This window comes from Falco punctatus (assembly GCF_963210335.1).
Source record: "Falco punctatus genome assembly, chromosome: 5".
NCBI lineage: Eukaryota > Metazoa > Chordata > Aves > Falconiformes > Falconidae > Falco > Falco punctatus.
The window spans coordinates 17665229-17893208 of record NC_137584.1 but is presented as its reverse complement, the minus strand read 5'-3'; the positions used below and the strand labels follow the sequence as shown (position 1 = coordinate 17893208).

The 227980-nt window shown below is 39.0% G+C and overlaps 1 protein-coding gene across 1 annotated transcript; it reads left to right on the top strand.

Moving 5' to 3' along the window:
- Positions 1 to 425: 425 nt before the first annotated feature.
- PRIM2 (DNA primase subunit 2) lies at positions 426 to 126045 on the top strand. The gene is made up of 14 exons (XM_080389902.1): positions 426 to 520; positions 752 to 925; positions 1579 to 1682; positions 1991 to 2070; positions 6894 to 7014; positions 25690 to 25785; positions 26636 to 26773; positions 72180 to 72247; positions 79564 to 79636; positions 80726 to 80911; positions 103995 to 104121; positions 104989 to 105071; positions 119226 to 119294; positions 125429 to 126045. Exons 2-14 carry the CDS (start codon positions 769 to 771, stop codon positions 125654 to 125656), a joined length of 1530 nt encoding a protein of 509 aa, XP_080246028.1. The 5' UTR covers positions 426 to 520; positions 752 to 768; the 3' UTR covers positions 125657 to 126045.
- Positions 126046 to 227980: the final 101935 nt, after the last annotated feature.

The following is a 227980-nucleotide window of genomic DNA, read 5'->3' as shown; positions in this document are numbered from 1 at the left end:
TGCTGCCACCCACAGGCTTTGCTTCGGGCCCCAGGGAACCGCTTTCCTGTGGTAACGTTCAGTATTTCAAACAAGGAAAATGCCAGCAGGCAGGCAGATGGTGGAAGCCACTGCCATCCAGCCACCCACCAGCCTCCCGGAAATCCAAAAAACCGAGCAAGAGCATCTGTTTCATTTAGTGGCAACTATTTGTAAGGATCTTCAGCCCCGAAAACCACAAACTGACAGAAAGTTGGTTATAAAAAGCCATCCCGCGCTGTCTAAAAACCCATGGGACAAAAAGACCCGCTATAATCTGTTTAGGTACCTGGGTAGACCAGGCCCCCCGGCCTGCCAGGCCACCGCCCGGACCCGGCCGCCGCAGGGGCCGCCGTGCCGCCTGTGCGCACTGTTCGCTGCCTCGCGGGCGCCAGCCAATCGCCACGGGGGGGGGGCGTGGCTGTGGGGCGTGGCGTGGCGGAAGTGGGCGGGGCAGGCCGTGCGCGGGAAGCTGGGGAGCTCGGCCGCGGCGCGGCAGCAGGTGGGAGTTTCTGTGTTGCGGTGGCGGGCGAGGGGAGCTGCCGTGGGAAGGAGGGGTTGGTGACCGCGGGAGGGGGCCAGCGGCAGCCCCGGGGCGGATCGGTGGCGGGCGGGCCCTGTCTGACTCGGCGGCAGCCGCCGTCTTCCCTCCCTTCCCCCCCCCCCCCCCCCCCCTCCCGCCATTGCTCGCGGTGCCGCCTCCCCGGCGGCTGAGCGCGCGTGTCGTACCCAGGCCCGGCGGCGGCGGCGATGGAGTTCTCCAGCGGCCGAACGCGGCTGAAGCAGGCGCGGCTGGCCGGGGACCGGCGGGAGCTGTACCCCCACAGCCTGCAGTTCTACCTGGAGCCGCCCACTGAAAACATCTCTCTGGTGGAGTTCGAGAGCCTGGCCATCGACCGCCTGAAGCGTGAGTAGCGGCTCCACACACCCCCTCCCCTTCCGCCCCCGAAACTTTTGATTCCTTCTGTCATGGCTGTATGTATTTTTGGCGGGCTTAGATGGTCTCTTTGCCTGCTGCTGATGGGAACTGGGTGCCTGCTCGTGCTGAAATGAACCATCTTTAAAGGCAAACGTGTCGCTTCAGGTATTTTTGAGAGCTCTGAGTGATTTCTTAACGAGTGTTCGGTATGTAGCAGCCGGGACTGTATAGTTTTGGTTTATACTGGTAGTTTTCACGAGCACGTTTCATTTTCTAGGTGTTGTGACATATCTGATGTGTCTCAGTACAGCGATTGTGGCTGGGAGTAAGGGTTCCCCTGAGCTCCTGAAAACTACTGAATCCAGGGTTTCCTTCATTACAGTGGAAACCGATGTTCGAGACATCCGTCAACGTTAGCTGTTTCCCTTTCCCTGTGGACTCCATGGGTCCCAGAGTTGAGCAAGCTGCTCGGGACCTGTGGGCCAACTTAATCTTCCATATTTCTTACCCTTTCGCTCCCCATACTGCTAAAAGCGATTTCTGTGGCCTTACCGCAGTTCGTGGATTTCCCGAGACATGATATGGTTAGATTTTTTTTCAATATGTTGTCTCTAATGTGGACTTTTTCTTTTTTTCCCAAGTGCTCAAGGTAGTTGAAAACCTTGGTGTGAGCTATACTAGAAGTAGTGATTTTTACAAAAGCAAGCTGGAGGCTGAGCTCCGGAAACTTAAGTTTCCCTACAAAGTAAGTAAAAATAAAAAAAGTGAACTCTCTTGCACTTTATCTTGTTTACACCATTCAGTAATTCTGAATAAAAGTAGAGGTGATGAAGTACTATTCCTAAAACTTAAATCCTGCCATTTTGACAGAGAAAATGAGTTTTTCTTTGAATGTATATATTTATTTCTTTAGGATAACCCCCTTCTTCAATAGTCTTACATTTATTGTCTTAAAGATGAGTATTAATACACTGTTGAACACCAATGATAAATTAATTGTGGATTTTTAATCTGGGAGAGATTATTTCTCTGAAATAATAATATGTTCTGTAGGCTTTGGCTGAGGATGACTATGAGGCAAGAAGAAAAGACCATATCTCCCATTTCATACTGCGCCTTGCGTACTGTCAGTCGTAAGTATTTTTTGGATTGTGCTGTACTCTTAATTTGAAATGTATACAGATATATAGCTTTATTATAGACATAGATATTTTAGAGTTGCCTGGGTGCTAAATAAAAAAGTAGGCTCAAACAGCGTTGGTTTTTTTTTGGTAGGAACCTGATTTCACCTGTGATGAAAAGAGATACTTGGGATCAAAATTAATATATAGATTTTGTAGTAATCTTACACCGTTAACAACATGGTAGGTGCCTGCTACAGACCATAAGATCAGAATAGGAAGTAGCAGAGGCCTCAGAAGCCTCCAAATGGAGGAAACTTCACCATGACAGGCCCTGGGTGTCTTTAAACACCCTGACATCTTCCAGGTTGTTCATATTACATCATGCTGCCCTTTCAAAAGACATCTGGGCTGTGGTGAAGATGGTTTGTGGACGTACGTGATTGATGAGCCAGCTAGATCTGGGATGCGTGTACAGTGAGGAACAGGTTGTGGATGTGATCAATAGCAGCCTTCACTGCAGTGACTCTGATAGTACAATTTAAAATCCTGAAAGAAGGGAGCAAGTTGAGTAACATTATTACAGCTGAAATTCTTTCTGACCTTTTCTGGTCTATGTATATTATTTGCGATTATGAATTAACAAGCATAATGCTGGTTTCTTTCTAGTGCTTACGTTAATTGTGTATGTTTTTATAAATTCCCTTAGTCATACTTCTGCTTATTTTTACAAGAAAATACCTTGCTTTATCTATATTGTAAGTTTCTACAACCACCCCTCCCTGCCCCCGCCAGAAGGTAGTATCCTTCAGTAGCCTGGGACTGAAATGGCCCTGAAAATCTAGAAGTTTCTTATTATACAGTTAGTGGCATTTTGAATAGTCAGTTTGGCTTTCATTATCCTCTCTTGTAAAACTTTAAGCATTTAGTTATTATTTAGATGGAACCGTTGCTTTTCTCTGGGAGGCAAGGCACTTTGAGGGTGTTGGTAGTGACACATTTGAAGACAAAAGTTCTGCCATTCTGGAAGGTAGAATTGTCTGTTTGCAAGAATCTGATCTGGAATTCAAGAGGCATCTATTTTTGATTGGTCTGTGTCTTCAGGAAAAATGAAGACAGACTGGGTCAGATTCACAGAAGGCAATACAAGACATCTTGCAAAAGCCTGAAGGTTAGGTATTTGGTTCAGGAGTGGAATCTGCTGAGCTTTGTCTACTGTACTGAGAAAGGAGAAAGGTGGAAGAAGGCATATGTGAATGACAGGGGCTAGCATGCTGAGTGAAAGGCTGCCTCAGGCAAACATTTGCCTTTGTGACTGATGTGGTATCTTTCCCCCACTGCCCTGCATCTCTGTAATGACTCTGGAATCTCCTGGAATTAATGATAGCTGTAGATAATCAGACTGCTTTCTTTCTGTATGCAAGCTGTCTTTCTAAAAGAAGATCCTTGTCTTTTGTATGAGAATTTACTTGACTGCAGTGCTTGCTTAGGATATAAATGGGAGACGTGGTTCAAACCCTGTGTTTTAGGGAAGTATCTTAAGAATTAGGGTATAGGTATGGCAGAGGTGGGCAGCTTGTTGAAGGTGAACCACTGCGCAGAAATGAATACAAGGTATTTGGGGCCACAGAATCAGCAGGAAAGAGCCTTTCTTTGTAGTCTAGGGGAAAGACCCCCTCTTATGGAGGAGAGACCTTGGATAGAGCTCCAGGGCACTCTTTAAACTACTTGCAAATGTGTTTTTATGTTTCTGTTCATATACAGATGGCTTGATTCAGTGTTTCAATAAAGCAGCTTGATAGTGTCCACTTAAACTAGCTTTGTTTGTTTCTTTGAAGAGATGGGCCTAGTACTTACTGGTAAAATAGAAAATAGCCTCTTAAGCACGGTGAGGTGACCGTGTACTGAGCATTCTTCATTCTCTCTTGAAAAGCAGCTATTTCAGGAATGAGACATTTCTATGCTTTAAAACTGGCACGTTTCCCGAAAGATAAAATTGGGAGGCAAGTAGAATATACTGTTCTCTTAAGTTTTTATCATATTAGGTCAGAAAATAAACTTGGCACAAATAATTAGGTTAATTGATGAAAGCTATTAAGGTAGGATTGTTTGAAAAAGTGTACTTAAATGGACATAACTGTAAACTAGGTTGAATTCAGTTCCGTGTGGCAGTTGTGTTTACCGTCTTGTTCTCCTGTGACACCATGGTTTTAAGTTTCCAGTTGACCAACAGTGCCACCCAGGGGTACAAGTTCACATCAACTTGTTTTTCTAGTCTGCATCAGTTCTCACTTATAAATTGGATTGTTTTGGTTTGGGTTTTTTCATGGTTTCACAGAAGCATAATCTTCACTTAAGATGGAGGAAATAAATCTTGCCTCTGGCAGCAAAACTCGTTTGTTCAGGAAACTTTCAAACATACTTCTGTGCCTTTTTTTTTTTTCCCCTTTCTGTCTGTGAAACTTAGCATGGCCTTTTCTCTAATTACTGTTGTTTTTTTTCCTGTATGATAATTTAGACTCATGTGGTGAAATTGCTGCCTCTTACATTTACATGACTAGCATTTACTTTTGTGTGCTTTCTGTAACATTAAGTTGTTGGAAACTGAACTCTCATATTTAATCATGGAATGTGAGCTACTAGTCTTAGGTTCCAGATTTAGGAGCATTTTCATGTCTTCTACAGTACTTCTGTGTTGATGCTTCGTAACAAATACACCACTCTTCCCTCCCACTCCTTGGGGGGTGAAGAGGACTTTTCCCCTGACCCTGGGTGTTGTTCCCTGTCATGAAAGAGCCTGTTCTTTCATATTCTTTTTCTAGTCAGGAATCTACTGATGTGATTTAAACTGTTGAGCATTCTGCATACAAAAAAATTAAGTGGCAGAAGACGAGGAGACATTCCTAACATCTATACTTCAACTACCTGCAAGTGTCTCATCTTCAGCAGCAGCAGCTTGGTTAGTTATCTAACGACAGTGACATTGCTTTTCAGTTAAGCTTGTGGTTTTGATAGTAAGTGTTATTACTAATATGTTCTGGAATGAGAGCGTACAATTTTTAAAAATGTAAAAAATGACTATAAGACGTGATTTAAAAATTGATGTATTAAGAAATATGTAAAGATATAAAAAAAAGTGTACATAGTAAGAAATGATGTAAAATTTTCCAAAAACTTAAGGAAAAAAAAGAACATAAATAATGCCCTAATGATGATATTCCTAGGAAGGTCAGTTTTAAAGTATATGCTGGACATATACAGTAACATAAGCCAACTCATCAGTTCGTTTGTCAACTGTAGGAAGAATCTGAGTGGGTTGTGTGTATTGTCTTAGAGGTAACAGTTGTATTATCTTGTTTTGGTAACTTAAGTGCCTAGATGGGATTGTAGCCTTTGATATGCTCTTCTGAAGGACAGGAAGAAGACTGGCTGGGCTTCAAAGTAACTATATATGCTTGATTTTTTTTTTTCCCTCTTTTTCTTTTTTCCCCTTAGGAGACCAAAAGCAATGTAAAGCTGATAAATTAGGAAAAGAGTAGCATTGTCATATCCTAGGATTTTGTTACAGTCTGAGATAATCACAGAAGAACTGCAGGAGATCAGTCATAAAGGCATTAACTTCCATTTTAAGTTGCACAGACTAATAATATATTCCAAGCACTGAAACTGTCCACAGGGTTGTACTTTACAGGTTACCGTAACAGAGCCTTTCCATCTGGAATTATAATTTAAATAATAATTACTTTTCTCCAAGCCATATTTCAAGCAGAGGTTTTTTCCACAATAACACAAACAACTCTGTAGCAATTCACTGGTCCCCTGTGGGAAAAGATGCTTATATATTGTAAGGAGATCATGTAAGACTGCAGTATTTCAGTGCTCTGTGAATTGTCATGGCAGTAGCTTACAGCGTGGCTCTCAGAGGACGATTTAAAAGGATACTCTGTAACAGCGAGATACATTATCATCTATGTTCTCTGCTTGTACATACAGGGTGGCGTTTGTTACTAGTATTGTGGTACGTGCTTGCTGTAGTTTTAAGTAATGTGCTGATGCCTGGGAATCTGAGTGCTGGGATGTAAAGAGGAACATGATTACATAGAGACTGGTGTCAGTGGTGTTTTTCTTTTAGGTTGTCTGCTGACTCCTGTCCCTGTGCTCTTGTTTATGCTCGCCTGCAGTTGCTAATCCCCTTTTGCTCTTTTGACAAGTGTTAGAAGTTACTTGTGTTCCTCAGCCGAGTTTATTGTCATGTATTTTCCTTTGGCCTGCTTCCAGGTGATTTGTTGCCTTTCATAGAGCACTGTTGTTAGAGTATCTGAGATATGTGTGTGTTCCGTCAGCTGGAGATACATTATGATGCCTACTTCTTTTAATTCTCACTTTTGGGGTAATAGCCTTATTGGATTGTGATATTAATTTTATGATGAAGAAATACTGTGCTGTGTGAACGGAAAAAAACCCTGTCCTTTAAATACTAAAGGAGAATGCTATCTGTAGTCGGTGTTCTTACCTAGAACAAGTAAGAAATGGTGAGTACCATTTAAAAGAGACTAGCAGCTTTGATACCTACAGAACAATTTTTAGTGCTGAGATTGACTACCTCTGTTCTTCCAAAACATGTACAGTCATGCTTCTTTGTGTATTGTCTTTTCTGATTGAGCATTCCTTCGTGAAGGTTTCCTGCCTTCTCTTCCAAGCTCCTCAGTTTGGGGGTCCCATGCAAAAGTCGGCATTAATTTAATGCTGTATTTACTAGGTTTGACATCTAGTTTATAAAGAAAGAAAGAATGCAAAATCACCAAACCTATTATGGTTTTTTTGGTTGTTTGCAGAGAGGATCTCAGGCGTTGGTTTCTTCAACAAGAAATGGATCTCTTGAGATACCGCTTCAATGAACTAACTGACAGTTTAAGACAGAAATTCCTGGAACATGTTCACTTATCATTTGAAGCTGTAAGTATGTTACTTTCTGTATTTGTGTTATGTTGCATGTGCCTCTTATCTTTTAAAATTCTCATTAAGATAGTTTTAGTACTTCTGTTTAAAAAATAAAAAGTGCAGTTATGGTTTTAAAAAACAACCACACAGAACTTGTGAATTTGGAGAATAGTGTGCATGCCACAGAAATGTGGATTAAATTATGTAATTTTGTGCTGCAACAAGAGAAGCTCAGTCTGCTTCAGTCAACCAACAACTAAAAAAATGTGTAATGACGAAAGTAAGTTAACAATGTTTACAAAAGCTGATAGGAGGTATTTTTGAATCAAGATTCTGGATGGGCTAGCTCTAGTCTATGTTCTTCAGATATGACATTTGTATGTCTCATCTGTCCATCAGGGGGGAAAAAAAATATATAAAAAAAATTTGCTTTCTTTTATCACATAATTCATCACTTACATGTAATTCTCTTAAAGGTTTCAGTGATAAGAAAGCAATGTCTGTGTGTTTTTCTGACCTGATGTATGTGTGCAATCCATTCTCATCAGATTACTAATTTCACTCGGGAAATAGTTTTGGTCAATATACGTTTTTATGAATAAACTTTGCTCTGGAACCTTTGCAGTCTTCTAACTACTTTTAAGATGGTGGCTTCTTGCTATAGTAACCAAACCACAGTGACCTGGTGACTTTGTACACAGTACCATTTAATGAATACTGACGCTTGGAAAACGATGTGAAAATTAAAAAGACATGCATTCAAGGAATACTTGAGATAGCTGTTGAGAATGTAATTAAAATTTCATAATCAAAGTATGAAAATCCTGTATGGATTGCTCAAGAACATATCTTATTGTGTAATTGTCACTGTGGGTTAAAAATAATAAGCTGCTACTTTGCAAGTATATTTTTGATGCACAGTTGTATGTTTTTGCATGCTAAAAATAATTTTGATTCTGCTTGTTTATGCATGTTATGTGACTTACTGGAGCTATAGGTGTGTAACCAAGACCGATTAGCTTTAAAAAAAAAAAAGCTGGTATTAGATACAATAGTTAAAAAATTGCTACTGTGTTTATACATTTATATGTAATTTTAGAAGAAATTATGTACAATTAAATAACAGTTTTATTGTTACGTAGACTTCATACATTCACATACATGTAAATTAGACTTTTTAATAGCCCATTTGATTTTGGCCCATTAGGTACCTGCTATGGAGAATGCAGAATGCAAGTTGTGTCCAAAATTCTGTAAATGCTCTTATTCCACAGTTTTTGCATTCTTGTTAGAACTTAGATTCAAAGCTTTTTTCCCTTTTGACTTAAACTCTTTCTAGTTCTTTATGAAACTTATGAAAACCTTTAAAAATACCAAATTTGTGTAGACAACTGTTTTGAAGTGCTTTAGGGGTGTTGCAAAAGAGTTCCAGCTGTTGCATACCGCTTCATTTTTCTGAGTGGATTAAAGGAAAATTTCTATTGTGGTTTCTATGTTAATGATTTCAATAGTTTTGCATTGCAGTGATGAACTAGTTTGTTAGAAAGCTCCAGCCTTGTCTGTAGCTCTCAGAGTAAACTTAAATTCATAAAAATTAATGTACAGTTATCACTCTATTAGTAGACTTTCTCATAAAATACGGCTTAATTAGAAATAACTTAAATGTTCTAAAATATGTGGCTGACATGCATTCTCTGTTGCTGGATTGAAATACCTGGCACCAATGCATGCTGCTGCTGAAAGATGATCTATGTAGTGTTGAGAATGAATTTGTCTAGCTAAACAGTAACACATGGGCCTTCCTAGGTCTATAGAGAGACTATCGGAAATGTCATTCTTTGGTTCAGTAGACCTTGCAACGAACAGTGTGTTTGTGCAGCTGTATTTCCGTTGCTTATTCCCCAGTCTCACATTGTCCTGTCACAGTTTCAGTATTCAGGCTTGTGAGAATAAATTAATGTTTGTAGGAAATAGCTAGGAGTATGGCTTGGTTCTGTGCTATTGAATGTGCCTTCAATATATCAAAATGATTAAGAAGGTTTTACTTCTTTACGTCTATTGAGGCAACAAAGCATAATTTCATTGAAAATGACTTCCCTGTTTCTACTTTTTTCCTCCCTTTTGATTCCAGTGGGAATTCAGGCAAAACGAATCCCTACTTGCACTATCATCCATGAAACATTTGAATACTAAGGAATTCCATACGTATCTGAAACAGGTCTAAACTTCATGGTGTTATGTAGGAGCCACTAAAAAGTAAGGCCATTGTAAATGTAGTATTATTTTTGTGAATGTATTTGTAAGAGGTTTTAGAGAGGAAATGATCTATCCTCTTCATACTTCTGTGTTGGAAGTTACAATGTTTTCAGGCCTTATTGTGCATAAAACAAGATGGAAATCAAACTTTGTGCTCCACGTGTTAGAAAAGGGTATGGTCTTCAGGAAAAAGAATTAAGTTCTGATACTACAATTCAGTTTCTATATTGGTAACTGGATGCACATTCTACTATGGGATTTTAATTGCTTAGGATATCCTAAGAAAGTTACTTGTATTTCTTTAAAGAGAAATGCTTTGCATTTTCTAGATAATCATTCTGCATTTCAGAATTGTAACCTGAGATAGGCCTGAGCTGCTGGGCTATCAAGACTTTGGTGTAGCTATGTCTCTAGTTAACAATTCTAAGAACCACTGTAAGAAGCAATTCTCAGTGTTTAATAAAAGAACTGGTCAACTTTTTGTGGGGAGGAGGAATAAGTGAATTGTCTTGTATGGTTTTGTCACAGTTGTCTTAATTTACAGCACTGACGAAGTGAACCTAACATTGAGTATTCAATCACTGTCACTTACCTCCTTTTCATATTTGCTTACATGCATGAGAAAGTGAGACGTTTTCATATAATATTTTGCAGACTAATTCCTGAGATTTTGTGAATTACAGATTGAAAATGATTCTTTTATAGAATCAAGAACTCTTCGGTCCTATCAGGGATAATACTTAAGCAGCCATTAAAGTTCTTTGACGACTTTAGTGCCGAAGATCTTATTTAGCAACTTTTTTGGAAGAATGAAGTTGTTAACAACTAGAAGAAAAAAAAAATCAGACTTTTTGAATTTTTTTTTGTGTGACAGTTGGCTGTGGAGAGTTTGAAATGATAGTAGTTCTGATCTCTTGATTAAAGATAATTTTAATAAAAGAGCAAGAGCTTTCTGAAACTAAAAATAGAAATGAAATTTAATGAAAATGAATGTTTTAATTTTTATAATAGTATTTCTCATGTCTTGGGACTGACATTTATATTGCTGATGGAGCAAAATGCACAGGAAAGGGTTTATTACAATTAAGTAAGTACTTCCTCTGGGGAGTTTTACCTGTTTATAAAGATGCCCTTTATGTGCAAAAGGAGGGATATAAACTGTCAAAGTATTAGATTAAAGATAATGACTTCAGTATAATGAATTTGTATTTGAACATGCATTGGATTATGGTAATTCAAAATCTGTACGATGTGAAAATAAGCTTCTCTACATTTAGTATAAATTACAGAAGTTTGTAGCTTATGTAAGTTCTTCCTTGAAATATTTTATAAAGCTGTCACTGGATTAAGTTAGTGCATCTTTAGTATTTCTGAGAGAAGCCTCTGGAACCTGGACTTTCTGAAAAAAATGGGAAGTTTGCTTTCAGTTTGTATTTGAGACATTTTTTTGAACCACTGAGAGGTAGATTGCATTTTAGTCACTTGTAGGAAGTAGCTTTGGCCAATTTGTTTTCTGGCAAACGAAGATGCCTGGACTGGTGCTGTGCAGCCTAATGAAACATTGCTGTGGTGCGCAAAATTTTACAGTCCTCTGAAATGTTAGTGTTTATATTATCCTACCAATTTATGCCAGCATGGGCAAGATACAGTGTGTCATGTTGAATAAAATACCAAGAAAGAAGAGTGTAGAAGGAAAACAAGAATCAGACTGGAGGAGCAGCAATGATGGACAATCTTGCCTTATTTATTTATTATTACTTTTTTCTGTGATGGTGAGGTGTTAATTGTACCGTAATGTGAAACAACAGCCTCATGAATGTACGAATTTCCCTTGTTGCAATTTCTGTACATTTTTAATTATTTACACTTTTATTTTGAACTCTGATGTAGATGTCTGTAGAATGTTACTGAGATTGGGACTCTGCTGGAGTCTTTGGCAGCTGTTATTCTTCTAGTTCGTTGTAAGTGGTGGTGGTGTGGTAGGGAGTTGCCTAAATTACAGTGGTGTTTTCCTTTTGTTTAAGCATGCATATGTTAGGTTGGATTGTCACATCATGGGTGGCAAGGGCTCATGTTGTGCTCAAGAACAGAGACTGATGGGGATTATTTGAAATTTTATTATTGTTACTTCTCAGAGTGAAAAAACTCAATGGGCTCAACTTCTGAGGGGATGTATTCAGCATCTCTGACAATAACTTGCTTCAGCTTTTGCTTTTTGGCCAGAATTTGGGACAGCAGTGAAGCTATTTTCTTTTTTCCTTTCGGTTAAAGCATTCTGTGTAGTGTAATGAGTGTCTGGCTCTGAATTTGAACATCAAACCTCAGCCTTTTTTTTTTTTTTAGGGGGTGGAGGTGTTTTAAAGAAGTTTTTGCCTGCAAATAGTATAAAAAATAATATAGACTGTTGTACTTTATAGTATCTGAGACTAGTTGTTTTAATTAGTTAATTTTGATCATTTGATTTCTAGTGTAATTTTCTAAACAGGTTAGAAGCTGTTGGTATTGAATTAGAAAATAAATTATTTAAGATTTGTGCTGTTCAGACACTTCTAAACTGTTTTAGGTATCTTTCTAAAAATTAAAACATTGTTTTGCAGGTGATTTCTATCTTAACAGTCATTTATACACCTTACATGAATAGCTTCCCCCTCAAAATTGTAGTATTGAGAACTTAAACAATTCAGAATTTAGCATCTTTTCTCAGAGATAAGTTGTGGTTGAACCATGGTGTCAAAGGTAATGTTAACAGTATAGCCTCCTTTCCAGTAAACAGAAACACTGAAGAAATTTAACTTTCAAACTTTACATTTGACAGTAGCTAAAACTTTTAGGGGCAAACAGAAGTGATTTATTTAAATATTTTAAATCCTGCTGTCATGCATAAAGCATCTAATTGTTCAGCTTAGAGCACTGGACTTAAAGGAACATTTGCTAAACTTTCTAATCAGTGCTTCTCCAGTTCTCTTGTTCAGTGAAACTTGTTTTTATCCTTATTGCACGCTGGACCTAGGTCTGTAATTTTGTGTGTCTTGACTTTTTATGAAATACTTCATAGATAGCTTGCTGTCAGATGTCCACCAAATTTTGGGAACTGTTTAAGGGACAGCCATTTGATTTTAGTGTTACGTGGTTTGTCAGCCTTTGAATATGTTCAGATGTGAGAGTTTCCTATTTCTGATGTTTCCTTGTCCTGAAAGAAGTGCTACATTGCCTTTCTTGACGCGTTGATGTGGGACATTCAGTATGAGAAGAAGATTCTGCTGTATAATTGTTTCTTTCTTTTTTTTTTCTTTTTTTTTTTTAAAAAAAAAAAGAACAAGAAATACTTGGTAATCTGTTCCCTGTTTCTATCACAGTAACAGGAGAATCATGGAATGGTTCTGAAGGTATTTCAGAATGTTTTCAATGTATTCTGTACTTAAAAAAAATATTTAAGGGACAGTGCTGTCATAATCCAGATAAATAGTGAAACTTTTTATGTATGGCATGTAATTTTGAGCTCCCAAGGCACGTTAAATAGTCTATGTGCAAAGTCAGTCATGTAGGGGGCACAGGAAATCCTTAAGCAGCACTCAAGAAGTAAATGCTGACATTTAAGGTTACAGAGCCTATGAGAGAGAATATGCAAACACAGGTGTGCAGTTGAGATTTACATTAATTCAGGAAATTAAAGCATTAAAATCTTACTATAAATGAGTAATTACAGCAATGCTGCCTTGACAGTCTCTGGCAGTGAAAGCTACTAATACAGATTTTTCAGATATTTAAAGGGAAATATAATGAATATTTAAAATATTATAGTAATAGAAAATATTTAAATCTCAAAGTAAGTTCTTCAGTACTGAAGGAATTATATAAAGTAAATGGTTTTACAGGTAAGTGATACTCGGGGGTTTAACTAGAAAGTTGTTTTTCTTTCTTGCCACAAGCTGTGGGTTATCTGCTCTTTCCCTTTGTTTAAGTTAGGAGTGCCTGATTTTGTGTCTGCCAGTTTGGAGTTGGGTGACATTATGCCCAAGCCCCATTTTGTGACATAACTTTATCAGTGAAATTGGTTGTCTGTGTGGTTTTTCACATGTCCTGCTACATACGTACCTTGCCATTCATCCCCCTGTTCCTACACCAGCCTTTTCACTTGTCCTTTTTGCTTTTTTTCTTGTTGCTGGTTGTGCGTGCTGGTCTCAGAAGCCTTTGAGAAATGACCATACTTACACTTTTTTGTTGTAATAGTGCTTTTAGACATTCATAGTGTGAGATAAGTCCTAGTTCATTGATTTGATATTCTGATAGCCTATTTGACATAATCAGAATATTTATGGTAACTGCCACAAGTTGTTACTGAAAAGCTTTCAGCGTGTCTGTAAGTTTCAGGAAAACTGCAAGATATCTGGGTCATTGGCATTCCTAGAAATTCCTGAATTAAGGTGTCAAGCTTGCTATATCGTTCAGTGTTTGGTCTTACAGGACCTAACACTGGGAAGCAGTTACCATGATGATGATGATGATAATCTGAAGCCATAAAAGTGGAGTAGATTTATTCTTTCCTTCACTCTGCTGCTTACCCTTTTCTTGCCCTTCAAGGCTGTGCCTATGTATGTTACATTCCATAGTAACTCCTATATCTTAGGCTGGATTTTTGCATGCTCCTGAAACGTAAATAGTCAACTCTACTATATTTTGCTTCTTTCAGCAGTTGTTTTAAGATATTTATGAAAAGTGATGATAGTATTCTCTTTAGAGTTTTATTTATACTTTTTTTTTTCCTTCTAATATATGCCAACTTGGGCTTTATAGCATTAAAGGAGAAACTGGGTCAAAAGTTACTTAGTCACTGGTATCTTCGCTTTTGCTTAATAGCGGAGTGCCCTGGATTGGCAACTAACATGCCAGTTACTGTAAATTAGTATTTGGATTAATGTTTCCTTAAAAGGAAACTCCACTAGCAGAAGTCTAAATTATCTTTCTTTTCGTTCCTTGTGAATTTAACTTATGTTAATTTCTGTAATTTTTCACACTTCTTTCTTTCAATGAATTTGACTGTATTTCCTCAGCTGTTGCTCAATCCTTCTGTTTCCTAAAATGACAATCAACAGAACTTTACTCTTCAGTGCCTTTTCATTGAACTTTTCGTATAGGAACTGTCACTCCTCTAATTTATCTTCAGACAGCTGCCACATATTCTGGGACCTTTTAACATAAAATTTTGGGAATAGCTCTGACATACTAATTTTGTTGTTCTGTCCTGTTTCTCAAATCACTCTAGTCCTCCTCTTCTTATCACAAAGTAACCCTCTAACTTCCCCATCTCAGCATCTTGCATTTCTACTTTCTGTTTACCCATCTCGGCAGAAGCAATGCCTAATTTTACTCTTTAAATACTGGGAGATTCTTCCACACTGCTTCAGTGAAACTAATAATGTAATTAAGCTGTTCATAACCCTTGTTTTAACAGGGTTTAAATTTTGAAGAAAATTTAACTATTCATTGTCTGTTTTCAAGGAATGAGCTCTCCTGCCAATATTATATTCAGTACTTCATCACTAAATTAACTGCATGTAGCATTTTCAATGCTTGCTTCTTGCTGCTTCTTTGTCCTAAGTTCAGCTTCAGGTCTTTCTGGTTTTTCTCAGCTACAGCTTTTACTTCCTCTACTAAAACTACTTTCTAGTCTACTCAGTCATGATTCTCTTCTCTCGTTGTGTAAGGCTGTGGATATTTGAATTATTTTCTTTTAACTTCCTCTTTCTGTGTTGTGGTTCTGTGGTGAGTGCGATAGGATTCAGTTCTTCAAATTTTCTTCTTTTTCATGGATGTGGTGTCACTATTACTCTGGTCTCAACCCTTACCTGATAGCTAAAGATACTTTTTTGCTACTAGCTCTTTGTTTTCCGTTAGTTTTGTCTTTCCCATTTTCTCTTTTGGATGCTCTCCTAGCTTATGTTTGGTGTAGCAAGGCTGTAGTTTTCCTTAGAACACCATTTACTACTTGGCATTGTCACAAATACCTGCTTTGAAGACCTCATTCTGAGTTTTAGCATTTTGTCTGCTTTGCCTTGCATAATTTTAACTGCCCAAGACCTCCCACTTGTTCTTAGGCATCAGATGAAAGATTGTGCTTTCAGCATCTGCAGCTGAAGGTCTCCGAGTAGGTGATACATCTTGTGTTGATTTGGAAGATCCAGTGAACTTCTGGTTCCTTTGCACTTGGTTCTTGTGAAAACTTGCCACAAAACTCACTCATCTTAACCAGCCAGACTTTGTCTCTCTCTGGACACTGTTTAAGTGTCTCTGTTCTTCCCACATGGACCAAAATGTTCTGTGATTGTTTTCAAAATGCTGTGTTTCTTTGCTTTTTGCCTTTGCCTCTTTTAAGAGCGCTTTGAAGATGACAGTTGTTTCATTTGCTGTGTGCATGAACACTTCACAGCTTTGCTTGCCAACTCCCAGTACCTGTATATTCGTGTCTCTCTGTGGTGGTCATCGTTCTGCTGCTTTACTTTCCTTGCAACCTTTTTTTCCTAAAAATCCTAACTCTACCTTCCAGTAACATAAGTCCATTTCTTCTTGTTCTGTCCACTAATTGAGAAAGGTAGGGTTTTTGTTTGTTTGGGGTTTTTTCGTCTTCTTTCTGTTTGCCTTCTACACATAAGATGACTAGTTAGGCTTTCTTGTTTCTTCTTCTAGCCTTTCTTTGTGTGTGGTGGTTTGTAATTTTTGCATGTCCTTTGCCATTTTTAGTGGGGCGATATCTTTTTCCAAATGTGGTGTCAGCTGGTCAGAATACTCCTGACCATTACCAATTCTAAGATGACATGGAAATCAAATAAATATATTCTTCACACTTCACCCCCATGCCAATAGCATGATACAGTGACTCCCAAGCTGGGGATGGGGAGGTTGCACAACTGCTTTTGTCAGCACTCCTGGTTAGTCAGGTTTTCCTCTGTTTGTACGGGACTGGCTTGGATGTAAAACCATGAAGCGTCTCTGCTGAAATACAGCCTTCAGTTTTAGACCAGATTCTTTTGTCTGATTCCTTTCTTTAGAGCCCTTGCAGTGTCTCCAGTTTCCTGGCATTTAAAGATGTAATCTGCCCCTATTTTAATATGCACGTTAGGAACAAAAATACTGAATTTTAGCTTAAAATTACATAATTGTGGAACTGAATATGTCCTTTTATTTCTGAGTTAAATTCTTCCATGCGTGGCTTTTCTGATTGGTTTTGCACCCAGGTAATAGGAGTTTCAGTGGAACTGTTTGGTCATTTGCTCAGAGTGTCTTATGAGAGTGACTTCAAGGACTTTTGACACAATATGACACCTTCTTTTTTTCCCCTCTATCCCTGAGATCTGTTTCACTGTCATAAAGGCAGTGAGATTGGCTTAACACAAATTTTTTTTGACAGATCCATGTGGGCTGTTGCTTGTCTCCTGTGGTTTTTCCTAAGTGCTATCAGGTGCTTTGATTTGTTGCTGTACCTTTCTAGGAATTTAACTTCATGTGATGGAATGGGGAGTGGAGTAGAATGTAAAGGTTTACCCTAAATTTATGTTTCAGTTACGTTCTGGTTATCATCTTGACTGTTCTGATTTCCTGGACCCGGCCTTCATCTTATCTTCAGATAGTTTGTTCCTTGAAATAGACATATTTCTTCTTTGTTGCTTTCACAACAAATGAAAATTAATAGTTATTATCATGTCTTTATCTGTGGTATAAGGATGATGTATAATTGAATTTAGATTCCTTGCAATGCTTCTGTTCTGTGTTATTTTTCTGCAGAGTGCAGAAGAAATAAACTTCAAAGTCTAGTGTATTTCTTTCTATGTTGCTGTTTCCTCTCCACAGAGCATAAAAATCTTGTGTAAATTATCCTAGAACTTCTTCACCTCTGAAAAGCCTCTTGAAATTTAAAAATAATGATTTTTTTTGTAACTTCTAAGTTACATGCTTTGGTTTTGGGTAACTGTCAGTTGTCTCAAAATTTAACCATCTTAATTTTTTTTTAATGCTGTTATAAAGCACATTATTTTGATAAAATGCTTTGGATCATAGTATATGGGGAAAGAATAACAGATGGGAATGAATAGTCAGTTGGGGGAGCTAAAGCTCTATAGTGCATCTGCCAGCATTTGAGAGGAAATAGTAAGAACTGCAAAAATAAAAGGAATGAGCAAAATGCATTAGAGTTAATTTTTTTCCACAGTAGCTCTTTGATGTTGAGGTTGAAGTGCTTTTTTAGCAGTTTTAAGCAGTAGAAATTAAACTTCTTTAATTCCCATTTTTATGATCACAGCACTCCTATGAGAGACTTTCTGATATCATTATTACGCTTTCTTCAGAAGCATTTATCTCAGTAGTGGGACAGTTGTATAAATATTTGTAGTTTAGCATCTTGAAAAAATGTTTTATGGCAGCCTTTACTGGGTGTGGAAGATCCTAAAGTCAGATTTGGATTAGTGAGAATGGGACTAGTTTGTGTCCTTAGTAAGGACAGATAAAGGCAAAAGAAAATGCTCAGTGTTGTGTCTGGCCACTAAAAGGCTGTGACTTCGTAATTATGCATTTTGGTATGAGGTGTATAAAGCAAATTCTTCTGTTTGGGTTTATGGTTTTGCATTTCAGAGGCATCACATAATATTTTTTCCTTTTCCAAACAGGATAGGGAAAAACCTTTAAAATTGGAAGCTGTCTAGAGCCTAATTTTACTGTGTGGAAACTTATGCCAAGCTCAAACAGTAACTGTGTCCAAGTAGGTTGCAGTTTGCATTTGTTAAGGAAATGATGCTGAATTTTATCTTTGTTTTCTGCTACTTGAATCTTACATTTGCTTGAAAACCAATGATGCTTGTCTTAGAGGTGACAGCAAAGGTCAGAAGTGACGTGTGTCTAGGTGGCAAATAGTGCCTTATTGCCAAAGTTAGCTATAAATATGTATTCTGTCACTTGGCTCCATGCTTAAAATAACAATAGAAACAAAATTATGGAAAGGCTTAGAGTAGGTCTTCTTTAATTTTTTTAAAATGCTAGAATTTGTTAAATGAGACAATGAAACATGTATACCATTGGCACTTTAAGAAAACATGGATCCTAAAGTGTTTAATTTCAAAGGAAGTAATAAACTCAGTCTAATCATTTACATTTCAGAAGATAAATTTAAGTGACACCAAGTGGTGGCTTTGTCACAGAATTCACTGCTCCTTTTTATAAAATTGTCTTTTGTTCCTGATAAAGAAAAAAACCTCCACTGATGTTTAGGTTTATGGCTACCTCTTGCAGTTAAGTGTAGTTACATATTAGGGGAAGAAAATCCTAGGGAGACCTCTTTCTTCAGAAGTATTAGCAGGGAATCCAGTTCAACCAGTATGTAGTACTCTTTAGGCCATCGTACTGCAGTCCCAAGGATTTGGTAGGTCAGCTGGTGGGTCTGTTTGCATATTAATGGATTTCACAAAGCAGTCTTACTACCAAGCTACAACCCAAAATAATGGGCTTGATTGCAAAACAACCTGAGTATTGTAGTGGGCTAGCATTGTAGGGGATGGATAGATGATGTGAATCTTGATTAAAACATTTAGGCTTTAAATTAATTGCAGGATTCTCTTACAGACTTTTTTAAATAAAGCTTGATTCACAGGAGAATATAAACATAAATCTGAGAGGGAGAAGTGTTGCCTGGAAGGAGGGAAGAACATGCACTTGCCATTTCTTTGTGCACTGACAGGGTGGGTGAGGAGGGGTCTTTATTTACCCTTCCCTAATGGGTCCTTGAACAGTAAGCATGACTTTGTTACTAGTCATGGAGAAAACTAGCATTTTGCTGCAGTAATTCTAGTTGCGTGTATTTATTTGCACATACGGTATTGGACATGTTCTATAAAATTGTGGAATTAAGTACTAGATATGATTGAAGAATATATAGCTACTGGGGATGTCCCTTTTCACCTTCTTAAACATAATGAACAACAGTTTGTAAATGATGCAAAATGCTAATTAAAAGATTTAATTTGGTAATCATCTTGGTTTGATTAGAAACAGATGCTGGTTACCTGCAGAAGTCTAAATGGAGCCTTAGAAGATAGCGCTTTTTTTGTTAAAATTGGCTACTGAAGCTAAGTAAAACTAAACCACAAACTGTACAGTTACTTATGCCCCCTTTAATGCATCGGAGCACTACGATTCTTACTAAATAGCTTTGTGTGGCTCATTATTTGAGTTAAATAGGACTGTTAGAGTCCACTGTAAGGTTGAATCCTTCTGTACTGGGTGCAATACATGCTCTTTCTTGTTGGAAGTCCATTCTCTTCCTGCTTTGAAAAAGTTAGGGGCTTTAAAAAAAAAACCTGCAAAAAAGGCTGCAATAAAAATGAGATGATGAATGAAAATATCCTTCCTCCTAGTCTAGCTGAAAACCACCAGGCAACATTTGGAATACAGTCTAGTCTGAGGCGGATGTTCTGCAGTAACCCTGAATTTCTAAAGTAATGTGAAACAGCAGCTATACCAGCAATGCAGTGGAGAGTAGGTATCTTCTACACCACGTTCCTCAGCTTATGATAGAAAAGGTGGGAAGGGTAACCACACTGCTTGTGTGATAATGTGTTCTAGCACTCAGTAGTTAATCAGGTCACACTTGACTGCCACTTACCTAATGGTTTGGAAATGGTGAAAGAGAAGCAAGTCCTAACCTGACACCTGTAGATCCTCAGTTCTTAGCAATTGATAGTTTTGGATTCCTGGAAGAAACTTTTAGTATAGACAAAGAGAACGGTGTCATCAAGTTTGCCCTCTTTTTCTGTAAGTATTTTAGACATTCTTTTGGGGCAGAAGTGAAGAGAAAATTGGGAAATCAATAATTTATTTTTTCAAATGTTATTCAAGAAGAAAAAATTCTTTGGATAATCAAAGTGTTAAGTTCTTTTGTAGTGGATGAGGTTAAGGATGTTTCCAAAATGAATTTATTCTTCACACAGCAGTGAATGCAGCAACTTTGGAAATGTTTGTATTGTTCCTTGGTACAGCAGCATAAAAGATGAAATAATTGTTTTTGCAGGATGTAATTACATTGCAAGTAGAATTTACTAGCAGCTGTTTTGGACGTAAGCTTCATAAAATGGTCTGCCAACACTGAAATGCTCTTCCCTGCTAATCCTGTGATTGAGTCTAGAGAAACATTTGTTAACAAGTTTCTGTAAAATTGAGTCTGAAGTTAGCATCCTGATTTGTAAATGCAAGAAAACTTCTTGCTGTATTTCTCATAAGGATCTTCTGTCAGCTCTTCAGTCATGTGTGACTCTACTCCAGAAACATCACCACATACATATTAATCTTAAATGGTTTTGTTCAGTTTTCCTTTTCATGAATGTAGGGAAATTTTTGTCAGGAATGTAGGAAACTGGACCTGTGTCACTGAGTTTCTCTGTGGTTAGGGTAACCATGAGTTAGCTGCATAGTTGAGGAAGATCTATAAAATGTCCTTTCTGTGCCCACTCCTGACTTTTTTTAAAAAAAAAACAAAACAAAAACCCAACCCCAACCCAATAGTGTTTCAGTTGATGGATAAGAATATATAATAATTCCAGGTGCAGCCTTTTATATTTTTAGGGATGCCAGCAACCTGAACTTGAGCTAAAAGAGTAAGTTGTAGTACTGTGGAAATACAGTTTTTTTTCTTAATTAATCTGTGCCTGGCCAAAATAGAATTGTTACCTGTTAAGAAATGTCATCAGATTTCTTAACAACAGATTTGTGGGCCTCTGGAATGTTTTATTTATGGCCTTTCATGCTTTTAATTGGTAGGACAGCTGGGAGTGATGTCCTTCCCTAATTAAGCTAGTATTTGCTTAACTGCCTGAATACACTTTAAATTTATATTCTTAAATTTAATGGTATCTAGGTTAATACATTTATGTTCTAGTTCTAGCTTAGTTTGTACTGTGATGTGTGGCAATGCAGAAGATTGACCAGGAAATTATCATTTTGTCCATTTCATACTTAAAATGGCAATAGAGTGTTGAGAGATTGATGCTCTCTTTTTGAGGAGGGTGTTGTGCAATTTGAGTACCAGCTGCTCAGCTGTTTTAGAAGTTCGCTTTCTAAGGACATTAGTGATGTGTGTACATAAATACCTGAAGCTGAATCTTGGAAAAGGAAAGGACTTGTCCATGGAGTTCTTGTTCCTTACTGGGAGACTTAGGAATGGCAAAATTAAGTAGTTGTGCATAATATGTGTGTGCATCTTTATCTCTTCATTAAAGCAGAGCAGGGATATCAAACTTACTTTGAGGTTGTTGGACTGCCTTACTGCCAGTATTTGTTTAACCAAGCATTACATATTAAATTATTCATATTTTAATCTAAATTTATGTCTTTGTGTTTCTAGGACAATTCTGTGATTAAAAATCAATGAATAAACTGCACATAGAAAACAGGAAAACTAGAAATAATACAACTTGTCCCAAATTCTTGCTCCCTTCCTTTCCTCTTATGCCTTCCCTTTTGATGTCTTGATTTTTGTAATTCTTCTAAGTCTCAAAACCTTATGATGGCGCATTGCATTGTTTCAAGCTATGGTAGGTGACCCGCTGTCACTGAAAAGGGAAGATCCTTTTCCTGGTGGTATTGTTCTTTGCTTGAGTGAAGCGCAGACTGACTTGGTGATAAGCAGGTTCAGTTTACTAAACTGGCAACAAAGGTATTATTCAGGTATTAATGAGGCAAAACCAGTGTGTTGTTTTGTGTGGGATGAGTTGAATCGGTTCAGTGAGGTTGGTCAGATGGGCACCAGATGAAACCCTGAGAAGAATTCTGTGGGGTTTTTTTTCTTTGTTTTGTTTTTAAAACTTTTGAAAATCACAGTATTTTATGTGGCAAACATCATTGAGTGCTGTCAAAAGTTAAGTCTGTTTCTTTCTGATCTTGATTAGAATCCTAAAAGCTGTATTTAATTGTGTCTAATTTTTTAATGATTACCGGAATGTGTTCTTGCAGGTGCCATTTAGAGATGAAATTACTAAATGTACAAATCGTTCTTTGTACATTTATACTGAATGTACAAAGTGTTCTTATTTCAATATAAGAAGAAAATAAAAAGCTTTTCCCAGCTTCCTTGAACCAAGAAAAATTGGGATACATGTTTTATGATGCTTTGTATACAGAGGTAGTGGCATGACCTAACTGAAGGTCTGAGTCAGGGTTTAGACTATAAGGAGTGTATTTTCATTGCACTGCACCTTCAGTCAATTTTACACAATTTTATGTGAAAATGGTGAAATCTTTATGCCAATGCAAGGTTATTTTTAACATTCCAGTCTTTAGGAAAAGAAGTTTTATTTTTAAATGTGTTCTGGAGCCATCTCACAGATTTAGTTAGGAACTAGGGATATCCCTGTTTCTTCTTCCTCTGTCTCCATTAGCTGAAAACATCAAGGCAATGTGAATTTAGTGAAAAGGCAAGGAGCAAAGTGTTTGTAGGGCTGCTGGAGGTTTGCCTTAATCAATAAGGTGCTTGAGGCTGTAAGAAGTAAATTATTGAACAGCTTTATAAGTATTAGGCATTTATATGGTAAATACTCTTTTGCAATAATATTTGTTTGTTTAAAATATACAATTTCTGATGAAACTGTGTTTTCAGTAACACTGTCCACAGTCTTATCCAAATCTTTACTTGTGGCCTATTAATTTGTTTTTCTGGAGGTTTCATCAGGATCTTGTTTTCCCCAACAATGTTAAATTTTTTTGGTAGTGAGATGCAAGAAAATGTAAAATCACTGTGATTTTACATATGTACAAGATCAATGTGGTCAAGTTACTAATGAAGTAGGATTTAGACATCTTGCGAAGTTTGGAGTCACTATAACTATTGTATATTAAATTAAAATTAATATACAATATTAAATTAGTTGTAATTAAATGTAATACTGAATAAAATGGTTTTGTTGATGAACATGAGCTAATTGTTTTTCAAAAAACAAATAGCCAAGGAATCCTTGCCTTTCCATCTTTTCATTCTCCCCCCAGTATTGCAAAGCCTGTCTGTAAAACAGTCACTGGACTGTTTTAATGGCTTTCTGTAAAAAAACCCAAATAGCTATCCTCGGCTCAGTTTGATGTTTTTTTAGTGAGATACTCTATAAGTAGTAATACAATTGTAACCACTAATAGCTATACAATATGTTGGGCTGTTTTTATTTGAAGACGGTTTCACTGAGGGTTCGGAATGACTTGGTAGACTGGGCTCTCCTAAGCAATTTCTATTGACAAAGCATAAAACTGTTACATTTGAAGAGTGGAAGCCACTACTCTGGAATTAAAATTAAAACTTTGGTCTATACAAGGTAAAAGGCAAGCCTGCAGGCTGATACAGTGACATAGATTCCTACTTATTTAAAGAAGAAATGCATCATCTGGGAGGGAGTAGCACGGTTCTGGTAGCTCTGCATGAAATTCGTATATAGTTCCAGTGTGTCACATTTGAAAAGCAGGAATCTTTCAAAGACTTAACAGGATTGTTAGTGGGAGTATTTTATAGGAAGTGTTTTCTTGTATCTTTTACACAAACACATTTAGTTGTTTTGATACAGCTACTTTGTTAAAGAAAAATGGTTTCCTTACCTTTTTTTTTTTTGTTTTTCCCTGTTTGTGTTTCCCTGCTGTTTTTCCCTGAGCATTAGATTTTCACATGCAGAAATACAATGATTCTGTGTATTTCCTCTGTCTTCAAAGTTACAGTCTTCTGACTTGCTGGCGGCTTTATTATTATTGTTTTAAAGCTGATTTTCCAGAGAGAGTACTACAGAGGACATCAAGATGTGGACAGGGTAACCATAAGCCTTCTAGAAATCACTGCTTTGGCCATTTCATATGCATCTATCAAATCACTTTCATAGAGGGGATTTGCTGAGCTACTTTTCCAAATTTGAAATTAAATGGTCCTTCATATGACTCCCAAGAAAAGTATTTTCCTTCATTTTCTCATTTTTTTCCAACTGAGAAGGAGGAAAAAAGTTTTGTGTAAATGCGCACTTAACTGCATAGAAGCGTTGGTCAATGAATTTAGATGTACAGTGAAGAGACTGAACTGCTTACACATATCCTTTTTCATGGAGAGGAAAGCCACTGAGTGTTGTCTTTATATCTTGCATTTGGACTCTGGATGTCTATTGCATGCAATAGCCTTCGCGTGGTTGCTGACTAGTCCCTAAAAGCTATCTTGACTGCAGCCTTGCATTACCTCTCCATAGGTTATTGTCCAGTTTATGTAGAGCAGTGTCACACAATGTGTTATATTTCAGTGACATCTGTGTCCATCTATGTTTTGGGAAGATGTTCTGTGTGTTCCTTGATGCTTAATCCCTTTCAGTCAGGGACTACGTCCATTATACTTTATCAGGAACATGGTGTGCAAATATTTAAGACTTGTATGTAATGAAGTTACTAGGTATCATTGCTGGATTACCGTCATGTATGATCTATTTTATCACAGTGCATTATTTATAATTTTATTAATTTATTACTTTTTTCAAGTTCTAAACCCTGAGCTTAATCATGATTTAAAGCAGAACAATTCAATTTCAAATACTGTTAACTGTTTTCGGTTGAATGAAACCCCCAAATGATTTATTTACTAAAATCATAACAATATGCTAATTTTAAGTGTGGCTTTTTGACTGTATTTGGTGTGTTATTAAATAGCCAAAAAGCATAATAACTATCTATTTATGTAACAGAAGTATTTAAGCTTTTATATTAGGAAGTGTAACATTGTCCATGATTTTTCAGGCTAGAAATTTTGGTTTAAATACTTTAAGCTGTTGAATTAGAGCATTGCTGCTTAACTTACGTGTTTCAAGAATTAGGAAAGCACTAACATTTAGTGAACAGAAAGTATAACACTGTTCTCCTCAAAAAGAAAAAAGGGGAGAGAGAGGTAAACCTGTGACTATAAGATGATATGTCATTTTTTTAGAAAGTCTGCATTTAAAAATGAGCTGAAACTGATGTTAAAAATCTGATGATGTTAAGTCCTTACTAATTGCTATTGGGTCATCATGCTTTGTTTTAATGCATACAGTAAATCTAGATATGAGCAGGTATTGTCACATTTTATTTTGAAGGGGTTGACTTAGTGTCAACACATGATAGCAAATTTTATAGTTCTTGTGTTAATGTTTGAAAGTAGTGCAGATTTTAAAATACACTAATGCTTCAGAAGGAAGGCTGTTTAACACTATTGACCCACTAGTGTTTTGCTGGTTTCTGCTTAATAAGTGATCAGTTGCTGAATATGTAATTTTTTCCCTTGTGAACTAAAGTGATGATATATTTACAGATGAGTGATGATATATTTACAGATGAAGTAATCTTTTAGCTCATGTTAATTAAAAAGCCCACCACCTAAAGTATTTCCACAGTTTTAAAACAAGCTCTTAATTTTAGATTAGTGAAGACCTGAAAAGTGAATTGGCAAATGAGCTGTGTGCATCAACCCCTGGCCTCACTGCAAATAAAATCAAAGAACAAATGTTCTATAAGGTAAGTAGAAATTGCCAGGTTCCACAGGTTTGCATTTATTCTCTTTCAGTTAAACTTGGAGTTGTTAAATTTGCATAATACTATTGCTAATAGTTAATCTAAGTATCTAAATTAGCTGAGACTAATGTGAGGTTCTCTTCATATCAGTTTAAGGGTAGGGGGAGGGACTGGGAGAATGAAAGGACCTTTAAACTACTGTTGATGTCCTCTGTCCTGTCATCCCTTGTTTTTCCACAAAAATGGTCTTAAGTTTTAATGTTTCTCAGACAAATGACTTAAGTTACCTGGCTGACAGTTTGTTCAGGATTGGAGGCGTTCTCGAACATCTGTTGTTGAAACTAGGTTTGACCTGATTGCATTAGTCTGAAATTCTTTTTGCAAGAGAACAAAGGAAGAGGAAAAGAGGTATGTAACATAGCCCACTGATTCTTCTTTGGAGCTAAGTTGGTTGGGTTCGAGCTCTGTTTCCAATACCTTATGTACGTAGCTTACATGAATCAAATATTTCAAGATGTGTGAAACAGAAGGTCAACACAAATCCACTTTCAAATATCAGTAAGTGATGCAAAGCTACATACTTGGGCTAATAATCATAGATGCAAAATTTAAAGTAGCTTATTTTCCCTTTTAGTGTGACTTTTTGTAAGTAAACAATATTTTTTCCATCAAAATACTTATCAGATATGTCAAAGTTAGCATTTAACTTCGAAGTCTTTGTTTTGCCTGGATAGAGTATTAAAAGACAGAGAATGACTTAAAGCTTTACTGGTCCATCTTGAATCTTAGGGTTGTAAACATTGTTACTGCATTATTTTGCTATTTCACAATATGGGGTTTTTTTCTTTCTTAGGTTGGACTTGCAGATGCTGTAGATCTATTTAGAGCCAGAAGAGTGTTCATTAAAGACGGTTTTGCATATGTGCCACTAAAGGACTCTGATTCAATTGTTTTGAGTAACTATAGAACAAAGTTATCTAAAGCACTGGCGGTAAGTCTGATAAAGTCTGATTTTTAACAACTTCTGTTGCATTGTTTAGTGACACTTTCGGATAGCAGCCTTTTGGATTTTTAGATTTATCTGTTTTCATCTGGAGAATACCAGAAACCTTATCAAAAGTGCTGTAGCTCTAAAAAAAAAAGGTCATTATGAGCTGAAAATTCATTAATTTTAAATGGAATTTAGCATGTGATGTGCCTTGTGAAGAAATTTATGCTAGAGGATTTAAAAATGTTTCCCACATAGAGAGTAACATAATTTTTCATTGAAAATGGTAGGCTCATAGACACAACTGTTTTTTTTTTTTCCTTTTCACATCAATCTTTTCTTCCACAACGTTTTGTAACAGTTTTTTGTTGAAACAAGTGAAATAGTAATTTCTGGCTTTTTTCTTCTTTCATTTGTTAGTAAGAACTGAAATGACGATAGGTCAAAACACGTCAGGCAAAAATAAAATTCTTCATTGTACGAAAGTCTGAGGTATCAAATCTAGTTAGGACACATATGGTAAATACTGCATGTGAATGTTCTATTAGTAATTTGGTGATCAGTTTAGGAATTGCTACTTTTGCAATGTTAGGCCCCTCACAGGGTTTAAAAGTTGGTCATCGTGTATAATGTACAGAATTTTAGTCCTAGAAATACAGCATTGAATAACATGAAGGCAGTTTAGATTGCTTTTTAAAAATGTTTTTAAAGCTTTATATTACTATGTCACATTAAGATCAAGGTTGACCATGAGTGTTGTAAACAGTGTAAAGTAAAAATGCAGTCCTTTAAGAAGCTGCCAGTATGCTAATTTTCTAACTTGTTCATTTTGAATATGCCTGGGTTCTGTGGAATTATTTAATGTGCAGTGAAAATTGTGATACTCTTATGTGAACATTTCTGTTGAAACTGTTTAATACAACTGCAACTAGAGACATGCTTATTTTGGTTGATGCATAATGTTCTTGCTGAAAGCTGATAACACTTGTATGGGATTTAAAAATGATGAATGTATTCTATAGAAATATGCCTAAGTATGTAGGCTTTCTGCATCTATTTAAAATACTTTTGAGAAGCTTCATGGGCTTCTGGAATTTGCCTGTTGTGTGCGTAGCTGAGGAGAAGTCTGAAAAATAGTGGGAACTGTAGTAAGTAGACTACCCAGCTTTTCAGTTTGAGGAAAACTCCAACATTTTCTTACAAACACGTGCTATCTTATATATAATTCATTTAACCCAAATTACTTTGTTAAAGCCAATAGCCGCTTTGTAGTAAAGTACTTATTTATGTTATCCTCTGTAATCATAGTTTAGAAATTTTAACGCTCCTGTGAACTTAGAAAACTATCTTCTATAGAACTGCTATGTCTTAAATTAATACAGTATTTCAGGTTTGCATTGGTTTTAAGTTTTAATACAAACATTTTTTTTTCTTAAAATTCACCATGTTTTTGGAGTAAGGAATAAAAGAAGTTTAGTGATTTCTGTCCTAATCGAAAGCTCGTGATTGAAGTTGTGGGGTTTTGATTACTGAATTTGAGAAACCACCCTTAATAAGCTGTTTCAGTTAATTTTAGCCATCACAGCTCACTGCTGAGAGATGCTGGGAATATTACTAAATTGAGCCTTCTGGAAATGAAGGCAAAAAATCCAGCATGTCTTACAGAGGTCAGTCTAACATTATTCTGTTACACCAAACAGAAGCATAACTGCAGCATGACACTTGGTAGCTGGGTAATTAGTGTAGTGTTTTCACTGGAACAAAATATAATAACCAATTAAGTTTCAGAAATTGTAAGAATACACTTTTAAAGAAAGGATTGTACATAAGGAATCTTTTTAAGATCTAGAGATGGTAACGGTTGCTGTTTCACAACATGCAAATTAGGAGGATAACCTTTAATGATTTTCCTCAGCCTTATTTGGAGTGCAGAGGCACATGTCAATAGAAGTTACGACACAGTAGCACACTTCCAGTATTGTTTGTGAAAAGTAGTTGTTGAAATACTGTTTGATTTAGGCCTAAGTTCTGCAAGTACAGCTGTTTTAGTAGTGCTTGGTAATGCTTTTATAGCACATGGATGTTTCTATGTGTCTGCTGCAAAGGAGAAATAAATAGAGATAAATGTGCTGAATTTTAGGCACAATCATAGTATAGAGGTCTTTATGAGTTTGGAAAGTTGTGCATCAGGGCCAGACTTAATTAAGAAGTAATAGAGTCTTTAACAGCATCACTGATTTGTTATTTAATTTATCTCTTAATGAATGTATTTGATAACATTACCACTTTGGTAAGCATTACTTATGTGTGCTTTTGGGAGTATGTTTTAGTGTTTTGCAGCATCTGGCTGTTTACACTTTGTTCTCAGCACTTTCTAACAGGCAATCCTTCTTTTATTAGAATTTGAGAATTAAAGATCTTAATGGTGTGATAACCCAAATTAGGCTGTTTCTAAAGGAGAGGTTTGTATCTTCTTAGGGTCATAAAATTAGGCTGAATACCTTCATCTCCTGTGGGGTAGCTTGACTTTGGCCAATACTTTTGGCTTTGACAGTGTTATAAGCTTCTAAGGCACAAAATACCTTGAATATAGGGAGATAGTGGAAAGATGGTCTTTCAGGCATGTAGCTTTGTGGAATCCTTCTTAGAGCTCTTGCAAGTGATTCAGTTCTTCAATGTTAAAGCAACGTAGTTTTCCAGTGTGGGTGATTTGTGTGGTGTTATTATTTGTGCTGTGATGCATGTTTTGCCTCTCAGGTTATTTGGTGCTATTCCAAGCAGTTGCACACACAGGTTTTTGGAAGGGGTTATCTCTACGCAGGAATGATTTTATGATCAAGGTCTGCCCAGTCTTTTCCAAGGTGTGCTGAAACTGTTACACTTCATGGGAGTGTGCTTTTGCTAAAGCTACTCTTCCTCAAAAGCATTGAATGATTTGGGTGGTTGCATAGCCTTGTTATGTTGCTTTGCTTCGTTGTAGACTTGGGTCACCACTGTCCTGTTACATTACAGGGAGATTCAAGTCAGGGTTACAAAGGAGGAGTACAAGAAGAGTGAACTGATATGTTGATACTGAGCTTTAAGAGAAGAGTAAATAATTCATAGCACCGACTTTTAAAAACAGTTTTATGTTGACACTGGCACAAATTCAGTTTAGTCAGAGTTATGCTTTAATCACTTAATGGGTAAGCCCACAAAGCGGTCGTGTGTTTTGTTTCATCATTTCAAAATAAATTTGACATCTTGACTATGTGTGTATTTCTTGAGGCTTGATAATAGAGCGAGTTAAATACTGTTCAAGCTTTCTTGACAGTTACAAATACAACTGAAGAAGTTAATTTTATGCGCAAAATCAATACTGCAAGGACATTCTTTCTGTATTCTGACCCATTAGTTAATAAATAATTTCCTTTGTCCCATTAATGATGATTAAACTGTAGAAAACCTAAACATTTTCTGTAGTTCATGTAAGCTGTAGTATTAGCTCCACTATTGTTTCATAACAAAACAAACTTTTATTAATTCAAATTGCACTGTATTTTATTCATTTAAACATTTCTGTAGTAATCCAATTTAAATATTTCTGTAGTAATCCAATGCTGCATTTTAGTGATTTCAGTTATAGGCATGTAATGGACTTAGGCAGTATTGGATCTTTTTTTTTTTTTTTTGTGAGGATAGTTGTTTTAATTTTTGATTTCTTGAGATTGGAAGCTTTGGTTTAGTGTTGTGGTTCAGAGCTGCAGACCCGTACCAGAGCTGTGTTGTACTTGGTACTGCGCAGAGGAGGATTGCTCCAGTGAGATCTGAAGCAGGACAGAAGAGTCTGCTGGGTCATCAGCTGGGACTGGCCTTTATCAGCAGCGACCTGAAATAATTGGGAAAATCACTTAATGTTGCATTAGCAGTTGCCTGCCTTGTTTGAATATGAGTTTTCATCAGACAGCAGTTTGCCTCCACAATTCCCACTCGGTGTGGTTAACTGTGACAGGCATAGGGGTGGACAGCATCTCCCACCTGCTGAAAGTGTTGCAGTGTTCGGTGTGAGCTTCCCTGTGATGTCTGATCCCCAGAAATGATGTAATTTCTGAAGATGCATTTAGGTTTTTGAACTACTTTTCTCATAGTACTGTTCAGTACTTAGTGTCTGATACAAATAATCTTCCTGCGTGGTTGATCAGAAAATCCTTTATATAGAGATTATGGTTTCAGGTTGATCACATAATAATCATTCTCATCTTAATGAATGTTACAGTTCAGAAGATGATTTGTTCTAAAGTTTTAGTGCTTGTTGAACGTTACATTTTAAAGCTGGAAACAAATGCTTGAGAATGTAAAACAAATGTAGGGAGAAGAGTCTGCCGGAGTCAAGAGACTACTCAATATGAGTTATGCATCTTGCTCAATTTTATTAGCTTCCAACATTTCTTATATAGCCTGATACACTATCATGCTTTCAAAGCTTAATCATGATTGGAACAAGCATTCGATTCATGCAGCTGTTTGCGTCAGCAGTGTCTCGGACTTGTGATTTGTTACTTCTTCTGTCTACCTCCTGTTCTTGGTTTTGCAGCAGGATTCAAGAATAGATCAAAGTTACTTTCTTGTTAACTTCAGCACAATAATTTCAGCACAGTTCTAATTCCAGTACGCTTCTAATTCCGGGCCTGGATAGTGCACTCCAGGCCTGGATTGTGCAGACCCTCAGGGGTTCCGTGGCCACGCTTCTGCAGCCATTCTTCTACAAACAAACTCTTCAAATTCACAACAAAAACGCTCATGCTATGCAGGAATATTTACACAAAGACTTGTAATTATTGGTGATAGCACAACTGAACTTTCCCTTCATAGTCTAATGTTGATTTGTCATACTTCTATTTAAATCCAGCCCTTTTTCCTCCATGTTAAGCCTAGCAATTTAAGTTGTAACTTGGCTGGTCTTTGAATTATAACTTGGCTGCAAGAAGTTGCTTTTGTGAAAATACTTTGTTAGAACATCACATAGGTTTTAACTGTCTGCAAATTAAAATGTTAGCTGAAAGTAATGCAAACTGGCGCCATAAGAAATCAAGATTCCGATGTTAATATCTACAATGTTGATAGCACGTGCTTCTTCTTAATTTAATACCTACACTTTTTTTACTTTGCAGTATGACCTTGTGTAATCTGCTAAAATGTCTACAAATCAAATTGTTGGGTTTTGGGGACTTAGTACAAAAGGAAGACCTCACTGGTGTGTTCTAATTTTTATGTATTTTTTTGTTTATTCCTTTTCCTATTTGGGATGTAATCTTCAAAACTGTTAGAAATGTGGATCAAGTAAGTTGCTTCTAGCTTTACTAATGTTTGTAATAATTTGTCTTTAAATATTAGTCAAATATGCTATTTAGGTTGATTTATGCTATATGTTCAAAGAACCTGCTAATTTGAGGGAAGTATATATAACACCACCTGCATAACATTTTCTTCCTAAAACGTCTATGTCTTCAAGCAGTGAAGCATAAGGCTTTATGTAGTGGCATTAATGTTGAGAAAATATGATTGATGATGGTCTTATCACTTGAAATTCATTTCAGGTGTTGTGTTCCCAGTGTTAACTTAAAGTAATTCACTGTAACATAAATGGATGATTTTTATAATATGCACATACAAGGTTAGTAAGGTAATAACTTTGGCAGTGCAGGGTAAAATGTGATTACAGACTTTGTCCTCTGAATCTCTCAGGTGAAAGTTTGCAGTGAGTGTTGCAAAGAAGCAGCTGCTCTTCATTTCCGAGTAGCATTATTAAGGCACAGGTCTGCTGAACGAAATGGTGGTATTTTGAGTGGGAGAAGCTAAATCGGGGAAGTGACTTCGTGTGTATGTCAGAGAGGACTCAAGCCTGTATGCAGAATGGTTACCTGCAAGATAGGGAAACTCATTGGACTTTTCTTTGTGGGCCACTTTTTTGGCCATGGCCCCTTAATTGTTCTATTGTTGGCTGTTTCCTGAAATCCATCGTTCGGTGTTTTATCTTCTCTGTGAATTGAAGTATGTGTGTTTCTTTTAGAGGCTACATAGATAGCTAGCAAAAAGTAATTGTAAATAATATTACGAGGCTAAATGAAATTTGACTGTATTCAGTAGTTTGTCTGTTTCTTCTATCTGCTTCTTGCTTCTGCTACTAATAAGTTTTTGTTAAATACTAAATTTGCAGCATAAACAATTGCTGTGGTCTCTGCATGGTCCTGTTTGATTTGTATGGAAATACTTCTAACTTCAAATCAGCGTAGGTGTTTCATGATGGTAAAACTAACAGAGCAAGAGTACAGGATTTGAAGCATGTGGAAGACTTGCTTAACTGTTGTGATATTCCCCAAATGTCAGAAAAAATATTGGAATAGAATATATTATCAGAAAATACAATTTTGTTTCTCTGTTGTGTGATAGATTCGATAACCTGGAAATGTGTCAATTAAAATAGCACCTGTTTAAATGTCACCTGACAACGATTTATTAACATGATGGTAACAGTAATTTGAGAATGATGCACTATAGTCGGTAAGAAAGAACTGGAGTAGTGTATGCAGTAGGTAAGTAAACAGAAATCTATTTCAGGATGACACTGTTAGAAATCTGAGTTTTCTGATTATTTTCTGATGTCCTTCTGTGACCCATAGGCAGTTGCTATGTAATAGCTGTAGTTGTATCTGTCTGGAGTTGGTTTACACTGGAATTAATGACGAATCGTTTCCTCAGCTGTGTTTTGACTTTTTCTTGGAGAAAACTAGTTAAGTTTCTCGAAGTTAACTGATGAGTGATCTAGCTGATCTTTACTGTGGACCAGGACCCTAGTGACATAGGGAGTCATCCAAACTGCCAGTGAAGATATAACTATCATGTTTCTCAGCCTTCCAGTGTTTCACTGTCAAATGAGACTGCTTTGTGTTGTGCAGTTGTTTTCTAGGGAAACTTGATTCATGTATCTAATTAATGCTAGCTGAATCCCTTCTGTGATAGTGGGGACTTGGATTTCTAACCCACCTGTAGATTAATAGAGGTTCATTATTGAGATCCAAGTTTCAACCACTTACTAATTTTATGTGTGGTTCAAGAGAGCACGATGTACCTACCGATGCTATGTACAGTAAATCAGAAATTTCACTTGAATTAATATATTGAGTCTTGCCTACAACGTTGGAGGATTCTGTAAAGGAGCATAACTCTTAGATGTGCTTTGTCTAAACCAATTCTTTCAAGTGATGTAGTTGCTTTTAGAACACGACAGTTATTCACTGGGCTTAACAAATGGATTCTTCAATTCAGGACTGTTGAGAAGCAATGTTGCTGCCTCACTGACACTTGAACCAACATGGTCAAATCCTGATGGTTACATTTTGGTAACATTTCTAAATAGCATGCAACTTTCCTCCAAACTTTCAAATTGTTTATGACTTAAACTTTGCAAAAAACAATGCTAAATTTGCAGTTCCTGTAGAATTTAAATAATATGCTTTTTCATGCTTGCATCTTTGTGTAATCAATCACTCTAGTAACTAGTTTTGTCACTTCTGTTAGACAAATTAAAATTTCTTCTATTTGAAAGCTCCGTTGAGTACATGCTCTTACCCAGTTCTTAAAATTGGACTTTTTCTTGTTCTAGTTCATCCTTTCTGCTAAATCTGAAGCCTTGTATGTTGAAAGAAATGGAGGATTTTGGGGTTCCCCCCTCCCCCCAATTTCTTCATTACAATTTAGAGTGCCTGCCTTGTATTTGCTTTTCAAAGTGATTCTTTTCTTGCTTTGCTCCCATGTTAAAAGCTGTTTTGAAGCTGAAAGGGAGAGGAACTTTGTGAAAACTTTGCAATGTAATCCTAAAAAATTCTGTATTACAGAAAAATCACAAACAATGCGGGAGTAAATGCACCTGCATTCACCATGGTGGTCTTTCATTATCCCCTTTGTCTGTAACCGTTGTCTCTCATGATCCTTGGTTAGATGTTAAATTCTGGCTAGCATATTGTATGCTTTTATAAACCTACTCTACAGATATCCAAGAAGTTGCACCTTGTTTTTTAAATAATAAATCTTTTATAGCATACCAAATACAGTGCTCATAGGACTTGCTGTTGTGAGTAGTCACCATGAATGAAATGAGTAGGTCTTGTGGCTGTTGAAAGCAGCGAGTACAGCAGTTAGTGTCAGATTAAACATTCAAGAAAGAGTTGGGGTCATGCAGGTTATTCTGAGACTTAAATTAAGCTGTAGTATCTTAAATTATGATTACAGTCTGAATTAACAATTTGGATTAACAGCAAAAAAGGCTGCAACAAATACAGAATGCAGAAGGATAGGAAGAGGATATGTCGTAAAATGTTTAATGCAAGTTTATGGAGCAGGCAAAAATAGGTTGAATCACTAAAAATTATGATTACTTTTCCAATTACATGATTTTTTTTTCCCCGTATATTTTTCTATGTAATAGAGGGAATGGCTATTCTCCCGAGTAAAATTTTACAATATCCTGAGCCAGTGAATGTACATATTCATGTGTACATATGTGATGTTAACACGTTTTTGCCATTCCTGCTAATGATAAACGTTGGCTGATGATTGGGAAGGACTAAATCTTAAATCCTTCCGTCAATTAGAAGGAAAAATGTGAAATGACTGTCAGTAGCTCAAAGTCAGACCTGGAATAAATTGAACAACTTATAGTTGTATGAGACGACACTGTGTTAATTAATGTATAGAATCTTCCTATAGGTTGGAGTACTTCTTTAAGCAGCAAGTGTAAGAATAAAGTATGCACAAGTCTCGTCAAGAAATGCTTTTGTCAAGACATCTTTAAAAGAAATTCTGCTGTAAGACTAATGTGTAATCAGTAAAATTAGTGTCTTTTTCACAACTCAAGTGTTTTGAACTCTTCTAAGAAAACTGGTAGCAATATGCTTGTTGAACTTACTGAATATTTATTTTTAAACTTCTAAATATAGATGAAGTGAGTATTTTTAGAAGCTCTAATCACTGTCACTGCTGCTTCAGCTGATTTCTGGGTGGTCTTACTGCATGATGGTCATTTTACTGTAATTTTCCAAAGGGAATTTAATCTGTAATGATATTTCTTCTGCAATTAATTCCTAATCTGCATATTTATGCTAGCGAGGTACTAGCCATTTTTTGTAGTTCTTGTAAATAAAGATAGTCAGAATTATTTTTCCTGTTAATAGGCAAGAAGGGTATGTTTCAGAGGTAGTATAGTTCGGCAGAATTTTTGCAATAAAAAACACCTGCTACTGTTTTATGGGCAGACTGTACAGGCTGTCACTGAAATAGTGGAGTCCTGTCTTCCTGAAATCTTAGAAACATGATTTAATTAGTCTGCAAAGGCAGAGTTAGGGTAGTTAAACTTGGCTCTAGTAATACTGAGTCTGTTGGTATACCCTGCCTGGCCCGCTCCCTTTCCAGCTGTGACTTCACTTTTGCGCCTCTGGCTTGTGAAGAAGCAGGTCCTTATCTGAACAATTGCTTGTCTCCAGGAGAACCTCAGGTGCCTTTACATTGCCTGTGCTCTGCTGCCAGGCTCTGACTGGATCATCACTTGCTGGCCACCAGGAGGAAAGAAACTTAACCTGCCTGAGGAGGGTACTACTTTATCCCTGAAGATCTTGACTGCAGGGATACATTTTAAAGTTGGGTAATCATTGTCTTATGCTCAACTGATTTCACACACACACAGAAGGGCACAAAGACGGGCACAGACACAGACCCACACCCACACACACCCACCCCCCTCCCCAAGCTGTTTTATTGTTAATACATTTTAAAGCTGGGTAATCAATGTCTTATGCTCAACTGATTTCACACATCCGCCCCCCTCCCCAAGCTCTTTTATTGTTAAGTTTCTCTTGGGTACCTGACATGGATTGTGAAAGGCTTTTGTTGGTTGATTTGGGGTTTCTTTTGCTTATATCTCCTGCTGCAATATCTTGGGTTATTTTACAGTTTACTCCTAATTTTTTGTTAAATTCCTGAGTTTGTAACCTATAGGGAAATATTGACCTACTGATAAAACCTACCTCTTGCTAGCGAGCATACTTTCTAATTAATTTTCCATTCCTTATTGAGGAGTATAGCCTTGCATTTCCATGAGAGGTGTGCTATATTGTATTTGCATATTCAGTTATCTCATGTGATCTGTTCAGCCTGAAGAAAGGTATGAATCAGAAGTTGGGTGTGCAGACATTACTGAGTTAGCTTTCTTTGAGAGGCCTCGTGCTGCTGTGTTCTACCTTTACAGGTCTACCTTAATCTGCCAGTGTTTCAAGCCTGCATGGATTTATAAGCACTGGAGTCCTGAAAGGTGACAGTGAAATTTCTTTGTCTGAAGTGGCTTTCTTTTCTCTTGGGATATCTAAGGAGGAGGTGGTCTAGTAAGGATAATTTCTCCATTAGTAGGTATCTCTCTATGGCCTTGCCTGAGCTGTTTTTTTGTTACTCCTTCAATCTTCTATTACTGTGAAATAGAAAACCAGCGAGGTTTTCCATAGATTCTATGTGAGTTATGTATATTTGGTAGTCTGTCAAGTTAAAGTATGTATGTAAATGTTTTTGTATAATTTCATCTGTCTGAGGGAGGAGGCAAAAAAGTACTGTAATATAGATGTCTTGTAGTAAAAACGGATTTTTGAAAGGTGATGATGGATTTATTCAGCATCCAGGGTCACAGGAAGGTCTCCAGCTCTAAGTGAAGTTTTGTAAAAGCTTGTATATGCTCTGTAGATTTTGAAAGGACACTGATTAGCTGTTCGGTGTCTGACTTGTAGAAAGGCTGAAAATAAGTTGAAGTATCAGGGAAAAACAGACCAATGAAGATAGAAAGTTTCAATTTATATGTAGCTTGTGAAAGATCTTTTTAGCTATAAATTTTTTCTGTGTTTATGTAAACAAATTCCTTTTTATGTAAATACTACTATTTTTCTGTTTGTACGGGTCAATGTTTAATTTAAATAATCTGTAGTCTTGAACAAATACCGGAAAGCAAAGGGGTTTTTTATTATCATCTGTCACAAGTTAAGCAAAATGACATGATTTATTAATGACTACACCCTTTGTTTATATTTGCATATATGAAAGAAATAGATTAAATTTGGATGTAGTGCTTAGAGTTTTGTAAGTAATAGAAAACCCCATGATATTTCCCTGTTATTTTCCTAGTTATGCTGCCAAGATGAGTTGAAGGTTGTTCTGTTACCAGCTTTGGTAATCCCAAAGGATTTGTGTTTCTTTTTCCTCCATGCTTTTGATGCATAGACAATAAAAAAAAAAAAAAAAAAACAACCAAAAACGTGGAAATCACACACACACACCCACCCCCCAGCACACCCCCAAATTGAATTGTGAATCAGAAGAATCCTCTTTGGAGTACATGAAAATGTTGAATTACTTCTTTAAAAAGTGGGAATAGTCCTGCCAATTGTTAACGTGAATGGATAAAACTGTTGGATTGGTTCTTATTCCAAATGAAAAGCTCTTAACTAATTTTTGGAAGAGTTGAGTTTCCCAGGCACTATTGTAGAATGCTACCTGTGTAATACCCTCTAGTGATGGCAAGCAAATACCTTTTTCTGAATAAAAGTTGGTATTTCATATTGCGTGAATAAATAAGTAAAAGAAATGTAACAGAGAATGTAGGGTAAAGAATAAGAGCTATGAATTAGCTTAAAATATATTTAAGTTTAAAATCAGTCTCTTATCTGTCACATACAATAACATTTTGCCTTGTTAGATATTGTAATAAGTGGAATTTCAAAGGAAAATTACACTATTTCTTTTGAAACACTCTTCTAAACTTTACTGAAACTGTTTCTCTAGGTCGTTGTTACCGAACAAATTAAAATCTTGGGCGTTATCCGTTTCTAAATTCGGTATGTTTTCTCGTGCTCCTGTATAAGAAACAAGGGCCATTGGAGAGAAGACATCTTGGTGCTGGTAGTTCTCTTTCCACCTTACAGTACTACTACACTCATTGTACAACTAGGCAATTTTAGAGTACTCGGTTATAAATAGTAAGTCCAGACTTTTGATCTGAAGCTATTCTGGGAGGAAAAAAAGAGGGGAGTGTTGTGGATCATCTGATGATGTGCATTTGCCTAAATGTAGGCTGGTGAGTCACCCCTGATTTTCATGATCAATACACTTCCTAGTGGAAAACTATTAGGCGCTTCTGTCCATCTATGTGTGTTTCTTATGGTGTAGGATAACGCTGGTAGAGCCTGCAATGAAAGCAGAGAGATGATTGAAGTAATAATTAGAGGGGCAATAATAAAAAATTCTTCCAAGCTGCATGGTTTTGAAACCAGCACTGTGTTTAAATCAGTGACTTTGGGGAATTTGTTCAGAATATGGTTCAGACAGAGGCAACAGGTAATTCTTGTGAAGTCCACAGCTTAGTACCTGGCTCTTAAAAAAAGTTGGATTGTTTTGTGAGAGGCTCTGGAGATACCTGAATTTAACTGATGCGAAGTAGAATATGTCAGATGATGCATGAACATAAACTTGTGCTCTACTGCTGAGGGATTAAAAAGTATCTGCAGGGTAGTGGAGAACAAAAGCTCCTGGCCTGCCCTGCACAGGGTGATCTGCCATCATTGCTAGCAAGTCTGTGCGGAAGCGGTATAGGGGTCATTGTGAGCACTTTCAGGTGGAAGCCTTTCCTCTTCCTCAGGCATGAATATTATTATGAGTACTAGAAGGATATGAGATATTTGCAAAAAAGAAATCCATTTTCTTTTCTTACTTTTTTCATAATCTTTTGCCTTTGTGACAGTGTCTAGAAGCCACAGAGAAACCTTCCAGGAATAGAAAAGGAGCTTTTGCTTGTGTGTGTGTTTTTAAAGATAATGGTTCACCATAGAAATTTACTACTTTGTATAGCAGGTGGTGACATGCTCTCGTCTAGTAAAGTGATTGCTCCAAGCTCAGGATTAGTCCTTCAGTGTTTTTCTTATGCTTTCTTGTGAACATTGGGTAGTAAAATTGAAATCTTAAGTCATAGTGACCAAGAACTTCGCTGGCCACTGATGTGTGTTCCTTCAGCCACTTAAACGGCATAGCAAAAGCAACCACAATGGGATTGTGTATCACAGTAGGCTCAACATGAGCCAGCGGAGCACCCTGGCAGCAGAGAAGGTCAACGGTGACTTGAGCTGGTGTCCCCCTTTACCTGACATTCATTAGACCACATCTAGAATACTATGTCCAGGGTTTGAGGGCTCACAGTACAAGAAAGATGTTGATAAACTGAGGCAGGTTTAGTAGAATTCTACCTTCTATGTTTTCTGCCTGTCTTTACTGACAAAGTTGAGCCTACTGTTTGCCAGATCTTCAGGTCTGTACCAGAAGAGCTATTCTTCAGTGAGCTGGCCACCAGCCTTTACCAGTGCAGGGATTTATTTTGTCATGGGTACAGGACTTTTCAGTCGTGCTTTGTGAATTTCATGAGGTTATTGTTAGCTGAATCCTCCACCCACTTCAGATTCAGGGAATGACAGCATTGCTCTTCAGTGTATTGACTAGTTTCTTCAGACTGTTGTTTATGAACCTGATGAAGAGGCATATTGTTTTCTCTGGGTAATTGGTAAAGATATTACAACATAGCTCTTGGGATAGGCGCTTGAGGAACTCCACCTATAACTGGCCTCCAGGTAGTGTACAAAGCATTTACCACTATCCTTTGAGCCCTGTGACCGTTTTTCATCAGGAGTTGCTGGTTTGTTTAGATCTTGATAAGAAAGGCAATCAGACTCAGTGAAGTGTTGTTTAAAATGCCATTTATTGGAGGCAGTGTGATAGAGGATAGTACTGATCATCTTACTCCCTTTGGGTTCTGGGAATCCAAGAGTTTTGGTGGGAAACATCAAATGAGCCACCAACCAGGGCACATCTCGCTGTGTAGGTCCTGTCTGTGGAAGGTTGCCCCATTTTGGTCTTTTGAGCTCCTAAAAGGATTCATCATTTCTACATGTTCACATGAAGATTTCTTGCCATGCTTTTAAATAAAGGCAAGGATGTGCAGATGGTGCTGCTGCTGCTGGGAGTTGCCTACAGGCTCCTTCATTAGTTAGCCACCTAAGTTTGTCCTGCGGCCAAGGGATATTTGTGGCACAACACAGGCTGGAAAGCCAAGTTACACATGCAGTATAGTACAGCCCAGGCTTGCACCTGCTCCACTTTACTGTTAAGGGAATCCCTAACTCCTTGCTGTATAGTAATCTTCCAGTTAGGATCACTAAAACGATCCAATGGGTTTTCATTGATCTAGTGGTCAACTTACCTGGACTATAAAGTTGCAGCTTAGAGTGATACTGTAGAATGCTTTGTGGAAAGCCTTGTTAAAGCCAAGGCAGATGACATCCACTGCTCTTTAGCCGCAGATGTACTCATTTTGTCTGAGAAGGCAGCAGAGTTGGTTAAAATTAAATTAATAACAATAAAAATTATTTACCCTTCGTAAATCCATGCTGGCTATTCCTGATGACCTTCTCCATTGTGTTACCCAGAAATGCATTCCAAGGCAACTTGCAGTTGTGACTTTCCCAGAGTCTGAAATGAGGCTGACTGGCCTGTTCCCTAGTTATCCGTGTTGCTCTATCAGGAGATGGGTGCAAGACCTGCCTTCAAGGCATTGGGAACCTCTCCTGATTGCAGTAGCCTTTCAGCAGTGATAAAGAGGAGGCTCATAACATCAGCTCTCAGCATCCTCGGGTATCATCCCGTTAGGTTTCATGGACTTGCATGAGAGATGTCATGGTAGATCCCTTACTCAATCCTTTTAGACTACTTGGTAGTTCTTCGTTTCCTTGAATAATCTTTACAGGATATGAATGTCCAGAAACATTGTCAGTAAAGATGAGCAGAAAATGTACAGGATAGAGTGGTTCTCTAACTTGCATTTGTCTTTAATTAGTATCAGTACTCTTTGAAGCTAAAATACTTAAGATCAAATTTATTTCTGTTTATTTCTGGAAATTTGAAAAGGCAATATGTAGTATTCTTTTTTTTTTTTTTTTGTTTACTGTGCCCTGTCACTGAGCAAACATAATTAAGCTATGCACTTTTAGTATTATTTGGAAATGGTATAGCCGTTATACTTCATTGCTTGCATAATTGGACTCAAGGTAAAGTTCTCTGTATTTACAGAATTCAAGATACAAAGTATGGAAGTGGCAAAATGCTTCTGGGTAATTATGTCAATATTTAAGTTAGTGTTTAAAATTTTGTTATGTTTTCTGTCTTTGAAGTCTTTATTCAGCTCTTTATAGTGAGCTCTGTGAAAGCGTAGTTTTCTGTGTTGGGCTGGAATTCGAGGAACCTTTTGCTTTCAGAAAAGCAAATTCAGACAAAATACTACAAATTAAAGGCTATGTATGAGCCTTCTCCCCAGGTTGCTGCAGCTCAATCTTATATCATGCAGTATAATTGGACATTTTGCCTACCGAGTGTGGAGTTTGGAGCAACTTCATATTTCATAAGCTCTTTGTAAGCTATGGGTGGTGGTTTTAGTTCTGGTCAGCACACAGTTAACGGGGGTGAGGTTTGGGAGGAAGTGCTGGCTTGCTGTTGCATCTAGTCTCGCTGACAATCAAATTGTCAATGCATTTTTCTTCCAGTTCTTAACTGACATGTGATGCTTAGAATGTTACGTGTCCAGGGTACTTAATTGGTGTGAGGCTATAGATGCACCTTCTGGCCTTGGCCGTCAGAGGGCACTGCAAGAGTGCTGAACGAGTTAGCGCAGGAAAGTGTGCCTGAAATGCAGCCTGTCTGTGTAGCAGTGGTATTACTTTAAGGAGGAGACGAAGACATGGTATTAAATTCTCAATTTTAAAGAAAAATGTGTTGTAGTTTGTCTAACGTGGAATTTACGTAAATGAGGTTGATTTTATTCTCTTGGTATACACCAAATGCAAATAAGCATTTTGCTAAATGTCATTAATTTTTAGTTCTGTGATTAATTTCACTGTATCTGTCAGTATGAACTGATAACAAAAAGTTAAGAAATGGTCACCATTTAAAAATTCTGATGATATTTTAACAGTAGCCTCATGAATCTGCTTGCATATGTCATTCAGAATTACTAGGCTTTTATGTATTTGTGAGTTGTAGCTGATTCTGTTTGTTTAATCTGGTGTAGCAGATATCACCTGGTACATTCGAAGTTTTCAGTGTCTGCAGTAGCATTATGTTTTGTTCATGACGTTATGACTATATAGGTTAATCTTTGAGTCATTAGATTTCATTCCATAAGATTTAGCATCAACTAAACTGAGTATCTGACCATAAATGAGCAATTGCATTTTTTCTCCCAATTATTGTCAAGAACGCTTAGTATTTATTTCATGGACAATTCCTGTTCTTGTTTTCTCTTTTTAGTGTCCTAGTTAATTTTGTTCCTAATGTTTTGGTATTCTTATTAAATGGACACTTCTTGTTCCTTCTTTTAAGAAGTAGATTATTAAATAAAACCACTTTGTATCATATTTAGGTGATCAGTGATTTTTTTCCTCTCAAAATATTTTTTTAGTAACTAATGCTGATCTTGGAAGATGATGCTATTTGGACTTATCCATAAAACAGAAGACTGTTATTAATCATTTAGCTTTTTATCCATTTCAAAACTCTGCTTCTATTTTCATGTCTTTTCAGCTTGGGCATTTTCCTTCAGCATCCTTTCAGGTTCCCTCAAGTCTTCTATAGCGTGAAATACTGCAGATGTATCATCATCAGTAGACATCTGGCTGTAAAAGTCATCCTGTGTTCAGAGCTTTGTTCTTGGCCTTGATGTGGTTATATTCATCACACCTAACCTTAATCTAAGTAGCATTCTAGACATTCTTTGAATAGTTTAACATCTGCTTGTGTGTTTTAATTTTCCTGGAAATGTAGCTTATTGGATCTCTGCATTTTACCAGTTGGATATTTAGAGGGATGTCCTGCATTTGATACTGTATGAAGAGCACAGACTATTACTGCTGCACTGGAGTCACGGTGGTACTGTTTCCGGTCCCAGATTTTTATTCTTGTCAGCACAGTTACAAAACTGCATGTCAGGTTTCTTATAGAAAAGACATATTTCAGGTTTTAACTAATACTGCAGTTATGTCTAAAACTTTTCAAGGAGAAGATGTAACATTCACACCCCTAGTTCTGAGCTGTTCATATTTTTTATTTTTTTACTGACCTGACCTCCCCAGACCCCTGTCTTTGACACATCAAGGGGAAAGGATGAAAGGATCTCACATGCAGAGTTTGCAAAACGCCTTAAATTTTAACTATATTATACTGGGTTATGCAGGCAACTAGGAATTTTTATTGGAGCTTGCGATAGCCTCAAGCTCTATGTTTTCATTGAAGGGAGAATGTACAAATCTCACTCCTTATCTGGATCTCTCAAGACTGGATAGTCTCTGGACATGCTTAACTTTGTCACACCGATTTTGATTTTGGTATTTTGATGGAGCAGGAATCCTCATTACAAAGTGCAAATCCATCAGGTCTTTCAGAACAAGCTGCTGGGAGGTGTTCGTGCATCCTTCTCACCCCATCAGCTACATGTTTTCTTACGGATGAGTCTGGACGGGGGTCTTGTTTCATCTTTTCATGTAGAACAGGGCGAACTTATCAAGAACAACTGGTCTTACTATTAAAGACTGAGACAAAGACGGCATTAAGTGCCTCAGCCAGTTTTCTTCCCTGCTGGCTCATTTTTTGGTGCATGGGGATGGCCTGCTCCTGCAAAAGCCTTTAAGACTTCCTTCTTGAGGAATGTTTAGCCTTCCTGGACCCCTTGGCCTTTCGGGACTGTCTCCTAAGGGGCTCTGTCTCCCAGGCTCTTAAACAGGCCAAAGTCAGCCCTTCAGAAGTAAAAGGTACCAGTTCTGCTGACCCCTCTCCTTACTTCTCTGAGAATTGAAAACTCTTACCATTTTGTCATCACTATGCCCAAAATGGCCTCCAACCACCACACCACCTACAGGCCCTTCCCTGGTCACAAACAGCAGGTCCAGCGGGGCTCTCTCCTGGCTGGCTCCCTCACCAGCTGTGTCAGGAAGCTCTTGCGCACACTCCGGGAACTTCCCAGACTGTCTCCTCTCTGCTGTATTGTATTTCCAGCACAGGCCTGGTAAGTTCAAGCCCCCCGTGAGAAGAAGGGCTAGCAATTGCGAGGCTTCTTCCAGCTGCTTATAGAATATTTCATCTGCCTCTTCATCCTGGTTGGGTGGTCTGTAACAGACTCCCATCAGGATAGCTGCCCCGCTGGCCTTCCTCTTGGTCCTTACGCATAAACACTCAACCCTACCACCACCATAATTAAGCTCTAGACAATCAAAACACTCCCCAACATCCAGGGCTACCCCACCACCTCTCCCGCCTTGTCTACCCCTCCTGAGGAGTTCAGAGCCATCCACTGCAGCACTGCAGTCGTGCCAGTCATCCCACCACGCTTCCATGACGGCAACTGTGTCACAGTTTTCCTGCTGCACAGCGGCTTCCAGCTCCTCCTGTTTGCTGCCCATGCCGTGTGCACTGGTGTAGGTGCACTTCACTTGGGCTATTGGTCCCGCCACCTTTCGCGAGGGGGGGAGAAGCCCTAATTCCTACGTGACCATTCTCAGGCGCTTCCATGGATTCTAACACATCAATAACCCTGGTGTCTTTGCTGCTGCATGGATCTGCATCTCCTACCTCCACTGAGACAGCAGACACTTGCTGGCACACCATCCCTCAAATGTTGATGTGCTGCCCCCAGACTTACTGTCTCTAGCAAGCCTGGTTTTCTCCCTTTCTCCCTTCAAATCTAGTTTAAAGGTTTTTCAGAGAGCACTGTTAACTCCCGTGCAAAGATATTTCAGTATTCATGATGGATGTACATTCTTGTATGCAACAGTATGTTTCAGTGCTCAACATGATTGCATACTGATATGATCACCATTCCTTGCTCTGACACGTGGACGCACGTGCAAGAATATGACATAAGTATGTCTACATAGTACTCAAGAGCAACATTAGAAGTTTTACTTGAATTCACTTAATTTTAATTTGTTTTGCTTTTCTGTGAACATTCTGTTCTTCAGTCACTTCGGTTGCTTCCATGTTTTCTTAGCAGCAGGCACAGGAGACAATCTGAGGTGCCAGATTACTTGTTGCAGCGGCTTTCCTCATCCTCAGTTTTCTGTTTGCTGCAGTCAGAGTTTGGTGTCCTGCATGCTTAACTAAGCTGTCTACTGTTCTAAATACTTTATCGCCTTATTTAGATCTATTACTGAAACTAGGTATTTTGTTTTTCATTGGGCTAATAGTAAGATTTGGGATCATCTTACCCAAGGCAATTTACAAATAAAGTGTTAATATTACAATCTTATTTCCCACAGACTTGTCTTCTATTTGAATTCTGCTCGTTTTCAGATCTGTCTTACATTGTGTTGTGTGTTCCCTGCCTGGCAACAAATCCAATTGTGCAGGAAGCTTAACAAACCAAAACATAACTCTATTACAGAGGTCTACAATAGAAAAAAAATTATAAATAAACCGCACTGCTTACTCTTCGTAGAGCCACAGCTTTTTTTAAAAAAAGTTATGCTTAGGTGGTAACTGTGCAGCGTACTGCAGAGATCACAGAATTAGCTACGTGTGGCTCTCTTCCCTATGGCTCCGTATCTGTGTTATGCCATGCTGTGACTGATAACTCTGAGAAGTGGATGAAAGTAATAACAGATGCAGTTTTATGCTAACATAATGATTTTATCCTTAGGATTTGTGGTGGCTTCTCTAGTGAAGGCTCTACATGTCTAGCACACGTGGCAGCAAATATGTTCTGAACGTGATTCTGCATATTATGACTTTATTGCATGTGAACTTGAATATAGCACAAACGTAGTTCAGATTTGCTTCTAATTTAGCCCAGGTCTACCTGATTTAAATGGCAATATAAATTCAGGTTGTCTCACGCAACAGCAATGGGCCGAAACCCTGTTACTGCTGACGTTCTAACTGGTAAACCAATGAAGAAGTAGAGGCTTGAGTAACAAAATACATCAGTTCAAAATGTGTTTATCTGCCTCTGCAGTTGTCTGCTCTTGTGGTAAGATAAAGCAATAAAATAGCCTTGAAAAGTATTTGACACATTTTCTGACATGATTTGTCTGTAAGCAGCACTTCTTATATAGCTCACTTTTGCAGTTTGCAATGGTCTTTTCTCAAAATAATAGAAGTAATAAGAAAAGTAGTACTTCCTCAGTAGTAGAGATCTAACTATCCATCAGATAGGATGTGATAGTGATACCTTAGTAATAAAAGTTGTCTTTTCCTGTGTTTTTCAGTTAGCTACTTGCATTTATAAGCCTTGTTTGTGAATTTTGAGTCAGAATAGCAGTGTGCTGTATATACTTGTGTACTGCATTGATTGAAAATATGGTTTAATCAGCTCTGTTATGATCTAGTTATGCAATGTTAGCTTAGAAGTCCCCACAGGGTACATCTGTTTAGAAACAGGCATTTGTTCCTAAAAAATATATCTGAAGATACTTTGAGCAGTTGAAGGGATTTTTTTCATGCCTCTAGTTGTCCATAGACCCATGAAACTGCAAGTCTTTCTTGAAGAAGGGCAGAGTCATGTATGCTTATTTTATTATTTGTTATTAGAAAGATAAGTTTTGTTTATCTGCAAGATGAAGTGAAACATCTTTGGCATACAAAATGATTCTAAACCAACTCTAGTACAACATTGTATGAGTTAAAGCAAAGGTATTCTAAATTTTGCAAGCTAGTCCTAACAAAATATTTTTCTTTCTCACAGAAATGTTAATTACTGGTTTTTTATGTACCTTACAGTGCATTTACATGTTTGTAATCATTAACTGAAAGAGTACTATAAATTATATATATTTTAAATGTGTATGTTCAGGATTTTTTTTATTATCTAAGACTTGAATCAAAAGAATACGTTAATTTAGGAAAATGAAACAGACCTGCCTGTGTAGTCACTGAATTTACTATTAATTTAATTAAATTTGAGGATATGTATCACTGCTGTAGTCAGACAGTCGTTGTGGAGGAGGCAGATTCATTTAGCCTTTGAATAGTGAAGTTCAGAACGTGTTATTCCTAAACCAAGATTTACCTCACTAATGAATAAGGTGGATGGTGAAAACGGTTTAAATTCCTATTTGCTTATTATACCTTTTCCCTTTACTGTAAGTCCTGAGTACCTTTCTCAAAAAGGTGAAGAGTTACCAGGTGTTCTCTATGTTAACTAAGTCATTTATGATTCTCTGGAACACATAAGAAAGATTGAAACATAAACAGAATATCTCAAATAAGGTAAAACTCGTGAGGTTTTGATAGCACATAATAGGCTGTCATGTAAAGCTCTTTGTTGTTGGGGACTTTTTTTTTTGTTTTGGGTGGGGGTTTTTTTGATTTGTTTAGGCTTTTGGGGGGGGAGCTGCTTAAGTGTACTTGGTTAGCCATTAGGACTACATAAAAAAAAAAAAGTTGTATTTTTATTGAAAACAGATGTGAGAATTAGCAGATTCTTGTTTATGAGTATGTGGTAACATGCAAAAATATAAACATGCTATTTTAAGCATCTCTGTTATATTTTACTTCTAGAAGACCATGAGATGTCTTACTTGATCACTTTATTAAGTCTTCAAAATGTTAGATTGAGTTAAACAATGATGTTTTATGAATAGTATCTTGGGTTTTTAAAGGTTTTTTTGTCTCTAGACTTGACTGATTAGCTTGTATAACTTATGTTTTATCACCTGTTTCTACCCAGAAACCCCAGTGAAAATTTGTGACTTCCCTTACATGCTTTGTTGCTTCTGATCTCTCTATTTGGTGCAAAGTTGGCATATCTCATATATACCAATTGTATTACCACAGTGACCATTGTTCTTGAAAGATCTTGATCCAGCAGGAGGTTAGTTCACTTTGTTGAAAAGTTATTTAGAGATTGCCAGCTCAAGATCAAGGCAAATGCTCCTATAGTATCACTTTGTGTTAAAAATAAAGGTGGACTGGTTTTGAACCCTGGACTTGTGGGAACTGAACCTTCATATTCACAACTTAAATCGGGAAGATGATCTGGTCTGTGTTTCTGCCAGTGGTTCAGGAAAGGAGATGCATTTTTATCACCTGCAGGATGCATACTTTGTCATTGCTTGCTCGACTATCATCTCTGTGTTTGGTGAAGGCTGTTATCCTTGTCTTTATCCAAGTTTCAAACTGTCTCAGACAAACTAAGTTACTAGTAACTCGTGTTTGTTCAGGAATTCAGTCCATGTGTACATTACCTTCTTCATCTGGAGTACTTTACAGATGTGATGTTCAGTGAAGAACAACTGAAATAGCAGTGGATGGCAGGGATAGAGCTGGAGTGCCTCTTTCTGAAAAGAAAAGGTACTGGGCCTTACATGGAAGAATACCTCTTGCTAGATGACACAGAAGAGCTGCCCATCTTCAGTACTGCTTCTCTAGTAGTAAGGTTTGTGTACTTTGTGTTTATATATAGATGATTTCATTGAAGAATATAGTAAAAGATAAATTAATCGGTAAAATAAACCCCCTCTCCCCAAACCCAAATAAAAACCTAAAAAACCTGCATGACAGCATGACATTAATACACCTTTTTGAGCACATAGTTAAAGACGTTGAAATTTGTTAAATAAAACAAAACACTGCACATTGATTTTTCCCTTGCTGTCTTCATTTTCCATCCACCCTGCACCACTTGGTAGAGATGGGCAATGAAGTTGGGAACACAGGAGTGAGACTGAGCCTGGGAAGAAGAGAGGAGTTGCGGGAAGGTGGTGTTTGGGTTTTTGTCTGTTTCTTACCATCCAGACCTATTTTAATTGTCAACACATTACATTACTTCTCCCCAGATTGAGTCTGGTTTGCCTGTAATGGTAATTGATAAGTGACCCATGAGCTTTTCAGTCTACTTTCTTCCACTCTCCTGTTAAGGAAGGGGAGTATGTGAATGGCTGGGTGGGAGTTTGGCCCTTAGCCAAGGTCCACCCACCAAACTGTTTCATGACCTGCTCACATGTTCTGTGAAGAGTCACATCAAACAAGTCATCTTCTCTTGTCAGGTTGTGACTGGTGCCATGGACTCTGGACAGGGCACTCCAGCTGGTTAAGGGGTTCGGATCTTGGGCAGTGGCCTGGCTTCTGTGCATGGTGCTTCCCCTTTTGGCTCAGCCTTTTGCAGTGTTGGATGTTCATGGATGTGTCATCTCCTCCTACCTGGGGCTATTATTTTTCACTTATTTATTGTTTTCTAATTTAGACACTTCACATAAGCTATCAGTGGCCTCTTGACCTTTTTGACCTTCTCCATATCTAAAGCCCACTTGCTGTTTTTATGTGAGGTGCTGTCATTGTTTGTCTTTCTGGCCCAAATGTGTTGTAAGAATGTAAAGCTGTTACAAGTTCATCCATGCTTCTTTGTTTTTGCCCTGTGCATACCTAAAACATTACAGCAAGGCAAAGGTAGTCTTTTGGGTAAGGTTACCCCCATAACAATTATCTGTGCTTTCCAAGTTTTCCCAGTGTAATCAAAGTCTTGTTTCTGAGTGAGACTTCCAGGCATGCTTGGACAATATACAGTTGTTTTCATCTGTCACTTATTAAAGGCATTAGGTGCAGAAAGTTTGAAATAATAAATAAGTTAGAGTTTTGTTGCATGTGCGCTTCTATTTTGACTTATTGAGTTGACCTTAAAGAGCAGAGATAATCTTTTAGACAAATAATTTTGCATTAAACCTTGCTTTCTAAAACAATGTTGTATATGGACTATGGGGTCACTGTGATTGCTCTGACATTTTATCGGAGCCGTGTTCTGTTTTCTCCTAATCTCTTCCATTGTCTCTTGTACATATTTGAAAACAATTCTATTTTCCCAACATCAGTAACCTTATTGTCCTTGTCCCAGGTAATTTCTCTCCTGCTTGAATATTCTGTACAGGTTTAGTCTTGGTGAGGATCACAAGTTAGTGTGAAAAGAACGTGGTTTTCTTATGCAAAATAGATATTGGTGTTTCACACGATTTTCAGTAACTGTTGGAGAAAATGTTGTAAAAAGCAAAATAAAGAATTTTGCAGATTCGGAGTCAGGGTTTTATGGTCATAGGGATGATGGAATATTTTGAGAGCTACAGGAGGTACACTTAGTAGGACTTGTCCTCAGTGAGTTTCAGGAAATAAAGTATTTTATTAAAAAAGTGTCACTCAACACATCTGGTCAGTTTAGTGAGAAGATCACTGGAGCCTTTTTGGTGTCCAAGTCTTATGCCAAACCAATGTGCAAAAAAAAAGTAAACTGACTCTCATTGACGTTTATTTATTATTATTTCCTATTGTTGTGTTGATATACCACCCAGAACAAGACTGATCCATATTTGGGTCTAGTTGCTTCTAATTTTGTTTATAGACCTTATTTTACCTTATTTTTTTATACTGTATTTAACAATGGCTTTGCTGAACTATGTGGAAAGTAGCTGTTGATGTATTTTATGTAGTCTTCCTCCACACAGGCTGTTTTCTGTCATGAGAGCATGCTACAAGTAGTTGTGAGCAGTTTAGGTCCTGTAGGGCTTTACAACTGCTCGGCTGCCACAGTGAAACAGATTTGATGCTAGCAGCAGGAGTTCCTTGGGTAATGTAAATACCTGAACTAGTAATTACAGTCTCTGATCTTCTCTGGGTAGTAATTGTATCTTCTATTCTTCTGCCCCAAGGGTAGTCATTCAGGAGGAGTGAAACCTCTGCTGTCTGTTGCCATCAGACACTTGGCCAATACCCATTGTGTATTTTCATGGCTCCCAAAGGATCTTAAGCTGCGGTTTGAAGACTACTAGAATAATACAAAGAATATTTCCTCACAGGTTTTGCCTAACAATATGTTGGTCTTGCTTTAGAAAATGGATACTGGATCAGTTCAAAGACTAATGCTTGGGGATTACATTCTTCATAGTAACTTATTTTTAATGCCCCCTTTATTTGAGGACATTACTGTTAAGTAGCTTCTCTGAAATGCAATGGTAATACCTGGTTTGGCACTTCTTGAAGTTCAGTATTTTTCTTTTACGTGTTCAGCTGACTTCAAACAGCCACTTACATCTTCCAGTCCTGTACACTTTTGGTTGCTGGACTACATAGTGTTTTTCAACCCTTGTGCTGTGGTCGTTATGTGCATTTGTTTGTCCAGTGTCTAATTACTTTATCAGTCATCTCACAGTAAGTCAGATGCATTAGCTAATAGGAGCAGCTTTCAGACTTTTTTCCAGATGACCGGTAGTCAGAAAAAAATACGGACTGGTGAGAGTCATGGTCCTAATAGTGCCCTCTGATATTTTCCTAGTGTCCTGTTCTTTAAATCTGTCCTTAAAAAGTAGCAGACACATCACAGTTACTAGTTAATTGTTCTCTATTTGTCTGCTAATCTTTTCACTTGTATTGTTACATGAAGAGGGGTCTAGTTTCCTGTGATTATTTTGTTGTTTGGATACTTCAGAATTTAAGAAGCCTTTGAAAATTCTTTTGTAATTGACATGTAACACGTCTTCCTTGTAGAGTCTCTGCTGTTCTGTGCAGTTTCTATTCTTTATTTTTTTTGGTTTGTTTTTATTTGGTAGTGTTTTGCTTTCTGAGAGGTAATACTGTCTCTCACCTATTATTTCCCCATGAAACTTGTTAGGACTGAGTGTCTTTCAGATTCTTTTCTCTATCAAATGTGGTGAGATGAGCAAAAATTATTAATTGTAACACTTGAAGATAAATGTAGATAGCAGGCTCACTCTAGCTTCATTTTCTCTGGGAAAAATGTACATAATACTTGTCACTAATTATTTACCTTTTGATTTTCTAGACCTATATTGTTTGAAAATGAGTCTGTCCTGTATTGGGTCTGGCTGAGCCCCATAGCAGCCCCCACAGCGCTGTGCTTGTATCGGTAGCTAGAAAGGTGTTGGTAACACACCAGTGTTCTGGCTGCTGCTGAGCAGCGCTCGCACAGCACCAAGGCTGTCTCTGTCTCTCCAACCTTCCCCCCATCACCACCAGCAGGGTGGGTGTGAGCAAGATCTTGGGAGGGGACACAGCCAGGACAGCAGGCCCAAAGTGACCAACGGGATATTCCGTACCATACGACGCCTACTCAGCAATAAAAGCTAAGAGAAAGGAGCAGGGAGGGGGGCATTTGTTATTTACAACATTTGTTTTCCAGAGCAACTGCTACATGCACTGAAGCCCTGCTTCCTGGGAAGTGGCCGAACATCGCCTGCTGATGGGAAGCAGAGAATAACGTCTTTTGTTTTCCTTCACTTCTGTGCGTGCATAGGACTTTTCCTATTGTTTAATTAAACTGCCTTTATCTTGAACCACAAGGGTTTTTTTTCCATCTTATTTCCCCCCCTTCCCCCTTCTGCCGAGGAAGGGAGTGATAGAGCATCTTGGTGGGCACTTGGCATCCAGCCAAGGTCAACCCACCACATCAGTGAAGCTGTATGGAGTTACAGTCCAGAGGAGGCATGGAGGCTGAAAGATACAGTGTCTTGATAATATTAGATGTAATGCTTTTCATAGTATTCATCTTTAGGAAAGGGCTGAATTGCCTTTATACTCTAGTTAGGAAGGGATTTGCTAGCCTGTATAGAAGATTCTCATAAGGGAGGTCATTCTGTATGCTTCTGTGTGCAGTCACCCTTTTTCTTGAAGAGTCATTGGCTTTCAGGTGCAGATTGTTTTCTGTTAAATATATATTTAAATCTAGTAAGAGGCTTATTAAGAAGAACATGTGTAGGATGAAGATATCATGTTGGATGGCTAAAAATAGTTGACATCTTTGCTTTATTAAAGCTCTGTCTAGGTAAAATTGAGTATTAGCAATGTGTCCTTGTGGCAAAGAGTTCTAATGGGAATGCACTGGGAGGACTGTTGCTGGCATGTCAAGGGAGGTGGTGATCCTTCCCCCCTGCTCATCACCGGTGAGGCCATATGCGAAGTACCATGTCTAGTTCTGGGCTCCCTCAGTACCAGAGAGAGATGGACATACTGGAAAAAGTCCAGAAAAGGGCTACTAAGATGATGGATTAGAGCATCTCTCCTGTAGTGAAAAGCTGAGTGAACTGGGACTGTTCAGCCTGGAGAAGGCATGGCTCGGAGGGATCTTACCAATGTATGCAAATACCTGAGGATGAACCAAACCCATGAGCACTGGTACGGGTTGCCCAGAGAGGCTGTGGAGTCTGCCACCTTGGAGATATACAAAACCCAGCTGGACATGGACCTAGGTAACTGGCTGTAGGTGGTCCTGCTTGAGCATGGGGATTGGACCAGATGACCTCTAGAGGAGGTTCCTTCCATCACCTCTGGAGATGTCCCTTCCAACCTCAACAGTTCTGTGATTAGGTGGAAAAGTAGCAGAAAGAGGCAGCAGAGCCAGTCCATTTGAGGGACTAAATCTGCCATTGCTATTATAGCTCATAACTTAATAGTGTTTTTTACTTTCTTGGCTTCTGTGTCATGGCTTCAGGCAGTCTTTAGCAGGTGTGTATGGAGTACAGTATTTGCCACTTCACAGCATTCTTGTTTGCATGCAAGATCTCTCTTCTATACCAGATGTATTCAGGAAAGTCATCCTAGTGGGATAGCCATTTTTTTGATGAGTGTGCTCCATGTTCTGCATCTCATTACAATACCATTGCATGCAGGACTAATTTAAACAAGCCAGGAGAAGTTACTGTCCAAAATTAGTGCTTTTCCAATGTTCATGTCTTGTTGTATACATGCTTTAAGATCCAAGATCTTGCCAAAATGTTTGGTGAAGCATTCTCAATTTGTCCTAATGCTTCAAGAGCTATAACTGAGGTTTTGTATCAATCGGGCCTGAGCTGTGCTGTGATTTCTTTCTGTTGTGTTCTCTTCTTTACATCTTCTGTAAGTGGTCTTTCTTACTGGTTCTGTAAAATACAGTGTTATTGCTATTGTTATTGTTTAACATCAAGGGATAAAACACATCTAATTCCTCAACACGGTGGTGTGGTTTAACCCCAACTGGCAACTAAGCGCCAAACACCTGCTTGCTCACTTGCCCCACAGTGCGATAGGGGAGAGAACTGGAAGAGTAAAAGTGAGAAAGCTTGTGGGTTGAGATAAAGACAGTTTAATAAATAAAGCAAAACTGTGCATGCAAGCAAAGCAAAAGGAATTCATTCACTGCTTCTCATCGGCAGGTGCTCAGACATCCCCAGGAGAGCAGGGCTTCATCATGTGTAGCAGTTACTTGAGAAGACAAAATGCCATAACTCTGAATATTCCCCTGCTTCTTTCTTCCCCCAGTTTTAAATGCTGAGTATGATGTCATCTGGTCTGGCCCGCTGGGGTCAGCTGTCCTGCCTGTGTCCCTTCCCAGCTTCTTGTGCACCCCCAGCCTGCTCACTGGTGGGGTGGGGTGAGAAGCAGCAAAGGCCCTGTAAGTGTTGCTCAGCAGTAATGAAAACTTCCCTGTGCTATCACCCCTGTTTCCAACAGAAATCCAAAACATAGCCCCATACTAGCTATGGAGAAAGTTAACTCTATCCCAGCCAAAACCGGCAGGCATGGGAGGCAGTCTTACATTCCACATACCCTTATGCAGGCGTATCTGGTTAATGGCTATTCCACCTGAAAAACTAGGACAAAAGACAGGACAAGTAATAAATTAAATGCCCAGATATGCAGACTCTGAAGAGTGGGAGATAATTAAGATACCAAAGACCAATACTGTCAGACTACTGAATTATGAACCATTGAAGGAGCAGCTCAAAGCCTTGATGGAAACAAGATTGTCACGTGTCTTGTGAAAAAGAGCAGACTTACTATGGGGCATTTGAGGGTGCTTGTGGGATTGTGTAAAAGTTATTATGGATCATCTAGCAGAAAATCCAAAGGCAGGAAAAGGGAGTAGATATATTGTAGTCCTATTGATCTGCTGGTAATTAGGCTTGTGCCCAGTGCCTTATCGCTGCAGTAATAACTTAATAAGAAAATCTATCTTACTAAACACTATTTCTAATTATTTTCCTCATCGAGGGTTCTCTCTGTTCTCTGTGTGTGGTGCTACTGAACTTCAATTGAAAGTAGCTGGTGGGTAGTTTCAGAGGTCTGAGAGTCAGAGCCCACGGGTCTGGGGGCAGGATACTGGAGAGAGCAAGAGGGTCTGAGAGTTGGTGGCTGGATGGGCTGATGTCCAAGCCAGCTTCCAGAGACAGAGTCATGGCTTTGAGAAATAGCCTCTGAAGAGACCACAGTGTGTGGCCAGCTATGAGAGGTTCATGAGCATGAGATCAGCCAACATACATGAAAAGATGAGACCATTTGTATAGTTTGTATATGCATCTGCTGTTTGTTTGTGTGTGCGCGTGTGTGATGCCTGTTCTTGTGTTTGTCGTGTTCTTTTGGTGGCTGGTGGTGTCTGTAAGTGTGTGCATGTGTGTGTATGAGGGCTACGTGGTTCGTCTTGCAGCTAGCTGGGGCTAGGGTCAGGGGATGGTAGCAGCCTGGCTGTGGTGGGCTGGGAAGGAGAACATCCCTGGGCCTTGAAGCCCACCAGCTTCAGCTTCACTTTAGCAGCTTGCTGTGTGCACTTCAGTTTTTACTTAAAAGCACCAAGGCACAGGCAATAATAGGAAGCCAAATGGAGGTCCCGCTGCCATAGTTAGGTTGTAAGGCAATAATACTATGTTTTATAATGAAGTAGTTTATTTTTGAAGTCTTGGTTTTTCTGTTTCCTGAACTTGCGTCCTGAGGGAAGTGTTCTTATGTCCAAGTGTATTTTTATTTGGAAGTAAAATATTTGTAATAATTGCAAATGCAAATAATCAACATTTTAAAAGGGAGTTAAAAAATTGCATGTTGTTGGAGTTGATAGTAGTTTTGCTTAATGCAAATGTCATTTTCTATTTTGGAAAGAAAATATTTAAATATTAACTCTTATTCATATTTAGGAAGTGTCATTGCTGTTGCTGGCAATTGACATTTGAGATTAAGTAAAATATTTGAAAATTATGATAAGTAGGCTCAGATTAATGCTGGTTTTTAGCAGCATGGAATTTGAGTGCCTGTCATGTTTTTAGCTTTATTCACTAAATATAAAAATTAATCATAATCACTCATACTTGAACATATGGGAAGCTGGGACTTAAAACTCTTTCAAAGGTTGATAAGATTTGAGTTTGCTCCTTAAAAAAAAAAAATAAAAAAAATTGTAAAATATGCATAACTGAGCAAAAAGATTTTAAATATCTTTTTACATTTAGAACATGGTTCTAAGTCTTAGCAACAAAACAATTATTTCCAAGCAGTACCACATAGTGAGAGAATAAAACACTGAAATTCAAATGCTTTCTGGGGTTTGAAAGTAAGAGGTTGACATCACACAGGCTGTTGTAATAAAATCTTTTCTATGTTTGTTGTTACTAAAGATCAAGTATGGAATTCTTAAGGATTGTTTAAATTTATTTAAAGTTTTATAGTAACTTTCTCAAGGGAAAAAAGTGAGTATATGAAGATTTGAGGAGCTCATTAAACAGAAAATGCCTTGCAATAGAATCCCTTAGTTGTTAGTGTCTTTACCCTACTGTTTAAAGACTTTGTAGGAACATAGCCTTGGGCAGTGCTGAGTGTGGTAAATAATCCTGGACCTCAACAGCAAGTGTATTTAAGTTTTCTGTTAATTGTTTCTCTCTGAAAGCAATCTAAGAGTAAAATGATCTTCTTTCTAAAAAAATTACTTAATTTTGTCCTTAACTCCTGAAAAGGGATTTAACAGTCTTGCTAGAATTTGCGTCTAATTGCTGTTCACTAGTAATTTTGAAAATTTCACTACATTGCAGATGAAAATGTGGACTTTTGAGAATGCTTAGAGAATGGAAGTTCTCGTACAGAAAGCAGGAATGCTAGTAGTTCTTCAGAATTATTTGGTACTGGAGGTCTGTATTATGTGTTGTGTATTTGGAACCTTCTGTGTGTTTCGGTTTGTGCCCGTTGCCTCTCGTCCTGTCAGTGGGCACCCCTGAAAAGAGCCTGGTTCTGTCCTCTTTGCACCCTTCCTTCAGGTATTTATATGCATTGGTAAGGTTCCCCCAAGCCGCCTTTTCTCCAGACCGAACAGTCCCAGCTCTCTCAGTCTTTCCTCATAGGAGAAGTGCTCCAGTCCCTTGATGGTTTTTGTTGCCCTATGCTGGTCTCTCTAGTACGTCCACCTCTCTCTTGTACTGGGGTGGGGGTGCAGAACTCGACTGAGTAATTGATTACCAGTAGTAAAATCCTGTTAAAATTAAATATCTCATCTGAAGTTCTATAATAAAACAGTTTTAAAACTGATTTTTATACAGTAACAGACATACTTATTTCCCGTAGCACCTTCTGAATGGCACAGAGCTTTAGTAATAGGGTTTGTCAAGGTAAATAACTACATAACAGCTTTTAAACTTAAGTTTTTAAGCTTAACTTAAGCTACGTTGAATAGATGAAGCCCTGTAGTAGTAATGATGGCTGTGGTAAATGAGATTTTAATCAAGTGGATTGGATGGGTATATAGATGCTTGTTTCTTCTCTTTTTACTACATATTGTCTTCGGCATTGGAGAAGTTTTGCTAGCATTGTTATTGTTACTCTTAAAGCAGTTTTGGAATATAGCATTAGTATTAGACTGATGAAGTTTGTGATGGGAAAAACCTACCATAGTTTCTGACCTTGTCTTTGAGAGTGCTTAATGAAGCAACAACAACTAATCTTTCAAGCTTTCTAGCTGATTGCTTCTTTTGTAGTATTGACTAGTAACTTCTACTAAATTATGCAGAAATGTTGGTTTTCTTAATTTTCTTCTCATGAATGAAGGGAAAAGAGGGGAAAAACTTGAAAAAACGTAACATTAAAACTTTGGGGAAATGTCTGAGTGACCTTCTCTCCCTCCAATAATACTCCATTGATCCAAGTTAATTAAAGCAGCAATGTATAGTTGAACTGAAGAATAGGTTCCAGGTTACCTTGGAGTACTCAAATTTGTATTTAGTCTGTGAACCTGGGAGAAATACAGCAAGACAAAGAACCTTCTGTTCATAAATGCCAGAAAAAGAAACAAAAGATCTGCATACAGCTAAAGAACAGTAAGCCATATTGAAGAGATGAATAAATATTTGCATGTATCAGAAATTAGCAGTGAAACACAGTAAATTATTTCATTTTCCAGGCTTGCTGTGAAGACAAGTGTTCCAGTACACTGTTCACTTAGTTTTAAAATTGCTAGGCATCTGGAACTAGATACAAAAAAGACTGAGGACTAAATTATAAGTTGAGAAAGCTATCAGTAAAGGGCAGGTCAGTGGTGAAATGGTCAATAAAATCACTGAAGAACCTTCACTGTTATGGAAAGCAGTATTAACAGAACGTTTGGATTTTGCTGACAAGGTAGTTTTCTAAGTGGCTACTTCAGTCTGCGTATAATTAAAGCCTGAACGACACTATATGCTATTGTAAGAAAGATGGAATTAATAATCTGTTTTGGGAGAAAACCAGCTAATGAGCATCTTGGTAACTGTCAACTTTAGCTTTATGTTAGAATGCAAAAAATACAAGAGATGAGTTCATTTACATACTTACACCCCAACGTGTAAGCGAAATGTGCACAAGTAATAATGATGCAAAATCCAGCAACAGTTCACTTACCAATTAAACAAGGTAAGGTTAATTACTAAAAAATTTACTTTAAAGACTAAGTATTAATCTTCAACCCAGATGTTATTTATACCTCAAGGTGAATATGAAAGCTAGACATTTCCAAATGGAAAAAAGGAATCAATTACTTTCAGAAGCAAATGCCTCAGGAAAACATTAATTATTATTCTGAATGCATTTGACAAATGCTGAGCTGAAATTAGAGGAGTTTGGTGTTTTCAAAGTTCTTAAAGTATTAAGTAGATATTTAGGACAGGCTAGCAAGGAAGTTCTTTGCAACTGTTAATTCGTTTCTTCTGCCATGTAAGATTTGCCCTTTGGCAGCTTCAATTAACTGGCTAAATATAAAACAACAATTATATATGTAATTTTTATAATTTAGAATATATATTTTATATTTTTATATAGCTTTTAAATTGTTAGATAGAGCATTTAAGCAACATTGATAATAAGTGTTGTGCCCCCCCTTTGATTCAAAGAAAGAAAAAAATACAGTGCTAAGAATATAACTTTAATTCCTTTATTAAAAAAAAAAAAAAGTTAGTGGTTGCCTTTGATTTGCTTTCCTTGAAACATAAAAGGCCACTTTCCATTCTCTTGATTTTCTTTGGGCTGATTTGTGTTATTGTGAAGGAGGTGTATGTGTGAGAAGGGTCGTGGGGAGTTTTATTCCATTAAAAAACAGTCCAAACCAAAACAAAAAAGAAACAAATCTCACAAAAACAACCTCAGCCTTATATTGACACTTCATATCAAATCCTAGAGATTTGTGCAGGAATTCTTTTCCTGTCCTTTGAAAATGTCAGTTGTTACATTTGTACTAAGAACACAGTAGTGCCAATCTGTATTACTTACTTCTGCTGTATGAAAATAATCTAGAGGCTTTATGCATTAAATTATATTAGCCCATTGCAAGAAAACATTTGGTAATGTGAAAAATATTTTGGTTAAATAGTTAGTTTTGAAAAAATGTTATGTCCTGTCACATAGATCGTGTGCAAACAATTAATGTGGAATAAATGTAACATTAATTGTTTGCTTTAGTTTTTATTGAGCATATTTCAGTATAAGTGCTGCTGAAATAACTCGTAATAGCTGAAAAAGCCTTGGCAAAATTAGTTATTAATTTTGTACAACACTTGAGATTTGTAACATGCTCTGAAAGGTTAAACCCCAACTTTTTTCAAAAGAAAATTGATCAGCACTAAAATGTCAACTGTCTAAGTACAGCAGCATACTGGCATGCAAACACTGTTCTCTTATTTCAGGTTCCCTAGCTGCATAGCATTTGCATTGTGACATTTTGTTACAACATTAGCAAGATAGCTGAAGTTTCAAAATCAATCAGTTTTTGTTGGTATGAGACAGCCTGCAACTTAGTTTGATGTTGAAGGTATTTCTCTGAAATGTAATTAAATTGGATTCTTGAGTTCTGGCAATATCTGCATCTCATGACTACTTAGTGGTGGCTGCAAAACTGTACAGTTTTGAAGACCACATTAGGCTCTCATTCTGAAGTATCTTGAGAAAAAAAAAGGCAAAAGGCAGCAATGTTAAAACTTGGAAGTACAAAACTTTTCTAGACATCATGTTTTAAGTTTAATTTAAGACAAGTGTTTTTGTGTCTGGTGCATTTAAATGCAAGGTAGAAAAACAGGCTACCCTACTGGAGAGTTCATATTCTTTAAAACTACTTTTTAGGGAATTGCTAGTTAAAATTCAGGTTCTGTTGAAAACAAAGTTGTTTTAATTTTTAGACTTCCTATTCATCAACAGTGCTTCTAATTGGAGAGCAGTGTATCAAGAAATTTTTTGTGACTACCACTTTCCCCATGTAGGCTGTATTCTGGAATAAAAGGTAACACAGAAACTAGTATTAATCTCTGAAGGCAATCAGATTGCAGTGGGAAAAAGGTTTTACCTGAGCGATTTATTTTTGAAATAAGATGTCAGTATATAGTAGAGTCTCCTTTTTTAAATAATAGCATGATCTTGATTATATGCATTGAGAAACACTTGTAGTTTGACTCATTATAAAGGGAACTGAGACATGAAGGCCTGTTATTTACTGTAACCATGCTGGGTTTGTGCATGGTTCGTGTCGGTCCTGAATACTGTAAAGAGTACTTTGATGTGCATAGAGTAGCTATAATGATATAGTGAATGTTACGACATAGTCCTTAAGTAAGTAGAATGTAGATGTTTCTACAGCATTATTTTTAACCTGTTCTGTATCTTAAAATGGGCGTGAGGGGAGGAAAGCCTCCCAAATGCTTTTGTAGCATCTCCTGGAGATTGTTTTTTTTCTGATCAAGTAGAGACTCTAGAAAGGTAACTAATCTGTATAGACTAGGGATTAGGAGAAAAATTGTGAATTCAGGTAAAAAACTTTCACAGAAAACAGCTTGTTGTCTCCTCTCATTTTTCGGATATCCCTGGTGAGGAGGGAAAGCTGGGATCTGTATTTCTAACTCAGGTATGTTGTGGCTATGGTACTGTCAATAAGAAAAAAAGTGTGTGTCTGGTTTTCCTTACATAAAAGCTGATTCTCTGTAAGAGAAGTTACATCTGGAAAACAATTCAAAATTTTGCAGGCCAACAACATCTGTGAATAAGGCTTGTCTTGCATTAAGGAGTGAGTTGGAATAAGTGTAGTGCCAGTAAGTTAAACAGTTATCTCTAAATGTCGTGTCTCTCAAAAAATTCAAGAGAAAGATATGAATAGGTAAAGTAGTGTCGTACTGACAGACTAAAACATGATTTTGTTTCATTCCACTAAAGGTAATTTCTAATTGCACATGGTTACTTTGGATGTGTTACTACTGCAGGTGCTACTACAATGTTATATTTTACTCATATCTTTGTTTCTATTTATCTTTTTCTTTAGGTCCCTCTTGCACTTCACTACTGTGCAGGGTCATACTCAGCTGGGTGATGCATTTAATGGGAACAAATAGACCATAGTCAGAGGTGTAAGAATGAAGGCTTTCTGTTTCCAATAGATTTACAGCATAATGATTTTTAATCACTATCTAAGAATTGAACGGTTTGAGGAGCAACACAGTTAATATCACTTCTGTTTTCTGCCAAAGTTTGTTTGTTAGATAGATAGTTTTTAAATTCCTGAAAATAGGCTTGTTACTTAGTCTTTGATGAAGATGAATTGTTCATATCAGGACCTTTAACAGCAGGTTTGAAGAATTTCAGGAAAAGCTGTGGTTTGTGTGTGTGCTACAAATGAAAGAAGTTTCCCCTTTCTCTGTCTTACTAGTCATCAGGTCAGATCCTACTTTAAATCAAAGCTAAGCTAAGTTTGTTTCTGACTGATCACAGAAACATTCTTGAAAAAAGATTTATTAAAACTTCTAGTAGGATGCAGTCTTAGCACCTTTCACTTAAAATTACAGTAATCTTAACCGTGACCTTACAGAAACTTTGTGACATAACGTTGCCTTGAGAAGGCTCCTGTGAAGTCTACATCTGTAGAACTACATCTCTCTTATTTTTATCTAGTTCATGTATTTATTTTCTACTTGTTAACACTGATTAAGCTGTGGTATGATTGCTATTGTCTACAAAAATAAAGTTGTCAAGTTTATGTTAGCATCTGCGTTTCCACTTTATTTTGTTTTGCAGAACTGTTGGGAAAATCCACTAGAGGTGTAAGTTACTGGTATGTTTAAGCCTGCTGGATAATAGTTGTCTGGTGGGGTTTTTTTTTTTTTTTTAAGTGTTGTTTACAGGCCATTTAGAAACAGCTGACAAGTTTAATATCTTTTTTCCTGTCTGCTCCAACCTCAGTCAAAAAAAAAATCTCTTGTATAACTTTGGCAGTGTCTTGGTTTTGGCTGGGATGGAGTTAATTTTTATCTTAGTAGCTGGTGCAGTGCTGTGTTTTGGCTCTTGATGTGAGAACCATGTTGACAGCTCAGGGATGTTTTTAGTTGTTGCTGGGTGATGTTTATACTAAGTCAGGGGCTTTTCAGTTTCTCAGGCCCTGCCAGAGAGAGGGCTGGAGGGACACAGGGAATTGGGAGGGGACACAGCCAGGACAGGTGACCTGAACTAGCCAGAGGGTTATTCCTTACAACATGATGTCATGCTTGGTATATAAACTGGGGGGGTTGGCCGGGACCTGCTGGTCACTGCTCGGGGCCTGGCTGGGCATCGCTCAGCAGGTGGTGAGCAACTGTACTGTGTATCACTTGTTTTCTTTCTCCCTTTCCCTCTGGATTTTATTCTTTTCCCCACCCTTTCATTATAACTGTTATTGACGTTATTGTTATTATTGTTCTTTCGTTTTTATTCTATTTCAATTATTAAATCGTTCTTACCTCAACCTTAGAGTTTTACATTCCTTTCCAATTCTCCTCCCCATCCCTCTGGGTGAGGGGGGAGCGCGTGAGCAGCTGCGTGGCGCTTAGTTACCAGCCAGGGTTAAATCATGACATTCAGTAAGTTTGTAATACTGCAGTTCATACTAATCAAAACCAATTCCAGCAAACCTAGCAAACAATATAAACTTTAATGCTTCCCCCCCCCCCCCCCCCGCCCCCTTTTAGACAACACACCAGGCCACTGTAACTCTTTGGGCTAATAACTAATGCTTTTCTGAACCGTCATGTATGTATTGTGTCCTTTTCAGAGCAAACAGGAATTATCTAAGCAAGTATTTCAGGGGAACAGTGAATAGGAAACTTTTTTTAAAGGTTTTTAAGATGAGCTAATGAAAAGCAAATGTCACAACTAAGTTTAAGACATTTTAACAAGAAAGACACATTCTGTGAAGTGGCATATTACAAAACAAATGAAATAGAAAACATGTAAGTTACAGCTTATTCCTTAGGCAGCAATGAGAGACTGAAGTAGATTCTCTCTTTAAACTTTTGAAGTCCTAACTGTAACAATTTAATGTCTGTAGTCCATACAGCATTATTAAAGAAGCATTTTAGTGATGTATTTCCTCTGAATATGTTGTTAACATTACATAGACAATGTTTCTTTCGTCTCTTCATAAAAATTTTTCTTAGATTGCATTAAAGAAATAACAATCTAAAGCCTTCGCTGGAAGGCTGAAGTTGAAGTTCTGATATCCAAACTGATTTTGGTTTTCTTTATGCTCTGTCCTTTCTTATTAGAACAACTCGGAAACAAATGCAGGAAAGGGTTGCCTCTACCACCAAAGGCATTTAAGTGCATTTTAGGAACAAATTGTTGGTGGGAGAATGGACTAAGAAGTACATAATACAATAAAAGAATATGCTAATCCATGGTTTGTTTATTTGCTTTCTAAATAGAAATTTCCTCTTTATACTTAAACCTTTAGCTAAATCCTTCATTTTTCTTTTCATCAGTAAACATAATGGGAAGACGCTAAAGGCTTCACAGTGTAAATTTTAATCCTCATAAAAATGTTGTCTGTAACCTGTGGTATAAGATTGAAAACACGTAGGCTTTTGTTTCCTTTCTTATTTCTAATTTCTGTGTTCTTACTATTTTCTAAAATTTGCTTGCTAGTTATCTAATTGAAATATAACAAAAGCTTGACAACTTTAGTTATTCTATGCTGCATCAAAATCACCGTTAAATAATTTTTCTGTAGATGTTTTTCACTAATGTATTAATGACTTAGTTAAAGAGTTAGAGCATGGAATATAGGAGTGTTATTTCTACACTCGTAAAATCAGCATATAATACTTGTCATAGCGGTTTTTACTTTGCTTAATCTACTGATTTTGTTACTGCTGCTATGAAGATGGAAAGACTTGGAATTGAGCAATGAAGTTTTATAAGGTAACCACTTTCCATACTCTTCTGCTTTTCTTTTCTCATCTCAGCTGTGTGCTTGGTTGCCACAGTATCCTGTTATTTCTTGCTACTGTTAATAGTGTAATCGCTTCAAGTCTGCCTTTTTTTTTTTTTTTCCTGGGGGTAGGAACAGTTCTTATGAACCTTTGTTGACCGATTTTCACCAAGGCTTAGAAACTGTTATACTAATGGTATAAAACATTTGTGGATAGTATAAATACCATGTAATTATCTTGTCAGTGTTGTCCCCAGTAGCATTTAAAACTAGTTTTGGTACCAGTTTGTTTAATTAGAGCAATTAAAAATAAAATGGAAAAGCAAGCAACCTGGATGTGATCTCTCCAGTTTAGAAGTTGAAGCCCAGTAATGGAGTAATGGAAGTATTAAGATGGTTGTGCAGGAAGATTGTAGGGAGATGTGCAATTGTAGGGAAGAATAACTGATGTGTAATACTACATATTATAAGCACAAACTTTTCCAGTATTTTTCTTTGACCTTTTTGAGACAGTATAAAAAAGAACTCTGAATTAGTATATTAAATTTGATAATTAAAAATACTATGATTTGTTAGTACAGTTTCAAATGGATGTAGTGACTATACTCGTTACTTTTGGAGGTGGCTTCTGTAGGTCAGGTCTCTAGAGTATTGGGTAAACAGGAGTAGGCGTTGAAGTTCAGTTTTTTTCTATCTAGATGGGATCAACTTTCTGTGTCTTAAAGGGATATAAGAGACTTAGTTTATAGTGGATTTTGACCCTTTGCATTTTAGTTTCTATTTAAACACATGTACTCTTTTTTTATGCCCCCCTGCCCCCATATTTGGAATATGATTTTAATTTTTTTTTATTAAATTTGCCTCTATTAATAGAAAAGAGTTGCTGTTGAGTGTAAAAGGTAAAAGGAGGTGGTGTAGAACCACCTTCAGTAGATTTTGTACAAACCAGTAGCAGCTCTTTTTGGATTCCTGTAAGATAGATAACTAAGCTTTCAAAATACTGTGAAATCTATCATTAATCTGAAATTTGCCCATTTCTTATTGGTGCAAAATGATTTTATATATGTTGTTGATTGGCCCTGGCTGGCAGGAAAGCCCCTACCCCACCCAGCCCTTCCCCAAGGGCTGGGGGAGAGATTCAGAAAGGGCAAAAATAAGAGAACTCATGGATTGAGGTAAAGATAGTTTATTAAGCAGGGAGGGCAGGGGGAGGAGGAAGAAAAAAATCACAAGTGATTTTTGCCACCAGCAGACTGATGCCCAGCCAGGCCCTGAGCAATGGCTACTGTGGAAAAACTGCCCCTCAGTTTTATTGCTGAGCATGATAATTTGTGGTCACAGGTGATGGTAGACTTTTGCAGATGACTTTTTTTCTGTATATTGGTTTTGGGTGTTATTGTTGAAGCCTTTTCTTTAGTTTTTATGGCTGCCTTGATTAATCCTACTTGAACCCTTATTTCTTCTTTGCATTTGGATTAGAGCTGTTCCTTCACACCCTTTGTTAGTGACATAACTTGTAGCAGAAATACAGAAAAATATTCTGGGAAAATCTTTGTATCTGTTCTGCAGAAGGCTCCCAAACCTATGCCTGGTCTTAATCCAGACCTTGTTACGCTGAGTAGCGAAGCACATATGGAGGTGGTTTGTTTTGGAGCTGCCAGTGGAGGTGTAGGTTAAATAATTTCAGTAGCCCCTGTAGAGAAGTTTCTGTATTTCAAAGAACTCCAGAGTGCTTGTTGGGAACTGCGAGCTTGCCTTTAGAAGTACTATGTATTTCAGAGGTGCGTTTAGCACTTGATAGAGCAGTCCTCTATTCAAAGTCTCTGCAAGCCTCCTTCAAGTAAATGTTATAAAGGTTGGAGTTAAGAAGGAAGACATTTTAGGAGGAAAAAGCAAGGTAACTTTCCAGGGACTGAGCATTCTTTGAGATACCCTGTCCCTAGACATATTCACAGTGCAGTCACCCTCCCTTTTAAATGATGTAATCCTGCCTGCCTGGGTTTAAAAAGAACTGAGGAGGCAAAAGCACACTAAGCCTGCTTGTACAGTGTTTGTTAAAATATGGAAGTTATAGCATGAATGCCAGAACAGGTGAAAAAAACCCAAAAGTTGGGCTTGACAGGTGGTGTAGGGGCAAATCAACAGGCTGTAGATGTGGACAGCATGCCTTCAGACACTCCTTGTTGTTCGAGGAGTACTTGGTCGATAAGGAAATACTCTTGGTGGTAATTTACATTTTAGGTTCTCTAATGAAACCTCCTAAAGGAACGTACATTTCCCTACACACACACCACCGCCACCACCACCACCACCACCCCCCCCCCCCCAGAAAACTGTAGAAACAGCCTGGAGTAATTCAGTAGCCTGCCTCAGCTAAAAGTAACCTTCATCACAAACCCTCTCTTTCTGTGCTTTCCTCCTAAGCTTTCCATGTAATTTTTCTCAGTGACATCCAACTCAATGTGATTTTTTTTTTTTTTTCAAAAAGGTATTCATCAAATGGTCTGACAGCATATTAAATTTTTCTTGTGCAATACAGCTAATTAGGACATCTCATTTAGAAAGTAAACTCTTTGTGAAAATTAAAATTCTCTTATCTTTTGTGCAGAAAAACACTTAGAGAACAAGTAGCTCTCACATGATAACCTCAAAATCAAGAAATTCACGCACTCCTAAAAAATTGAGAAAAGTTAATTGAGCCATAATAATCTTGTTCTTAATTGCCATGTATAAAAATGTCATTGCCTTCCTGATAGCATGTGGAGCTGCTACTTCAGGCTTTGTGTCAAGTTAACCTTTTTTTAAGGTTTACAGTAAATCTTCAATACCTTGCAATTTCATGTACTGGTTTCACGTTTGGATGGGGGAAAGAAAACCAGACCAATTCATAGACATCAGCCTATTAGTTGTCATCCTTTTGCCTTCGTTATTACGTGAAGTACCACTGCCAATCTTAAATAATTCCAATGTTCATGTAGTTTTCAAATCAATGCGTGCTTTCTTTGTTCTGAAATTGTTACCTTCTTCATGACATAGGAAAATGTCCTGCAGCATAGTGAACGCTAGAGATGTGATTGTTGCATAGAGCTTGACAGAAAAGAACAACTCAGCTTCCTGCTTTTGTACAAGATTGTGTAAAAATACTACAGAATTTTGTCAAAATTTTAGAAAGCTTTTGGAATTCTGTTTATTTCAAATATATGAAATATCTGGTAATATCTGGTTTGATTTTTCCCACCAATGCTTGCGCTGTGATTTTTTTAAATTATTTTTTTTTTATTTTTGTACTGTTCACAATCTAAATTGCAGGAAAGACAGCTGGTGACTTGGGTACTAAAGCTAGTATGAAGTTGGACCAATGTTATTGTCTCACATTTCAGTTGTTTATTTATTAATTTTCCTCATATTGTTAAGTATTCTTCCTCCTTTCTCAATTTTAAATGTTGTGTGATATTGATCACATGGTGCTCAATTTGCCTTTAACGATCCACATCACTCACCCCAGCTTTCACCATCTCAGCTCAAATTTGAGGTGTCTGCGTGTTCTGTCTGCAGCTCCCTTTGCCCACTCCTCTGACCATCCAGGCCTTGGGACAGGAAATACCTGAAGTCCGCAGTGGTTTGTGATCTCTGTAAATCAAACTGCTTCAGCACGATTGGAGTTCGGAGCTATGCTCCTTAATTGACAACATTTTGACATCTTTCATGCATCTAAAATATGTTGCTTTTCTTTTTTTGGTAGGATGATCTTTGTGTTGAGTACTATGTAGAGGTGAAGGCAAGGATTGTGCCTTCATTTCAGAGTGATTGAAAACAATCTTCAGAATCTGTTTGGATTCTGTAATTGGGATTATCTTTTCCTTTTAGAAGAATATTGTTAAAAAAGGACATAAAATTATTCGCTGTTTGAAAACAGTAACATTAATTTACCGCCACCTTGTAAAAACCAAGTGTGGCTCATGAGAAAAAACACAGCTGTGAGGAAAGATTTAATACATTAAAACTTTACCTTTTGTTTTTATAATCCAGGTAAATTAAAGGAAAACGTGCTCTTTCAGTTAAAATATTTCGATGGGCCGTCCTCAGCTGTGTTGAGGTCTCCTCAACTGTGTTTAAGGAAAACTGTCCTTAGTTTTGGATAGAAAAGACCAGTTATGAAGATCCCACATCTTCCTGACAATAGACATTTGAACTAACCTAATTTGTTGTAAGGTGTATGATCTTGTTTTCATAAGAGCATTTTCTGTAGAGAACTTTGTCTTCTCTTTCTAGACAATGTGATGGAGGAAATGGGGATTTATTTTACTACTAAAATTTGCATAGTTTCATGATTGTTGGTGAAATACAAGGCAGTAAGAAAAAAAAAATGAAGAAAAACATTTGCCATGTGGATTCTCCTGTGATTTCAAGGGTTTACATTTTTTTCCCCTTTAATGGTGGTTCCTGAAGCAGCCAGCATAGGGCACTACTTCCATATTCTTTCATTGCAACAGCAGGAAAAAACTGGGGTAAGATCACTAGATCTTGGTTCTTCCACAGCTCCTACAAGTCTCCCAAATAAGTTTTAAAACAGTATTTCTGTTCATTGGTAATGTTTATGTAACAATGTAGTTTATTGTATATATAACTTTGACAATAACATCAATACTTTTGCAGGCTTTGAATTTTATTTTTTTCCTCCTTTACTACGGTCCAGTGTGACTTTCATAAACATTATCTTTTTGTGAAGGCATTGTTTATAATGGGGAAAAACTTGGAGCTTTTTCTGATTAAATGTAATATTTAAAGTACTGTATAGAGAAAAATACTGTATGCTTGTCTCATGTAAAAATATACATATGTAAGTGAGTGTGTACACAAATATTGTTTTCTGTATCAGTGAAGTTATTAATAGAAAGAGAAGAAAATGGTATTTCAGGTAATTCAGGCTCTGTTCTGATACTAGCCAAGTGGAATAACTTGGCTAGTGTTTGGAGGGCTTCCAGTTTTTCTTCAGAAATAATTTCTGATTTTCTGGTTGTGTTTAAAACAAAATTAGAGGGTTACTTTATAGAGGATGTGAATATGGGACAATATGTGTGTTGGCCTTTAATGCTCAGGGGTAAGAAAATGAGTTTTTTTTTATCAAGAGAAACTTCTGAGTAAATACAGAACTTACTGAATTTTTAGTATTCTGTATGCGTCTCAATCTAACTCCATAAAATAAGAAAATGTGAGTAACGCTTTAATTGCCAAGATAGAAACCTTTTTAAAAAGACAGATGACTGGATTGCTGAGACTACCTGACTTTTACTACAGCAGTCAGATTGGATGAGCACCCTTGGGTTACCCGGGACAGAGAAGAGCCGCGTTCTGAAGCAGTGATTGCTGCAGGCCAGGGCTGGCTTAACAGCTGAAATGGCCCGTTTCTCCTTTCCCGCTGTCCTTGATTTCAGTAGCTTCAGCTTTCACTTGACTGACTAGCTGTTTTGAACGTACTCTCATTTAGGTGGTGGTTGATACTGCTCGCTTGAGGCACGAGTCTTAAAATTTGGCCCCAGCCTGACTTCTGCCTAGCAGCAAAGGTGATGAAATGGATACGCTGAATGGGTGATCTTTCAGGAAAATATTAAGCTCTTTTCATATTCGCACAGTCTACCTATGCGCCAGTGAAGTCTGGCATGGAGTTTCTTACGGTTACAAATAAGCCTCCTGTACCCAAACACTGAGTGCAGCTTTTTCTGGAGTATATTTATTTGTGGGTGATAAATAGAAGTTGCAGCCTGCTAGTTAGTCCTCCTTCAGTGCTTGCCTTTACTGATGTGTTGGAGCCAGCAAGGTGAAGCTACACTGTTGGTGCTAAAAGGTTTCTGGCTTTGGTTTTGGATTTATTTTTTTAAAATAAGATTTTAAAAGAGTATGTATAACGATGCATGCTATTTTGAGACTGTCTATTTTAAGTCTGTCAAATACTTGAGAACTTGATGGTAATTTATACAATGTGAAATATGTTGAAATTTTAGATTTATACAAAGGTAGTTTTCAAAGTGCAGCCTAACTTGGTAGCTATAGAATCATGAAATGCACATTATATTATATTAGACGTATGTCAGCAGTATTCAAAGTGCTATGCTTGTAACTTTTATAGATTAAAGGTAGACGCCTATATACTGATATTAAGCAAATTTAATGCATATAGTTTTCCAATCATTTTAGGGAATACACTAGTTAACTGGTATTATGCAATAGCGTGACATGTAGTTATTAATTTATAGACTACCACATTTGTCTTTCAAAAAAAGTTTAATCTTTTAACTAGTCAAATGAAAGAGGTACCTGGAAAAAAAGTATGTATTTAGTTTAGAACAGGCCAATGACAAAATACAGGTTGTGCCTATTTTTTTAAAAAAGTGTACACAGGGGAATGTCTATATAAAAGTAATATAGTGATAAACATGTAAATTTTTCTACACAAATATAAATTGTATATATTATGGCTTAATGGCCAATATTTACATTATGTGATTGCTAGAAGGCTGGCTGAGTGGAGTATGACTTCTAGTTCAAGTATGTGTGGAAAAAAAGTGTATCGCTTTCAATGATGTTTTGCTATTTAATTAAAATAACATTGTAATTTTTTGTATAATATTTTTCACTGTTTGGCTTTATTAACTTGTAAATATTTCTGCAAACTTCAGATTCTGGAGGGTTGTGCTTAGTTATTTTTGATAGGAGGAAGTCTGTTTTATCCAATGTTGTATAAAGTTGTAGCAATGCAGGGTGATTTCTTATATCATTCCTGCTTTGTGCTATCAATTTTTTTGAAGTTAATATTTTATTAATTGAATTTCTGTTTTCTTCTAGGTGACAGCACGATCGCTGCCTTCCATACAGTCTGATGAGAGACTACAACCTCTCCTTAATCATCTCAGGTAGCATAAACGGGAAGCGTGAATATATTCTTTCATACAGATTAAAAGAATTGTATTAGTAGAATGTTTTTAGCTACATATTTTTTCAGACACTTCGTCTGTGTAGTTGGCTTTGACTGGAAAAAAAACACCCTGGAAGTATCCCTTGAACTTAACAAAAGCTTTATAAATGATATGAAACATAATTTAGAAGGCTGATGTTGCATATATGTAACGAGAAAATATTTTAGCTTTTATGATTTTTTAAAAAAATGTAGTAAGTGCAGAGTTGTTAAGCTTTTTATAACTAAAACAGATTCCAAGTTGCACTGCTCAGAGCTTGGGCCTTCCTCATTGCAAATATTTTATTCTCTGTGATCCTTTTGGAAGATTTCACTGTCATTCACTCCATTGACATATGGAGTCCTACTTTATTCTTCTAATGGATCTATGGAGGGAACTGAAAATGTGAACCATTAGTGTGTTCTACAACACATCTGAAATAGTCATTCCTCTCTCTTAGTAGTATACAGTATATAGAAGCTTTCTACTTTCTTTGAACATGTTTGTGGATTAAGAGTTAAGAAAAAATACTTTTCTGATGTTCTTCAGCTTAAGCATAGGTCTGGTCTCTTTCTTATATATGTGAGTGCTTTCTACCACTTTATATTGTTTGGGAGAGTTTTCTTACTGTGGTAGTGTGCAGGAGAACAAAATCTGTACAATTAGAGGGAGATGCATTGGCTTAGAACCATTGAATAATTTAGCTTGGAGTGAACCTCTGGAGATCATTAAACCCAGCCACTGCTCAATGCAGATATGGTTAGATTGGGCTGCTCAGGTATTTATTCAGTTGAGTTTTTAATATCTCTAAGGGTAGAAAGTTACTTAAATATTGAACGTCAGTAATGAAAGCTCTGTTTTTGAAAACATACAGCTTTGCATTAAGATCACTGTTTCCTGTGGCACTTCACTGCTCAAGGCACCTGTACCCAAAACCTGACATTTTATTTTGATTTAAAAAAAAGTAATTCTTGTAATTTTTATTACATAGGAGCAGTTTCATCTTCTGTTGCTTTTAGTGTAAATCAGAAATGGAGAAATAGCTTTCATTGCATCTCTGCTTATTTACATATGGTTGAACTTCATTCAAAAGCAATGAATGAAAATATTGCAGTGTAACTGTTACGTAGCTGGTTAGGGGGTACTTCTGAGTGCCAATGAATTTCCTTGTCTTTGTTGCCATACATCTCACTGGGATTTTAGCAAAATATGTCTCAGTGGCATGCCTTTCTCCATTTGAAGCTAAAGAGCAATTAGGTTAGCTTTTTATAAATCGTGCTTTCTAGCTGAGAAATTTGAAATTTATTTTGATATGTGCTGTGCACAGCCTTCAGTATCACAGCAATCACAGTCCTTTCTGTATGTTTTGTTTTGTTTTTTATAGTATGGGAAAAGGAAAGGCTGCAAAAAAAGGTAGCTTAATATCAGCTACTTTAACAGGAATACTGTATCCTACATGTATGCAAAACGGTATTTTTTGCACATTCTTATGTTAACTTGGGTGTGTGTATGTGTGTTAAACATCTGGTAAGTTACTTCCATTTTGATTTTGCGAAAATGGAGGGGCTGTGCCCGGTACTTTTTGTCACCAACTGGAAAAACTACCTAAATGCTTACAAGCTGCCTTTTTGGAAGTTCCTTTAAAATAAACAAAATATGTCAAACTTTACAGCTTGAAAAACAAACTCTGTCAGTGAGCAAACAGATGACTGAACAGGTGTTTTTTTATTTCTGCAAATCTGTAATTTCTTTTTGCTTCATCTTGCTCATAAGAAAGGAGGATATTGGTTAGTTGTACCGTCATTGTATGAATTCTTAGAGCAGTATTTTTGTTTTTGGCATATGTCAATAGAGCTTTATCAGGGGAGCAAAAGCTTAGATAGAAATGCATGAAAAGAGCATACAGTTGAAGGTTACAGAGCATTGTTTGGTTGTTAATGCCCCACATATTTTTTTGGCAGCTATTCATATCTGCTTGTGACTTTAAATTAGCTAGTCCTCCAAAAAGGTCATTTTACTGTGGATTATCTCTGCACAGATATTTTAATCTATGCCTATTTTTTTAAATGGACATAACATATATTTTGTAATTGGACTTTTCTGGGCTAAATACATACTCTATCTGTGACTTTAGTCTTCTTTTTTTACCCTATTCTGTTTCGTTGGTGCTTTCTAATAATTGTACTAGAGCAAAAAAGAGAACATTTTTAGTTAAAATGTTAAAGTATTCGATGCATGCTCACAGTAGGCTACAAGGAGATTTAAATTGCTAAAACTTCAGCAATGTAATAGAAATGGAAACTTTATGTCTAAGTGCATGAGAAGAACACTTGCACAACTCCAGCTTTTGAAGGAGTTTATATGGGTTTTGTGATGAAATTACAGGGTCGTAACACTCTACTGTTTTAAATCTTCCACAGGCATATTTTCGAAGATAGACAAAACCTGTTGTATGCAGTCCCATCAAACTACTCTAAGAGTGTCTGTACATGAATTATAAGAAGCCGAGTTGACTTTTAGTGTGGTGAAGAGGTTGTTTAGGGATGATCAAACAGCAGCCTATAACTATTAGAAGGAAAACATCATGGTATTGGAATTCTCGATGGTGCCAGAGGATATAACAAATGACAGTAGTTACATACAGCAGCTTGGGAGGTTTAGATCTGATATTAGGAAAAATACCTTGTTAGAATGATAGTGCAGCAGATTGCCAAAGGTGAAGAATCTTGGTTCATGGAGATTTTTAAGATGCGGCTAGAAAAAGCCATGGCTTATCTGACTAGTGTTGGCAGTAGTTCCACATCAGATGGGTTGTGGGACTCAATGCCCTTTTTTTAATGTCCTTTACAACCAACATTTATACAATTCTGTTATTTCTGTCTTCAAACGATAGTTCATAAGGTTGATGCAGAAACCAAGTGTTTTGTGAGATGGGATTTTTTTAATGGATAACACAATATTCGTGCAGGCGTGTTCACTCTCCTTCTCACTTATGCTTATCTCACAGGCAAGTAAAGAAGAATGCACACCTTAATAGACTGGTGTCATTTACTGTCCTCAGCACCTATAAAGTGCCCTTCATATTCTCACTAAATCCCATTATATACTAGCACATCTGTGAATAATGCGGTATTTATCAGAATGATCCTACGGCTGTTCATTTGAAAGACAAAGGTCCCATTCTTGGAAACATCGATGTGGTGGAGGTTTCTTCTTGGTCAACAGTGGTGTGAATGTGTGTATTGATTTTAATTGCAAGATATGTTTAGAAAACTTCTGGTCACTGAGATTTTTGGATTTTAGAAAAACAAGTTTTGAGTGATTTAGTCAGGCTAAATGAAGAGAGACATGAATTTATATAGACAGGTTTTTAAAGTGAAAAATGAAGACGCTGCTGCTTGCATTCCAGTAAACTAAAAAAAGAAATTATGAAGAACTGGATATTTCTAGGTAAGAAGCTTAATCGGGAAGTAACCTCAGAAGCTATGTGGAATAAAAGGAAGGATGAGTCTAAAATAAGAGCTAGAACTGGAAGAAAGAAATAGGAGAAGAAAGTGAGGGTGCTCACAAGCCTGATTGGTTTGTGCTGTAATGTGTTTTCAAACCAGCAGTAGGAAGCTGTTTGGCAGCCTTTACTGACATGAAAAAGTGAGGACCGTTGTTCACAGAATGAAGGATAGTCTTAATTCCCCACCCCCACCCTCCAAGGTTGCTGAGATATTTAAATAGAAATGTGGAGAAAATAATGGCAATCTATGGAGAAAGCAGCGTGATTTTTTTGTGATGAAATCAAGGGACCTTAGGGAATCTCTAGTGTGGAAAATCAGAAGACCTGGCACCTAAAGTTGCAAACCCCAAAGCTCTAGTACCTTAAGCTCCTTGGTACAAGAATCCAACAGCTTAGTTACCGAAGGCCACATGACTAGTGCTGGCTTTTTTATGCCCAGCTGCTGTCTACCACATATTCTGGATGGATAAAGCATACTCTTTTTCAGAGCACCACATTTGAAGGCGGTTTGTACGATTCAGCCTTTTTAAGTAGTGTCAGGTATCAAGACATATTGACCTTGCAAAGTTCATATGCTACCTTTAATGTAAAACTAAGGAAACATTTATGAAAAAATTTTGCTGTTTGCTTACCATACTGAGAATATTTGACCTTTTGAGAGTCTGAAAAGAAGAACTGCTTCTTCTCTCTCTACCCTGCTCCCCCTCCCCCCCCCCCAGCATTGAGTTTTCTGTCCTCGCTGTAAAGTTACCTACCAAGTCCAGATGTAATGGTCTGCAAGATTCAGAGAGCATGCCCTCTTTTTAGCAGTTGCTCCTTAAGTCACACTTTGTTCACTTAAAGGAAAACTTGCGTGTCTTCTCTTTGGACCTCCTATTTCCAGGCCAATCCTTTCTATGGATGATAATAAGAAGTGGGTTTCTTTAGCTTAGCAATTTTTTTCATTATTGGTATGATTTTAATAAATACTATAGGATACAAGCAGATAGTCTAAAGTGATTATGGTAGAGGAGCTTAAGAAGTTACCAACATTCATCCGGGGATGTCATAACTGACTGAACGGTCATTTTCCTAATTGGTTGGTTGGTTGTTTTTTTTAAAAAAAAGCCTAAGCATCAGCTGGTTTTTGTTGTTCTGTGCTTTGATTCTAATATTTTGAGGACTGTAATTTTTCTTTTGTTTGTAGTTTGCCGAAGTAAAGTTGTGCAGATCTGGTTCTAAAAAGGAATTTAGATACTACTTCAGTAGAATCAGTAGTAATAGACACACACTGCTCAAATACTTTTAATTATTTATCCATTGTTGTGTAGTGAAACAAATCTGAGTACAGTAAGCTTGCCTAGCGCTCCAGTGTGTGCCAGATATAAGGCTAAAGAATAAAATGACTGCATGTATAATTAAACAAACTATTTGTACTGTAGTAAAATCAACCCTTAGCTATATGCTTTTCACACTTTACAGTATTAAAATGTCACAAAAAATGTCACAAAATGATCTGGAGCACCTAATATCATCATTTAGCTAAATTCCTTTTTCTGGAGTTAACTTCTATATGCCTTCAAAAGATTTAAGAAACGATACTTGTAAGTTAGTTGCAAAATCCCTCTTGCACAAAGAAATTTGTTCTTACCAAGACTTTGCAACCTGATTTTTGGATACAATATGCCATATCCAAAGCCGCCGTTTGCTTTATTGCCTTCTGTACTGTCAAGTCTTGAGTTTGGTTGGGTTCTGCTGTAAGCATTTCTCTTGGCCTGTTCTGCAGCCCTGCATATATCCTCATTCAAGAAGTCTGTATATTTAGAAGTAAAAGCTGGGCATTAGATGCTTGTACTTGATTTGAAATTACTTTTGTTGCAATGTCTATGTAACTGTCTGCTGTAGTGTAGGGTAACCTGAACTTAGCTCAGGTATCACAAGCAGCTTCGTTGCAGTGTGAATGAAAGGTGAGGCAGCACATGCAAAGTCCTGTGCTAATTTGGTCTGACAGCTACTGTCAGGAGTTAACATGTTTGTATATCAGTACTGCAGTAAAAGCCTTCCCAGCTTTTTATTGGTACACTTAAGTAGTTTTTGAGGTTTTACTTTTCCCCACGGTAGATGTTCGTGGTGGTACATCAGGTTTTCTGTTTGTTAGTTGGTTGGTTTTTGTTTTTTTTAAATGCTAAACAAATAGCAAGTGGAAGAGATTCTTGATTACTGGAAGAAAGCAAAAGTGAAACCTGCCCTCACAAAGTGTAAGGAGAAGGATCCATGGAACCATAGGCTGGTCAGCCGCATCTCAGTTCCAGACATACGAAGGACAAGAACATGATCACGAATGGTCAGCTTGGATTTGTGAATGGGAAATTATGGTTGACTAACCTTGCAGCTGGTCATCTTATCATAGAAGGCTCAACAGACTGGGGCAGGGAGGGAAGGAAGGCAATCAGCGGATGTTATTTATCTTGACTTCAGCAAGGTTTACGACACTGTCTCTTGTAACGTTCTCACCAAAAACTGATGAAGTATGAGCTAGGTAAATGGACAGTGAGGTGGACTGAAAACTGACTGAAGTGCTGTGCTCAGAGGTTTGTGATCTGAGGCATTAAGACCAGCTGGAGACCAATCACCAGTGGAGTACCTCAAGGATTGATACTGGGTCCTATATTGTTTAGCTGTTTCTTTAATGTCCTAGGTGATAGGGCATAGTGGGCACTCAGCATGTCTCAGATGATACAAAACTGGGGAGAATGGTTTACACCAGGTGTGCTGCCTTTCAGATGGACTTGGATAGGCTGGAGAAATGGGCTGACAGGAACCCTACGAAGTTCAATAAAGGGAAGTACCAAGCCCAGCATCTGGGGAGGAATAACCCCATGTACCAGTATACACTGAGGGCTGAACAGCTGTGAAACAGGGTTGCAGATGACCTTGGGGTCCTGGTAGACAAAAAGCTGACTGAAGCCACCAGTGTACCCCTGAAGCAAAGAAAGCAAACAGTATCTTGGGCGACATTAGGAAGAGCACTCCCAGCAGGCTGAGGGACGTGATCCTTCCCTTCTCCTTGGCACCGGTGAGGCCACATCTGGAGGGCTGTATCCACCCTTGAACTCCCCAGTGTGTATGAGGAGACGCTGAGAGAGCTTACATTGTTCAGCCTGGTAGAGACAAATTTCAAGAGGCTCTGTGTGTGTCTTACCAGCATGTATAAATAGGTGTCCGATAAGAGGGAGTAAAGAGGCAGAGCAAGACTCCTCTCAGTAGTATCCAGAGATAGGCTAGGAGGCATGAACTGATACACAGGAAATTTCCACTTCAACATAAGAAAACATTTTTAATGCCAGTGTGGTCAAACACCGGAACAGGCTGCTCAGAAAGTTATGGAGTCACTGTCCTTGGAGATGCTTATAACCTAACTGGATGAGATGTTAAGGAACTTGCTGTAGTTAACTCTGATTTGAGCAGAGGGTTGGACTTAGACCTCTGACGATCATCTTTCTCAGCCTCAGCAGTAGTGTGATCTTGTGATCTGAATTCTAAATGACCTCTCACCACTCCTTTCAGGTGAAAGGAAGAGAGGGTTTCTTTACCATGTTGACTCTAATAGTTGGTTTTATAAATCTTAATTACTTACATAACTGTCAAATACGGTTTCCTTGGTTTTGCCTGATAGAAAATATTTGCAGTCCTTAATTGGAAAAATAATTTTTTTCTAAATTTGTAAGTTTAAAAAACATCTTTGAACAGTTTTAAATTATGCTGAACTGTTTGCTTTGTTTTTCAGCCATTCTTACATTGGCCCAGATTACAGTGTGCAGAAGAACACTGGAAAAATTTCTCTAGAACAGATCGATGCTGTAAGTCCTCTGTGTTTATTGAGTTATATGTTGATCTATAACTTAAAATTCAAGTACTCTATGTACATACAACATATAAAGCCTTATCTTTTTTGCTTTGTAACACTTGGGAACCACTTGGACAAAATTGTGATAAAGTTTAAAATAAAGCAGAATTAACTGAAAATGCATCTAATCAGGATTTAGACTGGAGCTATTATGAATTGCTTAATTTGCTACTTAATTTTGTGAACTTCCACAAATACCTAACATAATTATGAACAGTGTCTAACAGAATTTTCATATTAAATAATTTTGCAACCCATGATGTTTAGTTTATGATTATTGCATTGCAGTATTAGTCTTTTCAATGCTATTGTTTTTACTTTTGAGTTACAGAAGGGTTTTTCAAAACAAGGAAGTAAATACAAATGATTGTAATACCACATCAGTGGTGCAGAGGCAAGAACACATTACAACTACTTTATCTGAACTTTATAAATCATGTGTGTTTTCAGTGTCCATCTTAACCATGATAGTGGTTCCTTTGGTAGTGAATTCCATGGCATGACTCAGATGTTAAAAATGAAAATGCAAAGCCCAAGTAAACTTGAATGTTTCGGGTTTTTTAGTCTCTGAAACCTTGCTTTATAAGAAATAATATTCTTCAGGGAAAAAAAAACCTGCAGATCAGTTGCAGTGGATTTTAGTCCTGCTTGTAGTTTTTCAAAGACATTTCAAGAAAAATACCCATCCCCACCTGCAACCCCCAAAAACTCTTCACAAAAGTCACCTTGCCATTCCAGAACCTAACATAAGGGAGAAGCAAGAAATACTGTAATGGAACTGTTGGTATGTTTTTCCTGACAGCCTTAAATCTGTGTTACTTGTAGCTGAAGATAGTCTGATACTACCACCTGTATTACTCTGTTATTGGATTTGATGGCTGCCAGACACGCTTGTGTTATCGGTCCCAAGGCACTCTGCACGTGCATGTCTATTCTTCCAGCCATTGGCATTTTCAAGTGGAGCTGATTAATAATCACAATAAACATATATCCTACAAATTAAAGGATCAGTATGCCTTAAACACAATTTTTACCTTGACAGCTTTCTGTGAAGTCATTCCCTCTTTGCATGCGCCAGTTGCACAAAGCCCTACGTGATAACCATCATCTCCGTCATGGAGGCCGTATGCAATATGGACTGTTCTTAAAAGGCATTGGCTTGACTCTGGAACAGGCACTGGAATTTTGGAAGAAGGAATTTGTCAAAGGAAAAGTGGATGCAGACAAGGTAATTCATGAAATGAAAAGTATCTAAATATGTGAATGTGAGGATGTGGTTAATGTGTACATTGTACTACACATTTCAATAGGTGCTTGTTAAAGTAGATAACTGGGCAAAAGGCATAGTAATGTCTTTTAAAGGTGGGGGAGTGGTTCTCTTTGTTTATGATTTTATTAATTTTGTTGGTCATTCTCCTGAAGCATAGGGAAAAAAGGCAAGCCCCAAAGAGGCTTTCTATAGATGAGGACTAGAAAAATCTTACTTTACCACTAAATCACTAGGAAACCAATGTCCTTTGGTGAAATACACTTAGTATGTGACTAAATTAATACACCTGGCAGGTAAGTGACCACAAACAGTACTATCTGAAAGGCAAATTATCCTTTTTTTTGTTGGTTAATAAAAAAAAATAATAAATTGGACAGCTGCATATGAGGTGAGCTTGCCTTAGCAAATTTATAGTCTAAGAATAAAAGAAGAAACTGGAGGTGAATGAAGATGGAAGAATATGTTCAAGTGAGAAAATGCTGTTCAGTGCAGTAGGCAGTATTATATTAGTCATTGTCCTAACACTTGCTAATATTTTTGAGAGTATCAAGAGTGTGGAGAGTGTAACATACATGTGCTGTCCCTTTGAGAGTGTGAAAAATGTATGCTAATTTTTTCAGGTTTGTGGCCTGCTCCTTACCTTGAACGGTGTATGTAGAATCGAGCAGGTTTTCTGTCATCAGTCCGTGCCTAGCCTGTGGCATGCGTTGGAACAGAAATTTCAGACCTTATATCAGTTTTGTTTGGACTGTGATACTTTGCATTTATTTTTGTGAGATCTTGGCTTTCTAGAGTTCTGTGAAGTATTTTGGAGTGTTTGGCAGACACTCTTTTGTTAGTTTAGGTTCTCTGGGGCATGGCTATTTATAGAAGATACAGGGCAAAAAGTAATGCTTGCTACAATGAATTATGGTACGTTTGTCTCTTTCAAGTCTCAGAAGATAGATCAACTGTCTGCAGATTTTTTGGGAAGGCGAAAGGGATTTGAAGGTATGATTTGAGTACCTAAATCTCTGTAAATCTAGCTCCTTAAATTGGATATGATTTAAGAGTAGATAGATATTTTGTTAAGAAAGAAATCCAAAATCTGTTCCCTGACAAAGATTTCAGGAAAGGATTTCAAGAGAGGTAACAAATTTTGCAGTTGAAAGCCAGTTAATTACTACTTGTATTAGGTTTGTGTGGCAAGGTTTTGGTAGCAGGAAGGGCTACAGAGGTGGCTTCTGTGAGAAACTGCTAGAAGCCTTCCCCCATGTCTCGTAGAGCCTGTGCCAGCCGTCTCCAAGATGGACCCGCTGCTGGCCAAGGCCAAGCCTGTCAGCAACAATGGTAGCACCTCTGGGATAACATTTAAGAAGGGGGAAAAATAACCTGAGCAACTGCCTCTAGAGAGAGGAGTGAGCAACAACTCTGCAGCCCCCCAGGTCGGTGTACAAGGAGGGGCAGGAGGGGCTGCAGGTGCCAGAGCAGAGATTCCCCTGCAGCCCGTGGTGAAGACCCCGGTGAGGCAGGCTGTGCCCTGCAGCCGTGGAGGTTAACGCTGGAGCAGATCTCCACCTGCAGCCATGGAGGACCCCACGCTGGAGCAGGTGGATGCCTGAAGGAGGCTGTGACCCTGTGGGAAGCCCGTGCTGGAGCGGGGTCCTGGTGGGACCTGTGACCCCATGGAGAGAGGAGCCCAGGCTGGAGCAGGTTTGCTGGCAGCACTTGTGACCCCGTGGGGACCCACACTGGAGCAGCCTGTGCCTGAAGGGCTGCACCCTGTGGAAGGGACCCACGCTGGAGCAGCCTGTGCCTGAAGAGCCGCACCACATGGAAGGGAACTGGGCTGGAGCAGTTCATGAAGAACTGCAGCCCATGGGAAGGACTCATGTTGTAGAAGTTCATGGAGGACTGTCTCCCGTGGGAGGGACCCCAGGCTGGAGCAGGGGAAGAGTGTGAGGAGCCTCCCCCTGAGGAGGAAGGAGCAGCAGAGACATCTGATGAACTGACACTCATTCAGTGCTACCCCCGTTTCCCATCCCCTTGCACCATTGGCAGGGAGGAGGTAGAGAAAATCGGGAGTCAAGTTGAGCCTGCAAAGAAGGGAGGAGTGAGGGGAAGGTGTTTTTAAGATTTGGTTTTATTTCTCATTACCCTATTCTGATTTGGTTGGTAATAAATTCAGCTAATTTTCCCCCAAGTCAAGTCTGTTTTGCCCATGATGGTAACTGGGGAGTGATCTTTCCCTGTCCTTATCTTGACACCCAAACCTTTAGTTATATTTTCTCTCCCCTGTTCAGTTGAGGAGGGGATAGAGTGGTTTGGGTGGGCATCTGGTACCAAGCCAGGGTCAACCTGCCTAGTTGTGTGTCAGGTTGTTGTTGCCTAGGTCAACTAGCATACTAGTTCAGGAAAATGCAGATTTTTCAGTTGCAATTTCCTATGCTTAAAGGAAACTGAAAGAATAAAACCAAGCTATCAGAAACAGTAACAATGTAAATATATACATTTACTATTTCAATGTAAGTATGTATTATTTCTGTTTTTAAAAAGTCATTGTATGAACAGGTGTGATTACACCATAGGTATATGCACATGTAGGACAACATGTATGCACCTTGGGTCTTTTTTTCAGTGACAGGGTTATAACTTTATAGCATCTCCCTTGATAGGCCCTAGAAATAAATGAAATTTTATGATCCTGTGTCTACCTTTGACAGTTAGAAAGTATATTGTGAATGAAGTAAGGAGTTGTAATTACTGCATTTTTCACAAGCAGGCTGCTACTTCCATGTAATTTTCATTCTTCTTAAGTTCTAGATAAACAGCTTCAGACCGGGGTAAAAAATAAGCTGATTTTTCACACCTGTACCTGAAGTCAGTAGCCTGTAGGTTTTCATAGTAAAATGTCATACAAGGTTTAATGTCCTGAAAAAATGAAAATTAATAAAGTTCTTCTTGGTACTTTCTCCTTTTGACATTTTTATTTTTTGACACTCATGCCATTGTTCCTTTCCTGTAGAGTGCAGATAATTGTACTTTTTTTGTCTTAACAGAGCATTGTGAAGATATATGCATTATACTTGCTAATTATTTGTTCCTGGCTGTTGTATTGCAACAAGGGAGTGTTCAATTTGCTGCAGTTTCAAAATTATGTGTTTACATTAATCTTTAGTGGCTGCAACATTTATGCCAGTTCTGAATCCTAAGAATTCTAGGCAGACAACTTCAGTCTTCAGCAGGGAGTGAGTTACCTTGAACGCACCAGTGGTGCACTGGAGTGCTTACCAGCAGGCTAAGCATAGGCTTAGCACAAGGAAAATTTGCACCAAAAAGAACTCATCCTGTGCCGTGAATCAGTGATGTGAACATACCCGTGGGCTCATTGATAAAAACTTTTCTACAGTGTTTTTAAGAAACAATATTTTACCTTTAAAAGTAAAGTGTATTGTAAGTGAAGTGTGAAACCATGCATTCAGTGGAAAAAAATTTAAAATAGTGCCTACAAAGAAAGCACTGAAACTAGTGGAGATCCTCTGTTGGGGGGCAGATGATCACGTACTGGCATGTTCACAACAGCGACAAATACAGAGCACAAAATAAAACATTTTTTTCTTTAGGCACTGTAATTAAAATTACTGTGTGAATTGCTAGGCTAAGAGTGCCTAAATGGTAAGTTATTGTTGTTGAAATGATAGGATCAGCTGTGAAATGGTGGTAGATGTGTTGCTTCTTACTGAGTGGTTATGCTAGTGGGCTTCATAATCTCAAGTGTTATTTTAAGGCTGTTTTGGTTTTTTTTCTGTAACATGTAATCTTACTCTAAATAGATATTAATTCCCTTAGGTTCATTCGCATCCTGTTCTTCTTGCTTAAGAAGCAACACCACCCCACCACCCCCAAAATAGGGAGGTAGCTCCAGTATGCTTTTAAAATACTTGAAAAAAAGAAAGTAATAAGATGAATGAAGAGAAGTTAAATAGTTACAGTATAGTTAGTTGTAAAAATGCTCTGGTAAGTTGAAAGTAAAATCCTCCTATAGTGGAGATGATTATTTGGCTGTTACTGTTTGTATCTATTTGTATGATTAGCTTGTGAATGTGAAATCAGAGACTTGAAAGATCATGTAGTGTTTTGAACAAAGGAAAGAATGAAAGCTGTATCAGTTTCTTTAAGGCATTATTCAGTTACTACTTTAGCAAATAGCCTGGAATTAAGGTTTTGATACAGATGGATGGGTTTAAGGCAACCCACCACTTTTTTGCTTTCCTTTGCTACATATACACTTGTGATATATATTATTTTTCTTAGCAGTATTTGATGCACAGTGATGGGAAATGTTCTCTTCTAGTACTCTGATTATTTACCATTTTTTACAGAAGAGACAGTTGCTAGTTGTGCACTTCTGTGTTGAAAAGTAATTCCTTTGATAATTGCAATTTGATATTGCACAGATTTTTATTATTGTTGCATATACTACTGAAGTGCATCTGAAAATGGCACAAGAGTTTGTCTCTTTCTTTCTTTCTTTAATAAATCTCCAAAATTATGCATTACTATATTTACAAAATTATCCTTGTGACATAACAGCTTTCTTGTCCTTGTGACTTGTTAATGTGAGTGAGACATGGCTCTTCAGCCGCTGTGTTCTAGCACTCTTTCCTGGGGGATGTGGTGGCGTTCAGGCTAGTGAAGCCTTTTATTCATCCTGACTTAGCTTTCCAGATCATGCTACTGCAGTTTCATATGGCTTGTTGTTTTCTGTAGCGGTTGGTTGCAATGACAATGAGCAGGATGTTTTCTAGTTGTCAGAGGTTCCTGTCTGAGGTATGCCTCTGCATCCCTTCCTGCTGGTAAAGGTCCTCATGACAGACATTCTCCTGGGAGACGCAAGAGGAAACATTACTCACTTAACCATGCTCAGCATCTGTGACTGGGGAAGAAGCAAACCATTCACAGTGAAGCTTTTGAGCTTCAGTTGATTTTTAATATATTCTAGATGTTTCTTACACACGTGATGATCATGTATGAATCTGAGGACAGACAACTTGCCAGCCATATACTGCATCAGTATGCAAAGGAATAAGTCTCTACTCTGTTAAGAAGTGATGAGGCTTCAGGATGAAGATACGTCCCAATGAGATAGTTTCAGTGACTGGATTTTCCTGCCTCTTCCATTTCTTTTCCAGATGATCTTAGGGAGGTCCTTGAATCTGGATTCAGGAGTGAAACTTTACCTTGATTGCAAACAGCTGGTGGTGAATGTTTCTACCAGGGCCAGCTAGAAATTCCATGAGGGGGAGCCTGGACTGGAGACCTCCTGAGGTCTTTTCTAGCCTGACTTACCCTGTGATTCTGCATACAGGTCTGAATACAGGTAGAAGCACATTTCTGTGAGGGCCAGCCACTAGGGGGAGACAAGATCATAAAGAATAAACACATATAATGTAGAGATGTAAATTAGAAGTGCTTATGCTATAATGCTTTGTAGGTCTATACAATTATAAAATAACTCCGTGTATTTAAATGAAAATAGAAATAGGCACTTCATAATCTGCAAGGCAGTGCTTTTCAGCGAACAGGACTATCCCCAGTGCAATTTATAATGTTTGGATGATATGGTGGTTCTTTGAAACAACCTCCACCTCCTTAAATCCGTAGGAATATTTTCTTTATCGGTCGGTTGGTTACATTTGGTTTTGCTTTTTTACTCTCTCATTTGTTTGAGACTTGGGGGTTGGTTTGCAGCTAGATTGTTTTTTTTACTTGCCCTCTTTATATTGCGTAATGATGCCTACTGTTTCAGGAACATATTTTGATTCATAAATCAGAAAAAGATCTTTGTTCTGTCACATTCTTAATTAGAATTCTCTAATTGAATGTCATTCGCTACTTCTATTATTCAGTTATTTAAACTTTACAAATCTGCAGCCTAAAGTGACATGTTGAACAGCAAGACACAATATTTAACCTCTAAAGGATAAAGATATAATCAGATTACAATCTGATCTTTTTTTAATTGGACATCAGTAGTACTATAATGCAAGTAGATGGTCAGGCTTGAATTTTCCTGAGATGTATAAAGGCTATTATAGAACTTTAAGAAAATGTTTGCTGTCTTCGAGGATATAAAAAAAAAAAGTAATAAAAATGCAGCATATATTACCTGTAAAATCTTATCCCTCTGAATTCTGTGGAAGTGGAAGAGTATGTCGTGGTACCAAGGCATTAATATAGTTAAGCATATTGCCTTTGTTTTCATTGGTTGTCAGGGGACTTAGATAGTCTTGATTAAATTCTCTTTTTGTGTTAAACTTATCATAAAAAGAAATAGAATTTTTTTTTTGCATTCTACCAGTGAATGTAAAAATTAGCTTCAGTAGAACGACTTGCTGTCTGTATTTCTCTTTCGTTATTTGGAAATTGTCATTTCATTCTGTAGTTTTAGTGAGAAAAAACAAGTGAATTTTAAAGACTGAGTGAATCACTTTTATTCTGTATTGGCAAAATGACATTCTATTCATAACATTATTATATGTTGAATGGCTATGCTTACCTAGCTTACCTTTCTTTATGCTCAGAAAGTCAAAATACTTTTATGATATGTTTCCAAATGTTTTTTGTATTCTACAAACAGCTCAGGCTAGAAGTGATTTAATTATCAGAAAAAACATGAAAATGCATTTCCATGTACATGACTCATTTTGATTCCCAAACTTACTGTTGAATTTGCATTAAACCTTTTCCTTAAATGCAAGTTTGAAGAAAAAAACAGTAATGTGCAATTGTTACAGGGGTTTCAAAACAGTAGGTGGTCCAAGTGATCCTAGGCATGTAGGCTTGAAATAAAAATTAAGATTTAATTTTAATTTCAACCCCGAAGGCTAAAGAAACAGACTTTCAGATTTCACTATTCCCAAGTTCTTTTGTGTGGTTTTGGTTTGGGGTTGGTGTGTTGGTTGGTTGTTTTGCTGTTAGTATAATCCTTTGTGGCATCCCTCTGAACAGCCAGGTCTATGCAATCAGAGTATTTGTGCAAAACTGAAGTGACTCAACCAAGATGCTAGTTGTTAGGAGTTGAACAGTCTTAAAAATGTCCATAATCTGAACTCACGTCAGTCACATTAGTTTTGAGAAATCAGCTTTATGGTAGTGAATCAATCATCATGAGATCTACTCCTTTCGTATAGTTTCCTTAATGTTTTGTTTGCATAGAAATTGAAGCTTGGATGTTAACAGGTGCATTGTTCAAATGGGACATAACTGTTGTTGAAAGTGGTATTTCATGTGAAGAGATGTCATGCTGAGATCAATTAGCTTGCATGATCTTGACTGAAGAGGATAGTCTGCGGTTTGTTTTACATTTTAATAAAAATTATGCAGAAGAAGTTTTTGAGTGAATTTGTTTTATAATCACAATTTATACAACTAGGCATGAGAATGAAAAGCATGACTTGAAGCTGTAAATGCATGGATTGTTGTTGCATCTGAGTCAAGCTGAATTAGTTCAGCTTTCTTGGTTGTAGCTGGAAAAAGATGTTTTCTTTCCTTTGGCTATGGTAATTTGCTAATAAGCAGCAGTGTGATGTTGGATGCAAATAACTGAAAATCCTGAGGACTTTATGCTGTGGACAGCTATTATTCTTCTCCATTTGGTTACATATGAATGGTTAGAGCTGCATCTGAAAATTAGGAATTTCCTGCAAAACCTCTGTGATCTGGCCATGGAGTTTAGTCCAAGTAATAATAATAATATCCGTCCTTAGCTGAACGGAAATAACCTTCAATTGCTATTAAAATTGGGTTATTTTTGGCATTAAGTGTATCACAGTATGTATGTTAAGTCTCTGCAAGATTCTTGTTATTATATATTATTTTGATTTAAAGTTGTCTTTTATTGATGGGAATTTGTCCTTTTGTGTCTGTGTGTGCATTCATTTATTCTTGTTAGCATTGTATTCCCTTCTCTTGTGGAGCACTGCAGAAGTTTGAATCAGATGAGTAGTGTTGGCATATTGCTGAAATACTAGTTTGCTTTGATTTCTTTGGTTTTGTATACCTATTAACCAAAGCAGTAGGAAAGAGATCTGTAATGGATCCTGGAAATAGGAGGGCTGAGAAAGCATGCTTATAGGAGTTGTATTTGATTGTATTCCAAGTGCGGTACTTAGGGATGTGGTTTAGTGGTGGACTTGGCAGTGCTAGGTTAATGGTTGAATAACTCTTTTTCCAGCCTAAATGACTCTGTGATCAAATGCGAATAACTTCTTCCAGAGTCCTGTTAAATTCTGCTAGGTCGTAGGAAGGAGCTGGGATAAGATTCCTCACTGACTGTATCAAATGTAGAGAATACTAGCAAAGCCTGTAAAAGTATAACCCTCACCTGTGGCTAGGGGCAAGTCACTACCAGCGTTGTCAGTGTTAATTCTCTTTAGTGTTGTGGACGCAATCATTCTGGAAAGGCTGCAGAAAATTTGCTCGACTCATTAGAGCTAGAGATAGCTGTTTGCTTCCTGTTTAATTAAGCATCGTGAGATCAAATCAAAATAGTTGGAAGTTGTTTGCATCAGACTGTGATTTTTTTATTAGGACTTACAGTTAAATAATAATATGGAATTGCTGTCACTAAAAGTAACATGCCATCTTGTATTTATGGACATTACTGCATGATGTGATTAGTAATGCAAGTTTTGCAAAGCAGTTGGTACTATTTCTACTTTTCTGCCAGACAGGAAATCCTGACTTTGTTGCAAAGGTATTTACTGCAAACATCTATGTTGTTCACAATACTTGGAGAAATGTGTGCAAGTTTGTAGATAATTGCTGCTCTGACCTTTTTATTAAATGAAGAATATAGACATGTGTACCGCGGCTGTTTCTCTCGTAGTCCATTTTAGGGTTTTTTTTTCAAATTAAGCAAGTAAATGAAGCACATCATAGTTCCAGTTGACATATAAGAAGTCAGACGATGAGAAATCGTATGTGAATGTAGGAGTAGATGTTCTTTGCGATACATGGTAGAAATGTCCTATCATTTCAGCAAAATATGAAAGTAATAATTTTTTCACAATTTCTGCCCATATGCAATGTATATTAATCATCACTGAAAAGATATTGTTAACTTACGACTTTATACAAATATATAAATGAATGAATATATATATATATATGTACTGTGTGTATGTACCTGTATAAATCATGTGGAGGCTATATATGTATAACTGTATGCAGAATTTTTAAAAATTGGAGTAAGAATAGTAATACCTGGTAAGTGGTGCATAATGTTGTGCTATTGAATTGAACTAGTTAACTTGGGTGGTATTTAACCTTGCAGGTAGAATATTCACTGCTAAAGGGAAACTGCAACTTCACTTGGTTTTCTTTCAGTGTACATTAGAATTTTGTTTTGCTTGCCACATCTGAAGTTCTGACCACTAGAAGGAACAAAACCAAACCAAAACCTTAACTTTTTTTTTTTTTTTTTTTACCTTTTCACTTGTAAGGATGTATTTTACTTTAAAACAATATTGCCTGACCTTTTAAACCCAAGGTCCTTACCAGTTTATTGGTAAAGTTAAGGATACTAAAGAGAAATTATCTTTGGGACATAATTATGTAGATTTAAGAGAGCACTGTAGTTTATTATACCCTGTAGCTAATGTAGATGCATATTAAACTCAAGCATATTTTTGTGTATTTCCCTCTGAAACTTTCTTTTCTCAAGCCTTAAATTACTAATCAGCATACCAGCGTATCTTACAGCTAAGCATACTGAATATTGACAAGAATCTGTTTCTCTGTCATTTTATATAGTAACTTTTTTCATAAAACAGTATTTTTGTTACAGAAACTTTTTTAAAAACCCTTAGAATTTAAAAAAATCTTAATTTTTGTATAACAGATTCAAAACCTCAAAGCAGTATTTCTTAAATTAAATATGCCTAGTATAACAACATTATTTTTCACTGTAGTTTTGTTTCATGGGTGTTACTTAGACCACAACTGATGATTATGTGCTAGAAAACATAAAATGATTCTAGACTATGATATACTGGGAAGTTACTGTCTGGGCACATAAATATTCTAGGAATTGCAGTAATAAGTAATATATGATATATATATAAATATAAAAAAATAGTAAGAGCTCTGTGTGTTGCTCTTTCACTGCAAACACAGTCCTTTTTTTGGTTGCTACCAGATTTCTCAGTTATTTCTGTTAAAACTGGAATTCTCCAGTCTTTGTTTTGAAGCCAAAGTTATGGTGGTGTTTTCCTATGATTATTCACTTTAAAGTACTTTAATTTGTTCAGCCTTTTTTTTTTTTTAACCTGTTAAACATGTATCTGTCTTTTTGATTTTCAGTTTTCATCATCTGACTTACATTATAAGGGAAAATTTTGAATGGTCTTTCATCCTGTGGCGTGTCTTAGGGACGGAGAAGAGCTCTAGCTACATAATCTTTCTTCCAGGACATTCATTACAGTGCTGGCATAATTTTAGTGATGTTTTTTAATTGTACTGTACTACCATAAAAAGAAATAGGAATAGTTTCCATAGTTGTTCCATATTAGGCACTGAAATCTGTATTTAGTAATCTCGTATATGAGCAGGTTAGCGATAAGGTTCTTGCACTGAGAAGAATGAAAGCAATAAGTATCTTTCCTGTACTAAAACTAATCTGGATTAAGAGAATCTGCTCTCTCATGACTTGTTTCATTCCCAGCAACACACGTTCTCTTCCCATACTTTAGTATCTTTTCAGAATAGAATGTATAAAAATGGATGTTAAAGCTAGACTTTCAATTCTCTAAGATTCCCTTTGTACTCTTGAACCGCTTTCAAACTTGCACTTTATTATCACTGTAGAAAGACCATGTACTTGTCAGAAGACATTTCTGTTTTATTAGCCATCACAGCAGCAGCAAGGAAGTCTGTGACATTTAAAGAAAAGTAATAGATGGGTTTGCCTATCTGGTTGCCAGATTTCTGTGTCACTAAATGTGGTCTTTAGCAGGCTCTGTTGAACGCCTTCTTAACCATACAGCCCTCTCTTGACAGCCATCTGCTAAAAAATGCCTGCTGTATGTTTCCCCACACACCACCAATAATGTATTTAAGCTCTTCAGCTATTTACCCCAAGTTCTGGGGCAGGGCCTAACTGTTTCTGAGATGCAAGTCTGTTCATCTGTATCTTTTTGTTAACTTCCAGAACAAGTTGAATGACACAGCACGTCTCTTTCAGTTGTGTTCCTGTGCTTTTTCAACAGAAAAGTTTTGATAGAACGGTTTATTAATCTTGATATAATTGTTTGAAAGAATATTTTAAAATTACTTTAGTCAATGTTTAGGTTTTCTGTTATCGCATAAACTGGCTTTGAAAACAAAACCCAGAATCCTGTATACTTGGTCTTCTCTTTTGATAATGTGCAAGTAATTGTTGTAATATCATATAGCTGTCATATTCCATTTGTCTGTATTCAGCCAGTAAAATTCATATTCAGCCATCCAGAAAAGCAGCATGTTGCATCAAATGTGCACTCCGCTGATATACCGCTTAGCCACGATGTAAATAAAAATGTATTTTTACTTTCAGAATTGGTTTAACTTTCTGCCGCATGTCTTTGAAATCTATTGAATCTCATGAATAAAGACAGGGCAGCTCTTTTATATGTTACTTGTGCTATGCACAATTTATGTTTCAGAAATTTAATATATTGACTTAGGGAAGTTGAATTACTATGATAGACCTTAAGTATTTCAACGTTATAGAGGTTACTACTTCTTGAAAGGAGGTTAGGTTCTGATTTTATATTGAAACGTACAGTGCTGTTTAGCTGTGAAACTGAATTCTGCATGATGTGGTGTGCTCTGAGCTTTTCCTGTTCCCGATGTCCCTTCTTAATTAAGTCCACTCACACAAGGAGAAAAATCTGCTGTACACTGGGGAGCAGAATTTAGTGGTCTTTATGGCAAGTTTTGCTGTTTAAATTTCAGTGGTTTTTTTTCTTTCATTTTCTAATTAATCTACTTAATGGAGTTGAGTTTGGGGCATGAGGACTGGGGCAGTACCAGTGAAACTCTGAGGAATTTTTTTTGTAAACAAGAAAGGTGGTTTTTTTTTTTTTTTCTTAGGTGGACTACCATAGTTGGACTCTTTCTTGTATTTTGTTACCAGAGTTATTTCCCTATTTTTAGAACCTTACAGCAGGCACTAAAAAATGGGGTGCACGTTACTTTTCCTGAGACAGTTCAAAGCAGTCTGGCAGTAGAGCTTCTTTATTTTTGTTTGCCTTTTCCCTGCAGTTAATCATCTTTTAATTAATGATGAATTAACAATAGTTTTTTTTAAAAAAGCAAAATAGTCTTGTGTATTTAAAAAGAAGCTTTTTTCTGTCATTGAATGCAGAAAGGCTCATGTTGTACTTGCAGTCAGGAGTTCAAATATGTCTTGATTATGGTGCACTCTGTGTATAACATAGACTATAAAAGGGTCTTTAACAAGCAGTTCTTATTATGACAGCAAGGACTAACATCTGGTTTTCTGCACTTCCATTTCCTTTGATCATCATCTTAAAATGTGATTTTTGTCCTTTATTTTGCTGTTAATAGAGATTTTTTTTTTTTCCAGCAAACTTTTTGCAGAGGGAATGCAGGTGTTCTTGAGCCAAACTGTGCTGTTCGGAGAGCTCTGATACTTAGTTTATGTTCAAAAGGGTAGGCAAACATCAAGTGTCTGTACAGTTTTGTGTTTTAATACCTTGGTTTTGTCATTCTTTTATGACTGCAACAAAAAAGTGAAATGTACCTATTTCAAGAGTAGACTTCAGGAATAGTTATCAATCTGAGGAAACATTTTCATTACTCAGCCTCCTTACAGTTTTGTTTTAAGAATTATTTGATTTTTTTCTGTTTTAATTTTTTTTTCTATCTACACTTATATTGGGGATTTGTTGGTATGGCGAGACATTACATGATTGGAGACTTAATATCTTTCTGTTCTGACCATGATCCTTGTCCAAGAGGTTTAACCATTTCTCAGTAAAAGGCAAGTTTTTTGCCAGAGTTGTATCACATTTTGATAACTTTGTCACTTGGATTGTTTGAAGGGATATTCTTCAGCTCAAGATACTTTTGAGTGATCTCTTTGAGTGATGCTGCCGCTTCTGCAAATCTGAGGCTTAGGGTAAAATTGAATTTCTTGGACATTACTGTATCTTGTTACAGACTAGATTGGGTCAGTCACAAGATTTCTGATGAAAGAGGACTGCTTTACTGGTGGCCTGTTAGAACCTGAGGGTAACAGCAATTTACCATTCGATCTTGGTGATCAGTGAAGAAGGCCTGCCTGTGTTTTTTTAACTCACCTTGCTTCTTATATACTTTTTGTCATCTAGTGCTGGACTTGGTTTCAGATGTGGTTCTGATCAGTGTGTAGATAAAGGAGTAACAATCTGTAAAGGATTCTTAATAACATTACTACACTGCAAAGGTGCTTGCAAGGGCATGCAGTAATAAATTAATGAAGTAATTCAGTAATATAATCAGTCAAAGATAGGGAGCTCGCTCAGGTAAACTCCCTATGCAATATGCATGGTTTTAAAAGGGAAGAACACTTCTGTGGTTTAAGTAGTCCAAATGGTGTGCAAAACCTTCCAGAGTCTGCCTCAAAGATTGCATATTTAGGGAATGCTGCATAGTTCAACCAGCTTGTAAAATACAAACAGTTCAGTGAGCACATAAGGTCTTCCACTGTGTCAGGAGATGATCTTTGAAAACAAGACACTTCAGCTGTTGTGGTGAACTTGCTTAGATCTTTTGACTCTCTGGAAAACGTACCAAGTAGCACCAGAATATTGGATAATAAGACAGACTTCCTTGGATTAATTCCAGTATTCTGTCTTTGTCCAGAAGTCTTTGAAATTGAGACCACCCTAGCATAGGTGAATTGTAGCCCGTGCCAGCAGCAATGCTCTTCAAGAGCAGATCAATGCACTGTCCTTTGGACTCACTTCTGGTGCTGTGGTTGAACAGGTGTCTGTTGTTTTAATGCCAAGAGTCCTGTTCAAAATGAGGCAGGTCCGGCTAATTTTGATTGCCTGGAATGGCTGAGACAGTTTTTCCTCAGGACTTCTCTCATTTGTGAGTTTCTCTTCTGCTGTTCCAGCAACCTGGGAGTCATCATACCCTATTTAATTTCTAGTTTTGTAGTATGGCTGGTTGGGTAGCTTTGCTTTCTGACATGCTCTTTCTCCTTCCATATAGGAAAAATTATCATTACTAGAATGAAGGAGCCTGCTATGCTAGAGTTATATGATAATAATTAGACATGATAACACATTGGACTATTTTCTGTGAAGCAGAAGATCCCAAATATTTAAGGGACGAGCTGGAGCCAAGTGTGGTGGCTCTCCTCTAAATCTCTTTGAAAGTCCATTTGGCTGCTGCTGTGGCCTATAACAGTCTGGTCTGCTGAATGCCTCTGTCTTTTCATCCACAGCTTTAAGGTGATGGGACGGGCTATTGAGAATAAACCCTCCGTCAGCATGTAGTTTGAACCTCATGTCCCAGTCCTGCATTTTATTGCTGATTGGCCTTATAACCAGAGTCCAGTTGGATATATTTCAGGATTCTTCACAAAGTGACAACATGTCTCCATGCTGACATCAGTTTTCTTTCCTATTCCTTCCCTATATGTTACATTTTTATTGTACGTGCTGATCTAGGTTACAGTACAGAACATCATATGTGAGCACTCTTGTTTAGAGTACTGATAGACTTTGAATAAGCGGTAGGAATTTAGGTTTTGGACTTTGCAAGACTCTCTGGCCAGTCTTTGCCGATCTTCCCTGAAAACCTGTATAATATGTGCTGCAGTGTTATGGATGTAAGTATGGATTTCTCCCAATTCTGATACACTTACTGATTTTCTTTTCTCGTTGTTATGTGTATTCTTTACACTGAGATCCTAAGCTGCCGTTACAATCAATAGAGATCTAGCCTAGCCTATACAGTCAATAGTGTCTAGAGAATGATTTATTTAATGAGCCTCTAGGTGCCTACATTAGGGTAAATTTAATCGCTCCCGAGGCCCCTCTGATTGCATTGACCTCCATTGACAATAATGGGAGGTGTCTGGATTTAGATGCCTGGAGCTGAATCTTACTTCTGTAGATGTGCACAGTTAGTTACTATTCTACTTCTGTTTAACTTTGTTAGTCGTTTTTTATTGTACCGCATGCCACATTTCTGTCTAGTTTGCAATCTGTTAACACAGTTAATCTCTTTCAGTGATAATGCTTTGTGCTCTCCTTTGTCTGTGTATGTTTTGGGGACTTTTATTCTGTCTGCCACTTCTGATGAAATGAGTAGCCCTGCTAATTTACTGCTTATCTTCTACTAAAAGATACACTTCCCTCAGTTAACTTCTCTGAATATTGAAATGTGAGAAACACTGATTGAAAAACATCAGCAGAGCAATCTGAGAGGCGTTGGTGTGCTTATAACTGGTGAAGTACCAGAAGTATGGTGTGGGTTTTTTACCTGACTGATGAAATCTCTTGGTTTAGAAATTAGTTATTGGATATTTTTTCATCTCATGCTAAACTTTCTAAATGAGAGTGTTATGGAGTAAATATTTAGTAAAGGATTCAAGATTGTTCTCTGATGTTAGAATGACTTTTCTTGAGCTCCTTAAAACTGTAGAGAATGGTCTGTAGAAATCTGTTGAAAATAAAGCATGTTTACAGTAATAGGATTTATTGTTTATTTATTATTTGAAGGAAAGTGCCAATGTATTTTTACAGATACTTAAGAAAAGCACATACCTCTTATGGTGTTGTCAAATATTGCCATTTTAATTTGGCCTTTGTTTTAATTTTGTTTAAAATAAGAATAGTTTCTTCTATTTAAAAACAAAGTGACAGAAGTTTGCATCACCTGTTCAGTGTTAATTATCATCTAAAATACTTATTTTCTTGCTATAATATTCTTACACATCTTGATTATAATTAATAAACATGACTGTATCTTTGTGTAGTTGTTTCATTTTAAATGACGAGGAATTTACACCTCTATGTTCAGTAACACTCTGAACTACCATCATGAAACTTGCAATATTTTCAATAAGATGGTGTATTAATTTGTTAGTGGAATTCTGATATGGGTGAAATTGTCACCCACAAACTGATTTTTGTCGTAAAATGGCAGTTCTTTTTCTCAGATTTTTCTTTTTTTGGTAGTCTTACTCCCTGAAAATTTTGCAGTAGGTTAAGTAAATATTTAGGAAGAATAATGTTTCTTGGGAGGACAAAACCAGTGATATTCATAGCTACGTAGCATTTTTATCTTTTTCTAAGTTTGTATTTTTAAAAAAATATTAACAATATTAGAGAAAATGACTAGTATAGTTAGTGGAGTACTATGTGAAATGACTTGCACATTGCAATCCCATAAAAATTAGGAGATTAGTGCAGTGTAATATGGAAAGGATTTATTTCTTTCAGATACATCTATTGTTTTATTGAAGAAAAATGCTATGTATAGGTGATACTATGCCAAGGAGCTAGGACATTATGCTAAGGGAATCAGATCATGTTCTGTAGAAACAATCTTCAGACAAAGACTGCTCTATAATTCTGTAATCACAAAGACATTTCAGTTTACTAGAAGTATAAATGAGTCAAATATTATAATAATCACTTAGTGTTGGTATTTTTCTACTCTTAACGGTGAACATTAAAATGAAGTCATAATTTTACATGCTCTAAAGTGTTGTTTAAAGTAGTTTTTAAAGTATCTTTCACCTTTATGACCTCCACAAGCTGTTACACCCATGGAAACTTTATTTTAGTGTCAGTCCACAAAAGAACAGTTTGTTCAGTGCCATTTTCTTGTTCAGAGACTTCAGTTTGAAATCAGCTCCTCCATTGTTTGCTCCAATCAATCAAATCTGAATTGAAATATCTCTTCTTTGGACCTGGAAAGTTTTGAAATGCCTCTTCTGTATCTGAATAATTTCAAATAATGTACATGAACCATTAAGAGACTAAAAAAAAAAAGAAGTATTGATAACTTAGATACAGAAAGAAATACTGCAATGTCTTGAAGTAGCTAATACAATCTTTCATAGATGGCAAAGTATGTGTCTAAGAAAAATCACGTTGTTATAGGAGAGATGGCTTTAAGATGTGTTGTGCTGGTAACTTTATGCAGCGTCTTCAGGCAGAAGACAGCCTGCTGTGGTTTATTTTATGCGTTTCCTAGTTCAAAGTCTTGGTCCATGTAAATGTGTGGAAAAACAGTGTACGTAAATTGTATATTTAGCTAAGCTATATTAAGGCAATCTTAGACTGCTGTAAATAAAAGCCTACATTGTCACATTTTTGCATGAGTAGTCTGGGGTAGCTGAAAAACTAGTTCATCGGCCACGCAGTTTACACTCCTGTGGGTAGTATACAAGGAGATTGTTAAACCTTTTGATTTCCTTATGGTAGATGGAGCCATCACCAAGTTGCCTTGCTTCATGTGGGTTGGAAAACCTGAAATTGGAGAGGAAGAAGGATTTTTTTGTACTTGATTTGAATCAGTCTGTAATGACCACCACGCAACTTATTAGAATTTTCTGACTTGATTTTAGCTGATATCTCTGATCTGTACCTTTAAGGAGAAACTGTGCTATGGGTTGAGAACTTAGGATAAATTGAAATTTTTTGTTGTTGTTGGCAGATAGAGAAGCATTTATTTGTGCTCCTAAATGACAACTGTGCTTGGGAAAAAATAACCTTAAGATGAGGTTATTTTAAGAGTGAGCTTAAAAAAAAAAAAAAGTTGCTTGGAAAAAGATATGCCAACTAAGCAGTGTCAGCAGTAATGATTTGAGCCTAGGAAATGGATGAAAAAGTGAACCAATTATTTCAGAAGATACACAAGCGTGTGCGATAAATTTATGAGTTTGAAGCAGTTATCCATACAGGCTCAACAATTTTAGACAGGAAATTACCCAATGACTGTTTTTTAAAAAAAAATGGTTAAACCATTACTTCTTCAAATTTTGCAGAGTTGGAACTAATCTGGTGGCCAGCCAAGAAGCTAGACAAAATTACTGCAGTCATTTTGCTTAGTTGTTAGACTTTAAATAAATAAATCTCCCAGTACTGTAAGGAATAGAAGCATAAAAACTTACATGAGTATATAAAAGTAGTTAATATGAAACATGAAAGTTTTGCAGAAGTGTGAACCTGAGCACACAGGGCTTGGATGACCTGTCAGCAAATTATTTTCCACCCTAATATGCACACTGAATATCAGAATTGGTAACAAAATTTATGGAGGACCTAGTTCTATTTCCAGATACTAATATGCAAATATGATGAGTGATAAAAGGAAGGTAATTCTCACTGATGACATGATACTTACTCTGCGGTGGCTGGAATGCCTCGGGAATGTCACTTGTTATTGTTCTCTTTTGAAAGTGTATTCAGTTGTATCAAATTGACAATTACGATTCACACATGACCTGTCTTTCTGTTTTGTTCAATGAAAACTTTTCTTCAAAGGAGAGCATATACCTGCCAAGTGGCCCATTTGATGTACATCATAATTCCATATCCAAAGATCTTGTGTGCATTTATGTGATCAGAATTTATTGAAAGTAACATTTTTCTTAAATTCCTATCTGGAACATAGTAATCTGGTATTAGGCTATACCAGTTGCAAATTTATAGCTTGTATATCTTTCTCCATTTTTAAAAAATACCTTTTTATTATACTTATACCTTAATTTATAACTTGCATGTCTTCTCATGAAGGCTGTCTAATACAGTATGTGTGTCTTAATGGTTATAAGGCAAATTAATCTGCATTATTCTGATACTCATGTAGATATACCGCACAAAAGCAAAACATGAGTTCCTTGCTACGGTACTCTCATCTATACCCTGTGAACTGTCCCCCAGCATCCTTGATTCTGGTTTTGGTTACTGGTTCAGTGCTAAGAGCTTAGTTTCTTATAGGGAGAAGAAGTGTTAAGAAAGCCTCAGTGCTGCCTGTTCCGGGATGCCCAGGATCATCGTTAGTGCGTTCAGTGTAATATACTGGACATCTTGGTTCATTACAAGAAATACCGATGCATTAAAACTCAGAACTACCCACTCGTCGTCAGCAGTATACTTCAGACCAGGCGTCACGTGCATGTTACAGCCACACCTGGAGGAAGGAGAAGTCCTCAAAAAAACTTGATATCTTCAGGGATCAAGTTAAAGTTCAGACAGTTGACTTGCAGTCTTTTACAACAAAAATTTACACTGCTGATAGTCCCAAGATTTGCACATTCCAACATCAAAGTGACAATTTTTGATAGAGATGCTGTTAAAGGGTTGTCTTTGCCTCAGCTTTTTGGCTTCAATGTGGACCATTTCATTGCTTATGAGATCTGCCTCTTGATCCATTTCTCCCTGACCGAAGCTGTGGACCATCCACCCAGCACATAAAATAAAAATGTCTTGTAGGTTTTGGAAAGCTCAGAGAGCTAAGCAGGGGCAAAATAATGAAAATAGTTGAGATGTGGGCCATACAGTTGAAGAGCTGCCGCTCTCAAGTATTACCAGCAGTAGGTGATCTAGTACATGTAAATACTCAATGGTATAATGATGTTGCTTTAACATTGATGCTTTATTGTAACTTTGGCAGTGAGTTCCCATTGATACTTAGCATAAATTATGGTGGGATGTATATGCATACAGTTTTCCTATGATAATAGAATAATTTTTTGCCTTTGTATTCTTTTCTTTTGTCTTAATGGAAACTGGTACAGAGTACGAGGGGAATGTATGCACTCCTGCAGCATCATTATTGTTGAGCAAGTTCATATCAAGCTTCAATAAAACCTTCAAAAATTGGTACAGGGCCATCACCAAAAAAGTGATTTTTCAAATCACTTAATTTGAGTTTTGACCTTTTACATTTTTTTGCCATAATGACCTTACGGTAGATTGCAGTTAAAATATACTGTAATAGTTTTACAGGTTTTTAAACTGGTTTTCTGAAGTAGTTTATAACGAAGTAATTTGTAAGCAGTTAGAATGACCCTGCAAACACCTACATGCATGACGTGTGCTGCACATAATTTTGTTCAAAGAACTGTGAAAATCCTACCACCTCAATTTGGGGCATTAGAATGGATAGGAAGGGACTGTTCCCTACCTGTGTCATCTTGTTTCTGCATATTTCAAACATGTCTAATTATACCTTGGTGGTTTTGCTGGCAAAAGGGATTGCTCTTGTGGGGGACTTTTTATGTGCACATCCTAGAGTAATAGTATTAGGAAGGAATGAGTCTGATCATTGAGTTCATCCCCCAATGTACAGAGAAGGCTGTTCCGCAGCGTGTTTTCTGAAACGAAAGGCTGCAATTCATGGTTTCTTCCCACGAAGGATGACCACACAGCCTGTTGGATATTGGCACTACTAAAATCCTGTTTCCTTGATCATTGGTAAGAAACGCTGAATCACAAGGGTGAGAGAGCTCTCAGTGAAGCATGTACCTGCGCGTATGCTAACTTGCACCATGTCGCTGTGTTAGTTGCCGCCATCTGCCACTGCGAAAACTCTTTGAGATCCCAACAGGATTACAAGAAAGCAATGAGAAAATATCCAACCTGTCCCAAAGCTACGTTGTGTTATTATGTATCTGTTGATTCTATTTACTGCAAGAGCTGCTTCTCAGCATAAAATAATGAGTTAGTAAAAGTAATTTCTAGGGGCATTAAGGCAAGTGATGTGAAAAATACAGCTCAAGATTTTGGTATACAGGACTTTTAAAGAGGGGTGTTGATTTTCTGGCAAACTAAGCAATACATCCTGAAGCATTCAAGATTTGCTTTTCCCTTACAAAAAATAATTTAATTTAACTGCTTGCTCAAATAGCCTTTGTCAAGTAAATGAATTAGGCTTTCATTCGTCTTTTGCAAAGAAGGAGGAAAGTTTCCAGAGCTGCTGGGTGGTAGAATAGGTAGCTATAGGAGCACAGACTCCATCTTCAATTTAATAGGTTCATTCAATGGTTGGGAATTAAAATACCCACATCTTTGTATTTGGTGTTTGCTGTTTTTCAGTAGATACCCCGTTTACAGCTCCTGCAGGAGCAGCAGCAGAACTCGGCCAGCAGCTGCTGCTTGCCCTGCTAAGGGGAGGGTGCCTGTTGCCCCAGCCCTTTGCGGGTATGTGCACGCACCTAGAGCAGATCCTCATACAGTCTTAACCTTCTTTCTAAGGAAGAGTTGGTAAGCCCAAGTCTGTTGCTAGCAAAAATAGCGGTCATTTACTATTCAACCAAGCAGTTCTTTCCTCTCCTGAGCAAAAAGGTTGACTAGATAGGAATATTCTGATGTGCTGGATCCCGCCTGTGGCTATGCTGGAAAACAATGTTACGTCTTCTCACTCTCTCTTTTCTTCCCCCCTTTTCCTTTTCCTTTAATCTTTTCAAATAAAGCCACTTTGTCAAATGCTCAGGAAGGATTAATTAGGCGATGTTTGTTCAGAGCTTTGGATGTCTTAAAGCTTATTTGGAACGAGTGCAGAGTATTACTCTTGATACATTGACTTGATTATCACCAGCATCTTGATAGAGGAGTTTCTTTTTTACCCTTTGAATCAAGTGCAGTTTAGGATTTTATTAAAGGTTGTGTGTATTTTTATATATATTATATGTATTACATATTTGCATATCACGATACGGATTTTGCATTATTTATATTTTAAAAAAACATTAAAGTGTTTTATATGAAGAAAAATACACTTCATTTTTCTCTTACCTTGATCTGCTAAAACAAGTTGTATTTCATAGCTATATGAATATTTTGAATTACTATGTGGAAGTCCACAGGCCAGACAGGGAACTACTTTTATCTGTAGAAATGAGAGTATCCTTGAAGTAGCAGTGTTACCAGTTATATGCTTGAATGTTTTTTCTCCATATATTACATTGTCTTACATTAGGAAAATACCAGAGTAAAAAAATTACTCTAAAGTGGTTTTGAGAAGAAAACATAAATTTTTACGGGAATTGTTTTTGTTCAGACACAAACTTTACATAAGGTTAATGCTCAAATTTTGAACTGAGCAAGAGCACAGTTGTTCTTTTATGTATTGTTATAGCTTCTTTGGGGTGAAAGAGAGACTGAAGATGTGTAATTCTGAATATGATGCCTCATTATTTTACCCTATTTGGGTTTTTTAACACTATAAGTATGGTATTTGAACAAGTGTTGGTGTCTTACTAGTAGCTTATGCAACTCAATGGAATACGTATAATAAATTATCTGATTCTACTACAGATTTTATGTCACCTATTGTCATGTATAAAGTAACATGAACTCATGTCATTGAATGTTCTCCATGGGACTTAACTAAAATGATAGATTGATAGCGCTGTACTCAAGCTGCCAAGACAAATGTTTATTTACATCTATATTGCTTTAGAATATTTCATTTTATTGGAGGAGTTGTTAGTCTATCAGTAGATGAAAGAAATTTGCGAAAACCTTCGTCTTTTGTACAAGTGAAGTATACTCCATTTTAGAATTTAATGAATTGAACTTCAGTGCTGAAATAAAGTATAGGTGAAGCATTATGCTTTGGGAGAAGAAGAGTGTGAATCTGACTAAAGAAACCTGTATTTCTGTTCTTTGTCCTGATAAAGCAATCAATTTATGGGCATTTATGAAAGATTTAAATGACTCTGTTTCCTCCATTTACTAACATCACAGGGTTGAAAATTTGATCTTTAAGTCATCTTATCTGTAAAGCAATCGCCACATCAGCTGAAAAGGCCTTAAATCCATACAGTTAAACACTTTTCCTGTGATGCATCTGTAAAACATATACATGTGCATATACAAGTCTATGTAATATAAAGATCAAAGCTAGCAGCAAGCAACTCTGTTTTTATTTTTCTCAGTTTTAATGTTTGGAAGATTTATTTTGTTACCCAATATTTCTATTTGTAGAGCAGATAGAATCACTGGCACAATATATTAGAACTTTTTCTTTTGTTTTTATTTAGTTTGACAAAGGTTATGCTTACAGCATTCGCCACAGTTATGGGAAAGAAGGAAAGAGAACTGATTATACTCCGTACAGCTGCATGAAGATTATCATGTCCAATCCACCAAGTCAAGGGGATTATCATGGTGAGTTCCTTGGGGGGGGTGGAAGTTTTACAACAGTGGAAAGCCTTGGCTAGAGAAGTTACTCCCTCCCGTAGTCTCTTAAATTATGTATTTAATTTCAAGGCCATAGTAGTCTTGCACTGTTGTCTTTAGATTATACTTGATAGCTTCTGGATTTATATACGTTGTGTCATGTAGTGCTAGGGGACTTTAAATGTACAGATGCTTTAAAAAGTGACCAATTATAAAGGTGTTTTGAGGTATGAATTCAATTGTACAGAAATTCTGAAGATTGCTAGGGTACTTTAAAACATTCTACCTCTGTGTGACTAAACATGAAAAACCTGCAGTGGCTTCACCATTGATATTCTATTACTTAGTTGTTTGTTCGATGTGTCTCAAAACTGATTTTGGGACAAACCCCCCCCCCCCCCCTTATTTAAGGTGGTGGAACTTTCTGAGGTATTTATAAAGTAATATTTTTGCTAAGGACTGTGCTTTTAAAGACCAGTTGGTGCTTATTACTTGTCTTTTCATTTTTTCCCCGCAGCTATTAAGTGTACTAGTGGAATGGTTGTTAGTAAGGAACTAAGTAAAACTCTTTTCCTGTCAGTGGATGAGAACTGTGGTTCGTTTATGTTAGGGTATTTTCTGTAACTCATGAGCCCATTGTGCCTCGATAACCATGCAATGGAGTAACTATTTAAAAAATACCCTGCAAAACCTCAAAATTAAAAAAGTAAGCAATTGTACATGTGGGCAATTAACTTTCATATTGATAAGCTGTTAGATAATTAGGAAGAGCTTAGCTAGTCTCTTGAGTGCCTTACTGCACTAACTCCTGGGTAAACAGCCTTGTTTGTGAGCTTGCTTGTTTTTTACTGCCAGGGTGCCCATTCCGCCACTGTGTTCCTGAGCTGTTGAGGCAGAAGCTGCAGTCATACAAGGTTCCTCCCAGTGGAATAACTCAGGTAAGGCATATTTTGTTTGGTGCTTTCATTAATAAGGCACTGCTTTTCAATTTTACTTTCTCTTTGTGTAGGAATGCTGTATGTGATTTGTCAGTGTGTATCGTGAAGTATCTCTCCTAATAAAAGGTTTAAGCCAGAATATTGACTTACTGGCTCCAGTGCTCCCACTGATATGTTGATTATTTTCATTACCTTTTATTGCTTAGTATCATGAGTCAGTTTATTGCTATAGTCAATGCAATACAGAATTTTGTTTTACTTCATTTTACTGCACTGTGATAAAACAAATGTTTGAATCTGGTAGTGTTTTAGAAAATCTTATTTTTGTTTTTGCAGTGACTTGTCAAAGACTCCACTGTGTAGTCAGTAGACATAAGTGATTATTTACTGTAATAAACTTCTAAACCCGTACATTTTTAAATAATCCATTGTGCTAACTTCCCCTAAACAAAAGCACATCAAATACCTAGTGAAATTAAGCAGAGATTTTTTAGTAGCTTTTTAAAAGGTAACACTAAACTCAAAACCTATCTTATATAGCAAGGACAAGGCAGGAATTGGAAATTTTTGAGAGGTATACGGAAGGAATGTGACTGGCATTGCTTGATGTAGCAAGCGGTTAAGACTATAAAAGGGTGACATTGTTTTCGTTGGAGGAAGTTGTAGTGGTTAGAGTTAAGCTGATACAGTTCAGCAGAGAGTCGTGAAATCTGCTTTAGGTCTGTAGGAAAAACCTGCTTGAAGTTGTCATCGTTAGTTTGTGTGGAATGTCACCGTTGCTTGTCAGGCATCAACAGAATGTTGAACTAGATAGAAAAGAACGTGAAAGTTCCACTTAAACTAGTCTCCCTTGGAAAGAACAAGTAGAATTAAAACAAAAAAAATAAAAGAGAATAGTTTTAGAGTGTTTATTGTTCATTCATGATAATTCTTGACAAATTCTTGAAATACCCAGACTTTTTCCTAGGAATGTTGTTTCTTTTGTTTTTTCTTCTTTTCTCCTGGTTGATATGAATAAGCATTTGGCTGTCTTCCGTGTATCTGATAGACACTAGAGATACTTTCCTTTGGCTTTTTTCCTTTCTATATGCATCAAAAATTGATGCTACTCTAGGATTTTTATCCTGCTAATCATTGGAAAGATTGGTGAGTATTTACTGTTTTAGCTGCCTTGCTATGTGTGGGTAGGATTTAGTAGAGGTTACTCCTTCAGTGAATTTGCACAGTAGGGCAGTATCTTTATATTTAACATAGTTCCTTACTTGATGTGAATTGGATTTTGTTTTTGGTATCTGTGTTTGTGTGTTTGGTTTTTTTTTCCCCTTGTAAAGTAGGACTGCAATGCACTAGGAATCTTAAATTTTCTTATCAAAAGTGATTAAGAAAAACAGTCTCCATCACTGTCATCTTTGCCCAGATGTGGATGCCATCCTGTTCACGGATTTTGTGGTGTCAGTTTAAGTACAGTTGGGGTACAGGGCTTTGCAGTGGCTGCTCCTAGTGTTAAACCAAACTAAATCCAAAACAAAACACCTTCCACCTGAATAATTGTAATATTATTATTAATAATAACGATAATAATGATAATAATAATAATAGCGGTAGTACTAATAGTCATAATAATAGTGGTGGTAGTAGTAGTAACTAAACCCAAGACAAATGAGCCTCCACTCAAAAGCTGCTGCTGCTAATAAATAAATAATAATACAAATAAAAAAGAAGTTGGCTATGGCTGGGTTTTCAGAAACTGATATTTTGCATCAGTCTTTGAAATACTCAGTAGGATAAGAGGAAGAGACATCTGTCTCCAAGATATCGTACAGATCTTACTGCTCCACTGCTTGTTGCTATGTTTTCATGGTCCAATAACATTTGCATGACTAATAACAGTTCAGGATCCTTCAGTCCAGACTGTGGCCTTTTAGAGTCTTCTCTGATGCTGGTGGTAGTTGCTGAGTATCAGAGATGTTGTTTTTCCTTCAGCTTAGTGAACGGTTATCAGTGGTGGGGGGTTTGACAGTCTTTCGAAGCCTCTGATGTTGTTGCTTTGCACAACTCTGGGCCTCAAGACTGACATTCGGTTCTCTCTGCCTGGTTTATGGTAGAGATGAATGCCTTGTTCTGGACTGAGGGGACAATTAAGTGGCCATGTGCACAGGGCAGCAAACAAAAGGAGCAGGCATTTTACATCAGTTTTCCAGGACTCTGAGCTGCCTGCAATGAGTGGAAGTCTCATATACACTTAATGAAAGACAAAGTAGTTGAATCATCAACAAATGTGTGTCATGGGTGAGACGGGGAATGACAGCTTGTAGTGGATCTGGATACTGGTTTGGTTTTGGTTTTGTTTCTTTTTTGTTTGTATGTTTGTTGTAAGAATCAAGGAGAATAGAACTATACCTCTGCTTGATTGTCTCGTACAGTCCCTCATTTGCTCCCTGCTCTGGTGGTGTGTTTGCTGAGGTCTCAACTTTCCTTCCTGGCAAGGGAATCACTACCAGTCTGGGAAATTGGGGCAGAAAGTCATGCCACCGCATGCTTTGCAGCTGCTTGCAGTTAACAGTCTCAGGCATTACAGGCTGGTGTCCCAAGGCATTTTCCAGCATTCACCTCCATTCATCTCTGATCTCCAGGATCATCCTCAGCTTCCCAGGATCTTCACCCTCATTGTTCTGTGCTCCAAGCCCCTATTTTTCTTCATCTAAATAATCTATCTGCAAAACCTGTGGTCAGGTTCCTAACTGGTAGTTCTGTGTCATGTCTCTCTATTAATGGGACGATCAGAACATGTCACTTCTGTTTAGTCCAAATGTTACCAAATTTAGAGCCAGTCCATACCAGTTGCAGCTAGCTAGCAGGTTCATGTTTGATGGTTTGAATATTCAGTTTGGGACATTTTACAAGCCTCTATATGAAATCTGTGCAAAAGTAACTAGAACCAGCTGTTGTTTGCTCAACTGTTTCTGAGCTTGCTTCTTAATGGATGATTCCGAGGGAGTTATGAGACTCCCTGCAGTGGCAGCAGGTGTCAGATCATGTGAACAGTAGACTTTTGCTTTCCAGGTTAGTAGTGATGCATGCTTCTCTGTGGCTAAGGAGGTGCTTTAAGGAATTCAAATGAAATCTCAAGACTTGCAGTCCCTGTTGAGTGCAAATTACAGTGTTCTGGAAATCACATTAAAAGGTAACGCAGTGGACCTTCTGTTCCTGAATCAATTAATCATTTCAGCCCTCCCTGCTTACAGCAGATATATCACTACCAAGTTATATTGTATGTGTTATGTACACCAAGTTATATTTTTGTATGTGTCTATAAATATATATATATATTATAACTTGGTGTTTAATGTATTTTATATATCTAATATACCAAATTATAACACTAACAAGTTCTGTATCAGCGAAATAAAATACTACAGGATCTGTGAAAGTAATGAACTGAGCAGTGAAAGCAAACATATATGTGAGTACATAGATTTACATATTTAATGGACTGCAAACTGTGGAATGGTATTTTAGAAGTCACCTTTCATCAATGAGGCACTCCAAAATGGAACTGTCCATCTTAGAATCTAACGAAGTGCTGATATTTCTGTTCCTGGGATGGATAGGTTGTGGGACTGCTGTCAGCTTCTCTAATGGGGAAAGTTATTCTGTGCTTTTCCCCTGATACTCTTCTTCAGCAAGAATGCTCCTGCTGCACAAAAAAAATTAAAGATGGCTTGGGATCAGGCTGCTTCACTGTGGGATCCCGGGATTTGATCATGGTGTCAAGACATTCTGATTCTAGAATCTGGTCAAATTTACTGTCCAATCCTGTTTGAAGTACTTCATGTTTGACTTTGAAAAATAGAGTATTCCTGCTCATTTCTTAAGAGGGTACCTTTGATTATTATCAGGAAACAATCTGCTGGGCAAAATTTCCGTCCTGGTGTACTCTTTTTTTAGTTTGTATATGTCAAGTTTGCTATCCTCCTAATAAGTGATTTTTTTACCTATAATTTATAGTATTTTCCTGGACTTGAGAAGATAGGACTTTCTGAACTGACTCAGCTAACAACTGGCTGCATAAAATCCTTCCCCTTCAGACATAAATGATTGTTTTTATTGCTTTTTTCCAAAAGTTTAGCTATGGCATTTCCTCTCTGAGAACCCACTCTCCCAGCAGCATATCAACTTAGCCATTCATTAATTTTTTGAACTAACAGGCACTTGCTTTCTTTCTGCCTTTCTAGGATTATGACCTTCAGTTGACAGTAATTGCAACAGAGCAGTAGAATCCTTCTTTTTTTCTTTCTTTTTTAACTCACCAATTCTATCCGTTTGGAGATAATACTAGTTCTTAAAATGAACCGTAGGTTTTTGCTTATAGCGCTGTGTAAATTCTGGGTGATTAATCTTGGTTTTATTTAGTAGTATATTTTTCACCTAGACTAAGTGTTTTCAGGGCTACAGATTCCTTGTATCCTATAAGCATGTATCTATAACTAGGAGACCTCTTGGGTAGAAGGTTTCTGCCCTAGATTTTTTCCTACAATTATCTGACAATGTGTGAATCTGTTACATAGCCATTGTAATGGAAATGAATGAGGTTTTTAAAAGACCTCTTCATGCTAGGTCTCAAGGAGCATATCTGTGCCCAAGATCATGAGATCTTCAGAGCTCACACCTACAATTGTGTTTGTGTGCTCAGCAAGTGTTTTGTTCTTGTTGAAACTTCTGTATAGTCCATAGTTTTTGCTGAGCTAGATATTCCAGGGTATTCTTCTGGACAAATGGTATTTGTGAGAGTACATCATGCTGCTTTCTTCAGATAAGCAGTAATAATTTTTTTTCTCTCCTAAGCTACGAAGTCCACTTTAAAGGTTTCAAAGGTCAACGGTTTCTATTCCTTACTAAGATTAAATTCTCATTGTGAAACAGAGATTGACTGGAAGCTCATCAGACCTCCCAGAAGCATCAATCAGGATGTTGATGCTGTCCTGGCCAGAGGGTCCAGAGAAGCGGTGGCAACTCAGGCCCCGCACTAAGGATTTTACTTTGCGTGGCTACTTTAAATCTGTTTCATTTGGGGTACAATTTCTGCAAGTGTGAATGCAGATACGCAAGTCTGAGTTTGGTGCAGACTTAGAACATGTCTCTATCAGCAGTGCCTGGAAGCCTGTGTTTCTTGTTCGGGGGACTCTTGTTTTTTCATAGCATCTGTTGAACCCTTATCTGCAGTTCATAAGCAGTGATCTGAATCAGAACTGTTACTGTTTGAGGCTGTTTCCTTTCCATTTGTTCACAACATTTTTTTAATATTCATCAAGGTCCTGCTGACAAACTAACCTTGAGGAATTTTTTTTTTTTTTTTTTTTTTTTTTTTTTTGCTGATGAGAGTCCAGGGGGGTCTCATGGGGCAATGCTTTTTTTGATGTTTTATGTGTTTCTCTTCAATAGTCTTTGTGCCAGCTGTCAGCACAAAATGCATGGCTTATTTCTGAATATATTGTATTCATCAAGGGGATATAGATGTTTGAGTGGTGGTGGTTTATCTTCCATGAGGTTAGTTTACAGTGCTTTAGACCATCAGAAAATTTGGATTACTCACATGAGTAATTCTTTTTCCTAGTTCTCCCATAACTTTCACAGGTTATCTCAGGAGGTCCTTGAGTCATGAAATCCAGGCCACTGTCTTAGTTGATTGGCAGTTGCTTCAGGTGGATTTGGTTGTTGCAGAAAAGAATTGCAAGCAGCAACTGCTTGGTTTGTATGCGTTTCCCTTGCTGTGTTTGCTGTTTATGCCATCTGTTTCTGTGCATTCTTTACAAATCACCTTGTGCTCCACCTTGATTTCAGGTCTGGTTTCAGGCTTGCCCTGTCTGTCCATTCAGAACCTGAGGCCATTTTTTGAGGAACATTGAGGTTCCTGCAAGTTATTGTTGGGACTTCGATCAAGTACTTCAGTTGTCCTTGAGACTCTCTTTTTTCCAGTATAGGTTGTAGTTGGTTCTCTGCGGTAAACTACATTCTTCTGTGGTCAAATGTTTATTTTATTATTTTTTTTTTAACAGCAAGAGCATGCTTCCATCTGACGTTATCAAGATACGTCTATTAATGTTATTTTCAATCTTTTTCAGTGTTTTTACCTTGTTTATTTTGGGATATTTATTGGATTTGAAAAATATGGAGCTTTTCTTTAGCCTCTCAAGTACTGGACTTATGCTCAAAATTTTTAATTTCAGACCTGTCCATTTTTGTGTGAATGATGCATAGTTTTCCAAATGTTTATTTTGGATTTAGCTACGTGGTTATAAATTGTTTGTAATCTGTTGGCTTAGAGTACTCCTGTCTTCCCTTCAAGCCCATGAACAAGCTCCTTTCTTGTTTATAAAGCTTCTTCCTCATGGCTATTATGTGAGCCAGAATGTGGGCTAGTGTCCAGCCCATACGGTTGTGGTTTTACCCAAGATGGTTAGTTTTCCACTGCTGTTTTCAGCCTTCTGTTTCTAGGGCTGTCCTTCATACTTGTGAGATAAGGAGTACACCTTTTGCTTTTGGGTTCATAGGAGAAAGGAAGACCTTCCTTTGTTGGACATTTTGTGAGCTTTTACTGGGGAAAGAATTCTACCCCAAATTAACCAGTTAAATCTCAAATTATAAAATAGGGTGCTGTCGTGGTTTAACCCCGGCCGGCAACCAAGCACCACGCAGCCACTTATTCACTCCCCCTCACCCAGAGCGATGGGATGGAGAATCAGAAAGGAATGTGAAACTTGAGGGTTGAGATAAGAACAATTTCATAGGTAAGGCAAAAGCCACGTATGCAAGTGAAGCAAAACAAGGAATTCGTTCACCACTTCCCACGGGCAGGCAGGTGTTCGGCCATCCCCAGGGAAGCCGGGCTCCAGCACGCGTAATGGTTACTGGGGAAGACAAACACCATAATGCCGGATGTCGCCAGCTTCCTCCTCCTTCCCCCAGCTTATATACTCAGCATGACGTCATATGGTATGGAATATCTCTTTGGCTGGTTCAGGTCACCTGTCCTGGCTGTGTCCCCTCCCAGTTTCCCATGTCCCTTCAGCCCTCTGGCTGGCAGGGCCCAAGGAACTGAAAAGTCCTTGATTCAGTATAAACATCACCCAGCAACAACTAAAAACATCAGTGTGCTATCAACATTGTTCTCACATCAGAGCCGAAACACAACACTGTACCAACTACTAAGAAGAAAATTAACTCCATCCCAGCTGAAACCAGGACAGGTACCCTTACACATTTTCTGCCAGGAAATTTATAGAAGCATTGGACCTTGAATCCAGAAATGGGCATTCAGATTTCTGAACTGGTGGCCAAGACACCTTGTTCACTGTCCAAAATCCCTCAGATAGTTATTGTCTTTATTACATCAAAACGTGTAAATGCTTTAAAATGATTAAGTCTTTCAAAGTATATAGTGTGAAAGTCTCAGAAGTAAGATTATTCAAAATAAATCTTTCTGACACTCTGGTGTAGATTCGTGTGCTGAAAGTTTCCACGTATTTTCTATAGATGAGGAACATTTAGTGATAGGAGACAACATTCAGCCTTTCCATAATTTTGAGAATAATAGTTGTGTGCTGAGGAGTATGTCTTCCCTATTTTATCTGACATTATACTTTCTCTAAGTTACTCTGTAGACCCTGTATCTTGACACTACACTTGTGTGGTTTCCCAGCTAAAATATGTGCCTTGTGTAATTGTCTTGTATTTGGTTTTTTTTTTCCAAGCACAAACATGCTTATTCATTTCAGTAGGACTGCTTTTGCATAAAAGCTGAACCAATACAATTACAGATTTAACTAGCCAGATCTAAGACTTCTTTTCTGATATTAAAATTCCCACCTGAATTTTTTAGTGTGTGTTTATTTGTGCTGTGATGTTACCATTGCTTGCACCATCAGTGAGTAGAATATTGTAAAGTATTAACATGATGTGGCTTAAAATCTTAAGAAGACATGACATCTTAACATGACATGGCTTAAAACTGATTATTTTAAAAATTTGAGTTACAATATTTCTGACTACTAAATTTTCCCAATCTTCAGTTTATTGTTGGTAAGTGGAGACAAGTATTAGAAATGAGAAGTTATATCAGGTTATTGTCAGGTGAGATTATAATGTTAAAAGGCTGTATGTGATTAAATAAGTGGACTGTTCAATAATCCAATTTAAGTACTTGTAAGAAAAAAAAGTGTAGACGTTGATTAATGAATGGGCTTGTGACAGTAAAACAAAAAAAAACAGCATAGGAAAAGAAAACTTGATAGAATGCAAGACATACAGAAACAGTGAGAAGCACAGCTAACCTGTTTGATTATAAAAAGCCAAGAATACAGAAGACTTCTAGTGTATGTACACAGGTGTTACTATACATAGAACACAGCAGAAAGTACATAAGGTAAATAGTTGAACTGGAAAATGTATTTCTTAAAATTTGGATTTGATATTCTAACTACCAAAAGGACGTAATAAGAATGTACAGTCAGGTGCTATATTTATTATTGAATCACAGTGTGGCTGAGGTTGGAAGGTGCCTCTGGAGGTTATCTTGTCCAGCCCCGCTGCTCAGGAAGGGTTGTCTAGAGCCGGGTGCCCAGGATTGTCCCCGGATGGGTTCTGACTGTCTTTGACGGTGGAGACTCCACAACCTCACTGGGCAACTTGTGCCAGTGCTCAGTCAAATGGGCCTTTTAGAACAAATAATATGACAAGTAGAGTTAAAATGCATATTTTTTCTCTCTTGTTAAAGAGGTGAATGGCATTAATTTCAGTGTGTCCAATTTAGAAGTATTTAAATTCCTTACTCAAATCTCAAGCTGCAGTTAATTAGCATAAATGGGCCCTGCTGGTGTGGAAGGCAGTTGTAGTTTGTTCATCCCTGCCTGTTGAGTTTCCATTCCTCTCCTTATGCTGGCCTTATGACTACGTGGTAAAATAATTAAAAAAAACTATCCAACTATAGGCTTACTTGGGGAACGTGAGGAGGAATGGGGTTCATTTTCAGATGGCAGGAATGAGTGGACAGAATTAGGGGCTGTGTCTTCACACTTCGTCAGCTTCAATTTACAGTGTATTAAACTACTCATGAAACTATTATTTAGAAGAAGGAAAAAAGAAGCACACAGAAAAGTCTAAGGGATAAACACACAGTTCAGCATGAGAAAACAGGAAAACAATGAACGAACATCTGAAAAATATTTCAGGTCATTGTTCTTGAAACTGTTTTGTTGCAAACTTAGAATGTATATGAAGCAAATGCTTCAAATTTTTTTCATGTTGTAACTTTTATTTTTTTAAAGTATTTCAGGTGCTTGCTTTCATACTTCATAAGAATCCAGGCTTTGACTTAAATTGCAACAGAGGAATGTGGGTTATCTGTCATATCTAAAATCAGCTATGACTGTCTTTAAAATAGGTGGCTGTAAACTCATGCAGGACTTGTCATTTAAATGAAAACATGTCACTGAGAAATAGCCAAAAAATTCTAATCATAAAATGTACATTTTTATAACGTTATTTTAAAACTATGTGAAAACAGAAGTGGAATACTCAGGTGCATTAACCCTTCTCCCATTTGATGCTCACACCATTGGCTTTCAGCAGATGGCTGTATATAACTTAGAAAAATGGCTCGCAACCAAGCAAACAAAACCAACTAACATTAGAGCTGTTTCCTTTCAAAATTAACTCAGTTTAAATTAACATCTGTCTTCATTTAATAAGCTGCCCAGGGTTTGCTGCAGCAAATGTGGGCACATATTGACATATTCTTTTCATTCAGATACTCACTTACTCTGTTGTTAAGTGTTTAATGAGTTTCTTACTGACATACATGAAGTAAGAACTTCAGGCTAGAAAGCCTATACATGAAAAATGGAGGAAAAAGTACAGGTATTTTCAAGACGCATTAATAAAATACCACCTTCTGGAGCATGACTGCCTTTTACTTTTTTGAAGTGTGCTAGAATATAATTAAGTTTTGTTGTTTGACAGTGTGATGGAAATTGCAGGGGAGAAATTGGTCTGTTATGGTGCCCTAAATATTACCATATTAAATGCTAAACACTGTGTGGTCAACTACTCTTCACTACAAAGGGCAACTCAAAGAGTCTAAAAGGAAAAGGAGCTCTGGCAAAGCTGAAACAATGATTTTCTAGCCTTTCTATTTTTTCCTTCAGGGAAAACAAATCTGAGAAAATTGTGCTATACATGCATACATTATGAATATGAAACCTTCAGTATCAGTTTTAAATATAAAGGAAATACCTGAAAGCAGCAGAAAGAACAGATGGCTGTACTGACCGGGAGGCAAAGGGCACTGGGGAGTCCTGGGGCAGGACTCAGTGCAGAGATGGTGACAAAGTGACCTGAAAGAGATGAAAACTGGAATATGTTCAGATACGTTCCAGCAGTTGCTCCCAGTCATATCTTCAGTCACCTCTGAAATAAAAAGAAAGTTAGAAATTAGTTATACTTAACTGAATCTATAGTAGAAAGATTTTAATTTTGAAAACGTACGTTAATTCTGCAATTTTCAAATAGATCTAACTGTGAGTAACTGAAAATAACAGTGAATAATCATAGAGACCAACCTACCCTGTTGTGCTACATCTTAGCTTTGAATGCGAGGATCTGTAAAGCAGGAGGCTGCATACAGATGCCAAACATCATCTTGACCTCATTAGTAGTCCATAAAGCAGCATCAGAAAAGCAAGTTGCAGATGGCAGTGAAAGAAAAGGCACATAACAACTAACAAAAAGAGTCCTTGAGTATGTACCTTTAATTGCAAAATAAAGCAATTCAGTGTGAATGTTTTAATATATATAGAGACAAGCTGCTGCTGTGAATTAAGGCAGTTTTAGGTGGAGATCTGTTCCTGGGTAACACTACTGGAAAACAGCTGTGAGCTTGTTTTCATTATGTGCATAAATGTAGTAGGAAAGATAGTATTTATTATGAATGAAAATTCTGTTTTATTGAAATAGAGGATTGTTAGTTTCTCTCGCACAGAGGATTCCTTTCTAGTTGAGTTCCATCCTATTGCAGTTTTTAACCTTCTCTTGTTTTTTCTCTTAGCAACTTGTTCCCTATTAAAGCCAGTTACTCTATTAAACCTGTTCTTTGGATATGTTTAATGTCCCCCTTATTCCTTAGCCGTGTCATATATGCAGAAGGTGAACCTGGTCCCCTGTGCTGTGGCCAGTTTAAACTTACATATGTGCTAAATATCAGGCTCATCATTTGGCTGCCTTCTGTCTGCCTCTCTGAGTAGCAGCTAAGTTACAACTGCTTTTGGCTGAATGAGCCACAAATGTTGTTCTGGATGGTCTACCCAACCACAACTTTTAACCGACGTGTAGGAACTGTATAGCTTTGTCATCTCTACTTGTCAAATTTGGCTGAAATTGACTAACCAGTCAAAGCTGGGGAGGTGGTGCGGTGGAGATGGTAAAGGAGCACAAGTAAAATGACTACCAGTGCAATCAAGTACATTGATAAATTTAACAAACTGGATGAAAGTCTCTGATCTGTTCTGGTGGGCATCTGTTTTATGGAGCACTCAATGCCTGGAAAAGAAGCGGCATGAAAACCTAGTTACCAGACTTCAGTGGAGAATGCTAGTAGAGGCCCTTCTAACAGCTTTTCTCAAAGATACATGTCTTGATAGTAGTACAGCAGAAGAATCTATGTGGTGACCTAATAGTCTCTGAGAGGTCTGAGAGGGGTCTCGGAGGAGTGGGACAGTATTTCCTTGGTGAAACAGCAATGTAGCTGGGCAGCGAAGGTTCAGCTGCTGCACAATAACATGGTTGCTCTTACAGATTTTAAAGTCCTTCAAGGCCAGCTCTGATAACATGACCATTGTAGCTTTCGTATGTCAGCAGCATTGATTCAATGGAGTCCTCTTCTCCACCTTAAGGGTGGGTCAAGATTTTCCCAAGGGTGGGTCAAGGGCTGAAATGGGCTTGGTTTCAGAATAATTTGCTCAGAATAATTTCTCCTACGCAACTGGAATTTATTTTTAAGTGCCTCTTTATTCTGTCGTCTTCTGTGCTGTGTTGATCCGTGATCCCTCTTCTGTCACTTGAAGTTGGGATATTTCTGCTGAACTGTCAGAGAACACAACAGTAGCTTGGTCTTACATCCTGTGAATCGTTGTGAATTAGTACATCGAAAGCTAGCTTTGATAATCCTTGTCTTTTCCACTTTCCAGGTTGGGTTCAGTTGGGTAATGACATCTTTGCTACAAAAAGCAGCTATAACTATGGTCAGTGATTCAAAAGTTGAAACAAACCGCAGAATGACTACTAGCCTTTTAACTGATCAGCTTTTTCAAAAAGGTCTCTTAAATTACAAGAGGACTTCAATACTTTTGAACTTTTGGTGGTTTATACTCAGAATTTGTCCATATTGAAGTTTTTGTTTGCTCACTTAAGGTTCTGAGAGTTAAAATATCTTTGCACCTGAATCTTTATTTGTTTATTTATTGCACCTGAACTTTTTATTTATATAATTTTTATTAGGTGTAATCTTGATTAAATGAAGAATAATTTTGAGAAAACCCGAAGTATTTATGGGCTAGATTAAATTATTTAACTTATTTCAGCTGGAAAATTCAGATTAGAAAAGTCTGAATGCTACAGAACATTATGAATGTTTCTTTTAACTAACCAACAGACTTACAGGTCTTCTGATCATTACTCCAAATTGCATGAAAAACACTTTTTAAAAAAGTGCTTACATACAACATGGTTAGCATTTACTGTAAAATAGGGATCACTCTTTTGCATGGCACAGATTTTATTGTAACGAACAAACAGGAAAACATAAGGCAACATGTAACTGAAGTGTTTAGAATAGACGAGTTTCTTCAATCCTAAACTACTTAAGGTGACGCTGATTTTTTCAGTTAATTTTCAAAGGAGGAAGAAGAAAATAAAAAAACATGTATGTATACAGATAGTGCAAGATTTCAAACTTCATCGCCTATTGGCCTTGGCTTTGATCTTTTACAGAAGATTTAACAGGAGGTGGCAAGAGGGACAGAAATGTAATCAGTTGGGCTATTACAGTGAAACAGTGCCGCTAAGTACTTTCTTGGCAGTGTGTTGCTGGTTTTATCCATTCAGCAAATGTAATTTATTTATACATCTGTCAATAAATTTAATAATGAGTACAGCAGGGATTTAAGCTGGAGCGTATCGCTGTGTTTGACACAAAGGTCAACCTTGGGAAAGGGGCTTGAAATTAACATTTCTTTAAAACTATTTTTCCTTCCACTGAGGCTATCTCTTAATTCCAGCAATTTTCTCTGTTTGATAAGCAGAGGAAGCATGCATTTTGATTATATAAAGGAGAGGGGAGGTGAACAAACGAAAAAATTTCAACTGGCATTGCATTCTGGTGATAAGAATGAGACTTTATGCAGCACAGAAGAGATTACCTGAAGTAGAATTGGGAAGCAAATTGTATTTACAAAAGATGGCATGATTTTCCTAATAGGTGTTCAAAACAGGCTATTCACTCACATATTCTGCTGAGCTTGACTAGAAATAACTTCATTTCAAAAAGGACAAATCTGATTGACGGTAAAAGCATTCCCCTCTCACAGATACTTGTCTAAAGGATTTGCATTAAATTTTCTTGATGGGAACACAGTAGTATTTTATTCTATATCTGCATGAACTGGTAATGTGGAAAATAAAAATACAAATAGTGTCTTAGATTGCTTCATTCTTCAACCACTTGAATTACTAGATTTATGTCTGCAATTATGGAAGAGATATTGCAGTATGATATATCGTTTGACAATGACTTTCACAATTATATTGCAAAAATAGAGATTCAACTTATTCTTGAAGTTAAGAGTATTGAAATTATGTTTTAAGGACTAGGTGTGTCTTCCTGTGGTTTTATCTTGTTTTTAATGTAGCCAGGGTAATTTTAAGCTATAGTTGTCTAAATGTTGTCAGTTACCAGTAGGATATGCAGATATCAAAGATGTCATGTGCTGCAAATTTTCATGAGCTATTATATAAGGCTGTTGTGAAATACCTTGTCATGGTAAGTATCAACAATACGTACGTGTGCTACTTCTGAATCCGTTACATTTTTCTCCTTCTGTACAGATCCTGGAATTGGTGAAGGGCATGCATTACCAGCTGGCCTGTCAGAAGTACTTTGAATTCGTGCATGATGTAAGTAGCTACTGATTTTTATTAGACTATAGGCACCGTCTTTGTCTTGAGGAAGGCCTTGGAAATCATGCATAAAGCTGAGAGGCTATTTGCAGTTTTCATATCCATCGTTAACTGTCTTGCCTTGTTTTTTTCCATTTCAATAATTTCATATATTTTGTAGTTTTATGCATTTATATATTGATGTTGTCAATACCCCAGACATTACAAGATGTAGTAAAAGATTATGCTTTTTTCCTAAAAAGGTCAATATTGTTGAATTTTATCTATTGCAAGGCATTTAATTTTTTCAGAATCCTGTTTTTAATAAAATTTGTGGGGTTTAACCCATTATGCAAGTTTGATGTTTTGAGATATACCTTGAAAAATAAACAAAAAGGAGCTAAAAGATGTAATGAAAACTTTAATCTCCCAGCACATACATAGTTAATATTGTTAATTTTCACTTGATATTTTTGGACATCTTTAGTCATGTGTGATTAGTTTTCAAATATAGATTAACATTCTCAGAGCTTTCCCATTTGCTTAATCATAGGCAAAGTTAAAGTAGGATCCTTCACAAAACTGTAAGATTGCCACAGTCCTCCTCCTATGTCATTTCTTAATTTAAAGAACCAGCTTTTGCATTGGTTTAAGACTGCTTGTCATCAAGAAAAAACAATGAAGCACAGCCCTTCTTATACCTTTGTTCTCTCCACAACTCAAAAAAGGAACCATCCCTTTCAGACAGCAGGCTAGGGAACAGCCTTGCTGAGGATTAGAGAGCATGAGGATTAGATGACCCACCCAGAGACATTTACCTTTGATTTCTTTCGTTCTTACTGGTTTTGACATTTGATTTAAATGGAACTGTGTGTCTCCCCAAATTTCCAGCAATCATATGTGTCAATGTATAGCAAAGGCATACTCAGTGTTGTTTTGGCAGTTGTAATTTGCGAGGAACACTGTCTTACAGTCTTAGAAAATGATAAAACAGTCCTAATATTCTGGAAGGAAAACAAAAAATACGTACAAATTTAAATTTAGATAACACTTGCCCTGTGTAAGGCTAAGTCAGTGGAAACAGTATTTGTCGAAGATGACTATAGAACCCAAGGTCAACATTCACCAAAGGATAAATCAGCACGGTGGTGAAGAGCTGTTGTGTTTTAGGAAAGCTGCCTTTCTATTGTTCTATGGCAAATTCCAGAACAGCATTATTTTTTTCAGTCTTGTGGTAATACAGGTATCTGTCTTTGCTGCTTGCACTAAGAATCTTTCTGCTTTGCTTTTGGTAAGTCTCTTACTTCAGTGGGAGAAAGCAGAACATGCAAAAAGGCACTTTCTGCAGTTTGAATAGCACATGCTTACGACGGTATGTTTTAAGGAGAGTTTAGCTGCTAAAGTTGTTACCAGTGTGCTCAGAATGATTTTTCTGTCCTATGACTATGCTTTAGTAGTTTTTTTCATGGGGTGGTCAAGAGATGTGTTTCTGAAGCTGGTGTGGTGACAACTAATCAGACAGTCAAAACCTTGCTTTCCTGTATCACTAGCAGAGCTTTTCAGTGAAGGAAATTTCTGAAGAATCAATCAGCATAACATTCATTGTTACTGTTTCTTCAAATAGGTTAACAATCTTAAGTAAAATTTTCCTGGAAATAATGGACTAGCTCACATGGACGATTTCAGCTTCAATTATGTGAAAATTTTACCGAGGAAGGGTTTGATATATGTTGGGCAGAGCTCTTAGTGTTACCTATAATTCTTGAAAGTTGCAGAGCATGTGTGGATTAGATCTACTATGAATGACTTTGTTGTGGGGGCTTACTTAAGATTATGATATTTTTCTAAGTTCACTTGGTCAGTTGCATGCACACTGTCTCTGCTTAAGGGCTCTCTGCATTTCCTCCCCATCATCCTCTCTCACATTTCTACTGCATCTTATGCTCACACTGGCAGCAGCTTTGCTTCAGTTGTCTAGTGCTTGGCACTGAGACTATGCCAATAAATCCAGCGGCGCTAAAGTGAGAATGTTTAGATAAGTTTTTTTGAGGGGTTTGGAGGGTGTATCTCTGCATCTCAGTGCTACTGGTTCAGATAGCACAAATTACCTAAAAGCTGCTTCTCTGAATATTCTGTGGAAACTGGCCTTACTAGTTTCAGTACTACACCTCTCTTGGACTTTGGTTTCACTGTCCTACAACCACACAACAAAAGCAGCCATGATATATGTGGTCTAGTACATTGTCTTCAGGCAGGAACTAATGGGTTAAGGAAATGTGCGCATCAGCAATTTGTTAGGTCTTTCAATAAGTGTAGGAAAGGAAAGCACGAAGTATAGTTGTTGTGGCTTAACCCCAGCTGGCAACCAAGCCCACACAGCTGCTTGCTCGCTCCCCATCCCCGGGGGATGGTGGAGAGATTCAGAACGGTATAAGTGAGAAAACTCATGGGTTGAGATAGAGACTTTTTTTATCTAGCTTTACTAGGGAAAGCAAAAGCTGCACACGGAGGTAAAGCAGAACAAGGAACTCATTCACCACCTCCCACTGGCAGGCAGGTGCAGGAGCGGTCTGCAAACTAGGACCATGCATGGCAATCAGTTGGCTGAGGGGAATGTGCTCCAGCTTGTCTAGACAACAATTAACATGATGAGGCATGTTTGCAGAGCACAGGGGAGTGGGGGACGGATGGCGCCAAGGAAAGGTAACACCTTGCTGTTAATTGCTGGCAGTTAACCACCAATCAGGGATTGCCTAGTATGCAAGGCTTAGCTTCAAGAACCAATCTGTTTAAAACGCGCAGCTTCTGAAAGTGTATAAAAACTCGTGCTTCTGTACAATAAATTGACATTTGCTTGCATCAAGCTGCGTCCCGTCTCTTCATTCGCCGCAGGCAGGTGCTCAGACATCCCCAGGAGAGCAGGGCTCCATCATGTGTAGTGGTTCCTTGAGAAGACGAACACCATCACTCTGAATGTCCCCCACTTCCTTCTTCCTCCCCCAGCTTCATATGCTCAGCGTGACGTCATATGGTGTGGAATATCCCTTTGGCCGGCTGGGATCAGCTGTCCCGGCTGTGTCCCCTCCCAGCTCCTTGTGCACCCCCAGCCTCCTCGCTGCTGGGGTGCGGTGAGGAGCCGCAAAGACCCTGGCTCTGTAAGCCCTGCTCAGTGGTAACAAAACCTTCCCTGTGCTATCAACCCTGTTTCCAGCACAAATCCAAAACATAGCCCCATACTAGCTCCTGTGAAGAAAATTAACTCCATCCCAGCCAAAACCAACACAATAGTGCATGAATAGTTTTACATATTTTTCAAGTTCTGGGATATTAGGGCATACTCATTTTTGGGAAAGCTATTCTAAATAATAACGATGTGATTCGATCAAGACAAGCTGTTTGATATATGTGAAGAAAAGAAGGTCTTTTGACTTGATAAAAGACTGAATGGCCTGTAGGGTAGATATTTTCAAACGTTATCATATTTTAATAAGAATCAGGAATAAAGTACCCTTATGTGGCCACTAGAGTAAGCACTTAATCAGACACTACCAAAATATCTTTCTTGATGGTCAGATTTGGATTTTAAGCCATATGGAAAGCATCATATCTCTTTGATGTTCTAATATTTGTACCTGAGTTTGCAATAAGTTATTTCATGTTGATAGATAAGTTTTTACTTTCTACTGAAGTGAGGACACAAGGCAACTTGCATAAAGTGGAAATGAGACACCCTAAAAATGTAAGCAGTGTAACCGTAACCCAAAGTAAATAGTCACGTTAATGAGGAATGCCTTTCATGGTCACAATAGCAGCAAGATTATATTTTACTTTAGTTGGTAGAATTGGATGGCAACTCAAGAGGGAAAAATATTTCTAGTCCAAACAGTTTGGAGATCTTGGCTACATATATGCAGTCAAGTAAACCAGATTGATGATATCAGCTGTGAACTACTAGTAGGTTAAATAAAGGTCCTTGTGATGACAGCATGCCTGTAGGAATAATTAGTGTTTTCAAATCTGATTGTTTTAAGAGCCCCTGAGCATTATGTAAAAATAAGAAAGCTTAACTGGCTAATATTCCAAAGGAACTACTGATGTTAATGTTGTTTACCTGAATATTGCTGTATTAGTTACTTTTTACAGATACAGCTGTAACAGATGTTACTTATTAATATTTATCTCTAAATACTTTATTCTTGAGTACTGATATTTTACAATCTATATGAATTTTTAAGAAGTAAACGAGATCCGACACATAGCAAACTTCATTGTACAGAAGAATCACTTTTGATTAATTTATTTAAAAACATATGCAAAACCTGTTTTTCTTAGTCTTTTGTGATCAAATCACAAGAATACTGGATATTTTTTTTTAAAGGGATGTGCTTAATTGATATCATTTACTGTAGCACCATGATCGCTCCACATGGGGAGGGAGCAGTTTAGAACAAAATTAAGAGTTACAAAGCGACTTTTAAATTGGTGTGATGAAAGCTGAAATTTTAAAGTAAAAAAAACCCAGAACTAATTAAGAGGAAAGCCAGCTTTTCACTGTTATCGCTTCTTTTTAAGCCTTTTTGGTGTAAAGAAGTAATTTAGCTCCCACATAATGGAAATTGGAGCATAAGACTGAAATGAAATTCAGTGGTGGCTTTGGTTTTTCTGTTTGGTTTTGGGTTGGGTTTTTGTTGGGGTTTATTTTTGTTTGTTTGTTTTTCTTTGTGCCTTTGAGTACCAAATTAGTGTGCTGGGCCTGTCACTTACTTTTACGATTTTCAAGCAAGGTCACTTACTACAGTTGCTAATGTCTTCGTGTCTGAATTAGATTGTGTTATACATGTCTGCATTTTCTGATGGAGCTAAGCTAGGCAGCGGTAATGCGTTTAATCAGGATTCCATTTAGAGCACACATTGATCCTCTGCTTTATGATTTCTTACAAGTGGCTGAAGTTTAAACTGATGGGTTTTGGCACATTAAATCAGCCACAGTATATACCCTCATGAGACACTGTGTGTGTGCAAAGTTGCTTGTTATGCTTGGATTGGCCCAGCCCTTCTGGGAAAAAGAGGAGATAGTGGTAGCAGAAAATTACCAGTATATGGCTCTTAGACTTCCTTGGTTTTTTGTATCCCAGGTTTGTGAACCTTTCCAGTATTTTTTAAGAGCAGGATTTTTCTTACGATGTTCTTAGTATTCACATAAACTGACAGGCAGATAAAAGGTGCAGATTGCCTGAGTAGGAGGTGGAAGCACCTTTTAAAGTAAGCATTTCCAACTTCTGAGCCCCTGAGAAGAGATACAAAGGTTGTAACTGAGACTTGTGGTGAGCATGTAAGAACACCTTACTTTTAAAACTGAAAGCTTTGTTGATTTGAAATATTTGACGAGCATTAATTGAATGTTCATATATCTAATAATTATGGAGCTGAAAGAATGCACCTGCCAAGTAGAAAGGAGCAATAAAAATATGCTGCACCTTATGCTAGTTTTCTGTTTTCTTTTCCACTGAAGACAAAATGTTCTTTTGTATTCGTTGTGCATCTGAGTTTCAGGATGCTGATGCTGGCTGGCACTGATGGAGCAGAGATCAGCTTGATCTATGGGGCTGTTGCGTTGTAAACGTTGCATTTGTACCTGCTGGAGAAAGCAGGGAAGTAGGTGAACCTGCCTGTTTCCATTCAGTTTCACACTGATACTTAAGATCTAGATTTATACTGTACTGTTGTTACAACTTCTAGTAGTACTCTCTACTGCTGTTTGCAGTCTAGACTTGTCTCAGTCCCTCTTTTGGGTAGGGAAATGCTGTTTTAAGGTGTAGGTTCAATTGTCCTGCATCTGTAAAGGTATGCCATTTCACTTCTAGTGTTTTATATGTTTTGGGATGTTATTTTTACTTACTACAGCAAAGACAGTGTGAAACACTGTTTGAATATGCCAAAGCACTAATTTTATTTCTAACATGAAGGAAGAAATTTTCTGATGAAAGTAAGTCTGTGTCATGCTAATACTTACTGGGATAGTATTTACAAACTGATGCGTTTTTCTTCAACAAAGTTGGAACTTACTAAATTGCTAATTAATTTGTGCTTGAGTGTGAAAAAGATGACTTTTAAAAATAAATATAATAACTCAATGTTCGTTTCCTATGCAGGTTGAAGACATTGGGTTTTCTTTGAATCATCCTAATCGGTATTTTACAGAGAGTCAAAGGCTGTTAAGTGGTGGTAGAGAACTGAAGAAGGAATTAAGTAATTCAGGAACCTCTCAACAAAAAAGTAATAGTCAGGAAAACATGAATTCGAATACTACTCCCACCTCTTCAAATACAACAGATGATGCAGAACTGGAGGGACTGGAGGCATACTTCACTGAGGACTGAGCAGCTGTGTTACTTGTGTTTTTTCGTTTTGGTTTGGTTTTGGTTTTTGTGTGTGTTTGTTTGGGATTTTTTTCTTTCTTTCATTTTTTCCCTTCTCTGGCTGAGTTTGTCCCTAAACTAAGGAATATGCACTTCACTACCTGGAAGACACAGACACGTAGTGCTTTCAGTAGCCTGGAGAGAGAGATAACTGTAATTGCACCTAGTACTTACTGCTTTGGGACATTGTTTTATGTGGAAGGATGGGAAATGAAAGTTCCTTCCCAATTATTAAATGATTTTTGTCTTAACTTACCTTTTTTGGTTTTCTTCAAAATGTTTAAATATTTGTATCCCATTTTATGGTCACTTTTATATGTTTCTTCTTAATGAATAAATTGCGAAGCAGATTTTTTTTGTGTGTGTTTTCTTTTTAGTTGTATTTGGATGATAATTAAATAGAAGTTCTTATGATCAAAATTACCCTCTGGAGGAGTCTGTCGATCTCTCTTCTACATGAGGAGCTGAGGGAAATCAGCTTCCTAATTTGTGTATCTTGACACGACATTTGGAGAGCTGGTTTTGGTGCTTGAAATAGAATATAAGCAGAGTTTGGATACCTGTATGTAAGAAGGTAATCCAAAAAGCCGATGCATCTTGAAGAAGCTAAAAACTTATTAGCATATGTTCCTTTTAAAGTTTCCTTAATGTCTGAGTGTGGCTGGAGCCTCCTGTGTCCTACTAAGCTAAACAGCCATCTGTATGCAGCTTTGGGTTGCCTGAATTCCACCCATTCCTCCAAAGCCCACGTCATCTAACACACCAATGGCATTCAATTGAGCAGCAGCCACTGTCCGATGCGTGGAAGCTCTAAATAGAGCTGCTATTTTATATCATGCTCTAGAGTATTCTCTTGGGGATCTGAAAGGCTGAAATTTTATTTTATCTGATGCCTAAGGAGTTTCAAGACAGCATTACCCCCTCCCTGGAGAGTGACCTAGCTACTGGTATAGCCCTGTAACCACCTAAGCACAGAATTGTCGTTGCTAGTATTAACTCTGCACGGCCTTAGTATGGAGACTCACTGAGCCTGATTTTTCTGGGCTTGTCTTGCCCTACCTGAAGCTTTGTTTTAGCCATAACAGCAACTGTCAAATGACAGCCTAGCTTTGTACAATTGCACGGTGTACCGCCTGTGTTTATAATGATTTTGATGTATTTCTGTAGCTAATGAGTCATAAGTAGTTATTTTGTGTAGAATGAATTAATCTATGATCTTGGATGCCAGATGCCCCGTGGGTATAAACGAATCATCCATGGCCGAGGGCTGATCCTTAAAGAAATACAACCTAAAGAATAGTGCAAAAGAAGTATTTAGGAATAGGAGAAGAAAGAACAAATATGCAACACGAGTAAACCACACGCTATAGATATATAATTATTTGGCTCCGATGTGGAATTGCCAGAGCATTGAAGAACAGCAAGGTTGTTTTTGGAAATGTGTAATATTACGCTAGGTGGACTCTAGGGAGAAGAAAGAACAGTTCTCACTGTCAAATGTCCTACAGCTCCTGATGAATGACTTGGGACCCTGACTGTGTGCTGCTGATCCTGGGACGCTGAGTGTATGAGTATGTAACACTTGCTAGTTGTATTATGTTAAAGGTTTTATTTCTTCCACAGTAATTGACAGATTTAGACTATTGTGACTGGTCTAAAGACTATTCCATTACTGTTAAGATTTGGGGCTAACTGTAAATTTTTGGCTTATCTTATGTAAAGCGTTCCTTTAAGTTCCTTTACCTCACATGGGGCTAATGCAACACCAGGCTTTAAAAATAAAACACGTCATTTGTTGTTAAAGAGAATCTGCCAGGATTCATTGTTCCTTTTCCTTGAATTATTCCTAAATTTATTTAGGGACTGCTTTGTGTGACCTACGAAGCCTCTTATCTTTGGATATAATATAGTCAAAGGAGTTGTAGGAATCCACCCTGAGCAAAGGCTCTGCGTCTGGACCTGCAGGGTGGTGGTTGTTCTGGGCCCAAGGAACCAGGAGTTGCAAGAGCTGTCAGGTTGGTTTCTCCTGTTGGTGAAGCTCCTGGCAGCGCCCAGCCTGATGTGTGGAAGTCCACTGCTTCTATCAGGTGGTTAAGAGACTTAGCCTTTTGAAGCGTCTTTGCACGTGGTAACTCTCCTCTACTTCTGCGTTACTGAATACCTGAGTTGGAGGCACCTTAGTGGACATCGTGGATCTTTTTAAATAGAAGTGAAACTGCTTCAGACCTGCAGAAGAACGAGGTGGTCGAGGCAGTGAATGAAGGTAATATTTCCCAGCCAAGGGAAACTGTGAATTCTGATTCAGTAGGAAAGTTTCCGTTATGCCCTAGCCCTGCTCGTGTAGACATTGTCACTGGTGTGAATGAAACTCCTAACTCTTCCATTTCTGAGCTTTACATGTACCTTGAAATCTGTTATGTTGGGGATGGGCTGCTTGTTCACGTGTTCTACAGTGGATTGCTACATTAGCAGAATAAAGTTATTTTTAGGAATTGAAGCATAAAATTTTTAAAAAATCTCTATTACAAGGAAGAAAATATAACCGCACAAATCCGCTGAATGAAAAATCTTATCTGAAATGCAACAAACATAACAGTATGTGACAAAGCCTTTGTCCTTCAGTGGTTTACTTCGTTATTGTGAGTTTACCTCTCTTGATTAATAGTGCTACGAATTGCTTTAAACTGTATTTTTGTCTCTCTTATTACCTGTCAGGAGTAATAATAAACTATGTAACAGAAAAATGTACAAATGATAGCATAGAGTTATATGTAACTAGCAAAAGATTGAAATTAATGCTTTTGTTGCTATTCAGGGAAAATGAAAATATATTTTCATATTTCACAGCTTTTGACCATTTTAATTTTTCTTTAAAAGTGGAATATTTTATTTTAATAATATAGAAAAATCCAAAATGAGAATCCTCCTTTTAAGCAGTGGGGCACCAACTCCTACTGCTTTGTAAATTGCTTAAGAATCACTTGTTCCTTGAGTACAGACCTATTTGAGATCAGAAAGGTAAAATCACTAAGTATGTAAATCACTCATTTTAAAACATTTCTTGCATTGTAGTAGCACTATTAAAAATTGTATTTAGTTAGAAGATAAGGATTCTGAAAACCAAGTGACCCTGATATGATTATGCAGTAGTCAAAAATAACAACAAACCAGATAACCAAATAAAACAATAACCAAACAAACACCCACAAAATCTCAAACCCTATTCTTTTGCAAGTTGAAAAGAAAATGAACAGTAAAGCATTGCAGATGGATCTATTTGCAAGCATCAACTCTCCTGCGTATCTTTGAAGAAAGTAACTTTTGTTATACTTTGCTACTTGGAAAACAAACAAAAAAAAACCAACCAGGAGACACACAAACACTTAAAGCTTGAAACTGCTCTGGACAAGACACATCTGTATTCTGGGTCAGTAAAGGAGATACTAAGGTAATACCTGGTTGCATTTCTGAGGGGGTGCGCTGTGCCAAAAGGTAGCCCTGTGCAGCCACGGTGCTGAGGTAGGAGCTGCTCTTCTTGACAGCTGATCTTAAATGCACCGCAGTTAATTCAGAGGCAGATGTTTGAAAAGGAGCGCTCTGATCTTTTGAAGTGCTAGCATCAAAGACAATAAAACAGTCTCCGACTTCAAAGCCTTTCAAGATGTCACGGAGAAGAGAACTTTACTAGTGGGTGTGCTGCAGAGGGGCGGGCGAGGGGCTCGCGAGCTGGGTGTGAGATACAAAGTGCTCTGCTGAGATGTGGAGTGCTGCCCTGGCAAGGGCAATGGCGAGAGCGGCCGGTACCGTCATGGCACGGTAGGAGCGGATCCGTGCAGCAAAACAGCTGGTGCTGAGCACATGGCGTTCCTCCTGTGCGTGCTTTGGGACTTCTACTTTGGGCTAATTTTAGTCTTACAGTATGGCTGGAGTGGTCATTAGACAGAAGAACATTGCAGAGCATGCTTTTTGGGTGAATTTCTTCCAGAAGGAATCCAGGTTGCACATGCTCAGGCCGATCGGCGGTGCCAGCCAAAGCAGAGCAAGTGGGGGTGACTGAGAGATTCCTTGAAGATGCTGAACATCTCAGTTGGCCTCAACCAGTGTAATTTGTCCTGGTTTTGGCTGGGATAGAATTAATTTTCTTCCTAGTAGCTGGTGCAGGGCTGCATTTGGGATTTAGGATGAGAATAATGTTGATAACACCCTGATGCCTTGGTTGTGGCCGAGCAGCGCTTGCAGAGCCAAGTGCTCAGCTCCTCACCCCACCCCAGCAGCGAGGAGGCTGCGGGTGCGCAAGGAGCTGGGAGGGGACACAGGCGGGACAGCTGACCCCAGCTGGCCAAAGGGATTTTCCAGACCATATGACATCTGCTCAGTGTATAAACGTGGGGGAAAGCTGTTTGGGGGCTGCTGCTGAGGAACAGGCTGTGGGTGGTGAGCAGTGGGTGGTGAGCAATTACTTTTCATTTGCATCACATGTTTACCTTGGGTTTGATGTATTTATCTTTTTAAAACATTTTCTTCACGGTTTATGATTGTGATTATTTCAATTATTAATATTGTTACTACTTTTTTCAATTATTACACTGTTCTTTTCTCAGCCCATGGGTTTTCTTACTTCTATCCTTCCTACTCTCTCCCCCACCCCGCTGCAGGGCTGCGAGCGAGCAGCTGCGTGGGGCTGAGCGGCCGGCGGTGGTTAAACCCTGCCAGACACCTGGCAGCAAGAATAGTTTAGAGGATGAGGCAGGGCAACATCTTTGCCATGCAGGTCCTTGCACTGTGGTGCATTTTCACACGGTTGTGAAATGTAAAATTTCTTGTGGTTTCTACTATTGAAATACTTAGGGAAGTTTAATGTATCAAAGTTTGTACTATTTGAAAAAACTTTTTTCCCACAGATTTGGTGATATGCTAAATACAATAAAAGGATTCCAGAATCCCATGGTTACTTCCTTGGGAGGGTGTGTGTGTGTGTTGGTTTTGTTGTTTTTTTTGTTTGTTTGTTTTGTGGTTGTTTTTTTTTTACTTAGACCTGTTGGACTGTCAAGGATATTTCTGTTACCTGGGTTGCTATCTTCTTCTGGCTTCGTTGCTCAGATCTGTTGCAAAGATGTAAAACTTGGAGTTCATTTATGCTTTTTGTTTCTTTCCCTAATGCACCTGAACCCCTAGGGCAGGGCAGATGGAATCCAGAGCTTTTGGACAAGCTTATCTATCCCGATATAATTACTGATGCTTTCCTTGTTTTCCCATGTGCATATCAGAAACATCTAACGAATTACAGCTAGACAGATGTAGTCAAGGTCTCAGTATCCAAGTGGTTCTTTTGGGTAGATTTCACACCACGATTTCTATGCTTTAAAAAAAAAAAAATATATATATATATATAAAATATTCTAAAATCTGTCTATTTCAAGTCTCTTAAAAATCCACAGAAGAATCATGCTGTCCTTTTATGCCATTGTATGGGGTTTGTTTTGGTTGGATTTTTTAAAATTGATTTAATGAATTTTCTTTTTTTTTTTTTTTTTTAAAGTTTCTCTTACAGCGCTGTAGGTCTACTGAGTAACTGGCATCTTTTAACTAACCTCTGCTGTTCACGGTCTCCTTATTTTACTATTCTGTGTATTCCTCCTTACCTGCTACATAGTGGATGTTATTGGCGGTGTTTTTTAGAACTTGTATGAAGTCAACTGCTTAGTTCACATTAGCAGAATAACCTGTCCTTGCTGCCGTGCTTGCCAGTTGCTGCCTTTCATGTTTTATTATCCCTTCTACTGTACAAAATGTTACCATCCTTCACTGGCCTGTCTAGTTCATGTCAGTGGATCCCTGTTTTGAACAGTTTTGAGAATATTAACCTTTCTTTCCACCTGGATCTGCACTCTTGAAGTACTGTTGGTAATGGTATTACCTAACACTAGAAGTTTTACCTTTGGTATCTAGTTGAAAAAAAAGAAAAATAAAGGCTTTCACCCCTTAGCACACTTACCTGCTAAGATTCGTTTAGATCCCTCAAATGCTGAAGAATCGAAGGCATTTGAATCAGGCAAAGGTTATGACAAATGGGTGTAATTGTAGTAAAATAGAGATAAAAATGGTTGGATAAAGTCGAGTGAATTGTAGCTGGGAAATATGTAGGAATAGATACCTAAATACTGTTTTGTTAATAGAGGAATCACTGGCAGGCTTTAGGAGTAGGTTAGGGTAGGTGAAAAGTAGATTAATGGCAGGTAGATCTCCTGAGGGAGAGCAGGACTTGGTGATTGGGCTTCAAAAAAGCAGGAAGATGTACGGAATCTCAACATCTCTTAAAAGAAAAATGATAACGACAATGAAAGCACCACTAGGTGTGTTTCTAGCCGAAATGAAAGTTCTCAGCCAAGTTGAAGATGTTTTGTCATATAATCATAAACCTTAATGAAGATGGTTCACGAACATAGCATAATGAAAAGGACATCAGTATAGCAGAAGCAGATATGGCACAACTTTAATATTTAATTTTTAGGAGAATATGTGTTGTGGGAGGTGTTACGCAAGCAGCCTGCCATGCTTAATGGCAGCACTTAGAAAGTGAACGTCAGTAAAAATCCAGTTAGATCAGAAGAAATGTCTTTGTTCAAACCCTGCTGGTCAAATTGATGCATGAACTACTGGATGAAATGTAATGGTCTGTGTTTCACTGTTCAAAGTAGATTATCCGACTGGCCCTTTTGGCCATTAAAGTCTATGACACTTGGATTTATTTTTATGTTTAATAAGAATTTAATCTTCCAAGCTGTGGAGTGTCCTTGGTTCAGATAGCTGCTGTAGTGCTCCTGGGTAGAATATAGAGGCAATCTAAATATAGAGACCTAAGAGTTAGAAACGTGTGATTCAGCCACTCATTGTTCAGGTCTTTGGAGTGTCAGTGGTTTGGCCAGCTACAGTTTTTGGAGAAATGGTTGGCAGTAGAAAAATATCAAGAAACATGCTGAATTACATTAATTCTGCTGTGATCTCTGGTGTGAGAACATAATTAAAATTATGTAATGTTCTTAACATGCCGTAGGTAAAAAAAAGCTGTAATTGCTGTTGGTATATGATTTTGAATGGGAAAAAAGGAGAATCCTCTTCAACTGTGACTTAGAAAGGAGGCTAGGGGTTTCTTGCACTGTCTCTCTGTTAAACCAGGAGGCACTACTGAAGATAATGGTTTTATTTACGTATTTATTTATGAACACATTTTTTTTCTTTATTATGATGTTCTAAGGGGTGACTGTAAAACTGCATTTTTCAGGATCTAGTATTAACAGAAATATAATTTTTGATAGTTGAGGGAACTTTTCACTTGGATTTAGGCATTCACCTAAGGTCTTGCTTCTCACAGTTTCAAACTATTACAGCATATCAAGAATAACGAGTACAAATATCTGTATCAATGTACAAATAGCAAAAGTAAACTCTATGGTTTGAATATTGTTTCAAGTCAGTTGTAGGATGTGTAGTAACACTTACAATGGTTGTCTGTGTCAACCATTTGCTATGTAGTGCAGCTATAGTAGTCTGCTGAGCGCAAACATATGTGAAAGAAGTGCAGTACCCCTTTCCCTGCCTATTTCTACTCAGTACATATAGAAATGAGCCTGAAAAAAAATTCTCCCCCTTTTAACATTAATTTAAAGGATATTATAATTCTGTTTTGTAAAAGTTTCAGATGTATTATGCAGTGGAAAAAGACATTGAATGTCCTTGTAATTTAATCACTGGGTTTTGTAGACTTTCTGTCTATTGTCTCTATATTTTGACTTAAACAGACTTCTATGAGATACGTAAGGCCTTACCTTGAAACCTCAGGGTTTTGCAACTTTGGATTAAAGAATGCCATTTGATTTATTCTCTCTCCATGCATCTGCCAGAAAAAAGTCCCTACACAATAAAAATTTTAATGACCTTCGCAGACCATATGAAATTAACTCCTTCCTTTGCCTTTCTGAAGTTCCCACCAAACGAAATGATAAGTGCATATAGATAAAAAGAAAAATCTAAGTAAATTTTCTTCTGAACACATTTGACCAACTTACTGTAGGAGTCCCCCTATTACACCCAGGTCTCATGACAATATATTTATGGTAGTTCTAGATACAATGTTTTTCTTTCGATCTCCAAGTTGTTCTGGAGGATATGTAAATGGGACTTAACCAAATCAACCTTACTACCCTTATTAGAAATAAAAAATGGTAGAATATTCAGCCTGCTTAATTGCTTCTGAACTGATCTGAAGCTCAGCCACCAAGCTGGCATGACCAAATTGATTATCAAGCAGATTTGATGGGATGTTCACTCTTTAACTGCGATGTGGGCTCCCAGCACATGCACATACTGAGTTAGATGGCAGAGGAGAGTCACTTTTTTCCTGTAGGTAGCCAAAAACTATTTTAAAGCAGTTCACCTGTGTGACACTTACTTAAGGTTCTTAAATACAGATCTGGGAGGGAAAAATTGCATCTCTATATATGATAGAGCTGTAGAACTGGTTCTGCTAAAGCGCTTTTGATAGATGGTTTTTGTGTCTGAAAAAACAATAGCTCTAGCGGTAACATACCTTTCATATTTTTGCAAGCGATGTTCTTGACAATTACTTCATTACATGATAAGCTCAATATTTATTAAATTGTCTGTTGTGCAGAATTTAAAACACCCTAAACTCAGTTCTCCAGGAATGCAGCTCAAATCTCTGCAGTAATCCCAGCCCCCAGCACTCTCGGTTCTCAGTTCAGATCCAGTTTCTCAAAAGGCTAGTTGGTAGTTGATCTTATTCTTGAACATGTAGCAAAGCTTTTCTCCTTGTTATAATTTAGTGTCATTTCAAAAAATTTACTTCCCCTCTTCAGCTGTAGCAATCCAGTATTTCTGGGTGATGTTAAAAAAAAAATAAAAAAATTAAAGAGCTTTTAATCACCTTTAAACTATTTGGAAAACGCTGCATTTCTTAATTACAATCTTTTACTAAAGTTTCTTAGAATCAGTTGGAGCTTATTGCCAGTGATGACGTTTGTTCCCATTAAGTTACTTTTTTCCCCCTTCTACCCTCTGAAAGTGTTTTTTTGCTTGTGTGGATAATTTGCAGTGCTTCACTGAGCAGAATCTACAGCATGAATTAGCTGTATGGCCAAATAAAAATTACCTGAGGAGTGTTTCTGTAGCCTGCAAGAACAATATCTTAAAACGGGAAAGAAAGTAGTACCCCTATGTATAGTGTTATTTGTTCAGTTGTCACCTTCTTAATCATCATAACTGTAGAGAACATGTAATTACTAAGACCTGATGTTGTCCATAAACCTCAAAGGAATGTCTAAATGAGTGCATCCCCAGGACTCCACATGGACCATTTTTAACAGACATTGTTAAACTGACGTTCTAAAGAGGTGGATTCACTCTTTCTACTTCACTGATCAAGATTTATACTGCAATTGGTAGATATCAAGCAATGTCTTAAAAGAGCTGCAATTCATAGTGTCAGACTAAAGTTTGTTCTTCATGACTGTTTTCAGCTGAGGATTATGGACTTAGGTCTGCCAGGCAGGTGAATAGTGCAGCACGCCTTGACCAGCAGCTTAGAAAGCTCAGAGGTCTTACATGAAGCGGAATGCTTAACGTATAGTAGCTGCACAAGGAGGTAAGTTGATTGGGATGAATGTTTTCAATCGTGTGAACTAAAGCGAAGTGGTAGGAATATACCAGAAGTATCTTATTTCCTCTTTCTACTAGTAAGCTGAAGGTTGTTGACATTTCCTTCAATTCCAGACATCTATATATTTTTATTAAAACCAAGCAAACATCACCTCCACATGCTATTCCTGGGTACTTTTGAAGCATTCTAATTTTCAAATGTCGGTGAAGGATTGTTCTGGGAATGAATAGCTGGCTCTTCTCTGTGTCTTCATGGTTCACTGTGGTGAAGGTCTTGCATGCAAATCCTTGAATGATGCTTAACCTAAATCTACCCTCTGAAAGTGTTTTTTTGCTTGTGTGGATAATTTGCGGTGCTCCACTGAGCAGAATCTACAGCATGAATTAGCTGTATGGCCAAATCATGCCTGCGGAGGGAAGATTCTTAAAGCCATGGGTTACTCTGCATCTGTTTGTTCTGCCAGGTGGAAGACTGAAGTCTAATAAATTTATACTTCTAAACTAGTCTCTATGGGATGTTTGTAAGTAACTGGTAAAATCTTAGCTTCCCAGGGGTGGAGGAAGGATTGTGAGGTTTCCTTTGGCGGTCGCTCCTGATGTTGATCGTGAATCAGAGCAGTTGTTAGCACCGAAAGGAGTCAAACCGGTTCCTTGGGGTCACAGGGTGGCTTTGGGATGGGGAAGGGAGGGATAAAAGCATCAATATGTTTATTTTCTGCATGGATGAACTGGTTGTGGAACAGTGAGCTAAGCGGGACATGGGCTTTTGGCTGCATGTGTCAAAACCAGCCATCAGGTCCCTAGAAAAACAGGAGGTCTTGTAGGTGACATCTGAGGGACTTTGTTTATAACTCATAGTTATTGGAAGGCAAATTTCTTTTTTTTTTAAAAAAATCCTATTAGATTTGCATTTCTATGAATGCACAGAATCACACTATCAAAAGAATTATGACGTTAAACCTGGTTGTTTAGCGTAAAAAAATTAAAAATATTAAGAACATCCTTGCCCATAAGCAAAATAGTATGAAGTGGTCATTTTGGGGCATAGTATTCATGATTGCAGGCTGCCGTTAGTATTCACAGCTACTAAAGGAGGGATGATTGAAGCCCAGGAGCTTTTTCCCTCTGGCAGACAGCAGGCCTTTCCATTTGTGCGTGCTATCTCTGAGCAGGGTTTCAGTGGAAAATACTTCCTAGATGGGTTTTTGTTGTCAGGTTTGCTCGTTGAAACAGGTTTGGCTTAATGGAAACATTCAGACGAACTTCACGCTGTCATTGTCTTGTTCCGTGTGTTCCGTGTTCAAGGAATTGGGGAAGAGAGAAAATACGCACCAGGAACACGTGAAGACCTGCCTGCTTCCTTCATCGGTCTGTAGGAAGCTGAAGGTTGCTTAACTGATAACAGCTCACCCGAGTTGGCGGCATTTTGGTCAATAGATGTTGTATGAAAGATTGTTTTTTCCCACAGAACACATTTTCCATTTCTAATCTCCAGCACAATACTGAGATGCCATGTACTACAGATTGCTGTCCTGTGACTTTTTAGAGCATCAACAGACTGGAGCATGGCAAAAACAAGGCGCCTTTCCCTGAAGGACAAAAACTGTCTGGATTAATTTAATCTGCTGCTGCTACAACACACTTTTCTCTATGGAAGAAACATGCTGTGAGGAGCACAGGGTGCAAAGTGCAAAGAGGTGCAGTACTTGGCATCTTCTTCACGTTTGAATGCAAATCAGACAGCAGCTTCCATTGTTCTGCTTAAAAAATAAAGGAAAAAATATAGTTTGAATTCATAAGGAAATGGCTGGAAGGTTATAATAATATTATTACATGTATTAATTTCCAGAGGAGCTATTGTGGCAGGGTCTCATTGTTCATGGTCTCATTGCACAAGAATATGGAAGACAGAATAATTTTTGTCAACAGCTTAGAATTTAAATTATGAGATGTTGTGATGAGAGAATGTAGCAAGTACGAGGGGCAGGTGATTAAAAAAAACCAACAGAAAGGATTGTGACCAGATGTTTTCACATTGATGTGTTGTTGTATAAATTGAAGGTTTGAGGTGGGTTGTCAAAATAGACATGTTAATTATGTCCATAGTCTCAGCTGGCCACTTGCCTATCCAATGTGGGCTGGCAATTTACCATAGCTATTGTGACAGAAATGGATACTGAGGAAGGCTTTGAAATCAATGAATACAAAGCAGGAAAACACATTAAATCAATTTACATGCTAAATAACCCTGAGCTGAGGTCTGTGCCTCCCTTACTGTCTGAGTTCTCTTGCCATCCACAAACTTCTCAGGATCTTTGGCAATGCAGAAGCTCTTGTTTGAATAGGGACCCTCACTTTCTGTCTCTTTGTTTTGCATTATTGATGTGACATTGCAGCAATAACAAAAGGTACAGAAATGTGCCTGTTTCACATCTATATCCATGAGAAGGATGCTTTTGTATCTGACAAGACCTCCATTCATGATGTTTCTCTTCTGAGAGTCTGGAAAGCTCAGTATTCCATTGCCTGGGACTTCTGGATGAAGAACAGCCTGGGTCTTGTTTTATCGTTGCCCAGGTCTCCTTTATTCAGCTTTGTAATCTTTTTGTCATCTTATGAAATATCTTTTTATTAGCCTTTATGGTTTGCTTTCTAAAGGAATGCTTCTGTCATGTGAGCATTTTGATGCACAGCAGCCCTGCTCCCATGTCTAATATGAATGGCACATGCAGATGATTTATGGATTGCTCCAAAAGAAATGCTTTAGAGTCAGGTTTGTCTTTGCAGACCTTTCAGCTGTGCCTTGTTCAAGGAAAAAAAACCCACAGTCACTGGCAATTCTAATTCGATATGAGTAAAAATACATCAGTTTTGAGTGACACTGGGCTAACGCGCATCATGAGATGACATTTCTAATTTGTCATTTCAGCTATGTTAGCTCTTAGGTGTCAGTTCATAATTATTTATAAAGATTACTTTAATGTATTGAGGTTTGGTGCACTAAATTGCATTTATGAGTGATCGCAAGGGCATCTGGAGCCTGGATTTCTTTGCTTGTTTCAATCCAGATAAAAATAAGTATTATGCACACAAACTAGCCATGATACCTTCTGTTTTGAAGGACCGTCTGTTTGCAAGAAGCTCTAATTCAGATGAGAAATACTGGAGCTGCTTGCAATGTCTCCATCCCACCTCTAATTCTCATAGCACAGAATGGCAATAACAAGCTTGATATATACTTATTGCTTATTCGGTATATTGTTTATTCTGATGGGCAAATCTTAAATTTTCATTGTTATTGCTGCTGCTTTGAACTCCCTGAGCATTTTGAATTGAGATGAGTGCTTTCTACCTAATGAAGCGAAGTGAGTGAGTCCTGTAACTTCCTAGTCCGTATCTCATCCCTGGCAGCTGTAACTGTCTGGATGCTCAGGAAAAGGAAGAGGACAAGTGGGCAGTGATCCTTCTCTGGGCAATACATGGATTTTTAAAACAGTTTTTGAAGTAATGTATATTTTTTACATTTGCATGCTTGTGTAGCAATAGTTCCCACGACAGGGTTATGTGTTATGTGAAAAAACGCTTCCTTTTTATTGTTTTAAGCTTGGTGCCTGATTGTATCATCATGTTGTATGATGAGAAACAGCAACTAACTGTTCTTCTCACCTTGTCAGTGTAACAGGTCCTAGCTGTCCTTCCTCAGTTATTACTTTCCTAAACTGAAGAGTCCTCCTGTGTTTAATATTTCTGCGCATGGATGTTCTTCTATGCCTCTGATATTTCCTCTTCCTATGTCTTTTTTGTATGTGGTTTATCTCTACCCCAGACTTCAGGCTGTGTTTTCAGTCCCAGTGCTCCAAAGACTTCCTCGGTCACGGTGACAGTGCAGCTAACGAGTCTCACTGCACAGCCAGAGGCACGAGCTCACATCTCCTGTCGAACCTGCACGAAGGCTGCTGCCAGCCAGCTCGTCTGTAATTGGGTACCTGGCTGTTTTGGCTGGTGGTGACCAAAGTTGGATGAACGTGATGCAGAGAAAATGACCCTCTTGTGCTTTCTTGGTCTCAGAAACTGAGATGCCTCAATCACATCTGCCTGATAGAGATCTGTGCTGGAGACTGACCTGTGTGAGTATTTGTTAGGGTATATAGATCAGTGAGTTATCTAGGCAATGCAGTGAAAGCAAGTAATTCTGTAACTAAGAGTTTGCAGAGGCACATATTTTTTCTAATTTAATCTCTCGTATTGTTCTAATATTTACCAGTAAAGAAAACAAACATTTATTGTAACTAGAATATATGTGTAGGAGGAGGTAGTATATTAAACAGATATAATAGGAAGGATTTTTCATAATATTGTTTTTCATAACAGATCTAAGGCATATTAAACTTTGTCATACTTCATGATGAATGTTGAGATTAATATAACACCTTAATTTATGTGAAGTATAATCTAGGCCACTCCATGGAGGCCGGAGTGCTCTGTTTCAAACACTTCAAACATCTTCTGCCTCAAGCAGAGGCTTCAGCTGTGGTAAGAAATCTACCACTAAAAAAAAAAAAAAAAAAGTCTATTAAAAAAGATGCTTATTGGGGTGGGGGGAAGGCGAGGTGGATTCTGTCTTCATTTCAGGCTCTCAGAGAAAGGATAAATATAAGGCATCTAGGATTCTGTAAATTGTTACATTTTTTGTTTTCAGAAAACTGTTTGTAGGTGTGACAAACGTGATTTGTCGTCCCTTTGGACTGCATAGAGATACTTGATTGATTTCGGTGTTGTGAAAGCCAAAGCCAGCCCTGTGTTTTATCACCGTACTCCTCTATGGCAGATCTTGAAGATGAGATGAAATGCCCCTAATATAAACTCTTTTTGTAATTACCGATCGACCAAAGAGTAGGATTGTATATACTTTGTGAACACTTTCTCTTGCTCTGAGCGTCACAGATCTCACAGTCTCTAAACACAGGTATTTAATGTTCATAAATGTCTTTCTATTTGAATGCTGTGTTTTGTATTCCAGTCTTGTGATTTTACAGCCAGAGTGCAACTCTGGCTTCAGCAAATTTGATACACCACCTTATGTGCTGCAGCAAATGATTTTGGATTGATGCCATAAAGCTGGTTTATTTTGCATTTTAATAATTATTTTATAATCATAACTAACTGTTAGCAATTTATAATACGCAAATTATTTCACAACCAAAAAAAAGCAACAAAAATATCTTTTGCTTGGCAGATTTGGTTGACGAAGGAATAAAAGAACTCCTGTTCCTGTTAACTTACCTGTTTAAATGCAACCTAATAATTTATGACAAGCAATTTTTGGATACTTGATATCAAAAATGGATACTTTATTCATCTTTGACATGATGACTGAATGGTCTTCCCCACCGTAGATATGTTCCCCTAAGGTGTTAGGGTTAAAGAGACATGTCTGGAGCTAATCAAGAAGCATAATATGATCTCAAAGGTCTTTTCCAACCTAAATGATTCTATATTCTGTCTCCCGTTCAGCTCTTCCTAGCCATAGAAGTTTTTATTTTCAGAGCTGTCAGTTGATTATGTTCAAGATATTTCACGAGCACTGGAATATACTCAAAACAGTACTCTGGTCACTTAATTAATTTTTTTCTGCTATTCCAGAATTGCTTTAAATAAAATATTTTTTTAAAAAATTACTTTTTAATAGTACTTTCAGGAACAGAAGCTTGTTAGAGGGGTGGAATTGCAGAAGGAAATTTATGATCCGTGAGCAGGCTTCCAGTTGTTTGGCTTTTACCTCATGTTTTTTATTTGGAATGGGTGTTTGAAGTGTTACTTTGTGTTTCTCCACAGGTACTTCAGTAAGCAAATGCTTTTGTTCATGACAAAAGACTTGAGAAGAATAAAAATTCACTTTCCTGTAGCTACTTTTTGAGCTTTCAGTTCCAAGGACATAGTATCAAAGAGCCTAAAAAGATACCAAACAAGAAAGTCAAAACGACAAAGTATTTTTGTCACCTTACTCCCTTAAATCATGCCTGAAGTCTACAGGGGAGGGAAGGCATGTCCATCATCCAGGAGCCTGAGCCTTTGTGGGAAGACTCCTCTGCCTGCTGAGCAGCACCCGGGCTGGGCAGCTGCCTTGCCTTGCCTGGGGATGCTCTTGTGTGCAGAGTCAGTCACTTGCTTTTCCTTTTCAGAGTGGGGATATATTCTTATAATCTCTTACGATATGGAAGCAGTAAATTTTCTATTTTCGGAACATGTTTTATTTGCTCTCCACTGCTGATTAACATACAAAACACATCGTTCTATGCCAGATGTTGTGTCTTTTGCCTTATCCCTTGAATTTTAGTTGTAGGGAGAGGTGAACATTTGGGAGCTATTCCATAGTAATTTCTTTTTCTTAAATGATAGGGTAAGAAGCTGTACTAACAAGGATTGCTTAGCAGGTCACACCACCAGTGGCAGCTGTCAGGTTGCACAGTGAGCCACAGATGGGAACTGAATGCAGTCAGAAATAAATGCTTTGTCACCACGGACTGCAGGCAAAACTTACTACTTCTGTGTTCTGACATACATATTTCTTATTAATGCACCACAACATGGCGTATCTTAAGGTGTAAGTATAGGTAAAAGCAGCCACTTAACATTATTTTTTTTATTTGCTTTACTCCATATTTAAAAAATGAAAATACCCTAGGGCCTGGAGGGGGAAAACAGTATTATCTACCAGCATTATAAAAGGATACAGAATGGTTTGCAAAGAGAATAATGGAAATCTGTGGAGTCACACTTCAGGCTGTGTAAGCAGGTACAGTATTCAGCTAGCATGATGGAGTATGGTGAGTAGGGGCTAGGTGGGTAATCCTGCAAAAAAAGAAGGTTCGCATCCCATCAGACGTAGCAGGAACAGGGTTTTGCCTTGGTGAACTAGGAGGTGATGGCGAGCCCATTAACATATGATAAGAAAAATTTTTCTTGCCCGCTAACCAGAAACTGCCAGGTTAATGCCAGGTAAGAGCCTGTAAGGCCAAATATTTCCAGAATTTCAACCTGATTGCAAACCCCTCTATTTGTTTACAACAAAGTTTTGGTAGTGCTGAGCCTGTATCTAGACTTCCCTGGTCATACCTCCAAAACAACCTGCTCTCCCTGGGAGGTTGTGGGGAAGGGCGCAGATAAACAATGTGCTGCCTAAAGCTCTGAAGTGCTGCAGCTGCAGCGACAGATTTTGCTGTTGACACTGGCTTTCCCTGCTCCATTAACCTCTTCACGCCTCTGTGACGGTTTGAGAGGACGCCCAGCTCTGCTCTTGACGAGCTTGGCCATGGAGGCAGGGCCGCACAGCCGCCCGTGTTGTGCTGGGGGTGGGCAGGGGACAGCCTCCGACACAAGCAGTCATGTTTTACTTCCATTGCCTCCCTAACCAGAATTACACGATATTTTCTGCGTAACAGGAGCGAGTAGGAAGCAAAAGCCTCTGGTTGCATAGCCCAGGGTGAGGCTGAAAACCTTGTGGCTTTGGTTGTGCATGGAAAGCTGCCAATTTTGCAATGCTTTCGCATGTGCCGGTTTTGCATCTGGAGTGACAAATTTTAGGAAGAGCTTGACGTTGCTAAAAATAAAGGAGAGTTGTTTGCAAGGCTCTTCAGAGGGAAAGGACAACGCCTTCCTCCAAAGTGAGGAAATGGGAAGCGGCTAATGGAGCTGACATCTCCCGCGTGCCAGCAGCCGGCAGAGAAGCCCTTGTGCGGGGACATGCTGGAAATGTAGGGACAAGAGCGAACGAAATGTGTTACTTTTCCCTTCTTAATGAACATACCAGATTCACGCCGGCTTAACAGGCACAACCCTGTTGCTGCTGTTAGCATTGACCCACTGAAGATCACCTTTCTTGCCACTCAAAGACCATGCTGCAGATGCCAGGAGAGCTTGTGTTCAGTTTGAGATGTGGCCATAGATTTTGCTGGTGACCTGTGGCAAATTGCCTGCCTGCCTCACCTGCAAGGCAAAGGGAAACGTTACCCTTCCTCATCCTGGTTCTGGCCCGTTTGCATCGGTCTATACCATGTGTATTATGTCTCCTACTTTGTATAGCATATTGAGAGGATTGCCTGAGGTGGATTCTCCAAGCTTTCCTGAAATGACAATGAACAGTGATAAAAGTTCCCTTTCCAGGGATTTGATGTGTGAAGGCGTATTTTACTTGAGCAATAACTTTGGATTATAATAGAAACAAATATTCCAGGTGACTGTCTCTAGCATCCTGATGCTAAAAGTTGTGGATGTTTGGAGCATTCTTGCTAATTCTGTAATGTTTTGGATTTCACATTGGTCCATGGATGCTAGATTTCCATCTGCCATGTGATATTTCCTTCAAACCTCCTGTGCTTCTGGCAGCTCAACTGTGAAACTCTTCCCACTCCCCTGTCACACTGTACCCTCTGCTTCGCTCTGAAGGGCCGCGTGCTGTCTGTCTGTAAGGGCTGCAGCACTGTGCACATAAAGCAGAAAGCAAAAACTTCCTTCTACCTGCGTGGGTGCTGCGGGCTGCTCTTGACCTGTGTTCTCTCTTCTGCTCTGTCATTTCCTTTAATGGTCAGTTCAGATCCAGCCATGAAAAGTCTGCCATGAACAGCTCCATCCCACTCCTTCAGAGTGTGGAAACCTCTATTGAAGTTATTTGCAGTGTTGTGGGTATCTAATTATTTTGATTGGTTTGTTTTTCTGTGCTTGCATTCCCTCCCAGCACAGCCGGCATGACTGTGTCTGCAGCTTAGGAAAGAGGATCCTATCTGGATGCTTTTGACCAGCTCAGCTGTTCTGTTTGTTTCTGTTTCCAACACAAAAGCTCTGTAAGCTGGTTAAATACTTCATGAATTTCTTGCCTGCCTTAGCGAGGCAATGTGGGGACATGCAGGTCCAAATAAGAGCTAGGCTTAGTGTGTGGATGCCAGCGTCTTATAAGTGTTTTTTTTATATGTGGATGCCAGCGTCTTTTTTATATGTGTGTGAGATTTAATTCAACTAAGTTTAGTTTCACTATGTAAACTGGCCTACCAGCTAGGTTTGAGGGAATTCACAAGGCAGAAAGGAAGACTGGTTTTGTACGGACTAGAAAAAATTATAGTGAAGAACCCCAGAAGGAAAAGTGCAATAATCAACCTGGGACATGACTGCCTCCAAAGAGGAAAAGAAAAATAATAGATGGTAACAGATGTGACTGACACAGGCTGTAAGAGAGGGAAGGGGGAACTGAAGATGACGGTTGAGATATGGGCCCAGAAACTACAGCGTTGTGGATGTGACATTTCTAACGAAGACCTGGGAGAGAAGAAGACAGAGGATGAATTAAGCTTTTGATTTTATTTGCACTAAGCTTGGGATGTCAGGGAACCTTTCAGAGGGAGCTGCCAGTGAGACAGCACAACCTACAAATGTGAAAGGAATTCAGTTTTTTAATGGCTGGAAGATTTCTAAGTCTTAATGAGATGGCAGCAAGGTTGTTATTTATGATGTCTCTGGTGCATAGTTCAAAAGGAACTGGAACACAACTATGAATCCACTGCACTTAGCTCCCCCCCACCCCCCTTTCCCTCTAAAAAAAAAAAAAAAAAAAGCCATATGGCTTCCTAAAATGATGATGCCTTGGGGCTTCTTGGCAGAGCTTGTAACTTGTGATCCTGCTTTTTGCCTATTTTTGTTAGGAAACACTGAGTGTGGCTGTCACCTTGCAGATTGCAGGGTATACTCAGACTCGGCTTAGGTCTGCCTTGCTCTCCCCAGCCCAGTGGGCACTTGGTACATTTCAGAGGTTTAACTGGCTTTGCATTTCTCTTTGGTGGCTCCTGAGCCCTGTAGATCTGGCATAAATTCATCCTTTTTCTCAGTCCTACTCAGCATCTGTTCTGCTCAGTGGGACAACAGGAGGATTAAAATGGATTAAAGTTGGGTAAAGTGCCAAGGTGCCAATAATAAATACAGGAAAGAACAAAACTTTCAAATCTAACTGATGAAAGGGTGGGGTGGCAAGGAGGGAAACACAGCTATATTTTTGGATGGAAATCCTGACAGCTCTATCAGTCAAGATGACTTCTCACATTACAAAGTGTTTGTAGCCCAGAAATTCCCCTAATTGCTGAAATCCTTACAAATTGATTTGCAGATTGCATTGAAATTTTTTCTACCTAAATGTCATTTTTGCTAATAATGGATATTTTGAAACAGTAAATGAATAATGTACAAACCGTTTGAAATTTTAAAGGTGGGTTCATGGAGGAGAATGTAATCTGCCAAGGAGAAGTGAGGTCATTACCTGTGCTTCTCTGATAAATGTTGCAGGGTGTTGAGCAACTGTGGGAGGGTCGGTCTTTGCAGTGAACTCATCCTTGTGATTTGTTTGTATAACAAATATATAAATGTATAAATACCTCGATTTGGAGGTGTTTGCACCCATGTTTGTCATATTACGGATTGAAATTCATTGCCCTACAGTCTTTGGGCAGGCTTTCCTCATTCCTGTCAGGGTTTACTAACATCAGGCTAATTGCTTTCTTACTGCTGGAATAGGGAAAATGATGGTTTTTGTTGTGCTTATTATTATTATTATTATTATTATTATTGGTAGTATTAGGGTTTTTTACACAGCTTCCTGGAGCAGGACCTGCTGCGTGGGGTCTGGAGGGACCCACTGCTCTCTGACCTTCACCAAGATCTCTTCAGACAAGTCCTATGGGAAGTAAAAACAGTCAGCCATGATTTTTAAGTCCAAACTTCCAAATCTTTTAGTACAGCATGTGTACTAGTAAAGCTATATGCACCTATTGCAAAATGTGTTACTTTATAAAATGCATTTCAGGAGATGAAACTTTTTTCCATGATTTCCAGTAGATAATCAGAAAACTGCCTGCACCATTTAATTATGCCATAAGATGTTTCAGCTTTAGTGAAATGGCAGTGTAAAAGCCTTAAATATTGCTTACATTAAAGAGATGGGCTGTTTAACTTTTTGACAACAGCAGCATCAACAAGACTCACAATATAAGTAATTAGTTGCATTTGCAGACACTTGGCTATGTTGCAAATTTAATATAATTTCATTGATTGTCCCCATAGCTAATACACATTTATATTTATTTGAGCAATAAGGGGGAGAGAGCAGAGCTGGGAAGCCCTTACCTTAAAGTAAATCAGATTGATTTTTACTTAACTTTCTCAAGGAATACTGGATAGTTTAACAGGAATTGTACCCCAGTGATTATGATGAGAAAATAATTGCACTATTTAAAATAATTGCCATCTGGGATTTATATCTGAGTGTTTGCCTTACTTGTTCATATAAAATGGTCTAAACAATGAACACCAACATGTAATTATACGTATTCAAGTGCTGTTATGAAAAAATGGTTTAAATGTGAAATCAGACTTTACAATGTTTAAAAAGAATATGTATTTATTCTCATAATGATTTATGATAATTCTGTTTGGTTTTAATCTCTCACCACATCAAGGCTTTTTTCAGTTTTCCAGTTGAATTGTTGACTCTAAGCTTACAAAACCCAAGGACAGAAGCGCTTTGTGCAACTGTGTGTGTCAGTGTTTGCTACAGGTGATTGGAAAGTTTTTGATGTAGGGAAATTCTCATCTCTTGAAGTTAAAAGTTTTGGGCAAACATTTCAGGGAGACGTCTGTTACAAAGGCTCCTCAGGTCCTGGCCTGGTGCAGGTATTAGAAAGGTTGAGGGAGCCCTTGATGGCGTGGTTTTATGAGACCATAGCTCAAGCCTCATGATTTCGGCTATTACCACTCCCGTTAGCCTATTTAAAACTGCATTTAGATAATTTCAATTTCTAGCAATTTGTGGCCATCAAAAAGCTCCCCACCCAACCATATGGAGAATATAGGAGCTTGCTTTTGCAATTCTCTTTCTTGGGCAACTTAAAATCACTCCATGGACTCCTTAGGCGTCTAGAAGCTGCAAATTGGAAACCAGTCATTTAATTTACACGTGCAGTGTGGAATATTGATCGCACAGTACCATGGCTGGGGAACTGCTGGGAAATCAGACATCTCAAGGAATGGTGATTTAACACTGGCTATCTGCAGCAATTATCTTACCACCATGTTTTTCTCCTGCCCCTTCCTGAAGCCATGCACTGTTGTTCCAGCTCATCCTTATGACGGGCAAAACTTAGTGGTGAAATATGAATCACTTTGTTAAGCAGAATTTTTCTTTTCTGGCCAGCCTAATTATAAATGTCAGATGGTGCATATGATGCACCCAGTAGCAGGTACGTAAGAACAGGCAATTGCTCACGAAGAGATGTGTTTATTTTTGTGGCATTGCAGCTGGGCGATTAGCATGGCTTGTTTTCTGCGTAACACCAGAGTCACAATTCTAGCCTAAGGGACATTATTAGTTACTTGCTCATATTTTTTTTTTTTTTTTTTTTACTGAAAAGGATTGCAACTTGAGCTCAAAATGACAGATGAAATTGTTGTTTGTATATCAAATTGGTCACATTAGTGTCTGGAAATTAGCATAACAGATATGAAATCCTGCTTGAATTTCAGAAGGCAGCTTCCTTTTGCAGCCCCCTGTGGATCACATTTGAGGTCGTTAAGTCATTAGCAGGCAGCAGGGAAATTGTAATTTTGCTTTTCTTCAAACTAACTATTCCTCTGTGCAGCCCCTTTTCTACTCATGTTGCCACTTCTACTTGAGTTGATTACTAACACAATCTCAGAATAAACCTACTAGTTATACAAGAATCTGAGTAAAGCCATTAAATCTACATTTATAAATTTATCTCCCTGGACTTAATTAGCATTATCCTGCTGGATACTCTGATTCTACACTTGCTTATCCCTTGACTTTGTTCTCTTGTTTGATAACACAACTCCTCATAATCCACACAAGCCTTGCAATATGTTTCACTCTCTGACATTTCACTTTGTTGCTGATATTCATCACCAGGTATCCCAAAAATGCCTGTCAATTAATCAGTCATCAGTCTGCAGAGTGTTATTAGAGCCAGGGACTAAGCCCCCGGCTTCCAAATGAGGCATCATTTATCAATTCATGTGACTCTCACTTTGAAAAAAAGAGAATTTTACTATGTTGTTGCCAGCAGCCTTTAGGATGGGTAATGTACGAGGCAAACTCTGGGCCGAAACCTACTGGATCTTTTGGAGGTATCTTTCAACGTCAGTGGGTTTTGGCTCCTTCTAGCCTTATCTGTTGTGATCACTGATTATTCTGTGTCATGATTTAAAAAAGTCTGGAAGTCGGTGTGGCCTTTAAACACTGGTTTGACAATGATGATTTCCATGAATTTTAAGAACATGAGCTGGCTGAAGCAATTGCAGAAATATTATAGGTTAAATTTTCTTCAGCCATTGGAAGAAATTAGTAACTGAAAAGCCACTTTTTGGTAATCCTGCCCTCGCTTTTTCTGCACAATTTCATGCTTTCCATCTGTTCTACGCATTGGAGGTAGTTTTTTAAGGGGAACAGCCTATTTCTGTAAAAATGAGCAGGCTTCTGAAAACAAACAGCAATGGTGACCACGGGGGGAGTGTGAGCTGCACAGCACAGCACAGCACCTGGGGTAGCATCCTCCATCTGCTGTTGCCTCCCACCAGACTTAGCTATGTCAAAGGAGAAGCCAAGAAAGCATTGCTCTCTCCTGTAAGAAACATCAGTGTGTTCTGCTTAACAGAGAGCAGCTTCCTAGACAGTGGGTTGCTTTCCAGTCCCACTCCATTCACCCATTCGCTATCAAAGCCCCAGGCTCAGGAATACTTGAGAAATGCCTAGCTATAACTGGACAAGGGTGTCCCTGTGTATCAAATACGTTTTTGTAAGTCATCTAAACATTGGTGTTCTCTGTCTGTGTCCAAAAGCAGTGTCATAATTAGTGGTAATATATTTGCTTCCCCAAAATGCATTCCCAGATGTGTTCCATCCAAGGAGTCTTATGGCTTGGTGTAACACGTAGTCAATGAAAGAAACGCTGTACTGGATCTGTCCATAAGGTAGAATTTAAGGGATACTGAGAGTTATGCAGGACCTCAGATTTATGAACCCAAGGGAGATAGTAAAGCTTTTGTTAGCACCAGTAGCTTGTGGTGTCTAAAAGTGTCTCCTCCATGACAGGGAGGAGCAGCCAGATCCTGGCTCCAGGGAAGGCACAAGTGACATGGGAGGGGAGACTGGGGCTGCTGAGAGCTTCATTCTAGTGCTGCTGTTTGGGGGATAAAGGGGCAGGTTTAGGACATGCCGTTTGCACAGGTGGGTGATGGTCAGTTCTGCCTGCACTCGGAGCTAGCTCTGCTTTTAACAAAAGTTTATTTTAAATATATGTGTTTCTAACCTAAATGTGAGTTACTATCATTTTCTTCCTTATCTGATAGTCCAGAGCAGAATTTTTATGTTGGAGGTAAATTAAAGAGGCTGCTGATTTTTTTTTTTTTTAAACTTATTTATGAAACGTGTTGCTCAGAGAGAATGGGTTTCAAAGGAAAGTTCCTGGTCTGAAAGAGGCAGAGGGGGGGTTTCATGCCCATCTTTCTCATTTAAATATGTGTTCTGATTGGATTAGTAGTAATTTTTGAGAAATATATGAGCTCCACTTTTTTCCCAAATGCCTTTTCATCAACATGCAAGGCAAAAAAACCAAACACAAAACTTTTGAAATTTTTTTGCAAGATAAGAAAGTCTTATCCAGACTTATTTGGCTATTCACAATATCACTTGAAAGTCTTTAATTGATATAAACTTTCATGGATCCTTCTTCATCCCTTGTTTTTGACAACATGGAACAGTTACTCTCTGTGGTATTTGATGAGTAATGGTATTTGATGAGTACTCGAGCACTGGTTGCTGTAGAGATGGAAGCTCAGTGCAGAAGTCAGGGGCAAACAAATGCCAGTCATGAAGCTGTCAGTGAGAAAAGTGAGATGTGTAATTAGCAGAGATGTAATTCAGATCCCCACAAAAGCTTCAGTGCTGAAGTGTCCAGTTTAGATGTGCATAACAACTTTTTTATCCATTTTGTACTTAATTGATCTGGTTCTGGGCAAGGCAGAAGTGTAGAGTGAAGGGAGGTGGCAGCGGGCAGTGAAGTGACTGTCACTGCTTTCGGGAGCTGCTGGGCTCTGCGTGTGCCCGAGAAGCAGCCAAAGGCCTTGGCCACAGCTGGAACCAGGACTTGAGAGTCAGGGTATGTACATGCAGATGCACGTTATCTATATGTACGCGCACACATGCATGCAGTTTGCATCCCGGGTGATGTATTGTGGAAGCGGCGCTGCATTGCTGCAGCAGCTGTGCTGGCATTGCATGGCTGCTGAGCCCTGCAGTAAAGATACAGGTATAGATGCTGCTTTTGTTACGCTGTTTCCTCAGACAGCCCAACTCAGCTGATAAAAGCATATCTGTACCTACTCTAGGGGTTCCCCTGGCAGAGGTAAGCTGGCTTTGAGATACAATTTGTGTTTGTTTATTTATTTAACGTTCATAACCAACATAGCTGCTCCAGCAAAGCTTTACAAGGGTAGCTTTAACCTTGATAATAAAATGACCACTGTACTGCTAACCTTTGCACAGTGTCATATTTTAGGCAGGGCTCACTCCATTTTTAATGGGATGTGTTCAATGTAACGTAGTACTGCAATCTGTCAGTCAATAAAAATGCTATTTCCTCCCCAGGCTATACGTGTGCTCACCTGTTACAACAATATTGAAATGATGCCAGTTGCATCGTGTTTGTAAACAGTGCCAGATTGGGAATGCATGCTCCATTCTGTAGGATCATGTCTGTCGGGGGATGTGAGCATCACTCAATTAACCAGCTCCCTTTGTTTTCCCTGAATTTCTCCTTGGCATTTACTCCTGGGGAGGCAGACCCTGCAGGCAGCTTTATTTGTAGCTCAGGAAAAAGACACACTTTAATACGCTTACGCTGTATTTATCATCATCTTGCCTGCCTCCAGAAGGAAGCTGCAGACACTGTGATGGATGGAGGATGATTCTGCCAGGTTTGCTGTGGTTTCTGTAAGTGGCGTTCTCCATCTTTGGACAGAGAGACATGGTGTAATTTCTTGTGGCTGTGCCACGCAGCGGAACCCTGATCTCTCGCTCCTCACTCTCTCTGCAGGTAACCATTGCCTTTTAAAGGAGGTTTTGCATGATCAAGTACTGGAGTTGCTGTACCATGGTACTTGGCAATGGTTCAGATGAGACCCAGCTCTGCAGCCCCCGGCGCCTGGTTTTCTGCGGGTAGAGGTACTGCAGCATCAGGTCAGGGCTGTGTGTAGCAAAAAGCCCCCTAATAATTTAGTTGCAAATTAGGTAGATACATCCAGAGATGAGGATACTAATGAATTCACATTAATAGAGAGCTTTGTCATTTAAACTGAGCTCTGGTAACAGCTACCTCTTATTTATATTAATATGGTTTTGAATTGATTCCAGTGTATTATCACTGAAGGGACATATTGTTAGATAAGAATATTAACCTGCTTCCTGGAGAACAGAGTTCAGCATTGTCATCTTATTTGTTAACCTAGTTCGCTTCTCACCGTGGACTTACACTGTCCCCATCTGCCTCGTGTTCCTTTTAAACAAAGCTCCAAATAAATGACTCCAGATAGACGTAATTTTCCTCCGGCTTGTCCGTGTTGATGTTTCCTCGGTGCCTGTGGTGAGGAGGGCTTTCTCAGCCCCTTGCTGCCTCCTGCCTCTGTGGGAGCAGCGCTTGCTGTGGGGCCAGGGGAGCTGGCAGTGGCTGGTGCCAGCTCTGGGGGTGGTGGCACTGCGATGGCTGGGGTGCAGCAGTGCGGGGCCACGCCGTGCATGTCACTGCTTGGAGGGCTGAGCAGGGCTGATGGGGGCAGGTATGGCCCTGATGACTGAGACCCCTGCTAATCTGGCTAATCCCCCACTGAATGTGTGGCACTAGGAAATGACTTTTTCTCCTTAATCAGATGAATGAACACAAAATGTGACTGTTCCCTACTGGCTATGTTGTATTAAGTGCTGAAAAAAACCCAGAGATTAAATAACAGCTCCAGAAATCGATCTCAGTAGCTACTTATTGGGCTTCCCCCCCTCCCCCCAATATACAGTGGAGATATAGAAGCCTTAAAACTGCAGTATAAAAAGTCAGAAGATGAATATTCTGCTTTCAGACATGGACTTTATGGTTTTTAGAAGGAGGAGGAAATTTCTGTATGTAATTTAGAGCATTTTGTATTATAAAATGACAATGAAGTAACTTTGGCAGTAGAAAAATAACTGGTGTGTGTTCTATTTGTTCTTTACTATTTCTGGATAGGGAATGAATCTTCTTTTTGCGCCATGAGGCTCAGCTATAAGTTTTAACAAACATAATTGGGGATCAGCTCAGAAATGGCAATGTCTGCTTGCAGTAAGGGAATATCTCCTAATCAAGAGGCAGAGCCATGGTGGAAATCCTGCTTTTTCCAAGCTAGCAGCTTTAGGAAACTTGCCTTTCAAGATGTTGGATAGAATTGGTAAGTCTAGGGAATTAGCTAAAGAAGATTATGGATTTTGGGTTAGGATAGCTTCCAAGATTGGTCTAACCTGAACCTGCACCAGAACTGGGCACAGCCCCTCCCTTCCCCAATGTGGGCTGCATTGCCAGCCCTTTGTGTGTCTCCGTGCCCCAGTGTGCCAGGCAGATCAGGGTGGTGGGGAAAATGAAAGCCAAGCTTTCTCCCACCCCTATTGAAAAGTTACTGCCCCCCCCAACACTAACTGGTGGCTGTTAATTAGGAGTTACTTTTACTTCCCACCCCCTCAAAAAAAAAAAAAAATCAATAAAACCCCAGGCTTATCTGAAGAAAAGCAGAAAAATGTCAGTCTTATTGTGCCGAGAGTAATGTTGGAGCGATGCACCGCTTGGTCAATTTGTCCCACTATGTACAGCCAGGCTTATGGCTACGTGCAGGCACTGGGCTCATCCAGGCGGATATCCATTAGGTTCAGCTGCTCCGCGCTGACACAAACTCGAGTGCTCTCAACAGGGGCTTGTTGTGCTGAGGCTGTCACCTTGAATAATGGCTGCTCATGTGATAACTCAATGTAACTATCGGATAGCGAGTGACTTACCAAGGCTTTTTGTCGAACCACTGTACAGCACAAATTCAAGTTTTTATAAATGAGGACCAGTGCCTATTACAATTAATCAGAACGTTGCTCCCTGTACTTATAGCATATTTAATTTACACCCGTAATCAGACAAACCCATTGTGATAACAGACTTATTTTTGCTGTTGTAGGTGGTGGTGGTGAAATGCACTTCAAATGATCTCATCTTCAAAACTCTACAAAATTTTTGCCAGCTGTCCCAGGAGAAGCCAGCTGGCCAGCATGCTGGAGGACATGGGCTCAGCCCTGCTGTCCTCAGTAACAACATATCCGCTCACGTGGAAGGATGCCAAATTATTATTACAGCTAAGGAATGACTCTCGCCTTGCATGGGTATGTCCTTCATGCTATGCAAAGCAATAGGTTGCACTGCCGATTCCGGAGCTTTCTCCCTAAGTGTTGGCCTTTGGGACCCAAAAAGCAATGAGGAGAGAACTGCAATGAAGAGAGGTGAGAAATGGAGCAAGTTTGTGGTCACGGAGGGATGGAGAGGGTTCGAAGAATGACAGTACTGGTGCTCCCAAGGAATACTGTCTGATCCTAGGTTTTGAGGAAGGTTTATTGCTCTGATACAGTCAGCGATGTTAAAGGAACATTTTGTTACACAACTTTTTCTTTTTGGGATGTAATACAGTATCTTCTTCCAGTTTTACTAACGTAGGTTGGATACCTTTCTTTAATAGCAGTCAGAATATATGGGTTTGCTTTCTCCCTTCAGCTATGGCCTTTTTATGGCGTTCCTTAAACTCATGTGGAGGGAATTTGCCCAGGGCATTGTACAAAGTGTTCATATAGTGCAGCCTGCTTGTGATTGTGGCTGGCGAGTCTGACTTGCATGGACAGTGATAAAATAGCTCTGGTGTCTCTGTGACACTAGTGATGGTGGAGTCTCCCAAAATGAGTAAGAAACCTAGGTGCTGACTGCCTTGTTTTTTTTTCCAGAGTGGACCAGCATGTAGGCTGATTTGTAGCCTTAGGTATTAATTTTGCCACAGACTGTGGTAATAGCAGATGTTGGTCTCCCATGTTTCCAGGCTAGTGGGATACTGGAGCTGGGCATACTGGCAGCAGCCTCTCACTTGTAACGTTGTGTTTGGAGAGTGTTTGCTCAGTGGGAATTTTGGGAAAGGAGGCCTGGCCAGTCTGATGTGCACAGCTGCCATAGACTAATGAGGGTGTGTTTTGCTCACATGCTTATTCTGACTCCATAGAAATGATCCTGCTCACTGGCAACAGAGTGGGTTAGGCAGAAGAGGGGAAAAATGTTTGGTCTTTGAGATTATTCTAAATTTAATGGCTTCTGAAGACCATTTGCTCCCTCCAGGCTTTCTCCCTTGCTTCACTTCTATTGTGACAAGGGAAAAGATGGATTTTCTCTCTTCTCTTTTCTCTCTTTTCTCTCTTTTCTCTCTTTTCTCTCTTTTCTCTCTTTTCTCTCTTTTCTCTCTCTTCTCTCTCTTCTCTCTCTTCTCTCTCTTCTCTCTCTTCTCTCTCTTCTCTCTCTTCTCTCTCTTCTCTCTCTTCTCTCTCTTCTCTCTTTTCTCTCTTCTCTCTTTTCTCTTCTCTCTTCTGATTTACAATGGGAGATAACTTGGTTATAATGTAGTGTTACTTCTCTCATCTCATATAGTGTTTAGCAGAGGAACACTTACAGCAGCACCCAAATTCCCACCACACAGGCCCTGGATCTGGCAATTTCAGCAGCTTTAGATGAAACATTTTCTTCCCACTCACACAGTCTTTCTGCAAAGCTTCACCCATTTTGCTCCAGTGTTGGATACCAGAATGGTTGGTGCTTCACAGGTGTAAAGCACTGGCTCTCCTCAGCTCCACCTTGGAGATGCATGCAGAGAAGTGCTTTTGGTACCCAGTACAAAGTATGAAGCCTGCATGTAAAGTTCATTGACATTCCTGAGACTTACTGATGGCCGCCTGATTCCCAGCCATTTGTTTGACACAGGTAGCGTGGGGTGAACGACAGCACAAAAGGCTGTAAACCAACTTTCATATTTTAATCTGGCTTTTCTACAAGGGGAGGGAGATTGTTTCCTGGCATTCCTCCACAGCTCTGCACAGCCTAAAATTAAATTGCTAGAACACAGCCCTAAGAGATTTTAATTTACATTTCAATAGTCCAAAGTAGCAGTTAGTAAATCTTCATGGCGTAAGCTTCGGCTTCTAGTTAATCACTGAAGTTTTTGATACTGGGGAGAAATAAGTGTTTACTTGTGAGTGTTGAGGTATCGTTTCCTTTGCTGTGGAAGGGTACGAGCACAGGAACGCTGCCCCTCTGTTAGAACAGTTTAAAAAGTATCAACCCATAGCTTTTCATTCCTTCCACCTCAGCGGAGGAGTGACACAGGAGGAGCAGACAGTACAAACTAACGCTGCTCACCCCAGGTGCAGAGGAGAACTGCGGTCCCTCCTCCCCTCCCACCCCTACCCCACCTCAGGTGATTTATTAACTCACTGGAGACAAAAAAAGGGGGCAAAAAAGGTCAAGAACGTAGTTTCATGCTTATCAGAGGAAGCAGATGCTCTGGAACTCAGTCGTACAACCATGACCTTGTTGCCAGGCTCTGCCCCTGGGGCTCTGGGGAGTTGCTGCTGTGGCTCCCGGGCTGTGTGAGAGGGGCAGCCACCCTGGCCAGTTCTTCCTCCCCCTGCAACTCCCTCGTCCTCTTTCTCGCTAGTGAGTGGGGGAAGCTCTCCAACGCTGCTGCTGCGCTGATCCTCCATCTCATCACCAGTTCCTTTCTGTCCTCCTGCCTCGTCCCTGGTTAGTCCTCTATCCTATAGGGCTGGATTGCCCACATCGCTGAAAGGCAGCAAGGCAGCTCCACACTTTTGACAGCCTGGACAACCTTAAACGGTGAGTTTTATGCTGAGGTTAGTGCAAGAGAGGCAGCAGTTGGTGAAAAATACCGAGATGTGTTCACAGCATGGGAAGCACAAGGCATCCTGTCCTGTCTGCTAGCCAGGCAGCTGTGAGAGGTGATGCTGCAGTGAGGAAATGGATCTATCAGACAAGAGTAAAAATCCAAATTACTGTAATGGGGAAGGAAATCTGTTCCTGGCTTACTAATGCATGAAAGAAGCAGGACTGCTGGTTTCTGCAGATCCTTTTCTCTTTTCAGCTTCTTTCCTTTCACAAGGGAAGCTTTCCATCGCTATCCAGACCTCCCTGGTGCAAGGAAGATGCTGTGGGGAGTTATGTTCTGACCTGGCAGTGACTTTTCCAGTCTGTGCCTGTAGCATCCATGCCAAGGGAGAAGGAGATATGTACGTGGCCCTGACAACACCTGGAGAGGGCACCCTCAGCTGTAAGGCAATGCTGTGGTGTTTGAAGCTGCTGCACCTTTATATTTAAAAGTCTCCTTGGACTGTGGCACATCTGGGACTTGCTCCTGTAGGCGGTAGGTGCAATGGGTGCCTGTCCCATTGAAATACCAATATCTAGAGGTACATGCAAAAAACCAACAACAAACCAACCTGAAAAAGAAGAGGGAGGGCATCCTGGTACAAAATTCTGTTACTAGGTTAGTCTGAAGAATCCCACTGAATAGCTGTCTGCGGAATTACTCTTTTTGTATCTTTGTTGCATTCTTTTTTCCCTTTGATAGGAAACACATACTGCAACTGTGGGAAAAACCCACCTTCCAATAAAACAATGCTGAGCAACTCTTATCTAGCATCAGACAGACTTTTGACAGAAGCAGCTGAAACATTAGAAGTTGCATTTCCATAAACTGAAAGTGCATGCTAGGCGGGGGACCATTCATCTAAGCATCAGCACAGAGTTTCCTCCAGCAGAAACAAAAAGGTAAGCTCCACACATCCAGCTGATTAGAAGCTAAAAGGACCTGACTCTGTCACTGAGCATGCTGTGAGGTGGCCTTTCAGGGTGTCCCCCTCTTCCTCCCCCCTTTACCTCCCTTTATACTTTCTCTGTTATGCTCTGTTGTCCTTCCTTAAGATGTGCTCTGTGTCTTTTCTGGAAAATAAAAGCCCCAGTTTAATTTCCCAGACTCCCATGTGTACCACCTGCTCTGTGAATCCCACAAGGCATTTCTATGTGTGTTGGAAAAATCACCTGGGCTGACAGATACAAGTGTCATGTTTACCTTAAATCTGAAATCCAAAGCCCTCAAACCCAAGAAGCTGCTCCCTGAGCAGGACTATTATTCCTTGAGGATCACCTCCCAGGTTACCCTGGGAACAGCTACAGATGCTGACAGGAGCCATAAGAGCTATATGATGTTACAAGAAATGGAGCCAGGTACTATATGTGGGTTACTGTAAAGAAATTCCTTAGATTTTTTTTTTTAAAAATATAGCGAATGGATGTATCAGGCAGCGGGTGACCTCAGCAGTGTGGATCTGAATCGCCTAATGCTTGACAAATGGTTTAAACTCAGTGGCTGGCTTTGGAGGAATGGAGCATGCACTTAGCTCAAGCGTAAGCATTTTTTCCGGAATAACGCAGAAGGTAATGTGCTAAAATAAAAGCAGCTGCTTTATTTAATGACCCATTTCATCAAGTAATTCCCGTCTTTAGCTATGAAATGCTAGCAGTTTTCAAGAAGGCTGGGAGTGTCCCAGCAATGATGTGCCTGTTATCTTATTTATGAGGGAAGGAAAGAAGCAAACGAGAGCTGTAAATGATTCCTGTCAGTGCTGGAGGCATCCTCTTCTAACTGGGCCTGGCATGGTGGGAGTCGGCTCCTCTCTATCTCATGCCAGGCAGAAACCTCTGCCTTGCCTCTTTCCCCGCTCCCTACTACGCAAAACCATTGTGTGTTTACAGGTAAAATGGCAAAAAATATTTTAGTAGTGTTTTGGTGTTGGACTGCAGACTCTGTGAGCGGCGCTGGAGTTTCCCTCGTGCAGTGCAGATGGGGGTCACTCGGCGATGCTGCTCTAACATTTGCCACTCCTCTTGTCTTCATCCTCTGCCACTGGGAATAAAAACTGAAGAGCTCTGCTTTTGCCGTCCAGCAACTAATCTAGTGAATAATAGTTTGCGATTGTACGTTATGCTTTTGGAATACACTGGAGCAGATGTGGTCAGTGCCTACAGTCACACATGCTCCTTATTTCTCCAGAAAAAGGATATTAAAGAAATGAGATACAATAAAATAGAATTATTCAGCAAGTGTTACTAACTATAAGATAATGCAATGCAGTTGTATATTTTGTATTTAAAAAATGAGAACAATTCTGCACTTCATATACTTCTCTAGCTGTTCTTCTTAGCTGATTCCTTCAGACACGGCTTTATGGTTCTGCCGGACATGGGCTCAGTTCAAAACAGCCATAGCAGAACTCCCAGCAGGTCCGGAAAAAAACATGCAGAATGTGCAAAGCTACATAAAAAGATAAAATCTGCTAAGTTAGTTTTCAAACTGTAGCACACCTAAGCAGTCATTACAGATCTAGTTTGGGGGGGCGGGGCAGAGGAAAAAAAAAATCTTTTAAACAGGCAATTGGTAGTAAAGCTCATGGCCTGTCAGGCAGCTCATCTGAAGGGTTATTTCAGTCTGGACCATTTCTGGAGTCCATTTCCTAGCGCAGTCCCACGAGTGCCTGTGCTGTGCAGGTGGAGGGGCAGCAGCAGGGGCGGGAAGGGATGGCCTTCGCCTCCCAGTGTCACCAGAGGCCTGTGCTGTGACCCAGGTGTCAGAGGCTCTCCAGCTGGTGGGACCCCTGAGGACTCATTTGGTGGTTGGAAGTGATCTGCAGCTGATCCTCGGAGCTGTCATATGTGGTCAAACCCATACTTTTTCCAGGTGAGTGTGCTCATAGAGCTGTGTGTTAATAGGTGAGGTAAGATGTAGGTTGGCTAAAAATATACAGTAATCTCTAACCTAGTTAAACATACAACTTTCTTGCCTGATATGCTTTTCACAGTTTAACATTTACTCTGGTAGCTTTTATGATGTCCTGTCTACACTCTGAGGAATCAAACTTCTTTTTTTCTCCATTAACGCATTTCTATAAAACAGGCAAATATTTTCCTGTATGCTTTTCTCCCATATAATGTCCCCTTTTTTTGTTGTCTTCTAGCATGCTGCAGTCACCATGAAAGTCTCTTGTGACTATTGCAATGGATCAAAGTTCAGAGTTGGTTGCTTTCCACCTTGACCTCTTGCTCATATATGTTCACTTGTTGACATTAAGTAGGTAAGATCTCTTTTTCTTGAGTCATTGTTTATGTTTCCCAGTTTGCCAGAGTCTGATAATAGAACTATATTAGGTTACTCTTCATTTGTAAGTAGCAACATAACCTTTTCTGCAATGACTGGAGGTGGAATAGCCCCAGGATAAAGGAAAAGTAAATGACGGCCCTATTATGGTGACATGACCTTGACAGTGTTTCTCTTTGTCACAAACTCTCTGTCCCTTGTGTGTGGGTAGGGCTGCTAGGGACAGTGCGCTGCTTTTCTGAGTTTTTCTCTTAGTGCCCAAGGTTATTAATTGGAATTTCATTCTCTCATTGCTTATATGTGATGTCCAGAATTCACATGTTGAAGGACAGTTTATCTTTGGAGTGCTAATATATAAAAGCGGTGCATTCTTATGGAGCAATTTTATTTCCTGTGTGTATGCAGGTTTGGATTTAGTTTTGTTCATTGCAGAGGAATTTCCTGATTTTTTCCTGCTTATTTTCTTCTTGCTTTTGGCCCTGCAGATGCACCTGGAAAGTTAGGTTTGTGGTGCTAAGTTGAGCCCCCACTGAAATCTGTGGGAGGACACTAAAGGCACAGAGAAAGGATGTAGCCTGTGAGAACTTCAGTGATGGAGGTTGTGTATGATGCAGGAGTAACACAGAGGGAGCTCTAGGTTGGCTGGAGTCAGAAATACCCATCTCCTTATTTGTGAAATGAACAACTGTCTTGTAAATCATGAAGACATGATGAACACCTTGACGCTGTTTATGCAGAATTGGTTTGCAAAGTTGCGTTGTTTTTGAAACAAGATTTTGCTAGAGACATACCACTGAGACCCTGCCCTGAAGATAAATAAAACTTTCAGGTACGTGGAGGACACTACTTCATGTATGACCATTTCCTCTGCACCATGCAATAATGTTTCGTTGTAGAAGGTAGGTCAGTTTTAAATGTTTTTTAAATATGTTGTGAATAGCATCCATCAGTAAGAGGAAACACAAGGGGCAGCATGTTTCCCCTTGAGTCCAGCTCTCATGGTCACAGGTCTGTAGTTTCTGGGTAAGAGATGTGAAGGCAAAGACAGCGAGTGTTACTTTATATACATCAGATACCCTTTTCTTTTACTGGTCAGGTTTAATATCATCCATGTCAATGTCATGCCATTATTCCAGCAGGAAAAGAGCCTCCACTGCTCTAGTTTCACTCCTACAGGGAATGAAACAGTAAAGCAGCACTAACACCACAAAGCAGACCTCTGGTCTTCACACAAAGTTTGGTGGTATGCAGGAACTATTTGGCAAAGTTATTGAAGGAGGAAATTAAATCTGCATAAGCCTCTGGAGTTTTGGTTTATTTCAGCTTTTTGAACAGCACAGACTTACTAGGAAGTTTGTCAGTGTCTAATTCCCTCAACAAGCAGCTGGTTTGTGCCATAGCATCAGAAAGCAGGTATGAAAAATACCAACAAACATGGGTTTCGTTAGCCAGGAGAGTGCATGTTCAGGCATATTGTTTAAGGGTCCCTTAAAAAAATATAAAATGTGTTGTTTAAGCTCCTTACAAAATCGTATCAAATCATAGGTATTGGAACTGAAAAATGGGAATTTGTAAACCTTTCCAGGATTACCTGCAAACTCGCAAAGCATTAGTGAGATGAGCAAAACTCCTGTCTTTTTGACAGAGAAATTTGCTTATGGAATTTGTTTATGAAAAAAGTTGGTATTAGAAAACTGAAATGCTTGTAGCACAGTCCTGTGCCTGGGGGAAATGGTGGCTTCTCAGGGCCCCAGATTACACTCATAATAAACATGCTTCACCCAGTGAGAGCGGGCTGGTTAATTCAGTGGGCACAGGGCGGGCTGAGGTGCCATTTTGCTCAGCTGCCAGCTGCAGCTCGGCAAAGTGCTCCTCCCCGGTCCCGCACTGATCCACCCGGACAGGCTGCGGAGTTGGGGCAGCCACTTACGGAGAAACTGCAGGCTAATCTTCTGGCGAAATGAACCTTTAATAACAGAAAGTGTCATGGAAACAGAGGAGGAAAGGTGGGAGAGGACACTGTGCGCCCCTTCTCCATCAGGCTGGGATTTGGGGCTTTCCTGCCTCCTCTGGTGGAGAGGCATGGGGTGGCTTCAGCTGCGTATCAAGAGCTGTATTTCTGGCAGGACATGCTGAATTTGTCATAAATGTTTCTCAAGAAGAGAAAAACTTGTGCACGGATTAATTTTCCTTGTCCTGCCAACCCCAGGCTAAGCTTGGCATTGCAGCCTCATGGACATTTCCAGGCATGAGTTTCGTGAGGCAAACATAAAGCGCTTCTTTGAAAACTACAATCCTAATCCATTTTTCTTCAGCATAACACCTTTAATAATTGATATCTTCTCATCAATTTTCGTTGTGGAGAACTGAAGTAGATAAATCTCTATTCATCTGTAGTAACTACAAATTGGCTACAAGTTGCCCCTACAACTTCTTTAGAAAAAGATTATTATTTTTGTAAGTTTAAACTACGTGGACTTTGCCTTGTTGAAAAGCAATGGTAGATACCATTCTGGTTATTCTTGTCCATGTGGATATTGTACTACAGCACTATCTGGTAACACTGCTATAAATAAGGTTTTCTTGACATTTCCTTTCTCATTCATCTTCAGGTACATTGCGCATAGTTGATGATAGCTGACACTTTGCTGCTTCAAAAACAAAATGAAAAGCTAAAATCTCAGATGTTCCATATCTGTTTCCAGTGCCTGAAATGACAAGGACAAAAATCACCCTCCTGCTCTGAACCACTGGACAGTGGTTGCATCAAATAATTACCAGAACTTTTACTGCTCAGTTTATTGGAGCTCCTGAAAATGCTTGTAGGTAATAGTGGCACAATAATGATGCGTATGACAGATGAAACCCCACCTTATCGTTAAATATATATTTATCAGGCAAAACAGCAGTGATAATGGACAATTTTGAGTTTGGGTCTCTGTTCCATATCTTATTGCAAAGAATGCATAGGTGTTCTGTCAAGCACTAGATTGTATAAGGGTTTGAGAACATTGGCTAAGGAACAATGAAAAAAAGGTAATGTAATTTTTTTAGTCAAAATGTTGTATAGACTCTCTGAAGCAGCTGTTTATGATATAATGTCACTCACTAAATGCTAAAAGACAGAGCAAGGTGCTGAGAGTGTCCTGTACCTGGGCTATATGTAGGGGAATAATCTGTGTTCAATAAAGGCTACTGGTGGGTGTGTATGTTCATATATTCAGGATGACTTGCATAAAGGTGTTATTTGGTGTGTTTTTTTTTTTTTTTTGAGTAAGAAGTCTATCTGTCACTGCTTTTTCTAACAGTGTATTCCAGCAGAGAGCCCTTGCCCCCACAGAGAAAACCCATTCCCAGGAGCTAACCACAATTTCAAACAATACAGGAGTTTCAATACATTACGGAGTCCTGCACATCGTCTGTCTGCTTCTCACTTTAAAGATTTATAATATGTTTAATATGGAAGGAAACTGGAACCAGGAGTTGTAAGCTATTAATGGAGGAGCAGTAAACTTGTGCAATTGGGTAAGGTCACTTGCTATGCACCGTTGGGAAAGAATAGATTCAATATCATTCAGATCAATGCACTTCAGTACATTCTCTTAAAATCCCAATTTCCAGGCAGCCTGTAAACAATAACCATTTCCTGAAGTAATTAACAAAGTATAATGCAAAAGCAAAGCAGAAATGAAAACAAAAATGAAATATCAACTGTAAAACACGGAGTAACCCTGATGTCACTTCTCGCTTAGTCAGGGCTAAGTGCTGTTAATCTACTCTTTGTAGCGTTGACAGGTGAATGTCTGAGATTTTAGGTGATTTATATGCCAGTTGTTCGCTTTGCAATTCAAATGACTGGAAGTGCATGTGGTCTGTTGCCAAATGTCAGCTCAGAAGAGGTAACCTGCAGCTTTTTGTGCTCTGGGAGTACCTTGAGCTCCTCTTGAGTCATTCCCACAGGTTGTACAATCTTTTTCTAATTTGATCGTATACACCTGGTTGTGTAAGTACCACAGTGCTATCAGAATATCTCATCTTTCCAAATCCTGTAGCATAACTCTTTGGGCTGTAAATATTTACGGTACAGATATGACCAAGCGCTGCGGTCATGCAGCTGGTGGTATTGCTACTGGCACTTACAGACCAAGGGCTGAACTTAAGCACATTGTAAAGCTAAATTAAAATGTGTTTGCTATCAACGAAACAAATAAAATGAATAAAAGAAGAATAAAAAATAGACAATGACTTTTGAGTGGACAGACAGGATAATAGAGAATGCTCCTCAAAAGGAGAAGACAGTTCCAGTCCTTTAATTTTTCTTGTACAAGCACTAATTAAGCCTGCTGGGCCAAATTATTCCCTCTCTGACTCTTCCAAGGGCAGCAAGTACCCTGAAGATCATATCTCTGTTTCAGAATTATCTATAGCAAAGTTCAAAGCAATGCCCAGCTTGAAATGTAGATGTTTTATATACATTTATAAACTGTAAGATGTAAGGTCACACTCAATGCTGACAAAAGGATCTTGCCCTTCATCCTGCCATGGGGTAGGAAATCCCTGAAGGTGTTGGGCTGAAACCTCATGGTGCAACCCTCTGGTGCTACAGAAAGGCTTTAAAAAGATTTTTTCTTTAAGAAACCAAAAAACCTGTGTGAAGTTAAAAAAACAGAAAAGGTGAAACCTTTAAGCAGTCATTATTGTTCAGGTGTTTTCCCTTTAGGTATTTCCCAGGACATAAAGGTAACTTTATGTCCTGAACCTGTGTAAAATCCCAGTCCTCTCCCAATATCTGTAATATTGATTCAGTTATTTCCGAGTACCTAAGGACAAAATTTGTGGATCACAATAAAGCCAGGAAATACCTACTTGTTTCTCACCAGCTTTTTCTAGCATTGTGTTCTCTTCAAGCTTATAATTATCTAGCAACCCCTTAGGTAAGAGATAGCAGTTTATGAAACTTTTTACAGAAGGGAAATCTGTACATGTCTCAGTTACCGGGTTCAGTTTGGCACTTGACATGTGTTGTCTTTTAAGAGAAGAATAATACGTTTTGGCTGTTACTTTAATGGGGGAATGTTGAGCTGCTGTTGGGTAGAGCTATGTGTTTTTTGTTGTCTCAGTGTACTGGTAGTGTTGTCTTGCTGTTATTATTCACTTTTTGGGTTGCATTAAGTTATTTGTTAAAGGCACTAAACTCTGTTCGGCTGGAATGGCTATTTGACTACTTTGCTTTATCTGAAAATAGATGTAATGCTATGAAATCCAAACCCCATTGCTGTCTGGAACAGTGATGGTCCCCAGAAGAAGAAATGTGCTCTAAATAGCACCTTTTTACAGTTCACGTAGAAAAGATATTGTCATTTAATTTTGGAAAAATGCATATTCACATCCTATTGTGCAATTGTAAATCTTCATGCTTTTATGAAAATTCCTGACAAATTTCTGCTTACCTTTCTGGATTTTCAATTTGCTGAGCAACCAGAAGGTACATGCTTGTAGGTTTTTTGTAGTGAGGCTCTCAACGACTTGAGAAGTATAACTTCTGTGTGTGTGTGTGTGTGTATATATATATATATATATATGGATGCCTGCAGATTTCTCTGTATCTTTTCAGATATTTTTCCCCTCTCCCAAAGCTTTGTCAAACCTTTTTTTTTGTTAACTGTGGTAGTTTTTCTATGTTCTTTAATGTTTTGTAAGACTATTTAATCAGTCCATTATACAGCAGTATAAAAGTCACTTGAATGATATGTTCCCCAATAGCCATAACTTGGCTTAATACCAACAGGATAAACAGCTCCATAGATCTTTCGACATTACCACCTATTTATTCTTTTCTCAGACTTGACTTATGGGATAGACTTTACTTATTTCTCTATATCTGAGCTGCTATGTCATGTACCTCTATGTAGTTAACAAGTCTGTGTGACTGCAGAGCTCTTCGGTTATGCTTTGATTATGTTTATCTTCAAGTTTTTCACTTCACATTATTTTATCATACACATTAAAGGTGGATGGAGAGATGACTGAGGTAAATCTGAGGCTTTGCGCTGACTTTAGTGAGCCTCAGTTCTGTCCCCATGGGAACACCCAAACTCTTACAGGACAAAGATTAGTTGGAAATATCTTTATCTGTTATCTGTTAAGTAAATCTATAATTAACGTTTATTATTCAAAGTAAAAGCATGGTATCCTGACATCTAGTGAATTCTGTGTCCTGACAACAGAACCTTTTATTAAGCTGACTCGTGTCATTCAGAAAAGCTGTCTTTAACTTTCAAATTGGTTCTAATTCTTCACACAGCTTCCTGAATTGTAGTAATACATTTTATGAAAATCTATTTTCTTCACCATTGACTGCTGGGATTCAATGCATTAACCTGTCACTAGACATTTCAAAACCTGACAAATTCATGTACCATTTGAAAGGCTACTTTCCCCAGTTCATATATATAGGAGGAGTTCATATTTGTTCTGCAAGTAATTTCTCACTTCTGAAATTCATTTCCTGCTGTGTGCAAAGGTTGTGTTAGGTTTCTGCATGTGGCTTCAGATTTACAGCTGCAGTGGTATTGCTAATCACAGGAGGCAAGTCTGAGATGGAGAAAGGAGCTCGGAATAGTTGGCAGTTCTAAAGTGCTGTAAGAAAAAGGTTAGCTAAAAGCGTATTTGAAGTCTAAAAAGAGCAGATGTGGAGATTTGGTCAAGTTACTAAGGATGAATTGTAAAGAACAAAACAGGAATAAGAGAAAAAAATCAGAAAACCCAAGACATACAAAGATAAGCAAACCAAGAATATGCAGTATAAAATAAATCATTATTTAAGTACCACAGCAGGAAGTGAAACCTTCCACTCAGTGAAGACGGAAAGTTGTGGACAGATCAAACCTTAAATACAGAAATATTTAAAGCTGTCTTGGCTTCGTTCCTTAGATTATCACTTGGCCAACTGCTATTTAGCTTGGCATTAAGTGGGTGAAAGCTCAGGTCAGACCAGTGGAAAGACAGTTGGGAGAACACTTAAAGCAGTTTAACAAATTAATCTGGATCATGACATCTGTGCCAGGATATTGGAAGAACTGGCTTAATCAATCATGAGTCATTATTAGTCTTTGCCAATTTGTGGAGGGTGAGTGAAATTCTGAGGGAATGAAAACTTGGTACCTATCTTTATCTTCTTAGGGAGAGAAGCTTTTTATTCTTTATTCTGAATAAGAGAAAACCGATCCCTCCAAACATTAATTTTTCTTCTCTCTGGATAGGACAGAAAGAAATGGGCTTTCAGTGCAGCAGGGCATATTTGGATGAGACAGTAAGACATTAAAAAAATCCACCAAACCTTTCTTATGTAAAAGGGGGACTTATTTGTGGAAACAGGTTGCTTAGAGAGGTTTTGATAGCATGATCGTGGTGCATGGTTAAGATTAGGTTAGACAAGCATCTGCCAGGAATAGTGTAGGTGCATTTGATACTGCTTAAATGTAAGAAATTGATTATATTGTCTCTCAGGATCCTTTCAGGTGAAATGCCTGTTTCTTATAATGTCATTATTAAAAATCTGTATTTTGAGTGTCCCTGTACCTTCTTTTATTTACCAATATATAGAAATCCTTGCAGATGAACGCTGTTGTGTTTTCACCTCTGATACTGCCTATGTGAAAACCAGACCTTTTTAAAATGACAGTTTGTTGGTGTGTCCCCCCACCCCCAAATTGTATGAAAACATACCAAAACATTGTGGGAAAGCCTCCTCTGAATGACTAAAATAAAAAATATTAAAAATAATCCATGAAGAATACAGGGGAAAAAATACCACAGAAATGTGTTACTAGGCAGAAGGGGATTATCAAACAGGTAGAAACAAGAATAATCAGCAGTGAAAGCAGGCCAACAATTAAAAGCATGTTTCCAATAAATAAGTAGCTAGCACTTTTACCTAGTATAGTGTCTCTGCCTGAGTCTGTAAAATGAACTTGGACAGTATAAATGCAAAGTGTGTCAGGGAGGATGAGTGGTAGCACTCTTGACCTTGACCTGCTCTGCTCAACAACCTTCCAAGGGTTGCATTTCATACAACAAGAGAAAGTCAGCCAAATATAACAGGTCGTGCAACCATCTTTTCTCTTTCCCCTTTCTTAAACCCTTGATACATCCTAAGTGCTAGTCAAAACACCTGCTCTGCTGAGGAAACTATCTTCAGTGTATGTTCAATTAGACAAATGGTATAATGCCTCCAATTATAGGTGTGCAAAAAAAAAAAAAAAGAAAAAAAAAAGAGATTATGCAAATGATGAAGATCTGAGGAAGAGTTCTTCATCCAACCTGTCCGCTGTCACCTGTGGGGACATGCCTCTGCTACTAGCGTGGAGAAAGTGGCAGCAGGCAGGGCAGCACCCTGGCGCCAGGTGAGTGCATCCCATGGGACCTCCCCTGTCTCTCCGCTCCCTAACACGGCACAGACCATGAGCTGGCTGTGGAGGCAGAGTCTCCCTCCTCTGCTGATTACTGTAAAATGATACAAGGCTGGTAGTTTCCATCTTTTTTCAATGTATTAATGCTTCTGTGCTTTCCAGAAAAGCTGTGGATTCCTGCGTAGCCTATTTAGTAGTCTGTTCATAACAGAATGTTTGTTTTAGTTACTTTTTGTGGACCTAGAAATTTTAAATTTCTGGGAGTCTGTAGGCCACAGGAGGAAAATCACTGCCTTAACCATGCAGTGTAATTGATGACTGCAGAGGGCTGCACGATTTCTGCAATTAATAATGGTCTTTGTGTTGCGGAACACCCGAGTCAGAAATCGTTGTTTCATTCTGCTAACTACAAAATTACCAAATCTTCATGTAAAAGACGGTCTCTTTTCTGAAGGGTTTATCATCCATGTTTTAAGCCAGTGGAAGGACTTGACAAGCAGGCGGTGGGCAGTGTAACACAGATGATTACGTGCAATTAAGCTGACAGCGGCGGTCACAGACTGCCTTCTGCCCTCTCAGCTTCTGCTTCGCCGTTGGCTGCGGCTGCTCTTAACAGTGGGTCTCAGATTTTCTTATCCCTCAGGCCTTCTCCTTTGCTTTCTTCAGAGCCTTTAATTTCTTTTCTGGACCTCTCAATTTCTTCCTACATCTTCTTCATGCCTCCTCGTGGCCTTTTTACTATTTCCCTCTGGTATTTATATCCTTCTTAGTGTTGGTTTGCCAAAGTAAAATACCTTACATTTCAAACAACAGTTATAGGAAATAATCGCTATTAACCTTTCATTGTGCGCCTTTTCTTTTTCGTATGTAACATGCTTGTTTTCCTTGGCTGCTTGTTATCTCTTTATGATTCTTATGGCAGAGATTGGGATTTTTTGCAGCACCTGCTAAACTAGGATTTAAATCTGTTGGCACCCAGATACCTGTTATAGTCCTTTGTTGGATGATATTATAAATAGAATCACTAGAAAGCTCTTGGTTTTGAATACACAAAAATCAAACTGTCTGAAGACTTACTGCAAAGAATATGGGGTTTTCTGGAGAGAAGAGTAAAAGAAATATTCTAATTTTGCTTGAAATTTAGTAGAAATTTAGAGAATTTTCCCCATTATTATAAACCATTATGTTATGTTTCCCCATGCAAAAAGTTGATCAATAGTTTTAGCTTCTTTTATAGTAGAAAAGTCCTAGGAATGGCCAGGGTATGTTCCAGTTCGAATTGCATTGATAAAAGCAGGACCAGCCTGAAACTTTTCTAAATGTTGAATTTATTTCACCTTGTGTGAGTCTTACACAAAAAACACTTAGAGGATTCATGCCATGCAGTTCATGCAATATATTTTGGCTAAGTCAAAGGTATATGTATGTGAAATAATAGTCACCTTCCCTGGAGGTATTTAAAAGATGTACAGATTTGGCACTTAGAGGCATAGTTTAGTGGTGGACTTGGCAGTGCTAGGTTAATAGTTGGACTTGATGATCTTAAAGATCTTTTCCAACCTAAACCATTCTGTGATTCTATGATTTTGTATGTAAGGGCTTCTTTTTCTCCTTTGGTTTAACTTCTGTCTCAGCAACACCTAACTAAACCCAAAACTTATGTCTTGGAAACATCCTTATACATCTGGAAACACTGCTGCAATTGCACTGTTGTTATCATCCAAAAGATCAAACCTTTTAGGACAGGACAGACAAAAATCAGTAAGGGCCTTTGTACAAGTTCTGGTAATGTCATTCTGTCTTTAGAGGCTGGGCCAACTTCCCTTCCTTCCTTCCTTCCTTCCTTCCTTCCTTCCTTCCTTCCTTCCTTCCTTCCTTCCTTCCTTCCTTCCTTCCTTCCTTCCTTCCTTCCTTCTTTCCTTCTTCCCTGCCTGCCTGCCTGCCTCCCTTCCTCCCTTCCTTCCTTCCTTCCTGTTAAATTACTTTATTATTCACATATTTCTCACTGCAAGCATATTAAATGTAACGCAGGGATGATCAAAGCAGCTGAAGTTTAGATACTACATTTCCTTGCCAACAATTTATAGCAAAGCAGATGTGCATGCAAATTATACCTATCTTAATTCCAGAGATCACTATCTCAGTCAATTACTTTAAAATAACTTATATCTTTGAAACATAAAATGTGATAAAGAAGCTTTAATCCTGGATAAGGAAGGTGTCAGTAACTACCCAACCAAGTGCAAGACTAAAACATATGGTCACAATTTCCAGACTTTCATTGACCTCATGGGAGCTTTCAGTAACAAATCAATTACGAGGTCTATGTATAAGAGGGAGAATTGTGCACATGTGTGTCAGAGGTAATAAGGCATATGTCTTGTGTTACAAATTGTTTGCTTTTTGGATGGATATATTCTAAAGAGCACGAAAACCATTGTTTTCTCTACCTGAAAAGAGCAGTGACATTTTAACTGAAAACGCATCAAAAGAAAAAAAATCCATGATTCTATGCAGAAAAATACAGAGACATATGTCCATGATACTTCATACAGTTGATTTTCCCCCCTTTTCCTTTGCTCACGTATGCCAGTTTTATTGCAGTGCTGTCTCTGTAGAAGCCCCTTGTATTCTTGTTCTTGCACTTCTGCCTTCCTCAAAAGTTCGTACCACCTCTGTTATTCTCAAGAGACAGACTCTCCTAAAGAAACCTGTCAGAAAAGGCACTCAGCAGTTCTGACAAATAACTGTCAAGAGTTTGATTTCACAGAGTGGAATAATTTGTAGTCTTAGCCTTTCATTCTGCATGTCCTGTTGCCTGCGCCCTTCTGTCCACAGTTGTTAAGCACGTGTATTTAACCCATGATTCCTCACGTGGCAGAAGGTGTGGTTAAAACCATGCTGAGCACTAGCTACTTTCAGAGATCCCATAAATGTTTCCAGTCTTTCAATATCTTTTTTACCCTTTTCTTGAGGGACAGAGAAGTTCTGCAACTAGCACCATTGGCTGAAAAGGGGTGCTAGAGTACTCCCAGCGAAACAGACCTTTTCTCATACTGGGCTGCTGGTGCAATGTGGATACATCACGAGCCTAACAGAGTCTGTTTAATTTTTAAAATTTTCTTTAAGTCACCAGTTTCTATCTCCTTTTAATTTGGTACTATCTTTTCTCTGTCCTCTCCCTTTCTTTGTTACCATAATTACAGCTGGTTCAACAGCAACATTTTTAACATCCTTCTTTTCTGTTGGACATTGAAAGTATTGATTTAACATGTGCCTTGTGTGTGTTTCTTTTCTTGTTCTGGGGTTTATTGGAAGGCAGATTGGTTGTTAAGGCATGCATTTCTTTTGTTCTCTGTATGTGAGACCCCGACAGGACACCTAAACAACTGCTCCATTTCTAGTGAAACCAAAATAAAGGTTACCAAGTCATATTCCACTTCTATCTCTACCCCTGAGTACGATAACCTTCCTCAGGCATTTCTATTTGTTGGCAAGATGCTGTGAGTAGGAAGCATTTTTCTCCCATCATTTCTTCATATCCTCTTTTCATTCCCTGGGTTTTATTTGCAAGCACTTTGACATTATGTTCTCCCCAAATCTGGAATATCGTTGCACTGCTACTTTTAAAAACCACTAGGTTCTGGTGGAAAAGATACATTTAAAAGCCCAGTCTGCTGTCCCCCAGAAAGTGGGTCTTTCCACTGATATGTCATCAGCCTCTGGTTCAAAAATGGACAAAACAGCTCCCAGGAAAAGGTTTTTGCATAGGAAGAATCCTCTCTATATGTCTGATAGAAACCACTTCTGAATAGTGAGGATATGATGCCTGGTGATTTACACATGGTAATTCTCCCTTGAATAGTGTGATCAGAACTATGCCTCTTTAGCATTAAGCAAACCAGTAAAAAAAATAGTTTCAGTTTGCTGTGGTATGTATACATCCTTCTAGTAAATCTGTTTATCTTTGATATTTTTCTCATCCTATTGTTCTCTAGTGAATTTATGCATGTAATCATGCATTGTCATAATGGCTTTGTCTTGCCCACTCTGTTTTGTTCTCACATCTTGTATGTTTGAAATGAGTTAAATAAAAAAGGAGAGAGAAAACCTCTGTGGTAGATTTCCCTTCACATTATCTCAGAAGGGAGTAGTTCATTGCTATGCTAATAGGGAGCACGTGGCACAGGGTAATTGTTACAAAATATTCCTTGCAGACGTCTATCATCTTTTATTGTTGAACACTAAATGTTCTGCCCACAGTAAGGATGTAATTTACTCTGGGCAATAAGACCAGACTGCACGGTACTTAATTATAACAAACCTCTGCAGCGTTTAGCCATGGTGGTGCATGAGTAGAGTCCACTCTCAATAAACCGCGGTGCTGCAGTGTGGGTGCTGTCAATAACATGTACTCAGCTGAGGAAGGTCAGCTGTGAAATGAATTTATATAAGAGACTGTCAGGTCACAAAACCTCTGATTTGATTCTAACAGGACTGATTTCCTTAGACTGTGTGTATGGCATGTGTTTATTGAGTGTATAATATGTATAGTAAGGGTATGGATATAATACTGCTCTACAGAACTGGAAAATTTCCATATTCTAGCTAGAAAGAACAGTCTTGTACTACCCATGAGGTCAGACTAGATGATCATAGTCATTCCTCATGGCCTTAAAATTTATGAGTAAAAGGCAGAGTGGTCCACAAAACCTATGAACAACTTAGCTAGGCAGACCTGGTTTTCCTTGCAAATACTTAGATGAAGCAGTAATGGTTGCTATTGAAAAAAAACCCCGACCTCTTGAAGCTCCTTTGTAAAATAAAGGAATAATAATCATTCTGAACTACCCAAGGGTGTTTTGTGGCTTATTTAGTGCTTTCACTGCATGTTCAAGATTCTTCTATAAAAGGCACTGCTATATGTAAGTGCTGAGTATTGCTATTATTAATAAAGGACCATAATGGTTCTAAATTTAGAGTTATAGTTCAATATAGAGCTTAAGCTCTTTGCCTGGGTTACAGCCATGAGGGTCTGCAAGTAAGCAGTCCCTGTCAATTACCGACAATGACACGTTTAAGATAGTGCCTGCTTGTGTCTCATCATTTTGATTTGAAGACACTGTAGCAGGAACATTCAGAATACTAAAACCCCCAAGAGAAGATGAACATGCTGATAACATGTGCATAAAGCTGTCAAAGGCAGAAAACCTTGAGTATGTCTCCAAGCAGAGCTTTTGCAAAAGCAGAAGCTGAATGTGCCCTTCCAAAACTGTAACATGTATCATACTCTACATCTTAAACATACATGTGCTAGCAAATAAACCACACCACCCTATAAAAATGCTAAAAAATGCTTTCTGTTCTGTTTTTGTATGTTATATGTTTAGACTAGCCATCATTTGGAAAATGTAAAGGTTAGCTTATATAGGCATTTAATGCTGTCCAGAAATGTAGGGGCAGCATTAGGAATTTTCATTAGTTTGTAATGGGCTATTAAGTATTTATTAGGCCACATCATTGCTTGTTTGGTTTTAACTCTGATGTACACAGCTGCTGGAACAGGTTTGGAGCCTGCAGTTGCCCTAGGGTGTGGAGAGGTGAGAAGGCCCTTGAGAAACACGGGCAGCAGGCAGGCAGTGGTGGCGCAGTGATCCAGGTGGAGTAAGAGCAGCAGGAAGGGGGCACAGTCCCTGTGGCTGCCACCATCACGTCTGGTGTGGTGGTCCTGCTCCTATTCTTGGTGTGAAGAAGGATGTGTTCAGGGAAAATCTGCCTGGTGGGTGTAATTTTGTAGAGCAATTCCTGCCCTGCAGGGACAAGAGTCACAGAACCTCCCATTTAGCACAAGCTGAGGGATCTCTCAGGATCTCTTTCAGTGTTCTTTTCTGCAGATTTACTCTAGAGTAGCTCATATGAATTTGGAGAGCTAATCAGAGAAATCTTGAAAATATGGTTAGTGCTGAAGAGTTGTCATCAGCATTCCTCCACCAAGTACTTTCAAGTCAATTTGCTTAAGGGGGAATTAAAATGACCCTTCCATGTGTTTATGAGAAATATTTTGTTTGATGGGGGCTAACATACACCAGATGTAAAACACTGCAAGTACAGCTTCTCCTGGGAAAGATGTCAATGAGTCCATGTTTAGTGGTTAAATACTTTTCGTGCTGTATCAAACTCTTGCGTAAGAAGAGACACCTGCACATCCATCGTCTGATTTGGAAGGGGAAAAGAAAAGGATAAAGTATTTGAATAGCACAGATACCCTTCTTTAGTAAAGGTTAGACATGCTGTTAACTTACTCGTGTCCTCAAAAATAAGTACATGTATTTGACAACCACTATTTTTCCCCATAAAAGAAACATTTGTGCTTTTATTTTTGGAATTCACACTTTGACTTATTGAATAAAATATAAAAATAGCACTACTGTGGCACACACTCACAGCAAGAACAAAACTCTGTCACAGAAGTGATCTACCACACAGGAGCCCACTGCTACCATTTCTCTACTCTGCAGGCTCATGCTGCTGAAAAAAACATGAGTCAAACCTAACTCTTTGCAATCAGAAAATAAGATAGTTGAATTATTTAACATATGAGAGACTGAAGTGATATGAATGCAAAAGGCCAGCAAGCAAGATCAATTACAATGTTGAGGACTGTCAAGAGTTTCTAGTCTCTAGAGACATCTGTAAATCCTGTATCCACGGAAATGATACACTGTTTATCTAGGCCAGGCTGCCAGATGAAATATATATTTATATATTTTCCATTCCAGGCCAAGCTTCGTGTTCAAAAATGTCGTCAGGAAATATGAACAAACACATGGTGATAGTACCCTTCAGCTTTGTGGTTACACCAAGTTTTCCTCTCAAGGCAGTTCATTTTCTGTGTCGAGGTATGCCCGCTCGCGTACCTCATTTTCAGGCGCATGTAACTGGCTCTGCTGAGGTATGTGGCTGAACCCATCTTCACTCTGAAGGTGCTGGAGTTTTGATAAAGGGCTTTTTCAAGCCAGGCAACTCTCATTTTCTGGAAGATTCCTGCGCTTCATGATTTCTTCACACTCGTACATTACAAACAACAGCCATTGCAAAGGCTCCGGCCTGGAGGGTGGCAGAGGGCAGGATGTTTCAGGAGGGAGCTTCAGGTTGCTAATGGAATGAAATGTACATTTGTGTGGAGTTTGCATGGCAAGGTTTGGTAGCAGGGGGCTATGGGGGTGGCTTCTGTGAGAGGCTGCCAGAAGCTTCCCACATGTCCGACAGAGCCCGTGCCAGCCAGCTCCAAGATGGACCTGCTGCTGGCCAAGGCCAAGCCCATCAGCGACAGTGGTGGGACACTGGGACACGACAGTGCCTCTGGGACAGCATGTTTCAGAAGGGGGAAAAAAACCCTGCACAACTTTAGCCAGAGAGCAGTGAGACTATGTGAGAGGAGCAGCCCTGCAGCCCCCCAGGTCGGTGCAGAAGGAGGGGCAGGAGGGGCTGCAGGTGCCGGAGCAGAGATTCCCCTGCAGCCATGCAGGTTAATGCTGGAGCAGATCTTCACCTGCAGCCTGTGGAGTGTAGGGGCCCTTTGTGAGAAAAGACTTTGTTCATTGTCTGGGTGCCAGGTTGCAGAACAATTATGCCTTAAAACGTGGTGAGGAAACAAGCAGCACTAAAGTGGCTCTCTGAGCTCACCTGCAAATCTGTTCTGTGCTCACCTGTCTGCAATGAGGGGCTGCCCAAAGCCTCCCACACTGAAGTACTGGGGAAGAGGAGGTCTCCTCAGGTGAGCCTGGAGGGAGCAAACAGCTTGGTGGGGAGTGAACTGGCTCAAAGGTGCTTTGCTGCACCGAGGCATATTCCAGAGCAGAATTGGGTGGATAAGTGATTGTGTATAACCAGTACTGATGTATGCAATAAAGGTCTTGCTTGGGGTCTGTGCCCTCATATGCCACAGCAGAGGACTTCATGCTGGAGCAGGTGGATGCCTGAAGGAGGCTGTGACCCTGTGGGAAGTCTGTGCTGGAGCAGGCTCCTGGCAGGACCCGTGGACCCATGGAGAGAAACCTGCACTGGAGCAGGTTTGCTGGCAGGGCTTGTGACTCTGTGGGGGACCCACACTGGAGCAGTTCATGAAGAACTGCAGCCCATGGGAAGGACTCATGTTGTAGAAGTTCATGGAGGACTGTCTGCTGTGGGAGGGAGCCCAGGCTGGAGCAGGGGAGGAGTGTGAGGAGCCTCCCCCTGAGGAAGAAGGAGCAGCAGAGACAGCGTGTGATGGACTGACCACAGCCCCCATTGCCTGTCCCCTGCACTGCTGGAGGGGAGGAGGGAGAGAAATTGGGGGTGAAGTTGAACCCAGGAAGAACGGCGGGGTGAGGAGATGGTGCTTTTAAAGTTTGGTTTTAATTTCTTATCATCCTACTCTGATTTTGATTGGTAATAAATTAATTTCCCCAAGTCAAGTCTGTATTGCCTGTGATGGTAACTGGGGAGTGATCTCTCCCTATCCTTATCTCGACCCACCAGCCTTTTGTTATATTTTCTTTCCCCTGCCCAGCTGAGGAAGGGGAGTGATAGAGAAGCTTGGTGGGTGCCAGGTGTCCAGCCAAGGTCAACCCACCATTATATTATTATATTACATTAAAATGAATGTCTTTAAAGGGGAGGGAAATTTTTTTTTTTTTTGTCTCAGACCTGGCCAGGGACAGAAAAAGACAGTCCTGCTAAGAGATGGACTGAGGTTCTTAGAGGAAACTAAGCACGTGATTTTCTAGAGATCTTGACCCCTCTCTTGACAGCCTTGTCTGTCTCACTGTTTTCTCAGACTGCAATTTGATCAGCTCTCCACCCTGCTTTTCCATTGTTACAATGAAGATGGTAAACACCTTTGAAATTGCTATAAAATCTCTGCTGTCTCTGCAGAGCAAATCAGCTTTGGCTGTTTGATGGCCCTCCGGAGGTCAGCTGCAGCAGTCCTAAAGCAATCAGGAGTGCTTTTGCATGCAATAACAGTGAAGTAGCCTTTGTCTTCCACCCCCATACCTTTGTTATGCACATGCACGGCCTACATCCTAAGGGTCACCGAGTTGCAAAATCACCTAAAAATAGGAAATGCCAAAAAGGAAGCTGAGAGAGCTGTAAATTAGGGAAAAGAGAAATTCTTAGGTGAGGGAGTACTATTGCCTGGAGGGAAAGTCTTTTTTGGTCTTTGCCACAAAACTCCTGGTCACTGCTTGTCCACTGACTTTTTTTCACATGGTCATTGTCTGGAAAGGTCTCCTGTTTTAGTTCCTGACTGACTACATCCAAGTTCAATGCTCAAAACTGTTAAGCACTCAACAACTGCCACTGAAGATATCAAAACCTTGATATTATGCTTAAGATATGCATATGGACTCTGGTAAAAATATAGGGCTATAAACATGGGTTTATCCAACTATGTATTGATATTTCCACCTTGGCTTCTTCTGAAGGTGAGGAGCTGACACCTGTAGGACATGATTTATATTATCATAAAGCAGGTGTTTCAACTGGTCTCAATAGTTACTTCTTAAAACTACCTATATCCTCTTTATTGCTTTACAGAGAAGGCAGTTGTCCAGCTCAGAAATGGATGTCTACTATGAGGGCATTGAAAACTAGGTAAGTCCGAGCCCCTTAGTCTTGGTAAACAATATTGCAGCATGCAAGGCCTGGAGCATCACACTGAACAATGAAAGAAAAATGTGTTTATTTAGTTGAGTACTGATTATTTAATTCACTAATGATGTGGGAGAGCCTGGAAAGAACATGATGTCAAAGACTCTGTAGTTATTAACTGTATCATTGTGAATTTGCACAACGTGATGTTGTCTGTAAAACCTTAATTCTATGATTTTTTAAGTTTTAAATCCTTGATTTTGCAACCTTACCAATACTTCAGAAGAAATGCCTATGTATCCTTGGGTCTTTAGAAGTCAGACTGAAACCCCAGAAATTTTCTCATGAGAAATTTTCTATTGAGAGAACTGGAGCCCTCTATCACACAGATCTTTGTCAGTTCGGAAGCAGAATAACTGATAGCAGTATCAGATTGTCATTGCCTGTGTTTACCAGGACTTAAGGAGAATGAAAAGTGCCATTTCCAAGGTGCTTTATAGCCCATGGCTGATATTAGAGGGGTGGTGAGGTTTAGGAAGTTGGAGTTATGCTCTGCATTTTGAAAAGAAGTTCCTTTGGCGGTCAGAGATCCTTCCTGACTATGTCTATCGTAGTCTCTTCCTTAGTCCTCTTAAGTCAGTCCTCTGAAGTCAGCTAATCTTAGCCTTACCAGCTTCTCCTGGGTCTTTAGCCATTTCTTGTCTTAACCTAGTCCCTCCATCTTTTCCTCCTTGTCCCCCGTTTTTGCGTCAGGTGGCAGTCTTATCCTTGCTGCCTGGGTGCCAGAGCTGGGAGTGTTTGAGACTACCGAAGGCCATGTCCTGAGTTTTTGTTCTTGTGAAAGACATTCAGTAAGGTTTTATAAGAAAAGCAAGACACTGCTATCTTTGTATATGCCTTGCAGCTTGTAATGCTCATACAGAAGCAGCCTTTGCCCCTTCCCATCGAGCTGTCTCTGTCTGTGTGGTCTCTGCAAGGATGGAAAGGTGTGGGATCTGGCATAACAGCCAAAATCTGTGAGAAAACATAATATGTTTGAGGGCTTATGTCTTATATTTGTTTAAATGTCAAGCTGTTCAAATCAGCTAAGAAATCAAATTGGTCTGCTCTTGCCACTGGCTTTCCTGAGCATCCTCATTGGTGCAGCACTGTGGGAGGAAGGGCAACATAGCGAAGGGAATGTTCGCAGTCTTTTTTTTCAAAATAAGGCACAGGAAACCTCAGAGCACAGGAACCTCAGGTTGTGCTAGACCACCCCAAAGGAGTAATTCCCAAAAGCTTTGCTTTAAATATTTATTGTTCTGTGCTGCAAAAAGCAGTTGCCAAACTGTACACAGGCTTGGTGTCAAACAGTGAACTTATGCTGGGAAGGGGCAGATCATTTAATAGTGACACCACATAAATTGTTGTTACCAAAGTCCATATTTATCCTATTAATAAAGATTTTGTCATTAACATTTTGTGTAAATGAGGATAATTTATTAAGTGGGGGGAAAAAAAAGAAAGCAAGGAAAACAGATTGCTCCAGAGAGCAAAGAAATATATCAGTGCAAACATACATAATGAATGCAATTTGTAAAGCACTTCTAATTAAAAGTTTCGAACTTGAATTATTTCATTTGGTTACAAAACTTGAGCATGCTTTAGTAAGCCCAACTTCTCAGATGATCTTTAGCCCCCTTTTAAGAGAAAATAACTATTATGTTTATATTTGTCTGTCATTAAGAAATGGTTTATTTATAATTCAGCAGTGGGTTTTAAGGAAAATATTTGGGAGCTGTGCTTTCATTCATCAGTGTTTCCTCGGAATTTATTTCCAGCTACCTACGCCTTTTAACAGTGATAATTGTTCTTCTTTATAGGACTGATGACTAATACCAATGCTTGCATCCCTTTTTTTATAACAGACTTAAATAACTATCCCCTAGTTTAGGATAATGAATGCCTACTGACCTACACTCCGAACATATGATATACATTATTATGTGTTTAAATACAGACATAGAAAAGATGCATCTGCTGCAATGAGGTGACTGGTGTCTTCAGATGATTGTTTGCTTTGCGCATATTAGTGGAGAAGGTTGTCTCAGCTCTGTTCCACAAAACCTCTGGTTTTGCATAAGAGCTTGTTGCACAGACTGAAGCAAGACTGCAATCCCAGCTTTTGAAAGCATTAGGCAATTGGAGATTAAGTTGGGTATGTATGGTAAAGACAAGTGTTTTCTGCCTTGCAGTCTTCACTGCTACCAACAACATGTATCCATGTAGAGCCATGGACAGCTCTAGGAATGATCCATCCTCTCCTCCTTAATTTTAAGGTTCAGTATCAACAACACAGGAAAGCCTGGAGCCTGAGATACAGGCTGGATGTCCAGTCAGGGAATTGACCTGATAGGCTTTGAGATATTAAGCTTTAATGGAAGGTAAAAAAATATTGTACTTAAGCAGAGGTTGACCTACTTGTATGGCTTTATGTGGCTTTTTTTCATGTACATGTGCTGTGTAGCCTCTCCCTGTGGTTCTTCCTGACCAGTAAAACAGACTTGTTCAATTCATTTTTGGGTAGAAATGGTACACCTTGTATTTAGTATGCTTGGGAAGTGGTAGGTGAGACACAGAACTTCTGACACATCTCACTGATATTCCCTTCTCCTGATTCGAAGCAGATTTAAATATTGATTTATTCCCTACTCAGCTTAACTTTTGGAGTAGGATCTGTGAGATTTAGCCTTAAACCAGGGAAAAAAATTCTCTCCCCAATTTTAATGGAACATAACATTCTTGCCTATCGCAGCACTGCAGTGAAATTTGTCCAGGTGACTCTTCTTTAAAAGCTGAAGAGCAGAGGGACTCTGTCCTTGAGTCTATCCTTGGACTGTCATTCTGCACTCCCATAGAAGCCAAGTTCACTTGTGACACTTTTTTTTTTGTGACTGATCACATGTTCTCCTTCAATAACCTTTTAAAATTACTAATAAATTGACTCATTATAAAAATAAAGACTTTGCATCTATGTCAGGAAAAAAAAAGGTGCTAGCCCTTGCTAATACCTGCAAATAGGTTTTCTATTAATGTATATTAGAAGTCGCATTTGGCCATGAGAAAGTGAAAAGAGCTATATAAACCAGAAAAAGAAGAGGGCTCTTGAGAATCTTTCCACTGAAGTTTAGGAGTGAGAAAATTAATTTTCTAACCTTCAAATCTGAAGCCCTCAGTGCAGAACCTGAGAGTTTAGTGTTCAGCTTTTGTGAAATGCTGAAGTGTGCAGGTTTTTTCCGAGACATTAAATCAGGATTTGTCCCAAATTCTTTCTTTCTTTTTTTTTTTTTTTTTTTTTTTTTCAGTTTTAGTTAAGTATGATGAGGTTTGCTTTCCCTCTGTTTTAGGACCTTAATCTTTCCCACAGACATAATCATGTTTTGATTTGTCAGTTTGCCCTCCTCCTGCTTACCAGCAGTTCTGCTTGAGTAATCTCACAGCTTGAAAAACTGGCATAAGTATAATATAATTTCATTTGATATTGCAAGAGTTTATTTCCTTTTTTCTCCATGTAAGTTTTGAGAGTCAGGAGCATTTTATGCTCAGTGATTTCCCTCCTACATCATCATTTTGCACTGCCAGGTGTGCAAACAAAGAGCTAGGAAACTGTCTTGGCCCTTCTTGTAGTGCTGATAATCAACCTGCTACTCTTTGCAAGGCCGTCGTGTTCAAGTACAGGATCTAACACCTTGTGAAGGAAACTTTCAGCACTTGTCTTTGAATTGCTCTTTCTCTGCTCCAGACAAATGTTGACATTGCTTTCCTGGCTTTTGTAAGGATACTACAATCTTGGCTACAGTGATGTGAGGAGGAAGCAAAACATGGATGTACTCAGACTTTCTTACTGCAAAGACTGCTTATATACATCTCAAAACCTCTTTCAGACTATTGCACTAACGTTTCAGAGTGCTTTAATTTTCAGATGAAAACATGTGATGTGGGGAGAGATTTTGGGCTTACTTCTTCACCCTAGTCCTTATGTGTCAAGGATGTGTGTGTGTGTCTTGCTGTGTTTATGTCTCATCCTGCTCCCTGCTGTGGTGCTCTGCATTAGTTCAAGACATTGGTTACCATTGAGACCATCACTCCCAAATAGCAGGGACATATCCTGGTACCAAAAGATTGTTATGGGAGTTGGAAATATTATAATTAGTGCACAGACAGCATGATTTTGTTGGTTTTCCCAAACGGTGATCAGATTTTTTTTTTTCTCTCCTGCTGTTCTTTATTTTGTAAATCTCTGGAGTTAAGCGGCTGCCAGGAGGTGGTGCTGATGTACTCCTCTTGTGCAGGAGCTGTGCGACACCTCTGAGCTCACTGGGGTGAGAGACAGTTTGATTTTGGCAGGGACGCACGGCTAAGAGTATTCAGTTACATTTTTATGTCAGTTAAATTTAATCTCACTGAAGCTACCTGCAAATACTGTGCTGCTGTATTGACTCTGCTGTGAGAGAGAGTTGGACTTTGGTCTGTATTCTGATTCCAAAACACACTGCACAGCCTTCCAGGTACCAAGTTCCTCATCTGCAGGATGGCAGTCTCGATATCTAGAAACTTCCTAAGAAAAGCATAGAGATTAAGCAGCCAGTGCTCAGACCAGATAATAAAGATACAAACTGCAAGTGTGAGTTGCTCATTTTGTAATTGTAAATGGTTTGGGAGAGGGACTCAGGTGTATGTCAGTTTGGATTGCGTTGCATGGGAAAGGCAGTGATATTTCCTTTGTACTTCCCTGTGTTGTCATGTTCCCATGGGACCTGGAAGCTCCGTGGAGCCCGTTTCATCTGGTGAAGTAGATGGTGTTTCAAGTTGCTGTAATCAGGACCAGCATGATCTTTTACTCACTTTCAATAGTTCAAACACATCCCTGTTATAGATTTGCCCTGGAAGAGTTAAAGCTCATTTTCTCCATGACCACCTCACAGCTCCCTGGCCCTCACCAGGCTGCTGCTCCAGGCCCAACTAGTCCGTTACAGTCCCTTAGTTTTCTGCTGTGGCTTCAGGCGATATCTGCCTCACCTTGGACTTCTGGGTGATGATCAGACTTTTGAAGCTGCCCTTGTTTGTGTTTTGAACACTCGGCATGGCCCAGAACACCAGGCTGCGACCCTGCTGCTCCCATGAGCTCCTGCTTGCCCTGCTACCCTGAACATCCTTCTTGCTGCTCTCCTCTTTTTTGCCCTTTTCTTTCTTTGATAACTAATAAACGTATAAAAAAAACCCAACTACTTGTAGAGCTTATTCTACAGAAATCTGGCTGCCAACCTACAGTTACACTGGCAGGTAGAAGCTGAGGAGAACTGATATTGAAGAGCCGGTGATTGCCTGGTGTATCAGTTCTTTGGGTTCTCCTTAGATGGTCTTCAAGTAGACCCAGCTTGCATTTCTTGGTGCACAGTTACATCATTGTTGTTCCTCTCTGTAGCTTTCCTTCTCTCTGTTGTTTAATGTCTGATGTACAACAATTCTTCATCTAAGTATGTTTTCTTGTGCATCTTTTCCTGTAGGCAGAACTCATCTTCTGGCTGAAGGTCTGCTTCATACTCGTGCTCTAAGGCTTGTTGTCTGTCTTCAAAATGGCATAATCTGTAACAAATGTACCATGTAAGTATGTTAAAAATACATTGATCTTTATTCCTACTCTGTCTGTGAATGCTTGATAGGCAAAGAAATGTTCAGGAAGCCAGCATCATAAAACTCTTGTGAGCACAAAACCTAAAATCCTACTGTTAAGCACTGGTATAAAAGACTTGACTCCATAAAGACAGATAAATCTGCGCATCACATAAATTCCCTCTCTGGACACTAATACTCAGATTCACTGCTTCCAAGTACTTCAGAATTTCGCATATGTATTTTTTTCTTTCACATAAAGGTCTGTCTGAGCATGACATCATGGCATTTACTCCTTCTCTCTGTTGCAAGTCTAAAGTTAACTGTAAATTCAGTCTTGTAACTAAGTTTAATTTCCAGAAGAATACATACTCTTCAAGGAGGTTTATGTCATTTTCTGAGGTTTAGTTCTCTTTCAAATGACCTCATTTAAAATACTAGACTATAAGGCAGTCCTGAGCAGTGAAACTCATAACCTTTCATGTTTGCACGGATGAAAAGAAGCTGATGCTCTGATTGGTTTCCTACACAAGTCTCTGGAGAGATAAATACAGCAAGGGAAATAGCAAAGACCTTGCTGTACAATAATCTGTTTCAGTAAAGTCTGCTCTATAAGAAGAATTAAAGAACTGTGACCAGGATCAAGTAAAATGTAAGCATACGACTGCTAGATAGGAGAGGGGCAATATCGTTGTGACTGGTATTCTGCTGCAGTCTGGAAGAATTCACAATATCCTCTGGGCTTCCATTGCAATGACCAAATAAATTCCTTCGTGGTGTGTTTCGTTTCTTTTTTAACCTTATTAATTAGCTTAACCTGATTGTTACTCCTCTGCCCCTCCTCCAGCCCCCTTTCTCCAGTAGCATTAAAGCTTTTTTCATAAAGGTAGTTTACGATCTGTTTTGGTTGAATAAGTGCAAAAAGCTTCATTCCTTTTAGGTCTGACTCACTGCTGAACTCAAATATTTCTAAATAGTTACGTCAGGGAATATTTCCATTAAAGCAGACTTACTTTCTCTTGTCACAGATCATCACCAGACCAAGTTTTCTACGTCATCTTCTCAGGTTGTCTCTGACAATTGCTACTAGTTATTCACTTGCATCTCAGCATGACCCTAAAAAGAGGTGTTTCCAAGCATCTTTCTCATTAAGAAATGGCAAAGCTTTCTATCTGTGCCTTCTTGCTGGATTATGTTTATGACAGTCCTATTTGAAAAGTATGTCTCAAAATGCTTAGGGACAGGCTTTATCTTGGAGTATGACAGGAGCCTGAAACAGGATCTCTCTGGAACTAGTAATTTATCCTGTGGTTTACTTTTTGCTGAAACACTAGAATAATTCAGTCTAATTTACATCAAGAGAATATTTAGTTTAGATAGTAGAAAAAGCTTTCTCTCTAGGGTAAATATAGCATGCACAATTATAGAGAGCCTTGGGTTAAGTTCATGCAAGAAAATTGGATATGTGGGGATCTGGAGACAGGGGACTGTGTCTAGGTGCAAGGAGGGATGGGGGTAAATGAGAAGTTTTCAGCCAGGTGTCTGTCTCGGGCTTGCTCAAAAACTCATTCCTGAGGGTGCTAGGGTGACTTACACTGGTGCAACAGTGATCTGCTCTGGCCAAAGTCTTCCTGAGCTCATCTGTACCACATGGTCCAGGGCTGCTGTAGGGGCAAAGGACACGCTGGGTGGGTGCAGCTCATCCCACACTCTGACAAACAGTTTTCTGCACCTGCAGCCTTGGTCCCTAGGTACCAGGAGAGGTGTGTCAGGATACTAAACTCCCTTGTCCTTAGAAGATGAAGTTGAATGTCTCACTGAGGGCTGTCCTACATGACCCTTGGATGCCTTCTGGTTCTGCATTTCAATGATTCCATTACACAATAAGCCAGGAAAATAATAAAACTCCATAAATACATCACCTATGACCCTGGAAATGGTGGTTTTGTAGAACTGCTTTCCTGTGTTTTTCATTCAAGGTGTATTGTGCTGTTCATTACAGTATGTCACTGTGACAGTAGCATTATTCTCTTATTTACAGTTCTTCCTTTCTCTTAAGCAGTGAAAATAAAAAGGAAATCAATGCCATTAAAGAGAATAATGATAAATACACCTCATGCAAGGTTTGTGCTCATATATTTATTTTTTTCTGAATTCTCATCTCTGAATGTACTTGTACAGATGTAATGGAAGAATGGAGAAAAACTCCAGGAAAAACACCCCTGCAAAAGAGGGAAATACTGTGACAGGCTGCTGCATTTACAAAAGGTTGAAAACAATCCAGTGCCCTACACCCCCCTCCGCCCCTCTGGCCTTTACACAGATCTGCTATATGATTAAAAATGTCAGGGAAGAAGCTCAAGAAAGATCAAATTAAATGACACAGGAGACAAGGGGAGTCAGTGCATTTCTGTACCAGTCAAACAACACTCAAACTTCAGTAACATCATCATGTTTTTCAGTCAATCTGTGCATCACACTGTGAAGTCTCAGATCAAAGACCTGTTAAAAATCCACTGAGAAGTTCTCCATAAGGCAGGAGCCTGCAATCTCTCAGAATTTATTGTCAGAGCAGCACCTATGTTGTGGAGGGAGTGACGCACTTCACTTGGAAGAGAGAAGTAACAATATGTTTATTGATATAAACCAGTGATTTAGCAAAGTCTGATAGTAAACGATAGTAAACACTGGTTTAGCGAGATTTGATGGCAAGGTACACCTGATTATTTACTGCATGGAGGACAGATAAAACTCAGGGAACCTGCCTGTTGAGTCATGAGGTTCTGAAAGGACCGCCTTGCATTCTAAACTCAGAGAGGATTCTAGGTGCAGCCGTGTCCACTCCTAGTCCCAGACATCATCAACAATTTATGTCTAAAGGATTACAGCTACATAATCAATCCTTTATATCACTTAGCTAAGATTTCAAAGTTTCAGTACTCTATACTTACTGAGTATCTCTCAGCCTCGAGGAGTAACCTTGAGAGGCATCCCTGTTCAAGGGGAGATCCTGGTGTGCAGCCCGCTGCCATGTAGGAGAGCTCCATGCACCCTGGGCTGCATACTTTATGGAGTAAGATGATTGACCCATGGTCATATTTGCATCCTGACTACAGATGTTAGTTTATTCCAGATTTGGCTTGAGTCAGACATTGGCCAGCACTGTGGTTAGGTGGGTGCATTGCTCAAATTAGCTCCTGGCTATTGTGTTGTTGTCTGTCTCCCCTGAATCCACCTCGAGACAGATGCAGCCATCGTGACCAGACACATCCATTACAGCTGCCACTGGTGGTTATCGCTTGAGCAGTGTTATGGGAAATAAAGGTCAGGTTGTGGTGCGGGGAGCACACCATCACAACCTAACACTGAACTGCACCAGCAAGACAGTATTTCATTACCCTTTCTGTGAAATTCTGAACTAAAACCTTTTAATGAATTTCCAGGTTGTGAGTAGGGTGTGCAAGGAAAGGCACAACATTTGGAAACCTCTTGGGGTTTCAGAAGTGAGGAAGTTGTGGTGTGACGCTATATTCTCTGCAAGAGCCTTGTTCCTCTCTGCTGCATCACTCAGTGAACTATATTGACTGCTCAGTTCTTCCTGAGTGTGAATTTTGCTGAGGAACAAAGTGACAGGGATAGAGGGTAGTGTGTGTAGCCAGCACAATGCCTTTGCTCTAAGGAGTGGGGCAGCCATGCAGCATTTAAAGTTGCTGACTATAAACGAAGAAACGAATCCCATTTGCATACTCCTCTCAGGGAGGGTTTTTCATTAGTGAGGTACACCCTCTTTGTACTGTACCAGTCACTACTTCTGAAACAACCCTGCTGGGCTGATGGGAAGCAATTTAGATGGACTCAAAAATGGTTCAGTAAGATGAAAATTTTCAGCAGATCATTACTGGGCCAGTATTTCATAGGTCTGACTGCTTGTTAATTAACATACCTTGACTAGATCTGCCTGCAGCTGGAGTAGAGCACATTAAAGAGTGAGCTAACAAATTATCTAATAAATACTCTGAGGTAACTCCATCCAAAGAAAGGCTGCCTATGTGTGATATGGCTTGGAGGTGCTATATTTTGTCTGGATGAAAGGAAAGCTAAGCTAAGCTAAAATGAAGAAAGGTGCAGCAGGCAGCTGTGAGTATGATCTGGGCTGGAAGCTGAATGCCAGTCATAGAGGAGAACAACATCAGGGTAGACAGTGATGGGTGTGGGCTGTAGTCTCAGGTTAAACATGGAAAAGAGCACCTAGAGCAAATGGCAGTACTGGCCAGGAGCAGAAGGTGATAGGTTTTGCACAGTTCATAAGCATTACAGCAACGGAGCTGCACAACAAGGTCCTGGCCAGCTGCATGCACTTGTGGAAGCAGAACATCTATGGTTCTATGGTCCCTAAAGGAAAGAAGAGCATACAAAGGGCCGTTTTATGCAAAGTGTGTGTGTGTTTGTGTGATGCAGAGAGAGAGAGAGAGAAAGAGCGAGAAAGGGCTTAGTCTTTCTTGCTGTGAAGGAAAATTGCTGTTGGCTTCCCTGTTGAAAGCATAGAGTCTGCAATTGTCAGTGCAATAATTTCATTACAGCACGCTCAGGTACCTGGTGGTGATGCTCCCAATGTACAGAGGTTGCACCCCTTGCAAGGGAATTTGTTGAGACTTTCCTAGTAAGCACTGCATCCTATATCCTCAGCAAATTTCATACATCATGGCTGGTTTCCCTGGGGACAAAATATTTCTGTTTCAGCTGCATTACCTAAGAAATACACCTGCTCCTTTATGTAATCAGCACCATCTCTACAGAAGAGTAAATAGCTACACATTTACCTGACACGGCAGATGTTAAACATGCTTGTAAAACGGCAAGTAATGGCTGAGAATTAGCTTTGCAAAATCCTCCATAAATGTTATAAAGAAATAAAATAGGTAGAAGACACAGCTTTGTGCATTTTTCTCCATTCATTTGCATTTGTTCTGCTTGCAAGTAGCAGAGTCCTAGATAGTCTGTGCGCATGTAGAAGTGCATATGTTTTTACATGCTTTTATCCATTTGTCCTAAACTCCTGTAAAACCATTCTACGTTGGGCATGAATGTACACATGCATTAGAGAAATAAATTCATAAATACAAGGGTAGATAATTTATGTGTGTGTTTATGTGTGGTATGTAAGGTTGCCAAAGGAGGAGGAGAGAAAGTAGATCCACTGCCACTTTACTGCTGTTTTTGAAATGTTTTCATTGCTACTTTCAAAATGCTGCCTCTTCTTCAATTTGATGTAAGACTTTGCTGAGGAGCAAGATGGGAGTCACCAGCAGCTTGGTGGTTGGTGTCTTGTTTGTATGAAAGGGAATGTCTCCTGGTTTGCAGTATCTGAGCTCAGCAGTCACTGGCAGCTGGAGGAAAAAGTATATCCTTGCCTTCTTCATAGCCTTGCAAACTTGTGTCTTGCATACAAGTGTGAGATCATACCATAGTCTTATTTCCTGCCCCCCTACCTCAAACATTCTTCATGTGGGCAGAGGAGAGATGTGCTTAAGGACCTCAGTTGTAATTTCCCTGGAAACAAGCTGTAATGTTCTCTTATCACATAATGACACATTCCTATTACAGAGAACATGTGTATATAGATATATATATATACACACAATGTGTGATTTTATACATGCATTGTATATACATATGTGATCTTTTAGATATATGCACATGGGCTCACACTTCTGTGCATACCTGCATCATTTTCTAAAGACTGGACACATATAATTTAAAATAAAAACCTATAAATGTTTTGTATTTAAGTAATACAAAACCTCTTTCTGTTCTATAGTATATAATGTCGATATGGATGATTCTACAGGACTTTAGAGCTATGTGTGTTGGGATGCCTCATTTAAATATGCTTACCTTATATAAGGCATGATTGCATTAATACGTGTGTGTATCACATTATTCTGTAATGCAGGAGTATATACGCATTTACATAAACTTACAGACTAACCCCACCAGAGATCAGGCTAAGCTGTTCTCAGCAGCTGGATGCTAGCTGGAAAGCTAAGGCACTGCACGTGCCATTTATGCAACACAACTACTATAGGAGAGACAGCTGCTGTTTAAAATCTGTAAAAAGATGCTTCAGCAGCTGTGCTATCAGCCAGTGAGCGTGGCATTCCCTTGCTGCTCCCTTCAGCCACAGAAGACTCTAATTCAATAGCATGCGAATCCTTTGCTGCCTGAAGCATCCAGGCAGCAGGCCCAGAGGTCCTTTCAAATCAGGGGTTTCACAGTTCTTCCTAAGCCACAGGAGATGCTGGTGCTCTTCTGCTTCACAAAGACAAGCAAAACTGGAGCAACACATAATTGTGGGAGGAGCAGCTCAGGAGGAAGCTCAATAGAGCAGAGAAACGGGGACAAAACCCCTGCTTATCATATTACTATATAGTAACACAACTACTAGGACAATCATGGGGACTCTTACCCTTTCTTTACCATAGAGCAGTTCCTGGTCATCCTCACACAAGATCCTTTCTCAGCCCTTCCAGGAAGAGAGTTAATACCCTTTCCTGCCTCCTCTGCCCTCCGACGAGTATTTATCTGTGTCTTGTCTGGGGATAGCACTGGCCACCCAGCTCTCCTGTGGCTGAGGAGAGGTGGGAAACCTCTTGGTACAAGAAGTCCTCAAGGAGAACCTCACCTTCCTATGGAGGCAGGAAGGGGCAGCCCCACCAAGGCAGCATCACGGAACTCCTTTCTACCTCCAGGCTGTTTTTTTGGAAAGAAGCCACCGCTGTGAAAGGTTACCCTGCTGCAGCTGCCCGCATGTGTGTGTTGCAGCCCCTTTCAGACTGGAGAGCCGTAAGTACCTGTTCCCTACCCATGTCAGCTGTTCTTCAAGGGAAGTTAATAAAACTTTTCTCATCATTGCCAGGGACCTCTAAGCAAGTTGCCTGTCTGAGTCCTGTAACCACGGGTTCAGATAGGCATGTGCAAAATTAATTTGCCTCCCCCCTGTTTCCTACAGGTTAAATTCCCATTGCTAATGAAATGAGCTTTTCTGCCAGCTAGACTGAACCTTCAGTTTGCAACCTGTTTACTTAAAGAAGAGGTCAAAATGGTTATTTAATAGAAAATTCTGTATTTTCCATTGTCTTGTATGGCAGGTCATTCTTTACGGCCCAATCCAGCAAAGCAGGAGCTCTTGCTACAGTGTTGGGAAGTTAGAAGTAGCGTTACACTGCTTGCATGTTGAAAGTTGTATGTGCTCCTAAATGATCTGCCTGGATAGGTGCCTCACTGGTGTCACTGGAAAGTGGATGAAAACCTCTGCTTTTGTTTGGCTGCATTACGTTTTGTATGTAGGTAGAAGGCTGCAGGATGCAGAGCAGTGTGGAATCAGAGCCTTTCTGCTCTGTGTTTCAAAATCTTTCTGGTGTTTGAACTGTAAGCTACGATGCTCTAGCACTCGCATGAAATCTGCGAAGAGTGCAGTCTTGTGAGTCCTATTTGTGTTTCAGCATGATTTAAAATCTCTCCTCTACCAACCAGCTGAATAACCAGTACCATCCATTAGCTGAACTTAAGTATGGGATGACCAATAAAACATGAAGTTCTGTAGAGTATCTAAGGACATAGCAGATGAGGTGCCTCTGATAAAAGACTGTATTCTTATGATGCGAGTTTTTCAATTAATTCCTTTCCCGACTCCTTCATTCTCCTAAGAGCCGGTGACTGCTAGATACAGGGCTCTTAAGCCTTTATGGTTGTTTCTTTTTTGGTTTTGGTCATAACTTCTTGCAACAAACTGAGATAGTCACATTCTGGTCTCCTCAACCTCAGCACTGTTATGAAATAGAGGGGGGTGCTGAGCCAAACCGAGCACAGAGTGATCCATCCACCACCTACCAGCGGAGAGCCCGGGGGGTCTCTTTCTGCAGTGCTCAGGGGCTCAGTCACACTGCTGTTAGACAAATAACCATAAATCAGGCCCAAAGAGAAACTTGTTTTCTAGGTTCTCTCATGCTCTCCCCCATGCTCATCCTAACTTTGGCAGAAAAAATATACTTTCTCGGTTTTCTAAGGAGGTTTTGTTGGGTATGACAGTGCTGTAACTGCTTCTTGTAGATAATAGGTTTAGATGTGCAATAATCTTTGTATTGCTGCAATGTGCTCCAATCCTTTACAGGGAGATTTTAAAGATGCACCTCAAATAATTTAGTCCCCTGGATGATCATAGACATATGAATAAGAATACAAAAAGGATTTCTGAATGTTGGTGCTTTGCTCTGGTAGATATTGCCTGAATAGATACTGCCTGTTTCTTCTCCTCCGAGATAGGTTTTCTTTGTTACGTTAGCATTTGGATTGTGTACTGTTTTGAGTTTGGACTTGCAGGACTCTTTAACAGCAAAATCAAAACACCTAGTGGCTCTTCTGTCCGGTTAAAGAGCCACCATGAATATAATGCGAAACAAAACTATTCCCCAGTCTGCATTTTCACCAGTATGCAGGTGTATTTTATAAACCAGTCCAAAAATCTTATGAAGATCTCTGGTCGGATACTGACTTTGCAGACCATATCTCAGACTCATGAAAGTGCCAGAGTACACCAACATCTTGCTCTGATAGTTTGTGGCTTCTTTGAATAGAAAACAAACTGCCTTTTGTTGCGCTGGGACAGAGCTCTGCGTGCCACCGCCTGGGGTGTGCTCTGCCCCTCAGCTCTTCTCCCAGCCTCACCTTTGCAGCACGAGAGCTCGGCAGCTGCCCTGCAGCAGGAGGGAAATGCCAGCTCCAGAAGGGCTCCTGCTCCTCACTCCCCACGACCTGTGGGTACTGCCTGCTGTGTTGCAACAGTGTTGAGATGTACCTGGTGATAAAATGATTAACATGGACTGTAGAGCTAAAATTAAGGCAGACAAAATTTTCTTCAGCTCTCACCAGAGCACACAGTCTCTACCACCGGATGTTGGCTACTCGATATTTCCAGCCTCACTGAGTTGGAGAGAGTTTTCAAAAACGTGTCTGAGTGTCACTAGCTTTGCTCCAGATGAGGAAGAGTGCTTTCAGTTTTTAGGCAGTACTTCAGTTTAATTTGAAAGGCCCAACAAGCTATTGCAATGTCATTTCTTCAAAAGTCACACCAGCCATGCTTCCAGCTTCTACTGGAATGCAAACACTTCCTCTATTTTACAGGGGAAAGGAAAGAAAATCTATCTTATTTGTTTTTTTTTTTTTTCATTTTTTTTTCTTAAACAAACTGACTGTGAGATTAACCTAAAAAATGAGTGTGGCTTTGAAAAGCATTAATTCACCATTTTCATTTTGTGTTTGGAATATTGCACAGGCTCATCAGCAAACAGTTGCTCTTGGATTTCAATTTCTGTTTTATTCAACTGCATAAGTTTTATGAAAGTCACACAGAGCTATGTGTACAACATGATACCTGCATGACAGAAAATATGAAGCATCAGAAAGACTAATGTAATGGTAAAGTATAAAACAGTGCCAAAAATAACAGTTCTTTGAATGTACGTTTAACAGATGAGTTGCTCATTCTACAGTAGTTGACTGTATAAGGCTATTTATGCATAAATCACTTAGTTCAGCCTGACTTCTGCATTGATGGGACATAATTGGTCTTTAAAAGTTTTATGAAAGAATCACAGACTGTGAAATTAAAGGAGGTTGTGTTGTTCAACTTTGCATTTCTGTCAACAGCCAGGAATATCACAACAGTAGAAAAATACCTATTTTCTCCTGAGAAAGAACATTTTATAGATAGTATTAAATTTGTAATTATATTAATTTATTACTGCAAAATATTTAGTACCATAAAATTTTTCACTTTGTATCTGGAATTTCTGGAACAAAAGCCAACAACATTGTGATAAATTGATTCACTTTCTGAAGGAATGATGGTAATATTTCATCAGCATCATACCTGAGTTGCAAGGCTCTTCTTTCAGAACAGCATTAGACAGCTCAGGCATTGAAGGGATCTGAGTTTTGTGCCTATGGGTTACCTGCCTTGCAGGCTTTATATGGTGTTACTTAGGAAATTGGGTCTGGTCAGGTTGAGATAAAGGGGAAAACATTTTGCTTGTCCCCATGATTTGGGAGCAAATGGACAAGGGAAGAGGAATAGGTAAAATGACACTGCTCTTCCACTGGCCAACATAGGTGTGATGATGTAGCATAAATATATTCCATCAGTGAATCCATTTCTGCTGGGAGCTAGGAAGGAACAACAGTGTCCTGAACCACAGCATCTACCTCACAGCATTCATGCCAGTACAGCAGCACCTTGCTATTGCCTGCATCTTGTAACAAAATGAAGGCATTAGTCGTTGCTGTGCTTGAGACTGTACACTATTAACTATTAAACTACTAATGTGCTGCCAATAGCTTGATATTACCTGTAGTTTTATTGACTGTACCAGTTTCCTCATCTCCTTTAGCATCTTGGTTTTGGAATAATCACTCAACAACTTAATCTTCTTTGTTTTCTAGGCTTTTTGTAGGAAGGAGTGTAGTGTGTAGTCACTGCACACCTACCCCTTTATTTCTCCAGCTGTTTATTTTTGAATATGTATCAAATACTTCTGCACATTTTTCTAGTTGGTTAATGTTTTGAAACTAGAAAAACAGGCAGAGAACTGTGAGCCAGCCTGGCAAAGGCTTTAGTGGTATATTATGTACTGTAATGGGTATCAGGGCTGAGCAGAGGTGGAGAGGGAGACGGAAATTATTCCCAAGGCCCATGTAATTTTGTGGACATGAAAAATAAATTGCTTAACCTTTTCGAAGAGCTTCGTGTGCTGCAGTGGCTTGCCTCAGACCCCAGATGCAGAAGAAGGAGCCCTTCTGTGGTTGGAACCTGCTGGGTTTGCAATGGCTGTGCACAAAGGCCTCCAACGATCCCGTCTTACCCTCCTCTGATACTCACAAATCCCCCTGGGCCCTCCTGGTGGCTGATGTCCTGGTGATGGGCTAGTTCATCCTTAGCCTTCTGTGTAGGGATGATAAGTCAGGTTGAGGAGTCTGAGGAATATCTGCTGTGCAGCCGAAAGAGAGTGTCTGTGGCCATGTGTCCTGCAAATGGATGTTGAAGGAGCTGCATACAATTACTATGGATTATTGAAACAGAATAGGCAAAACTACACTTAATGCATCAAATAGAATGAAAATAGTTGTATCCTTCCCTTACACTTTCTTTCTTATTCCTGTTACAGTCTGCCATGAAGTTCTCACTGCAGACAAAATTACAGCAGGACTATTTAACCTAGGCAGGGGTGTGTGTATGCAAACATCGCAGCATGTGATGCAGGGCAATTCATTGTAATGTAGATAGTCTGCCTGTGGTTAAACTTTTATCCTGTCAGATATTTCCCTACTTTGCATGGTAATTGTCTTCTAATGTTGTTAGGTGGCTGCAGTCCCCAGTCTGATAGTTGTGTGATTTGAGATGCTTGCTATGTTGCAAGAAAGTAATTGTATTTTGGTAGGATTCCTGCAAAGGCTTATTCTGAGCAATGATCTAGCCAGGCATACAAGGAGCATGCCTTCTGCCTTCTACCTTGCTCTCCCAATGAGTCAGTGTTGGTTGAAAGAAGAATCAGAGGGTTTTCCATAGATCTCCAGAGAAAGTCACACCAGACCTCCTCTCAAAATTTGTGCAAGAGGCACAGAATACATGTCAGTAAGGGAGTTCAAAGAAATCTGAAGTGTAACTGTATTGGGACTGGTGAATCATCTATGGGGGGAAAAAAGGTGATGACTCTGTAAATAGATGGGATGAATTATACTGAAGGCAGAAGCACGGCTGTAGAGGTATTGGCAGATTAATAGGTCTAATTAGCATAATTCTATGGGAATCAGTTGAATAATGACAGTATCTGTCAGGTGAATGCAGAAGATCATTCCTAAGACATTGACAGGGATCCAAGCAGCCTGTAAAGAAGTGTCCAAAAAGGAGGAAAATGTGTCAGATCAAAGAGAGGTTTCAGTACAATTACACTTAATTAAGCGCACAGTTATGCATAAAACATTTTTCTGAAAATCTTCCTTCCTCCTTTGATTAAATCCTGTGGCTCTGTAAACTGTGGACTAGCTATTTGCAATAATTCATCACAATGCATTTCAGCCTTCCCTCCAATAACCAGCAGAAAAAGAAGTGGCCTGTCACTTTACAGTTTTATAAGACCAGGCCATTAAAGATGGGAATGGCCAAAACAGATGTCAATGCTCAGGCTGCATACCTTGCTCTTAGGTCCATGATGCTTATGGCTAGCTTCCTAGTAAGAGCAGAGTGTAACACACTGATATTGCTGTTTCAGAATGATTTATCAAAATGGACAGGCGGTGTTTAAGAAAGCTAATGAGAGGATTGACTTGGCAGAGAATGGCAAAGTCAGAAGACATACCGCAGAGGTGTCCTGTTGCATAGGGATGGAGAATGGGACATACATGTCCAGTTACTGCCCAGTACTGCAGCTGTAGGAACACCTTCTTACCAGCCACAGGTTCCAAGCAATGATCATGTACACCCTTCATCTGCTCAAGTGGGTGCTTTAGCATAAAGGAGGCCGAACATTATCTTGTAAATGCATTTTCCTTCAGCTGCTGGCATTGGCACACTTTATTGTTCACCGTGGTTGGGACTCGCTTAAAATATGACAGGCTTTGATAGACTGCCTCAATTGTTGTTTTTTTCTTTCCTTGATAAGGCCTGTTGCATTTTGTAGTACTCTGTAAAAAATGAAGGCTGCTTTCTGATAGTAAGAACCAGTCAGAAGAGAAACATGACATACACAGAAAATGGATATTGTTTATAGATTTGATAACGTTGGCTCGAATGTCTGCATAAAAAGTTCCCTTTTGATTTTTGTCAGAATCAGTCACATTAAATGGCTTTTAAGTTCCACCTCAGGTAAAATATTCACTTTGCGGACTTTGCCAAAACTTTTAAACAGGGGTAGAAAAAGCAGAATTTATGATCTGCCAGAGGAGGCTCAGTAAATCTCAAAGGAGCCAGTGCCTCTTTTAATGCAATACCTTTCCAGCCTCTGCTTTCTACTTTCTAATTTGGTAATTTCCTATACACATGTCTGTTTTTGCTCCACTGAGCTTGCACCACGGGAATGAACTGGCTTTGCTTTCTGCATGAGCAGAAAGTTTCCTTGGAAAGCATGGCTGGGAGGCACTGACATCACTGCAGCCTGCAGTCACAACATCCCTGCAAAGTGCATATGCTGTTCTCACTTCACAGATGGGGAAAGGAAAGCAGGGGAGTGAAGGGATTTGCCTAAGGTCACGTAATGAATCAGTTGCTTGTGTTGGATTAATTACAGCTCAGGACTTCCATGCTGCCAACCCTGCGCTCTCTCCAGCAGACTGCACTGTTTCCAGTGCCACAGGGAGACACAGGATCGCTTTTGCCCTACTAGTTTAGAGGACATGCAGGTGGTTTTACTTAAGACAAAAAATAATCCTACTGCAAATGGCTTTAAGAGACTTTGCTCTCCTAATGCAAGGTGGCAGCTCTGGAGCAAATGGTTTCTGCCTGTGTGGTTCTTGGCACCACGGACTTTACGTCATTGCACAGAGGTTTTAGTGTCTTAATGATATTTTTCTGATAATGTTATGCGGGTCAACAAAAATACGCAGGTTAAGCCACGGAAGTCTGGATTTGTTCCCATATTCTTTATTCAGACACAAGAAGTAGAAGTATATGTGTCTTGACACACAAACCAAGAGCTAGGTAAAAGTAGGCCTGTCCATCATACAGCATGGGATATCTTATCATATCATGTAACTTTACTGAAGGGGACTGACAGAGCAGGGCAATCATCCTGCAAATGCTTCCTCTTGTGCACATGCCCACATCTTGTGCTTTGGTGGGATGACAAAGAATAGTAAATATGACAGCCAGCAGCGAGTGTTTGGAACACCACACTCCCGAGCTCTTCTGTCTCCACCGGGTCAGCTGTGTGCTTGCTCTAGCAGCTGGGAGGCTTGCAGGAAGGGGTATATCTAGGCACTTGAACATGGGAGCACTGCTGTGCTTAGACAAAAACAACAGAATATGTGAGGCGTACATGTTTTGACAAGAAAACCAACAGCTAGAGTGTGAGCAGAGCTGCCTATGACATGCACTGGAACACTTATCAAAATAGAGCATGTTTTGGGAATAAGGAGGTAGCAGGGAGAAGCTGTAGAGGCAGCAGAGAATATCTGAAAGGCGGAGATGCATGACAAGCAGAGGAAGGAAAGGTTTTGCTCCTGCAGGGTGCTGAGCACCCTTAATGCCTGCTGAGTTCAGGGGAAGAAGGAAAAATCCTGAAGTCATGTCTATGCCGTCTGAAGTGCCTTAAGTGCTCCTGAAATTTCCTTCTTAGAGTTACTGCCGTTTCACTGCAAGCAACCTAATGTGAGCAGAGCTACTGCATTTTTTTTTATCTGATCTTTGCAATGCTAAATTGTTATATCTTTCTGATCATGTGTTCTGACAAAGCTCATCCAGAAGCGTATAGCAAAAAAGGTGACTTTTGCTGCTGTCACTTTTATTTTCTCAGTGAATAATGCAAGAGAGAATTTTCCATCCCTGAAACCCTGTTTCTGGCTGGCCCACATAGTAATGTCAGCTCTATAATGTTTTGCTCCCTGAGAATGACATTATTAAAATATTCAGTGCTTAAGTAGGATTGTCTCCATGGTCGGGATGCTGTGATAAAACACCATTTTAAAAAAGTGCTTATCTTTAGGTTCATATTAATCTACTATTGTTTGTACACATGAAAAACACAACTATTCAGACCGCATGATAATTTTATATCCAGGGTATTACAGGTGAAGTGTTCTCCTACGTCCATAAAGAATAAAATCTGCTTCCCTTCAGGTTCTTCCTCGCCTCTGTTTCAGTCAGTGGGATGAGAGCCGGGAGGGTGGGTTCAAGCCCTACAATAGCCACGGGAGCGGCAGTGCCACACGCAGGAGTTTCATTTAGGTTGTTCCCAGCTGGAATAGCATGTATTCCTTCGTGTCTGCAGATGAGTGGTCACCCTGAAATTGCCTTGCACTACTGTGGCCTTTTTCAGAGCAGTGAGATAAATCAGAGCTCTGCATGGAAAGCAGCAGTCCATCACACCTGTATAGACTTGTGACACTATCAGGATGGGTTTTGTTTGTCAAGCAGCCACTGCATTGCATGGAAGCAAAGATACATCGTTTCTGGCAGATGTAATCTTGGTCTGCAGTCCTATTTTATGCAGAAACAAAAACAGTCTTCATTTCTATTACTGCACTGTTATGAAATATCTGAAAAAAAGTGTAAAACAACCAAGCAGATGAAAACAGTGTTTACAAAGGAAACATTGCAGATGTTTTCCTTTTGCAGGGACGTGTATGATTAACTGCACAATAATTTAAGGTATTTATTCAAAAGGGGATTGAAGGACTGTTTCTTCTAGATTCCCTTGATATGCACAGGTTTCTGATTTTGCATAGCTGGACTGCAACATTGCTGGCTGCCACTGCTCTGACAAAGTGTAAGTTGTTAATCCCAGCCACTTCCATGGTATAGGTTCTCTGTGATGCAGAGGCATGACTTCTTTAGCAGAAGGTCAGCTGCCATTAAATATATGAAATTAGCTGACAAAAATCCTTTTGAGTAACATGTCTTCTACTGCATAAGCCTGAAGTGCATCATACATAAGTGCGGTGTGTTTATATATAATAATAATGGTGATGAAAATAAAAAAAAATAGAAAATATGTGTATATGCAGCTATAAAATGCCATGTTTGGTAGTAATGTAATTATTGTGCTGCTATGTTAAAAGTCATGCAACTTTAGAACTTTACTGTAAAAAAGTAATGATGACTTCAATATTATGTCAATTAGATATCTTTCCTGTCATATATTATTATCTCTGTACTGCATACAAAATATCTTTATGAAATTATGCTAATTCGTGGTGGGTCAATTCAGCTTATACATGAAGTACTATTTTAGCACAATCCCTGCTTCATTTATTGTTTGATAGGAATTTCTAGGGGTCCTACTGTGTAATTTTTTGCTTTTAAAAAAATAAAGTGCCTTCACAACTCATTTTTTTGTAAAAATTTGAAATCAGGATTTGGGCACAAGCCACCTTCTAGCCCCACCTTCTAGACCATGGCTTTCTAGAATATGATGATATGAACCATTCCCATTATCAAATCTCGACATGAAATCCATGCTGAGGGTTGAAGGCAGGCAGTCCTCTGACCATGTACAGAGCTGCTGATGTGTTTAGATTAATCCCTTTTTTCTTCATAGTTAGAGCACTGTCTTTCCAGAAAATGCTGTGTTTTGCCATGGTATCTCACTGCTGGACTACTGGTTTAGGATGACAAAGCAGGGAGGTCAGAAAAGAGCTGAACAAGTGAGTTGCTCTTAGAGCTCAGAGCTCTCATCCATCACACATCTCTGTCTTGTTATTAGCAGCAGCAGCAGAGCCATGGAAGTCTGAGGTATATACCGGTGAACTTGGTGCTGTACTTTCAGGGGCATTAATACTTTTCTTGTCAGAGGCACTTTTCTGTCAATATAATTGTCCTCATGGTGATGAACAAGCTGCAGTCAATGTCTTGAATACTGGACACACTGAAATAACAAAGTAAGGGAGAAAAGGAGTAATTGTTGTAAGTGAAATGAAGAACTGATCAAAAAATTGCACAGACTTGTTGAAAAGAAAAGAATAGCATAGAATAAAATAGAATGGAATGGAATGGAATAGAATAGAACAGAAGAGAACAGAAAAGGTGAGCGAACATCACACACATACTGTTTTAATACCATCCCCACCTGAAAGGACATGCAGATGAGAATATATAGTCTCTCTCTCTCAAATTATATTGTTGCTGTATTGATAATTTAAGCAGCCATGGTAACTTGGAGTTTTAAGAAGCCTGAGGTCTAGCTACTCTCTCAGAGAAGTTTTTTTTTTGTTTTTTTGGTGTTTTTTTTTTGTTTTTTTTTTTTTGTTTGTTTGTTTAAGCATTGGAAGTGTAACATGAGTTTGATGGGTTGCTGAAGTGGAAAGTTATTGTCTGTGGCCTTTTATTGTAAGAAGCAGGGTCTGAGATAAGTAATATGGGAGAAATAATGCTTGATAAAGTAAACTTCAGTTTTATAGCAAGGCTGTTACTAATATTTGGAAGTGAAAGTTAAGGGTTAAGAAGCAGGAGGTACTGAGTGTAAGGCATCCCACTGTAGTGTTTAGGTGGTTACCAGGTGGCTTGATACTCAGAGACATTGAGTTTTGAGACCTGAGAAATGCAAGGGGTCTGGAGCAAGCAAGAAATATATAAAGTGAGTCATCTGTTGTCTGTTAACATTTATTTCTAGATTTTGTATGGTTAATGTGGAATACTGTTTCCTCTTCTGTTCACAGTTTCTGTGTGTTAGGTTGAATGTTATAAGCACATAAAGAAACCTGTACGTATAACTGTTTCCTATCAATAGATTTTTATTTGCCAGTGTGTGTGTTCTTCTGTGGGAAGAATTGCTTGAGAGCGTTTTTATGGGAACATTTTTGTTCTTCTTCAGTACTAAAGTAATTATGATTATTGCTGGAAACTTCCTAACAATCGATTTATTTAAAAGTAATGCATTGTCCTTGATGGGGTTTTACACAGGCTCTGAGAGATACAAATGAACCTTAAGTGCAGCAAGTGAAAAAGGTTGATCTGCATTCCTGCGATTTCCTGTTACTCGTAGTGGGTGTTTGCACTGGTGCTATACGTGTATCCAAGTCATAGGACAGAGTCCCAAATAATGCAGTCTTTGGGGACATGTTCAAACCACCTTACATGGCCAACAGTCATTTTAGGCATCTTCTTCTGAAGATTAACCATGCTTGAACTCTCAGCCTTCTTCCAGGTACGTAGTGCATCCCAGAGACTTAGAAACTTCCTTGTATAGATGGTGTTATGGAGAATTATTACAGAAATGTTCAGGATGGGAATGTCGGGGTGTGGAAGCACTGAGGGAAAGTCAGGACAAGGGCTGTGAGAATGGCCTGTGTTGATGGATGGCAAGATCCCAGCACACATCTATCTGCAACTTCCCACCAAGACTGGGAGACAAAGGGCAATGAGCCAATCCTGATGGAGGCGGGGATGGGGATAGAGAAACTGACAGTTCCTAATGGGTACAAAAGGCTGTATCTAAAGCCAGCTCATGGTCACCAGCATAAAAGGAACCCAGAAGATGTGAGAAAGGCTTGATAGCTGGTGTCTTTCGATCCCCACATCATTGCAAAGACTCCTAGACACAACACCTGCATGTACATGGCTTCTTGCCTGAATGCTGGACATATGACTTGACTTGGGCTCACGCATTTTAGTGTTGTATGTGGATATAAGAAGGTGAGTTTCAATGACTGAAACTGGGTTTTTTTGAAAATAAAATCATCTTCCCCTCCCGTAAGGTCCTGCATTGTGATTTCCTATGTGGCTGCAGCAATACTGCAACATTATTTCCTACAGTGTTACCTGCTGTTCTATGGAATTAATGTATTCTGTAAAAGAGAAGAAAATCAGGCTCTATATTTAAAACAATGCACTTATCGTGCCTCTTGCAATTTATATATTGTAGTGAAGATGCAGTGTATTTTTTTTTTGTTTGGGTTTTTTTTTTGTTTGTTTGTTTGTTTTGGATTGTATTTATAGAGAACTCTGGAGGAAGTCATAACAAGTGTGGGTTGATCCTGTAGGAGGTGAACCGAGTACATCTGGTTGTGGAAGAGGATGGCAATACTCTTCAGTACAAAGATACAAAGGGTGGAAAGCAACCTGAAGAACAAGACAAGTAGAAAGAAGGTGCAGGATCAAGTACAGTTGTCTGCCAAGGGGTCACACAGATTGTGGCTGGGTTGGTGATGGGGAAGACCACACAGAGATCTGCTTGCCCAAGGGGTGGCAGGAATACACCACACTTGTAGAGGAGGTAGTATTTCACTGTATAAAGGAGTGACAGGAGAATGCATGGCAGGAATGACTGAAAGGATGAAATGGTCTGAACTGGATGAGATTCCATGGATTGGAGGAAGGAGGAGATGAGACAGCTTTTCAGAATCTCTTCTGTGTGGTGCTGTGAAATAGACCTGCCTTGGTGTTGGGCAGGAGTGGATAAGATCCACAGATGGACAGAAAGAGGCAGAGTAAGTTTTCTGTTCCCAAGAAAAACATGCCGGAGAATTAAAGACCACTGAAAGCATGATCATTTCTTTGGAGGAGAGATGAATGGAGGGGGAAGTCACCCCTTAATGTAGAAACTGGTTGTAGGATTGGGTGTAATATAAAACAATGATGCCTTATGCAGATTGCATTACAGAAGTGTCAGCCAGTTTCTGATTCATAAAGTTGAAACAGAACAAGGCTTACAGGCAATACTAATGCTTCCTTCCTGGAAGGAAGGAAGGTTTACTCTGCTGAGTAAACGCTAAGGTGCTACCATACCAGGATGGACAGGAGTAGCCTGCATGTTTGCTTCTGCACGTGGCTTCTCATTGACATAAATCTATAGCATGCCACAAAAACATCTCAGGCTTTTGGTCATTCAGAAGCATTGTGAAGCAGGGAACAGATTGGATCACATGGAGACAAAAGTCACTGCTGTTTTGGCAGCTGTAATATTCCTGAACAATTTTCTTTTATAGTAAAATGGAAAGGTGACATATTTTTGTTTTGAGATGCTGTTTATGTCTAAAAGGATCTGAAAAAAGGCAGTCAAGAAAACCAAGCTGTAATAGGCTTAAATTTGCTTTGCAAGGGTCTGCACAGTTCTCTGAAAAGTTTTTAGGGCTTTACAGGTTGAAAACATTTGACTTGAAATGATGCTAGGGAAACCAGGTGACGTGTCTAATTTTCCCCTGGCATTTGTGAAAGGAGTCTAAATGAGTTTGGTAGATGTGCATGCTCATTTTGTGATGACAGGAGATTTTATTTTTCACTGGTGTGTCAAGAAGGATTGAAAGAGAATCAGTGTAAGTAAACCCCCAAAGCTTCCTATATTCATTGTTCTGGATAAATAACTTAAGAATAATGTGCCTTGGGTTTCTGTTCTTTTCAGTTACTGCTGGCTTATACCTAGTATCATGGGAAGAACTGAATAGTTAGCAAAAATATTAAAATGTTGTTTTTTAGATCTCCTGGTAGATGTGATCAAGCTGGAAGGGAAGATGCAGGTCATTTACTTTACCCAAGGCAATTTGTTAATTTCTGCTTTTGTTTCTTTTCCAGTTGCCTTACTCACTCTGCAGCTGCAACACAAGAACATTCAATTTTGCCACTCTCTAATTTGGTTTAATTCTTTATAATGAAGAAAAGCTTTTATTTAAAATTATGAACAGGTGTATTGCTGTTCTGGCCATTGGACAGATCCATGTTCAAGTGCAGCTAGGTGTCCTTTCATGTAATTAGAGAAGTCAGAAACTTCTGTTATGGTGCTGCCTTTTAAATCTGTCCTCTGGGGTTTCTTTTCTGTTGCAGTGAATGTAAAGCCTACGGCAGCTCAGCTATCCCTAATCCAGACGAGTTTAAATCTAGCTGGGTTAGTTTAATTTATGAGTGAAGGCAGCTGAAATGGAGCTGGGTGACTTTGTCCTGAAATGGATTATTAACCCTGTCACGGTTTGCTTTGGCATATCCATCTGTGGGGACAGGCACCTGGGCAATGCTGTAGACTGCTTATGCTGGAGTCACCAGAGGCTGCTTGATTACAGACTGACTAACGACAGTGCATTTGTAAGCACAGCTTCCTGCAGTTCTACATCAAAGCAGTTTACAGACACTTAGGCTGTGTCCATACTAGTAAATTGTGTGCAAGACTGCTGTATGGCACTGAGATGGACTGACTTTAAATGACCTCCTATTAAAATCTTTCCTACATTACCCAGTGTGCCCAGTGAGCACCATTTCTGGCCTGTGCTAATTCCTAAGACCAGAAATTGTCTGGGAGCAGGAGCCTGTTCCAACAATTCCCCACAGAGATAACTGAGTGCCCAGCTATATTTTCTGGGACTGTTCAGTTTATTAGCCTAAATATAGTGTAAAGGGCTACAAATACAGTGTAAAGGGTTACACAGCTCTCCTCCGAGGTGTCTGTTTTACAGAGGAATAGCCAAACTGTGCACCCACCACCACAGAAGGAAAAAAAAAAAAAAAAGAAAAAAAAAGAGCCGTATCTTAGTATAGGAGTCAAGTCCCAGCCATAGCATTGAGTTTAGTTTAAGTGTTTAGCTCAGTGTGGTCCTAGACTGCTCGCTTGTACCCTGTTCATGGTTTACAAAGACTTTGTTTGATCCAGCTGGAATTTAGCTGGGAATATGTGTGAAGACATGTTTCTGCCATGCGCACAGGTCTCCATGCCATGCACAAATTATTTCCGTCTATGTGAAGTTGCAAGTCTTGTATAAAAAATATATATATTCTTTTTACATAAAATATCTTTCTAGCACTGCAGTTACTTTCCTGAGTCTCTTGTGATGTTGGGGATCAGACACAGCTATATCAAAGTTTTGCTCGTTTTTCATTCTTTTTCTGATGTTTTTGTCAGGATTCAAGAACACTTTCACTGTGTCACTTTTGACATTAAAAAGGTAAAGGAATGAGGGAATTAATCCTTTAAAGCCGAATAGAATTATAAATCCCATAACTAGTGAAATGACTGTTCTCATAATTATGATGTTTTTTCACTTTTGAAGTGTTTGAGGTCTGCATGCACCACACTGCTCTGCTCCAGTGGATTGGTTTTGTATCTGGGCTTAAGACCTCATCAAATACGTGCTTCCCTTTCTGTGTGATGTTGGGTACTGGGATGTCGTGAGATGGAAACCATTATGTGTGGATGGTTTCAGAAGCTGGTTTCCTGTGGGCAGGAGTTTCTGCCCATCAGCAGTCACAGCCTGCCTCAGGGAGAGATGTCCTCCAGGTGCGACTCCTGCCTATTGGCTTCAGTCAGCCCGCAGATGGCACGTAGATGTGTTTGTGTGAAGCAGACACCCTCGGACCACGTGGGCTGCCTTGAGTTCTGCTGTTGACCTCATCTCCAGCCTGGCTCCCTAAGCCTTGCTCCTCTTCTAGCTTCAAAACTCGCTTTATTTTGGCTGTGATTCCTGACCTGTTCCTGCCCGTTCACCCATTCCACAGTACCTCTGCTTACTGTAAACAAACCCTGATTTCTTGAGCTTTGGCCAGGCCTTTGGCTATTCCCTTTCCTTGACTTGCCACGTGTTGTGGCTCCTGGGCTGCTGCTGGGGTCTGGGTTCCCAGCCACAGCACTTGCCTTCAGGTGGGGTAACCAGCCAGAAGCAGGGACTGCAGCCTGTCGCCTATAGCACACCAGCCTGCAGCCTGTCCCGTATGGAATCCTTCTCTGGTGTGCTGCATAGGCAGGATGGGCTTGCTATATCCATTATGTTTTGACTTTTGCCATCTAGGATGGTATGGGAGAGACGGCAGGTGAGTGTGTCGGACGGGCTGCGAGCCATGTGTGATAAGTAGGTTTTGTGAATCCATCTGGCTGTGTTAAAATTTCCCGTCAGGAAGAAATGTGACCTTCCATAGCTACAAGTAAATTATTTTTCTGACTTCAGAGTCAGGAGTTTGCTTTCCAGTGACACACTGTTTCTTTTCCTAATCTGGCTGTGTGTGGCACCATGGTATATGAACAGCATGGGAATTTTACATCAAGAAAAATCTGATGCCAGGCCAACACTGAATCTTATCTGGTCTGGACACAATACGAAGATAACTACACTGAGGGGCTGCAGCATTTAATCTGTTGTTGACAACAGAGGGATTTCTCAGGATGCCTTGAGGTTAAACCAAAATCAGAAACCTGAATTCAAGCTATAATCTGCTTTTTGCTCAGTTTTTTAAATTATAATTTATGTATAATTTGTTTGTTTTATAGAATTTTTCAAAAAGGCTATGAATTCCCTGCTTATATGGGAAGTTTTGACATTTGGTAAGGTATTTGGTGAGCAGATCCCAATACTGGTGAAAATTTTCCTGAATGTGGAAATCTTTTCATAGAGACACGAGCTTTTTTTTGTGCTTTGTGTCAATTGGTAACTTTGGACAGGGTATGATCTAGTCTGAAATTGCTGGGATTTTCCCTTGAGGGCCTCCTTTTTCTGGGGGAAACTAATGTCAAATATCAAAAGTGAGCACAGCAAGACTCCTCTCTCCATGCCCCCTATGTGTCTCCTGAGAGTTTCTGACTACGGTAAATGTTACAAAGTCAGGATACGGAATACCAGGGATACGGTTACCCATACACCTTCTGCTCTTCCATACACAGACACGATCTTTAAGTGCATAACCACCCATTAATGCTTCGGTGAGTAGAGCGCTGGTTTGGAAAACTGGGTTTTGGTTTTGCCTTTGCCAGAGAGCTGCTGCATGGCACTGGGTCAGTCAGTTAAATCATAAGGCCATGAATGTGTTCCCAGTGTTTTATACCGAGGGATAAACCTGCTGAAGCGGGTAACGCTCAACATCCCCAGCTATGCCTGCAGGATCTGTGCATTGAGCTTGCTTAAGGTTTGAAAGATCACCCTCCTATTTAGCTAAACTTGGGAATAAGCAATTAATGAATGCTTTTAACAGTTTTAACTTGACTATCTGTGCCTCAGGTTCCCAACTATTCAGTGAAAAAAGAATAGCATCTATCTCACAACAGCTGTATTGTGGAAAGAAAGTAATTAATGCTTCTAAAGTGCTTAAATGCAGTGCATCTCAAAGGAAAAAAACAGAAGGAAGTAAATAATTCTGTGACGTGGGCAAAGCTTTTGTATATATGTTTAATAAAAAAAGAAGAAAAAATCTGAATCACGAGCTGAACAAGAAGGTTAAAACAGAATGCTGAAAAACAGCTCCTGTACTGAATGAATTTGTGATCCCATGGAGAAAATGCAAAGTTATAATGTAATTAAGGATTAGAAGAGAAGATCAAAGGAGCATGCTAAAGATTTTTGGATTGAAAGACTGATGTAAAACCCTATTCTTCACGTTGGGATGACAGGACAAGAAAACCATGCAAAAATGCAACAAGGGAGATCAAGATTGGTATGGAAAACTTCCAGGTGAGGAAAATTTTCAAACACAGACATGGGGGATATACAGTCCCATTCTCCATGTACTTTGCCATTTTCATCCCAGATTGTACCTCGTTTTTTCTCTCTACTTGTCATGGTAAAATTTAGGTTTTTGTTTTTGTTTTTTTTTTTAAGCTGACCTTGTCAGCATTCCTGTACACCTCCTCTTTGCATTTGAAATCCATAAAGCACGTTAGCAACATCAGGCTGTTTGCTATACTTCTTTTCATTCTTCTGTGGTGGGATTGTTTATGTATTTACCCTTAATGCAGTTTCTTCAAGGAACTCAGTCTCTTTAACAGGTTTCCACCTTGATAGCCTTCCAAGAGGCTGTATCTTAAAATTTCATCAGTACCTTGAAATCTGTCTTCTTAAATACCAATTTTTATTTGCCTGTTCTTGTTTCCTCTAAACATGCAATTTCACTTGTTTTTTTCTAGATGCCCTTTCCTTTGGTATTTGCAATAACATCCCCCCTGTTGGTTAGAAACTACTAATGGCTTTCTGTGCTATTTAATTTCAAAACAATTGTCAAAAGAATAATAAAAATGTAAATTTTCAAAAGAAATTATCTACCAGTTTTTCCTGGCTTGGCTCTGCAGGGAAAGTTCCCCCATTACAGCATCCGTGGTCTTTCCCCCTTTGAACAACACTCTCCAACAGGTCAGGTTTTTGGTGGACTAGAGAGCTAACATATGCTCCTTGACATCTTCCTTGATGACGAGATAACATCTACATTATATTGAGTACTCCTGTGATATGAATTAACCCACAAAGTCTCTTATTTCAGTTGAGTGATATATATCGATGGAATAGGCTTGAGTCCAAATTTATATATCTTTCCATTTTTGGTGCAAATTGTTATTTTCTTTTTTTAGTTCAAGTACATTTTGTAATTCTTTCATGTTGTGAAAGGTGACCTTTAGTCTACCAAGGAAAGAAAATTATTAATCGTTCTCTGATTTCCTCCAAGTAAAAAAGAACAAGAAAAAAAAATATTGAGAGAATGAAAATGTGGGTGGCTGGGTAAAAGTGTGAGTTGAGTAAGGAAATATGGTGATGACTGGATCTTGATTGTGCCAAGAATATAAAGGAAATCATAGAAATGCATGTCATTTTAACTCATATTCTTGTAAGTAAAATGGATCAAAACAGCATCTGCGAACTCCTTCATTTGAGCTCATGGTTTGAAGAAATGCTCTGATATCAGCAATATGAAATAAAAGCAAACACAAAGTACAGTTCTTCAGAGGCAAGTATCAAACACAAATACTGAAAGGTGGAAATAAGTAGACAACATTACTTCTGATAAGGGCAGGGGATTATAACGCAAGATGCATATAAACAAGGCTGAGAAACAGTGCTGTTGCCAGGAACCTAATCTCATTCTGGAATTAGTATTATAAGGAAGAGGATAAGTCAGACAGGAGGGGTAATTATTTAACTCCAGTTGGTGTTAGTGAGGTTACCTGGAGAACTATGTCCAGTGTTGTGTACCAAGCCTCAGGAAAGATGTAAACAAATTGCAGACCATCCAGAAAAGAGCATTAATAATTATGAGAGATTTATGAAGCCCAAGCAACAACAACAGCCAAAAAATGTTTGAAAGAGTTGTAGCTGTTTTGCAGAAGTACGAAAGACTGAGGAGGGACTGGAGCTGTTTTCTGAGATGTTGAAGATTTTTATAAAGATACCTGTGATCAACTATTCCACAGAGTCACTGGGAAAAAGAAAAGAAGAAAATATAATTTGAAGGCAAGATGGCTTAAGGTGGATATGAAAAAAGCCTTTTTCATAGTTAGAATTGTGAAAGTCCAGAAGAGGCTGCATTAAGGATCTTGTGGCATTAAAGATTGTGAAGAACAGCTGAGATGAACACTTGCTAGGGATGGTCTCAGATTGTTTCATAATATCCCACCTTGTTCAGGTGCTTTCCAGCCCTCTGTTCTTATGAATTTTTACTTGTCTGTCATTTGTAGTTACAATCTATAGCTGTAAAAGAAGGATATGATATCAAATAACTTGCAAACAAGACCCCACTGCATCCAACAGTGCAAGACTCACCATCTCAGCATTGGATGAGCTCGTTAGAGTCCCAATTTATTTTTGAGAAAAACAGCTTCAGTACTCTCCAGCTGTTTTTCCTGTTTTTCATCCCAGGTTGAATAGTTCTCGGAGCAGGGGTTGAAAGCAGGATCACATTCCCCACATGCCCTCCAGAATCAGAATTCCTCTCTCCTGCTTTCCGTATTGTTTCTCTGCTCTTGGGCACACAAGATGTGGAAAGCGCCTTTAGTGTTATCTAGGTGTTTTATAGAGAAGTGTGCAGCTTCTCTGTAATGGAGAGCAGCAACGATCAGCACCCCTTTAGGCTGGTGACTGTCAGAGGGGTGTCTCTTTGCTTTTGGGAGGTATCCCAATTATGGAGCTGCAGCAAAAGGAAGGGAAAGCACCACTCCTTTTTTTTTCCTTCCCCCCCCCCCCCCCCCATTGTTTCTCTATTTTTAACAGCTGTTCTGCAGCACAATGCAGGAAAAACTTACTGGATACTTATTAGATCAAGTCTCTTCTGGGCTTGGATTCAAGCATATTCACTTTGGAAGAAATTCCTTCAAAAAGAGACAGACCAGTTCAGTGGAATAACCTGTTCAGCCCCAGTGACAGAATTTCTAAGCAGTGAAAGAAGTAGGCATCTGTGTACAAGAATGTAGTCAGGAAACTTGAGGGCTTTATGGCATTTCAGGCATACCAGTTCTAATGACACCCTTACAGATTCCTCTTTCTTTTCTGTAGTTTGCCGAAGCTAAGACAGCATGCCCTTCTGCCATTTTATGTAGAATGCCTGCTCATGTTCTGTGAGCTAAGGGCTGTTTGGATTTTCCCTTTTCCCACATTTATACAGTAGCATGCATATATCCACCTTTCTAGAATACAGTGCTTATGTCACCCTGTGTCAAGCTGCATGAATATATTCTGCAGAGAAGGGAAGGTGACAGCTACAAGCAACCTTTTTGTACTAAAGTATAAAACAGTCTATAGCCTTAAATGGCTTACCTTAGGGGTTGAGAAAGCATTCACAGTTTTGCTTAATTTTTCAAGATTAGTGAGTGTTCCATAAGCGTCACTTGTATGTGGAATGAAATAATTATTTTAATCTTGGAATGATTCAAGATATTATCTCATGTAAAATTCCTGGTTTTGATTGTGCTGAAGGAATGTTCATTATTATTCTACCTGAGTTTATAATAATTACTATATTGTTTTCATTGAAAAGAAAATCCATTAATAGCATAAGGGGGTGTTTTCTGTTTCAAATTGAGCGAGAGAATTCAATCCCAGATGAAAGATAGACAAAATGAGATATCTGTGAATCGGTTCCCTTTATCTCTGAAGAAGATTTTAGGTGTTTAGATGTTTAGAAAATGTGTACCTACAATACTGCCTAAATAAAATGAATGGGAATAAATATGTTTTGCTAGGAAGCAGTAAAAGTTTTCTGTGTTTAAAGAACAACTTTCAGTTTCAAATAAAAATAATAGCTACAGCAGAAGAAAGAGAAATTGGAAATGCCTTGGAAAACTAAGTAAACCTAATAAAATAGATTAGTCTTGTTTGACTGTTTGGGTAGAGTATAAAGACCTAAACATTGCAAGTAAACAACTATTGACAGACAAACCCCCTCCAAAGCTGTGAGACCCTGACCTACTAGCAGTAGACTGTGGTCCTGCATTCAGAATAGCTGGTTGTGGAAATAATGTTATATGCAGAAAGAACCTCTGTTATCACTAATCTCTTAAAAATCAAAGTCGGCAGTGCAGTATCATAGTTACAAATTGTGCTATTTCTGTAGATGGCTTGGTCAGGTTTTTTTCCACAAGGCTTAATGTCTCTTCTTGTTAGGAGCTAAATCCTGTGGTTTCTAACTGTGAAGTAGTTCTGGGATGAATTCTTACAAGATTAGAGGACTGCTCTGTTACAGCATTTTTTCAAATTAATACAATGACTATTGTTTCTGTTAATGTATTGCATTATTTGCTTCACTTCACTCCCTAACACTTCTTTCTCTCTGAAAGAAAGCTAAGCAGTGTATTACATCAATTACAACATGGCATGCACCGTAGGCTGGTGTATGGGATTTGTTTATCTCCTTGTTTTTCAATACTTAACCTTATGGCTCAAGGATCATTATGTGCCCAATTAACTTCGGTTTATATGCTCCATGTGTTTTAAGTCTGCAGAGTTGTTTCTCTAAAAAAATTACTTTTCTACAAAACTCTGATCATTTCAGCCAGCACAGGCCACACTGAGATCTGGAAGTTTATTACCTTACCATGGGTCAAAAGAGAACAGATGTAGCTACTAAATAGAGGGTTGAGAGGGAATAGATTTGGTTATGGAAGACAGATGAACCTTAGTTTCTTTGAGACCGTACCAGATACTTGGACGTTATTCAGGGACCATTAAAAGACAGAACTATCTACATTATTTTGGCCTAGCACCTTTAATAATTGCAACTACGTGTTAAAGGCTCTCAAGAAATTAATAAATTTAGTGCCTCTAATTTCTTTTAACCAAGGAACTGTTGAGAAATCAGACTCCAGAAAAGCACCCTGTATATAAATCTATCTATCTATCTATCTATCTATCTCTATATGTATTTTCTTGTTTGCTGTGGATGAAATTTCTTGCTAAGATGGTAATGCTTTAAAAAAATATCTTCTAGGAATCTGTAAATACAACTTTTGGATTTTTCAGTTTCCACTCTTTCAATGCAGTCTTGTGAAACCGTCATTACCTGACCGTTACTTGGGTTTTAGTGCAATTGTCATTACTTGAAATATAACTTTAAAAATGTACATTTATTTTGAAAGCTACAGTTCATTATATGGTCTGAATTTATGTATTTAGGCTTCTGGAACACTAAAAGGACATTTTCTGAATATGTACCCAGAACTTTTGACATAATATAAAGCTTAGGAATCCTAAGTGCAGCACTGAAAGACACCCCTGCTGAAAAATCATTCCTTAGAACATTTTTAATCTCCTCTATCCTACTACGTACAAAGTTCAGGAAAAATGAGGGCTGTGCAATGTAATCTGGAGGTCATCAGAGCTGGGCTGTTTCAAGCAAAGAGGAAAGTATGAATTTCAAAGGTGTGGAGCCCCTACTAAGAGTGGGCTGCAGCATCCCCCTTTAGTTTCCATCTATAAAGCTCCAGTCTGAATCCCCCTACTAATTCTTAGTGAGCAAAGGTGGCTTCAGAGAACTGAGAGTCTCCTCAAGTAAGCCTACAGTTGGCAATTACTGTGAATACCCAACTTAACCTAGCCAATTGCAAAGCTCTACCTCTAGGCCATTCCACCACCACTATTTTCGCTTTGGGCTAGTGGTAATTAGAATGACTCTGTGTATAGCAGTGCTTTAGGATTCGTTCCCAATAATTGCAAGATTCTCTCCTTTTGAGGGGAATGGTGGGAATGTAAAGACTGTCAGTACTCAAGTGAGTAGCCGTCCACCTAAGAACAGACCCATTCCAGTCAGAGCTATAAAAAAATTTGACTACTAATCTGTAACAAGACACCCTGCTGGGAAAAAATAACCAAGTTACAAGGCACCTCTAGACTTTTTTTTTTTTCCCTTGTGGGAAACATAAGGGTACTTACACCAAAAAAAGTCAAAATTATATGTAAAGATACTCTCAGCTAAGAATATGATAATCCTTTTAATGCAGCAAAGAGTAAGCACATTAAATGGTGTAAAAATTTGTCATCCCAAGAGAATGTGCGTGAAACCTCATGGAAATGTAATAATGGATTCTGATGCTGATGTGTTAACCTCTTCCAAAATATATAACCTCCTCCCCTGCCATGTAAAGGAACTAGTGATTATTACATGCTCATGAAACAGATGTGAGGCTTGGCAACAGCACACTTTTTAAATTTGGTTAACTGCTTATATACATAATGATTGGTTGTTTTTTTCAATATATTGGAAAAGTCTTTCTGAAGCTACTGTTCAAAGTAACAGAAAAAATGGTTGCTTAATAGAAACTGCTTTTAAACAAGGGCTAAGCAATATGGTACAAAGAACAGTGGGACATCCTCCAGTGACTGTCCCAGAAAGGATGGCATTTCATACTGTTTTAAGCTGAAAGGTTCTAATGGCACAAATAGGTCTTTGTTCTCAAACTATGAGAAATCTTATTAAAAGTAATAACTACAGTAAGGACCCCTGTTCAATTCAACGAAGGTGACAGCTCCTTTTTTGCAATGAGGCAGCTGTGCGGAGTAGAGATTACTGCCAAGTTTATTGAATTGCACGGTGAGCTCTGGGCAGAGCTCTTGTGTGGGCAAAAGGGCTTTTGTGCCTGGATGGCCTGTGTATAGATGATGTAGTTAAAGACCAGGAAAAGGAGTTCAAAATGTGACTTTGAAAGAAAGGAGGTGGAGATTCATAGGCAGTGAACTCACTGTTGAGATAAATGTCAGGGTTTCTCTAAGGAACAGCCTGTTCACAGTTTTTTTCCCCCCAGTGTTCAGTGAAGGAGGATTTTTTTTTTGAGGGGGGTGGGGGTGGGGGTAGAGTGTGAAATGAATGGGATGACATCAAAGACATTCCTGAGTCAAACAGTAAAGTCCTCTTCTTAAATGCAAATGTCTTTTCAAGGTCATGAGTGCTGATAAATAGCATGGGCCAAAAGGACTCTTTTGCTAAATCAATTTCTAAATCTTTTTTTCTGACGATGACAGAGTATCAGATTTTTGGAGCCCTGCAAGACAAGGGTCAGGCTGTTGATAAGCACCTTTCTGCTGCCCTATGTTGACAGGCTTTCCTGGGACAGCCCTTGGTTTGTGTTCCTGTCTGCTCTGGGGCCTCTGTGCTCCTCTGGCCTGTGGAGATGAGCCTGGAATGGGCTGGTGGCTCCTGGGATGGGGCTGGGAGGAGCTGGGGCAGGGTGGCGCTGGGGCTGCCTCATCTGCTGTTGTCTGTGCTCCTCTGTGGGTGTGTAGACAAGTTTTTACACCATACAACATGACATAGACAAAGTATTTGATATTTAAAACATTTATTAAAAGTAAATACTATATTTAGAAGCTAAACATCTTACAGAAATGCAAATCAGAACCATACAATTTCCCTATGAGGGAAAGGTCCATGCCTAGACCAAATGATGAGATAAGATGATAGCTAGACTATGAGTCTAGAACTTATCACATTGGGTCTTCAGTAAGAATGGGTGTTGCAGCGTGCAGGACCATTCATACTACCTCATTCCAATTTAAGCCTTGGACACTTGTTTAGCAAGGGGAAGCTACCAGGCTCTCTAGGTGGCTCATCCCCTTTAGGTAAGGAAACAGCAATGATCCATATCTTTGGGGGGTGTGTGTGTGTGTGTAAAAAAGTGGCACTAAAGAAGTAATTTTTTTGTGACATATGCTGAATTTTGAGGAATGTTTGTGGAATGTTTAACATTTTCACTGAATGCATAGAAGGACATTTTCTAATTCTAAAAAAATAGGCACTTGTGAATTTTAAGTATGAAAAATTATTAAAAAGTAGTTAGGGGTAAACTGAATTAAAACAAACAGGTGTGAAGAAAGGGTAAGCAGGAGGTTTTGTACTGCGATCACCCGACATGGCAAAGATGGCTTATGGTTCCTCAAGGACTGATTAGGCCTATAATGATTTTCACACTAGCAGAACACACATATTATTAGTTACAGGTTTATTTGAAACTCAGCTCAACTGGTGGAGCTTATTTTCCCATTTTTTTTTTTTAACATCTATAGGGTCTTCTTGTCCAAAATTGCTATGATGACAAAACAGGTCTCTCAGCATAAAAGCATTTCTGCAGTAACCCAACAGAATAGAAGCTTACATGCTCAGCATGGAATTTCTGACTCCATGGGAATGCCTTTACCATATTCACATGACAGTATAGGCTGCTGTAACAGTAGCAAACAAGGTAAACCATGTGTGCCTGGCCTGTGGAGTCCTTGGTCCTCAGCACTGCAGAGAGGAGAAGCAGTCTTACCAGCAGCACTTGTTAAAGTCTGCTGGAATGCAGAAATATTACAAAATCCATTAATAACTGTGCCCACAAAGAGAAGGTGACTTAGCATGTTTTATTTCCTTTAATTTCTCATATTGGAGAGGAAGACAAAAAAAAATATGCATGGAGTCACAGATTTTGACCTCAAATTGGTCTCTATTAGACATGAAATCTACTTTACTATGTAATCCGCAGCATACCTGCCTATTCAGCCAACAGTTGCTGTGGGGAAAATTACTTTGTTAGCTTTTGCCACTTTCAAAGAAAAAGTTACTTGTAGAGGAACGAAGGCAGTGGGTTGATTAGCATTGATAACATGCAGCTGTGGCCTTGCCTCAGAGGCAGTGGGTTGATTGACATGGACAATGTGCAGGTGTAGCTCCTTCTGCTAAGTAGTTAAATAGCCCTGAGGAGTGTGTGATGGGTGGTTGGATGGAGAAGAAGCAGTGTGGCCTGATCTCTGGAGGAAGGAGAAACAGCATGGACACTAGAATCTGACCAATGGTAAAAGCCTTGTTGCAGCCTACTGGTTTGTGCTTGACAGTTACTGAGCCTGTTTTCTTTGGTTGAATGGGTGAGCTTATCGCTTGTGGATCAATGGAGAAAAGAGTCAGAAAATGAACTCAATGCCAATGAAACTATTTAGCTGGGCCCCCACCTTATGTTTTCCTCTTCTTTTTCCTCTTTCTGATCGAGACTTTCTAAACTAAGTATGTCCATCCCTAGGGGGAATATTTCTCAAAAAAAGTAATATAGATAATTCATCAAGTTGAAATAGAATAGCATAATAAAAGTGGGGGGAGACTATACTGTAATAGAATGCAGGATAGACAGTGACATGTTAACATTATTCATATAGATGGATGCTAGTGAGATGGAAGTTAAAAAAGCTGTCTCTTGCAGTAGGCATGTTTTAGTTTCCTGTTCAGTACAGCTTTCCAGTGTTTTTGTTGGTGTTACTGAAGAACAACAACAAAAATAGCCATTAGAAACATGGGATAAAAAGAAATCTCCCCCTGCCCCTTAACAGCCTTGCCATGCCTCACCCTGAATAGGATCAGTGAGGCTGTGTACCTAACTATTCATCACCCTGTTGTAATTGTGGTTTATTTGAGTAGTTGTGGGTTCCTGCAAGGGTGGATGTGCATGTGCGTAGCTGTAGTGAGTTTTTATTTTTTTATTTCTTCAGATGCCTAGGTTCTGACTTTGCTTTGACTTTCACTTGCAATACTGCACTATTGTCCTCTCAGCCCCTTGCTTTCTAGCAATATGTTTTCAAGCTCCTTTATTAGGTTTCTGTCAATGCACAGTCTAGTATTTACCCCAGAGGAGAGGTTTTCCATTTGCTTTTGCTATTTTCGTTCACATTATGTGACAAATGCACTAAGATCCAATGGGAAAAGTCTTAACCATCCTGTTTCCCGATTCCTTGATCAACCTCCTACATTACTGTAGCTGTAGATGCTTACAACTTCTAGATAGCCCACTTCTTGCTCCACTCATTTTTCATTCCTTTTTCTCTCCTAGATAAACGATGGCAGAAGACCTCTGAACTCTCTTATTGCATCTGCTCCCCCTTTATGTTCACAGGCTCTCCTTTCAGGACTGGGCAGGCTTGCAAGTTTGTATTTAAGCCCCTTTAGAAAGCTCCTTGTTTGAGTTTTACTTCTGCCATTGCCACTGGTATTCTTTAACTTGCTTTTAACTGCTCCCTTTTGCTGAGAAAGTTGGAATTTTTGCTTTCCTAGATTTAAGGGCTTCACCCCCATTTCTACACTCTGGTTTTTTGGATATTGAGAAGGAGGGAAGAAAGAACCGGAAAACAACACTTTTAAGTTGAGTGCCCTCTCCACCTCTCCAAAGGATCTGAAAGCCCAGAAAGACAGCTCTGTTATTTCTGTGGAGATTTGTTTTCCATTTGATCATGCTAAGATCAGTCAGGGTGAGCAAAAGGTTTTTGAGAAGTAAAACAAATGTTAAACCATGCTTTTATGTGAGCTTTATTTTATTCCTTGAGGATTTATTTTCTTTCATATTATGAAGCACCAATAGTGCTGTCAACTATAAAAGATTAGATCTTGTGGTGCGATGTGCCAGGGTTTATAGGATCAGGCAGGGCATGGTGAGAGTTTTTCTGGTCACATTTTATCTTCGTAAATTCATAGCATCGTCTTTCTGTGCTTGGCTTGAGCAGTGAGGGCTCACAGCTTCCACTGCATTTTCTCTAATAGCAGAACAGCCTACCCATTCAGCATCCTTCTGCCATTTCCCAGTTCACAATTTCAGGTGAAAGACAAGTTCCTGAAAGGCTCTATGACCTCTCCTGGTTGTTTGGGCTTTACTGGAATTCAATACCAAGAATTTGTCAACTTTACTGTTGTTCAGTTATGGAAAAGCAAAATTAATTCCAGGTTCAATGTGATAGCATTTATCTGCTTGGAAATAATACAGCTTTGATCAATACTGTGTTAAAGGAACTTGCCCAGATACTGAGTGCTGGCTTCTACTAGTTTTACTGAAGATTTGAAAACCAGGACAGTTAAAACATGATAGACATGGAATTTGGGGTTCTAAGAGCAGCAGCTTCACTGGCATGTATGTAGTTTGGTGGCAGCATACCATGTGTCACGGCATGATGGTATCCCTAATCTCAGCACTGTCCATCTCTGTAAAGGCACACATTGGCTGGCCGTGCAAATCGCCACAGATGCCAGTGTTTTTATCAACGTGAAAAACAGCACTCATGTGGCCATAAAGCACAGATAACCCGTCTGTTCCTCCTCACTTGCTTGTTGGGGTTGAAGTTTGCTTTGGACAGACACACACTGAAATGCTGTGGGTCTCTCCAAAAGCTGGTGTTTGATGCTTGCTCTGTCTAGAAACTGGCCCCCAGGCCCTGGTCATCTCTAGTTGCTGACCCCAAGACTCCTGAGCCCCCAGGCTTATGGTTCTACCTTGGTGACTGGCACTTGGACCTTGTACGCTGCTCAGTGTCCAGTCTGATTTGGAGGTTGCTAGGGCTCACCCAGTGGGCTCAGAAGAGAGTGCGCACCCACACAGAAGATAGAAAAGGGGATTGAGTAGGAACAGAGGAGAGATTACAGCGATCATGCACTGGGCTCAGACACATGCACTGAACAGCAGCTGGCTTTTGTGCAACTTCCTCCTTCCATTCCCACTACTTTCTGCTCCCTCATGCTTCTTTCTCTGTGGTTTGCCCCAGTTCCTGAAGGAAAGGCAGGAGCACCTGATGCCTGAGCAATGGCTGTGGTCTGAGAAAACTACAAAGTTCCTGTTTTTATGGTCACAGAACTAATTCCCATCCCAAACTCTTATTTTTCCTGCCTGGTCAAGCAGGCTAGGAACTAAGTGATGTCATGGCGTATGCTGCCATTTCTGTGCTGTGTGTTAGCTGGGATAGCCTTAGCCCGGAGTCCATTATACCACACAGCTGGCCGGTGGTAGTGGCAGTCCTGTCAACATGACCTCCAAGTTAACCAAACCTCTTGTTGATGGCAGGGTTCCACTGGGACAAAGCGGTTACTGTGTTTTGCTGAGTGTGTCACAGTTCCTTCTTCACCCTGCCTCCTCATCCTATTTGTCCTCAATATGTTTTGTAGAAATGAACTTACAGGATTTCTAGATGTTTCCTCATACAGGGAGCACCTTCCACAGAGAAACTTGTTTGGGTAAAGGGAACAAAATGAGGCTAAAATCACGTTGTCTTAATCTAAAACAGTAATCACAAATAAACAATGATGTCGATGTATGGTGATAAAATTCTGTGGGGAGATGGGAAGCAAGTGCTGACCTTTCTTTACAGTGTAGCCTCCTCTTCTTGAAATAGAAGTAATAACTTCATACGGGTCTACAAGGTTAGGAAATGGCATGACACTGTGAACTAGAAGGCATTCATGCCTGTAAAATAATGATCCTTTTCTCAGAAATTTACAAACACTTACTAGTAATGCCTCATGATGACCCTTTGAGATGCTTTCATCTGTGTGGGAAACAGGTAAGAGAATATGAAAGAATGGAGAAGAGGGCAGAGTGTGAAATTTGTGTATGTTCCTGTTCTGTCTTTCTAAGAAAATGACCTTCCCTGTGTCCTTCAAAGCAATCCAAAGTTGTTTTACTTGTATCTTTAATGTTTCATGCAACATAGTGTAAGACCATGAATAATGAAATTTACGCTATACAGGCAGGATAGCTATTGATTTACACAAGGTATGTCTCACTTATTAATCTGTAAATACTATGCAAATACATGCACGACAAGAAATTAAATCAATGCCTGTCACTTATTCTTTCAGTCTGCATGCTTTTATGAGTATAAATTTGACATTAATACCAGTTTACAGGAATGTGCTTGCTGAGAAAGCAATGATTTACACTGGTGTGCAAATCACTCTTATAGTCTGAAAGAGCTTTTGAAAACAGAGTGTGTAACCTGGACCTGCTGTCTCTTGAGTGCCATTTTGTAGATGATTGTAGGCTGATTCATTATACAGATTATTTAAGTATTACATTGTAATTGCTTGCTTTTAAGTTTTAAAATAATGTGATTTTGAGGCCTGGAGAACAAAACTGAGGGTAAGAAACATCACAGAAATGAGGCAAGAAGCTGACCACTTTGCAGATGAACTATTATTAAATTCCACTTGGGCTTTCAAGCCCATCTGAGACACAAACAGTGTAGCTTCAGAGGATGTCTGAATCCTAAACTAAAAGGTGTAACAACATTGTTATCATGTGAAGTTTGCAAAGGAAAGAACCCCAGTAACATCCTCTTTACGTGAAGCATGAAGATTACTCTCATACATCAACTCAGCAGCTCTCTCCTGCAGCTGGAATGTGGAGTGGGACACACACATACCACCCTGCTACTTGGTACAGGAGTAAGTCCTGTCTCAGCTCATGGGGCCTGGGAGTTCTCTGCTTTTCTCTGCAGTTGCTCTGTGCTCAGAACTAAAACTTTTAGTTTGATGTTGGAGAGGAAACTCTTATGAACTTAGTGTTCTCAGGTGAGAAGAAGGTAGTTTACTAAACCTAGGAAAAATTACTTCGATAACTTACTGGTTACTGTACAGCAAGGGAGAGGAATGATGTGTCCTACTTTGATTGATGGCTAAAGGCAAACAGGCTTTAGAAAGGTGTAATGAGAGATGAGTGAACCCTAAGCAGAGCTTTATGGACAAATGGCAGAAGGTCCAGAAGTCCAAAGGTTGAAAGATGATGCAGAATAGTAGAAGATGGAGACAGGCTCCTCGAAGTGCCATATAGCAAGAAGATATAAGACAGCAGGCATAAGCTGAAATGAGATAGCTAGACCAGGAATAAAATAAATAAACAAAAAGAATAATAAAAATAACAAATAGAATAAGAATTAAAAATAAGTACACATAAACTAAAAGAAAAGGTTTTTCACCATGAGAACAGCTAAGCAGTAGAGCAGGTTGTTCAGAAAGGTGGTGCAGCCTCTGTCTGTGGAGGTTTCAAGACCCAACTGGATAAAGCTCTGAGGAACCTTGTAACTGATCCTGCTTTGATCAGAGGCATGGACTGGAGACCTTCTGAGGTCTCTCCACACCTTATTTTATGGTACTGCTACCTGCTAGGGTTTCCCAACAGGCTACCAACAGCAGCCCAAACCACACAAAGCACCTGTTTGCATGAAAAGCTGGTGAGGTTTTATATGCTGAGAAGAGAGTCCCTTGCCATCTGGATCCTGTGGTGATAATAATGATGAAAAGAACAAATACTATAATGAGAGAAAGGGAAAAAACTCACCTAACTTTTAAGATCTCATGGACTGTCTCTAACTGAAAAGGGGTAAGAGTTAGATGTTATGGTTGGGCAGGAGACATGCTGGACAAGAGAGCTTTGGCTGGAACTCGGGGAAAAAGGAGTTTATGACCTTTGGATGAAAGGACAGGTAACTCAGGAGGACTACCAGGATGTTGTGAGGTTACGCAAGGAGAAAATTAGAAGGGCCAAAGCCCAACTAGAAATTAATCTGGCTACTGCCATAAAAGTAAATAAAAAATATTTCTAGAAATATTTTTGCAACAAAAGATGGCTAAGGAGAATCTCCATCCTTTATTGAATGCGGGGGGAAACATAATGAGGTTGAGGTACTTAATCCTGCCTTTGCCTCAGTTTCTTCTAATAGTAAATCCAGTTGTCCTCCAGGTACCCAGCCCCCTGAGCTGGACGACAGGGATGGGGAGCAGCGTGAAGCCCCCATAATCCAAGGGGAGATGGTCCGAAACCTGCTACACCACTCAGACACACACAAGTCCATGGGGCTGGATGGGATCCACCCAAGGGTACCGAGGGAGCTGGCGGACGTGTTCACCGAGCCACTTGCGATCGTTCATCAGCCGTCCTGGCTGACCGGGGAGGTCCCAGCTGCGTGGCAGTTAGCCAGCGTGATGCCCATTGACAAGAGGGGCCAGAAGGGGGATCCAGGGAACTGCAGGCCTGTCAGCGTGAACTCAGTGCTGGGGAAGGTTACGGAGCAGATCAGCCTGAGTGCCATCATACAGCACATGCAGGACAACCGGCAGATCAGGCCCAGTCAGCACAGGGTTAGGAAAGGCAGGTCCTGCTTGACTAAGCTGATCTTCTATTTCAAGGTGACCTGCTTAGTGGATGACAGAAAGGCTGTGGATGTTGCCTACCTAGATTTTGCTAAAACCTTTGACAGTTTCCCACAGTGCTGTTCTGGAGAAACTGGCTGCTCATGGCTTAGATGGATGTACAGTTCACTGGAAAAAACACTGGCTGGACAGCCAAGCCCAAAGAGTTGTAGTGAAAGGATTTCAATCCAGTTGGTGGCCCGTCACAAGTGGTGTTCCCCAGGGCTCAGTACTGGGGCCAGTTCTGTTTAATATCTTTATCAGTGATCTGGACAAGAGGCTCGAGTGTACCCTCAGTAACTTTGCAGATGACACAAAGATGGGCAGGAGCTGACCTGCTTGAGGGCAGGAAGGCTCTGCAGAGGGATCTGGAGAGGCTGGATCAATGGGCTGAGGCCAGTTGTATGAGGTTCAACAAGGACTGTCAGGTCCTGCACTGGGGTCACAACAACCCTGTGCAACACTACAGGCCTGGGGCAGAGTGGCTGGGAAGCTGCCTGGTGGGAAAGGGCCTGGGGATGCTGGCTGACAGCTGGCTGAACATGAGCCAGCAGCGTGCCCACGTGGCACTGGTGAGGCCCCACCTTGAATCCTGTGTTCAGTTTTGGGCTCCCCACTACAAGAAAGACACTGAGGTGCTGGAGTGTGTCCAAAGAAGAGCAGCAAAGCTGGTGAAGGGTCTAGAGAACAAATCTGATGAGGAGTGACTGAGGGAGTTGGGTTTGTTTAGCCTGGAGAGGAGGAGGCTCAGGGGGGACCTTATTGCTCTCTACAGCTGCCTGAAAGGAGGCTGTAGCGAGGTGGGTGTCAGTCTCTTCTCCCAAGGAACAAGTGATAGGACAAGAGGAAATGGCCTCAAGTTGTGCCAGGGAGATTTAGATTGGATATTGGGAAGAATTTCTTCCCTGAAAGGGTGGTCAAGCAATGGAACAGGCTGCCTGTGGAAGTGGTTGAGTCACCATCCCTGGAGGTATTTAAAAGACGTGTAGGTGTGGCAGTTAGAGACATAGTTTAGTGGTGGACTTGGCTAGGTTAATTGTTGGCCTTGATCTTAAAAGTCTTTTTCCAACCTAATGATTTTATGATTCCATGCATCCATTAACTCATGCCAGATAGGAAGTCCTCCAGATATAACTGTAAATGATAAGTATTCCCACACAATTTGGGAAGTACTGCCTGTTGGTGGAAGGAAGTAAACATAAGAAATTCTGGGAGGAAATATGTTTGGGGTTCTTCCTTGCTCTTTGCTGAGCAGCTTTGTGCATTTCACTGTTTTCAGAATGCCTAATGATTTCTTGATATAGGGCGGGATGCTGAGAATTGGTGGTGTGTGTCTGAGTAATAACTTCATTATTTTTGTGGTAGTAATTGTAGCATTTTGCAAACTGATAAACTATGAAAACAGACATTTTCCGTATCTGAATGTGTCCGAGATCAAGCAGGGTCTGATACATGTTTTGTGTGAGAAAACGAATGTTTTCTCTAGATAGTTTTATGTAATGGAACATCTGCTAAAGAAAGGTATCGAGTCATTATGTGATAGAAAGAGCATGAGCAAATTTTAAATATTTATTCTTAAGAAATATATGACTTTATTTCTCGATGTTGTTTTTTCTTTAATTTTTAAATCACATTTCTACCTTAGCTATCTTTACATATCCTGAAACAAGTAAGATAAAGTGCTGACCTGGAGACTGGGCTCTGGGAATTTTTTGCATTACTATGAGGTGGAAGTGTCATAAGAAAAGAAAAATCCCTGTTCTCATGAAATGCATTTTTTCTAAAGCACAGCTTTGAAGACTCCAGAGGTTCAGATAAGCATCCAGCAGGAATATCTGCAGGTGTGAATCTCAGACTTCCCTAATGTGATGACCCCATTTCACTACAAATTGGTCTCTGTACTCAGCTGGTTGTGGGTTAGTTAAAATCAGGCTCTTTCTGCTATGAGTCCCACTTCAAAAATTCCTTCAGAAGTTTTCACACTGAATGCATTTGCACCTGTCAGTTCACAGGAACCTATCACTGTCTTCCAGGAACAAAAACCATCTGAACTAACTTGATGGGATTTTATGACTCATTGAAGCCCAGAGATATGTGAAACGGGCTTTAATTTCTAAAAATCAATAATACTTCTAAGCACTGTGTGCCTCTGATAGTCTTCTTACCTTAGTGAAGAAGCAAATGTACTCAATATAAAAGGTGAAAATACATTTTCATTCAATTTTAGGCTGAAGTAGCGTTTCTGAATATAGCTCTGATAACAAAGCTCAGCTGTTGGGTTTAAGGGAAACAGTTGTGTAACATGTTGCAGGCAGCTGAGTCTGCTGCAGTAGAAAAGAAATATGAACCTGACCAGGGTTTGGCAGAGAGGAATTATGATTTCAAAATAAAAATGAAGACTTTCTGGAGTTGAATAACTTCCTGATGGGCTGATAATACCATGAAATTTGTTTGTTTTAAATAGTGCCATTCTTTTTCCCCCCCTGTGATACATGGAGCCCATTGTGTGCCACACAGTCATTTGATGGCATGAGTCACAGCACTATTTCCTTCCCACTGCAAGTCTTTTCTGTTGGTCAGAGAAAAGAATAACACTCTATCTCTGGTTTTGTATTGTCCTGTTTAGACCATTTTGGAAAGCTATAAAATGTCCTGGATAATACAGCTTGAAAGAAAAATTTTCATAGCTTTTTTATCATAGATATAAATTAATTATCATAGATATTAATTATCATAGATACTGCAAGCTTTTCATGCAAACCCATTAAAAAAAATCACAAAACTATGTAATTGATGTTCTACCCTCCCTGCAATGACAAATACAGCAAGAAACATATATACACACTTATACCAATATATACACACACTTGTCATTTCCAGAGTCTGTATTTGCAGTCCATTCCTCAGCTAAAGAAATGCAGTATGTTCTTGGTGTGCTTCCCTTTATCGATTCTCACAACACTGAATTAACATCCCTGTGGGCTGTGCTCATAGGATGGCTTTGTCCTTGGCTATCTCCAGGGTAGCTTTCAGCCTTTGGCTACACTTCCATTAAACCACCCTTCTTGCTTTGATACCAAAATGCAGTTTTCAATTTGCAAGGCTGTCAGTATTTACTTGTTAACCTGCCAATAGCTTTAACGCTTTTAATTGATTTACCACTGATTCTTCATTACCAGAGGAGTGATAAAAGATCATGTGAATACACTGTACAAATGAGTTGTGCCTCTCCTGCAGCATCACCTCTAGACAGTGTGGAGGGTCTCAGTTTGTGGTATGCGTGTTTGGTAATTAGAACGTGAATAATGCTAACAACAAAACCTGGTGATACAGCATGAAAGCATAATTTTTCTAAGGTATAGTAAATTTTTTAAGGATGTTTCAAATTTTCAAACTAGTTGACATGAAGTAATCAAAGAAACAATGAGAAAGGTATGAAGCTAAGTATTATATGTTTTTTTTTGAAATTATGTTTGGTTATGTTTAATCTCCAGATGTCACAAAAAGAATAATGCTGCTATAGCAAGAGAGAACTTGTGTTTGCTGCAGGAAAGATGATACACAGTTTTGACTAGAGTCCTGTGAATATGTTTGCAAAGGAGTCACAGAAATTCAGTATACCCACTGAAAGAGTCAGAAGATAAAACTGGTTTGGTGCAGAGTTAATTTCATTACTCCGTTAATCTTATTTCTGAGCCTGTTTAACAGAAGCAGATTTGCAAATGACTTTGAGTTCGGCAGGGAGATAATTTTAATTTTATGGGGCACTTGTACTCAGAAGTAGGCGTTTTGCAGATGAAAGCATATGGTGTTGGAATTCTCCCTGTCTGTCATCAGGACCGGATGATGCCAGCCCACTCCTGCCTTCAGACACTATGGTACTTTGCAGAGTTTCTGCCTATAAATACTACACTTTCTTACAGAAGAACTCACTAAAAGAAGTCAGATGCTGTGAAAAACTTGTTACTGGATCACAAGGAGATTAATAACTACTCTCTGCAATACTCACCAGCCTCTAATAGCCACTAATGTTTAAGAGCTTTGACTAAGATTAACCGCTTTCACAGGGTCCTTTAAAAGCACCCAATCAAGAGCTATATGCAATTTTCTGTGGTCAGAATACAAAAGACACATCCTTTAAGATGCTAGTATCTGTCTTGCAACAAATCAGCTTCCCCATCCGTTGCTAGGAGAAATTTTAATCATGGAAATACTCCCTGGAGCCTCCAGATCCGATCATTCAGCACCATATTTCACCTACTGGTTCATTCATATTTTTAACAGCAGTTAAAAACAAACAAACAATCCTCACAATCAAGTCCTTGCCATAATACCAGACCTTTCTTTTTCTGTTGGAGTAGGAAAATGTAGGTAACTAGCACTGGAGGTATTGTAGCTTCCCCAGACACAGGGTTGCAAAGCAAGTTTATTCTTGCTCATATTCTGTGTAAAAGTTGCCAAGATGTGGTGTCGGGTAGTTTCTTACACAGTTCTGCATGTTCTATTTTTGTCTCTTCGGGACTGTGTAACATGGATGTGACATAGCAGCAAGTTTCTGCTATTCAGTTTCTTCAAATAAAAGAAGACTACTGAGATGCATTAAGTGCATCTTAATTAATCAAAAAAGCATGTTTTATGGATATGGTTACTGCTTCATTTACCAATGAAGAATTCCAGATGCTGTGAGAACTGTAGTTTATCCGATTTAAGGTTGTTCTTAAATAGGAGAATTTGTTTACTACTTATATGGATATTTAATCATGGTAAGCTGATTATGGGATTCTTCTTTCCAGTCAGCTAAATCTTACCATTGTCATTGCCTCAGGACTGTAACAAAAGCTGCACTGGCAGATCCTGCCATTCATGAGGAGAATTGATTTCACCTGTATCTTCTAATTTTTAAAATCAGTATTATCTATTCTATTCTGTGCCAGTAAATATTTTCATTAATACTTTTTTAAGTAATGCTACAGTAAGTCAAGTTGCTGAGACTATGATTTAACTGAAAACACTACACGTGTACCTAGTATCTTGTTGAAAAAACAATGCCTGTATATTTTCCTTGATTCTTACGGAACCTACACCTGTCTACCACAAAGTCTGGTAGATGTTGTATTGCAATGGCCATTAGCTATTTTGGTTACTGGTACTAGGATGACTGATACAATTAGCTGGAAGCATGGAGCTATTCAGTTTATGTACTAAACTGAAAGTTTCAACAAAACCTGTGAATTCATGTTTCCTTTATGAATTAGATAGAACCAAATATCAAAGACTACCAAAGCACTATTTTGTAAGGTTTAACTTTTATTATTTTTAAATAGCTCTTATGTATTCTGTCTTGAAAACAAGCAAATGAACAAACTCAAAATTCAAATACACTTTCTCTATAATGTTAAAAAAATCTTTTGCTCTGGCTTGGGTACTCTTGTGAATACATAAAGATTCATAATGAAAAGTCATCTTTTTCCTGGAAGAGAACAATTTTTTCCTGTCTCTTGACTATATTGACTTTCACTTCTTTTTGTCTGTTGAAACCAAGGTCTGAGTAACAAAGACACCATACGTAGCATTTCAGTCATTATGGCTCCTGGTAAAAACATACAAGATCAATTTATGACCATTTATCTATGTACTTCTGTCTTTAGTGATTTCAGCTCATCTTTACTCAAGTGAGATCTTTTATGCTGAGGAAATCTCGGTTGGAAGATGTTGATGTAG

What these genes read in the sequence shown, in the direction of transcription:
- PRIM2 (XM_080389902.1), top strand. Translation starts at nt 769, where the DNA reads ATGGAGTTCTCCAGCGGCCGAACGCGGCTGAAGCAGGCGCGGCTGGCC. An exon ending in AGTTATCTAAAGCACTGGCG is followed by an intron (nt 26,774 to 72,179) that starts GTAAGTCTGATA and finishes GTTTTCTTCTAG; the next exon opens with GTGACAGCACGATCGCTGCC. An exon ending in CTCTAGAACAGATCGATGCT is followed by an intron (nt 79,637 to 80,725) that starts GTAAGTCCTCTG and finishes TTACCTTGACAG; the next exon opens with CTTTCTGTGAAGTCATTCCC.